The following is a 288,358-nucleotide window of genomic DNA, read 5'->3' on the forward strand; positions in this document are numbered from 1 at the left end:
TACTTAAGAAAACCTAGGAAGGACAGTATTTTGAAACAATTTTAGGTTGCTGGAAAGAGTACTTTTGACAGAGACAACATTCTAGCCTTGAATTATAAGTAAGTAAGTGCCACATCACAAAAGAGGAACATTTCCCCCCCATAAGCTGCACAGAGGGTTATCCTGCCCTCCTACATTATATCTGAGTTAATTTGTCTCTTCTTTGCCTTAATTAATTAAAAAAAGCTTTCATTGTGTCACATAGCTAATTATTAGAGAAATGCAAATCAAAACCTCAATGAGGTATCACCTCACACCTGTCAGAATGGTCATCATTAAAAAGTCTACTGGGGGGGTTCCCTGGTGGCGCAGTGGTTGAAAGTCCCCCTGCCGATGCAGGGGACGCGGGTTTGTGCCCCGGTCCGGGAAGATCCCACATGCCGCGGAGCGGCTAGGCCCGTGAGCCATGGCCGCTGAGCCTGCGCGTCCGGAGCACCGCAACGGGAGAGGCCACAGCAGTGAGAGGCCCGCGTACCGCAAAAAAAAAAAAAAAAAAAAAAAAAAAAAAAAAAAAAAAAAAGTCTACAAACAGCAAACGTTGGAGAGGACGTGGAGAAAAGGGAACCCTTGTACACTGTTGGTGGGAATGTAAATTGGTGCAGCCATTCTGAAAGACAGTATGGAGGTTCCTTAAAAAGCTAAAAATAGAACCACCATATGACCCAGCAATCCCACTCCTGGGTATATATCTGAAAAAATTGATAACACTAATTCAAAAAGATACATGCACCCCAAATGTTCATAGCAGCACTATTTATAATAGCCAAGACATGGAAGAAATCCCAGTGCCTATCAACAAATGACTGGATTAAGAAGTTGTGGTATATATACAATGGAATATTACTCAGCCATAAAAAGAATAAGATACTGCCATTTGCAGCAATGTGATTGGACCTACAGTTCTATGCTTAGTGGAATAAGTTGGACAGAGAAAGACAAATACTATATCATATCGCTTATATGTGGAATCTAAAATATGATACAAGTGAATGTATTTACAAGACAGCAAAAGACTCACAGACATAGAAAACAAACTTATGGTTACCAAAGGGGAGAAGGAGGTGGGGAGGGACAAATTAGAATCACAGTATTAACAGATATGAACTACTATACCTAAAATAGATAAGCAACAAGGATTTACTGTATGGCACTGGGAATTATACCCAATATTTTATAATAACCTATAATGGAATATAATCTGCAAAAATACTTAATCATTATACTGTACACCTGAAACAATATTGTAAATCTACTTCAATTAGCAAAAAAAAAGACTTTTATCGTGATTCCTACTACCAGACAGACGTCTTAATCCCTTGTGGTTTAAAGACTTCCTTTACGAAGTATAACACAGATGTTAATCTTAAAAAATTACTATAGGAAAACTCTAATGATTTTGGCTATATTGCTCCAAATCTGTATTATTACCAAAGGAAGAGTAAATAGAACGTGATGACACTATTGGTAGAAGAAGTAGGTTTCAGTCAAGTGAGAATATGAGTCTGGAAAACCTTCAGTACAAAAGTAATTCTTCCACCAGTCACACGTTTCTACCACTTGAAAACTAACCTCTTCGACATCGGAGTCGGTGACATTGTCTGAACAGTTTTAGGAGTGATTTTTACCTGTTAGGGGTCTCTGCCACGGAGCTCTTCCTCCTTGAACACGTTAGCAGCGACTGGATGAGCCGACGCTTCTCAAGCTTTAACGGGCCGGTGAAATCACCTAGGGGAATGTTGTAAATTGGCCTGGGTGGAGCCTGAGGATTTGCATTTTGAACAAGCTCCCAGGTGAAGCTGCGCACAATCTAAGCAGCAAGGAGCTAAAGGATGAATAAAGATAGAGAGTAGGGCTTGTGGACGTCGAGGATGTCTGTTTTCACGGCCTGCACGGCACTGATTTCTCTCTCTTCTGGCAGTAGCAGCCTGACTTGACTTTGGAGGAAATAGTTTCTCTCCATGGTTAGTTTATGGAGTTCAGATAAGGCCACTTCTCCCTTTACTCTCCACCTACCCCAACCACCTGCGATAGAGTCGGGTCTGTGACCCACCCTCGCCAATCAGCATAAGTGAGCAGGTGACCCACGTAATGCAATGATTTTCAGAGCTTGGATTTTGGCTAGTGCTGTTGGGAAAGAGGCTTCCTTTGGGAGGCTGTGAAACCTGGAGCTCCCAGTAATCATAGGGAGAGAGGTGCCTGCCTGAGGATGAAGACAACATAGAGGAAGCAGAACGAAAATTTGAAAAAAAGAAAAATTCCTGATGACATCTTTTGAGAGCCTAGATCCAGAGTTGAAAAAAGAGTCTTTTTTATTTTATAATTTTTTAAAACATATTTCTTTTATTTATTTATTTATTTTTGGCTGCATTGGGTCTTCATTGCTGCGCGTAGGCCCCCCTCCAGCTGCCGCGAGCGGTGGCCTCTCCCGCCGCAGAGCACAGGCTCCAGGTGCGCGGGCTTCAGCAGTCGTAGCACGCGGGCTCAGTGCTCGTGGCTGGTGGGCTCCAGAGCGCAGGCTCAGTAGTCGTGGCGCAGGGGCCCAGTTGCTCCGCGGCACGTGGGATCTTCCCGGACCAGGGCTCAAACCTGTGTCCCCTGTATTGGCAGGCGGGCTCCTAACCAATGCACCACCAGGGAAGCCCCAAGAAAGAGTCTAAATGACATTTTTTGAGTGCCTGGATACATCCTTGCCTGAGGCAGATACTCCTGCCTAGTTGGATACTTGAGCCAATAAATTTGCTTTTATACTTAGGCCAATTCGAGTTTCTGTCACTTGCAACAGATAGCATCCTGCTAATACAGTAGTGAGAGGGCCTGACACATAGTAGGCATTCAGCAAATAACTGTAGCCTTCTCTTCTAATTTTTCTTTGGTTGGATTGAGGAATTTATATTAGATTAGATTAGATCATATTATATATTATGTTTTTTTTCCAGAGAAGAAGAAACAATCTGAAACTATCAGTTAGGTGACAAGCAACTTTATTTTGCAAAACAATCACTATACAGCAACAAATACATTTGCAAATTTTGCTTGAAAAACATGAACTAACTACAACCAGCCATTGAAGAAATGCCTTTCTATGGTAACAGGCTCTAGAATTATCAGAAGAAAGAAACCCCCCACAGATTTGTAGCGGCATGTTGGAACCTTGGAATCCCAGCATACAGAGTATACTTTTTGTTGATTTTTTTTTTCTTTTTGCTAAAGTTGAAGTAGATCTTCATGATTGACATTTTAGGAGTCTAAAAATAAGCTTTTTCCTGCCAGGGACTTGGCCTCAACCTACATACCCAGGCTAAAAATCCTAGGTGTTAAAAAACAAACATCAATGCTAATTTTAGCACATCAGTCTTTGAAGGAATGTGTAGAATTTGCCTTTCCAAGCCATGGATCTATCTTTTCTGGCCACTTAGACCATGAATAGTTTATTTTCCTCCTTTCTGTGGCATGAAAAATAGGAGAAAATACTATACTTGTAGCTATGTCAGAATCAACCACATTGAGATTATTTCTTTAATAATATTGACATATTTTGGCTGATGACCCATTTCCTGCTCTATAACTATATGAGTGTGTGGAGAAGGTCAGCTACCATCAAGTACATCTTTCCATTTAACCAAGTTCTCTCTTCAGCCTTCTTCAGTGATACCTAGTTAGTGTGACACAGGTGTCTTGCTTGTGGGTGGGATTTTTAGCCCATCACCCTGCTGGAACTCAGCAGGAGAATCCAGAGAGAGTTGGTTCCTAAATGAACATGGCCTTTGAGACTCATCATGGACTCGGATCTCTCCTGCATCATTGTAAAGTACCCAATTATTGGTTGCAGGTGACCCAGAGAGAGTGAGTGGGCCTTTTAACTCTTCACAGCTCTGGATTACTTATGTTTCCTTAAACAGGTTCTCAAAGGCTAAAGCCAGAGAGAAACTGGCATTAATAGATCTAGAATTGGAACTATGAAGCCTTAATTTCTAGATCAGCGTATGGATGTCCCCACAAGAGTGGTGTTCAAAAAGCTTAATTTGTGTCGTTAATCTTGAGTGTAAAGGCAAGATGGGTTCCACCCCTTATCCCCATAAGAAGACATTTAGCCTGTGTTTCTCTCTTCTACTTGTACAAATTATCAGGTTCATTTTGTTAACTTTTTATAAAGAATTTGTATTTCCATACAAAGCAAGGGCATTTATTCATTATAATTTTGCTGTGATTTGAAGTAAACATTTGTTTTAATGCCAAATCTTATAACTTGGTACTTTATATAATCTTTATTTTAGACATGTATTTGTAAGAAACAATTTTAATATGTAGATCATGTTTACTTATTCTTAATGCTTATAAAAAATTTAAACCAGGTTGAAAAAAAATACTTGTTTCACAGGTTAAAACTGTTCTAACCAGCTGTTAACTTCAGCTTTAATCACTATCTAACACTACCAAACACATAAGAAAATACTGTTAAGTCTCCACACTCCTATTCTTTCTTCTCCTATATTCTGGTGCATTTCAAGGGAAGCTGATGAATAAAATGCCCAGATGGGACAAATCAAACCTCACAGCAATAATTAGGCAGAAAACAGACACATCCACAGTCCTAATCAGTCATTTCTAAATCTTTGTCCTATAAAATAACTGATCTATAAATAGTTTCAGAAATGTTTGCCTACGTAAAACCTCTTAGTTGAGAATGAATGGTGCACTTTTGCTCCTAGAGTTTCTTTTATGGAAGTCGCATTGGTTGTAATTTCCAACGGGTCACAAAATGGCACCCGCGTCTCTGTCTTTGCATCCCTTGGCTTCTTTCTTAGATGCTACTATACTAGCTTGTTGCCTCAGTCCATATTCATCATTTTTTTCCTTTATATTCGAGAACTGATTTGGCTCAAAGGAATCAAATGCCTACTGGACCATTTGCCTTTAACTGTTCAGATCCAGCCTACCATCCCTGAGCAAGAAAAAGAACAGATAAAATACTAGAAAGCATCCATCTAGCCTGGTAACCCACTGCCTTATTCAGGCTATTGACTATTTCATTGCTTATTCATAAATTTAAGATGAATGATTTGTAAAGTGAATTAATTAATAGATTTGTGATTTCTAGACCGCATCTAAAGTCAGAATGGTATTATCTACTGATAAATAATAGTGTTCCTTTACAGAGTACAATGTTGGAGTTATGAAAAAACTGATTTAGATATCTGCATCTCCAATATGTTATAGCTATAGCTTCTCAAAATACCGTATTTTTCCCTTCTGATCAAGGGATCTTTGGGTATGGAGGTCAAACATTTTCTATCAGATAATTTAATAAACAGGTACTATTTGGAAGAATGGGATAACATGCCCCCAAATCCCACTGTTAGTTTCAACTTTAGCAAATGGAAAAAAAAAAGAAAAAGAAATCTTAAGAAGTCTGTTTCATGAATGATTACAGGAATAAAACCCAAACTATCCTGTGATTCAAAATAAGATAAATCCATAATCTTACACCAACAATCTGTAAACCCTTTTATGTATAACTGGACCCACCCCCACAAACTCCATGTTGGTGAAAGCAAAGAAAAACAAATTTTTTCTAGCATCACGGGAGAGACTTGTATCTGGCACTAAAACAGGGTTACAGCTTTGAGTTGTTACAGAAAGCAACTTCATGCTAAAACTTTTTGTCTTTTTAAACTTTTTTTTAATAGGGAAAGAACCCTGCTAACACCTACTTTCACATACCTAAAACTGCAACACCAAAGGGTGCAGGAGACACAGATGCTGTGAATAAGGAAGTATAATATTCAAGTATATGAGGAAGTATCACAAATGGCCACAGAGAAATATATATATATTTATATCTATAATACTGTATCAAACAGATGGAAAAGGGGTGTGAAACTGGTAGTGTGTACACAAATCTAGCTGATCAACCAACGTTCTAATCAGACACGAGTCCACCCTAATGAAAGTGCTTCATTCCTAAGAGATGCACTTTATACCACTTCCTCAACCACAGCTCAAATGCGTCGTAACTATTTCTTAATTAGTTAAATAATTTATTGGATTGACTTATACTCTGATATAATTATCCAGGTCCCAAATGTTAATAACTTAATTGAATCTTTCTTCCCATTTATACAAAATAACGCTTTAAAAAAAACTTATTTCTTACATGCTCTTCCCTTCCTGCAATCAGACTCCTTGATTTAATTTAACCTGTAATAAGTTACAATGGGCAGCTTTTTATCTTTTCACCCAGCAACAAAATAGTGAAATGAGCAGCTTGGATTTTAACAAGGCCTTTCAGGATGTAGTGGATAGCCTTCAGGCACATGAAAGGTAGAAATGCAGTTTTTAAAATAATATTACTCCATGCAAAACAGAGCAGAGCAAAAATAATTGTCCAATTGTACTCATGTAAAGCCAGTATCTTCCTTTTACAAATGGAAATCAAGTCAATTTCTGCATATACTATTCTTTTTTAATATAAAATTGTAACAATTACTACAGTTTGGGAATGAGATTATTTATTTTATGGTTTGTAAAGAATGAATATAACACCTGCTCAGAGCCCACTCCTGCCAAGAGCTCATGCCTAAATAGTATTACTTCAATGCTAAACAAGAAATATTCACAAGCCCTGCTTAGCGAGTGCGGCAGTGACATCCTCGGCCAGGGTGGCAAGCTGGGGGGATTCGAGCAGGTTGATGCTTCCAGAAGAGGAGACGTTGCTGAGTCGTCGGGGGGATGCCACGCTGGATCTGCCTGGGGACTGCGTAATGATCTCAGCCCCGTGGTCCACACGGGCCTTAGCATGCTCTCTGAAGTTCAACTTTTGGCTGTCAATCTGTTTAAGACAAGCATCAGTCCTCGTTAACTCAAGCATCTTAACTGTTGCTTAGCTCTTTCTCTATATCCCAGAGCTGACGTTCATGTCACTTCTATCCAGCTCTACCATCCCTACTTCTAGATGTCCAGGCCTTCAATTTGGGACCCATTTTGATGAAGTGTATTTCAGAAGGATTTTTTAAAAAGGCAAGATCGGCTCAGGATCTTGTTTCTTACCTTGACATTACCACCTCCAGGTACGTGGTGAGCATTGTCAAGTGAACCAACTTTAGCTTGGGCCTTTTCTTTGAAATCCAGTTTCACACTCTCAATTTTCACACGCCCACCACCTACGTAGGAGAGGAGAAAGGCTTTTAAATGCCTTGCTAAAATTAAATCTTATATTTGTGGTGACTAGTTCCCCAAAATGATTATAGTAGGTAGACCATGGCAAATGACAAACTTAATGAACTCTACTATCCCTCCGACCATGGATGTGAAAGGAATCTTTTAGATTTCTAGACTATACCATTTTCCCCACACCATCTACGGTAGTGACATCCTTTTTGTACCATTACGTGGATTGCTCTACATGTTAATTCCTTTCTCCTCTACTCATGTCTAACCTAAAATATCAGAGGGGTTTTTCTTGTCTGTGTGATAAAAACTCTAAAAATAACACAATGAAAGTATCATATGTATCCTTTCTCGAACTTGGCACATTTAGTCTCTTATTTCTAAGGGAGCAAATTAAATTGCAATGAAGCTCTTCTTTAATTTTCTTAATGGTAATAGGTCACTTGTTCAAAGAACTATTAGGCTAGCAATGGAGTGCATGTGGGTAATATTACCATTTGTCAATTTTCAGCATTGATAGCTTGACTGATGAAACTGGAGTCAGGGGCTAAGTTGCTTAAGAGCTTCCATTTTAATTAGCAGATGGAGTGATAGGAAGAGACTCTCAGGAGATCCCACTCTTTTCCAGATGCCATAGGACCAATGTGACTCTGACTTCGATCTGATAATACTGAGACGGAGTTTTGACCATGCCATTTCCTTAAATGCTAATTAGTCTGAAACTCGAGGATCCGCTGATAGATGAGAGTGCCATGAGCCACCCTTCTGTGGCACTCCCCATTTCTGCACACCTTTCTCAGGCTTAGGAATGTAAGGAGTTCTGCACTGAGTTGTCCTTTAGCCTGTTCTTGAGCCTGTCTGCTGATGTCTTTGACCTGGAAGGAAGCTGGGTTAGATACCTTTACCTGTCTCCACCTAAGGGATTAGCTTTGACTTGCATTATTAACTTGGTTTTGGCGCTATGCATTTTTTTTGCAAGGCCAGTGGTAAGCCACGTGACCCTCTACTATCATTGCATCTCTCTTGGGATTTTGATTTGGGAAGAATACCTGAGGGACTCTATAGAAACATGGAAGAGATTTTTCAGTTTTGGACTCTTGCTGCTTATTTATCTCTGTAGACGAGAGAAAGTTCTGTTAAAACTTTACAGGTCTCTTAGGCCTGTGGTGTTTTTCTCATGTGATACCTGGACATTTATATTAACACCCAATTACCTGGCCAGGGGCCCCTTGAAATTGTGTGGTGTTACTGGATTAAATTTTGAAGATTCATTCATTCTCCTCCTGAAGGCTTAGGATGTACATGATGTTATTTAACTCATGCTTACAGAAGACATGTAGTTGTCCTTCCCTCAAAAGATGCATAACTGCAGGAGTGTTATCCTTCCAACATTTTACTTGGCCCCATGGGTCTCACTTGTTGGTTGTTACAGGATTAGTGTGATTCATAAAACATAATTATATTGGTTAGAGTCTAGAAGATGTTGAGCTTTCAGCTACATGAGATCAACTTTCTTAGGATCTTACTTTTCTATTTTTTGGTGGCCTCTGATAGAAATTGTCTTTTCAAGTTTTCTTTTATGGTTATATGTTGTGTCTATGTAACCTTGTTAAAATTTTTTTGAACTGTATTTTGAGAGAGAGAGAAAAAAAAATAACAATGTAACATTGACCCAAAATATATTCAGAAAAGGAAGACTGAGAAGTCTACTTCTGTTGAAGTCCTACTAGGTATTTTTACGTAACTCTTAGAGAAGCCCATTTGAATTCAGACATCTCTGCCTTCGGTTCTGAAAAATTCTGGCCCCCTCAGGAGCAGTAACTGCAGAAGACTATAATCCCCATCAAGCTTCATATGTCCCGAAGTGGAGTCCACAAGACCGGATATTTCAATTTGTGGCTCCAGGTATCAAACTGTTTCCTTTATTTTCTCCTTAGATATTCCACAATCCAAAGTAGCTTTGTGAAAAGCTTGCTATTGACACGGATCATTGTGCTAATACATCTTTATGAACTTAGTCACCTGGTTCATTTATTACGAAGTAAGAGCTAGATTTAGAAAAAGGTGGGAGTCCATGACAATAGCCTTTTATGACCAGTAAAACATACACAGAATATTTTCTTATCTATATAAGATTTTTCTGTGCATCAAGACCCCAGGTGAATTTAACTAAATGTATACTTACTGTCTGGAATGAAAGAATCCGATATTGTCTTTTGTATTCTGGAAGAAAGTAGGCAGTGTAGCCAAATACTTCTATCATACTGTTGGCACAGTACAAAGTCAACTAAATGTTTGTAGACTTAAGTAATAGATGGGGGGTTGTGAAGATACCCACATGGGAACATATCCCTGCTGTTTCCTAAATGACAGAGAGCTAATTCCAGGGTAGCAATTCTGAAACCAGGAATGGAGATTCCTTACTCGTAGTTTCTAACTCATTGACTTGCCTTATGAACTCCCTTTGCCAAAGAGAAGCCCAATTTCTAGATATGTTTCCAGTTCGTTTATCTATTTTGAAACATATCCTATCTACCTTTGTTTTTCAACTAATAAATTCTTCTTAATAACCTCCTGGTCAGAAATCTCATTGGGCTCAATTATTCTTATACCTTGTTTTGATAACATTTGAGACAATGATTAATGGGAATAACCTATTACCTGGTTTAATTAAGATGCCAAGCATAGATGGTTAAAACCAATTGCTTCCTCTTGTCCTTCAATGGTATATATAAATTGTGTCAAAATATTCTCAAGAAAATTTACAAATTTGACAGTTGTCCATTATTTACATATGCATGGAGGTGGATTTAGCAAAAACATAATACATGATACTCAGAAAAAGTGACTCATAATACATTAGAGGGAATTAAAGAGGGAAAAATCCCCAGCAAGATGAGTAGAAATTCTACCTTAGAGCATCAGTCTTATGAGATATTCTAGAAAAACAAGAAGTCCATGGTCAAATAAGTTGGGGGAGACATTGCATTCTGAGGATTCACAATACTTATAGACCTGGATCTGAGAAATTCAGCAGAAAAGTTAATTTTTTCAGCTTTGCTTAAGCACAATCCTTTTTTCACATAATGCAGAAAAACAATTTCTTGAAAAATCTTTGGAAATGCTTCTTTCAGTGTATGTATTATGTATAAATACATGGCCCAGTGTATTTTATAGACTATATACTTCCAACGAGCTCCAACATGCATGTTGCGTACATCGAGATAAACGCATCTCATGTACCTTTTAATTTTTATTTATTTATTTAATTTTATTTTTTTGTCTTTTTCTCTCTTTTTTTTTTTTTGTACCTTTTAATTTTTAACATGTCCTATGATACGTGGCCTGTGTGTGGTTACTAAGTTTACTTGTCCAAGTGAAGATGCCTTGAAATTTCTCATGTAAATTTCTATTAATAAAAGCATGACGTATCAGGATTTGGAAAAGTCCTTCCAATTAGATATTTCACAGCAACACAAATTTCGCTTGTCAATTTCTTGAATCCAATCTAATATCTCCCAGACTACTAAAAAGTACGGATTTACCTGGCCTGTGGCGGATGTTTTTCAGAGAGCCGCATTTGGATGTCACGTGGCTTAGGTCTATCTTCTTGGTGACAATCTGTACCTGTGTGAACCACATAAAATGTGCTTAAAATAGTTTAGACATAAACAACCCCCAAGATCATACGTCAAATCTAGAAACATATCCAAACTCACAACATACAACAACATATACATACAAATGGGAAAACACAATCTTCCATAGATCCTCCCACATGTTTGGTTGGAAAGAAAAACCAAAGTGAAGGAAAATCCTAGAATAGAAGATTTTATTAGCAGAAAACAGATCATGCCCCAAGGGGATAGAAACACCTGGATGCATACGGCAAGCTTCCACCCAGAGAACGAAGCCACATCGTGTCAAACCTTTCCATAAGCAAAGAGCCAAGTGAAGAGAGAAATTATGCTTTAAAAAGTGATTTTTACATAAAAGTGACCAACTTTGCTCATAGAAACAAGAAGCCCAACACTGCTTTAAGATAACAAGAAGAAGAAAGCTCTAAACATGCTTTTTTAAAATACTATTGTCATGTCTTGGCTAAATGGAATTTTTATTGCACACCAAATTATCAATATAAAATGACAGCATTTTTTCTTCTTTGTGTCTTGTTGAAATTATTTCATCTCCCAATATTTGAAACAGTGCTTTCCAAGTGTGGTTCCTGGTCCATTTGCATCAGAAATACATGGGAATTACTTAATTGAACACTGGAAATGGCGTCAGGGAATCTGCACATTTGAACAAGTGATTCTTCTCTAGGGGAAAGTTTCAGACTACTGTTTTGGAGGTTGGAAGCTCCCTTACTTACTTTAGAGATCATTAGTTATCTCAATTTATCCTTTTCCATGTAGGTGTTTTGACCGGCAGCACCCGTAGTAGAGGGCAGCTGGGTCTACCCTCTGATACCCTCAAATTATTTCCTAGGACCAAGATTGCTTCTGTGAAAGTACCACATGGTGTGAGCTTACAGTCAGGGCAACAGGAAGGAGGGCAACCTTGTCAGTGTAAATGCTGAGCCTGAAGCTTAGCCCTGCACCCTGGAAAGAGCCCAGAAACCCTTGCTGTGGTCCTCCCACATGGCATATTTTCACACCCAGTGGAGCTACTCTGAACATCAGGCGACAGCTCCTGCTAGAAGGCACTTGCTTGTCTCTCCTTTCACTGCTTGACTCCATCTCTGCCCAGTTGAGGAGCAAGGAACCAAGAGTTATTAGATAGGTGAGAATTCCGGATTTGATAATCTATAAATTACCTGAGTCACAGACGGTCAGAATCTGAAGTTTAGGTGACAGGATCTGTAGTATAGAGAGTCACCCAGTTCGCCTTTTTTGTTATTCTAATTTTACAAAGAACCATGCTTTCTTTAGCTTGAGTTTGCCTGTTTCAACTCTTCCTCAACTACATTTGAGAAACACGGATTCATCTTTCCCTTTCTCTCATAGGATATTATTTTCACTCAATTTAAGAGACAGGAAAAAATTCCATCAAGACAGAGTATACTGGGACTTGAATCTTTTCACTGAATTACAGATGAGCCATGCTTCACCAGTTTTGTATTATTCCAAATGATAGCCCAACTCTCATGAATAATGAAGCACAAAATATTGACATTATACACTTTGGGTACTTTCAAGTACATCAGACTTTGCCCCAAGAGTAACTTAAATGGAGCTAGAAAAGTGTGTGCACAGCTGACTTTTACAGGGGCGTAGAGACAGCATGAGAAAATACCTTGAAGCCAAAGGCCAGCAAACAAATTGGCAAGTGAGGTGGGTTTTCCATCTCCCCGAAAACCATGGCGTACCCCATTAAAAAAGCAAGAATTCGCCAGTGATCTTAGAGGGAAGGATGGGAAGGCCATCACCAAAAATGCAAGGTTGACAAGCTCCCAAACCAGGGGGACGTGTGGAGCAGCAACAAGAAGGGGGGAGTGTGTTGGGAGGGAGGCAGGAAAGGAGACCAAGTGCCTGCTGTGCAGATGGCTCCACACAATCAGGACGGCTCCTAACAGAAGCTTCTACTTACATTTCCGCCCCCAGCAGAATGTTTGATGTTATCCCTGGAACCACATCTGGACTGAACCTTGCTAAAATCAATCTTCTGGTTTAAAATCCTAACCTAAAAGGAATTGGAAGTAACTTCACTGTGCATTTTTCTTTCAATATGCTGGGTACAGGGAACCAGAAATGGGCAGCACCAGAGGCTCCAAACTCCCTTCCACCTACGTAATCATTTAAGAGAAAAAACTAACACTCAAACTGAAGAGCAGATCTATCATATGAATATGAGCCCCTTTTCTCCTGCACCCCGCTCCCCCAAGGGCCAAATGCTTGAGAGCCTTAGATATCCCAGCCGTAGGCTGCTATAATCTGGAAACAATATAGGAAAAGAAAAATAAAACTTGAATTATCTGTGAGGAGGAGGCTTCTGATATTGTGGGCAACGCTGGGACTCAGGTCCACTCTCTGGAAGGGCCAAGATTGTAGTTCAGCCCAGGATCCTGAAGGATACACCAGTGCCCTTAATCTCCCTTAATCCCTAAAGGGTCACCCATCACAATTGTGAATCACCTGGTACACTTTACTTGACTATGATTGGTCCACATAGAACAGGTGAGGTTCACATTGGTCTGGCTGAATGCTACAGGTGAGGGTTCTCATTCATCCAGGGGAAGAAGCCCTGGTTTCCCAAGACGGTCAACAAGGAGGCTCTGGGCCTCCTCTCCTGAAAGGATTTATGATTCCCTTGCTGGTCTGGCTCGGTAGCCTTTTGAAAGGCCTCTCTCTGACAACTGCTCATAAATAGCCCTTATTCTTGGATTTGGTGTGAAAGCATTATTTCCGTCTTTAGAGGGGAGAAAACCAAGGACCATTAGCTAGCTGACTTGTACTGAGTCATGAACAGGTAGTCCAGGCCTTGGTTGGGCCCAACAGATATGAGGTTAGGTGTTCTATTTCTATTTTCAGCAAGTCCAGTACTCACCTTGAAGGCAATAGTAAATCCAGGTAATAGCAACTCCAGGTCTGGAAAGATATTACTCCGGTGTAATGTAATGTGCAAAGTAATAACTCTTGTAGCTTCTTTCATGTGTTTTTGAGTTGTGCGTGTTTTGGAGGGCCAACGAGCAATGTAAGAATGGAAGGAAAGGTTTATTTTTGTTTGTTTTATCTTACTTTGGCTACAACTACCCCCCAATAGCTAAAGGGAAATCCCGTCTTTAGTGGACAATTTATCCTCTTATATATGAAAAAAAAAGCTTAATAAAATTACCCTAGATATACAGCTGTCTCTAAGAATGGTATCACATCTCTTGGTATTCGCAAAAAAGAGTAAAAAATTCAAGAGCACGTTGAATCCTGACTATTTTTAACTAGACAAAGCTTAAATTGCAGCATCTGCCTAACATTGACAAGATAGCTCGTTCCTTTCAGGAAAGTATCATTCACCGCTCTCATGGGCAGCCCAAGGGAAGGGCCTCTCGTCAAAATCTGAATTCAGAAGACGTGATGATTGGGCCACTCTCTAGGGCATAATACAAATTCCTATTAAAAAAAGGGGGGCTATCACAGAGTCTGTATCTAACCATATGTGTAGTTGCACTGTAAGAGTTTCACATAAATTGTAGATGCAGATAATGAAGTCACTAAGGGCCACTACATTTCAAACCTCACAGGTAAGTTATTTTTAGAAAGCAAATAATTTTGATTTGTTATTTCTAATAATAATACTTTAAATTATTCTCCATAAGGATCTATTTATTTTGGCAATGAAACAGAATTCATCTAAGCCATTTTTCTAATCCTTGGGGATATACAGAGTCTCATATTTCATCTACAAATTTTAATTTAGAGATCATAAGAGTACCAATCAAGTGACTCATTACCAAGTGACCAAAAGCCAAATGTTAAATCTGACTCATCTGTTGCAAAAATGGAAATTCCAAATTCAGTTATATAAATTTGTTTGACTCTAACTTTTAAACAATTGTTTGACAATTTTTATGATTTCGAAAACGAATGATTCAAACCCAAAGGGGACACATTGCCTGCATTATTTAGAGATGATTTAAATCTTAAATTCTAAAACTTCAAGGCCAACTTCAAAGTCGATTTTCCCGAGAATCATAGATTTTCTAGCGGAAAAAACTAGCTGGCCTTTTTTTTGTTTTTTTTGGTACGCGGGCCTCTCACTGTTGTGGCCTCTCCCGTTGCGGAACACAGGCTCCAGACGCGCAGGCCCAGCGGCCATGGCTCACGGGCCCAGCCGCTCCGCGGCATGTGGGATCTTCCCAGACCGGAGCACGAACCAGTGTCCCCTGAATCGGCAGGCGGACTCTCAACCACTGCACCACCAGGGAAGCCCTAGCTGGCCTTTTTTGATGGTAGACTATATTAACCCATGTTTGCTTAATTTGACATGCATTAATAACACATTCTTTACATATTTCCATAATTGAAAAAACTTCATGGTGTGTGTATATATATATATATATATATATATATATATATATATATATATATATAAAGAAGATGTTGGGGGTAGGAGTTTTTATTAATTAATTAACTAATTTTTGCTGTGTTGGGTCTTCGTTTCTGTGCGAGGGCTTTCTCTAGTTGTGGCAAGCGGGGTCCACTCTTCATCGCGGTGCGCGGGCCTCTCACTACCGCGGCCTCTCTTGTTGTGGAGCACAGGCTCCAGACCTGCAGGCTCACGCACAGGCTCCAGACGCGTGAGTTGTGGCTCACGGGCCTAGTTGCTCCGTGGCATGTGGGATCCTCCCAGACCAGGGCTCAAACCCGTGTCCCCTGCATTAGTTGGCAGATTCTCAACCACTGCGCCACCAGGGAAGCCCCATGGTATATTGCTTTTGTCTAAAATGAGGCAAAGTATGACATTCATTTTGCTTAATGGTTGAGTGGACAGAAATAAAAACCACTCTGGGCAGTGAATGTTTGATGTTCAGTAAGTTTTACACTCGAGCTTGACAACTTATATCTGAGCCATGTGACTCACATTTATGCCTTAGCAAAATTACAAAATACTTCATGCCAAATATCTCTAGGATCATTGGCAAATAACACCTTAGAGAGTTAATTCCACAAATACAGGCAGTCCTCAGCAACCATCCCATAAAATAGAAAAATAGATGACTGCTGTGAAGCATAAGGCTTTATTTCAGATTAGTTTTTTTTTTATCAGAGTTGAGTTTAACTTTCTGTTCTCTGTGGATAGATTGAAATAAAAACTACTTTCTTTGGGAAGAAATTTTCATTGGACTTTTGTTTTCCTAAAGCCTATGTCAAGAAAAATTATGTTAACATCTTAGAGACTGCCTAGAAAAAATATAATGACCTTCTAATTTACAAATGAACTAATTTTCTATTTAAATGATATGAAGGAAAAATTATTTGAATAATCATTATCCAACATTAACTCTAAAGCACACTTTAATCTTTGTTAATTTCTTTCAATCAAAATTTTTACTTGCTCTATTAATGCAAAGAATATGACAACCTTTCCTCCTGCACACTTCATAGTGGAAGTGAAATGTATTATTGTATCAATCAACTGGATCATCCTCCTAAAACTCTGCCTTATTCAAAATTCTACCAAACTCCCTATTTCCTATTAAATGCAACAAAACTTTTAGCCGGGCAACCAGGGTTTGTAGCAATTCTGATTTTTGAGTCCTCTCTTAATACTTTACATTTCATCCAGACTGTATTCTAGTCCATATTAAGGGCCTTGTTACATTTTCAGGTTCACCCCCATGCTTTCTTCATGTTCTTACCTCTTGACAGAATGCCCTCTTTCCAAGTTTAGTCTGTAACAGATCATCCTTCAAGGCTCAGCCAAACCAGTCCCTCGAAGTGGGAGGCTGGCAGAAAAGGACTTTATTCTCATGGGCATACATTGATTACTTGTATGCACACACCACTGACTTTTCATTCATATAAGGGTCTTATAAGCATGAAGAGTTATAAAGAACAGGTTAATGTAATTGAATAATTAATCAGAATTATTTAATTTTAATTAATTCTATGTATTCCTCCACAATGTTAGGAAAGAACAGAATAGTTACTTTCTGGATATTCTTGATGTGAGTCTAGTTGAATTTTACCATAATGGTTCAATTGAAGTGATCTGCCACTGTACTCTCTCTGCATATAAGTTTAATTGCTCCTTTAGAGAAATGAGCTTTTTGTTTTCCCCCCCAATATGGGGTTACTCTAAGAAAGAGCAGGAATACAAAATGCAGGCTATGCCTGTAGACAGGAAAAGATCTCTTACTAGAGATTAGTTGGAAATATGAAACATGAAAAATGAAAGAAAATACAATCCTAACATAGTTTTTAGTACAACAGTTTATAAACCAGAGGCATTAATCACAGTGTCAACTTGGATTTCTTGAGCAACAGAAACTTGATTTTTTTGACACTCTCTGCTGCTGCTTATTTAAGTAAAAATATCCCCATGTCAGCTCAAGGTAGCAAGATATGGAAAGTAACTGGGAGTCTGAAAGTTTGGATTCTGTTCTCAGCTCCTTTACAATCTGGTACTAGGTCTTTCAGGTATCTTCTAGGTATGAACCTCAATTACAAGAAATTTCTTTCTTTCTCCATCCAAGGTTGTCTTAGAAAGAAATTCTTTTTGAAAGGTAGTGGACAGTGACACTCAATTGACTTCCCTTCAACTTTATGGGGAATTAAGCTTTTCCTTTGGGTTTGCATCATTTCTCAGGAAGGCTTATTAAGCTTTCCTTTATACTTGCATTATAAAAACACTTTTCTGTCTTTCCCAAAAGTATTTCCTATTCCATAACATTCAATTTTAATGAAAACTATTTAGCCTCTATAGAGTCCAGAGGTATCATATATTAAAACAAAAATATTATTATATCATATATTCCTGAAGATTGACAGTTCTCTGGAACAGATGATGTTCATCAAATATTCATCTGTTAACAACCCTGTGCTCTGGTCAAAATGCATACAGGTATACAAACATTATAGTCCCTTCTGAATTTTAATTAACTCTACCAACACTGATCAATAATTTCTTCAAAACTAAGTATATAAATATAAACAATAAGTAAATTTCAATACACATTTTAATAGAAATAATAGTCTATGTGAAAACATACAATTCCACAGATCTCTAAGGAAAAGAATATGGAAGAGGGCCTATTAAGGCATCAGCCCAATTTTCCTGTGCAGACTGTCAAAAAGCACAGAAGGTAAAACCTTGTTGAGAAACCTTGGGGTGAATGCACAATGCTGAAAAATTTGGAAAGAACTTTTTGGTGAAACAGACATTGAGTTTAGCCATTAGAAGCACTGTTAAATATTTTAAGTGGTCTGCCCATGGGCACTGGAAGGCAAGTTATGAATATAGCAGTCATTGTGACTCATGAAAATTAACAGATAATGAGCTTTATCAAGTTCATATGCCAAAATCTTAACATTACATTTTTTTCTTTAGTTTAAAATTTTAAGGAATACTGGACCAAGTTGGTAAGAAAGTAACTTTTTGAGAGCCTGTTCAGTTGTTTGAAAACAGCCTGAGATTCAATGCTGTTCCCATGTCCTTGCTTGGTTTGTAAATGAACAGCAAACAAAAAGAGACTCTACAGGCCACAACTTTGTAAACCCAAAGTAATAATTTTTCCATAGTTTTAAATAATTAATATTTATGAAGCGTAGCTCAATAACTTTTCATTACCTTAGAAAAGATACTTGAATTACAGTTATAAAATTCTATTGCATAAAGACAGGGTCCCTCAAAGAGAGAGAGAGGCATGGACATATATACACTACCAAACGTAAGGTAGATAGCTAGTGGGAAGCAGCCACATAGCACAGGGAGATCAGCTCGGTGCTTTGTGACGGCCCGGAGGGGTGGGATAGGGAGGGTGGGAGGGAGGGAGACGCAAGAGGGAAGAGATATGGGAACATATGTATAACTGATTCATTTTGTTGTGAAGCAGAAACTAACACACCATTGTAAAGCAATTATACTCCAATAAAAAAAAAAAAAAACCTGAGGGAAAAAAAAAAAAGATAGGGTCCCTGATCTCAAGGAGCTTTCATTTTGAGATAATGATGAATTTGAGAGCAAAAAAATGCCTTGTAATGTATTTTGGTGAAGAGTTTTTCTTCATGCTGGGCTGCATTTTACAGTGAATGGGATATTTTATTACACTTCTTATTTAGCATTTATTTGGAGGCCTAAGGAGATGGAAAGAATGGCTTGGAAAAAACTTAAAATTAAATAAAGGCAGGGAACTAGGGGAGGACAAGAAAAAACAAACAAACACTTTTTTTCTGCCTAGACTGTAGAGGCCAGGGGATGTTATTGTCATCCATTCCCCTTTTATCGTATAGTGCCCAGCATAGTCTTCGTAAATGATGAAAGAATAAACATACAAATGAGAAAAAAGATCTAAATAAGCTTCAGTCTTTCTTTTTTTTTTATAAAATTTATAATTTGTAAATTTGCATATATATTAATAGTACTCAGTAGACCTTCACAGTGGTGACCATCATAATTTTATATAATGAGAAAAAAATCCTGTTTTACTATAACTCATCAGTTGCCTCCAGAATTAATTCCATTTTTTCATTTGAATATAAAATTGAAAGCAACTCATTCAAGTTAGCATGTGAAAGGCCAAAAAAAGTCTCAGGATAATGCCTAAAACTTTATAAGAAAATATAAAAAAGATTCCACTCTACATTTCACACATTTCATTCTCTCCTTCCTCCTTCCCATTGCTCCTCCTTCCTCAATTACACTCCTATTTCAGAAACACTGCTTTTTCACTCAACTTCAGCTGGCCCTTTGTGGCACAAATATTTATGGAGTCTATTAGAGTACCTAAATGAATGTTTTTTGATGAGCTGCAATGCAAAAACACTGTAGAACCATGGATCTGAGAGCTTAAATTATCCACATAGTTTATTTAAATGAGGTGGTGCTATATACAGAAACAAGTATTATTTTGTTGCTTCTATCCTACAAATAAGAAAGTTGAGGGCTACCCTGGTGGCGCAGTGGTTAAGAATCCACCTGCCAACGCAGGGGACACGGGTTCGAGCCCTGGTCTGGGAAGATCCCACATGCTGCAGTGCAACTAAGCCCGTGCACCACAACTACTGAGCCTGCGTGCACTCTAGAGCCCGCGAGCCACAACTACTGAAGCCCACACACCTAGAGCCCGTGCTCCATCACAAGAGAAGCCTGTGCACTGCAACTAGAGAAAGCCCACACACAGCAATGCAGACCCAATGCAGCCAAAAATAAATAAATAAATAATTTTTAAAAATAATAATAAACTAAAAAAAAAAGTCGAGGACCAGAGAGCTCAGTATCTAAGGTCACACAATAATTTAGCAAAAAAGCTGGACCAAGAACTCAGCTCTTACATTCTGATCCAATATTCTCTCAGCCAAAATTCACTGTGGTCCCAGAGTGGGGTGTTTCTTTGGGTAATAACTGTAACAGCTTTAGGCAGTCACACTCATTCAACGAGTCACTAGAAAGAATGCGTCTCTCGATGCATACAGTATACTACATTCATTCAACTTTCACTCAACAAATATGCCAAATACCTACCATATACTGAACACTGAGGACAAAACAGACCTCAGTCCTGATTTTATGGAGCTTATGGTCTAGTAGGTGAAACAAGATAGACATTAAATAATCAATTATACAATAGAATGTATAAATATGGTGAGAAGCCCTGGCTACAGTATCGGGAGTATATCAGATAGAGAAAGTAACAGAAATATTCTACTCAATATTCTGTAATAACCTATATGGAAAAAGAATCTGAAAAAAATGGATATATGTATATGTATAACTGAGTCACTTTGCTGTACACCTGCTACTAAGACAACATTGTATATCAACTATACTCCAATATAAAATAAAAATTTTTAAAAAAGAGAAAAGAACAGATGAAGGGAGACTAGTTAACAACTATTGCAGTGATATCAACAAGAGATAACATATCCTGTGCTAGGGTGGTGGAGAGTGGACTGAAAGAAATGGGTAGAATAAGTGCTGTCTGGGACACAAAATCATTAGCACGTAAAGATGGCCAGGATATGGAATGAAGGAAAGGGAGATGAAAAGAAAACTCTTTGTTCTGATTTGTGAAACCACCTCATTAGTAACTTTCAACTATCACAAGGTGCTTTGTATACTGATCTTCATAAAGCTGACAGAGAAAAAACAAGAAACTTGTCAAAACATGTAGGAGTATTCCATATAAATCCAAGTGCCTGTAAAAAAAATCTGACCCACAGATAGAAAAAGTACCATTCATTGAGCTGTTGCTTAAATTTTTTATGCCACACATTTAGAGAAATTGTTTATTTTCTTACCTTTGTTTAAATCAAGCAGCCTAGTCCTTAAAAAGCTAACACTTTTTATTCTAAAATGTAGCTTTAGATTTAATGTAGCTTAAGGAGCTAGGTGCATTGAGATAGTTTTAAATTAATACACTTAACAAGATAGCTTTACCTATGCCTTGAGTTAAATCAACCAAGCTTACTATCTATAGTGAATCTGAGATGACATATGTTCTTTACAGTAGAATGAATTTATATTTTAGCTGAAAAGATTAACTTTATTGCTTTCTGTAAAGCTCCTCGTATCTTCAGCTAGCTTATCTATTCCATTAGGCATTGATTTGCCTCACTGAACTAAGCCCTGAGGTGAGCCTCTTTGCCAATAGAAAATTGGACTTCAACAGAAGAGATAATAGCCATAAGCACAAACCTTATACATATGGAAGAGCAATAAATGTTCAAAATGGGGCAAATAATAAAGGTTCCCAACTTGGAAAGTTGTTGAATTCCTAAGACACTATATCTTTCATTATACATTTCTTCTCCCTAATATTAGTGATTGCACAAACTTTAAAACAACAATAATAAAGCTTTTAAAATTAAATTATTTACATACAATTAAACCACTCTGAATTTTATGACAACAGAGTCTGTGCAGATAGTTTGAATTAATTAAATTAAGGTTACATCTACCAATTTACTCCCATCTTCACCAATAAGAGTTGTGTGACTTTTTTTCTTAATAACTATAGATGACATATGTCTATTATAAAACTGGGCTCCTACAGAAGGTATCAATGTTGTCTTGGTCCTCTTCAGTGATTCTGGGTTGGTCACTGTCCATTCAAATATCCTAGTATATACAATTACTATTGGGGACAACATGCCACTGGCTTCAATTTCCCCAACAGGGTGCACTTATGGATTCTCTGTCAGATAACAAGGGTCTTTAGCATATTATCTTGACAATTTCTAAGAAGCTTTAACATAAAAATTTCTCTTAGTCATTTTATAAAGTTGAACCTTAAAATCCAATCAAAATCCCCAGTTTAACATGTACAGAAAAAGACCCTTTCCTCACTCCCTGTATTTGAGAAGATCATACACTATAAGGAGGCTTCTAGGGGGATAGTGTTAAAGTGTTGACTGAAATACTTTTCCTACAAAAACAGTTCAACTGTAGTGCATCTCAATTTCCCAATTCATTTTCCTGTCTAGTTTAAATGCATTGATGCCATCTATCACAAAATAGAAGGCAAATATGTTCCCTCCATCTATTTCTTATCTTGGTGAGGAAATACCTCCTGGTCCTCCAACAAAAGTCACTTTATAACTCCACTGTTGTAGATTTTTTCCAAGTCACCTGAAGATGCCATAGGATAATTTTGCATCAGGTTACCACTTGCCTCATGGAACAAGAGATTTTCTTCAAATGACATGATGATTTGAGGCTATTTTTGTTCCTTCTGTAATTTTTTGTGTCATATCTTTACTAATCCTAATTACCATAATCTCTAGGGCAGCATTAGTTCAGCTCAAACGAGTGAGACATCTTTATATCAATTTTATCAATTAACAAATATAGTAGAAGTCAATTAAAATTAGACATAGAAATATTCACAGCCAGATATCATAATGAAGTAGAAAGAGAAAATAAATAAGTCTTCATATTCTGGGCTTCGTTTAACTTAATGATTCTAGCAAAGCTGAGGCCAAAACAATTTTTTGTCTGTCTTGAAAAGTCCTTTGAATAAAATCATTTATTGTCAAATTATATCAATAATTATTCCCTTCTTATTAGATTTTCTTTTTAGTTTCAATAAAATATCTTTGAGGCACTTAATATTCCCTTGTGATTCTAAGAAGAAACAGGTTCTTTTAAGTATCAATATTTTCCAGAAGATAAGCAAGTAAACCTCACATTTAGTTAAGGAGAATACCAGGACACTGGGATATTTATAAAAAGAGAATTGATTTTAAATACACATGATAATTACTCTATTTTAGGGGGTAGCTCAAAAGAGCTAAAATAATAAACTTGCAAATTGGTACTAAATTTATTTTATTCAACTTACTCTTTTCAATTATTTATGTATAAATATAAAAATAATATGGCATTTGGATATTTTCAAAAGGCTCAAAATATTTCCTTCTCTTGGATGTGCAAAACTATGACAAAGGCAAGAGTATGAGATTTTTCGAATTACAGGCTTAAACTTGGTAGAACTATTTTTGTTTTATGCTTAAAAAGTGTTTCTTGTAGCTCATATTTTAATAACATTTTTCTATGAAAAAGCATCTTTCTGTGACTATATTATTATAGAATGTTATAGTTGTTCTGAAAATGGCATACTGAGTCCTTCGTTCCTTCTTTGGTTGATTTTTGCTTAACTCTTTGGACTTTCTTGAACAGAATCACAATGAGAAAGCAAAGAAGTCTGTTGCTAAAGGAAGAAGCAATATTAAACTTTTGTTTCAACACTGAGTAGGAGTCTTCGACAGCCTCACGTTTTGGCAAGACATTTCTTCTAAACCTGCTGAAAATACATTTTCTTTGGCATGAGAGAGGGATACCAGAAATCAGTGGCAGGAAATACAAGAGATAAGAAAAAGAGTGGAAGAAAATAATATTGAGGTTAAAAAGAAAAGCTGTTTTGGTATATTGAAAGGGCATTACAAGTTTGCTAATGTATAAAGGAAATGATTGCTTTCTCTCTTCTTTCACTAACGGATGGGTGTTTTATCTCTTCATTGACAATAAAAGTCAAACTATGGGTATATCAATATCACAAGGGAAATATTAAATGATATTTGTATTTGTATTGTATTAGTCCTTCCAGGCTAATTGCTTTGTCCAAACACATAGTGTAAAAGCAAAGTTCAGGTTAAGGTAGAACTCAAAGCCCTCTGGTTGGAAAAATATGTGAATGTTTGCTCTGAAGCTGAAGTTAAGAGTTAGTAGGTAGAATTTTACTAAGAACCCTATTCAATACAATTAATCTGAAATAGATTTTCCAGTAGAACCATATAGAACTGTCTATTAATTATCAACATGAATATTTGCCCTTTGCAATGTCTGGGCAATAGCAGCCAGAGAAGAAACTTGGGGAACCATGTTCTGATTTGGAATGAACATGGGAAAATGGTAGAAGATGTCATAGGAAATCCTTGGGGAGAAGGAAGGAGATAAAAGTGGAATTACTAAAAGATGGTCAAAGGAACTCACAGTCAGGATCTAAAATAGATCACTCAAATTCATATCAGAAGTGTAACTTTAATCTCTTAAGTTAAAATCCACAAGGCAATAGAGATACATTTAGAAAAGATCTGTTAGGTAGTCAACTAAAAGATTCTCTTATACGGTTAAATCAATTTTTATCTAGTAACGACCACAAGCCATATGATTTCCATCATATTTCATAAGCTATCTTTCTCAGATAAGACCCATACCCTCAGCAATAAATCATAACCTGTAACGCTTTAAAACCTCCATCTCCCTTTTGTTTCAAGAACCGTTAGCCTATAATATGAGGATGGCAACATAATAAGTAACGGGATTTTACTTTGGCAGCAAATACGTGTGTTCATGTGATTCTTACCTGCCCCCCTTTAGGCTGGTATTTGATGTTCTCTGTCGATCCAATTTTGGATTTGACATTCTTCAGGTCTGGCAGTGGTTGGTTGATAAGCCGAAGTTGCTTGGGAGTAGCAGGAGATTTTGGAGGCGTACGTATAATGGCAACTTTCTTCTCACTGGGCACCAAGATGGCAGACTTGGGGGTTCCTGGTGTGTGAGGGGTCCTGGGGTAGCTAGGGGTTCCAGGAGTGCCTGGTGTGCGTGAAGAATAGCTTGGTGGGGTACCAGGAGTGATGGCGGTTGATCCGGGGGTAGTGGGTGTTGAAGTGCCACTTTTTCCTGCTCTGCGAATTGGCTCTGACCCTATATTAACAAACAAAACAGAACCCAAACCACAGTGTCAGAAAGTTCTCCTCGAGACACCGCCCTTCCCATCCATTGTTAGAACTCATAATTCATTAAATTTCTAAAGGGTTTAGAATATTTATGAATGACAGCAATGCTCGAAAAGGTGAGAACCTCCTATTTTTAGGCCCATAAACTGGTGACATTCTTTTGATTCTATCAATGTGAAGATAATACTTGGGTTTTCCTGATTTATTTATTTATTTATCTATCTATCTATCTATTTATTTATTTAGCGGTACGCGGGCCTCTCACTGTTGGGGCCTCTCCCGTTGCGGAGCACAGGCTCCGGACGCGCAGGCTCAGCGGCCATGGCTCACGGGCCCAGCCGCTCCGCGGCATCTGGGATCCTCCCGGACCGGGGCACGAACCCGCGTCCCCTGCATCGGCAGGCGGACTCTCAACCACTGCGCCACCAGGGAAGCCCCTGATTTATACTTAATTCTCATTATGAATGTGTCAAAAGTATTTTCTTCTTGTGTGATCATTTAGGCATATGGACCTGCCTTTAGTTGGAAAAACAGTCTGCACTTAACGTTCTTTGTGGGCTCATATTTACTGAAGAGTCTTTGAATGACATGCAGAACACTTGTTCTTTTGTGTAGTAAGTTTATTCCGAGATCCAGGTGGATACACAACATAAAATTGTATATTTAGATCACATGCTTTTGGCCTGCATAGAAAATTATTTAACTCTAAAAAAAAAAATCTAGTTCTCTCCTTAGAAAAGTGGGATGTTATAAAAATTTATTCACAGTGAATCTTGTACCTGATTGTGTTTGCAAATATTTCCTTTACAAGGAAATATATCTTAGCTCTTATTAGAAAAAACAAAACAATTTCTTTCCTTAGAAAAGTAGGGTGTTGTAGCAATATGTTCACAGTGAATCTTGTGATTGCGTTTTCTCCCATACTTCCATTACTAGTTTGCAGTTTGGAGTCAAATCAATAATCCTTCACTGTCTATTAATAATAAAGATATTGTGAGGTGTACTTCTTTGCCTCAACTTGATGTTAACCTCATTTTATCATTTAACTCATTTCCCCTCATTTTCCTATGCTATGTTTCTCACATTATTTTTTTAATGTGGGTTTAAATGCCATTTCAAATGCTTTTTTGAAAGAATAATGATATAAATGAGGATACACCTTAACAGATTTCAAAGCACTTTTGTGAATACCGAACATTTGATAACCAAACATACACACACGCAGTAGAGGCAGCTCTTATTATGTCTAACTTAACAGTAAGGACATTGAGCTTCATGTACCCAGATGATACTAAATGCTAAGCCAGATATGATATTTAGCTTCTTAACATTTGTTGAACTTTCTCTTAACTCTAAAAATCTTTTGTCTAAAATAATACATTGACTCCAATAATAGAACACTGATTTACATTGTTTACATTTATTATACAAATTCTTTCACTTTTTAAAATATTTTATAGAAGGGCATGATTTTTATTTTTTACTGCTGAGTATGTAACTTTGTAAAATCAATGAATCTTCTGGAAATTTTGTAGAGGATAAAGATATAACTCATTAATTTTAAAATCAATGAAGTAAAAGGGATCGTAGAGTCATCTGATGTAATTAATCATCAGTGCAGAAAGTTCTTCCTGAGAAAGGAGACAATTAATCTTTGCTTAAATATTTACAAGGAGTGAGCTCAAGAGCGCTTCTGAGAGAATTGTAGTCTGCAGACAAAGTAAATCTACCCATTGGTCTAGACTCAGTCTCCTGGATAACCAGAATAATTTTACTTCCTCTCTCAGTGAACAGTTTTCACATATCAAGGCAAAGTTGCCCCGTGTCCTTTTGGTCTTTTAGTAAAAGGGCATGACATGGGTAGACTATTCAACTGGCAATATGAAATGGGATTTGAGAAGAGTAAAGTGATAAATTAGTGATTTTTATTGCTTTCCACAAATATGACATTTCAAGACCAGGATAATACAACCACATTCAACTTGTCTTTCTGTAGATTCCTGGCTATAACATTTGTTTATGGAGGTTTTGATGTTGGTTTGAGTCAGTCACTATGTCCTGAAATATCTCTTCAGAAATTTATTTCTTCCTCAAATGTATTCTCCATCACGTCATCACTTTTAAATAGCTCAGGTCTTTTGGGGAGAGGGATCATCTCTGTATTATTTGCCGCTCTACCTAACACTGGTGTCTTTTATGGGGCCTGAACACAGCAGGAGCTTAACATATTTTTTTTTAATGGTATGAATTTGATTCAGAATTTATCCAAGTGTGCTGAGGTATTTTTCACTTCATGGAGACCGAGTTAAAGCAATAATCTGGATGTGCATAACAATATTTACTAAAAGAAACATTTGTGTAAAAGTAAGAGTTATTTCTATACCCCCAGAAAATGCCTTTAAGTTTTGAAAAAGTAAAGGAGGAAGGTTCTGTGTTATATCTGGAGAATGAGAAAAAAACACAAGTATTAAGAAGCTCTTAATGCTGCTGTTCAATAGATATGATCAATTTTTATTGTAATAAATTATGTTCTAGTCATCAAAAATGACAAATTTGACTGTTTCTTATTAGTTCTGAAATGGAGAAGATTAAATTAAATTACTAAAACGATTTTAAAAATATTTATGAGTTACTCTCTGACACTATGTTCTTATTTATCTTGTCATCTCTTCAGTGACAATGTCTTTCCCTCCTCTTGGGCTGAATGAACTTCCTGCATAGCACTTTCTTTCAAATCTTTTCAATAGCTGTACAAAATGCTAGAATATTCCTGTGTGCAGTTAAGGAGATGATCGGCAAATGGGAGGAGGCAAACTGCTTGTTCTGCTAACTGTCCCTATGCCTTTTAGCTATTGCTATGTAGAGCTAAAATAGACCCTACGTCCTAGATTATCAGAGTATCCTTTATGTTCACTGCCAAATAATACAATGTTGTATGCTTATGAGCATAAGTAAAGGTAAAAAGTCAAGGTAGAATTGGCTCAGAACATAAAAAGCAATTTGTATACAGATACATTTTAAAAGGCAGAGTACAGTGGCTCAAAGATGTGGATTTATGTAAGAAAGTGTCATTTTGCTTCCATGGCAACAAATACAAGCATAATTCAAGGTGTGTTTGGGAAGCACTCGGGCCTTTGTGTTGGCTCAACATCCCTGGGGTAATTGCTGATGCTCAATTCCAACTCCAGGTATTTGGAGTTAAATTCTCTTCTCTGGAGATTACTAACTCTTAAACGTCTTCTTTGCTAGTTCATTTGCCTACTTTACATGTGTTAAGGTGAAAAAGAGTGATTTCAAAGGCCTAGCATGCATTTCAAAGGATGTTAATGCTTCATGAATCCAAACGGTGTGGGACACAATGGCTTTAATTATAATAAACACTTTCACTGTAGGCAAAAAACACTGTTTAAGTGTCATACAAAATAGTCACATTTGAAGTGGGGCAATTATCATTAAATACTCAGAAAATAGGTGGTGAAATCAACTATAATGTGATAGTAGTAGCAATTTCCAACACTTTCGTAATGGATTTTAAATGACAGAAAGGCTATTCTCCAAATGTTTCCACAATTTTGTAATAGTTTTTAAATGACAGGGATACTATTCTCCGAGTGGTTCTACAGAACAGTTCCCTAATACTATTTCTTCTAAATAAATATAGAGAAGACATTAAGAGGACAGGTTGTGAACTTATCAGTGGGCTGAAAACCAAATTCAGCCACTTACCAGCTGTGTAGTATTGAACAAGTTACTGTCTTTAAAAGGTCAGTTTTCTCATCAGTAGATTTAATGAGGTTATTAATACCTAACCATCAGCATTGTTAATTAAACTGATTGAAAAATGTGTCTTAAGATTTTAGCACATATATGTGATTAATAAATGGTAGTATTTTTGTGGTAATAGAAACACGTTTATGAAAATAATTTAAATTACTAGATAGTCTTGGTAGCAACACAGCACATAAGTGGGTAATGATTGGAACTTTTTTATATTCTTTACATAGACTGTGATAATTGCTGACCATTACATTATGAAATCAAAAGAAATTGAAGCTATTGCACAGAACATGCTATGTTTACAGCCTCATTGGAATGCAAATTCTTACCAAATTGAGCAGGATCCTTAATTTTGATTGTTGATTTTCTAGTTAGATTTTAGGACTTGGAATTCTAATAAAGGTTAAGTTTTTATATTTAAAAAGTCCCTGGACTTCCCTGGTGGTCCAGCGGTTAAGACTCGGAGCTTCCACTGCAGAGAGCACAGGTTCTATCCCTGGTTGGGGAAGTTCGGTACGCCATGCCGTGTGGCCAAAAAAAAAAAAATCCCTGACTATTGGTTTTCTCTACTAATTAGTTCTTTCAAATTTTCTTTTTTACTTTAAACTTCAAGAGAGAAAATATATTCTGAAAATGACTTTATTTCAATCCTATTTAAGGGATAATGAGGTAGTATTCCTCCCTCAGTTGTTTTGACTCAAATAATGGTTTTGGACCCATTGATAGCCTGGATCTCTGATTCTTAGGACAAATATAATCTGATTTTAATGCATATTTTATTTGCAAATGTAAAATATAAGTACACTATAAGCTACTCCACTTAAGAGATTTTTAAAAAATGAATGAAAACGAAGCCAAAGCAAAATAAACCTACTAGTGGTCCGCCGTGCAGAAGAGGAGATAGAACTGTTGAGAGAGAAGGAGTTCTCATCTCTGTCTCCTGATACGCCTCGGCGAGGAGGGAGAATGGAGGACGGTCTCGGCAGAGAAGAGCGCTTTTCTGGGCTCTTGGTTACTCCATCCTGGTTGGGGAAAATAAAACGACGTTGGGATCCTGTGAATCTTCGTTTTAATTATGCAAAGTAATTACATTGCTCTGGCTAAGTTTCCTCCTGTATTGATAGGTGAATTTCTTTTAATCCACACTACTGACTTTTATATACTTATAAGCATTTCTGCTTCAAAACTTAGAAAGAATTCAGATTTGCCTAGAGGTTTTATAAAAATATATTATTTTGGAGTTAGTGCTAAAAATCGATTGTGAAATTCAAATTCTAAATGATAACATTATGATAAAAATAATATGCTCAAGTAGTCTCCAGGTAATTAATAATTTTAACTGAGAAGTCTTCATCAGCATGATAATGTATTAATCAGAAAGGACTGGCAGAAGAGCACTGCATGTGCAGTATTTAGCAATGATAACCACCATATACTGTGCACTTACGTGACAGGAATGCTAAGTACTTTACATCCATTTATGATTTAATTTTTACAAAAAATGTTACATGCATTTTAGAGCTGAGGAAACAGCTTTCATCAGTTTATGTAATTTTTTCAAAAATCACTGAGCTGAGAGGTAGCAGAGTTAGTATTAAATCTTGATGTGTCTGATACTGAGCCCAAACTGTCTATTATATTATATATAATATAATTTGGTACAATATTATATATAATATGCCACATGTAACATCATATATAGTATATTTTGTATTTGAAATTTTATTAGATATCAAATAAATAATAAATTAATTATGCATTGTATATCTTACAAAAAGACATTTATTTTTTAATGATTAGACTATTTATAACTATTGAAACACTTAATTTGTACTTGTTTTTAATAAGGTCTATTGATTATATGTCAAACACTTCAGAACTGAAAGTCTTTGCTTTCATACATTTACTGAATTGTGTCCTTCTCCCAAATTATGTTCCTTTCTGCACCTTTGATTGGCTTGCTGCCTTACCTTGTTCCCTGATTCTGAGTATGGTAAACGGTCTGTGGAGCCCGCTGAGGTGGGCTGTATGAATAAACTGTCAGAAAATGTAGCCCTTTTAGTCGTACTAGGGCAGGCTGAGCTGCATCGTGGGGACTTTGTGCTACCCTGTAAGGCAGGAATCTTTGACAAGGTAGAATTCTAGCCATGAAAGAAAACAAACAAAAGCACAAAATAAACCAAACTATGAAGTAAAAGGAAAATTAAAAAAAAACATGTAAACATATAAGAAATTAAATGTCTGCTTTTAATAAGAACACATGATAAATGGTTATAATCAATGATAGAGACATATATTATGTGAGAACAAGAGATTTTCATTGAACACATCTTTTTAACTGGAACTAACTTAAGAATACACATATAATGAGAATATAGATTAAAATATTATTTATAAATTCTATGTATAAGGTCTCTGATTAAGCCATAAACCTTATAATGATTCCATATTTGGAAAATATCTTGAGAGTCTCTTGGAATTGTTCCTTTAATAAACACAGCCCTTAAATGGTATATATAATCAACATTTTGATCACATTTCAAGAACTTTAGAACAAAGTATATTTAAGGCCTAATAATAGAAAATAGTTCTTTTTTAAGTTGAGAAAATGTATTTTCAGATTATCTACACTGATTTCATCAGAAAATTGCAGATTTTATATATAATGAGTTCATTTTATGAGTCAAATGCATACCAGGGACCAAGTTATATCATAGAATTAATAACATTTTTATGCAGAGACCACAGTTTGTATGATGTGCTATAAATTCTAAAAATGAAAGTCAACACTGACTAGATTGCCCATAAAAATCACAAGACTTATTTCACAGGTGTTGATAATCCCTGGGAAGATTGTCGGCAAGAGCAAGTGTAAGTGGGTTGGACATATATATACAGCTTTTGGAGAAAGCTATGCTGGCATGCCACATGTCTCAGGGGAGACTGTCAAAACTACAGACGAGTATGACAAAGCCGAGGAGGTTTTTATCTTCAAATAATTAATATGATTTAGCCGATACAAAAATAGCAGTTGAAACTAAGATTTTTATCTCAAGTTGTAACCTCCGTAGACACTTCAAAGAGGCATAAGTATTCACAGATTGCACGAATCACTTCTTGTTTTACAGACCCAGCACCTTGAGTGGGAAGTATAACTGGGTCAGCACAAGTCATTCTTTTTTGACTGATGCTACCCACAAATTAGTGAATTTCAAAAGTGTGGAATAGGAAAGAAAAATGGAGTAATTGGATTGCCTCAAATTATGAAAGACATCTACTAATCTCCTGCTAAAAACAAAAACAAAATAAAATGAACAAACAAACAAAAAAACTCAAATGAAATGAAAGATTATAGGTTAGGTTCACAATAAAGATCAATTGAAAAATCGGAGAGAACTGTTCTGATGGATGTACTGAGTTAATCTTGAGGTTTTGGGAAACACAGGAAGAGGATGAGGTTACAAGGAAAAAGGAGGATTTTAAATGAGAAAAAGTGAGAAAGAATGGTGGTCTAATCTCTCTTCTTCAGAAGGATGAGATGGGCATTTACAAGGAAAAAGGTTAGTTTTGGTGTCAGATGTATATGGTCTCTGTCCAAGTGTAAGCATTGAATGCTAATTCTTGTTGAGTTACTTGAAGACCAACGGACTTGAAAATTTCTGAAAGATTTTGCAAACAATGTAATCTTAAAAATTATTTTCCTACCAAGAGAAAGCTCAGACTTACTTTCCGTATCTGCTCCTAAAGACTTCCACTTTAAAAAATAATAACTATTGCTGTTTATTGAATAAATACTATGTTCTAAGCACTATAGAATGTATTATTTCATAAAATTACTGTACTTAGGATTTACAATTCACTTATGATATAGGAATTTTTACTCCTCCCCTTATTTTTGGAAAATTAAGACACAGGAAGAAAAAGATCATATAGTTAATAAACGTTCAAAACTTGGATCTGGCCTGTTTCATGGCCCTGCTCTTAACCAACACAACCCACTAGTTCCCCATCAGAAACAGAAGGTAAAGAGATACAAATCTTGAAATAGCAGTGTGGGCAAAATAAGGACTAAAATTACCAAAGCGATAAATGGATTCTATTGCTTGCCATAAGTTCAGGACTATGTCTGAAAACATTTATATAATAATCAAATATACATATATTTTTTAATCAACATAAAGTCCCTTGGCTTCAAGATGATATAAAAGGTTTGGCTGTCATTGAATATGAATTCCTATTTTTCACAATAAATAAAAAGAAGTCTAAAATTTTATTAGTTTTTAGAAAGCTAAACAAAGAATTGTGATTTACCTATCATACATGATGGCTAAGACCCAGAACACTGTGATACATTACTAATTATCATCACTCAAATGATTTGTTGTAATTGTAGGATTCCATGATAAATCTTTTAACTTTTTTCTTTCAATGAGAAAGAAGTAAAATACTTTGTGTTGGTTTTGGTCTTTTGAAAGTTTAAAAAACATGATTAATAATACAAAAATAAAATTTGCAAAATAAGAAATATAAAAGATTTATAAACATAGAAGAAGCTAAACATCATTAATACAACCAAATTAAAACAAAATATTTCATCTCCATAACTTGGTAAAAATAGAAAAAGTATAGAGATATCTAGTAATAACGAATACAAGCATGTTCATATACAGTTGGAGGACATCTAAGCTGTAGAACCTTTCTGGAGGACAATTTGACAATATGCAGCAAAAAGTTTAAATGTGGACTTTCTTTTTGAAACAATGATTTTGCTACTAGAATATTATCCTAAGGAAATGCATATGGATACATTCATAGATGTAGCCAAAAAGATTTCTACAGTAATACTGCTAAAATAACAGAAAACTAGTTTGAATGTCAAGTAATGGGAAATTAAGTACATCACTGTAAAAATATAAAATGCAATATTATGTAGTCATTAAAATGATGTACAAGAATGTTTAATGACATGGAAATCTGTTTATTGTTTAATTAAAAAACCGATATGTGGTGTTTCCATCTTTGTTATTAAACCTATAAATGTGTAAAAAAAATTAAGATTTTATGTCAAAATGGTAACTGCAGCATTATCTCCTAGATAAGGAGATAATATAATTTTACTTATTTTTCTCATCTACATTAATTTTCTCATATTCTTATTTTGTAAAACAACAATGAAAATGTGTTGTAAAATACAGTTTAGTGTTGATTATAATGGTTTATCTTGATTCTATGAAAGTAAATAAATTGGGCTCCTCTGCTTTTGCCATATCATTATGGTGTTTCACATGTTTTTGTTTTACTAACAAAGAGGCAGCCTAAATCCCAGCTCTGCCCTCACCAGCTACCATCACATTCCAGAAGACATTCGGACGTGCTTGATTGAATGCCATCGAGAATCAATCTGGGTGAGTGAATGATCTAAAATGTTTTAAAAGAGTAAACATCTAAAGTCTAGATTTTATCTAAAATTATTAAAACATTGCCACTAATACCAAAGGGAATGTTGAATGAAGAGCAAGGAAAAAATTATTTTACTCACAGACACTTTGTCCTTTGCCTGTTTAAATACACTGGGAGCCTGAGCTGATTCAGCACCTGCTGCTGTTGAGAGAGGAGACAAAAACAACCCCACACTTAGTGGCTAAAGACCACATAAATGCATTTTTAATGCCTTTTGGATATTCAGTTGTGCCAACAGACTAATGCAAAGCGAATTTTGTTTATATTGAGACTCAAATTCAGTAACTGAAGAAACCCGAATAATAAGAACATTATAGCATGTGGCTCCCACTATAGAGTGTGCTAATTACTATAACCCAGTGTTTACCAAAGCACAGGTAAGCAGACCAAGTGATATTCTATCTGTTACCAATGTACCCTTACATTAGTATTGATCCTTCAGAATGGAAATCATAGGACAGTAATCCGAATGCTGCAGAATTTAAGGAAAAGGGGAGTGATTGGTTTCTAGGGTGGGCATCACATAAGAATATTCACAGAGATTTTCAAACCTTCTTTATGTAGCCACTGTCATATCTACAGATATTTCTGCATTTTACACTTTAAACTGTCATGGTCTGCCAACCCCTTTCCCTCTGCACCCCTTCATTTCACAATATGAATGACACACTTGTTTGACGTGAAACGGACCACATGAGAAGGGAAGGGAAGAAAAATGGCTTGTCAAGAAGAGAAAACATGAGAAGAATTTTAAGTTCAGTAAAATAGACCATGTTCTACACATGCACTTCCTGTATGAAATTATTACCACATCTGTTACTGTTGTTTCTCTTGCTGCTGTTTTATACTTCTGGTTTCAATTTTAAACTCCATCATCTCTAGCATAATTTCTGCTGATGACTTACCTGACTTGACTTAAATATCTTTCAAGACTGAACACAACCCTTTGTGTTTGGGGAAACTGTCCCTATTTAACAATTGGGCTAAGAATATAAAAGGCATAAACTTGTGTGTTTACTTCCACCTTAATTTTCTTTCACAAGAGAGAAATCCTCTGGAAAAAAAATACTTATCCTTATAAGCACTCCAAATGAGTTTCAAAAAGGTTTCTTATGCCATGTGCAGTTCTAACACAAAAATAGTAACGGTCTACAATATGTTCTATGCTATTTAGGACTGGCTAGTAAGATTATTCGCAGACTCTGAAACTAATTTTTTTTTTAAAAGAAGCAGTGCAAATTATGCCTCTTTACTATTTCTACAATATAGCTCATTTTTTCTGTGACATATATACTTTGCTTTAAGTCAATGAAACTTATCTTTGGTATATGCTTTCTGTTTGAGTATCTTAATATTTGAATAAAAAAGGAAGATCCTAATTAGTCCAAAGATCTTAACTTTCCTTTAATGAATGAAATAAAAAGGCAAGTTATTCTCAGTGTGGCATATTGAATACTAATGACATGCAGGTACTTCACCAAACCATTTGACATTTCCTCTGAAATTGTACGATCCTAATATATTTTTCATCTTTTTAGGTGGCGTATAGGGCTTTTATGCCCCAACCAAGAGATTCTGCCTGTGCAAGCATTTTTCTAACTAGAAGAAAAATTCCAAGTTTAATGAAAATGTACTAAGTAAGATGCACTATAAGATTTAGAGATGTCATGTTAATTCCTAAGTCTTAACTTAGAGGAACCCCTCATTCTAATAAACCTTCATCATCAAGGTGTGTGTATAATTATGTCTTCTACTTTCAAATCCTGCCTTACATACTAGTTCTTGAAGGATGCTCATGAGATAGTTCCTATATGAAGAACACAAATGAAAAATACTTGAAATTTTTAGTGGCTATCATGAAACCATCAACCTTGATTTTTTTTCTTACAAGGGTTAATGCTGCTCCTAACCCTTTAAAGCCACCCAAAGATTCATATAAAGGCACTTCTAATGTATAATGGATTGGGAAATCTTCCTTTCTGACTTAAGAACTCTGATGCCTTCTTTTGTAGACTGCAAGTGTGCCATTTAATCAATGCTAAAATAAAATATATTCTAAATGAAGAGTAACCTAATATAATTATACATTTAAAATAAATACTTTGCACTGAAATTTAGGAATAGAGTTTACATTATAGATATTATGTATGGTCTTTTGTGATGGTTTGTAACATGGTTCACTCCTTCATTCCACTACTTTTTTAAACAGCAAAAAACAAGTATATCTGAAGAAGACAGAACAATAAGAAGGTAGGAAAATAGAAATAAACCTAAATTCTAAGATATTGGGAGGGAAGGGGTTTATTAAATTTTAAAGTTATTAAATTTTTGAATACTACGTTATGTAGGGGAATTTAGCAGTTTGGATTCAACACATTTAAGAAAATCCCAAGGACAAAATGTCAGCTAAGAAATGTAGTATCACCAGAAAGCCTGGCTAATTTTGGATATGAAAAATAAAATCTGGTGGGAATACCAGACAATTTACTTTTCCATTTTTTTCTTTCATCCAAAAGCAAAGTAATTTTTCAACCACAATTTCACCCCAGATTTGCTTTTCATTTTCCATCTCAAAATCACTATGCATTCTTGGTGGTTCTCAGTAAATTCATCAACATCAGTAACAGATTTGGCAATAACAATATAGAAAATAGGACAAATACATATGGGTTTTTAAGCATGAGGGAGATAAATAAGCAAAATAATGAGAATGCATACCACGGTTATATTCATCGCCATCGTCTAACCAAAAACACAGAATGAAAATAGGAATCCCCAGAACGTGACACTAGAGCACAATGCCAAGATACAATCACTGTTAAGTCTGAGCATGACAAAGAAACAGATGGTCATGACCTCTTCTGCAGGGAGGGAAAAAAAAAAAAGAATAATGATACAAGACACTTAATAGCGAAATTGTTCATGACTGCTGAGATTCTTGGAAGGAAAACAAAACGAAGCTGCTACAGTAATGAGATAAAAAAAATACACGTCCATGTTTGCCAGCCACATTGCAGAATTGAACAGTCACCTGTCGTTTTCCGCTTAACACAGGAGAGATGAGTTGGTCTAGTATATTTGATAGCAGGTTTTAAAATGAATTTCCTGGAGGGAGAGTGGGCCTGAACTTCTGTTTTTTTAGCAAGTTCAGCCTTCTTATAAACTGCTATGAATAAGAAAACACAAAAAGCATACCATCAGGAAAAAGTAAACACTTGGAGCAAAACCGAATGAAATTTCATCAATAATTAGTTACCATGGTTAGGCAGTTTCTTCTACAAAAGAGTAATAATGAATTACTTCAAAAACATTTTTTAAAGAAGTGATTGTTAAATGAACCTTTTTTCCTTCTCACTTCATCTCTGGAGACTGTGCTAGGTTCCTTTTTAGCTATTTTTCTTTCAGGAGTGGAAATTCTGCCTCTCCCGGTTTTAAAAGGCTTTTCTTTTCTATGTTTCTCAAGAGATGGTCTCCGAGCTTCCTTTTCAGCTTTCTCCTCTTTAGGAATAGTTTCTAACTGTTCTGTCATGATGCTCCTATCATCATCTGTGGATCAAAGCAAACCATGACAACAACAACAACGAAAACATTAGTAACAAATGTACAAAATCCTTCATCTATTTAAAAAATGCAAAATCAAGAGATAAAGGGTCATTTTAAAATGTTTAAAAATGAAAAAAAAAATTCCACTAGGTTACTGGATTTTATTTGGGAGTAGAAAATTTAAAAAGATAATGCACACCTTGAGTGTCCACCCAGAGGCTGTCAGCGTCCATGATGGAGTCATCAATGGTGGTCTCGTCTTTGTAATCGTCATAGGTTTCTGTCTTATATTCTGAGAGTCCAACCTCTTCTCTCTCAGGGGAAGCCGGAGCTTCTGGGGAGCCATCCTTGGGTTCAGCCTGGGCTTCAGCTGCCTCTTCTACTTCAAGCTCTTCCTCAGCACGGGGGGATGGTCTCCTTTCTACCTCAGGCTGCTCTAAGGCTGCAAAACGCACACTGTGGGAACCCGACTCCCCTTCATCAGTTGTGGTTTGCACGACAGTGATGAAATCATCCTCGATGGTTACAACGGACTCAATCACTCCCTTGTGTTCACCAGGGCAGGTCTCCACAAATTCCTCCCTGACACCTGGGACACCCAGGTCAGTAATCTGAAGGGTGTCTGAGCGGAAGAGGAGTTTATCATAATCTCCCCGGGCTTCTATCTCTTCTTCCTCATTCTCAGCCTCTGCTGGTTCAGCTCCAGTGGCTTCAGGCAATGGTACTGTAACATCAGAGGGCGTGATAGATATATCTGGGGTCTCCTTGTTTTCTTCTTTTGGCAGCTGAATAAGTTCCATCTGGACGTCAGCTCTCTCATCTGCGGCTAAATCAGCCTCTGAAACAGCAGGTGCACAGGGTATTTCCACAGACAATTTGATGGCAATCTCGTCTTGAATTAGAGAAGATTCTGGGGAAATTTCCTTCTTGCCCTCATCAGCTTTCAAGGACTCCATGGTGAGGCTTTCATGCTCACCGCTGGACTCATAGGACTCCTCTTTGTCTACAGCCTCCTGGTGCACCAGGTCAGGCTTGGCCACCTTCTCCTTGACTTCTGTCTCACTAACTTTTGTGCCTTCTTTCACGTGGCCAGACTCAACACCCATAAACGCATCTGCCTCCTGAGGTGCTGTGGATGAGGGGGCGAGGTCCTGCGTAGCCTTGAGTTTAAGCTCTGCTGCCTTTCCAGCATCTATGTGTAGCCCTGAGGCCATCTGTCCAAAGTCACTGATTTTAACATCTAACTGACCCTGGTCAGCTTTCTTTGCAGCAAAATCCAGCTCTGGTTCAGCTTTTTGGGATGGTTCTACTTCAGCTACCTCTGGCACGGAACTAAGACCTTTCTCTGCTTTCTCAGCCACGAGAGGTGATGCATCTTTTGAGACTGTCAGTTCTTTGGCTGAAGCTTGCTCATGGGTTACTCCTAATCCAAAGGTTTCAACTTTATCACCAGCCTCTTCTGTTTCCTTGGCATGTTCTTTTGAATCGGCATGTTCTTCACTTTTTTCTAGTAAAGTATCCAGCTTATCATTCGCTTTCTTCTCCTGATCAAACTCCCTACTCAGTCCTGATTTGTCACCAGAGATAGGCGGGGATGCTTCTTTCTCAGCACTGAGTTCATCTTTGACTCTTCCAGCAGCTGCCAGTTTGACTTCAATCAATGAAAGATCCGTGACCAAATCTCTTCGTGCTTTATCATCAGTGCCTTCATAAAAGGAACCACTCTCCCCAGATAAATTCTCACTGTCTTGAACAGGTGATGGGAGTGGGACTGTGTATTTATTGAACACACAGTAGCCCAGGTCTTCGAGCTGACTGTCAGTTTTAACAATGACGTGGTTTTCATCAGTGACAGGGGGGAAGCCAGTACTACTCTCCTCCACCACAGTCTCTGATGGGACTGATTTTCTCCTGGCAACCTCAGCATCTGCACTCATGGAAGCTAATCTTGACCTTGTGCCTGCCAGGTCTAGCATCTCAGGCAGGTCAGGTGCCATGACAGTACCATTTTTGTAATAATCTTTGGCTAGGAAAGGTGACTCACACGATGGCTCGACTTGGGTGTTTTCCTCTCCAGTAGCTTTTTCCCCCTTTATCTGTTCTTTTTCTTCTTTGCTTTCTGTTGGGAAGCAAGGGGCTTTGTCCACTGCAGGTGTCGTGGCCGGAAGGTAATCATCTCCTTCGTCCATACTTCCACTAGTGTTGGTTAGAATATCAGAAGCAAGGGGAGAAAGATCATGCCCCCGACCAAAGTTAAATCCAAGGGCTATGGAATCCAGGCAAGACATGGGCAAATTGATTGACATGCTTCTTTGCTCTATTGCAGACCTACCACCAAGTCCTAAACTCCTGCTCAGTGTCAAATCATCCTTATTCTTACTGTGGAGATCCCTTTTCTCCCCATACACTTTTGGATCAATAGTGAACATTCTTTCTTGAGGAGAAATGGGTTCTTCAGGTAAGTCAGATGGATAACTCTGTGCAAGAGTGCTGTAGCCTCCTTCTTGTGCTACAGCACTGGGCTGGGAGTCTTTCTCTGCCGTAAGTGCCTTGTCGCCGTTTTTATACATGGAAGATACGGTATCAAAAGACTCTTGGGCACCTTCTCTTGTGTCACTCAGTTCATAGTAATCACTGCCTGGCTGGATACTTTTTGTCACTTCTTCTTTCAAGGCAGATGTTTCAAAGTACTTGGACATTCCTGACTTATCTTCATAAAATGGCATGTCAAGCTCAGCTGATGTTACAGCTCCAACTCCTTCAACATTATCTTTGTCAGCAACTTTTTCTTCAAAAAGCTCCTGGGTGGCACTCTTTTCACTTAGTGCAGCTGGTTCAGTCATGACTTTTTCTGGTGTCTTAGAGGTCACGGCTGAATCGGTAACTGCTTGCTCCAAACTTACAGGGAATGAGTCCTGTTTTAATATATCTGTGGGAAGCTCCTGGCCTTTCGGTTCTTCTTTGGAGTAAGCGTGCTCTGTGGAGGGCTGAATTACACCTGTTTCTTCATCTGTCAATTTTGGGGCTTCACTCTCTTTTGACACAGCTTCTTCGTCAGAAACGGTTGTTTGTTCTTCAAGCTTTAGGTGAGGTTCCTTTTCAGTAAGCATAGATTCCTGTTCCCTGAAGGTGGGAGTCTCTTTTATCTGCACACTCTCTTGCTTTATTGCCCCTTTCTCTTCTCCTAAACCTTTCTCCAGAACATAGTCTTCCACAATCGAAATGTGAGCATCTTTGGGTGATGTAACTGCTTCTGAGGCTGGTGCTTCTGCCATTTTGTCAGGTTGATCCATATGGGGCTCTTCAACTTTAGAACTATCTTTGGCAGTTGCTGGGCTACCAGTTTCTTCCAAAGATTTTTTGTCATCTGGCTGTAATAGGGCGGGGGCAAAGGGTGATGCTGCTGCAACAATGTCATTCTTTGTGACATCAAAAGGAAGAGTGAAGCTTCCACCCTGAAAGGGACTTGGCATGGGAGAATCAAATTGTTTCCCTTCCCATTTTGGGATGTCCTCAAGTACGTCTTTTTCCTTCATGGGTGTTAGGGGGCCAGGAGATACTGGAGCAACCAAACCCCACTCGTCCTTTTTTGCTTCCATTGGCATTTGGATGAACCAGTCCTTTTGCTCTTTTGCAGCTGAGGGCTCTGCGGGAAGGCCAATACCAGGTACCACTAGGCTCGGTTCTGTCTTCTGTTTTGTGTCTTCTAGGCTGGCACCCAGAGTATGCCCAAACAGAGTGGGAGGTACTTTTTCTTCTTCTGTGTCTTGCATGTCCTTTTTATCAGGGGAAGTTTTAGTTGTCTCAGGCTGAGAAACTAAGGCAGCATGTTTAAGGTCTTCACCAGGCTTACTTTCTTCCTCTGACTCCTTTTCCACCTTTTCTAATGGCTCGGCTGGAGAGGGAGTCAATTCCTGTTGATCATGAAACTCCATCTTCGAGGCTGTAAGCAAACCTGAAGTAATTGGGTTGATTTTTAAACAAATAATAGGCAAGTGCTTTCAGGCAGTAAGCTTAAAATTATATTTTGAAATGGCAAATGAATGGTAGGGTATAAAGAAAAACTATGAAACATGCAAGCATGCTACTCATTTAAAAATCAATATGAAAATGTCAGGACTGAGATATATTTGTACGATGGCTAAAATGAACTCCCATTGTGAATTAATGTGTACAGAAATTGTAAAAAGAGTATATTTTGAATACTTTTTTTTCCTTTGTTTGGTCTCTCTAAACAGTATGTGATGTATACTGTAGTAGAAAAAAAATTTCATGTGCCTTCTACAGATAAAATTACAAATTAAAGAATATTGAATAAGTACTTACATTAAGGTACAAAAGAATCTATATAGTAATCTAAATATGGGAAAGACTTGATTTCTACTGACCTTTTTCTTTTGTTTTCTAATTTGTAAGTGAATTTGCAGGCCATGGGCAGAAGGACAATTAAGTTATAGTTATATGTGTTAAATAAATTCAGTTAACTGGATTGACAAGTTCCAGGACCAATTTTGGGGGCACTGAAAGGTTACTAGAATAAATTTTTAGAAGTCATCTGAGATTAAATTTCGGTAATACAAATAAATGATTACTACTGACTTTATATGATATGACCTAAATATTGACAAGTCAGTTTCTATCACATATCAAAATTCTTCAGTCCTAATCATTACTTACTCTGTATGGTAGATGTAAGAAAATCTGAATTATACTGATAAGACTGGGAAGTCATGTGACTAACACAATTTTAAAGAGTCAACTATTAAAATTCTTTCTCTCCTTGGTCATGACCTCATTCTCTGGAATGTGACCAACTGGCGAAGCACTGACCAGTATTGGCTTTAGAGATGCTTCACAGAGATTAAATGACTCTTTTAAATTTTTATTTGTTCACCAATCCAAAAGGCTTCAGACTCTCAATTGTATTTTAAGGTCAAGGTTATTTTACTGTGGTGAATAGGGCTAAATGAAATTATCTGGAAAATAAAACTCAGTCATCTCCTGAAGAGCAAGTGAAAGGATGATTATTACCTTATATACTTGTGTGTCCTGTTGTCACAATAGAAAAGAAATACTATACGAACTTTCTAATAAAGATTAGATGAATGAAAACTCAAGAGATATGGTGATTATCAAAGGAGTTGGCTGCCATGGAAAGGAAATGATATGAGAAGCATCAGCAGGCGCTTTTAAGGAAACCAAACCGTATTCACTGAAGCATAAAAAAATAGAGCACACTGCGGTTGCAAGCAAAAACGATTCTACCGTTTAAGCCTGTATGTGCCAAAATCCATCTCTACAGTCTGAAAGAAAAGCATATGAATTGCTGTCCCCCAAAATAAAAATAAAAATATACATGTATTAGCAATGTGACTGGCAAACATTTGAGATGAAGAGCGGGGGCGGAAAAAAGCTCACATAGTGTCATCAGCCTGGCTGCAAAGCGTATTGTATCATGGCAAAGTAAAACCAGGAATCAGCTGCAGCAGTGGAAAATCAAGCTGCCACACAGCACCGGCACAAGCCACACTCTCTGCTCGTTAAGTCTCAAACAGTGGTTTTGGGATCATGAGAAGACCCAGCGATGGAATAGCATTGGAAAGGCATCAGGTTGGTAAGCTGCTGGAGACATCTATCTTTTGCAACAAAACACATGCAAATCCTAAGAAAGACACACCTTCCCCGGCAGAGGAAGGGGTTTTTACTTCTGGAGACACCTCCGCGACCTCTTTTATACTTTTCTCCTGTGGGGTCCCTGCTGGGGCGCTCTCTTCAGGAGCTATTTGGGCCTCCGCACTAGACTCCACTTGGCCCTCACGGAGGCCCTTGGGCTGGTCTGAGGCCTTGGCAGCCTCATACTCTTTCCCAGGAAGAGTGGCAGGTTTCTCTTCCTCGGCCATTGGACTCGCTAGCATTTCTTCTTCTTAGGGAGGAAAAAGATGTTGACATCATGACCACAGAAACATACATGAAACAACAGAAATATTATTCAAGGAACACTTTCAGCTCGATTATATTGACCTCACAAGAACCTCTTTTACCATTTGGATGTGCAAATTAATATCCTAATGCAATGGACATTATGTATTGCTTGGAAAATTATTATGCATAATCTGCAAATCATGATGCCTTTTACAGTCTCATGAAAAGGCTCTTTATTTTAAAACTTGAGAGCTGAAAGAGTTTTATTGCACTATTACCCTCAGTGGAAATGGCAGTAAGTTGTACACAATGTGGAAAGCTGGCTGGAAATAAGAGATGGTACTGCCAGATAACAGATGGTTGTGAAAAGATAGAAGCATTGATGTGCTGAAACAAACCTTTAAATTTGTTAGACATGTGCTGTTTTCTCCAATGCAGGAAGCCCCTACATACGAATTTCTGGTTACTTAATTTAAAACACGCAAACTTCGCTAAAGAAATCTTTGGGAATAAAAAGCCTGGTCTCAAAATAATATCCAATCAACTATGTGATTATCAGCTTTATCATGAAATCCATCAAAACTCTTTAAAATATAATTTATTTAGTATTTTTAAGGCCAAAGACTACCAAACTTAATTTTACCTTCATTGCATTATATGACTGGAGTATGTAAAAATTTTCAAGAAGTAAGTAAAATATTTTGAAAAACAAGGTCCAGGTAAGAGTTAATTTCACTACTATTTAGAGAAGTCTACCTCTGGGACATGACTGTAATCAGATTGTTCAAACCACTGAAATATCAGTAATATAGTTCTTGTATAGTTCTCTTTGACACTGAAGAAAGGAAATGTGCATATCATAAAGCCTCATTTCTGCAATTCAAAACAAAACCACCAAGGAAAGATAATTGAGTGGAAACAAAACTGCCAAAATATCCTCCCCAAAGATGTATATCACACAGAAGAATGTTAACAATCAAAACGTAAAAAACAAATTTATGAAGGCCATGAATTATCGTGTTCATTTGTTTCTCATTTACACTTCAAATGTCAGTAAAATAAATCCCATTTTATTGCTTACGAAATTAGAGGGAGGGACTTCCTTGGTGGCACAGTGGTTAAGGATCCGCCTGCCGATGCAGGGGACACGGGTTCGAGCCCTGATCTGGGAAGATCCCACATGCCGCGGAGCAACTAAGCCCATGCGCCACAACTACTGAGCCTGATCTCTAGAACTCGCGAGCCACAACTACCAAGCCAAGGGGCTCTCTAGAGCCCGTGGGCCACGACTACTGAGCCCATGAGCCATAACTACTGAAGCCTGCAGGCCTAGAGCCCGTGCTTCACAAGAGAAGCCACCACAATGAGAAGCCCGCGCACCGCATAGAAGAGTAGCCCCTGCTCGCCACAACAAGAAAAAGCCTACACGCAGCAACGGAGACCCAATGCAGCCAAAAATAATAAATAAATAAATTTATATATACAAAAAAAAGAAATTAGAGGGAAATATATAAGCTGTTTTCTAGTTCTGCAAATGAATGACTCTTATGAAATTCCTATGAAACGATTATACATTGTTTAAATGGACCTATGAGAAAGACTACAGATGGAAAGAAATTTTTTGAGAAATATTAAAATCCTTAGAGGGGGAAAAAAAGAAGACGACTTCTATTTTCTCACATTTAGCACTCAGAAACTTTCATTGTTGTAATTTAATTATGTCAGTAACATTTTAAGCATTCAGATTCTAACTCATTATTAAGGCAATTTTTATAATGCCATAGAATTAGACATTTTGATTAAAGCTAAGAGACTTTTAATATAGCTGCTTTAATATAGCACCTTATTGGATGAAATCTTATCAACTTAATTTACATGTTTTCCAAATCATGTAATTTTTTAGCTTTCCATTTTCTCATTTTGTCTAAATCATGTTTATTTCCACACCTGTTCTTTATTCAAAAATTCACATAGTTTTCTGAATTGTTTTAAGTTCACTTAGCTGTACTCAATATAGGTTATATTTCTCCATCAGAGTGTCTGAGCCACTGGTGCTCTTGCCTTGGAACTCTCTGCCCTTACATTAAATATTGTGCCATATAAAAATAAACTCTTCATTTAAGCAAGTTATCTTTCCTCATTTGAAAATAACTTCTTCACCTAAGCAAAAAAAAACTTGAGCTCTATTTTTTTTCCTTATAAAACTACCTTGTTAGAATGAGACAAATGGCAGCCCACTGCCCACTTATTTTATCCTCACCAGAGCCAACGATACATAGGGTCTCCACCTTCATGAGACTGGAATGACAAAAGCTTTGGAGCATTTCCCTCATTTTAGCTCACTTCTACTTATTTGAAGCAAGATTTAGGTCACCTAGGGAAGCCTCTGTAGTTTCTGTAGATGATTAAGTGATTTGGAGAAATAAATTCATTCCATAACATTTATTCTACCCTAAACAGACCTTTCTCTTTTAAAGAGTTATCACATTAACATAGCACTAAAAAGAAACCTAACTCTATTGAAGTCTGGTCCTGGAAATATTACGTATCCAAGAGGATAAAATTATATTAAAGTTCATGTTCTTTGGTTTGGGTAAGAGAATATATTCTTCCCCCACTGATTTATTTGCAAGGGGCAGAAAGAAGTCATACTTTATTTGAACTTTTTTTTTTCCTTCTCAGAAGCCGTGAAAAAAAAAGGAAGTACTCATATGTCTCAAATAAGGCTTCTTAGACATAAATTGTTGAGGCATTTGGATGGACTGAGCTATATAGGGACTTCACTTTCATATGGAGAAAGCAGGCTCCTGTCCCTCCCACTCCACACATGAAGGCACACTTAGTATGATGCATGTGGTCAGAGCTGCAGGCAGGGCGGGGGGAGCAAAAGGGGACCATGCTTGGTTCACCTTTCTCCTGGTCTAAGTGGGCCTCTGCACTCTGCGCTGGGACACTGGGGAGCACACTAGAGGTAGTCCACTGTGAACTGAACAAAGGATTCTCATAGTACTCCCCATCGGAATTGGAAGGGTCATCATCAGGCACAGACACCGAGATGGTGGAGGGGGCTAGGAGCCTACACCTCTCCCCACTGGTGGCAGGTTCGTGGCTGGGCAACCTGTGTAGAGGACCCACTTGATCCTCAGCCCCTTCATCTACAAACAGACACACAGGAAGAAACTGCAGGGAGAACTGGACAAGACAGACACAAGATCAGACAGACGAGACAGACACCTGCACGAGGACATGGGGCCATGGAAGCAGCAGAGCAGGATGGAGGATGGGAGACAGTGAAGTCTCATGCTTCAGTAGCCGCTGCATTTCAGCTATCCCTTCAGTAATCTTGCCATTGATCTAAATGAATCAAATGCTCTGACACCCCCACTGCATAATAGAAATTATCTTTACATTCCCCTCAAACAAGTTAAAACAACAACAGGACACTGGAATAGAAACAAAGCACTATCAAACAAATACATTTGTTAGAAGAAATTCTTTCAAGTACATAAATTTTCCTCATGCTTTTATCAATATATGTATAAGTTAAAAAAGAGGAAAGCTGTTAGGATCTGATGCCTGCACAATTATGGGGGAAATCCGTCCTGCTGACGTAGAACCTTAATTATCTAGTATGCTCACATGTTTAGCATTTTGGTTGATTTAATTCTTAGTTAATGACTTCAACCAGAAAGTAAGTTTTAATTTCAGTCCTGTTAAGAAAAATCTAGAATGCATTATCTTTCTTTCCTGTCTTGCTTAGGGGAGCACAGTTGGCACAGCTTTTTCTTTGGATGCAAACTCCTAGGCATCTTTTTAAACCCTGGTTCTCATTTGCATGGCTGTGAAAATATTAGAAAGTTTTAGAAAGTACCTAGCAATATACAGTTGTTTTCCTGTGTTCTGCTTCTCTTCTGAAAGCTTAATAGAGATTACAATTAGCTGAGAATTTCTACTGAGTTGGCTTCAGATTCATCAGTATTTTATTCAATGCAGTTTCACTTGCACTACTGGCTTCTGACTGTTTTTATACCTCAAACACCTCATTGCATATTTCTCATTGAAATGCCAAAGGAACTGCTCTCATTTCTCTCCTTTCCTGTGTCTTGGCTTAGAAATCTGCATTATTTAAATATACTTCCTTAGTTACAGGAGTGTAGATAGTGTAGATCAATCAGTTTGCTTAGCACTTGGATTCTTGCATATTTCAATGAGCCTCAGGGATGATGACAAAGAACAATATTTGGCTGCTGATGTAGTGCAGACACTACACCTCAGGTCTACATGGCAGGTTACTAAATTTGCTAATCACTATTTATTTACTTATATAGAGAAATAATTTTAGAATTTTGTGATTTTCAAAATTTGTACTATCTATATAATTTTTATTTCTATCAAAATTTAAGTTGACAAAATTACAGAAATAATTTGAAAATGCACTGTATTTTTAGGGCAATAACTTATTTTCAGCAAACTGAGTGCTGACAGCTGGAAATGAACCTGAAATCATAAGGATGCTAAAATAACATTTTGAAAGGAGAATACTTTTAATCTTTTGAGCACATTATTTACTGATTGTTCAATGGAAGTTGTTTCTGGATGGGTGCTCAGAACTTTCTCAGCCAGCATGCTTATTATAACATGGGATAGAAGAAACCTAAAATTACATTTGATATTCTTAGTTCAACTCAGCATGATTTCTCAGCTGAGCAGACAACTGGCTGAGATGTGGCCTACAATGCTGGCTGAATCCTAAGTCCTGGGCTTGTCACAAGTCCCAGCCATTCATATTTCCTCTAGTGACTCCTGAGGCTGTAGACTCCCTATGGACACAAGTTCCTCCTAAAACTTCTAATACTTTCAACAGATTGCATGGACAATCAATTAGTGAAAATGACATATTTGCCTCTGCTTTTCAACATGTGCTGGGAAGTAGAGCAGACTACTACAAAACTAAAGAATTTGAAGCTGAGAGCTGATAGCTTAAAGGCAATACCCCGTGGGTGTTTTAACCTTTTGAAGATTTCGGCTTCCTCTTTCTTGTTGCTTGTTGCTCTTTTTTGCAAGTGCCAAAATGTGAAAACAGCCCAGAGTCTTGCTTCTGATCTATAATATTTCAAAGAAACAGTACTTTCTATTCTGAAAACTTTGACTAATCAGAGAACAACAAAAACAACAAAAACTTTAAGTGCTTCAGTGGAAAAGTAGCTTCTCTGTAGTATTTGTCTGGCCCTTAGCCAGGCAACGCCAAAAAAGAATGTCTGGCAAACCCCAGTCCCGTCTGGGTACTGTGAGCTGTATGCACTCCAAGTCTCTGTTTAGGACCTATGAGCCTGCAGTCCATCTACATTACAAGTCCCAGAGATGTGCCAGGCAAGTGAAACTTAGAGGATCATGGCTGGCTAAGTTCAGACAGTGTACCAGTGCACGGGCTTCCAATGATAATGCTAGAAGACAAGAGATCCTCGTTTGCTACAGAACTGTGTATGGCAGGTGGTCTCAGTTCATACCCAGATAGAGGTGGGACACATAATAAATAAATTGTAAATGAGTAAATTATAAATACATAATAATTATAAATATATTATAAATGAATGAATTATTTACATGGGAGTGGTTTGGATAAAAAGGAAATCAGTCCAGTGGCTTGTAACCAACAAACTCTCATTAGAAGATCACTTCACATTCATTGTCCCACAGTAAAAGCCTAAATAACATACAACTTTAGGGATGCAGTGAGGCTGTTTGTAGGGAGTTAGATTTGGATTTAAATTCTGGATAAGCCACTTACTAGCCATGACATCCTGGGCAAGAGTGGAAGTGAGTATTATCTGTATGGGTTGCTTGGAGGATTAAATGGGAAGGTATTTGAGAAAGCACCAAGTATCATGCTCAATTCCATATACATTAGCATCTCTGTCTTCAGTATATCAGACAAGTTGTCATGTACCTTTGCTCTTTACTTTCATTTGACACATCAAAGCTAGACTTGAGAGATTTATGAAAAATGAATTCATAACAGTTTTGTTCTTTAAGACCAGGATTGAATGTCTCCTTTTACTATAAGTACACTTGCTTATGGAATCTCTGCTTCTGCCACCAAATAGTCTGTTTCATTTAATAATGTGATATTTTAAAGGATAGGGTAGCCTTATGAACCTTGGACTTTTACATAAATTTCTTTGCATAATGATAATCTTTAAAAATGAAGTTTACCTGGTTTCAGTGGAAGAATACATTTTCCCTAATTGGCTTTCACACAAACCTTTTTTTTTTTTTAAAGCATTTGAAAATTTATATTGGGTAAAGTTTGCCACACAAAATTCAGTCTTGGTATGTCAGTCCCCTTTGGTACAAATGAGTAGTCACTTTTATGAGAGACTGAGTCTCTTGGGGTATCAGTGACTCAGTGATTTTGCCTGTCCTGGCATCACCGCTTCCGCCCCATGCCCTGGGGCAACTGGCTCCACTTACATTGTTTCCTACCATCTCTAAGCCCTTTCCATTCTACAAGCTTTTGATGAGCACTCCTCAGTTGGCCCTCTGTGTCTGCTGCCCCAGAATGTTATGGAGGGAAACTGCTTCAGATCAGCAGTTATAATGTGGCCAAATCATTGACATAGGAAATCATCACCCTAGGATTTGGAGCAAACCTAAGAGGGCAGAAGGATTCCTGGTTCTGTTTCCAGATGTTTCCACTGTTTGTGCACGGGCTTCCAAGTTCTAACAGTTCAGTCCAAATGACAACTATTATGGTTAGGCCAAAAAGAAAAAGGAGATTAATTTGAAAATATCGTAAATAATACAATATTGGTTCACTGTACCTGGGTTTCATTTCTAAGCGTGCTACTTATTTAATTTTTTCATTAAAATCCCTTTGTTTCCCAGAATAAACACAAATTCTGGGAATTATGAATATTAAATCAGTTATAATAAATGGATATTCATAAATGACAGTAATTAACATCTTAAATTATTTTTAGTGAGAGCTTTCATGCTTCCCCTTTGGGAAAGAACAGCTTTTAAAATGTTTGATAATTAATAAAAAGTAAGGATATCCTCAAAATCATTGAATTACTCAATTTAAGAACTCTTTTACGTTTGTATAAAAGTGTTGAATTGTGACATTCACTGTGCCTTTAGATTAAAGTTGCTTTGAGAGTGTTTTGAGGAGGGTAAAAAATCTCCTAGATGAAAAAATCCACATGCTTTCTTTCCACCCAGTGCACTATGAGCAGTAGTATATCAATGGAATTTTGGCTTGGTCTTTACAAACCAACTGGTTTGAATAATTGAAAAGCTGAATCCTGTCATGCGGTTTTTCACTAATTTTTTCTGATAAAACAAATAAGTTGTTATATGTACTTTAAGAGCGGTTTAAAATAAAAGAGAGGGACTAGTTTGATTGCCTAGATCACATATCTTTCATATATTTAAGGTGAGAATATCTGATCTTTTAAATGAATGAGGTAGAGTTTATAAAGTACATACTTTTTTTCTATATAACTCAAAACTATGGTTATCCTTTTAAAAGCAAATCATTAGGCCTTCGTATAGGTTAATGCTTTCGTTTGAAAAAATAATAATTCAATAAAAATGCAGGTTTGGTTTGAAAAATGTTAAAAATAAGATATCTTCCAATTACTTTCAGTAGGAAGTAAGTTGACATTTTCCCTAAATATACTGAAACGGCTCCAAGAAAACAATCCCGAAATGTGAAGGAACAGTTACTTTGGAAAGTGACACCTAAGTTACCAAAATGTGAAAGTGATTCTATATTTTATTTATATTTTCATTATATCCACTGTACCACCCTGCAGAAACAGACTGGGTCAATCTCGGATGGGAGGACCCTGCTGCCCTTTCGGCTCCAACTCCCATAAAAGAGTAAGAAGAATAAATTACGTGACCTCTAGCTGACTTTGGAGTCAACATCATACCGTTCTCTGAGCTAAGAGGATTCTCTGACACTTGGAAGGTTTTAAGTACAGGTTCAGAAACATTTTCAGTGACCTGAGGGAAGCACAGCTGTTACGGAAGGGTTTCTAATGCATTCAATAAAAGCCAGGTCCCTGAACCAAGTCAGCTGCTGCTTACTCCCAAGCTCCTTCAATCCTCTACCCTTTCTCACACATTAGTCATAGGACTCCTTCAGTTCCTAGAGCACTTCATGCGCTTGTCCACCTGAGAGCCCTTGCACATCCTGGACCCTCTGCCCAAAATGCCCCTTTCCTCCTTCTTTGCTTGGCCAACACCTTCTCAGGCTTCTGAGATCAGCTCCCAAGTTGTCTTCTCCCCATCCAATAAACTAAGATTACTCTTCTCTCTTAAAGCTCCCTGTTCTTTTCCTTCCTAGTGCTAAGCTTATTTATTGGATATCTGCTCTCCACCAGACTGCATGCTCCTTATAAGCATGGATCATGTCTGTTTTGTTCACTAGTGTATACCTAGAACTTGAAGACTGCAAGGAACCTTGGGCTTCATAGGTATGTGCTGAATGAGCAGAAGAACATAAGGCCAAGATGGATCTTTCAAATCTATGAATTAAAAGATCAAGTCACATTTTCAGGGAGTTAACTAATAATCAGTGGCTATAATGATGCTGATTATATGCACTGCTTGTAGCCCTCAAATTTTCTTTTATTCCTTAGACTAATTTAGTTTAACATTATATCAGGCAGCAAAATTAGAAAAAAAGGCCTCAATTTAAGAAAAAAAGACCTTGCTAAAAAAAGGTTTAAGTTTATAAATCTGTGACAAAAATAAATTATATTTATTGATAGTTTATAGTTCTGTAATTTAGAATAATCTCCATTTAGGAATTCAAAAAGTATTTTAAACAAACCTAATTACAGATTATAAAAAGACAGTGGGTCTTTTGTGACATTCTTCCATTTTTAGCACAACAAAATGAGCTCTAAAAGGGACAACAAAAGGAAAAATAGGTGAAGAAATAAATGAATAAAATGGAGAAGTATCAACATTCTGATTTTAGTATACAAAAACTAAATTATATTGAAACAAGTAAGCTTTCAATATATTTTAAAAGCTTTCTTCTGCCTTCTCCTGTAACTCTCAAACAATAGACAAAAGTTACCTGATCTAAGTCAGAGAACCAATAATAGTTTGCTTTTAAATAGTGCCTTTCATCTCGGATTCTAAATGAATATTCTTCAAAGGCATCTGTCTGCTTCATCACTGAGAACTGAAAAGCTGACATGGCATTCCATGTTAAGTAAATGCATTAAAAAATTCAAGGACAATAACAGGTCTCAGCAGGAAAGAAGCCATGATCGCAGTTTCCAGTTCACTACTCTCAATATCAGATTCATTCACTGACTTCTTCATTTATTCATTAATATTTATTGAGAGTTTGCTACAGGCCATGCCCTGGGGAAGCCCAATACAATAGTGAGCACAACAGAGACAGTTCCTGCCAACCCTTCCATAAAAATGTGTTGATTTCATCAATAAATGTATTTTGGTTCAGTCACTTATAAAATTAAATTGTATCTTTTCTGTCAAAACATTCTACATGAAGTAAACTGGTTCTCTGTAGTTATTTTAGTTAGCAATTTAAACACAAAGTTATCTTTTCCTTTATCGAGCAGATTTTTCCTTTTTTATTTTACCATATTCATCTACTTTTGATTTTGTATAGAGAAGTGATAATACATTTAATTAAAGTCTTTGTTTCTTCTTGACTATTTGAAACAGACAGCTCCCAAACTGCGTCACATACTAACCCATACAGAAGTACAGCGTGTATGGGTTGAGGTTTATTTACCCTTATTAGAAGACAAACCTCAGAGTCCAGCAAGCCTTACCTTCCTCCACTGTGACAGTCTGTTCTGAGGCTGGTGATGGGGGTGGAGAAGGAGGCAGATTAGCTGTCTCTTCAGCTGCTGAAGAGCAAACAAACGAAAAAATGAGATACAACAATTAATCCTATTAGGCCAGTAGATGTGTAGGCAGTTCTGCTATCTGTAAAAAGGACTCGTTATTAAATTCAGGGAAAGACTCAATAGCAAGCTGCAGTTGACTTATTTTTAGCCCCATTACCTGGTTCACGTATTTTTGAAAACCTAAAAAAAAGAAGAGCATTTCATATTTTAAAAAAAAATCATTTTGTCCTCTCCATAAAAATGGATTAGAGATGGCTGCTAAAATTCTATCATTGATCCCATTAATTTGTGTCTGCTTGTTCAATTAATAAAATATTTCATTCTGGTCCTAATTTACTATATTCAAACCTACCCAGGCAAGCATTTTAGTTTGGATTTGGATTGACTGATTAAAAAAATGTTAGAGCTCTCTATTGTTCATTTTGATATGGAAACTAATCACAGTTATTTTAGGAGATGTATTTTTTAAATAACATTTTGTCCACTGATGATAATGTTGAAACCCATCCTCTGTATGTATTCTTAGAAAAGAAAAATGAAGCTGTCACAGCTTGAGGCAAACTTAGATAGAAACATGTGCTAGTGGGAGCTGAGAAATATTCTACCCTTGGCACTACACATGAAGAAGGACCAAAGAGAGAAAGGTTCTAAAAGATGGAATTCATTCACATTTCACTCCAAGTTTTCCTCTTCAAGACCCTTACCTTCTTTATGACCACTCATATGAAGGTAAGGGATTTTAAAAGGAAATATTTATCAGTCAAGGCCAGTGGTAAAATTTATTTTAAATAAGCCCTGTGGGCTTCTAAGGCATATTTTAAAGTTTCCATTTTTAAAAAAATTTATTTATTTTATTTATTTATTTTTGGCTGCATTGGGTCTTCATTGCTGTGAGCAGGCTTCCTCTAGTTGAGGCAAGCTGGGGCTTCTCTTCTTTGCGGTGAGCGGGCTTCTCATTGCAGTGGCTTCTCTTGTTGCGGAGCATGGGCTCTAGGCACGCAGGCTTAGTAGTTGTGGCATGCGGGCTCAGTAGTTGTGGCTCGCGGGATCTAGAGCACAGGCTCAGTAGTTGTGGCGCACGGGCTTAGTTGCTCCGCGGCATGTGGGATCTTCCGACCAGGGCTGGAACCCGTGTCCCCTGCATTGGCAGGTGGATTCTTAACCACTGCGCCACCAGGGAAGCTCTCAATCCTTTTTTTAAAAGAGATTTTTCTTTTAAAAATGAATGAAATTTTGTCATTTGTAGCACCATGGGTGGACTTGGAGGGCATTATGCTAAGTGAAAGAAGTCAGAGAAAGACAAATAGTGTATATCATTTACATGTGGAATCTAAAAAATATAGCAAACTAGTGAATGTAACAAAAAAGAAGCGACTCACGGATACAGAGAACAAACTGGTGGTTACCAGTGAGGAGGGGGAAGGGGCAACATAAGGTTGAGGGTGTGGGAGCTATAAACTACTGGGTGTAAGATAGGCTCAAGGATGTATTGTACAGTTCGGGGAATGTAGCCCATATTTTGTAATAACTGTAAATGGAAAGTAACCTTTAAATTGTAGTAAAAATTAAAAATTAAAAAAAATTTAAAAAGGGGGGTTTTGTTTTATTTGAAAGAATACAAGTAAACCACAGAAAGAAGGTTAATGTTTTAGATAAGTTTTTCCCTCTCTGTTTTAGAAGAAAATAATCCTTGATAATCAAAGAACATTTTATTGACTATAATGAGATTATTTTTAATTACTATTCTGGGAGAGGAGAAATTTTTACTGTTTAATTTTTAATAGACAATGGAGTGCTAATCAGAAAATCAAATATTAAGGATACATTAGATTGAAGGACAGAAAAATAGATATGTACTATTTTTAGGCTTTAAAAGCCATACCTTTCAATGTGTTAGTTATATGCACCTGTGAAATAAACATATATGTTCAACGTAAGAGAATTTCCTTTTTTATGCATCTCTGCATGTACATACATCTACATTTAGCATCTATCTGTCTCTCTATCTATCTATCTGTCTATCCAGAGTAGGGACAGGGAGCCTTTGGTTGAGAATGCTTTCCTTGGTGACCACCATTATGTTACCTGTTTGGCCCTGCAGGGCATTTCACTCGTGATGGAGAGGGCAAATGCTATCTCATTTTCCTTAAATGAACCAAGTGAAGACCAGTACACTATATGAGATATAATGTCACTGATGATTCTAACAATCTCTGGCTATAGGTTTTGTGTAGCCTGTTCAGGGAGACCAAAAAGAGACTGTAGTATAGACAATAATTAACGAAAACCCATAAAGGGAAAAAAATCATCTCTAATTAAAGCATTAGAACATTTTCCTTATGAGTAGGGGCCATGACATCAAAATGCACTGGCTTTATTTTTATAATAACTATCTCCAGTGGTCTGGAAAAGGAAAATTAAGGGCAATTTAGGGGCAAAGTCTAATTATAAGTTGACTGTCCTAAAGACTACCGAAATACCACGAGTCTGTTGAGGAAGGTGAAAATAGATCCCAGGGCGTCCCAACAGAGATGTTTGATGAATGTCACAGTTAGGGATGAAGTATGAGATATGGCCTGTCTTTGAACGCGAAGACTTGATTCTGTGATCAGGGTGCAGCAGACGCAGCCCCTGACCCGAGGCTCTTTCTCATTTACCTAAAGGCAGAGGTGCAGGCTGATCTTTATGCTGAGCTTCTTTCTCTTGTTCACCTTTCAGAACTGCTACAGCTTCCGCCGTGACTACTTGAACTATCCTTGCAGACACCTCCTCTGTAATAAATAGTAACAAAAGAAAATAAAATGATGAGCCATCCAAAACAGGTAGCAACAAGGAAAAATAATCAAACAGTATAGTCAATTAAGATTTTATTTTCACTGTCTTTCTCCCAAGGAAGTACAACAGAATTTATTAAATTGCAGATAAATACACACACACACACACACACACACACACACACACACACACACCACACACATATAAACCAAAAAAAAAAAAAAAAGTGAGAGAGAGAGAAAATAAAAGGAGTTGGCATTCTGGGAGCTAAGCAAAATTAACACAGAACGAAGGAAAAATAATGAACCTGTATGGCAGCTTAAATTTTAAAAACTGTTTATACAAACAGAAACAATGTAACATTTTGTACCTAGTAAAACAAATTCTAAGAGAAGAGAGGATTCATTTTAGATTTAACTTAAAATACTGTTTTATAGTTTTCTTACAGTTTTATAGAAAAGTATATTAAAATAATCTTCTATGCTAATTTGCAGAAATACCATGATTTAAAATCGAAAGATGCTTCAAAATGTGAATTTATGATTAAACAGCACTATCTGGGATTAGTTTGAACACAAGAGATTAAGAAAAATCTGGGAAGATAAAATCTGAGTGAAATACATGGAAATGATATATCAGATGGTCTCTTTCTAAAGAGCTACTACTTTTCTAGACAGTGGATGGTTTAAAGATCTTTAAGGTCATATGATATATATTCAACCTAGTCAGTGCAATAGTTTCATTAAAAAAAAGCCAGGGTGGGAGGGAGGGTCATCATTAAAATGATCAGTCTGTGAGATGCCTGATAACTAGTTTTTGGCCTGAAATGGCATCCGCTGAACCATTAACAATGCTAACTTCATATAACCTAGTCAGAAAAAATTCAGGAAATGATGTTCCATATATCATCAACTAAAAAGGAAAGAAGCCTTTTGAGATTAAAAATATTTTCTAAATTAGAAATAAATCCTACAGAATTTAACTTTTCATCATCTTTATATAAAAACATCTACCGTACTAGGAAATAAACCCACTTATAGCCTTAATAGAAACAAGTTGTCCTGGATAAGGGGATGGGTAGGGATTTGTTCTCATAATTTTAATCAAGATTTTAGAATAAATATTTCATTGAAATTATGGTTCCTGATTGGAATTAACACATTCACAAGCAGGTTGGGGGAGATCTGCCTGTTTTTACCTGGCTGGTTCATTTAGACACAGCCTCCTGTAGAAAGGCTTCATCACCCCACCCAGGATGAGAGAGACCATAGTGCTTGAGAAGCAGGCTTCTGGGTAAGCAATCCACTTGGACAACATTTATCTGAATTTTAAAAGCTGGATTACCTGATTGAATACATTTGCCTCTATATGTTTAACTTCCTGATTTTTTAAATAGCCACTTGACACTATACCCTATGTATATAGTCTTAAGGGATGCACTTTAAACACTCTTATCTACAGCCAGTAGCAGTAATAGCAGGAGAAGCAGTATTTTAAAAATATTATAGTGCTCACTACGTGCCAAACACTTTGCTAAGGTGGTTGCTCTCATCATTTTAATGCAGTATTTACTATTATTACTCCCATCTTTCAGATGAGGAAACAGAGGACAATAGGATTAGATCATATAATCAGACATTCTTATACATATCATAGTTAGAATACCAATTTTCAAGTAATTAGTATATTATAAAATGCCTTAAATACTAAAACTAAACTAAGTGTGATTTAATATATTTTAAAAATTATTTATTTTGTTTATTTTTATTTTTGGCTGTGTTGAGTCTTCATTGCTGCGCATGGGATTGCTCTAGTTGTGGCGAGCAGGGGCTACTCTTCGTTGCGGTGCGTGGGCTTCTCATTGTGGTGGCTTCTCTTGTTGCAGAGCACGGGCTCTAGGTGTGCGGGCTTCAGCAGTTGCGGCTCGCGAGCTCAGTAGTTTTGGCTTGCGGGCTCTAGAGCGCAGGCTCCGTAGTTGTGGCACACAGGCTTAGTTGCTCCACAGCATGTGGGATCTTCCCGGACTAGGGTCCCCTGCATTGGCAGGCAGATTCTTAACCACTGCACCACCAGGAAAGCCCTGATTTAATATTTTTTTATGTTTGAAGTATAATTTTAAGAAGCTGGAGTCCTAATTTAAATTTCAAGTATCCAAAGAGCAAGTATGGATAGGCTACTTAAAATTATTTCTGAAAAAGCTTTAATTTCTAAGCAAGGCTCCAGCAAATTCATTTCATACATTTATATAACAAGTATTTTTCATAAAGCAATTTTTCAGACAATACACTTTGCACTCAATTTAGTTTCAACAAGGAAGGATCTTTTTTCTTTACTATTGCAAAAATGTACAGAATAATTTTAATATCAAATAGTAATGATACAATTCATCCTTATAAGGATGTTTTAAACTATACAATTTAATTCATAGCATCACATAATTTTAGAGCTGAAAGAGCTCTGAGAGATTTTGTCTAAATCCTCTCATTTTGCAGATGAGGAAACAAAGGCTGGGTATACTGATGAGATTTGCTCAAGTTCAGACAGCTGATGGAGGTAAACAGACTAGAACCCAGGTTTCCTACTATGGTGTTTTTTCTCTTAAATAGAAGAACAGAAGGACTAATAGAGAAACAACCAGAAAATTCTCTAGTAGTCGTGTGAATGGCTAATGGAAATATATGATCTTTAAAGGTATGAACCAAGGAAACATACTCTCAGACCTGCTTGTCTATTCATCTATCTAATGTACACTATTACCATTCCTGATTATATTTTGAGACTATGTACCAAGTGATTGACCATGATTGAGTAATTATCTATCTATCTATCTGTAATTATCTATCTATTTATCTATCTAATCATCTACCTATATATCTTGTAGACCATGTTAGATACTGTAATAGATAATTTAACTCAAGAAGATGAATACTTTATTTCTGAGACAGTACTATTTTATTAGAATTTTTGTTCTATTTTAGTGTTTGAGCAGAAATTTTCATAGTTGTTCTAGGTAAATAAATGACAATAACAATCATCAAAGCACTGTAAGGAATACTAACTGCTGTGCTATTTGGTGGGGAGGGCAGAAGAGGAGGAAGGGCTGCGTGTTTTCATGAAGCCAGGCTGTTGGGGAGGCTTTCTCTGAAAAATCCCTGAAAGGCTAGTCTCTCAAAGTGACATTTTCAATGGGAAAGAATACTGCAAAAAGGGCTACAGAAAGTTAAATCCACTTTGAGACACCTCTTTGTTGTCTACACTGCTTAATAATATGGCAAAAAGAATTATTTTATGTTTTGCGAATTGCCACTTGCATATATTAATTTTCAATGCAATTCAGACCTTTAAAAATCAAGAGTGCTTTTTAGCACTTCTAGCATCCAGGTGTTTTATGGAAAACTGGATATAATGGAGAGGTGGAGCAAGAATTGCAGAAAATGGGACATATGTAGAACCCATGCGTCTTCTGGATCATTCCTGCATCTCCTTGTTGGCACGTATACAAAATTTAGTATCTCTCTATGGCATTTAGTAAATACATCTTGCATGGAATTGTGTCAGTACACAAGCCTTATCTCCACTACCATGTAAAGTTTCCCAAGTCAAGGACTTTCTCTCTGTCATACCTGCAATTCTCGAAGCTTCTCTCATTGAACTTTACCCAGACTGAATGCTTAACACAAGTTTTTGAAAGGATGAAAAATTAACATGAAAGGAAGCCTTGTTTATGATGCTTACACAAATTCAGAAATAATCTGTGCTTGTTACTATATTTACTAACTTAACCCCCCCAATTTATATTATTTATTGTATTCTTGTTTAAGTTTTTGATGCATTTTAGAATACTACTTCTTAAATGGGGGTTCCAAATTCTTCTGTACCTACTGAAGAATTTTCCAGGATCTAAGAGTAGTTAACATAAATTAAATTTGTTTAAATTGGGAAAATAATCCAATAAAAATAAGTATCTACTAGTTTATGTGAACAAATTACAACTGAGCTATACTACATTATTCCAGTCTTTTTGTTTGAGATTGTATTTAGAATAATTTTGAAACCGTGGAGAACTAGTTTATATGTTGTTGGCTAATGAGAACAGAGGTGAACTTAATAAAGAATGCATTTGCATGAGGTGTAGGCCAAATGACATCATTAGGCACTGTACAGACTTTCAAAATATTCTAAACAGAGATAAGGGAAAATTGAATCATTACTTATCTCCAGTCAGTTTAGACATGTCCAACCTAAATAAAATGCACTGTATCAGCTGGTACCACATATCTTGTGAGTGATAATTTAGTCTTAGCAAAACAATATTATTTATTTAGATGGGAAGAGACAGGACATTTGAATTTTATTGGTTTTGTTGTTTCAGAGAACATTAATTTATAAATGTGTTCGAGTTTCATAGTTGAATAAGCTGATTTTATATTTGTATGTATTTAATCATAACTAGTAAGAAAATAATTTAGCCCACTCTTGGGATAATTGATCATTTTTTTTCTTTAAAAGAATTTAACAGATTATAAGAAACGTTACTTTAGAATAATCAAACGGGCTGTATGGGAGTCAAGTTCGTGACATGTTATCTTCCGTTTGGGGTAAAAATAATACTGTTAAAACTTTAAAAACAACTATTTTCTAGTGTTAATTTCATAGTGTTAGGAAAACATGAGTATAGGATTGCTCTGGGGGTTTCAATTGGTCCAGTCAATTCAAAAATCTTCCTCTAAGAAAGGGCTGTCATCAGTGCAGAGATGGTAGCTTCCCCCACGGAGGATGGCCTTTTCTCAATGGAGGCCTAATCAGCAGATCTCCTGAGTGAGGCTCACCGTTATAGCCTGGCTCCTGGAACAGGAGCAAATTCACTCAGGGTTCAGGTAAAGTTCAGGGAAGATTAATGGTAAACGTGTCAAACATATACAAAAGATAAAGGAAGGCAGTCACAAAATCAGACCTATAAAAATGATAACGTAAGAGTTACAATGTGTGTGTGTGATTATATATGTATATATATATATAATTATATGTACTTAATTTTATAATTATATAATTTCTTTATTCATTCTACAAGTATTTATTAAACGCCTCCATCCATCCTCCCATTCATCCATCCACCCATCTATCGTATCTTTCTATCTAGGAGATTACTGTCTTTTATAGTGTGCATTAGACAAAGTCACATGGACTTTAATTCATAGAAATGTGGGTATAAACTCCAGCATTGCTACTTTCTAGTTACTTCATCCTAGGAATTTTACTCAAACTCACTGAGTTTCAATTCTTCAATCAAAAAATGGAAATGATAATAGTACCCATCTCACAGGTTTTTGTGAGGAACTCAATTACAAAAATATATAACAGGCCTGGCACATCAAAGAACTCAAATAAAAAGATCTCCCACTAGTTCTTTACCAAGATGTTTTTATTTTCTCTCAGCCATATATTGTTCTGAGTCTTCTACCTTTATATTTCTACTTTAAAGAAAGAGCAACAGTGATATGCCCTAAGGGTCCAGCCCAACTAGGCTATCATTATGATGAATATCAGATAATATGGTTAGTCTGCAATCATCTATGTTGATGGTTAAGGGCAGTTTTTTGTTTTTTTTGTTTTTTTCTAGACAAAGCTAGAGGGATGTTATTATTTATTCTCTGGCTTTATACCCACTTCTTTGGCCGTGTAGGTTCTGGTCTACCATCTGCTCTAGATTGCAGCCAGTAACTCCCAATTTAGGACTGTCTTCTAGACAGTGTTCCTAAAGGCATGATAACCCCTATCTACTGCTGAGGACAATTAGCAACATGAAACATTCTTTTTGTAATTAAGAGATTAGACATTTTAATTTTTCATCGCTCACTTGTTCTACCTCCTTATTGCCTTTCTTACTTTCTAGTCTAATTCTTTGTTGTTATTTTTTCTTCCAAACATTATACGTATAAAATTTTGAATAGGACTTAGCTGTTCAGAAGATTAAAGATGAATACAGATTATGCATAAATTGAAAAAGTACTATTCATTATACTTCATTGAAAGTTAGCATTGATCTTCACAGCTGAAAACATGACACATCTTACTGTAATCTGAAATTTTGAAAGGCTCGGTTATGTTTCTTTTGAACGTCTAAAATTTTCTGGAAGTGGACACTTTTAGTCTATGTTAGAAATTGTCTTAGTTAAGGAGCTTGTATAATATGTTTTATTCTCTCTTTTGTTAATGTCAAGGATTTCGAATTTCAGTGAAAACCTTACAACCAGTATTTGAGTATTAACTTGGCGTTATTTTATTAGCAGTGTCATTATGGTAATGAGACAGTTTTTATAAATAATACAAAAATGGCTCATGATATGGCTGTAAAGTCCCATTATGCCTAAGCAAATGAATAACTTGGAATTGATCTGATAAGTGATCTCCCTGTAAATCAGCTGGAATAAAAACATTAAAAGCCTCATTTTTTTTAAACAAATTCATCTTATGACCTCCAAATAATGTTATTGATAATCGGCTGATATAAAACAAGGGATTTAAAGACACAGCCCAGGGAACAGAGCAACAGGTGATATCATATCATCACTATATAGATAAACAGCTACAGGTAAAAAGTGAAGTCTGTCTTGTAAATGTATTCTGGATAACAGATATGGGGTCAGTATTCACAAGAGGATCAAAGCAGTCCTCAGTAGACTGAATTGAATTCTGGAGAGAAGAATGTTTTTTCTTGTTATTGGATAAATATATTTGTGGAAACATATACTACCAATAGGAGTAAATAGGTATAAGAAACTAATTGAGGGACTTCGCTGTTGACTCAGTGGTTAAGAATCCCCTGCATCGGGTTCGAGCCCTGGTCCAGGAAGATCCCACATGCCGCGGAGCGACTAAGCCCGTGCGCCACAATTACTGAGCCTGCGCTCTAGAGTCCGTGAGCCACAACTACTGAGCCCGCACGCCTAGAACCTGTGCTCCGCAACAACAGAAGCCACTGCAATGAGAAGCCTGCGCACTGCAACGAAGAGTAGCCCCCGCTTGCTGCAACTAGAGAAAGTCCACGTGCAGCAATGAAGACCCAATGCAGCCAAAAAAAAATAAATAAATTTATAAAAAAAAAAGCAACTAATTGAGACATGCTCTCATCCACAGGAACCTACTTGATAATACCTCAAAGATATGATGTTAAGATACTTACATTATCATAAATAATGAATAAGCATCATACTGCAATACAAGGTTATTAAACAAGTTGCTACACTAGGCACTTTTATTTCCTGTCAATATTATTTAATCCACACAGTAACACATTTTCCAGGTTGGAAAACTGGCAAAATAACAGATAAAGGCAATTTACTGTCTCATTTGAATATCATTTTGATTTATGTCAGTGCAGTACAAATATTTTATATCAGAGTAGATTCTGGTGTCAGAAAATCTGGAATAAAATTCTCTCTTTATCTCTTATTATCTGCAAGTAAGTGACAATCTCTCTAACCCTCAGTTTCCCTATCTGTGAAGGGGAATAGAAGTGATATTCATCTTTTGGTATGTTGTGACAATTAAATGAAATTTATATATCAAGTGTTTATTTAAATTACATATTACTGTTTTAATCACTTTTACAGTCTTGTTATCACCAAGTCTACTATCATCATTTGATTGCAAAATGTAGGTAAAGACCTGAGGGTTTTTGTTGTACATTAGGACGATTCTCTCATTTTTCCCAGTGAGTACTTTCTTGCCTGAATTTTGTGTCACTGTCTAACAGACTCTATCAGGCTCGTACCACTTATTATTTAAACTAACATGATAAAGTAAATTTTACTCTACCCTTGTACCATACTATTCAGCATTTACAGTTGGGTTGCAGCCCTCTGTTTTCTTCCATGATGCTGCTTCATGCTACACCACTGCTATGCTCTGCTGGTCACATTATTTTATCACATCAAATTTTGTTGCCAGTCTCAGAACCAGTTTTTAGCACCTTTTTTAATTTAGTTATTTTGTTATATTAATCTATCAATATTGTTTCATTGATTTATAATAAAAACAATGGCGTTGAAGCTTTCTCTGTGGTCCTGACAATTCCAAGTTTGTCCTGAGCAACACAGGACATTGTTGGTATGCACAGGAGTCTGATTTTGAATGTGTACCTTTTGGGTTTTCATCAGAACCAGCTGTGATTACTTGAACATGTAAAGTCTCATCAATTAGACTGTGAACAAAAAAATCCAAGCAAGTTGGCATATGCCTGAGAACATATTTTTGTTGATTTCTTTCAGGTTGTTTAAGGGAAAAGTAAGAGACAGAGACAATAAATTCAACCACATGGAATATAAAAGCCAGCAAGTGTTTCTGCTTTTAAGAATAATGAGCATAATAGTGCTGTGTTAAAAGAAATGACAAGTAAGCCTACCATACACTTGTGAAAGAAGGAAAACAAAACAATTTTAGAACGCTCCTGTCAAGAAAAGGTTTTTCTCAGTAGGGTACAGAATGGTTGCCTAGGAAACCGATGCTAATTGCTGCTGCTGATGGAAACTAGTCAACAAGGAAAGCACTGTGTTCGAAGCGCCCTGCCAAACAAATACCTTAGATAAATTCATAAAAACAGGAAAGAAGGAAAGTTCCTTGCTTCTACTCCTTGCTTAATTTGGAGAGTAAATATTCTCTCTGAAGCTATTTCCTGTAATCAAGTGGTGATGAAGGAAATTAAAAGAGCAGATTGGATTTTTGTTGTTGTTTTGTTTGTTTCTCTGGCACCTTAGCACTTATTAAAGAGGCCAGTGTTGGCATATCCCTCGCTAGTCAGACTCCCATTGATTCCAAAGGGTCACCCCGGCCAACACTGCAGCTGTAGATCTCTGCATACCAGCTTTTTCAAAGATTTCTTCCTAAGACTTACTAACTAAACCCAGGATAAATTTAATCTATGGGGGGAAATGCTTTTGCAGTAAAGTTAGTCCATGGAGATAAATGCACTTAAGATACACGATCATGACTGCACAAAGTTTATTCTGATGGGTACTTAAATTTAAGAGAATTTATATCGCATCCACTATAGATGATGGAACTATGCTTAGTCATTACGGGGGCTACAAACATGAGTAAGACATGGTGTTCCTACATTAAAATTGTGCTTGAAAGCGGGGCAATCTCATTGAAGGGCATGGTTTTGTTTTTTAAGATTTTTCTAGTAATGGCCACCGATTTTAGCTGATCTCACCATAATCACTCATATGGTCCTCTTGTGAAATGCATCTGGGCTAGGATTAGGAGTACGGTGTACGATTATAGGAGAATTTTCCCTCTTTCGCTCTCTTTTTTCCTATTTCAACCTGTGTGCTTAAATCCATAATCTTGTTTAGACTGACAATTTAATTTACTCAAATGAAATTTTTAGAACTTGGATAGAATTGGCCTAACATTTAAATTTAGTCAAAGGGAAAGGCTTAGTAAATTAAGATGGTTATCAGTGAAAGCATACTGCAGGTTAAGGATATTATAGTATGGAATCAAAAGTAATTAGAAAAGCAAAGCATGGATCAAAAATAGTACCTACTGGAAAATTTTACTTGTAATTTTAAGGGTACAGCAGAAGAAATATAGTAAGCAAATATGGTCTAGCTTTATACTTACGTATTCTAGTTAAAGATTTGTGCTGTTGTTGGTATTGGGGGATCCCAATATAGAAATGTGTGTATATTTATATTGTTGTTTGTACTTCATATATTAAACATTTACTAATTAAATCAGCTTGTAACATTTTATTGATCTTAAATTAATTTGAGAAAGAAATGTCTTGGGGAATATGCCCCTCTGAAAATTTCAAATAGCTTAATATTAATAAATTGAATGCAATAATTAAGGCACTGAGGGAACTGATAAAATGCTTTTAGAGCTTTGAAACGCTCAGTTTTGCATTTTGTCAAAATCATTACAAATGTACTACTTCTTGTAGACTTTGAGAATTTGGATTATCTTCTGCATTATCTTGAACACATCACACTCTTGAAGGAAGGTAGCATAAGACATTATTAATAACATTGATGAAAAGGTGAAATATCAATAAAACTAAGAGAGCTTGAAAAAATTCATCCTTAGAGTAACTGTGGGATAAACAATACAAAATGTACCGTGCGTGCAGAACAGCACTTGCGTACACGTGTGCTTATGTGAGTGTGAGTGTGTGAATTTTGCATATATGTGTGTGTGTGAATTTACGTATGTGCCATCATTCATGCACATGAGGGTCTCTCCGTGTCTTCAAAGCTTCATCTGTATTTGGGTACCTCAAAGGACTTGGGCACGAGGCGCAAGTCTAAGATTTCATATGGGGAAATCCTTGCTTCTACAGTTGCAAAACCTAGGAATGTCTGAGGCAGAGGATACAATGGAAAAATGGAAAAACATTCTAGATTCCAAAAAAAGTCACTGGAGTGAACTTTTAAAGTATAAGTGCTCCATACACCAGGAAGAGTCTTTACTAGTTACCCCTATTAATTTAAATATTTCATCTAGGGAAAAACTGTTACAATAAAATGGTAAAAATCACCAGCTTAGCTACCTTTTGTTTGCTCCTTCTAACTCATTCCCAGCATAATAACTTAAGTAAATCTTTGGAGGCCTTGTGACCTAGAAGCATACGGAATTTAGGAACTATGTGATGAGAAAATCACGTTGTTCACAATACATCATACGGTACATTCAATCAGCAAACAGATAAACCAACATAACTTCTGTGTAATTACAGTTTGCTTAAGCCTCTAGTCCTAACATCATTCTGAGAATGAACGTGCAAATAGCAACATAACAGCATCTACCTTATGTGCTTTCTTCTTAGCCAGTCTCTCGTGAACTGTAAATATTTTAAATAAGTGATTCTCCATCTTCTATAACTGCCTATTTTATTTTTGCCATTGGAGCTCTATAAAATATTGTCCACAAATATTCTCTTTATATCAGCCCTAAAAGGACTTGGCAGACTTTAAGTCACTAAGTGCACATGGTAATTCTTTATAATTTTCAAATTATAACTGAATATATATAACCTGAGAACAATGTTTCAATCATACTGTGGGTAAAGGGACAATGGAATTAATTACATTGTGAAATTCTGAAAACTAAAATGCTATGGTGAAAAAGAAAACAAAAGAAAATGAGAAGATAATTTTGAGTCATCCTTCTTTTATCCTTTACTAATGTTTGTTAAATTAAGCTCAGTCACAACCTGAGAGAAGGAGGACCGCTTCCCTGGAAAAATTCCAAACAAGCAAAACTGTTGATAGTTAAAGACTTTTTTCCACCGTGTCTGAATAGCAAAATCAATAGACTTTGCAAGTGAGAAAATAATTTTTTAAAGTAAGAAAATAAGTGTTAGGTCCAATGTTATATTTGTACTATTATGATAGTATTTAAAAAGCAAAGACTTTAATACAATTTTAAAATTTCTTTATGCCAAAAATTATTCTAGAATAAAATTTTCTTTTGTGTTCTGGATTAATACATCCCATGGAAAATACTATTAAATGAATTTCTCTCCAATCATGGGATACAAAAGTTCATTATGTTAAGACAAACAAGAACAATAATAGTAATTTCAAAGTTATCTTCAGAAAATTTAAAATAACATACAAATCCTACTTTAGAAAATGCCCCTTAGAGATCTGTTGAAATAAAATTTTACATTGATGATTTTGCTTCAATGTTGTTTACTTATTTCAGCCTATACCTCTTCTCTGTGTAGTGGGTCTCATTGTTACCAAGCACACCTCTAGAAATACTTGCCAATTGTGGGTGCCCAGGGTGATATATCGCACTTAAAACTGTCAAAATATTCATTCTTTATTTGAAGACACTGACGCTTTATATCAGAAAGCAAATGATATCTAGGAAGCATAAAATTGTAACTCATTATGGCAATAGCTCTGGTTGTTCTACTGTAGGAATGCAGCAGAAAGAGAAAGGTAGATCAATATTGATGGAGTGGCAGTGTTGAGAAAAATGCGAGAATGTAACGCTAGCTAGGTAGGTAGCCTAACATGGGGCAAGGCAACTGCGCTTTGCAAATGGCATTGAGAGTGGGATCCTGGGCATATGTGGTATCTGCAGGTGACTGCTGACAACCTGAAGAAAATGAAGAAATAGGATTCAGGAAGCAAATGGGAAGGTGCTCAAGGCAAGTTCTATTTACTTTATAATTTAGCTTTGGATTGGCAGATGCTACTGTAATCATACGCTATGCAAAGTCAAAAAACACAGAGCTTCATTTGGCATAAAAAACACAGTCCTGGGGAAGAGTTATAAGGGGCTCCCTGATAATATGAAAATTCAAGTTTCCTAAAAAGGTCCTGAATTTTTCTTAGTAAAATATAGCAATGAAAATTCAATTTACTATGAAAATATCTATTATTTTCTTCCTGACATATAAAAAAAAATTTCTAAATCAGGACTTGTATTTTTTCAAAATGAAATTACAATTTCAATATTTCATATACAATAGCCCTGATTAAGAAGAGGCTGGCCAAGTTTTGGTTCTAAGAATATGACCCAAAATAGCTTGGTTTCTCTGATTCATTTTCATTCCCCTGCTACATTATCAGTCACTCCTTCCCAACTTTTACAGAGGTCCTTCACCCTTAAAAAATGTTTTATTTGAGCTTGTACTTGGGTCTGATTTCCTAAAGAGAAGTTTGTTGTATAAGTAAGAACTCTTACGAAACCAGGGAACTTTGTGCTCTTTTTTTTCTTGGATAATTCTGAAATGCAACGTGAAATGCAGAAGCAGGGCTGACTTGGTCTGACAGTAACAAGGTGATCAAAAGCTACGGGAAGAGAAGTTCAGTTTTAATGCAATCATTATATTATTTGAAGCATTACAGTTAAAATTTTATAGAAAAAAATAAAAGAAACACCTTGACATTTTAATCAAATAGATATTAAAAATACTTTCTAACATTTTCCACAGACCTAATGAAGAAAGGCATTTTGTATTTATAGTTTTTTTCACACCTATTTACATCAGAGAACATAAGGAAGAGTTGAAACACCATTATCTGAGCATAGGAGACTCAAGCATTTCTAGTTAGAATTGAAGAAATGCTCATTATTTTAAAATTTACTTTAAAAAAGTTAGACATAATTTGGGAGGTTTTTATTCCTTCACTTAAAAAAAATAAATCAACCTTCTCTGGTAATTCCAGTCCTAAGACGCTAAATTATCAGCTAGGGTAGCTTCAATTCACTCATAAACAGTGAAATCCAACTAGAAAGGAAACGTGTGTCACCAAAACAGCCAAATCCTTGAGCAGTGTTTTCAATACAGCATTCAGATCATATGTGCAAGTTCACTGTGGTCCAAAAGCATTTCAAGTACTAAATTTTTCTTAGGTCGGAGAGCAGATATTTTCACGAGGTCAGAAATCACTGTTATCTTGATTGAATGAACTTCCTCTCCTAAAATGTGACTTTTGAAAGTGGCATCTGTATTTGCTTCAAATCCATTTCTCTGTTTCTTGTTTTACTATGATCAAGACATAAGAATTGGGTGAGAACTGGCCTGGAGGACTATCTTACATGCTTTGTGACTTAGGCCAAATTAGTGCAATTTTCTTTTTGAGAAAAGGAAATTCTGGTAAAGCTCTCAGGGGAGGTTTATTCCAATCTTTTCAGTGCATTAGTCACAAACCTTGGTTTTTCAAGCTGATGAGAAAAACAGCCAATAGGTAATTTTTAAAGAAAGAGAAAAATATAATTTGGCTTTAAGGTAAAGAATAGCAACGTGCAAAATGCAACAAGGAGAAAAAGTATCCAATGAATTGATTCATTTCAAAAATTGCTTATAAAAGTAATAGTAGTTGTTTTTCTTGTCCTTTTATTATTTTCCTCCTTGGAGAAAAAGAAAGTCCTTTAAATACTGAAAAAATTAATGATTAGAATTAGAAAATGTAAATGGGAGCATCTTTCATTTTAATATGTCAAAAAGAAAAAAAATTATCGATTACGAACAGCTTTTATCATTTTTTAAAATAACAAAACTAGAGAAGTATATCTAATTGAAATTGAAACATTTTCCCTAAAGTTAGTGAATAAATATCCCTGTTATTCAATAGGGAAATGCTGTTTATTACCTAAGAACTTATCATTTTCAAATAATTTTATAGACTCACAGATGAAGTAGAGTAAAAAAGAACATTGGTGATATTTTATTCAGGTTAACCTTCAAAAGCAGGATACATAACATCTCTCCAAGATAAACTGGTATATTCCTTTACAGAAGTATAATTAAGCCTATGATTTAGAACATCAATTTGCTTTAAGATTCAGTTTGTCCATTTGTCAGAAATGAAATTTGTGTGACCTCCTGATCTATAGCAGTGAGGCAATCCTTACCTTACAGCCAGAGGATAGGATCAACAAAGACGTTCATTTTAGAGTTTTGTTTGAAGGATATTTCAGTATCATTTTCTATCGAGGCCAACTCTATTACATGAGGCTCAATTTTGCAGGAATGAACAAGAAAAGTTGTTCAATATCTGTATACTTCTTAGCTGTTAGGTTATTGATGTCTCTTAGAAAGGTCATTTATCCTGTTTTTTCATATTCTTCCCAGTTCAGCTGTTTTCATCATCAAGACAATATTTCTAATCAAATATCTTACTGCTATTTTAAGTCAAAGATATATTTTCTTTCTTTGCTTCAAACCTTCACTCCTATTTTCAGAACATATCAGAACATATCAAGTCTTCTGCTATATCCCTCCATGACATTCCCTTTATAACCATATTTCAGAGTTCCTACTTGATTGTCCTAATCAAGTTCTATAGTCTTTACTTTGAATCTAGCCTCCTCTCGTTGTTCCTCCATCTGCCTCTTTAGTTCCAGTATTCCTTTCTAACATCATCTTTCCCACAAATGTATTGCTTACACTGTGGTGTAATTTTTGTAGCCCCATTTTGTTGATGACATTTCCATTCTCAAAACAGAACATGGATACTAATGCTCTTTTTCTTTATCTCACTTCAAAAAAATGTTTATTAGCACCTACTATGGAAAATAAGCATTGCATTATATACCAGAAGGAACATGAAGATGAATGAAGCATAGCTTCTACCTCAAAACACGTAGAACCTAGTGATGGGGATTAAAACAAGTAACAAGTAACCTCAGTAAAATGTTCTGATATGATCAATGCTATTATTAGCAAGATATAAACATGGTACATGGGGATGTTTGAAAGAAGAAGAGGTTCATTTGAGAAAATAAAATGAATCAGCTCTGGATCTTTGATCATGGACTTCTGATAATCTCTTCTGTTGTATGTACCCTTTCAAAATATTTTTCCATCACTTGTTTCACGATGCTGCACACGAATGAAACCATAACAGATTGCTTGGGCAAATTATCTTTGCTTGCAAAAGAGAAGATTGTTAGTTTAATCAAAGGACTGACCATTCATGCTAGAGTCACTTATGCAAGAATCAGAGGTGCTCAGCTCCCAGCACCGCTTGGACCTATGTTTCCAAACACAAAATCTGGACTGAAAATATTGAGTCTAATTTTCAGGCTGCTGAGGCCGAATCATCTCTATTATACATGATTTTTCTCTGAACCTTGATTCCTCCCTTGGTATCCATTTTGCCTAATATCTTCTGAAGTTTGAGTTTTGCTGAAATCAACTGTAAAAGCAGATATTTAACTCTCATTTCTGTGTTCTAATAACCACCTACCATTTGCATATTTGTTCAAAGTTGCCATGAGAGCCTAGGACATATGCTTTCCTCTTTCTCTGCTTATCAGCTTGGCTGGTTTTAGAACTGTATTTTCTCTGAGGGTTGTTGAACGGTGACTCATTCTGTGAGGCGAGTAACACAGTGAGAGGGCAGCGAGCGTGCAGTGTCCTTTTCCCCTGGGGACTCATGATGCCAAGTCAGATCATGCTTAAACTACCAGGTCTGCAATGCAGCACCAGTTGTTCTGTTCATCTGCTCCTGGTATGAATTTCCAGGCTCCCCAGACAGTCAAAGCAGTGTTTTACGTAACATGCTAAGGTGCAGTGAAGTGTGAGAGAGCAAGAGGGCTTGATATACTGAAGCAGAAAGTCAGTTCATCTCAAGTAGCTCGGGGAGAAAAGAGGGAGGTGTGATGACTGTTTGGTGCTCCCCAGCCTACTAACCTCCCAACAGCAATAAAATCAAACCTGAAGCCAACCCTCAAGGGGGTATTTGGTATACAGAGACAGATACTTTTCTCAGGTATATACAAGCAATATAATCAATTTATATATACATCATACTTTTCAAAAAACACATTATTGACTGATGATGAATACATTCCCCAGATATTAGGGAAACTTATTTGTTCCAAATTAGTATTAAAGTTTTTCTCATCTTTTTTTCTTTTTTTTGTCTTTTCTCTTTTGTGAGGAGAGAATGCTTAGAAATTGAACAAGGGACAGATAAAGGCTGTGCATAATCCTAACCAAAGCACGGGCTTAGAGGGTTGAAAAATGAATCAAGGAAAACTTGTTTCCATGACTGATTACTGTCATCTACTCACTACGAATAAAAAAGATTTTATGAACTGCTTAGAGATCTTCTCTTAGTGGAGATTTTAAAAACCTCAAATAATTGGAATATATTAAAAGAAAAATATGATGACCCACCATGACAGCAAATTAGGAGAAAATTTGATAAGGTCTGAAAAATACAGGATTAGGAGAAAGGCTCAAGTAAAAACTACAATGGTATTAAATTATATTTACATCTAGAAACAAGCGAGACAATAATTTTTACAAGTAGTTCTGAATTATTCTTAGCTCAAATCTGTTGCATTGATTAAGATTCAAATTCAACACAATTTTTCAAAGTGTCAGTAGACCAAACAAAATGATAAAATAGGTTTTTTTTAAAGTGTTTGTGACGTGGTTCTGACATTTAACACAAAACAAGACAATAAAGAAAAGAGAATGATTTCCGCAAGTGCATGGGAGGAATTTTCTGGAGGACCATACATGGGAGTAAATGCGTATGCAAATTAACCTTAATTTTAAAATATCATATTATATTGTGTTACATCGAGCCTTGCTTTTCACAACTCGAAGTGTTTGTAGGCAATTAAAATTCCAAGGAATAAAATCATGTTTTATTTGTTGCATCATTGGGTTTAGTTAAAAGGAGTCTAGAGAAACCAAGTTTTCCTTAAATTTTGTTTCATAATTACCGGCTTAAGACAATCACATTCTACTCTAAGACTTCGGCTGAAGAGCAAAGAAAGATATAAGGTAATTTTTTATAGGAAGAACTACCCTCTAACTGCACATTTAAATAAACAACTGTATCTGGTACCTGTCTTTTCTTCTAATTTGTAAAACGTTATAAGCTCTAGTTAGCAATACCTGCTATAAACAAGCTCATACCTTACCAAGGTTCTTTATGACAATGTCCACGCAAGCTAGCCCCCAGTTAGGTTCAGATCCTTCTATTTACCAACAAGACAAGTCACAGATGATTGAAGCCAATCTCCAAACCTGCCTTCAAATAGTATAGAGACCACATAGGACAAAGCAAACGTGACAAATACAAACCTCATGCCTTTTCTATCAATCCTTGTCTTTCTCACTCTTTCTAGCCCCCGATGCCTAACCTTTCGAAGGAAAACATTGAAAAGATCCCCATTCTCTGTCCTTATCCATCGGCGCCGCCGGGCCAGACACTCTGCAGTGAGGCTGTGTGCTTTTCTGCAGATCCGCCCTGAATGCTAAATAACTGCTCAGCACACTCCTCTCTGTGGAGCTCAGGGAAATGGCAGCCAGAGCAATGAGTGGTTGGCATGACAACAAGCAAAGGAAAATCTGCAACCTCTTGTATTGTTAGGCCAGCTTGTTTATTTGCCTTAGGGGTCGTGCGGATGCCTTCAGTCGTTTCACAGGAGAAATGGTCCTGTACTATTTCGCTCTGCCTACGTTAATATATATTACATACCATATGCCACAGTTTAAATGGGATGGTGACTCCTACCAGTAACTCTCAAATCTGGGGATGGAGGAGGGGAGAATGGGGAGGTCAGAAAAGGCTGAATTTTCCAAGATCGAAAAGGGAAAGAGAGAAGTTTAAAGGTATATTCATATTTTTGCTTGTAAGTGATGACAACATTTTTCTCCACTGTGCATTTTCAAGCTTAAATTTATAATTTCAGCAACAATAAACTTAGATATCCGACTATGTTTGTGACTTGGCTGCTTGAGTCATGCAGATGTGAAAGGGCAGGCCAGGCTTTAGAAGGCGCATCTCCATTGGAAAACTCTAGAAAAACTGACCATGGATAACCCAGAAGAGCTTTTACAGATCTCACTGCTTTGACAGGGAGTAGACCTGGGAAGAATCCAGGGAAATGTTGGGGAAACACAGCAGCCCTGGGAAATCAAGGGGCAGTTACTGAAGGAATGCCCTTGAATCTTTAAATTTACTCAAAGAGATACCTGATGCTGGCTTTTGATGATCATGAAGGCACTTTATACTGTGACTGGTGTTTTTACTAGTATTCAAAGCATTGTACCTTAAAACAGTCAAAATCACGAAAGCATGATTTTAAATACTTCAAAGTTTTGCTATCTGTAAACTTCTCAGAATTGCCTCCTTTCTTTCTCCATTCACGCTGAAAACTGGGAATAAAGGTCTCATTTTCTGTCATGCTTCAAGGTACATGGATGTGACCATTCTGCAATGGAAGAAGAATTGCCTTCTTTGGCTATCACTGGTAACAGCTGCAGCTGGGCGTGTGGCTCTGAATCAGGCTGCGTGGGGCAGTGGTAAGATCACTCGCCTATAAAGCAGGAGACCTGCATGTTGGCGGTAGCCATGTGATCTTGGATGGGTTGCTAAACCCATAAAGAGGAGTGTGAAAGGTCATCTTACAAGCTAACATCCAGTTATCTTGATATTATCATGATATGAATTCTCATATGAGTTTGGGCCCCACCTATGAATAAGAAGCTTAAAGATGAGGCTCCTAATTTTCACTCAGAGTTCAAACTCTATAGCGACCAAAATGCATTCTGCTTGCTTTCTTTAACGAAGATAAGGTGGAAAAGAGAGGAAGGGTTTATTACAAGACTTTACTCTTATTATTCATGTAGGGAAAACAATTTAAAAATGACTGCTTTAGTCACATGTTTTATTCACTTATCAATAATAATAACTTTACTAAATGGCCTGATTCTCAATGTTTTCTCACTTCTTTTGCTAGGCTTCTGTGGCATGGCTTCTAAAAAGGACACGTCAATAAACAAATGTAAGAAAAATTCTTAAAGTAATAGGTGAGCATTTAATACTATCTACCTTTCCATGGATTAGCTTTAAATTGGAAGCTAATTTGGAAAGAGACAAAAATCTAGAAGGGTAAGCTGTAAAGAAATATAATGTAAAGTATAATTTCCTTCCAGCTCTTCCTGTGCAACTCCTACCCTCCTGCTGCCTCCCCCACCACCTCAGGGCATAAGATCAAAGATAAGCTGACTATGGCCTTGTACCTTTACAAATTAAAAGTTATTATGGCCCAGAAATGAAGGTGCACATTGAAAAGGGTAGATGAGAGACAATGAGGTAGACCTTTGGGTGAAGTAAGCCCACTCTGATAAAGGAAGGAAGAAGGAGGGGGAACTGATGATTACAATTCATTTGTTATGTGATCTTGTTTATAGAGATAAAAATAAACAATGTTGAGGAAAAGGTTTATTTCTCAGAATGAAGAGAAGACTACAGCAAAGAAGGAAAGTAGAAGAAAGGTCTTCAGCTTTAACCAGGAATGGTCTGGACATGATAGCATATAGCTGAGGATGTCACTGGGAAACGTTTCATGTTCACAATGTCCTGAAAAATATCCATTATAGGGGAAATTGCAATATACCAATACATTATATGGAATGATAAAAGAGTGGGCTAATATATAGCCTGGTCCTCTTTCAAATAATCACCTCAAATTATTGATATAATGCCAGCTCGTATCAATGGTCTCCATTATCAAAGGACAGCATTTTTAAAGAACATATCTAAGATTTGAGAACATTTCTTTTTACTGGGGATAACTTTTGTTTGTGATTTGTGAAACAGTTATATATAAACCATCATAATATAATTTATTCTTTTATTAAGCTAAAGTTTGGAGAGAAATTTAATTGCACATTAACTTATCACTGGGAAATCCTCTGTGGGTATGAGAAGATAGTATTTTACACTTTTTCCTCTCCTACTGCTTTCCACATGTGGATAATTGATGGATTCAACACTTGGCCTGTTCTTTCTGGAGGGACATTGATTTAAAATCACATCATAATTTGGACTGAAACATCACTCTGGTAACCTAGAGCAGGCTGTTTACACAACCTTTGTCACTTTGAATATACGTACAAAACTTACATAATTAGTCTCCCAAAGGTAATGTAATATTCATTTGATATATATTAAGATGAATTCAAAACTGTCTCTGGATGGTCCTGAACCCACAATTTAAAGAAACATCTGTTAGTCTCTTTTTCATTTATATTATTTTCTCAAAGAAGCTGGCAAGGACACACTGACCTGGCAAATACATTTTTCTGATGCTCTTAAATAATTAAGACCATTGAAAAAAATGAAATAGTGAATGACGTTGGTTCTCTACTGCTTGACCAAGCATGCTACAGTGGTTTTTTTACTTGAGTATGTAATAAGCCTCCATAATAGTCAGTGAGAGTCAACTAGGGAGACTTCAAGAGACAAAATAAGACTTTCCAATAGTTTTCACCATTAATTTGAAAAGGACTTTCTTCTTTTTGCAGCATTCATTCAACCACTCACTCAACACACATTTATTGAGTCCTCGAGGTATAATGTCAAGTGCTGCGGGGGACGATGATGAGAAAAATCTTGGTCTCACGTTATCTCCTTCCTTCCCACAACCATTTTGTTCTAACTTGTCCTCAACTCTTCGTGCCTCAATCCCTTCAAAAGTTTCCCAGTTAGTGCTCCTGACACCCAAGTTCCACCCTCTTCAAGTTGAATTACACTCAGCTGTAGAAAAATATTCCTAGACCCAGAGTGCCCTGTTGTCCATATAGATACAACTACCACCACTGATAATCATAATAACAATAATGGTAATTAATAGACTATTTCTTGAGTCATTCATTTTATATACTCTACTATCTCTTTCAATCCTCCTTGTAACCATGAAAAGTAAAAATAATATTTTTATTTCATTCTTAACCACAATTTCTTACTAATGCGACATTTGTGCCTATAGGGCATTGTACAGCTTTTCAAATCTTTGAATTAGATTGGACACTGCCACCCTCTTTTTCCATTCCACATACATCTCTGCAGGGTATTTGTTTTTTTATCACAGCAACTGCCAAAATGCAGCTTCACAAAGACAGGGCATCTTGAAAAGGAATGTGGTGTGATCTAGTAGTGATATGGAACTATCTTGAACTAATAGTTCATGTAGTATTTGAAAGCCATTGAGTATCACGGTGTTTCTTCTGAGTATTTAGAACACTCTGCCGTACTCTTGTGCCTTTGCTGTGGCACCTCAAGATGCTTCCGTGCACAATTTGGGAATTTTGTTTGGAAACAATCCCTCTCTAGCTTTGTCCTCCTATACTGCTTATTTGATACTTAACACACTGTGCTCTGTATCTGAATTAATTGTATGCACATGTCTAATGTCTGCTACTAGATCATCTGCTCTGTGAAGTTCAGAGTCCATTCCTTGCACATACCCTGGCACAGCTTGTACGTAGAAAATGCCCAATAGTAGTTTGTTGAATGAGTGGATTAAAAAAAAAATCATACTATATTTGAAATGCCTTTCATACTTGCCCATTAAAATTTAAATATATTTTTTGAACTGAGTGTACAGTGCACGTGTTACTAACTAACTGTAGAAAACCAATCTTTGAATAAGTACGGGATGATTTTGAAGGCGGTATAGCCTTTCTAACTAGTAGTTTACTTACTCTCTTTGGAGTAGCATGTCAGCAAGTTGCTGTGTTCAAATGCATTAAATTCTGAATTACGAAAAGAAGGGAAATAATGGTGTAGAATATTATAGGGCAGGCTAGTGTTTCTCTAAGCCATTAATGACAATATCATCAATAGTAAAGAGGACTATTGGTAGAAATTACACTTTGAAAGGAAGTACTTAAGATTAAATTATATTATGTTCTCCTTTAAGCATTTGTATATTAGTTCTTAAAAAGCTATCTGAGGAAGTATTAAGTGGTTCCTGTGTATGTATGTGTGTGTTTGTTTTCTTTGCTTTTTCTCTTTTATTTTTTAAAGGCTGGGAGATAGACTCTACATTCCTTTCTGCCCTAAAAAGTAAGTATGCTTCTTATCAATTTATTGATTTAAGTCCAGTATCATTCAAGAGTATCAATAAGAAACTATTCATGAAGTTTTCTTTCAGTAAGTTACAGTGCTGACAGTTACTAGCAAAACATGCACACATCAAGCCATTTGTCTACCAAAATTAAAGTGGTAAAAACTAAATAGGGAGATGAGATTGAGCATACAACTAATTTGGGGGAAATGTCAGACTAGTTCCCATGATTTTTCTCTCCTTTTGGTGTCTATTTCCCCTGACCGACTGGAATTTCAGTCCTAGCACTAGTGAAAGAAGATCAGTGCTGTAAATTAATTCATTTTCAGCCTAAACAGACTTCAAAGCACAAAGCAAGCCCTGGTGACAGAAGAGCCGTTAGTTACCTGCTGTTTCTCTGTCAGCTGAGGTCAGCTCTCCATTGATCCCATTCTCTTTGGTATTTGAGTAGGTGTCCTGTGACCCATGTTCTCCAAAGGCGCCCTCTTCATCCTCCCTGTACGGGAATCCATTGGCGCTTCTGACAAGTCCTTCCCCTGCCCCACCTTGATCCTTGATCTCAGGTGGATGTGGGTGGGCGGATGCCTCTGTTAGTTGAGCTGAGGTCCAGTGAGGCGCCTTTGCTTCATCTTTCCGATCATCTGCCATTCTTCAACGTCCTGTGACTTCTCCTGTGATTGGAAGAGGAAAAACGGCAGCCATGACTTTGGAGAAAGCTTATCTGATATTAGTAGTACTAAGATAGGGAAAATTTATAGCAAACTCACTAGTTAGCTATGGTCAAAGAACATATTCGACAACCCACTTTTTTTTTCCATTTTTTGCGGTACACGGGCCTCTCACCGCTGTGGCCTCTCCTGTTGCGGAGCACAGGCTCCGGACGCGCAGGCTCACGGGCCCAGCCGCTCCGCGGCATGTGGGATCTTCCCGGACCGGGGCACGAACCCGCGTCCCCTGCATCGGCAGGTGGACTGTCAACCACAGCGCCACCAGGGAAGCCCGACAACACACTTTTAATATCAAGAGGTAGCTATTGTTAACACCTTGGTTTTTACAGATCTTTTCTGGAATATCTATTCTTTTAATATAAGATCACCATCAGTTTACATATACTCTTTTTTTTTTTTTAAACTAGTGCTTGGCATTTAAGGACATACCTGAGCTAACTTTCACTGACATGTGACATTGTACAGTAAAGGAATTCTTTAGTATAGGGAAAATCTGTAGGGTGACAAAACTGGATAGAAAAGAGTGGGGAAAAGAATGGCTGAGGGGAAATGCTGGATTATGGAAAATTATCCCAAATACTCTTTTAAACCACAACTCTGTGAAACCTAGAAAAGACGATGACCAATATATTAGCCCTTTCAGTTTCAAAGATGATCAATTCAAACCAGGTAGATATGTTTTTCTGGATACTGTGTATTAAGAGAAAGATCGTTTTGACAATTTTTCAGCAAACTTTTCTAAGCCCTATGTCTAGATTACAAGGGAATGAAATTTTCTCAGTATAAATCTTACATAGAGAATAAAAATTATAATATCAGGCCTATGTCATAACTTACAGTTTTATTTCACAATTAAGTCAATTAAGTTAGATCACTAACATATATTAGGTGGCCGTAAATTATAGTAAAGTTTGAATAAGTCGTGGGGTAGGTGTTCTGTACATGTTAAGCAAATGGCAGATACCGCACGGCCTTCACTTATATGCCTATGCCACTAAATTTAGAGATGCAGTTGATGAGAGGTGATAAATTACTCAGTTTTGAAAAGCTGTTGCCAGCAATGTAGCTTTGTTGATGGTCTATTGTCCCCACACTCATGATAACATAGACAATGAGAGTCTCTGATGGAAACTAAGAACACTTTCCTTTCTTTCAAAAACAGTAACTCAAGCAAAACCCTCTAAACAAGGAAACAAAAACTGTATTAAAAGAAATCTACTTTTGGCTACCAAGCTCTGTTTAGAGACATCAAAAATAAATTAAGCTGTAAAGGAAGTAAGCTTCCTATCAGATTCCTAGTAAGGATCTGTCTGCTTTTTACTGAATTTCAATCTACTCTCAGGTCCCTATTCTAATTTTCTGTTCATACCAGGAAGAACTAGATGAATCAACTCATTTAAACTAATTTGAGGATAACACACCCCTAACCCCAGCAATTGCTTCCCATAAGGATTCTGTTTATTGTCTCTATGATCATATTTAAATAGGAGATAAGAGGTTTAACTTTTAAAACATTGATTGAAGGGCTTGTGAATAAACCAAAGAGCATCTGCACAGCACTGATGATGTACAAAGAACTGTATGCACGGAAGAGTTTCCTCATATATAAAATGAGGACAACGATGCCTAGCTTATTGGTTTGTTGTGAAGTTTAAACAGAATAAAATAAAGGGCTCAGCACAAGTCCCTGGCAAGCTCAATAAATAGTAGTTACTACCTTTGTTATTATTATTATAATTATACTAACAGTCATCATACCACCAGTCATTACATACAAAATATTTTCAGTAGTTTTACTGGAATTGCTGGCATAGGAAGAAGAGCCTGAAAACTTGGTAAGTCCAATAATAGTTACTTGCAAATCTGCTCCCAGATATCACAGAGAACTGAATGAACGTCCCAAGACAGACACGGCAAGTGACTAGGACATGAAAGCCTGATGGGAGGAGTGTGTCCTCAGAACTAACCACTCCATGTGTACACCTGAAAACTTAGCTACATCTTTTATAAAGACAGTTCTGCAGTGTTCTAGACTCCACTCTGCCATTGTCTTCTAGTCAACTATCAAAGGACCTAAATTGGGAGTCTGAAGATTATGTTTCTTCTGAGAAACATAATCTTGTTTCGGCATCTTCATATATCTAATGGGCTGAATAAATTATTTACATTCAAAGCATGACTCTGATCACAATATTTTATTGCTAGCGAGACTGTTGCCTCAGCACTCTTATCTTTACATGCCTTGATTTCTTTACTTTTCCTTTACCAGAACAGCTTAAATAAAATTTCCATATTCTTCTACGGTCCAAAATATTTTTTGTGCAGACTGAATACCTGTAAATAGAAAAAGTTTTCCACAAAGAAGTACATGCCTGGCTAATACTGTTTTTTTAAAAATTTATATTTTTAGAAGAGTTTTATATTTATAGAAAAATTGAGCAGACAGTACAGAGATTTCCTATGTATCCCCTGTACGCAATTTTCTGTTATTAATATCTTACATTAGTATGATACATTTGTTATAATTAATGAAACAATACTGATGCATTATTATTAAGTAAAGTCCATAGTTTATTTAGATTATCTTAGTTTTTTCCTAATGTCCTCTTTCGCTTCTAGAACCCCCATCCAGGATTTTACATTACATTTAGTTTTCCTGTCTCTTCAGGTTCTTCTTGGCTGTGAGAGGTTCTCAGACTTTCCTTGTTTTTGATGACCTTGAGAAATACTGGTCAGGTAAATTATAGATGCCCCTCTACTGAAATCTGTCTGATATTTTTTCATGAATAGTCTTTGATTATGTGTTTTGGGGAGGAAGATTACCAGCAGTAAAGTGCTCAAATAAGCTTGAGAGATGCTGAGTTACATGGGCATGTATAACACAAGCTTTCTGAGAGCTTTTGCTATTCTACTGCGCATGGGACTCTCAGGGAAGGCAAGTGGTGTGCAAAGCATCTCAAGCAATTGGCTATAGAACCTTCATCTGATGCCATGTTTATTAACATCTCCAAAAGGATTTGGAAAATACTTAGGTTTGCACTTTAACCCATGTTTAACTCTGGGCATTCTAGCCATAGATATTCAAAGGAAATAAAATAATATGAGCACCCATAACTCCAGGCTAAAATTGGCAATTCTTCCCCTAGGGATATCTGGAAAAGATTTTTCAATGACTAAAAATCTTCAATTTGAACCTAAAGATCCAACATGGAAATGAGCAGTGTGTTACTTGGTAATCATCCATTTGGCACAGTGGTTGAGGGTCCGCCTGCCGATGCAGGGGACACGAGTTCATGCCCCAGTCCGGGAAGATCCCACATGCCGCGGAGCGGCTGGGCCCGTGAGCCATGGCGGCTGAGCCTGCGCATCCGGAGCCTGTGCTCCGCAAGGGGAGAGGCCACAGCAGTGAGAGGCCCGCGTACCGCAAAAAAAAAAAAAAAAAAAAGTTATGATAATTTGTTTTCAAGAGACCAGGCATTCAAAAAGTGAATTCCTTAGTGTTTAATAGTTTAGAGTTTTCAATTCTTTCTTTTTAAGTAATCAATAAAAACTAATGTTGGAAGAAGAAAGGGCAGGCTGGCTACACTGATTTCACTTACTATCAGAGGCACAAATAAAGTGAATTTATTATCTAAAATGCATCATCTGGCTTCCTGATAAGACTACTCAGATAATACTCCTTAAAATGTATACAGATCAGTCAGATATCACTTTCTAATTTGTTGGGCTTTTGAAATGTACATAGTCTAACTCTCTATTAAGTGACAATCATTTTAGGAGATTTCAAGCTAGAATTGGCATTGCTGACAAGACTGACAGAAAATATGATTTGCAAAGATTTCCTTAGGTTTTACTGAAAAGCAGCTGGAAACAGAGGAGACACTATTTAGCTTCTCTCACTTAAAATCACAACATGGTATTATTAAAATACCACCCATTCATGGTAAATTTCACTTAAACTCCCAATCAATGTTTTGGGGTCACAGATTATCTCTACTCCTCAAAATGGTGTTAAAACATAGTTAAAAGTGATCACAGCTTCCTTTAATTTCTTCTTCCTGATGTATAATATTACTTTTACCTGAATCTCTCTGAAAATTGTGCTTATGGAATTAAAGAAGATAAGAAAACTGAGATAAAGGCAAATTCTCTCCAACTCTATTAAAGACAACTTGTGAGGTACCAGGAATTGTAACATCCCATTCCTACTGTGTAATGGAAAAGACTCCTCTCTCCATATGGCAAAAGATCACAAATCCTCTTTGCTCCTAACTGCTGAACAGCTGGGCATCCGCCGTACAATCTTCTGGATGGACAAAGCAAGCTGAGAAGCTACCTACACTCTTCTCCTTCTCCTCTTCCCAAAAGCCTAGCTTGATAATGTGAACAAGGAATTTCCTGAGTTTTAAAAAAAAGGTACTAAGTCCAAGACATTGACCTACAATTCATAATAAGTTGCAACGGAATCTTAGCTGTTAGGGCTAAACACAAATGCCAATATGAATGAGGATACAGATACCTGTAATACGGATTTTTAAAAAGAAATCCAAGAAGTTCAAATTTCTATTTATTTGATTTGAGAATGAGATATTTCACTTGACTCTATCATATCATGGCTATTATGCTACATAAAACAGGGCCCCAGTCTTCTTCCCAATTAAGATATACAGTTGGAAAGAAAAGCTAAGAGAAGGTCTTGTGCCACCACAAATGTTAGTTATAGACTTGAGGGGTGAGCTTCAATCTTTGCCACCATTTGTTATTAAACAATTTCCTTCTGATATTTGAAAGTTCTCTAAGGACAGACATTTCTTCTTTCATCAAAATCCCAGCTTTTAAAATTCCAGTTCTTCCAGTTTTTCCCTTAATAAGCCTTAGACCTGGCTCTCTCAATCTAGTGCTCCTTGGTAAGAGCATGCAGGATTTTTTTCACACCAGCTGTTGAACCTACTAATCATGGCTACACTCTGATTCATATCACTGATGGATAATTATGAAAAAATGTAAGATTCTTTAGTGTTTGGCAACCTGTCATTATCCTCTGATTACAATGACATGAGCCAGACATTATGATGTGGCATTGATCAGACTTCTAACTTGCTGAAGATTCAACCTGTATCCTCTTATATCATGATAATAAAACTGCTATAACCTTAATGAAAACAGTCTTTCTGCAGAGTAATTTCTACGTTGAAACGGTATAAAAACTAATTTCTTGTCTATTTAATATATGTGAAATTCATCAGTTTTGTTTTTAGGTAGATTTAATGCATATATGTTTAATGTTGCAGAGTGAAAAATAAGTACCTTCCCGCATGTTGATTAGAAGGTTTTTATTTCTATGGATCAGTAGCCTAAGAATTAGCCAAGGCCCTTAGATAATTCTAATTAAGAAATACTGAGAGAGAGACAAAAAGCAAATAAAAGACTGGAAGGAACAACAACAAAGAGCAAAAGAAAGAACAGAAAGAAAAAAGGAAATATCCAGCTCAACATAAAACAAGGCTGTGATGGCAAAACTCAATTCATGGTTTGGGATAGACATATTCTAATTTTCAATTACTTAATAGAAAGTGTTTATCTTATATGATAATTAATGTAGGTTCTCAGAGACCCATTTTGTAGCTTATGGGTAGGTCTGTCAGTCAGTACTGCTATTACTTAGATTTCTAGAATATTGACTACAACATCCATAATTTGATTTCTACTATATTGAGAATCACTTGTATTTAAATGCATCTGCTTTAAAAATTGTCCAGGCCTAAGACTATAATGTTCTATGTTTCAGAACTCTGAGACTTTACTTGAGTACCTGTCCAGATACTTAAATAAATTCATATTTTTGTGTGTGTAAGAAAAAATTTGGATTTGCCCACAAGCAACCTAAAAGTCTGCCTCCAAATCTGTAAAATCACTCTTGAAAACAGTCTTTTGTGATATGATTGTTCCTTGCTTAAGGATACACCCAATAGGTTAATTTATATTAGAATTTAGAAATAAGATGAGATAATGTATTTTGCTTATTTCTGATATTTCTTTGTCAGGTAATATATCTGTTCCCACATTTCCCCTTAATCACCAGGAACTCTTTTAATGCTTAACTGCAGTATTTACCTCATTCTAAGTCTTCGGTACTGTGTCTGTTTATAGAAATAAATTATATATAAATATAATTTATATATAATTTAATTGTAAAACTTATCAAATCTTTCCTCAAGTCAGGCAGGATATATATTATAAATAAATAATAACTGTATCTGTTGCCTTCTGACATTTTATTATAGGGTACCATTCCTTTGAGCAAATATTATTTAGCACATAATAGCTCTGATATTAACCTTCATGTATATAAAGTGAATAAAATACAAAACAGACATTGATCTTTTTCATACAACATGTTTTATAAAACTTCACTTAATATTCTAGATCTTTCAGACAGGTTATAAGTTAAATTCTAATGAAAATATAGTTTCTTAGAAAAAATAACATTACATGGCTTTTTAAAAAAGTATCTCTCCTTTATTCATTTTCCCTAGAACACTCTTTTAATTAACATCCAAGCAAATGTTGCTAGTAAGTGAATGATAACTTTAGAATGACAAAGTATTTATTATTTTGAAGGTGGCCAAATAATACAGTTTTGCTGGTTCTCCCTAAAGGTTACAAAACCATATGTGTACATTAAAACTTAATGTGTTTAAAGGCTAGTTTAAAAAGAGAAGCATTTTCATCTGGACCTTGATCTATCATTGAACTGCCTGCATATTGTACATTAAAACAAATTTGACATGCTTTGATAGTTCCTGTATTTTTTGTTCTTTAAAGCAAGTGGTGAATGTATTTATTTAAGTGAACCAAACAGTAGTTCCTGAGCATATATGTCCCAAGGGCTTTCAGATACAAAGAAATAAAATAAAATAAGGTACATCTGTCACATTTCCTCCACTATAAAGAGAAGAAATAAGAACTAAACAGAAACACTCAGAAGAAAATGTCCCTGACTGCTCTGCTGTCTGAGCTACCAATGAATTTCATTTCTCAGGGCAAATCCAGGACTAAGAATGCAAATCAGAGATACATTTTTACTAAAAAAGAAACCATTCTCTAATTTTCTGCCTACTTGGTTGGAGCTTTTCATATTTTTCCTTCAAAGTATGAAAAGGGTTATGTAAAAGTAAGATGCACACAAGCAAACCATGACAGTAATATTCAAACCTACCAAAGGGCCATTTAGTCATAAGCTGGGCTTCAAACATTTGTTGAATATTGAATTAATTAATACATCCAGATAAACACAGGGAAAAAGATTCTGTCAGCTATAGATATTTGGCCAACATTAGCTCAATCAGTGAGAGAAGAATGGTTTTGAAACCTAATTTTCAGGCATGGTAGAAGAAGCGACTCAAGTTCTAACTCCACTGAGAGTGTATGAAAAATAATGCTTAGTAGAACAAACTTCTAGACCTAGCATACATAGTAGTGACCATGCAACATACAGGTTTAGAAATATCTTTAAGATAAACAGTTTCATCCCTCTCAGAAAAAGGCTTTAAAACATGAAACTAAAACGCTCTTTGGGGATCATCTATTCCAATGTAACTTAAAGTGTCTTCAGCCAATCACCTCCAACATCCATCCAATAAATGAGAATTTCCGGGTATAGGGCTTGGAAATTGGTATTTTAACAGGTTTAACAGATGACTCTGAAACACTGAAGTTTGAAGATTGGTGCTTTCAGGCAAGCCTGCTGCACAGGACCTCAGGAAAGAATGGGGAGTGATAGAAATGCACACATGAAATATCCCTGTAGAATAACAGGCATAAGGGGTTAAGGCAATTATCTTGATAGGTCAGGCAGTCATTCTCAAAAATAGAAGCTGGATCTCTCATTGCCTTAGTCCAGGACATTTATGATGGTGGGATGGAGTCCAATCACTGCTTTCAGTCAGCTTCCTGGGAACACGCCAGTCCTTTGTTGTGTCTAATCCTACTTGAGGGAAGCAGAAATGTCTCAGAAGAATGTTTAAAGTTACCCATTTTCTGTGGTAAAAAACCTACTGCACACTGTGAAAACAGTGACTAGTCCTTGGTCAGTTTAACAACATATTCAAGCTGTCTTTAGAATATTTATTTCAGATACTTCTTGGCACTCGTTAACGGTTTAGGACAAAAATACACTTTGCCTAAAATACCTCAAATCCAGTTATAATCTTCTTTATCTGTTAGATCACTTTGGAGATGGATGTGGGGTAATAGGCATGGTGTGAATATGTGATATTCTGAACTAGCAAAGCCCTCAAAGGAGTAACTGAAGGATTTAATATCTAGATAGTTGAGATGTGTGCCGAAAATGTCATTTAGTCAAGAAGAACTTTTTTCTCTTGGGATTCCCACAAAACCACAAACCTCACTGTTTTTCTTTGGATTACAACATTAGAAAGATCACAAAACACAGAAAGAGTCACTGATTATAGTTATTACCAGGCAACATTAAATACTCTCAAAAATTGGCAAAAGGAGAAACAATGAAAGCTTGGAAAATCTAAAGGAAAAATACACTGTGTGCTAGATAAGCATGTCTCCATTTTTATGATGCACTTGGCATTAGCAATTCTAGAATGTTTTCTGTGATATGCTCTGCCCTGTCATCATGTAATGTGCCAGTTCAGTAAAAACACTGGGATTCTAATTTTGTACTGATACATATCCAAGGATGAACAAAAGAATACAACAACAAGTCCTATAATACAATTAAGCATATGAATATCGTTTCCCTTTTCCATGTAGGCTCAATTATGCTTTATACTACTAACTATCCGTATCAGTACTACAAAACAGAAACTTTTGTTTGGGTCCCTCACAATATAAGAAATTTATGCAGAATCTGTATCTTTCCTAACAAATGCTGAGGAGTTCTAAGCTTAAATAGCTGTTGACTAACAAATTACAACGCTATGTATTTTCTCTTTGTCTCTATACAAAACTGAGGAAAAGTTCTTGATGACATGAAAATTTGAAAATCCAGGTATTTGTTTCATGTCTTTTCTGCTCTTTTCAGGCTGATTGTAAAATACCGACAAGGATGATCCATTCTTCACCACACACCATGACTAATAAACAACTCACATCAAGAGAGTTGTTGAGTGCATCATTATTTCTGATGATAATGGACACAGAGTATACAACAAGCCAATGCTATGTTATTGATAGAATTAGATAAGGTAATACAAATAAAGCATAATTCCAGGCAAGTTGGAAGTGCTCAACAAATGTTACCTATTATTTGTTATTTTGTGGCTTTTATTTGAACATTTTTAGCAGTAGGATTCAATGTATGGTCTGCCACATACTGAAAAACTGAGGCCAGAGAGAGTAAATTATTTGACAGTTAGACACTTCCAGGGAGATCTGGAATGAGAAGCCAAATCTACTAATATCCATTCCATTGCTTGCTCTTTCGCCAAGGAGTTGGTGGAATGGGGTAGGAACTAGGAGAATCCAGTCCAGATGACACTAACTTCATACATCCATTCCACTGATAACAGTCTATCATATTAAACTGGGTAAGGAGCTTTATGTGACCATGGCATACAACCTGTACTTCACAGTTGTATATTATTTCTGGCCCTTTTTCATATTATATAAAAGAACTAATAAATACAGAATACATACCAGAAATAAATAATATTTAAATGCTCTAAAGCTTTAGCCTCTACTGATGATATTTCGCTAAGGACCTGGAGATATAGTGTAATAAGTAATAGATTTCTAACAAGAAAATTAGGGTTGAATACTGGTTCTCCCATTTACTAGGTGTACAAACTTAGACATGAACAAAACCTGAGTGTGTTTCATAAGCAAGGGAACTCTTGAAGGGATAAATTTTGACCCTTACATCAATACTTTTCTTTTACCATATAAAGAAAAATTCAATCATAATAATTTTAATACAATTTTCTTTAAGCATAAATAAAAAGGATAAAATGCGTAGGAGGGAAATTTTAATTTGGATTTTGACAATTAATAATTTTGTTTTAAACTTTTTCCAGTTTGAAATCTGATTCCAGATTTGTCAGACTTTGTCCAGTGTCACATAATAAAGCACTGTAAAAATAAATCTCCTTTGGGTACAAAGCTAAGGCCTATTCTATAGAATTACAGGTTTTCCAAAAAAAAAGTATGTCCTAAGTATTTACTGGCACCACCATCAAATGAAGATCCTTTAGTTTCAGACACCTGAGAACCACCTTATAGGGAACTGGTTGGGTGTTAAAGGGGCTACAATGTAAAAACAGCAATCAGTGCTTGAGGACAAGATGCTTCAGAGATTTCTTTACAGGAGGTGGGAGCAGGGTCATGACCCAGGTAAACTTGGAGACTGTGCTATACATCACAAAATAAGATGCTAGAATTAAAGACAAACAAACAAAAAAAACAAAACGTGAAAAGTTGGAGAAGAAAATAGGAGTTATGAAAAGAAAAAAAAAAAGGATGGAGAGTTGGAAGTGAAGGATTTATTTAAAAACTAAATACTTTATGGTTTTCCATGAATAGGATCTTCTTTCAGCTATTTAAGACAAGAAAGGATGAAGTCCTGGGAAGTTATAAACAATATGCCACTTGTGCTCTTTTCTGCCACTTTATCTGATCTGCTCAGTCCCTTTATCTTTTGATGAACAATTCCTCTTTCACAAACACAAGCCATGCGACTGAAGCTCTGCCTCTGAACATGTTCAGATTAAAATCTTGTTCTAAATATAGTAAGTGTATATGGACTTCTAGGATAATCAGTTGCCCCATTTGTTTTCTGCACTTCTTTGAACTTAATGCACTCTTTGTCAGTGGATGTGTTCAAGCACAAGTTGAATGCCCATCCTGTCATGAACGTTATAGAATCAAGGGGATGTTGGCCTATATGACTTCTAAAATGCCTTACAACTGAGGTTACAAATCTTAGTTCATTAACCAATTAATTGTTTGAGAAATGTCTCCCAAACATTAATGGAAAGGCTCTATGTATCATAGGGAATGCACTGGGGATACAAGAAAAAATATATAGCACTTATGCTGAAGGAGCTCACAGACAAACCGACAACAAAAAGCCATGTGGTCCATGCTGTGACGCAGATAAGGACAGGAAATTGTGGAGGCACACAGGCAGTTCTTATCACACTGGGAAGTCAATACTTTCCGGAGGAGGTAACATCGAGTTGAATTTAAAGGACAAGTAGGAGTTAGCCAAAGAAAGGAGGGGAAGCTTTCTAGGAAGAAAGAGTCTGGGTGACCACATCCTGTGCTATTTTTCACTTGGGCTAGGCAACACCTTCCAGGAAGATACCATAATGAGCACGATTTTGGCATCCCTAACTCCAGTTTTCACTCTATGTTAGATGTTCCTCCCTATTCGTCTGTCTTCCTCAAGAAGCTGTGAGCTCCTGGAGGGAGAGGGTTTCATATCTGCATCACCTGCACCTGGTACAGTGTGTCGCACAGAGTAAGCTCAACAACACATGTTTACTACACGAATGAATGAGGAACGTGTAGAGCACAGGATTGTTCGCTGTGGTCCAGAAGTGAAGTGGGACATGGGGAAAGGAGGCGGACAGGCAGGCAAGGGTAGAATCATAAAGGGGTATAGTAAGCCATACTTAGACTCTCCTGAAGGCCAGAGGGCACCACAAAAGATGTGACATAATCAAGTTTATTTTTTAGAATGATTGATCCAGCAATGGTATTAAAAGTGAATTGGAAGGATGCATGATTAAATATGGAAGCAACCCTTACTGAAAGCTACTTTAGAAAAGGAGCATATAGACCTGGACTTGGTGATGAGATCAGGATTGAAATGAGAGGCTAGATTCCACGGTCAAAAACTTAATTAAAATAAAACCTGTCTTCTTTTACCAGACTGCTTATAAATTAAAGTTTCTCTATTTTACCTATCCATCTATCTACCTATCTTATCATCTATCTATTTACAAACCTTACTACCAATCTGTTTGTTGTGAGAAGTATCATGGTTTATACTATTTTGACAGGCATTTACTTTATTATTTTCTTGAGGTCAGTTTGTAACTCAAGTTCAGATTTCTTCAGTTCAGTCACATACCATGTTCTGAAGAGTGCTTTGAAGAGTGCTCTTTCATTAAACTACACAGTGTTAGGGAATATTTTGCTTGATTTTTGATGAACACTGTAAGATGGGATTCTTTTTTTTTTTCTTTTTGGTTTGTTTTTGTTCAGCGTGAGTCTCATGAGGTTCTTTTAGACACCACTTTTAAAATTTTATTTATTTTGTTGGTATTTGAAATGTGCTAGTGGGTTACAGAGACACATGAGCCCGGTCAGATCTGGATTCATCTGATGAGACACTGAAGCAAGAAAATGGAGAACGCTGAGAAAAACAGAGCCTGAACAGACTGAAGAACTGGACTTTTCCTTAAGAGGCACTATTTATAAATTGCTTTAACAAAGTACGTATTGAGCCCTCATTTAACTTTCAGGTTGTCATCAATTATCGATTTATTTATTGTGCTTTCTAGAATCTTATTCAATAAACATTTATTAAATACCAGCTTCACACCAAGCTATTAGGCGCTAGGAATACAATGATGATTAAATTATGGATTCTGGCCACGAACAGCTCACACTATACTGAAGAGGTCAGATGTGTTTGTAATATATACGCTACAAGATAACACAGTTAATGCAGTGATAGAGGCCATCACAGGTGCTACGTGAATATAGACCTAAGTCATATATATTTAGAAAGAAAAATGGATAGATGCAAAATATTTGTATAACATCCATTTTTAAATATACTAAACTACTGCATCCAGGGAGAGTCCAAAATCTAGTTAATCATAATAAATACTAATTTTCTTCTAGGGAAAGGTAAAGTATGAGTCATATAAAGCAGATCCACTTTTTTCTATTTTCTTTCTTTTCGGATTTGGGTCAGGCTGTGTGCCATGTTGCACAGTGCGTCTGCTGGCTCTAATTGTGACTCAGGAGAATTCCGAGTTAAGCTGAAAGTAGCCTTGTTCACTCCATCGCTGAGTTGGGCCGAAAAAAAAAAAAAAAAACACACCTCACAGAATCCTTATCATTTGGAATTCCCTCACAACTCATGTCTGATCCAAGTGGGTCCGTCAGTCCTCATATACTGTTTGAGATATTTCTTTGAGCTGACATATCTTTATGTACCCTGGAGTGAATTCTAGAAATCAGTTCAACTTTTATGGCTTGCGACGTGTATTCTGCTAACCTTCTGGAGTGATATGATGTGACATAAATTTGCTAAATCCTCCAGGCCTGAAATATATGTAATTAGACTATGTTTATGAGATGATTAAAAATGAGCTGAAAAAAATATTCAAGTAAAGAAATATTCACAATAATTAATTTTTCTGCAAAGACAAATATTCCAATCTTACATGTAGAAGTCTTAATGCATGTATAGGCATTGATGTGGCAAAATTATATGGTGAGCTCACAGATAAAAACATTTTGATATAAAAACAGACCCATCTTAGGCAATTAAGGCAAATGGGACCTGGCCAAAAGCAAATAAAAACATGGTTTGGAATGTAAAAATGCTAAATTAATTTTTAAATGAAACACGTTTCTATGAAAGTCACAAGAATTTTGAGGAAGCACGTTAATTTTTTAAATATATTCTTTGGGCGGTGCTTACTTTTTTTTATTAAACCCAATACGTTTTTAACACTTCATTATAACCATTGCATTGTTAAAGGATAGGAACTTTATGCTTTTTTAACGGCAGTAGAAGGGGAGAAAAGGGGACAGATAAGGCTGATGATAAACCTCTGGGCAGGTTAGAGGTGTTGCTGGTGATAATATCTCTGAAAAGGAAAGAGAAAAAGGGCTGCTGTGGACTGTGCCTCGTCTGCCTGGGATTGCAGATGACCTGAGGCAAGAGGAACACAGTAGCAGTAAACCTGCTTCATTCAGGTAGGTTGTGTCTGAGCTTTTGGTTGGCACTCTGATTTTTATTTTTTTTTTATTTTTTTATTTTTTTTATTTTTTATTTTTTTTTTTTTTGCGGTACGCGGGCCTCTCACTGTTGTGGCCTCTCCCGTTGCGGAGCACAGGCTCCGGACGCGCAGGCTCAGCGGCCATGGCTCACGGGCCCAGCCGCTCCGCGGCATGTGGGATCCTCCCGGACCGGGGCACGAACCCGTGTCCCCTGCATCGGCAGGCGGACTCTCAACCACTGCGCCACCAGGGAAGCCCTGGTTGGCACTCTGATTTTTAGATTTCTAATCTATACATCCAAGAATTCACCTCAGTGTTCTTACAGAAGCAATAAATAGGCAAATCTGGAGAATCTTTCTGTCTCTGCCACTGTTAATCTCTAAAACGTTTTTTGAAATTCTTTTCAATTCCATGCTGAAGAACTTGGGTACCACAAGTAAATCCATAGATTAAGAATTGGCTTTTCAGCAAGAAGCAAGCATATGGATTATTTCTACACTGTCTTCTTTTTAAATGCTTAGAACCTATTGTTTCAATACAATAGGGTTTTTTCCAAAACGAAGAACAGTTCACAAAAGTTCTACTTAGGTTTCTCAAAACCCTTAGACATTGATCATTACAATGAGGAAATTTTTTTTTTTATTATTTCTGGAAGCCTATAAAGAAAGTGATGTACTATTATAAAAGAGAAATAGCAGACTGTGGCATCAGATCAGAGGACATGGGTGATAGGACTTTCAGAGCATGGCTTATGGGTCTCCATTTGGTCAAACCAAGTACTAATAGACCACTCATTTCCACTTGGCAGTTCTCTTGACACTAGATGAGACTATTGAAAAGTGTCAGACAGAAATAGATGGAAAAAGCACTACCCTCACCCACTGAAGTATGGGACCAAAAGAATTTGCTTCTTTTATTTTTTTAAAATCTTTTACTTTAACTAAACTAAGAGGTAAACCAAGGCGAGGAAATACTCCAAATTTAGGTTAGAAAGTCAGCGTTAAGCTATGTAAAAAATGAGAACTCAGGATGGGATCAAGAAATTCAGTGAAATAAGGTAACTGCATTACTCCAAGAAAATGGCCATAAACAACTGTCATTTAGCTTCACATGAGATCCATATTTCCAGTAGGCATTTTGGTTGAGAATTTCTAAGCAGCAAGATTTAATTTTATCTTTGTTACCTTTTTCTCTCTGTTTTATCTTTAAAAAATTAGAATGAATAGTTTAGCTTTTAAAACTAAAACTATATTCCATGTCTGGCATTTTAATTGTAGAGGCCAAGGGAAACAGACATTTCAATTAAACATAAATATTTTCTTGGTAAGGTCAGGATAATGCAAATTAAGATGCACAGATATATCTCCTTTGAGGAACTACAGACCTCAAATGTAAAGGAAACCAAAATTTCTTAGGAAAAAAATAAGTCTTTTCAGAAATAATTTGTAAATAAGAAAGAGACTGCCTCACTCATTCTTAACTAAAAGAAAAAAAAGTGACACAAGTGCCTTAATCATAAGCAGTAGAAGAGAGACATATGAGGTTAGAAAATGTTCTCTTTTGGTGAAATTTAACAATATTTATTAAACACCTATTATGTCACAGGCATGTTTCTAGATGCTCAGGATAGGTAAGTACTAGCAAGACTCAGCTTTTGGTCTTAAGAAGCTACTGAGAGAAATCAACATGACGTCATACAGTTAAGTGATGATATGATAAGTGTTTTAATAGAGGTATACGGGATTCTATGGAAGTTCCTATGAAATCAAAAAATTTGTGGGAGGCTTCATAATGGCAAAATGTGCTTTCAGTCTTGAAGGGCGTTCATGGTGGATAAGGGCGTAATTCTAATTACAAGATCAGCAACACTAAGACATGGGGGTAGAAGAGAACTGGCAACATGCTAGAAAATATCAAGGATGTTTCAGAATGCCAGAAATAGGAGAGTGGATGTGCTGCAGAGAAGCAAATGTCCAGATGATGAAGCATCTTGTCAGCCTGTGTAGGATAAATTTAAACATTATTAATGGTACATCACTGAGAAACTTTAAGCCAATGATGAATGAGAAAATGAGCCATAGGAAGGCTTACAGAAGGTTATGATCAGAAACAGGAAAAGTAGATAGATGGTCAATAATGTGACAATCAATGAGAGTGCATATAAGAACTTGAATTAAAGTAGTGCTGGTGGGATTGGAGATGGGGGAAGGATATAAGATATTTATTTTGAAACACAGGTAGGTCACTCAGTGCCCCACAGGTCATGCAAAATTCCCATCCTCATGAAAGTTACATTTTAATGAGGTAATCATATAGTTACCAAACACCTAATTAAAACATTAAATTTCATGATTAAATATTAATTTATATTAAATTATTACATCTTGCATTTCGTATATGAAATAGCCAAAATAATCTTGAGAAAGAAGAACAGAGCTGGAGGACTCACACTCCCTGACTTCAGACTATACTACAAAGCTACAGTAATCAAAACAGTATAATACTGGCACAAAAACAGACACAGATCAGTGGAACAGAATAGAGAAGCCAGAAATAAACCCACACACTTACGGCCAATCAATCCATGACAAAGGACGCAAGAATATACAATGGAGAAAAGACAGTCTCTTCAATAAGTGGTGCTGGGAAAACTGGACAGCTACATGTAAGAAAATGAAATTAGAACATTCTCTAACACCAGATACAAAAATAAACCCAAAGTGGATTAAGGACCAAAATGTAAGACCAGATACTATAAAACTCCTAGAGGAAAACAGGCAGAACACTCTGACATAAATTGCAGCAATATTGTTTTGGATCCGTCTCCTAAAGTAAAGAAAATAAAAGCAAAAACAAACAAATGGGATCTAAATTACATAATATAGTTACTCAGGTCTAAAATGAGAAAATTATATAAAAATTATACATCAGTATGTTACTTCCCTACAGAGCTTCATTGAAGAACTTCCCTGCCCTCGTGCTCCATTCAAATAACACTTTTGTAGTGTATATTTAAATGATCCGTAGATATATGTCTATATGTTATAGTTAAGTGTGCATGTATGTTACGTTATATTATCTTAAATTACTCTATTTTTCAATTTCTCTTCCTTTTAAAACAAAGTTTCCTTTAGAATTCTTAGGTTTCAAAAGCAAGACCTGCTCTAGTTGTAAACATATGCCAAAAAGGAATACACAAGCCTGAAACAAAGAGGCTTACACACTGCTTCCCAGTAGCAAGAACTTTCTAGTACCACAGCAGTCTGTCTTGGAAAAAAGTCTTTTTGATTGTTTTGGTCCTTTGCTCTTTATTCAAGATTGATTACTACCGGATCTTTCCTAGGGCGCTGTTCACAATGGTTTTAAATGACTCAAGCTTTGGCACCCCCTCACTAAAGTATTTGCTTTAGTGAATTCTAAATTTCTCTTACAGAGACTGCAACTGTCTCGGAATCAAACTGCCTTCTGCAGTAATTACTGAGCACATGGTACAACAGGAGTCCTTGACATTCATTAAAAAAAGTGCAGCGGGTGGGTGAGGAAAAAAAAGAGTAAGGAAAATTAATCACAAGAAATTAGCATGTTTAAGTAAATCATTATAGTGCTCAGGAAGAAAGGTCTGACAGAGACACTCAGAAGGAATCAGCCTCCAGGTTCAGCCAAGTTGGAGTTTTGCTTATCACTTCTCATTCTTCTTATACAGGCTGACGCACTAAACCATTTTTCCTTATATACTTGCAGGAAGGTCCATTTTTATTAGGGTTCCTTCATTTTAAAATGCTCTCTGATGCCATGAGAACTTGATTAAATTGCTACCCATTCTTAAAGGGAAAAGGAGTTTTAATCTTCAAGGAAAAAACAGTGATCATACACTTACTGCAATGCAATATGCTCACAAAAACCCAAGCGTTCCACAGTCACAGGAACCTGAAGCTTTGCGACAGAATTATTAGCAGGTAAGTTGATTTTGCAGAATGTTTACCTGATTGAATGGCTTTTAAACAACACTGTAACACAATATTCTGGTCACATAAAATTATATGCACAGCTACCCTCCATATAAACAGCAATATTTACTACTCTCCAAATAAATGGTACTGATAAAACAAATAAAAAATATAATATGGGGCCTATATTATTTGTGAATTCATCCAAAAATCAAAATTCTTTAAAACTTTTTGCAAAAGTACAAACTGTGGGGTTTTTCCTCAATATGTTACCTTTACTTATTTTTCTTTAAAAGGGCACCTCTTTTTTCAGTTCAAAATGAGTTTTTACTTTACCATCCCAACTCAAGTCTTTTTATAATGCATTTTAGAAACTCATCAGAGTACAAATATTTATTTTGTTCTACAATGATGCTTTCTACATTTATCAATTAATAATTTGATTCTTTTAGCAAGCAGTTATTGAAGAAATCCAAGAGCAGTACCAGGCACTATGCTTTTTGAGCCATTATCCTTTTGGATACAACATTTATTTCTATAAGGAGTGTTTTAAAAAATATCTTATTTGTGTACTACTGTATGAATTAACTTCGATAAACTGAAGTATCTCATATATTTACTATTTTAACATGATACTGAGATTATGATTCATAGTTTTATCTCTATGGTATGAATGGCATGTATTCTTGTCAGGGCTTGAACTATTTGATCCATATGTTCAAATATATTAATTCCATAGACAGATTTTCTTTTGGTATAACAGAGACTGCTAGCAGTTTATCAAAATCTTTGTCTTCTTTTTCCTCAGCACACAGCAGGATTACATCACCTAACCTCCCTTGCAGTTAGATGTGGTCACATGACCCAGCTCTAATGGAATGTGAGAAGACGTCATATGTTCACTGCTAGGTCTCACTTATACACATTTCCATGTGCTCCTCCTTGGTCTTTGCCCTTCTACCAGCTGGATGGAGACAATAACAAAGTCACAAATAAAAGGAGTCTGGATACCTAGTTGACTATGAAGAGGGAAGACAGCTTCCCAACCCAAACACTAAGCTAGGACTGTTAAATGAGCAAGAAATAAAGTGATAACACACTTCTGCATCTACTTGTTTTAGCAACTAGCCAATCCTAACTAATATAGTTGCAGAAAAGTTTGAAGAACTATATTATGAGATTAGAAAAAAAAAAAGAATGAGACTAATAGAAGCAACAGGGTTAAATGAAAGAAATTTCAGTAACTATCCTCCATTTGTTGCCTACACAGCAAATCCCGACAGCACTAGGACAGTCCATGGGTGTTGGAGTGGGAGAAGGGAGAGAGTCAACTTGAGGCAAGAGCAATTCCTGCTGCTCTTCCTAAATTACCTTCTTCATGCCCCTCACTTTTCCTGGTATGGATGGTGCAAAGAGCCCAGCCTTCAGGTTGGTCCTATTCAAATGCCTGCCTTGAGGCCAAGGTGGAGACAGAATTTGCAATCATTTTCAGAGAATCTTAGGACAGTTTGATGTTTGCCAAGGACAAAGTGAAAGCACTGCCTTTCCTGAGATGATAGAAGACTTTACACCTGGTCTATTTCCTGTCTCCACAGTCCTTCTTCATCCTCCCTTATTGTCTTCACTTTATCTTAGAACAGGTGGCCCTTGCTTTTGTTAATATTAATATCTCCACTTGTTCTTTAGCAGATCTTTTCGCACCTCCTCCAAAGCTTTGTTTCCTTAAATATTCCCTTTTGGAATCACAGTGTCAGCTTCCTCCTTCCTTCTGACTATAAACATACTCTTTTTTCTTATCCACAACAGACAAACAATCACACACACAAGAGAAATGACAATTAAAAAACAACTACCATCAAAAAACCTATTTTGTAAATCTGCTACCTTGGGCTAGAGCCCATTTGTTTTTCACCTCTTTAACCCCTCATTTATATACCACCTACTCACTCTTTCAATCATTATTTACTCATTATTTATTGTTGTTATTAGCTATTAACAATTTGTTCAATATTAATTTGTTTCACGTCGAATAACACGTTTCTGGAGGCACAAATATGATGAAGACAAAACTTTTGCCTTTGAGGACTTCACAGAGCTGGGGAGAAAGACAGATGAAAATAATTACACAGCAAGATGATTTTTCTGTAGTCTAGATACACTTAAAGGGCTATGAAAGTGCCTCCTCCCTCAAAAGGTACAATTAATACTACTTTTCAGGCTGGAGAAGAAAGCTTCATAGAAGGAATGACATTTGAATTGAAAAGACATAAGCTTTTGTAAGCCAGACAAGAGGAAAAAGAGTATTTAGGCAGGAGTCGCAGAAGTAACAAAGGCAATAAGTAATGTGAGAAAAACATGGTGTACAAAGAAATAATTAAGTTGAAGAAACAACAAGTAGTCTGCTGTGGTTAGAATGAAGGAAAGGCAATTGAGTAAGAGACAGGGATTGGAGATTGTCCAGAAGTGGCTACTTAGAGCCCTAGTTTGAAGGGTCTTTAGTGAGTTTGGACCTTTATATTATAGAAAAGTTTTAAATAGGGAAAAGAAGCGATATTATCTATATGAAAAAGTCACATGATGGAGAGTCAGGTTATACAAGAGTCAGGAAGAGGGAAGCTCATCAAAGGCCATTGAAAGCTTCAGGTAAGTGTACTGGAGGCCCATACTGAGGGTTAAGAGAGTCCCGCACTTGCATTATGAAGTACCTCAGTGACCATAAAATAATTTTCCCTCTTCTGCTTAAGCAAAAAGTAGACTTATTGACTTTGACTCCTTCCCCAAATTGACTGAGAAAAGGCTACTGCAACAGGTCTACAGAAATTTCTAAAGGCAAACATCCAACAAGATTTGGCTTTTAAGACCTCCCACAGTAAGCCTCCCTTATTAAGTGACTTGTAGTCATGGCCAAATAAAAGAACTAAATGCATAATAACTATTACTTATTCTAAGCATTAGAAAAAGTGCTCATCAGCACCCAATTTTTGTCTTTTCCTATCTCCATCTGGCCAAACTGTTAAAAGGCAAGACTTAATAACAGCACCCTCATGAACGAGAACTAGAGCCTTTTGCAGCAGGTGGTGCCCACCTCTGCCTACAGAATTGCAGCCCAAACAATCTGCTGGGAATTGCAGAGAACTCAGTAGAATGTGCTTATGACTCAGCCTGTTAAGTAGGAGGACTGTCATTGTTATTTTAACTCCTGCCAGAGTATGTGGGCAATGCTCCCTCTTTCTGTCTTGAGTTAACCAAGAGACATCCCTCTTCAAAACCTCACCCCAGAATAGGTCCTTGCTCAGTTAGAGCCAGAACAGTTTGGGGTCTGGGTATGACTGCCAGCTGATAGTGCAGATTAGAAAAGGCTTTCATAAAGGGAACATCTGATATCCTAATTTACCAATAGAATTTTATTTTTAGAATGTTTAATCTGCCTTTAAAACTATTCACACAGAGTGCCACAGACCAGAGCTGAATGCTGATGAGACAGTAATCAGCACAAGTCAAGGTACTTATTTTCGGAAAGGATGGTGAAAATACCAGGGTTTCTTTCTCTTTCCCTTAACTCTTGGGGTATTGTGGTCCTCCTGTTTGTCTTTCTCTTGCCAAATGTTCTCAACAGTGTAAACGTTCATCAAGTGCTGCTCCTAAGGAATACTGTAAAAATGAAACAAAAAAATCAGCCTATTTTACAGAATATTGTCTTAAAGGATAAACTTCACCCATTGATGTATGATGAAAAGATGTAAATCTATTCTGAAGATAAAGCAAAATCCAAGCAATGTCAGGTTGTGGCAAGTCTTAGTATTATGTAGACAAAAGATGGTGTGGAATAGGAAAATAAATATGTTCTGCTTTCAAAACGGTTTTCTCATTTCCACTCAGCTAATTTTTCTCTGTGTTTCTGGTGCTATAAATTACGATTCAAGATTACATATCAGTAGAATAAAATTTTGTCATAATGCTATAAAATCATGTGTCAAAAAGATGCAGGAAAGCTCCTCAGCATTCCAGAAGCGAGGGACTCTATTAAGACAAACTGAAAGAATCGTGAAAAGGGCAACAACCATCACTGGTGTGCGTGAAAGATAGCATGTGTATTCCAAAGTAACCTCTCTAGGCCTTCAAAAAGTGAGGGTCCACCAAGATAGAGATACCATTCTAGACACAGCTCAGAACATCACATAGCCTCTGCCCTCAGTGGGGAAAGAGAGGATGTTGAGATGACATCAGGGAGGTAGAAGATGTCAGCTTATTTAGCACCTTCCTGGCCACAGCAGGAGTGTGGGTTTTCTTCTGACTATTAAGGGCAGTCATTGGTGGATTCTGAACAAAAGAGTCATATCAACTGATTTATAAAAGATCAGACTATGTGAACAATACATTATACAAAAGCAATACTGAGCACAGGAGGCTACTGCATTTGCTAAAATGAGAGAGAGTAGATTCCAATGATACAGGTAAAGACAATGAGAAATGATTAGATTCTGGACAGAGATGAGCTTGTTACTGCTATTATCTGAAATAAGGCTTAAGAAGGTTAAATAATATGCCTCTAATAGGTAGTGAAGGCCAGAAATAAAGCAACCGTCAGGGTCGTTTACTACACTTTAAATGTCTACATGGGACTTTTGTGTCAAAAAGATGCTGATATTCTATGAAGTAGTCAGACTTAAATGTTGGCGAGATATAACAACCTTTATACTAAGAACTACATGTATTAGGTTTGAAAAATTCAATTCTAAATTTTACAGAATTAGTAATATTAGCACATGATTATAAAGATTTTGTCATTTACAAAGCATTTTCACTCCTATTATCCCATTCAATGTTAGCACAGCAAAATAGAGATATCTAACAGTCACATTTATGATATCACTGAAGTGTCAACTACAAATGGGCACTCGCCATTGGCACTTGCCATCTACCTCTACAAGGATTAGATCAGGTACTGCAGCTGCTGATTTTCAACACCCCCTGAAAGGAGTTCGGGGTGGACAGCAGAAAGGAGGCACTCTGTGCTCCGGGGCGGGGGTGGGGGGTGGCGTAAACAGGCAGAACAGGTCTTCAGATAGTTAGATATTCTCAGGAGCTGATTTTATGAGCCCAATTCTTATATATTCTCAGATCTAGAAAAGCAGTAAAATCCTTCATGGTGACTTCTGCTTCCCGTGACTAGCAGTAACCTGCACAAGACTAGCAGAAACCTTCTGTAAAAAAATATGTGCTTGATTGCATGTATTCCCCCTTCACCAAAATCACGTATATACTGACCTTCCCCCCTGCCTCCTTGGAGCGGTTTCTCAGAGCTATCTGAAATGCTGTCTCCCCGGCTGCAGTCCTCATTTAGCCCCAAATAAAACTTAACTTACAACTCTCATGTTGTGCATTTTTTAAGTCGACAGAAGGAATCTTTGCCATCCTCAGTAGTTTGTTTTCTCTTTTTAACATCTTTATTGGAGTATAATTGCTTTACAGTGGTGTGTTAGTTTCTGCTGTATAATAAAGTGGATCAGCTATACGTATACATATACCCCCATATCTCCTGCCTCCTGCGTCTCCCTCCCACCCTCCCTATCCCACCCTTCTGGTTGGACACAAAGCACCAAGCTGATCTCCCTGTGCTATGCGGCTGCTTCCCACTAGCTATCTATTTTACATTTTGTAGTGTATATATAAGTCCATGCCACTTTCTCACTTCGTCCCAGCTTACTCTTCCCCCTCCCTGTGTCCTCAAGTCCATTCTCTGTGTCTGCGTCTTTTTCCTGTCCTGCAGCTAGGTTCTTCAGAAGCATGTTTTTTTTTTTTAGATTCCATATATATGTGTCAGCGTATGGTATTTGCTTTTCTCTTTCTGACTTACTTCACTCTGTTTGACAGTCTCTAGGTCCATCCACCTTGCTACAAATAACTCAGTTTCATTTCTTTTTATGGCTGAGTAATATTCCATTGTGTATACGTGCCACATCTTCTTTATCCATTCATCTGTTGATGGACACGTAGGTTGCTTCCATGTCTTGACTATTGTAAATAGAGCTGCAATGAACACTGTGGTACATGACTCTTTTTGAATCATGGTCTTCTCAGGGTATATGCCCAGTAGTGGGATTGCTGGGTCGTATGGTAGCTCTATTTTTAGTTTTTTGAGGAACCTCCATACTGTTCTCCATATGGCTGTATCAATTTACACTCCCACCAAGAGTGCAAGAGGGTTCCCTTTTCTCCACACCCTCTCCAGCATTTATTGTTTCTAGATTTTTTGATGATGGCCATTCCGACTGGTGTAAGGTGATACCTCATTATAGTTTTTTGTTTGTTTGTTTGTTTGTTTTGGGGGTACGCAGGCTTCTCACTGTTGTGGCCTCTCTTGTTGCGGAGCACAGGCTCCGGACGCGCAGGCTCAGTGGCCATGGCTCATGGGCCTAGCCGCTTCGCGGCATGTGGGATCTTCCCAGACCAGGGCACAAACCCGTGTCCCCTGCATCAGCAGGCAGACCTCTCAACCACTGTGCCACCAGGGAAGCCCGTCATTATAGTTTTGATTAGCATTTCTCTAATGATTAGTGATGTTGAGCATCCTTTCATATGTTTGTTGGCAATCTGTATATCTTCTTTGGAGAAATATCTATTTAGGTCTTCTGCCCATTTTTGGATTGGATTGTTTGGTTTTTTTTTGATATTGAGCTGCATGAGCTGCTTGTATATTTTGGAGATTAATCCTTTATCAGTTGCTTCATTTGCAAATAATTTCTCCCATTCTGAGGGTTGTCTTTTCGTCTTGTTTATGGTTTCCTTTGCTGTGCAAAAGCTTTTAAGTTTCTTATGTCCCATTTGTTTATTTTTGTTTTTGTTTCCATTTCTCTAGGAGGTGGGTCAAAAAGGATCTTGCTGTGATTTACATCATAGAGTGTTCTGCCTATGATTTCCTCTAAGAGTTTTATAGGGCCTGGCCTTACATTTAGGTCTTTAATCTATTTTGAGTTTACTTTTGTGTATGGTGTTAGGGAGTGTTCTAATTTCATTCTTTTAAATGTAGCTGTCCAGTTTTCCCAGAACCACTTATTGAAGATGCTATCTTTTCCCCATTGTATATTCTTGCCTCCTTCATCAAAGATAAGGTGACCATATGTGCATGGGTTTATCTCTGGGCTTTCTATTTTGTTCCATTGATCTATATTTCTGTTTTTGTGCCAGTAGCATACTGTCTTGGTTACTGTAGCTTTGTAGTATAGTCTGAAGTCAGGGAGCCTGATTCCTCCAGCTCCGTTTTTCTTTCTCAAGATTGCTTGGGCTATTCAGGGTCTTTTGTGTTTCCATACAAATTGTGAAATTTTTTGTTCTAGTTCTGTGAAAAATGCCAGTGGTAGTTTGATAGGGATTGCACTGAATCTGTAGATTGCTTTGGGTAGTATAGTCATTTTCAAAATGTTGATTCTTCCAATCCAAGAACATGGTATGTCTCTCCATCACTTTGTGTCATCTTTAATTTCTTTCATCAGTGTCTTATAGTTTTCTGCATACAGGTCTTTTTTCTCCTTAGGTAGGTTTATTCCTAAGTATTTTATTCTTTTTGTTGCAGTGGTAAATGGGAGTGCTTCTTTAATTTCTCTTTCAGATTTTTCATCATTAGTATATAGGCATGCAAGAGATTTCTGTGCATTAATTTTGTATTCTGCTACTTTACCAAATTCATTGATTAGCTCTAGTAGTTTTCTGGTAGCATCTTTAGGATTCTCTATGTATAGTATCATGTCATCTGCAAACAGTGACAGTTTTACTTCTTCTTTTCTGATTTGGATTCCTTTTATTTCTTTTTCTTCTCTGATTGCTGTGGCTAAAAATTCCAAAACTATGTTGAATAATAGCGGTGAGGGCTTCCCTGGTGGCACAGTGGTTGAGAGTCTGCCTGCCAATGCAGGGGACACGGGTTCGTGCCCCGGTCCGGGAAGGTCCCACATGCCGCGGAGCGGCTGGGCCCGTGAGCCATGGCCGCTGAGCCTGCGTGTCCGGAGCCTGTGCTCCGCAATGGGAGAAGCCACAACAGTGAGAGGCCCGCAAACTGGAAAAAAAAAAAAAAAAAAAAAAGTGGTGAGAGTGGGCAACCTTGCCTTGTTCCTGATCTTAGTGGAAATGGTTTCAGTTTTTCACCATTGAGAATGATGTTGAATAGCTTGTTTTCTCTCTCTGGGTAGATAGTGTGTCTTCCTTACTTTTCTAACACCAGTCCCCTCAACTCCCATAAATGAATCCTAATAATATTGGTGGAATAAATGAAACTGCAATTTAGGTATCAAACAGGTTAAGTTTTCCCCATTCTTTTTCTGGTAGGAGTATAGCTTTGAAGTCTGAGAGAGATGAATTTGAATCTGGGCTCTGCAATCGCTATATGATGGTAGTAAGTTACCGAATATATATTGGTCTTGATTTCCCATCTGCAAAATTGCATTGCACTTGTGACCTGCAAGCTTGCATCAAATCTTACAGGTACTCATATTTGCTCAGCAAGGGTTAGTTAATCTCTTCTTTCTCTCCCAACTCCGTCAGAGTAGTTATTTACTCCCTTCAGAAAATAAAATTGTTATGAAATATTCTATGTCTATAAATATTATTATATATTGATATTTCTTTTACCTTAAACGAATTGTAACATTAAATGTAGTGATAGAGAAAATTAGAAAAAAATCCTTTTATAAAGTTTCTCTCATGATTTTTGAAGGGCATATGAACAGATAACATGGGCCAAACAAAAGTGTTTTTCTTTTATGTATCTTTCAAATTTCAGTAGTATTTACATTGTTTTTGGGAATAGTCAGTATTTCACCTATGGGGAAATAAAACAAATTTCAATATTGTGTTATGGCAAAAGCAGTAAAAAATACGAGTACCATTAGTTAGCAATATCCTTACAGCCAAAAAAACAAAACAACAACAAAAAAATCTTTTCTAATAGGAAAAAATGAAACAAATAGAATTGGCATGATATCACATATTAAGATAGTTGGATCTCTTATATAGAAATCTGGGAGAAGCTTTGAAAGCCATACTTAAACCATTTTAGCATTAAACCTTCAAAATGCTGAAAGTTGTTTAGAAATAATAGTTAATAATACTGAGCACCAGATGACTGAAACATTACAATGAGTCAACTTTACCACAGAGTGAGTCAACCAGATCTTTATGTATCAATATGGATGAATCTCTAAATATAATGTTGGGTGAAGGCAAGGTGCAAAAGAATATCTGCAGTATGATGCCATTTATACAAATTTTCAAAATGTAAATGATTATACGGGACATTGTTTCATATATATGTCATCAAATTTAGGACATCATTAAACATAGGAAGGTTATATCATCTTCAGGATTATGACACATTTTAGGAAGAAGGGAAAGGTTTATTTCTTTAGAAAAGATTTCAACAAAGCTGAATGTTAGCATTTTTTCAAATTCATGTGGCTGATACTCAGGTATTTCTTATAATATTTCCCATATTTCACTTTGGAAATTTTGTAAGCTTTCTTGATTAAAAATAAAATAATAAAGAAATAATGAAAAGAGAAAAGTGCATACAGCTACAGCGGATTTAAGACTGGATATTCAGTACTTCCAGTAACAAGAGATTACATGAAAATGCAGCCTTCATTTCCTAGAATAAGAAATCATTCATCTGTACTCTTTCTGAAATATTATTCTGCTTTTATCAGAGGAATTTTGAGTTCAAAGACGTAACATGAAAGAAAATATTCTTTCTGCTTGTAAACTGAGCTAAAGTGTACACACTCCTTTATTTACTCATGCAACAACTGTAAAGTAACAAGTACAAACCTAAAATAAACGGTTCCCTGCCATCTCTTTGGGTAAGTGCATTGTCTTTTTTTCTTCCTTAATCAGAGAGAACCAACTCAACACAAACAAGAATCTGATGACTAGGCATTTCTACCACAACTAGCCTCACAATAATAGCTGGGCTGACATTCTTTCCAGTGCCTTGATCCCAGATCCTAGGATACAACCTTGGGTGAACTTCTATACCTATACCTACCTACCTCCTCTCTCTCTGCCTCATGCCCCTAATCTATAAAAGGAGCACCCTTATATCTACTCACAGGGTTGTTATACAGAATAAATGGTTTAGTTTATGTGAAGTAAGTCATGTAGGATCACAAATGGCACATAGGAAGTGTTGAGAAGACACTATTGGTATTGTTAACCACAGCAGGAGAGACAGGCTTAGTTCAATCCTCACTTCAGAGAAAGATTTTTTCATTCATTTACTATGAAATCATTCAAAGCATTATGAAATGCTATTTTAATAATCCTAAGTCTATTAGCTGTAGAATGCATGTATATTTTTCCCTTATCAAAATGAATTGATACTTATTTAATAAAGATGTTTTTGAAAATGTGGTTAACAAAGGTTTAGTTTCCACAATTGTGGGTTAACTCTTTTATTGTAGAGAGGATAGGGTCTTACCTATTCAAAGAAGTAGTAAAATGGTAAAGTTTGTTATATTGTGTTCTCAAAGGGTTGATAATATGTTCTGGTTTCTTTCTGTAAAAAAAAGAAGTTAGGAAATTAATAATTTAATCTCTGATCCATGTATATCAATTACATCATGTAGGTCAATACTAAATTCAACTCATGGCTTTATTCTTATATTGGGTAACTGAGACTATGAGATAAATTTCATGATGGTTCCTTATAGTCATACACTGAACTAGGTCCTTTTCTGAGTGTTTCGAATAGAGAAGTGAAAATGCTAACTGTTGCAGATTTTTTCTTATTTTTTAGCTTCACTCCAGTGAAGCTTTTAAAAAGAAAAAATAATATTTTAAATTGTTTTCAGCTAATAAATAGTAGGCAATTGTATTCTCTCCCAAGAGAATATATTTGTCCTGGTAAATTGTTAATTACATTCAGTAAGCTTTAAAGCACTGGGCCTCTAGCCCAGTCTGCACTGATTCTCTACAGCACAGGATGGAAGGGAATTTTTTAACAACTAATTACATTTTCTGTCTAGAGTACTAAACTTATTTTGACATTCAGAATCCTAACAGTCATTCTGGATTAGTAGTTCTGCTTAGAAATTCCACTAGAACAATACAAAGTATTTCTTACTGAAATAAACACAATTACTAGAAGGCACTAGCTTTGTTTTGTACCTTATAAGCCATTCAGGTGTACTCGCCCTCAATATATGAGTGTATTAAATGAAAGGGGCAGAGCTGAGCCTCATTTTTAAGTCCTGCTCTCTTACAATAGATGTCTAAATCTACACATCACTATGTGTCTCCACCAAGGACTGTGCGATTTTCACATCTGGTAAAACAGACCCCATCCTGTTCTCAAGGAAGATGTTGCTCTACTAGTAAGGAGACCTAAGAGTTAAACTGAGAGCTATTAATTCTTCTTCAAGACCCAGAAGGAAAGGCAAACTTGGAAAGACATAAAGCAGGTGCCTCAGTTCTTCTCTGTGACGCTTCAAAGAAAAATGTGTATATGGATATGAGCAGACAAGGTTTTGATTCAAAAGTGACAAACACTGACTGGGCCAGGACCTGTATTAAGTGCTTTTACATGTATTAGCTTACCTAATCTGTGAGCATCCACATACAATGTACAGTAGCAAACAAATCTATTAACACATATTAAAGATAGAAAGGCTTAACATTTAAAAAAAATAAAGAAAATTCTGCAGGCAAGAAGAAACACAGTAGAATTTTCCATTCCCTCAAATAACTTGATAGATATTTTAGGGAAAAAAAATTTGACTACCCAGACCTCTGTACACAGCTATTTTTTCCTTTAGTCCAGCTCAGTCGTTCTCAAATTTGGAATATATATAACATTATTATACAGAGTGCTATACACAATAACAAGACTCTATAATATAGAGTTCTATGCACAATAACAAGACTAAAGAACTTTTCTTTTTGCAAATGCTCGATGACTTTTGTTGAATTGTTAATGATTTCAATAACTGGAAACAACATCAATAAATTAGTTAAATAAATGACAATACATTTGAAGACTAGAATATTTTGCAGCTTTTAAACAGTATCAACTAGCGTTATGAGTACTGGTATGAAAAGATAACCAAAACATAAAACAAATGTTTAAACAGAACGTAAAGTGAAAATAGCAAGTTGGAGAATGCTATACATATAGTAAGACTAAAGAATTTTTAAGGGTAGTTTTGATCAAAAGCAAATTAAACCTCACAAGTTGATTTTAGAACAAAAAGAAAATGGTAAATCAGCTCTGGACCTTGTTCAGAAAGAAAGTTTTTGGGTAATTAATCAATGAATACTGAATAAAATATCATCCTTTATTTCTTCTTTAAGTTCCTTCTTTTCCTTAAATTCTTTAACATGCATAGTTTTTTCACTTCATCTTCATGATTTTCAAATTAATGTGCACACACATGTGTGTGTGCAAGTACAAAATTATATATGTGTGCATGTATACTTTACTCTAGTAAAAATAAGAAAAATAGGAATTCTCTAAGAACAGGGGTCAGCTAATTATGGCCAATGGACCCAGTCCATCCTGATGCTGCCTGTTTTTCCAAATATAGTGTTCTGGGCACACAGCCACATCCATTCATTTCCTTGTTGTCTATGGCTGCATTCATGCTCCACTGCCAGAGCGGAGTAGTTGTGACAGAGACCGTGTGGTCCTTTATATATTTACGTATCACCCCAAATATTTACTATCTGGCCCTTTATAGAAAATGTTTGTTTACACCTGCTATCAAGGAACATGTTCGTCATTTGAGTAACACTAAAAACAATATTGAAAAATAATCCCCTGTCTTTTAAAGTTTTTCCAAAATTTAACTCAACAGTTATATATGAATGAGAGAAATTCCAATCTTAAACACTTAAAAACTAATTTAATTCCAACAGAACTGGAGAATTATGGGCCAAAGGATGAGATGATTATTTGAAAGTTGACCGTGCCCTGCCCAATACCTATTAGTCATAAAAATAATACCCCATTTACCCATCATCCAGACTTTTGTGTGGTTTTTTTGTTTGTTATAAAATTAAAATGACTATCTTTTTTCTAGGCTTTATTTTATGAGAAAAAGATAAATGCCATCTGGGAATTATTATTATTATTTTTTTTAGTTAATTGTTTATTTGTTTTATTTTGGGCTATTTTGGGTCTTCATTGCTGCGCACAGGCTTTCTCTGATTGTGTTGAGCAGGGGCTACTCTTCGTTGCAGTGTGTGGGCTTCTCATTGTGGTGGCTTCTCTTGTTGCGGAGCACGGGATCTAGGCACGCAGGCTTCAGTAGTCGTGGCACACAGTCTCGGTAGTTGTGGCTCACGGGCTCTGGAGCACAGGCTCAGTAGTTGTGGCACACAGACTTAGTTGTTCCACAGCATGTGGGATCTTCCCGGACCAGGGCTCGAACCCATGTCCCCTGCATTGGCAGGAGGATTCTTGACCACTGCACCACCAGGGAAGTCCCTGGGAATTATTTTTAAAAAGGAACTTATGGCCTATTCCATAAGGCACATAAAATCGAATAGTCATTTTAAATTAACACAGTGCAGTTAGAGGTGATCATTTTTATTCCATACCAAAAGGTTTACATTAACACAGTTTTTGTTAAGAATATTATTTGGCACAGTTTTAGTATTTGATATATTATATAGATGGGCTGCAACACCCCTAAAATAATATTAGCAAACACTTACACAGCACTTATTATGTGCCAGACAATGTTCCAAGCACTTCATATACATTAATTCACTTATTCCTCACAATCACCCTCTAAGGAGGCAACTGTTGTTATCCCCATTTTACAGATGAGAAAACTGAGATCAAGAGACTTTAAATGCCCTTCCCAGCATGACACAGCTAGAAAACAGTCAAGCCTTGCAGCCTTTATAGACCCTGAGAGTTGGTTTTAGATCTTCAACTCTGGTTAACGACAAGTTCAGACATAAAGGCTTTGTGGCTTCTCTGAGAAGTGGTATTTCACCAATGAAAATTGCAGTTTACTGGAAATACTTAGCACATCTATTATTCAGTATATTCAGCTTCTTGAACAAATTGAAATTTACTCAGCTGCTCCATTATTTCTGTCAGGTTTGCTTATGCCACTTTCCAGAGCTTCTTAGAGCTGGGTCTGAACATTGTCAAGAATCATGACTGACACCTGACAAAATCAACTGGTCGACAATGATATTTAAGGGCTGCCTACCCATGATAGAGAACAGGATGTGCACTGGCATCACAAAGTAAGATGTGAATCATTTAAGGAGGAACCCAAGACAAACACTTGTTCAGCTATAAACAAAATCAGCTTTTATCAGCTGGTTACTCAGATAAATAGGACATGCAGTCCATGCACTTAGGCTGCATATAATCCATGTTTGGCTGTGGTATATTTATATGCAAGTTATGTGACACCTATAGGGTTGACGTTAGAATGATAAATTCATGCAGACTTTCAGAATCTCGTAAAGAAAATATTGCCAAGGCGTGGTTTTCCCAACTGATATAAGAACCCAAGTTTCATTAAGCAACAAAGTAATGATGAAACCTTTCCTGGATTGCCAGACCAGGATATACTTTTCATTAACCTTTGAAATACATTCTAGCATTAAGTATCATTTGGTTATTTTTCACATTTCGACAGACTTTGTTAGGTAACCTAAAAGCTGAGATGCTTGAAGTTGCTGGATAATCCTGAATAGCATTTCTGCCGGCTAAGCTTAACCTCATTGGCTAGCGTTAGCCTACTCGGTTAGCTCTCAAATAAACAATATTAACATCATTCTCCACCTCTATCAATCTGCTTTATGAGGTTTTGAACAGTTCATGTAATTCAGTGCACTTGTCCAGGATAACAAGATTTCAACTAAATTGCCAATACCGCTGGGAAAATATCCACAATCCAAGCAGTCTTGAAATAGGAGAACAGCTACCAACATAAACCATTTAGTCGAACATACTACTAAACCATTTCTATTCCCTGAAGGTTCAGAAGCAGTTCATTAGCACAGGTTATTTGTGGGTAGCTGAAAGTCACAGTGAACCAAACTGATAGTTGGACAGATCAGAGAAAAGATCTTCCTTTCTTAGCGCTTTTGCCAAAGTTCTTTTAGGAGAACATTATGTTTCTTGCAAAGGAAACATGCTTAAAAATATACACTGGAAAGAACTAAGGACAGTTAACACAAGTCCTATTCAGAACATACGGTCTCCAGTTGACCAGAGAATCTAGGTAAGATAGACAGTAAGAATTTCCCCTTTTAATCCCCAAACCTGCTACTCCAGGCTATCGCCAAGGACTAGCTGACTGCATGAAGGTGACAATAGAAATTATCTAGTCTTGTCCAAAGAATCTCAACATAATTCAGGGCAGTAAAAATAGGCTACAAATAGGTGAAGGGTAAAGGACTGGATTAGTCAGAAAAGTCAGTCAAGTTTCTGAGTCTTCACAAAATAAAGGTTTATATGCTGTTCATACAAATCCTGATGTGAGTAGGGTAACTCTCCTGGTGGAGACCCAGTAATCTGACTGTATTCTTCTCATTGCTCAACTAACTCATGGCCTCAAGATTGCTGCAGCAGGAAAGGAAGCCATCTGGAGGGCTGTGCATTGGTTCCTCCATGCTTTAACATGGAAGGGACACACCTCACTGCCTCTCACAGCCTCCTGGACTGAACCAACAACACGGCTCTGCCTCAGTGCAAGGTGCTGAGAAACAGGGAAGACACATGGAGGTTTGCTGAGCAGTACAAGTCTCCATTGCATGAGGGACAAGGCATGATGAGATGCCCAGTGGCTGTTTTAGGGCCCTGTTTAGATTCCTTCCTTGAGAAGTGTTGAAAAGAAATAATGCTCAGTGAGATCAGCTAAAAACTTGTTTTGCTAAATTAACACATGCTGACTCTGTGTGTGTGTGTGTGTGTGTCTATAAATAAATAAATAGATAGATAGATAAATAAATAAGTAAATATTTTATTTTCTTAACATGAATTGGCACTGCAATATAGACAACCTTGGGGAGCAAGAGGCCACCTGCCAGTGTTTTCACTTGCTGATGTATTGCACTGATGTTTTCTGCTCAGAATCAGATACAGCTGAAGAACTAACTAACTTCTTTGCTTGACAGAAAGCCATCTGTTCATTTGTTTCTAATTTTTATACAAACACTAACCGTTTTAAAAATGGTAGAATAAGTTAATGCAGACGCTCAGGTTCATGAGGTGTAAGGGAAGGGACTGGGTGGGGAGGGGCACAAAAGGAAACAAGGCTGCCACGAAAATTATCGTGCCAGATGTCACATAATGATTTTACTCTCATGTTCAAAACTTTTCTGTCAAAGTGATAAAGACTAAGTTTCTTGGCCTGGCCTCAAGGGCTTCCATACTGTGACTATACTCTACTTTTTCAAGTTTATCCCCAACTTTCTACCATCACAAGCGCTCACAGGCTTCTTAGACTAGTTATTTTGTAGACCTATTAATTGCCCTTTTCTTTGCAGCTTCATATTTTTCTTCCCTTCTACAAAGTCCTCTTCTTTTTCTTTTCCGTGTCTTCTTGCCTCCCTGCCTCCCTCTCTTCTCTCCCTTCCTTACGCCCTCTAGGTTTGGCAACACCTTGTGGAACTGAAGCCCTCTTCTCTAAGATCCACCCCCACCCTCCCATCACCTCCAAGAATGCCCACTGCTGCCTGGTTCTTGTTTTTATCACTTATTTGGCATTCATATGAACTACTTTGTGTTGTTACTTAAGCTTATTGAAATGGAAACAAGTTCACATCCCCACCCTTTTTTCTGCTTTATTTCAATTCTAGAAGTCATTGGTTTCTATCAAATATATGAATTTTTTTTCATAGTACTTTGAGTTCAAAACAAATATAAATGAAGGACAAAAAATATTAAGCCATATAAGAATATACAATGCACTTCAAGTAAGGCTGCCATATTATTAAATTGTATTAGCAATTTACACTTCTATTTCCTTACACCACCAGCAGCACTGTGTACTATTAATTTGTTTAATGTCTACCCCCCCTCGCCTCAACTAATCTGTAAGCTCTAGATGGCCAGGGGCCATTTTCTTTTGTATGTACTCTCCTTTGTATTACTGCACTCCCTGGCTGGGAGCAAGTACTTAATAACTATTCATCAAATGAATGAAAAATTGAAGTATGTACTCCCGAAATGGAAAAGTATGCTGATACTTTAATTGTGAGTATATGAACTCCTCTGTTTCAAGCAGTGAAATCTCCTTATCTACCTGGCTTACTGTTTTCCTGATTTGAAAGTGGGTTCAATGAATGAAAGAATGATAGCAGTTTATTTCCCTAAACATTCTGGTTAGAACTTGGTTAAATTAGATCTTTGAAATAAAAATAACACAAACTTTAGATATGAAAGCTGTTTTGCAACCCTGGCCTATCACCTACTGGCTGTGGAATACTGGGCAGAACTTCTGACTTTTTGGATCCTCAGTTTTATCATCAGTAAAATAGAGATTATCCATGCTATTTCCCTTACAGAGCTGCTGCAAGAATTAAATAAAATCATCTGTAGAAAAGTGCTCTGACAATTGTGGGAAATTGTGATGTGTCAATATCAGTCTTCAAATAGTAGTTCTTCACCACTTAGCACAACGACATACACTTGCGAAGAGATTATGTATTAACTTGAGCAAACCTCATGCCAATCCAAGATTTCTTAGTTTCAACTCTTCTCTTTACTTTTGCTCAGCTGCCAAATCCCTTTTATAAGTTCTTAGGACACAGGATGTCTTTGGGAAGGACTGTGTCAGATAAAGAAAGAATCTCATTCACTAATAGCCCCAAGCTCACCTGCTGGGAGCCATCTGTCAACCTGCAGCAGCGTATAGAGGTTTCACCAGGAAGGCATTTGGCTGAACCCGGGTGACAGAGCACCAGGCTATTTTTGAGGTCACAGTGAGCACCAAAATTCCAGCTGTGGCCTAAAGAAATAAGAATTCAGCCCACTGGTGATGTTCTTTGCCTGAGCTTCTGCACTCTCTGAGGATGACATTCTTGACTGCTGTTATCATTTTAAAAGGCATGCATTTAGAAAAGAAGACTTCCACCAGAGAGAGGAAAATACATGCTGTGCTAATAGTCATCTGACCAGAAAAATAAAATTCTGGCAAATCTACTTTTCATCCGAAGAGCTGAAAGCTCTGGAAGCAGAGGGATTTCATCAACTTACTGGAGTGTTGGGGAGGAGTTTACAATTAAGGGTGATCTCCAGCTGATTCAGGTCCTTCATCTTTTGCTGCATATTGTTCAAGAGGCAACCTGGAATAACTTAATTAGCACAGTGGGGACTAAGTTGCCACCCACCCCTCCCCCTTCTGTAATGCTAATTTGAAATATCTTCTTTTCCTCCTCAAGTTACTTTCTTAACAGTGGCAGCCAACATTTTATTACTAAAGAAATTGCCAGTAATGACCTATTTTAAAAAGTGAAGATTTCTTAATGGAATGAGAATATTACTTGCTTGCTGAGAGAATGTATCAAAATAAAAGCTAGCCTTGAAAGGTACTGAATCTGTTATATTAGCACTCCAAGGTGTTCTGGAAATTCTATAACAATATTTATGCATGCATGATATGTCCCATCAATAATCTTAAAAATATTAAAACACACAAGGATAAATCATTAAGATTTCACCAAACAAAAGGGGAGGACTTGGCATGGAGATGCTATTAAAAAAAAAAAAAAAAAAAGAGTTTCGGGGCTTCCCTGGTGGCGCAGTGGTTAGGAATCCTCCTGCCAATGCAGGGGACATGGGTTCAAGCCCTGGTCCGGGAAGATCCCACATGCCGCGGAGCAACGAAGCCCGTGTGACCCAACTACTGAGCCTGTGCTCTAGAGCCCGCGAGCCACAACTACTAAGCCCGCGTGCCACACCTACCAAAGCCCAGGCGCCTAGAGCCTGTGCTCTGCAACAAGAGAAGCCACTGCAATGAGAAGCCCGCGCACCGCAACAAAGAGTAGCCCCCACTTGCTGCAGCTAGAGAAAGCCCGCATGCAGCAACGAAGACCCAATGTAGCCAAAAATAAATAAATATATTTTTTTAAAAAAGAGTTTGCCTCCCTGTAAATAGGAGGCAAAGGAGTAGGCAGAACATCTGCTGGGGAGCTCTTTAAAGCGTTTTCTCCCCCTCTTCTATTATTCTGTCAGTGGCTCCTCTTCTATTATTCTGTTGGTGGCCATGTAATTTCCCTCCTTTCTGCTCTTTTCAGGAGGGTGTTCTATTATTATGCTTTATTTAACTGGCTTAGATTTAAGTAAATAAATAGACACCACTGAGTTGAAGGGCAGTTGGAATGGAGGGAAGAGGAGAGCAGAAATTCAACACAGGAGGAGGGGCACAGAGAGATAGGGACTGCAGGACTGGAGCCAGATAGCAGAGAACCCAAGCACTGCATGTTAGTGAAAGGCTTTTATCTAAAGCTCCTAGTGGCCACTTACCATTTATAATCAAGCCATATGTGTCTGATTTATACAGAAACATATGAAAATAAGATTAAAGTCTAAGCATTAAAAAAACCCAGCAAGTGAGCCAATGAGATTGCAAATATTCCAGCTGCTCTAATTACTGTTGTTCCAAAGGAAATGTGAGGGCTGCTGATGCCTTGCTTGGGTTCCCCTGGGACCACATCAGCCACCTTTGGTATTTGCAGGCACAGAAGTTTGCTTCAGAGGTAAGGTTTTACCCTCATACTCTGAGAGTGGTTTTTAGAGCTACTCTACGCCAACGAAGAGGCAACAGTCTTTAAACAAAATTATTGCAACTTTAAAGGTGTATAACTGGATCACTTTGCCGTATACCTGAAACTAACACAACACTGTTAATCAACTATACTCCGATATAAAATAAAATTTTTTAAAATTTATTATCTTTTTAAAATTGTGGCTTCCCATAAGTACACTAAAAAGTCTTGGAGTCTTAGGGTGGTCTAACTCCACGTGCCAGCCTACTCTCCCCCCAATCCCACTGACCACCCCCATCTCTCAGGATCTTCCCAACACAGTGAAGTCCAGCAGCCTGTCCTGTGAGTGCCCCCTGCACCTAGTGACTGGCATTATGTCATCTTTAGCAGAGGCTTGACTTCAAAGACTTTAGAAGTACCTTCTCAGTGAAGGAGCCCAGATCCTACAGGACAGTGGTTTTGTTTGTTTAATTTATTAATGATTTTACTTTTCCCGTCTCACATCCATCCTATTTTTAATGTAATGACAAGCTGAAAGTCATTCAGCTAAAAGAAAATTCATGCAGCTAAAGAAAAACAACAAAAAAATAAAAACAGATAAAAAAGAGACTGGAAGCCATTTGTGACCTTCTCACATTTTGGATGCTCTATCTGGTTAGCACGAACTTGAAATTTTCGCCAGGCACAGCAAGTCTGCTCCAAGCTCTCCACTGGTTCTTTGGAGATTTCCTAGTGACCACAGAGGGGGATTAGGCCCTGATCTAATGGAAGGTAATCTTACCAACAGCCTCCAGAAATTCACTGAAAGCCACTATAGTAGAGCACAGACATGAAGGAGTGAGGACTCATTAGATCCAGATATAACTTTAAAATAATACTAAAATCTGGAACACAGATTTCTACTAAATTGTTTGTAAGAAAATACATATACCTCCACTGCAGGAACAAAAGATACAGAACTTTAAGCGTCAGAAGGAAGTTATAAGCTTCGCTGTCCTCAAGATTCCCTCGGAAACTTGTTCCAATGTGATTTTATGCCTTACAGGAGCCCATGCACAATCACAAAAGGCCCTTCACTTCTCACCATGTTCTTGAATCTTATATTGACTGAGTGTAGCATCACCTAACAGTTTCTAAAGTTTCAGTGTAAATATAAATGTGTATTTAATAGTTCTCTCATTCATTTAACTACTTGCTATAGGTGGCCCCTGAACGGCAAAGTTTCCAGTGGGGACCATAAGGAAGAGCATTTATGCCATTATATGGCTGGTGATAAGCCCAGTCATAACAGCCCCAGGTGAAATTTCTGGTTTCCAGTTTCCCAGAGAATTCGTTTTGAACATTATACAAACCAACAGTCATTTCTCTTAAATAATTAATTAAATAATTAAAATTATTTTCACCCCAAAGAAATAGTCTGTGAAGGTATCTTCAAATAAATCACTGTCATTGTAAGAGAACCTCCTTAAAAGTCACATTAAATTTTTTAATCTGATGATTTCATAATGGAAATGCCAACATTTTAAAAATTACAACTGAAATAATAATTAGAAAATTTGTTTTTTGTCACTGTCAAAATGTCAAGAATTGATTAAATTATATTTATTAGATTAGCAAAGAGATTTGAACTCTTCTCAAGTAAAAGCCTATAAAATAGATGATTGTGAGGATTTTAAAAATTTGAGTAATTTAAGTATTAATGCCCAATGAAGGTGTTGAATGAAATAAAGCATACGTCAAGTGATACAGCACACACATATCACTGATTTATCAACCTTAGGCAAAAATCTGATAAAAGCTCATGTTTTAAAGAAGCCCCACAGACCTCTCTTCCAGCACCTTTACTGGGTTACACAGAGCTTTCTTCCTTTTTTTTTTTTTTTTTGTTCGATGGTGATACATGCTGGTAGATTTTAAGGTCACTTTGCATAATGTAGGGCTTGCTTTTCCTGTATATTTCCTGCTTGTTAAATTGTTACAACTGGAAGCAATTTTCTTATATTCACACTATTCCTGCCTATAAAGTGTTACCTCTGGAAGCTTCTTTTAGACATGTGTCAGCCAGTTGTACTTAGCAAAAGAGGCTCATGTGTTATACTTTGTTTATTACAAATCTGCAATTTTGTTGATGACCGTGGACTTCAGTGGATGTTGACTAGGGTTGTGAGACTCATATATAACTCCATTCATTTTCTTTTTTCTGGATACTTCTTGCAGTGGGTCACTAGTATAGCAGTTACAGCAAGAGGCTACTTGACAGAGTGGTAAAAAAGGCTTTGGAGCCTGCAAGACCCCTATGTAGCAAGTTATTTAATTTCTTCATCTATATATTGTGGATAATAATATCTACTTTCCTGCAGAATGGTTTTAAGAACTAGCGGTAGGTTAGGGAAAGTTTCTGATACATATTCAGTGTTTGTTACATGGTAGTAGTATTGGGTACTAGTACCATTACTACTATACTTAATGAATTGGGTAAGGCTGGTTTATCAAAACACTGAACAGAGAAAGGGTATTGCTACTTACTATGTTTTTTAGCACTTTAAAAACATGGGTAGACATCACAGTCACCTGAGATCCTGGTTAAAAATTCAGATTCTTGGCTTCCATTCTAGGGATTCTGACTCCAGAGGTCTGGAGTGGGTCCAGGAATCTATATCCCCTCACAAGTGCTCAGTATGATCCCTAGGAGGGTGATCTGGGGATCACAATTTGAGAATAACTGCTATATAATAGAGAATTAATCCTATTGGTATAATCATGATTATTTTGACTGTCACTATATCAGTTTTTAAAAAATAAGAATATTGTTCTCAAGATATTAGCTTAGTTTAAATGTTGCTGTTATTGTTGTTTTTTTAACTGTACAGGCTTTAACTTCTATAAGGGATACAAAATAAGCCCCAATATTTTTTCCTAATAATTTATGGATTGTTTCTCTTGTTAAAAAGCCTGATTTTTAGCTTTTTGTGCATGATAGACTCTAAAATTTAATGAAAGCTTTGGAGTCACACCCATGTAGGCATGCCCTTTATTGGTATAAAGGCTTCCTGGGTCCCATTCATATACTTCCTGGGAGGCAATGGACCCCAAGTTAAAAGTATTTAGGCTAAAGAATTTGGTATTAACCATTTGTTGTTTAGAGAACTATTTCTGTACTCTTTTGATTTTACAGGTCTAAAACATGGTTATTGTGCAATGGAAAAATAAATGTGGCCTTTAAATATCTATTTATTCCCTCTCAAATAGCTTTGATTGCTTATCCTGTAGGAGGATTGGAAAGAATAGTTCTTTACAAAATTGAATTGGAAAATTCTAATAAGGAGGCTGTTCATTCTGTGAAAAGAACACAAGTTTCTACTTTGGATAACAAGGAATTCGATAAAAGCAAACTTTAAATGCTACCACATTAAATTCTACCACAAGTTTTGGCAAAGCAGATATGTATTACCCAGCAAGTTTGATAGTTTGTAATGTAACTAAGCCCTAGGAGAGAAATGTAGGCAATGCCCAGTTTCTTTTTGCTTGCATTCCCCGGGGGATTAAAATACTTCAATGGTCCAGTGCTCTTAGGAAAAAGACCAAAACCATTTCCTTGTCTTGGAATACCTGGCTTTATTTATCGCTCCAGCCTCATTTTATACCTTGCTCCCCTTCCCCTCAGTTCTCCTGTTACACTGGCCTCCTGGCATCCCCCCCTTATATGCCATGCTCCTATAGCCACAAGGCCTTTGCATGTGCTTTTGCTCCACTTGGAATGCTCTTTTCTGCCCTCTTTGCCTACTTAATTATCACTTACTCAAAGATCATAGCTAAATTATCCTCCCTGACAAGGTCAATTCATGAATCTCTTCTACACAGCCCTCATCATATTTCTAATTTTGCATTTATTTATGATTATTTGATTATAAGCTTATTCCCCACTAGACTGTAAGCTTCATAAGGACAAGGACCATAACTGTTTTTGCTACCCAGACTGTAAGGACTTGGGGCTCTCAGACTATTAACTATATGGAAGAATGAATAAAAGAATGAATGAATGCTTGCATCATATTGTATCAACCTAGCATCTAAACTAATAAGAAACAATAAGTATCTAGATAAAGGTCTAGGAGTACCTCTTCGAGCTTCAGTTTCACGTGCATAAAAGGAGAGCATTTGAGTAAATAATCACTGGGTTCCTTTTCAGTTTTAAAAATCAGTGATTTAACAACCAAATCTTCATCAACTGATGAACTAATTAACAAAACGAGGCAGATCCATTTGGTGGAATATTATTCAGTCAGGAAAAGCAATAAGTACTGATACTTGCTACATCATGAATGACCCCTGGAAATATTATGCTGAGTAAAAGAAGCCTCTCACAAAAGACTATACTGTATTACTTTATTTATATGAAATGTCCAGAAGAAGAGGCAAATCCACAGAGAGAGAAACTAGATTAGCAATTGCCAAGAGTACATGGGAGGTAGAAATGGGGAGTGACTGCTAATAGGTATGGGGTTTCTATGGGGGTGATGAAAATGTTCTAAAATTAGATAGTAGAGATGATTACATAACTCTGAATATACTAAAATCACTGAATTGTGTATTTAAAAGGCTGGATTTTATATGTGAATTATGTCTCAATATAGCTATTATTAAAAAATCAATGACCCAGTGGCTACATTAATTCATAGCTTTAATATTAAAATCCAAAATAATTCAGTAAATATTAATTTTTTAAAAGATTTGTTTTCGAAGAGTTAAGCCTATCTTCCCATAATAGAACAAAACATTCAGAATATCCATTCTGAATATTTCTTCATTTGTTACTATATATTAGACACTGAATTATACCCCCTCTACTTAGACCTTATCAAAAAATGCATGAAACATCCTCACTGATTTCAAGGAGCTTATATAATCATATCTGGGATGGTAATTAACTATAACACAAAACACTGGATTGAGAGTTTTGTACAGAAGAAAAAGTACAAATCAGGGATTATGCTGAGCCAAAGGAAAGATTATACTGAATTCCAATTATTCAGGAGAGCCTGGTATTTCAGATGAGCTTTATAAAGTTACATATGATTTGGGCAAGCAGAGGATGAGGGATAGAAGAAGAAACTGAGAAAATAGCAGAAGCAAAAGAATAGAAGCAGAAGAGAATGAGGAAAGTAGTTCTCATTAGAACTACAAGTGATTGGTGACACAAGGAATTTGGGGAGATAGAATGGGAAATATAGGCTGGGGCCATATGACAGGGAGCTTGGAATCCTAGTTGGAAGACTGTATATCTATTCTGTAGTAATAGGGTTTTAACTGGAGCTTTTAGGTAAAATATCATAAATTAGTTGTGTTTTAGGAAGATTAATCTTGAACTGAAATGGATGAGTTCATCAACCATGTGTGGAACGAGTGTCTTGGAATGGACCAACAGTCTTGGGATAGACCAATGGTAGGGTGGCAGGGTGAGGAAAGCTAGTAAAGACAATAATGAAGGAATAAGACAAATCAACATTGCAGAATCTAATGAAAAAAGATTTCAAGGAGAAATGGATGGCCATGAATAATATATTTTATGTACATGTACAGTATTTAATCTTTAACAGTCTTCTGATGTATTATAACCTGTCTGAGGTCTCACCGTCAGTTGTGTGTGGCACAACAGTCTTGACACAACAGTCTGTTGTGTCTGTTGTCTGTTGTCTTGACACAACAGTCAAGACTGAAATCAAGTTTTCAGTATTCTTTTCGCGGTATCATTGCTGCGACAAAGAGAAGTCATTCAGCATAAAGGCTAAGAGGCAACCATTCAGTATTTTAATAAGATTCAGGGGATCTCTCAAAAAGTGTTTCACCAAGCAGTAGGGTGAGGAAAAGAACCATTTAGCAAAACGCTAAGAAGAGAATGGGACAGATAAACGAGGCAGTAAGTAGAGCGGCCATGTTACAGGAGTTTGGATAGCAGAGGGAATGAGAAGATGGCAGCTAGAAATATTAGCAGGTTTAAGCAGTACACTTTTAGTCTGGGACTTGCAGAATAAGGATTCTGGAGGATTCTGGAGTAAAAAGGTACCAGACTAGTCAGGATCCAGCGATGGAGCACATCCACAGGAGTAAGGCTGCCATATGATATTACATTGAAGACAACTGAAAGGGAGGGAATAATTTACCTTATTTCCAAAATCTGTTTGATATGGACTACTGACCCTGATATCAAATTTTATATTTTCTCTTCATTAATTCATCTTAGTCAATGGTACAGTTGTTTCTCCTTGTATTTAACTATATCTCTTAGGACAGTGGAAGGAAAAAAATTAAATATTCAGACATCCCTCAACTTTTGACAACATTTTAAATGTTAAATTGGATCCAATGTCCAACTCTATTTGCAAGTGGAATGCCACCTACTGGAAATGTGTCTTGAATATGTATACTATAACACAAAAAGTGTTGGAGATTAGATGAGTTTTGTTATCATTTCATTATACTAACTGGCAGATGCTATTAGTTTTTCTGATCATTAAAAATAGAACAACTTCAAAATACATTTAAGGTTAACACATATTTCTGCTGGAGTTTAACAGGAACACAACAGCAAACGATACATTTAATGTCATTAATGCTATAAGTTAACTGTGGAGTCCTCTTAAAATAAAAATATCAGTCCTGCTTTACCACATGTCATTTGCGTCTCTTAAGCATTTGACTACCTGCTGTGGTTATTGTTTCTTTAAATGACAATTTAATTATGGGGTTACTCAGCTTCAGAAAGGAGCCTCATAGATGCAAAAATAAATGACTCATAGACATGATCTCAACTATCAAATGTCAATGATTTATTAGATTCAAAATGATGTCATCAAAAGAATGATTTGTACTGATTTTTCTATAGCTTCCCTATATGCCCAACTTAATAGAGATGGATGCCAATTAGTTTCTGATTACAGTGGGTCCACAACGTGAATCTACTATATTTTTAACACCTTTTCAATTTCCTTATTCTTTCTTCACATGTTACTACAAAGAGGAAACCTGCCCTTTAACTGTGCCTGAAAACAAAATATGTGTAATCATGGCTGGCAACTCTATTTCTTTCTTTCTCTCTCTCTCTTTTTTTTTTTTTCTTTTTTAACCCTTGGACATATATTTAGAAACAGTTTTCAAGTAAGTTTTCTGAAAAAGCCAGAAATCAGAAAGACTGAATAACATTACTAATGGCCCTCTGTTGTGGTGTTAAGCAAATGGATACTTTCTCAAAGAAAAGCCTTGATACATGATTTTAAGTGAGGAAGACTATTTTCCAAATTTGGAAAACTTCTTTTCAATTTGATTCTTTCATCATAGCATGAACATAGGTCACGGACTAATGAACTGACCATTTATAAAATGAGTATGCACACGAACAGCCATCTGTTCTCTGTTTAACACTAGCTTCTATCCCTTCTCAAAAGGTCAAGGTCTTGCTCTTTAGTTGATTCCCAGATGACTGTCTGAAGCTGTTAATATCTGACAACGCTACCTGAATTTGATACCATCAACTGCAAGTTGAAATTGCAAGTCATGCAAAAGATGTAGGATTTCTTGAAGAGCATGAAGGCAACGTTGGAGAAAGGCTCAAGTAACAGACAAATCATGGAAAAATAAAGATCTGGTATGGTTAGATCAGTTCCCCAGGGAAGAAGAGAAAATCCACAAGGATGAGGACATAATATTCATTTTAGCAGATAATTATTTGTATGTCAGTAATTATAAAGAAACTAGGGAATATTGATTAAGCTCTTGAAATTTTTATAAAAACAGCTTTTCTAAGGAGACACTGAAAAGGTCAAATGAGACATGAAGTATGTTGAACTGTACTATACTAAAATTTGTAGGGAAATGATTCTCAATAAAACCAAACAACACTTGATTCATTCCTTTTTCTTAGAATCAGCGTATTGTTGTAATTATAATATAAATATTTCTATGAAGAGTGATAACAAACTTATTTCATAACATCTAATTTTACATTTTCAAATTAAAGGTTGCCTCACACTTTTTTCACTATTTTTAGTGAAATTTGATCTGCGTTTGAAGAAGAGGTACTTCAAGTGTCCCCTATTCTGATACCAATTCTTGTCAGTTAATGAGGGCCTCTTGTACATGTTTAACGCAAAAGATCTAATTTTGAATAAATCTGTTTCCATAAGTGCTACCTGGAAGTCGTACAAAACTGTCTAAGATATTGAATTATCACCAAAATAGTTTAGTGGAGAAAACTACTAACGCACAGCAGCTAGAAGAAACCACATTTAAAAAATTGTTTTCTAGAACAGTCCAGTTACTTCTATCTAAATATTTTTCTTTCAGAGCTTATTATTCATGTTTGCAGTCTCTCTCTCTCTCTCAGAATATTTCTGCTGCACTAACTAAAATGTAGTGGGAAATTCCTGATTATGTTTAAAATCTCCATCTCTTTGATTGTGCATAATATACCATAACTCTATAGTCTTGTCAACAGCCCCTGAAGTTCTCAGCATTTCTGTGGGGAGGCCATTAGATGTGGGAGTTTATTTCAGTAGCAAAAGTATTCTGTTTTTGGATTTGCCGACACTAGCACTTTGTCTTTCCTGCCCCCTTCTATAGCATGCCTGGCAAACTATAATTATCAGTATTTTCTTCTATAGCAGATAATTATTTGTTATTTTTGCTTAAGCAATAAAAGAACCTAACAGTGTTCTCCCCACAAACAAGACTCAGGTGCAAAGGGTTATAGCCTTGTCTGCCTGCACAATATGGAAAGATCCCAACTGCTCTCCATAAAGCAGACTGCCATTGTAAGTCACTCCAGTGAAATATCAGACAATTTTATGGAAATCCTTGACAAAAAGCTTCCAAGAGAAATCAAGATAGTCACATTTAAGAAGATCTCCCTTTTCTCAGTTCCAATTATCTTTTAATTGCTGATGTTCATACCAGAGAATGTATCAACAAAATGAATGCTGGTAAGATTCTTAAGGCCAGGAGCAAAACTCTTTTTGCTGGAATTTATGATTATGTAGCTAGGGTACTGAACTCCCTGTGTGACAGTCATTTTAGTTAACTCAATGGTCAAACTACCAAATTAGCTCATCTGGATTAGGGCAGATTAAGACAGGGATTTGTGCAGAATTCTCGTCTCAAAGGCGTTGGGCACATACTTAATGAATACCTCAGGATCTGCTAGGAATACTAAATTGAAGTTATGATTAAACAAATGCAATGGTCCTAAGATTCCAAGTCTGTTCATCCGTCCTCATCCATACCCTGATCTGTAGCCTCTTTTTGGTACCTCTCCTTAAGGCTGGAAAGATCCAGTGGATCTCAAGGTAAAGTAGTACAAACTGGTGCAAACTAGTGAATGCACATGGTATGCAAAACAAAATCCTCCAGCAGACTATGGGACCTGCCAAAGCTCAGCAAGGCAGAGCCCTTAGCTCACCGGAATGTGTAACATGTCCCCCCAGGCGACTGCACATTCCTCTCTCCAGCAAAAGCGGGACATCTGTGGTTTTACTGTGGCGTTATACAAGCTTTTCCAAATCTCTTTTTTTGCCACCTGAGCATACATAGCCCTAATATTGTTAGATCAATTTTGAAACCAGTAGTAGTAATCGTGGGTTGTTCCACAGATGAAAAGACTTGGATGGTTACTAACAAGAAATGTTCTCTTATAGTATTATATTTACTTCAAAAATTGTGAGAGATTCTGTCAAAAATGTGCAAAACTGTGGCTTCTCTGTTATGTGGTCAAAAAAGGATACAAAGGGAGGAGAAACAGTCATAGAGGGATAAAAGAGTGTGGGTAATTCCTCTCCCCACTTAGCTGTTAACATGGAGCAAAAGGGGCTGCCCACCATCAAGCAGAAAAGCTTTGAATATGTGCCCTTAAATTATTCTGTGCCCTGTTTCCCTCTTCTACACATACAACAAGGTCAATGGTCTGTGCTAAGCCCCACTTTCTTTAAGTTTCTACATCAAATGACACAATAACTATGAAGGCACATTGGAGGTGATAAAGTTCTTTCTGTTGATTATTGATTAGTACTTGGGCATCTGTCATGAGCAACATGCTAGGTAGAAAAAATAATAATAGCCATGCCATATTGTACTTTCTACATTGTACTTTAACCTTAAATAAATGGAGGGGTTTATTTTTCCCAGAAACTTCTTATTCAGACCAGGTCTGAAGCCAAGGTCTGAACAGGCAGTCCTATTCAACTAACTATTATTGTCCCCATGATTGAAGCCAGTTGGACTCCTGGTGGAGTTGAATGAAACAATGACAGTGCACAGCCAGTAGTCCTCTTTGTTAAGGATGTCTTATCTTTCTTTGATATTTGAGGTTGAGCAGTTTCTTTTGTAAATGGTCTCAGTTCAAGCTACTGATTTTTGAACTAGAGATGTCTGCCTGAATCATTAGCCTCCCTCCCAGGGCTGCCAGTGAGGTGTGGTCGCCAAAGCATCTCTTGACACTTTGCTTCCTATTTCCAGAAAATGGGGCAAGTTGTGAAGCCATTTTAAGATTTGGTAGTAAATTTCCAATGTGTAACATTTACTTCAGCAAAGTGGCCCCAAGCACCATAGGTAGCTCTTCACTCTTATGAAAACCCCAGTGGAGTGGAGATGAAAGCAGCTCTTTTGCCTCTTTCTTGTTTACCCATTTCTGTCCCCCTGTAACCTTATAACCCTAATTATAGGAATGAGATCACTAAGCAGTTGAAACTAATTCCTGATTTATGCTTTTCTGAATGCACACTATGCCCTGCCTAACCTGCCGATTCTTTTCCTAGATAAAAAGAAGTAAGAATGAAGAATGAAGTAGTTAAAGAATGATTAGCTATCTACAGGCAACAGCCCCCTAAGGAGTCCTGCAGGCAGATCACTCCAGCAAGATAACATCTGAAGAGAGAGTCAGCCAGTCTGCATGCAATGGAGAATGATGCAGAACCCAACCTCCTGCCTTGAGGATTCATTTTCTTCCCCCCACCTTTTCCTTTAAAAACTGTCCTGGCTGACAGAATCTTCCAAGTTGGTCTCTGAACACGAGTCCAGCTTCTCCCCGGATTGCCCGCTTTTCTGATTAAAGCACCTTTCCTTTCTACTGACACTCGCTTCTCAAATTATTGGCTTTTGAGCAGTGAACAGCCGAACCTGAGTTTGGTAACAGAGTTAGTCCAGTTTTGGCATGCTCAGAATCCACTAAGGTTCTTACAATAACCTGAGTCTTCTTGGTCTCTTTCAGTTGTCAGGAGAGCTGGTTCCTGTTCTGCGAGTTCATTAAAAGAGATCGCCAGTATAAATATGTACTTTTATCGGTAGTAGGTATTAACTACCAATACTAGTAAAAGAGGTTTAGGATTTATTTCCGTATTCATCTTCCTATTTACAGTAGCTCTTCAACGTGCTGGGATTCTGATCCAGAGAACTTACAAAAGGCTCAATCTTCTGACAGCTCAGGGAGGCCAAGGTGACTCCAAGCCAGCTGAAGAGGAGTATGTGAAATCAAATGCAGTGTTTTCATCAGCATTTAGTTTATCACCAAATGGGTAGCCTACTGCCTCCTGGCATATTTGCTAATTCTACCTAAATGAATTTGAAGATAAAAAATTTTAGTAGTTTTATATTTGTTTTAAAAGCCAACGACATTTTTAACCTCCGTAGTAAATGCGATCTGCCAACTTTTTCTTTTTAACAGAGAGTTGATTTGTTTCATTTTGGGGGAGAATATAAAAAGCAAATTAATGGTTGACCTTCATTTGACTGAAAACTGAAGCTTAGGCATATCAGGCAATTTCCTTTCAGACTAGATAAAATTTAAAAGATGAACAGGTAGTTTAGAAAAGCAACAAAGACAACATTATATGCTTGAGTCAGATGTTGTAGAAATTAGTTTGGGAGATTTTTCACACAAAATGTCTGTGAAAAGAGGAATTTATAAAGATGAAACTTAAAGCTTGGAAGAGTTTATGCATGTCACATAAGTAAACAAATGGTCTTTCTTTAAATGCCATTAAGTAGAAAGTCTGTTTTACAATTTAATTTTAGTTTGTAGATACAAGGTGTCTTTGAAAATTAAGATTTATCTTTAAAAATATAAGTAGTACTCCTTCAAAGGGGACTAAGATGCTGAATATCCCTTATCCTTTCTTATCTGCAGGTCCTAACAGAAAAATGTATTGCCAGTCAAATGTGACAACCTTCCAGAACTGATTCGCAGTAAACTTAAGAACCATTATTATTTTTTTTTTTGCGGTAAGCGGGCCTCTCACAGTTGTGGCCTCTCCCGTTGCGGAGCACAGGCTCCGGACGCGCAGGCTCAGCGGCCATGGCTCACGGGCCCAGCCGCCCTGCGGCAGGTGGGATACTCCCGGACCGGTGCACGAACCCGTGTCCCCTGCATCTGCATCGACAGGCGGACTCTCAACCACTGTGCCACCAGGGAAGCCCAAGAACCATTACTGATGGAACCCAGAATTAATCAGTATTTTTCTCATTTACATACTTGGTAAGTCATTAGCAAGAAAAGGGGGAAAAGACACTAAAATAATTAAACTCCCAGGAACAGACCTCTATAGCATACTGATTTCCAAGCTCACTGTTATTTTGGCCATAATTCATTAAAGTTCTCTTTATAAATAATGAACAGCTATTTACCTTTTTTTACAGGATGTTTTACATGTCAAAGATTATTAAATATCTTATGAAAATCAATAGCATTTTCCCTCTAGATTCAAAAATTTATTTTCCTTAATTATGAAACATGGTCAGAATTAAGCCTAAAAAGAATAAGGAATAATTCCAAATGGGAATGTTCCAAAAATAAAATGTTCCAAAAATAAAATTCTACATTATTTTGACTAAAAAATAAAAGAAAGAAAAAAAGAGGGAGAACTGGAAAAGATTAATTGACGAACTATAACTAGTGTATGTCACTAAATATAAATAAATACAAATAAAATAATTGGAATACCAGCCTCCATTTACTGACCATCTCTAAGTACATACTGATTTGTAGTAGAAATGTCGTTAGGTAGAGAGTCTGTTTTATAACCTAATTTTAATTTATAGATACAAAGTCTAAGTCTTTAAAAATTAAAATTTGTAAAGTACTTCACAATCTTGCTAGGTACTTCACAATCAATGTGACATTTATTCCTCACAACAACTCTGAGGCAAGTATGATTGAAATTTACTGGTGAGAAACCTATCTCCCCAGAGTCACTGGCCAAGAGCACACACCTGTCCACGGGAGACGCTTAAACCTGAACTGACATGAGCTATTAGCCTCTCAACAATATGCTTGCTAGTCATAAAAAACTGGGCATGAATCTGTGCACGCAAATTAAGCATAACCTGAACCTGCAGGAAGGGTTGCATAGTCACAATCCTGGCTTAACTGATGGAGTCCTGCAGAGAAGCAACAGCAGAGCATTTGAAATCAGTCGGCCCCAAGTAGCACTAACACCTAGGGAAGGCTGCAAATTCTAGGCAGTGGCCTCCGAGCTACCCATGGTGTCTCAGCTCCACCAGCCCTACAAGGAGATGTGTCACTTTTGATTCTGCAACAGGGGCTGATGGAGAGCTCCTGCAAAAGATCACATCTATGAGGCCAAAGGCAGAGAGTGGGAAATAATTACTCAATAATTCACCTTTCTTTGAGTCCGGCAATAATGGACCCTTGCAACTCTGGGGATTGGTAGGGATTTTGTTTCAAATTCGGAGGGGACAAACATCTATCCAGAATCGGTTCTGGTGGTGGATGACCCAGGAAGCGTGTTGTAGAGAAGATAAATCCTATTAAGCCAGCTGGGAGGAGTGAGAGCAGCTGGTTGGTCTGGAGGCTGAAATAGTTAGGAAAGGCTCAGAAAAATCTGCATTGCAGATAAGCCTCAAGGGAGACCCCTGAAACTCTTAACATCTCCCCAAGTCAGCTTCTCGCCTAAGAGCAGAGTGGCCTCAGGTGGTGTAATTTAGAATGTATATAATTTTCAGGCTTTTCTGGTGACCTTGGGTGATCTAACACAATTCTACCTTTTGTCTTGCTGCTTTTCACCTGTCATTGTCTTTTTTGTTTTGGTGGGGTGGGGTGGGCAGAAAGGAAAGGGGCACAGTAAACCAAACTGTGCAGTACCTTCCACACTTCTTTTATAAGTCTTATTTTTTATTTAGTGTTAGGTTTTACCTTTATCAACTTTATATCACTCAGCATCAAAACAACATAAAGAACTGAGCATCCACCTTGTCTGTTAAGAAGGGGGTGGAGAAATATAAACTTGGAAAGTCATAATAATCACTACCAAATATAGAGCTTCTGCTATGTAAATTATCTTCATTAATTCCTGCAATATCCTAATGAGGTTGTTATTATCATTCCCGTTTTATACAACTGAGTCTTGATAAGTTCCCAATTTCTCATAGCTGATGATGGGCCAGATCCTGGATTTGAACCCAAGGGTATCTAATTTCAAAGTCTGTACTTATTTCACTGCATTATAACCCAGCATTTGTTAAATGTCTTTTATGTGCCAGACATTCTGCTTGCAAAAGGCAATAACAGCCATAGCCTCCAGAAGTTTCTGCTCTGTTGGGATGAAGGCAATTATAATAAACAGCTTTTTAAATAGAGGCTGTTAGTATTAAAAAATAAACTTCATATTTTCTAGAATGTGTTCCCAAATAGTAATTCAAGTCTTGTATATGATCTCAAGAAAAGTAATTATTGGTAGGAGGGAGAGATGAATAGGTGGAGCACAGAGGGTTTTTTAGGGCAGTGACAGTGCTCTGTATGATATAATGATGCACATATATCATTATGTATTTGTCAAACCCACTGGATGTACAACACCAAGCGTGAATCTTAAGGTAAAAACTACGGACTTGGGTGATTCTGATGTGTCAATGTTCACCCTTGGTGAAAAATGTACCACTTTTTAGTAAGTGATGCTGATAATGGGGGAGCTATGCATGTGTGGTGGCAGGAGGTATATGGGAAATCTCTGTATCTCCCTTTCAATTTTGTTGTAAACCTAAAACTGCTCTAAAAAAAATGAAGTCTTTAAAAAAATGGGTGGGGGCAGAAAAAATACAATAAATATCTAATTAAAAGGTGAGAGCACATGCATGGTTTGGATGACCCAGGGAATGCATGGGATTTTGATAAGTGGAACTCTGGTTGAGATGTCAGTTAGCTATGCTTTTAAGGGAAAAAGAAGAAAATAAAGGATCAGTCTGTCAGTCAGTCAACATTGTTCTTTGAGCACCTACTCTGTCCCAGTTCTTTCAGTGGGTTCTGGGGTTATGGTCAGGAATGGGACAGACACTCAATGGACATTCTAGTCTTGTGGGACAGACATGCATTAAGTTGATAAATATAAGTGAGAGAAATGCAGAGTGCTATGAGAGCATGTGATACACAGGCCTATATTAGACCAGAGGCTGGGAGATGGCTTAAGGCTTAACCATGAAATCTGAGACATAACTAATGAGCAGGACTTAGTAAGTAGAGGGACAGAAGAAACAGGAGTGGAATGGGAGGTGAGGAGAGTAGAGAGAGTGCTCCAGGCAAAGAGGAAAATAAGTGCAATAACCCCAAGGCAGTAAACTCAGGATGGGCTGAAGAAGTCAGGCAGAGGCCACATCACGGATGGCCTTGTAGCACAGTTTATAGATTCCTGACTTTATTATGAATACTATGGTTTTCAATACAGGCATATCATGATTATATTGTATTTTTAAAAGATACGTCCAGCTACTACGTGTATAACGGCTTGTATGGAGCAAGTGTCCACGCAGGAATCTGTCACAGTTGTTAAGATCAGAGATGATGGGAGACAGACTAACACAGCCTTTGGGGATAGAGAAATGGATGGATTTGAAAACTGTTTAGGAAGTGGAACTGATGGGACTTAGTAACTGACTGGACAGGTATATTTTAGGTAGCAATTTTAATATAAACATTATTTATATAGTCAACAATAATACTTGCTAAAATGACATTTCAGAGTCTTTTCTTGAAAGTAAATATAAGGTTGCAAAGTTGGTATACAAATGATGACTAGGGGGCTTCCCTGGTGGCGCAGTGGTTGGGAGTCCGCCTGCCGATGCAGGGGACATGGGTTCGTGCCCTGGTCTGGGAAGATCCCACATGCAGTGGATTGGCTGGGCCCGTGAGCCATGGCCGCTGAGCCTGTGCGCCCGGAGCCTGTGCTCCGCAACGGGAGAGACCACAGCAGTGAGAGGCCCGCGTACCGCAAAAAAAAAAAAAAAAAAAATGATGACTAGGTTAGGCTGTAAGTAATGGGAAAACTCCAAATAACAGTGGCTTAAACGAAACGGAAATTCATTACAAGATTATTTCATATTCAAAATGGTTGCTGAAGCTCTAGCCATTACGTATGAATTCCCATCAGCAGAAAGGAGGAAGCAGTGATGAATAGCACACTCCTTCTTTTTAAGCAGTTGAGCTAAGCTTCACATACAACTTTCGTTCATATCCTTCTGTCCAGAAATTAGTCATATGGTTACACCTATATACAAGGGAGGCTGGAATTCTGGATCTTATTCTGAATGGCCATGTGATCATGAATCCTCCAAAAAGTTGGGGTCGTATTATTACTGAGGAAGAAAGAGATAATCAGTATTGGGGGCAAAAGTAATCTGTACCACCTTAATTATCAGCTAAGGTCTTAGGCATGGATTAGAAAAAAAATAAAAATCATAAATTGTACCAGGCTTTTAAAACAACAGAAAATTAAACCACATCAAAATGAACTCACTTTGAATTAGCACTATGCATTTGGCCTAAGTTGCCAAGTACAGTTTTAAACCTCAATTACAATATAGATGGGCTGGGTAAGTTAAACAGAGCTTCCCCATCAATAAATATGGTTTCGTACTGCCACAAAGCAGACTCAGCTGTGCCAATATTTGAACATAGTTGTTTATGGTCTCATTTCCTTTACTTTTAATAGTGGCCATAAAAAGCCAAACAAATGCATTTTATTCACATTCCTTTGAATGAGGCCTTGAATTTAAATTATGTCACTGGATCCACTAACATTTAACTATGGCTGGTGACTTATCCTCTACAGACATTCAACTTTGGAATAATAACTGCATGCAGAAAATGAGGATTGATAGCAGTCAGATAGCACATCGTATCTGCGTCACTCAGCATACATTCACATTGATTTATTTCATGTTTTGTCTGTTTGATGTGTTCTCAGTTTGTTTCTAATAATAAAGGCTATCAATAAGATGTTGGGTTTTAAGAATTAGGAAAAATAGTCCTTTTATCAATTATCCACAAATGGTTCCCAGTACGCTGAAGTCAAAGACTCTGTGACTCTTAACTTTCTTTCTACGTTTAATTTTTTCTTAACATTTTTTTTCAGTTTTTACAATTAAGCCACTCTACTGTTACTGCCATTTAAAAATTTTTCCTCTTCCTGGGTGCTTCAAGTCCCAACTTCACTGAGAGAGAAGAGACTTTCAATGAACTGAAGCCATATGAAATAATATTTTTGATAGCTAATTAACAGCACTACATTATACTCATTATTACCTAAATATTCACATTCTTAATTCTGTCAAGAAAAAGGATCACACAAAATTAAGTTGTACGCTCTATGCTAAACCTAAAATTCACATTTGTTTAATTTAACTATAGTATTTCAACTACATTCTTGATCTACTTTTATCTTCGTCCTTCCATTAGGTAAAAAAATATATCCATGAACAACTGCTTATTTTAGTATTGCTACTAATACATAATTTCTGGTTCTTTTGCATCGCATACAGCATTTTAGTTCTAATGTCAACTTGGCATCACCTTGCAATTTCTACTGGGTAGGGAAGGGGTTTTCCTGTAACTGTGGCTAATCTCCAGGTTTGGATTTACTGGTTACTCTGGATCCTTGACAAAGTCTTCTATATAAAGATAGCTTATATTTGTTTTCTACTTTACAGCTTTCAACATGCATTCATATGTTCCATCTCAACCCTCAAAATCAGATACCATCATTATTTTATAGGAAAAAAAAGGCCCAGAAAAGGGAAATAATTTTTCCATTAGCTAGTAAATAGTAAAGGTAGAACAAGGTAACTAGCACAAAAAAGTGCAGTGTAAACATATATGGATGCTATGAAAATGATAAAAATGTTGAAAAATAATGTAACTCTAACAAAAATTTTGAAGATATTCTAGAAGTCAGAATACAGATAGGCTGAGATAGAGAAAAAACACCAGGGAAACTGCTGCTAGGAGTTTCAGCAGGTCCATCCCAAGGAAACCTGGAGAAACTCCAAGCTGAAAGTCTTCAAATACAGAGTCCAAGGGGGCTGTGAGACCAATATGGCAATTCACTAAGAAACGTATTCAGAACAATTGAGACCCTTTCTCTTCTTCGCCTTTGCTACTACATTTTTAGCTGATGGAAGAAGGTTTTGCCCCCAGCAGTAAAAATAAAAACTAGTCTTTAATGAAAGCAGGTTATCAGTTTTGGAAACAGTTCTGGTACGGATAAACCCATGAAGAACTGAAACACATTGCGGAATTGTAGGGACCCTAACCTGTTCACTTGCTAGTTCCACCTCCATGCTCCTGCTGGGATGCCTGCTCCTGACGAAGTCAGCTCACTTACCCAGAACTTGCAGTCAGCCTTCTCGGTGAGGAAACTTACAATAGCTACCTATGATCCTCAGCCTAGTTCTTCATTCATTAAAACAAACAAACAAACAAAAACCCTTCAAATCAAGGCATCTGAGAAAAACCAGAGGCATGAATAGAAAAATACTTCTAAAACTGACTCCTGGAAATATTTTCTCCCATTCTGAGGGCTGTCTTTTCTGGGGCGAAGTGAGGGTAGCATCGACATATGTACACTACCGAATGTAAAATAGATAGCCAGTGGGAAGCAGCAGCATAGCACAGGGAGATCAGCTCAGTGCTTTGCAATGACCTAGAGACGTGGGATTGCGAGGGTGGGAGGGAGGCTCAAGAGGGAGGGGATATGGGGACATACGTATGCATATGGCTGATTCACTTTGGTGTACAACAGAGACTAACACAGTATTGTGAAGCAATAATACTCCAATAATGATCTATTTAAAAAAAATGACTCCTGGAGAAACAGAGATGATTCAGGGAACAGAAGAAAACTTATAATTATAGGCATCTTTTTCAGAGGCATGTGAAAGAATATTGCATACTTTTTTTTAATTGCATACTTTAAAAATAAACTTCCTTCCAAAAATGAATTACAGAAAATTATCAGAGAATAAGAAAAAAATTCCTGTAAATTAACATATGATTTAAAATATATAATTAAAAAATAGAATTGGCAGGACTAAAGGCAAATAATAATTCAGCTGATTAGAAGAAGAAAAAAACTCCTTGAATGTAGAAAAAGTGAAAAAAGGGATTTTAAAAATATGTGAAAAAGGAGATGAAACAGATCAATCCAGTAAGTCCAGCATTTATAAATAAGAATCCTCTAAATATGGGACAGAGGCAGAGATAACCAGAAAAAGAAGAGAGGAAAGTGTCTTTTAGTTTAAAAGATTTAAATAATTTAAAGTAATAACTAACTTTAAATAATCTTATTGTCAAATGAGATAAATATTAAAAGACCTACATATAGACACATCCTTTTGAAATTGCACAAAACTCCTAAAATTTACTATAAAGAAAAAGAAAATCAAGGTTATTCACAGAAGAATGAGAACCTGACTGATATCAGAATTCTTATCAATAACACTGGATGCTAAAATATAATAGAGCAAAACTGCAGATCTAGCCAAATTACCAATCAAGTATGAGTACTATATGAAGACATGGTTTGAGACATGTAAGAACTCAAATTTATCGATAACCTGCCATCTATGAATAAATGCCTTTAGAAGAAGCTCCAATAAAACAGAAATGGAATATAATAAAAGATAACATGAGATAGAAAGTACAGGGAGAAAGGAATATAGCCTAGAAGAAGGGTTGGGAAATTATGGCCCATGGGCCAAATACAGCCACCACCTGTTTTTGTAAATTATGTTTTATTGGAACACAGCCATGCCTATTCATTTACTTACTATCTATGTTTCCTTTGGGCTACAATGGCTGTATGATTAGCTGTAATGGAGACTGTACAGCCCTCAAAAACTAAGAGTATTTACTATCTTCCCCTTTATAGAAAAAGTGTGCTGACCTCAGTCTACAAGAAAGAAATTTGGTTGCAAGAGATTAAAGTCACTGAATCAGAATCAGAAGAGTTCTTAGAGTATAGCAATTATTAAACTGGCTTTCACTGGGATATGAGGTTGAGGATGGGTTTAGGGAAGCAGACTCTAATTTTATTTTGGTCCCTTTGTTTGGCTTGATTGTTTTTTTTTACCATGTGCAGGTATTTGATTAATTCCAAAATAATAAATTCAGCACTCATTCAAAAATATACATTGCATGCCTACTCTACAGTAAGTAGTTGCCAATGCACTGGGGAAATAGTGGACAAAGCAAAGTCCCCATACTTTTAGAATTTAAATTCGTTTGTGGGAGGAGATAGAAAACATACAATCTTGGCATTATTATTGACATTTGGAGCCAGATAATTCTTGGTTGTAAGGAGTTCATCCATCCTCATCCATTGCTAAGGATACTTAGCAGCGTCTCTGGCCTCTACCCTTTAGATATCAATAGCTCTTGTCCAGTTATGACAATCAAAAATGTCTCTGGACATTTCCAAATGAGCCCTGGCAGGGGGACAAATTGTCTTTGGTTAAGAACCACTGGTACAGGGTAAAAGGTCTGGCTTTGGGGCCAGCAGACCTGGGTCTTACTTCGTCCTCCACTAATTATTAGCGATTTATCCTTGGGAAATATACTGAACTTCATTTAACCTCATTTTCCTCTTCTGTGAACTGGGGATAAAGAAACTACTGTGTGGGTGGCTTCTGCTGCTGCTTCTCCTTTTCCTTCTTCCTCCTCCTTTTCTTCTTCTTTTTCTTCTGAAAATGTATGCCCTTGGCACATAATACACATTAAATAAATAAGAGTTATTATTATTTAATTATAATTGTAGCAATGAGGATGAGGGAGAGGAGGAGAGAAGTGTGTGGAGTGGAGTGTGTGCAAGGGTAGTGAGGGATGCAGGAGTCACTGTAGGCCTCGGATATTCGGGTGAGGGTTTGGTTATGCTCTCGCCAAAGAAGCACTGTGGTGATGGACTTGTACTATGATATGTAATGTTCTACAAAAATAACTTGGCTATGGAGCACTTGAAATGTGGTCAGTATGACTAAGGAAGTAAACCTTAATTATCTTTTGTTTTAACTAATTTAAATTTAAGTAGCTGCCTCTGGCTAGATGCTACCACATTGACCAGCACAGCTCAAGAGAGCAAACAAGAACCACTGGAAGGAAAAACATGGGAACACAAAGAAGAGCTTACATTACAGTTTGTCTGTGAGAGGAATGGGGTGATGGTGTTCAGGGCAGGGAGAGCAGATAAAAACATTTCGGTACCTCTGGCATTGAGAGCCTGGATGAGGGTGGTGGACAGAAGAATTTGGGCAAGAGGTGGGCCACTGTAATGAGGATGTCCTCAGTGGATTCATTCCTATTGGTGCTGCCTTGAGACACTGACCTCAGCTCTGACCCTACTCAGTGGCCTCTGAGGTTATCGTTTTTCTTTACATGTGCTACCCTGAGGTCAGAACTGAGATCCACAGCTTCCAGCTCAAAATTCTTCATAAGCTCTTATAATTATCCTAATATTAGGCAAAATACAATGCCTGCTTTTTACAATGTTTTTCCATAGATCTGATTTTCTGAAGCTTTAATCATTTTCTTTGTGATCCTGGGTTCTTGCTGAGCTGTCTACCACTTGACTAAAATTCTGTGAAACTTAGAACTAAATAACGAATTCTTATTAATCTATCCCTCCGTCAAACGCTTTTTAAATCAGTAAGATGACATGTTCTGTGATATATTTAGACTTAGCTCCTTTTCATACTGAAAAGTTTAAAACCATTTCATTAAAAACTGATATTTTTTTCTAGTATTTACTGAGGTCCACGCCATGCTCATCCAGGATTCTAAAGAGCAGGAGTCTTTGGGGAGAGCAGGGAAATCCACTTAGTGGAGGTCACAGCTATCTTGGAATGGGTTATTTTAGCAGTCAAGTCAGTGCATTATTAAAACAGTCTAGATTTAGGACAATATACTCATTTATCTGTTTTGGCTGCATGGCAGTAGAAAGTAAAGGTTTCAGGGCCAGAACGAGTATACAAGCCCAGGTTAACTATCTTCTAGTGGAGTGACTTGGGTAGGTCATTGCCTTCTTTACACTTCAGTTTTCTCATCTGTAATAAATATAACAAGATCTGCCGTTCCCATTCCAGAGATTGTTGTGAGCTTTGTGATGTCATGTATTAGAAAATGCTTTGTATCACTTAAAAAGAGGTACTGATTTTTTTCTTCTTAAAATCTAAATGCAACTTCTTAGCTGGTCACATTATTTTAACAATTTTATATTCCAAAGTCTACATCCCGGGTCTTTTTGTGAGCATAACATACAGAGTAGAACTAAAAATGCATGCACATATTAAGCTATATATTACATTTATTATGTCCCTTTGATTTACTGGACTATCCACTGTCTTGTAGAGGAAAAGTGCAGCAGTGTGACCAGAGTTATTTGAATTACTCAGGACCATGAGTGCTTGTATGATTTAAATTTTTTTTCATTGCTAGATCTCATATTTCCTCAAGTACCAAAAAAAGTCTTGGAAAGTCAGTCATTTTAGGGATTTCTGTCCCCAACTATTTAAAGTATTGGCAGTGTAGGTGTGCTTTTTAAGATTCTAGAATATCACAAATTCACCTGCAGCTATACCCAAAATTGTGCTAACCAGTTGCTCTTAGACACTATGTGAGAAGAATCCTAAACGCCTACGTGTTGCATCTTATTCTGTATACATAACAATGAACTCTTAGCATGAGAAAATTCTACAATGAGCAAGAAAATATTTTTAAAGAAAACTAAGTACAAATATTGTTCACCTTGGAAATAAAACATAAGATCTTCCCGAAACGAAACATCATTTCCTAAATTCCTACACAATGCAAAGAAATATATGTTCATCGTAATCTGTTAAATGGAGTAGCTTTCTTTTAACAATTGCCAGATGTGGATCAATGTACTTCCGCTGCTTTAAATGGTCATAATCCAGAGTCATTAACACCAGAAAGAATCTGAAGAAAGGTTAATTCAAACCATCTGAGGCAGACCCAAGTGGAATTCACAAAAAATGACGATTGATTCAGACTTTTTTTTTTAGCGAGAGGGAGAGTTTGCGTCAGAAACACCAGAGATTATCTTGCCTACTCTGAGACTCTTAACGATTGAATGAATGATGAAAGGGCACAGACATGGTATTCAAACTCTGGCAAGTTTACCAATCCCAGTTTGACTGTGCAAAGAAGACCAGCACTGTCCATTACAGAAAAACTACAGTTTCACACACACTCGTTTTCTTAGCTTCAACTTGGCATATGTATTAAGGGCATTTTCTGTGTAGTCAGCAAGGAAGTACTAAGAAGTACTAAGATGCCTTACGACATGGTCTCTCTCCTCAAGGATTTTCCCCAAGTTTTCTCCTTGAAGAAATGTGTTTTTCTATTTTAGCTGACTTCTGTTCATATGAAAACGAATTTGATATTTCCCTGGAATTTTCAATTTAAAGTTTCTAATGACACTGAGCCTGCCTACTTGGCTGTTAAACGCCAAATTACAAAATGACAGTGGCAAAGTCTACAGATCAGGTCATGACATGGCTTAGAGATAGAACCAGCCTTTTAAGCAAAGGATAAATGCTGGTAAGTGTAAGGATATCACAGGTGTTCAATATGCACTTAAGGTGTTTTTCCTTGATGACGAGTATGCCGTATTTCTTTGATTTGTTATTTTCTTAGATACTGCATAGCTGAAACATGTGCTGTGGAAGGAATCAACCAAGTAGAGGCACCCATGTTCCTGCAGCTATAAGGGAAGATTGAGAGTTACAGCCTAGCAGTGAGGCAGAAAGATGACACTCCTCCAGATGGAGTCTGTCAAGTCTTCTTGTGAACACTTAGCCCCTCTGAACACTCTAATCGTCTACAAACACATGCATCCTTCCTTCAGAGGAATGCAGTTTGCTGTCACCAACCGAAACAGTCCTCCAAAGGGAAATGATTTTGTTGGGAAAAAAAAAAATGCATTCTTTAAATCAGAGACTATACTCAATAGCCTCCTGTGACTTTAAGGAGAGTCCTCCAAGGCTTGTGCTAGGCTGTGTGTGGCAAGAAGACGGGATGTAAAAATTGGGAAGCTCTGCTACTAAGCACAGACGAACATAAGGGATGTGAAGAGCTAGCAGGCCAGAGAATTTAGCAGGCCAGGACTGTGCTGAACATCCAGGCGGAGAGGAGTCCAAGGAAATGATGAAGCAGGGAACAGAGCTGGAGTTAAGAAACTGGCCCAGGGTTATACGCACTCACATCCCCAAACCTGAGCCACAGGAATCCATTATTATATGGCTTGATAAAGCATTGCGCGTGGGCGGAAAGAGCGAAATGTAGCTCATTAGGACTGGTTCAATGGCTTTCATAAAATAACTGATTGGAATTGAAAAAGCTTAGAGCTAAAGAGGAACAAAACTCTCTCTCACCATCAAAGAGGCTTAAAAGTATGTAGTGCTACTGCAAGAAGAGAAGGACTCACATTTGACATGCTCATAACAACAGCTCCTATCATATCAAATTTTTTTTTTTTTTTGGTCTGGAAATTTGCCTTCTAACTTCTTGCTAATCAAAGCATGGTCCATGGTCCAAAAGCAACAACATCACCTGGGAGTTTGTTAAAATATAGAATCTCAGGCCCCTCCTCAGACCCACTGATTCCAAATCTTCATTTTAATAAGATCCCCAGTTGATGCATCTCTGCTGTAAAGTTTGAGACGCTTATCTCCCAGTATCTACTCTTATACCTTATCACCAATTCTCTGCATAGCTGACTCAGGAATCTTTTAATTTTGTTTACCCACTGATTATTTCTCCTCACTAGAAAGAAAGTTCCATTAGGGAAGGAAAAGGGCATGGAATTGGTGTTAAAGAAATATTCACTGAATGAATAAGTGAATTTTCCTCCAGTCTGAGATTAAGTCTGGATGATATGTTAAGGTCCCCATATCTTTACCACTAGACAATCTCACTCTCTTTTCTTTCACTTTTATCTGTAGGGAAGATGAATTTTGCTTGCCAAGCCCAAATCCCTGTCTGTGCTCTTTATCTCCCTTCCATTAGGACCTTGCTCTTTAAGTGTGTCCTTCTTCTGCTTCCATACATAGCACACCCCCCGACCCCCTCCCCTTCAGTTTAGGACTCTCAGTGTTAGTAAGAGAAGGGGAAGTCACCGCCCTCCTTGCCTTACATATTCTCTTTCCTGAGAACCCTGGCCTTCTTAAGAATGTTTCCTATTATTTTCATATCCTTATTTACTTATTTACTTCTCGAGGTCTTGTTTCTGTCCCCACAGTTTGATTGGTTTGAGTCAGACCCAGATTCAAAACTGGTCCTAAAACTTGTGCAATTCTCTCAGTCCCTGGTCCTTCATTTTTTAAGTGGAGATATAAGAATCTACATTGGAGTCACTGTGATAATTAAAGTGCCAGAGGCTGGCACATGGCAGGTGCTAAAGTAATTTTAGATTCTCTTTCTTGGAGGAAAGCTGAGGCTAATTTTGAAACCAGCAAATTATATCTGACCAGGAACTTGACAATAGAGAATACAGTGATTCTGTTGTTAGGAAATATCTATTGGAAATCACTTGAAATATCATGTAAGAGTGACATAACGAAGTATCCCATTGCACTATTCTGATGACAGTGAAAAATTAGGAACAATGGGGAATAAACATGTCCAACGTCTACATGACAGAACATTATGCAGGTGGCAAAATGCTGTAAGAGATGAGTGGAAAAAAAGGCAGAATTCAAATTGTATGGTTCTGATCCTGATTATGTAAATTTAAATGCAATAGAGGAAAAGAAACAAGCTAAAAGGTTTAGAAAATGTTAACCATAATCTCTGGATTGTGTAATTATGGATGGCTACTATTTCCTTCCTTATACTCTTCTTAATTTTATAAACTTTACAAAATGTTGATTTATTGTTTTCATAACAGAAAACATAACTGAAATAAATAATAAATCCAGCAGTCTTTTATTTATTCTCATTCTTCAATTTTTCTGGAGAATTTGCATTCTAGCCTTGTTTTCTGTTACTTCAACTATCTTCTTTTTTCTTTGCTTTAAAAAAAAAAAAATCTTCCTTGAACTTTGTCAACCCATCCCTCATTCTGCATCCTAAAGGTGAATGCTAACAAGAATTTCCTCTCTGGTCCTCTTCTCATCTTTCTTGATAATGTCATCCACTTCCTATTTCCCTAATTTCTCTTCTCAGCTTTGGATCTACATGTTCTGCAATCTACTAGACCAGTCCACCCACATCCAGCCATCATGGCCTAAACTGGCCTCTTCATTTTATTCACTCTCTCACTCATTCATTCAGCATGTATTGGCTGTCTACTACGTGCTAGGCTATCTGCTAGAGACTAGGGATATGATAAAGATAAAAGGGGGGCTCTTTCCTCAAGCAACTTTTACCTACCTTTCTCCCCTGATTTTTCCAGCTGTCAAATTCAAATGTTAGAGTCACCATTGAGTTCTTCTGCTTTTCATCCCTCCTACCAATCAAGAGGTTGCTATTCTCAGGGTATAAATTTGAGTTCGGAAACAACTTTCACTTTCGTGACCTCTTTTTTAATGCCCACTGTCAACACCCTCTTTGAGCCTTTATTTTTTCCTGGATTATCCTATGACAGCTTCCAAAGTGACGCTTTCTTCAATATGCTCTCACACACAACCCTGTCATATACAGAGCTATAAAATAAGTCCTGTGAAAACACAGTGTAGGTAATTGAGGTCTCCTATCCAGAATACAGTCAATAGATTTTCAGTGAATACTGAAAAGAACTCCTCAACTTGGCATTTACAGTCCTCTTTCACTGTATTAGGTTGAACTGAATGAAATTTTCATTTTGTAGTTCAAAAAGGGTAGAATATTAGGCATTCCTAATATTAGGAATATTAGGCATGGTACAACCTAACAGTATTCACGTATATTTCCATCCTTATCTTCTAAGAATCCCCTTCTTTTGCCCTGCATTCCAGAATATAAATGGGATCAGTCTATGCTTTTCTTGCATGTTCACTTCCTTTGGATCCTTTGCTAATGTCGTTTGTTCTTCTCAGAGCTCCTCCAGGCATTATCTCTCCCTTGAATATTTCTGTTCATCCCTAAGTTCCACCCCAAAAGACTCATCCTCCACTGTTGAGTCTTCTCAACTGTTAGTAATCCTGCCCTGCAATGAGCCTGGGTGCTACTTCCTGGTTTTAATCTGCTGCACCCAGCTGAGCTCAGAAGGTGTTCTCTTGTATATACTCCCTTAGACCATCCTAATACATATTTGTGTAATTGTTAGTGCCCTCAGTTGTTCTTCTGGGTTAGTGAGTTGTACTTTAAGGGCGCATGCGCATTTTCACACTGTTTTCTGCTTCTTTATCCATTTTGGCCGTATGAAACTTCGGCCATGATTTCAATTAAAAAAAATAAAAGCCTTTGCAAGATATGGCATCAGTTATACTATTTAGCACTTGAATTTTCTGGCTAATTTTCTTATATAGATGATGCAATTCAGTAATATGACTTCATTGTAATGACATAGGAGATATTTTATGAATCCACTTATTTCAAAACTAATTTATCTCTGACATTCTTCTTTCAAGAATAAAAATCCTCAGGTTAAATATAAAATATATATTTAAAATATAAAATATACCAGAGCTTGAACATTACAGTTAAGTATTTGAAGATGTATTCACTCCTACCTTATATATATATAAACAAGAATCTACAAGCATACTGTTTTAACCTTATTTCAGTAACATATATTTCATGTGTATAATAAAACATTAAAATGATGATTATGAGCCAAAAAATCTACTAGAAAAAAATGTAGTATTCTGTGATTAATATGAAGGCCTTTGGGCCAGACTTGCGTTGACTGTCCAATTGGAATCTCAGTTCATTCATAATATGGAGACCATACCCATCTCCCCGGATTGTAGAGAGAGTTAAAATGTAGTAACGTATGTTAGGATATTATCTAGCACATAGTTAATAACAAAAATTATAGTTTTATTAATAAAAATGACAAGAATAGCATTCCCTAAAGCTATTATGATTCTAGAAGTTTCCTTACAGATTATATATATGTATATAAGCATATATATATAAAATGATGTCATACTTAGTAGTCCATAATAAGCAACGAAGCGTTTAAGAAGATTATGACATCATTCCTAGTATTACATTGAGAGAGAAAGAGAACAGCCTCCCCGCCCCGTCTGCTGCAGCAAAATTTTGGCTGAAGGCATGAAGAGCAGTAAACAATGCCAAGCCTGGGAGTAGTATTTAGGAAGCGTCCATAAGGCAAAACTCATACTGCAGTTTGGCGTCTTTCCCTTAGCTGGTGAAAGTGAAAGGGGACATTTCAAAAATTCTTTCCATCTTAACCTAAGACCAGAAAAACCCTTTTGCATACAGCCTGAAGAAATTTTGGCACGTGGTTTGCCTGATTTTCTACCTGATATTAATTATCTAATTAATTTTGATTAATTAGAAACATATAATGAATATTTGGGGTAACTGAAAAAAAATGGACCAAATGTCTGTTTTAGAGTCTGTAATCTCATGAAAAACAAGAACAAAAAAGTAATGGGGGGAAATATCGACAAAGTCATTTATCCATCAAATAATTAAATAAATATTTACTGAACTCCTGCTGTTGTCCAGGGACTATTCTATATGCTGAAGATTTCAGTGAAAAAAATCAGTAAAGGAATTAACTAATGTCAAGATGATATTGATTAGAAAAACCATGATACAGGTCCCTGACTCTCTGAGAGTCCAATAGCCAAATTCTATTTTGATTTGACAATGTAACAGACTATTTGAATAAACCCTGATTTATTACACAAAATCTATTAACAAACCACAAGATGAATTTTAAAATGGTCCTAGAAAATCTAGGAATCAAGAAACTTTTGATGAGGTAATATGCCACTTCTCTAATACCCAGATAAATCGTAACAAAGCTGATTAATGCCTATTGACAATATACTGAATACATTTTTTAGTGGTTAAATAACAGCTTCATCCTTTTCCAATTCACGTAAATACCCCAAAGTTCAAAATTAATATAGTGAGTTGCTAAATGAGTCTGAAGATCAGGAAACAAACAGTTTCTCACCTGAAATATATCCTGTAGAAATTTAGTTAGATGGTAAAATACCAAATATATATATATATATATATATATATATATATATATATATATATTACCAAATATGAAATGTTTTCACTTACTCTGAGTGAAACCTAAAAAGAGAGAATGGTCCTAAGGGTTTTATAGTATCCAAGAGGAATAGTAAGTCCTGTTTGGAAATTTCATACATGATTCCACTGAGAAATTTCTGAGGAAAAAAACACAATCTATTTCACATATCTCTGAGACTAGCCTATTAGATTTTGTTCAATATCTGAAATAATGCAGTTTCCTTTTTTAGAACACACAGATTTATTTTAATGAATTCATTCTCCTGTGCAAAAATATTATGTGACGCTGCCTACACTCTGGAAGAGGGGGGGGTGACAGTGGCATCTGCACCTTCCTTCTCTCCCACAATAACTACCCACCGCAGCAAGGCTCTTAAAAAGTGCTTGTGGAATGAATAAATTAAGGCTCTCATAATTACACATTGCGGAGAAAATTAAATAAGCACAATGCGTTCATCTCCTTCAACTGCTACAAATATTCACACTCACAGGTGTACACTTGCATACTTCTGGTATTTCAAGATCAGTTGTTAAACATTAGCCATTTTTTAAGTACATTTAAGAAAACAAACCTTACTGCATAAAATATTTTGGACTGATACTCGAGGTGAATGCCAAGGAAAGACTTAAAAGATGTATTGATCTTCTCAGCAAGGTGGAAAATGTCTTCTGTTTTTTAAAAGGCAAATTACAAATATTGGTTTTACTGACATGAGCATATGTTCAAGTCAAAGATCATCACAAAGAATTAACAATCCCATAATTGGCATCTCCGATCAATATATATCCTGATGTTGAATTTGAAGATTAATATTTTTCACATAAGGCATAAGGCCCAGGATCAATGATTCAACTGCTTTCACGGCAAGATGAAAGATTACTTTCTTATGCTGTCAATGCTAAATAAAGCATATGTAAAATCGGTTCTTTCAATAACGAACAACCTCAACCTTTAAATATATACAGTGCTGAAGACTAAAGCATCAGTGAAGAAGTTACAATATTTTATTCGCAAAACCCAACAATACTGAGTCATCCCTGGGCTTTCGTCTCTAGTGCTCATTCTACCTGGGAAGGGCAAGCCATTTTATTTAGCCATTTAAAAAATATCACTTACTAGCAGGATTCCCTCAGATAAAATCATTACTTAGCACATTTCTCTTAAATTCAAATTATTTAATTTTTCATTAAGAGAGAATTTTGGATATTTTTTAAAGCTGTTACAGTGATAAAAATCCCTAAAAAAGCCAGAAATATTGATATTTGCTAACAACTTGCAGCACAGACAAAAAGCATAATTCTTTAGACATCTTAGAATCAAAATAGCCTTGGACAATGGCATTCTCGGCATAGCAAATCATACATGCTATAGACAATGATCAATGTAGGCTTAAGGATAAAAGACCAACCATAGAGAGATTAATTTAAATAAAACATTCCAAATCCTCCCTCATTTTCTCTCATTTAAACACCCAAACAAAACATGTGGTACCTTTTACTTTTCTGAATGAGTAGTTTCCAATCAATGTTTCCTCGGTTAGAGACAACAAGCTGAAGAACCTACCGAAACAAAAGAAAAAAATTCATATATAGATTTATTAGCTAAATATTGAAAACTGTAACTCACCAGCAAGCAAACGCATTCGTATATCCAGATAATAAATCTACGTCTTGAGATCTGTAGCACAAAAAATGCAGTACTTGAATTTTTAGAAAGCCCAGTAAGGAATTTAAAAGCATTTTACTGTGAGATCACATATAGCAGATGCTTTGAAAAATGGATTAAAAAGAAAACAAAATAAAATGTAAAAAAACCCAAACCATTACCAGAGCATATGCAGCGATACCACCCAAGTCTAGCCTTTGAGAATTGCTGCAGAATCCTTCTCCCCTAGCATTATCTCCGCGGGCTGGCTCAGGCTCTCTAGTTCCAGACAGACGCAGTCTGCAAACCACCAGCTCCTGTCTGTGTGTGTCGGGGAAAGGGAAGCTGCAAATTAGAAAAAGTCCCCGCAGTGGCGAAAAGGAAAATAAGGCGAGTGGGAGAGGGTGAGAGAGCTCACTAGCCTCAGAATTTTCGAGAATGATGACAAGCCACCCAGTTCCGCCATCATTCACTGACAATAAGATGTAGCCCTGGCATATGATTTAGAGGTTTGCATAGGGGCTTCTGGTATCAAATGCCTGACAGGCATCTTAATTGCCTCCATCCAAGTGTGTCCCCAGGAGTCGAGTCTATAAGCCTATGAATGTCATCATCTGTTCTCCTTTGTGTTAATGCCAGACACACACACACACACACACACACACACCATGCTTAAATAGAGAAACCATTTTCCGGCATATAGGATTACAAAGAAGTTGGGCTACATAAACTGGACATGACAAAATAGTTTATGGGAATTTTTATTATCTGCATTCATGGCATCAGAGATTTTTGAGGTTTTGTCATTAGCAGAAAATTACAATATTTTTTGAAACTGAGTATCACATATTGCTTATTTATATTCCAAATAAATAACTGTGCTCATTAGAGAAATGTTTATATTTATGTATATTTTTTAATGGAAAATTCAATCCCCTTGTAACTGTGATAATTACGCACTTGGCAATGGTTTCCTTACAAGGGAGAATGCAGCAAAAAACAAAGAGGATTAGGAAACCAGGGTTGATGTGTGATTTCTGGGGGCAATCTATTTTATCCCCTTCACATAAAAAAGCAAAAAAGAGGTAGCAACCAGCTTGAGTATCGAGACTTTACAGTCCCTGAGGACCAAGACAGGGAATTGAATCTCTGACATAATCAGTATCCCCTTTATGTTAGTAACTGAAAGTAACAGTTGATATCCCAGTTTTACAGTGCCCCTTATGTAGGGAGGTTAAGTATGGAATAATTCCCTGCATTTATTTCCTGGACAAAAGGGATGGGGAAAATGTTAATAAATAAATTAATTTTTACAGCATTCTTAGCTCCCTGCATCAGTGAATGTAGCAAAATGCCATGTGTACCAAAAGGGCCGGCTGTGAAGAAGACTGCTGGGAGGGAGCATCACCATGGTTACCGGAAACAGAAAGTAGGAAAAAAAATAAGGTGATGATAGAGAAGATGGAAGGAGACTACAGTGGAGGAAATTCAGAGACAGAATGACATGCTTCATTTTCTTCTTTCTGGAAACAACTGTCTATCAGTTTTATATTAGATTTCAAACGCATTAGGATGAATCTGCATTCTCTATCAGCCACCTTTCTTCTCTACTTTTTGATCACCAGCTAATTGTGCTTTCATAAGTCTGGTTCTTTTGTATGACATGGATCCTGACACTCCTTGCCTCTGACCCTCTCCTGGATTCATGGACACCTCTGAACCTAGTCCACACCCTCTGACTCACAGTTGTGAAAGCTGAGGCCCAGGGAATCTGACCAAGGTCACAAAACTGACAGGAGATCCAACAGAGACACCATCCCAGGTTCCTGGTTTGGGTCCCCTGTTTTTCTTCTCTCACCAAGTGACTTTCTTTATGTGCTCTCTTCCATTCTGTTTGCAAGCACAACAAATTCCAGAAACACCCTTTGTCTTTGATTTTCTAAGCCTTCTTCTATTTGTTAAAGCAGAGATCTTCCTCTTTAAAATTATGCATTGCAATTAATCCGAGGACTAGCTTTGTTTAATAGCTGTGCTGTACTGTACTGGACGTCTGGAGAATCTGGGGTAATTATGTCACTGCTTTTCTTTCATTTCCAGTCTGGCAGTCAGATTGGCATGATCGCCCTTTTGTGAACCTATCTTGTAGAGCCTGAACTTAATCAGCATTTACTAGGCCCTCCATCCTCCCTGGCATCATTCTTTCTGCAAGCATGAAATTGGGCAATCGAATTGAATCAGCCTCCCAATGTTCTTCCTAGTTATAGACAATGTGAACCTTCCTGGGGTTACCCAAATAATGAAGCTGCAAAATTAAAAAAAAAAAAAAAAAAAAAATCACTCAAAGCAACCACTGGGGGGCGTATTTCTGTTCTACTTAGTAAAAAATGTGAGTAGGATTTTGACCTTGATGTTTTACTGCTTTTATTTCCTTTATAAAATGTTCTTTCGATATTCGGTTCTTATGACTCGTTGCTTTTAGGTTAACTCATTGATAAGTAGAGCCATATTGCCTTTTTTGATGTTTAATATACAGCTGCTGCCACCACTATTACCCTCTGTCCCCAGTTGTCATCTATAAAATAAATTAGTCACAGTAAAAAAAAATATATGATTACCCTAGGTAACAATTACAAGAGATTTCAGGTTTCAGTGAATCCTACATAGTGGTTAGGATTCTTTTCCCCTCAAAAGTATCCTTTTAAATATGATCTTTCTATTAAACGTCTATTTTTTTCTTCAGTGATTTTGGACATGAAGGTTATTTTTCAAAGCAAATGTTTTGTTTTAATATGCTGTCCTCTATTGTTCACTTCTGAGCATAAAAAACGATGCACAAGACTATCATTTCTTGAAACATGAATCATTTTATCAAGACCTCATAAAGCACACATAGTGGTCTTGGTCAGTTTAAAAATTAGCTCAGCTTCCAAACATATTTGATACTCCTCGGGAGTCATTTAATATTTGGAGATACCTGGTTCAATCAACGAGAATGAGTCTAGCACCCTTTGTCAGCTCATTTAACCAATTTTAATGGCACACACACATATATTTCAGAAAACTGATAGGTTCTACGTATGGGAAAAAAAGAGAACAACATTCCTCCTCAAGGAACTTCAATTATACTGAGTGGTACACAGAAGTAAACAGAAATCTAAGTTCACAGTTCTTTTTCTCACTTTGATGAGACACGATGTCTCTGCCACTCTGGTATATCTGCTTCATCTCAGGTCCTGATCTTTATGAATCCCCTGATCCCAAATTCAGTTAGCTCACCCCTGTGGCTCTTCTGGAAGACTCTTGGTTTTGTTCCTTAAGTGTACTAGTCTGAATTTCTTAAGCACTTTAGGAGAGGATAATGGAGGTACTTTTTCCTTACGTCCTTGAAGCCTTTGGTCATATCAGTTTCCCAGCTAGGGCTTTCATACCTTGCCCATTAGTGCCCACCATAACCAATAGTTTATTGCAGCAATAGTCTACTGTTTTTTCTCCAACCCCCATCTTATGCTTCCTTTTTAGTCCATTTAAAGTCCTGTCCTCTTTTATAATAGCTTCCAGAACTCTCCCAGGATACAGTGCCACAAAGCTCTTTCCTTCCTCTGAATCACCATGATATCAAAAAAAAAAAAAAATCACTGTGATGCTATAATGCCTGGTATTATATATGACCTCTGGCTGGTCTTCAGTTGTGTATAGTCAGTTATTCTGGTATTGACCAATTAAAAAGGCATAAGATATGCTTCTCATATAAATTATTAAGTTCCTATAATGTGCCAACCTCTTTGAACACATTATTTTATTCAACAACTCTGTTAGGAACCTCCTTTTCGCAGTTGAGGAAACAGGTCCAATTAGGTTTAGTTAAATGCTAAGGACACACAGCTGGTAAGTGGTGGCGCAGAAATTCAGTCCCTGGACTTCTGAGCTAATTAGGTTGTAATTCAGCTTAACACTTCTAAGGTATCAGAATAGGAGAGATAAATTAAACATAGAATTAAGACTTTTCCATTTTTATAGGACAGGTACTTAAGACAGACTATGTATTGCTCTAGGTGTGCATGAAAAAGATAGTAGCAGAAACAAGAATTTTTACTTTCAGGATTATTTCAAATTCCATCAGTTCATACTTAAATGATGTATAGTGTGAACACAAACATTCCTATAGCTGAGGAAGACATGGTAATTTTATTTACTACTATCTGGTCTATTCTTGGAAGAGTATACAGAGCCACATGCATGGGATACATGCTCATGTGTTTTTAAAAAACTTCATTGTTTGACAATTTGAGTTTATTGTGTATGTTTTTAAACATCTTGTTGCAATTAACCTATGTCTAAGAAGCATAGATTATAATAAAAAAATACCTGTCTCACCTAGTCAGTCACTACCCTCATTTCATTATATCAAGTTAGAAATAATCAAATACCATGGTGAATCTTAAAGGTTACATCAGAGAACATTATATCAACACCATATTATATAATGCCTGCCTTATTTAAATTGAATTTATTTAGTCAGATTTTGGCTGTGGACACTTTTCTTCCAAATAACTCCATTCCCTCCCTCAAGCCTTTCCTCAAACATTATCTTCTCAAGGACGCTTAACCTAACCATCCTATTTAATACTGCAGTCTGCAATTTCCATTCTTTCTATTTTTATAATTAAAAAAAATTTTTAAACATCTTTATTGGAGTATAATTGCTTTACAATGGTGTGTTAGTTTCTGCTGTATAACAAAGTGAATCAGCTATATGTGTACATATATCCCCATATCTCCTCCCTCTTGCATCTCCCTCCCACCCTCCCTATGCAATTTCCATTCTTAACCTCCTTTATCCTATTTTGTACAATACTTATCATTGTCTAATATACTATGTAATTTACTTATGTTTATTCTTTATTGTCTTCTCTCCTCATTCACTTGTAATCTCCATGAAGGCAAACTCTTTGCCCGTTCTGTTCACTAACGTATCCTAGGTACCTAGAACTGGGCCTGGTACATAACTGGTACACAATAAATATTCATTGAGCTCACGCCTATATGAATAAATAATTAAAATTATAACACTAAAACTCATGTAAAAAGCATGAATTACTTCCTAAAATTTCTGAATTCTGAGCTCATCAGTGGAGTACATTCAGTTTCAGAAATCACTAGACAAAACTCATGCTTTTAAGTATTTCATTTAGTTTATGTCTTGGTTAACAAATATACAAGTTTTAGGCTTTTCATCTTTGGCACATTTATAGCCATTCTGAGCACATCTCTCCTTTTACTTCAGATGTTTAAAAATATTTATTATCTATGTGTTTATTATTGATTTGTACAAAAATTCTTCTAGCAATTTTTTTGCTTGTGAATCCTTACTTATAACTTGCATATTTATCTTCATCTTTCCAATTACCTAAAAGTTGATACAAACTGCTTCCTTTCACTACTGGAGATACAACCAGCCTGTGGGGAAACCATATTTACTGGAGAAATGGGCAAGCCATGAAAGAAAATTGTAAGAATTAGTGTTGAGGAATTCTCACTTAATAAAATTGTAATTTAACGGTCAGTCAAGCAGAATCATCTTCAGGAATTATGAATTGCTTGGCGGATCTTCCTGGAAGCAGGAGATGAACCTTCATTTTATCTAATGTCTCCACAAGTGGGACCATTACAGTTTAATGGAAGACTGGATAAGGACACAAAATCAGATGCTGCAAAATCAAATGCTGCGTTGCTTGACATTAGATCTAAAATCCTGATTTGTTTTTGAAAACTGCTAAAAGGAGCTATTTTGTTTACTGCTCTCTAAGCTGTGAAGACTGTTACCTCAATATTCTAAATCTTTGTCATTCCTTCAATACTCAGCAACCTCAGAGAACTGGAGAACTAGCAGTAATTGAGAGGTAAGCTAGGGCCAATCCATCTGAGTTAGGCAGTCTTTAACCTGAACATCACTAGATTATTCTGAAAAGGTTTAAATTCTGCAAGCTCCTACAGCATTTGTTTTTTGCAGTGTTTAGTATTTCCAGTTCAAATCATAAAACGTCTGCTGTGATGGTTTAATAAATGCAATGTCATATGTGAAATGATTTCTGAAAATGTATATATTACAGGAATTTATTTCGTGAACAGCCAAAATCCACATTCTGAAAATTCATGAAGTCCATACTTATTCTCCCTGCTGTTTAGGAGAGAGTAGATGTTAAGGTGATCGCCAACAAGAAATACATATGAAATTTCTTAGTCCCTGTCATTCCTCTTCCTCTAGTCCTTGTACCAGGGGTACATTAGAGATGGGAGGAGAGAATTAAGGGACTTGGGTATGTAGTTACACATAGGTTAAATAAAACAGCTTGTCAGAACTACATACACTTTGACTGTTTAGAATACGTTCAATGGTATATCTAAAAGTGCACTAAGGTCCTAAATCCTCCTATTGATTGGAACCAAAAAATATAATGATGGATACCAAATCCCTGTGTGAAAAGAAAGAACTGTAATGTAGAGTGGGGGCACTTTTATGTTTCATCCTATCATCAGATTTCTAAGCTACGAAAGACATACTGACTTTTAATTTCAAAGGAAATATTATACATGATCAATGTCTATAAATGAATATTCTTTCCCAACTGTACCATCAAGTTGGCTAGAAACAGTTCATGTGGGAAGGATCCTATATAGCAATGTTTGAAATTACATTATATTTATACTATCATTTTTCCATAGTTTTGTGGCTTTTTTTCCCTCTTTTGCTTCTAATAGCAAACCTATAATTGAAGAAATAAGAGTGTTTTATTTAATACTCCAGAAAAAATAACTCAAGATTTTTTTTCTAGACGTTTTCCATCTACTATGACTTATTTTTCAAGTGGATTGTGACAATATGCTGTTTGCAAAGGTAGCCATTGTAAATACCTGGGCCAACAAATGTGTCTGGGAGAGAAATTTCCACATCCCTAAGACCCCTAACTTTTTTTTCTTAAACTGCCACATTCTTATTGTTTTTTTTCCTTCCTTTCTAATTCTTTATGTTTTGCCTACCCCTTCCCAACTCTTCCTTCTCCTTTTACCCCAAAGTCAGGGGGAGCATGGTCAAGGAAACAGGAAAATATTTAAGGAATTATTTAAACAAACTTTCTACCAAGGTCCTGCGGTTTCAAGATAGTTGAGGGCAGACTCCATGCGTTTTACACCATTTTCTTTCTATAATATCTAGTGACTCTTCCTGCACGGGTGCACAATAAATAATATTAATTCGTTTTGTGGATGTTGACTTAGAAAAAAGTGGAATTGGAGATGGGGAGAAAAACATGTGGTTATTGTGATCACTGTACAGAGTACTACAGCACGGTATCTATTTATTTTGAACCCAGTAGAACTAAAGAAATAAAGAAAAGGGAATAGAGTGCCCAGCTTATAGACACCTTCTGCTGAAACACCTGTGGGCACATAGATGCCATACAAGAAAAAAGCAGAAGGTGCCTAAATGACATGTTTTTCTAGATAGCAAAGGCTGATAATAATTTTCTTATTACTTCATATGTTAATTTGGAGCTGCTCAATAAAATGTATGATTGATTGATTGGCTGATGAGAGAAGGGGATGTGAAAGCTGTGTTAAATGAACAAAGACTGCACAAAGGGAAACCTTGAGAAACTGGCAGTCAGGACATTCCATTAAAAGCCAAGTGCAATGAAAGAGAAACTTATTTTTACAATTGGGGAAAAGTGAAGACGATAAAATAGCATAGAAATGCTAAGATGGACCCAGTGCTATATGTATCACCTGAAGAAAAAAAGTAAATGAAAAATTATGATGTGTGTTAGGAAAGTTAAGACGCTCAGATCAAAAGGGGAAAAGTAAGAATATGTGAGAAGGGTAGAGAAGGGTTAGAGGATCAAGCTTTGGAAGCAAACAGGGTTTCAATTATAAACCAGTGAGCCAGTCTGACAGGTGAGGCGGGCTGAGGCACTTGAAAGATCTCATTCAATGGCTGGCATTACTGAATGCCCAGCTGAGTCTGAACAAGAGTAGTTTTAAACAGACACATTGTTCTAAAGAAATCTTAAGTTTCATGTGCCCTCCAATGCAGTCTTATAAATCTTGAACAGCATCTATATTCACCAACGACTTGCAATTAGCTTTACTCCAGAATTTGCTAGACACAGCAAGTCCCTGACAGGGAATATTTTAATTTGGATGGCTGGCCCTCTACTCAGGATTTACATGTATTGATGATATGCAAATCAGTTCAGTTCAGTCTCATCAACAGCATAAATTAAATGCATCCTATCGTGAGGATTATCTTGGAAAGAGAGAATGTCACCTTCAATATGCCTATGGCCTGGAGGTGAACAGTCTGTCTCTGAGTGAGGGAGAGTGAAAAACAGACAAAGAGCATTTCCTCACTATTGATTGGCTGCCTGCATGCTTCTTTAGGTTAAATGCTTGATTACTTACATAAAATATCTTTGCTCGGAGTAATTTTCCTTTTAACACCTGTTCACAGAGACAAGAGATCCAAAGATAGCATTTTGATTTAGAATCCCTGATACTGCACATAGTCAAATAATAGGAGAAAACAATCTTCAATTCACCCTTTGTTTAAAGACTGCATATTTCATTAATAAATGATACCCTTTAGCATAGGACACATGTTTTGTACTAGTGAGGATGGATTTACAACTTCCTGTTACACTTTCTAAGTAACTTAGTAAACAAAGAGCTAAAGGCTCCAGAGAGGAAGGTCACAAAATTATATGACAAATGTAAGAAAAAAACCCCTATGGTTTAAAAAGTACTACCAGTGACTGATATTTTTAAGAATTTATAAATCATGCCTAGAAATAGGTGATGAAAGGAAAACCACATACAGCTCATTCTACAGAGTAATTTAAAGACATTTTCCATGGAGTTTGCAATTCCCCCCAATATACGTTATCCAGCCAGCGTATTACGACACCATCAATGTAAAATAATTTTTAAAGTCTGGATTTAATAACAGACAAAAGAAAATGGTGAAAGTATTCTTGAGGCCCAATTACAAGTGGACTGGTCAAGTGGTGAACCTGTGTGAGGTACCTCAACTCGGTGTTTCTGATGCCGGGCATTGAAGACACTGCGGTGCTTACAGTGAGGGGTAAGAACAAGTCAAAGGTGGTAGAAGGTGGTCTGGAGTCCTGCACAGCTGTTGGAAGCTTTGAACTAGGTGGATGTATGACAGTATTGAATGGAAAAGGCATAAGCAGAATGGCATCTCTACCAAGGATAGATGTACATCAAGCATGTTGCAATGAGGGTATATGGGGAGAGGGAAACAGAAGTGGAGGTCAGAGGTAAAAGGGAAAAATTTTAATATTGTGAAGCAAGAATAGGGACTGCCATGTTCTGATGATCAGGTGCCCCCAAGATAAAGACTATGAAGAGCTCAATTCTTTGCCCCTGGGGTTCACATTACCACCACTGCCACCAGCAACAACAAACAAAAGGTTATGAAAAAACACCACGACAGAGGATTGAAAAAAAATAGGATAATTGCCACCAAATGTAAAGGTATTTCGTCTCTTATGCCAATGAAGCCAACAGGAGTTCTGTGAAAAGAGGGGTGAGGGGTCAAATTATGTGTGAATATGAACTTGTGCCAAGAACAAGCACAGTGCATTACCACAATATCTTCTCTAACTAAAGATTATATTAAAATTAGGAAATTCATTTTTTAAAAAACATGACATTTTATTGTTTCCTTTTATTTTTTTTATTCATGTTTCCTTTCCTATTATTCCTTCTTTACTAGCTACAATCAGTAATGCCAGGTAGCATCCAGAAAAAAAAAAATTGCTCTAATCAAGGACATTTTAAGATGAACTAACTTTCATTTCACACTGACTATTAAGAGTCAAATGAGGATACAAAGAGGATTCCAAGACTGGATTTATGACATACACTTTAAATAAAATCTGCAAATATTGCTCATAAAATTCTAACGTTGTCTTCACCATTCTTGCTGTATTTCTACAAGTTTTGCTCCTGATGCCTGTAAACTGACAGCCACAGAAGAAAGCTTACTCTTTCAAGTACAAAGTAACTATAAGATGAATAAAAAACCTGTTTATGTCAGATGAGTGCAATGTTACTTTAGCTTCACGGTTTTATCTTGATTAAAGACCAAAACCTCTATCCGGGATTTGGGGACAGCACAGCTCATACCCATGTTAATATTAACTTGGTCTGTAGAGCTTGGAACTGATTTCAGAGCTTGGGAGTTCCACTGTTGATTTAGTTTGAAAGAGGCCAAGAGATTCCACTGTGAGCTAGAGAACTATTCTGGGTTTGGATGGGGAAGCTGGCATGGGAGGATGGCAGGGGATGGGGGTGTCCTTAATCCTAAACTTGATTCAGATGGCCTCTGAAGGAGGATTGTTTGAAGATTATTTGATTCATTTGTTGACTGGATTGTTTTAAATTTTTCTAATGTTGATGAGAAGTGATATTATTTTCTTAATATTTCTATTTAGGCAAATGTAAATAATAACAGTAAGAGCTAATGTTTGCTGGGTGCTTAGTATTTGCCTACACTGTAGTAAGCACCTCACACATACTAATAGGACCTTACAAAGAAAATCTTTTATTACTTCCATTTTATAAGGAGGCAAGCTGAGACACAGAGGGGTTAAGATAACTTCCTCAAGGACAAACTGCTAGTAAACTGAAGAGCCTCCATGAACCAGATGATCTAGCATGAGTTTCACCATCAGCCTAAATTTTTCTGCCTATGTTTTGAATTCTTGATGGGAGTAGCCCATTCTGTTCACTATTGGGAAATGGGGAATTCTTGAAACAGTTCAAACAGAGCACTACCAAACCCAATCACTTTCCTCACTTAGCTCAGCGTGCCCAACAAACACACAGGCATTCAACATCCCTTCATCTGAATTTTATGCAAAACCAAAAATAGAGAAGTAAAGGACATTCCAACATAGAGCGTATAATCACATCTCCTTTGTTCTTCGCCATCTTTAGCCTGGCTTCCTCTGAAAAGAGAACTTGTAAAATCATTGGGTCTCTGTGTACATCTTCCTTACTCCATCCTCATCCCTCCCTCCCACCACTGTCAAAAGAAATAGTCCTGGAAAAGTTAAAAAGAAAAGAATTGCTGTTTCCTGGACATCTGGGCTATTCTGCATTCCTTCCCTGAAATTAATGAGATGCTAAGTGTCACCTGTTTACCGATCTCTGTCCTCTGTCCAATTTATCATAATGTATGATCTCACAGGAGATAGTCATAAAAAAGCTTTAATTTGAGAGTATAAAGAGATGCAGCACAAGCTGGAAAGCCTGGAAATTGAACCAAACGGTATTTCTGGTATGAATCATAAAAATGAAATTATAGACAAGTAGGCATGCTCTTTATTTGTAATAAAGTCATAAAAAGCAAAACCCTCACCAATCTATTTGCCCACAACGAAACTCAAAGATGCCACCGCACTAACTCAAACATGACATAGGTACGACATCCACTGGGGAAAAAAAGTCATATATTCGCAAGTTTTAAAAAATCTCAGAATTCTTTAAACTACACTGTTCTTTCGGAACCTACTAAATAAATGCAAGAAAGGTAAAAGCAGAAGAAATACACATTTATGTCTCATCATTTTTCAGATGAATGTTTCAGTTTTCAAAAAGATTACAACTGATCCACAAAATAAAATGCTTTATGCTTTTCTATCTGAAGAACTAAATAACAAAGCAACCTCAGGAAAAGGTGAGAACACAGTCAACAGTCTTTTCTTCTGTTCTATTTACTATCCTAAAGCTGTAAGACAAGGATTCACATTGCATCTGACAAAGCTAGCTTATTTCTCTCCCTGCTTCCCACGTGTCCTGTGTCTCCTAATTATCCTCTAAACACAGAAAGACTCATACTGGGGCCACTATTTAGCACTGCTCCAAATAACTGAATGCTTGTTTGATGACATGAGTAACAATCATGATAGTGTGGTACTTCACATTTTTTACTATGTACTCTCACATCAATTACTTCATTTTACCCCCAAAGCAATGACATCCCAGTCTTAATTTCTAAATACCACTTATCACTAAAAGGAACCAGAACTCCTTAGAAAAAAGTGGGTGACCCCAGGTCTGGGGCAGGGAAAGTACAAAGAGTCCCTGGACATCTTGTTGCCCCACAAAACAGGGAAGTGCTGAAGGATTAATGGGGCTCGTCAGAAGGACACCACTGCTGTCTTGGAAGGGCTCCCAGTGGCCAAATTTGAGATAATTTAGGCATCAAATATAATAATGATGGCGCTAGATTAAAAGGCATTGAATAAAATAAAATCCTTGAGTCTATAGTGATACTCTGTCACAGGTGGAGGAGGGGACAGACAGGTGGTGGGAGGGACGGAAGAAAGAGAGAGAGAGAGAATCCTAGAGAAGGGGAGTGGTGCAAAAGTCTTCTTTAAAGGAGAATGCTAGTTAACAGGAGTAGAATGATATATATATACATATATACACATATATATATTTTTTTCAAATCACCATTGCATCCCTCAATATAACAATGAACACAGGCAAGAATCATGAATGTATGCTGAAGCTACTGGGTGAAAGGTTGTTAGGAAAAGATATTCCCATGGCCTCAAAGTATCACCCACAGACTCCTTCTTTGTTACAGAGGGAGAAAGGTGCTTTAAACAATTAAGTGCCAGAAAGTTCCAAGATTGCCAATTTCCCCCCCAAAATGTATACTCTGAAACTAATCATGAGGAAGCAAATAAAAAGTCCCATCATGTGGAATATTCTACAAGACACCTGCCCTGGAATTTCCAGAAACATTAATGTCATGAAAGAAAAAATAAAAGGTAGGAGCTCTCCACTGTATTAAATGAGACTAAAGAAACATGGCAATCTTGATTGACTCTTGAATTTAGAAAAAAAAAAAAGCAATACGGGACGTTTTTGAGACAATTCAGGAAATGTAAATATGGGTTGTATACTAGAAGAGATTACTGAATATATGTTAAATTTCTTGTTTCTGGTAAAGGCATTGTGGACCTGAGGATGTCTGGGTCTTTAAAGAAAAAAAATGAATACTTAAAGGTGAAGTATCATAATGTCTGCAACTTACTTTCAAATGGTTGAGAAGAAAATTGAGTATATAGATAATATGTAGTAAGAGAGGGATAACATTAACATGGCAACACGTTAACAATTAGTAAATCTAGTGAAAAATACATAGACATTGTACTATTCTTTCATCAACTTTTCTATAGCTGTAAAATTACTCAAAATTAAAAGTTGGGAGGATAAAGATATTGTTTATGTTGCAAAAGGCTCACAATAAAGTGGTGGAGAAAGGTAGGTTAAATTGTTTTATAGAGTTCAATGTCATCAGCCCTTCAATAGAGTTTCTCATAGGAAGCCAAGAAAGCACAGAGCAGGATGGGCTGGATTCTAACTCCAGGCTCCTGAGACCATATCCTGAGCTTCTTCTACTCTTCTGCACTGCTCCTCACCTCTATCCTCACCTCTACATCACTTCAACCTCTTATCTTTACCTGCCTAATAAAAGGAGACCTAACCTAAGCTGAAGACCACCTGATTCTTCCTCAGTCCCCAGGTCCCTTTGGATCCAGGACTTCTGAAGATTCCAGGGCAAGGAACTCATCTTACAGACTAATTTTGGTATCTGCAAGCCCACTTGGAAGAAGAGTAGGTGAGACTCCCAGCAATGTTTGAGACTAGAGTTGGAGAGTAGCTGTGCTGGACAAGAGCCTTCACACCAGATTCACTCTTGGGTATGATTATATTCTGTGACTGAGTTGGAATGTGGCTGTTTAAACAGAAAGAAAATAATTTTCCTGCTATTTACCTTTATACTATCTGTGAAGAACTGGACAATAGTCTTCTCTTCTAACCAGATATGTAACACAGACATCATTTTGCCATCAGAGTAGCATTCTAGACTAAGTTTTAGTCTTTTAATGCTTCCAACATGGTCACATTTCGTGGGTGAGCAAGAAGATGCCATAAGTTGTCTGATCTCATTATTAGAATTAAATTCATAGAATTCAAGAATTTAGATGAACCTCAATGGTAATTCACTGAATGTATTTTGCATTAATAGTGAATGTGAGATTGCAGATTTTTCAAAGCCTACTGGATGTTATTAATGTCTTAACTATGTTAATTTTTTAAATTAAGATTTTATTTTTTTAGAGCAGTTTTAGGTTTACAGCAAATTGAGGGGAAGGAACTGAGATTTCCAATATACTTCCTGCCTCCACACATGCATAGCCTTTCCCTTTATCCATATCCCTCATTTCCCACAAGAGTGGTACATTTGTTACAACTGATGAACTGTACTGACCCATCATAATTACCCAAAGTTGACAGTTCACATTATGGTTTGACTATTTCTGTTGTACATGCTATGGGTTTGGACAAATATATAATGACATGTATCCATCAATACAGCGGCAAACAGAGTATTTTCATTGCCCTAAAAATCCTCTGTGCTCTACCTATTCATCCCTCCCTCATGCCTCTGCCTCTGCCACCAACCCCTGGCTACCACTGACCTTTTTTACTGTCTCCATATTTTTTGCCTTTTCCAGAATGCCATATAGTTGGAATCATACAAAGTGTGTAGCCTTTTCAGATTGGCTTCATTCACTTAGTAATATGCATTTAAGATGAAGTTTCCTCTATGTCCTTTCATGGCTAGATAGCTCACTTCTTTTTAGCACCGAATAAGACTCCATTGACTGGGTAAACCATAGTTTATTTATTCGTTGACCTCCTGAAGGACATCTTGTTTCCTTCCAACTTTTGAACTATGAATAAAGCTACTATAAATATCCATATGTAAGCTTTTGTGTGAATGTAAGTTTTCAAATTCTTAGGGTAAATACCAAAGAGCGTGATTACTGGATCATTTAGTAAGAGTATGTTTAGTTATGTAAGAAACCTCCAAACTGCCTTCCAAAATGGCTGTACCATTTTGCATTCACACCAGCAATGAACGAGAGTTCCTGTTCCTCCGTATCCTGACAAGCATTTGGTGTTGTCAATGTTCCAGAGTTTGGCCATTCTAACAGGTGTGTAGTGAAATCTCATTGATGTTTAAATTTGTATTTCTCTAATGACATATAACATAGAGCATCTTTCCAAATGCTTATTTACCATCTGTATATCTTTTTTGGTGAGGTGTCTCTTAAGGTTCTTGGTGCTTTTTTTAATTGGGTTGTTTGTTTTCATATTGTTGAGTTTTAAGTGTTCTTTATATACGTTGTATACTAGTCCTCTATCAGATATGTCTTTTGCAAATATTTTCTCCATGTCTATGACTTATCTTCTCATTCTCTTGACATTCTCCTTTTTAGAACAGAAGTTTTTAATTTTAATGAAGTCAAGCTTATCAATTATTTCTGTTATGATTCATGCCTTTGGTGTTGTATATAAAAAGGGTCACCATACCTAAGACCATCTAGATTTTCTCCTATGTCATCTAATAGGAGTTTTAAATCCTTGTTTATCAAATATTTTCTATCAAACGAACCTCCCTGGGGTTCTAGGCAGTAACATAGAATCAAACAAAAAAACAGACATAAGATCATAAAATTAAGGATAATCATGATTTCGGTGCGCAGCAAGCACTCTTTTGCTGTCTTCCTGTACAAATAATCTGCTATTTCCTAGTTCTTTAGTTAGGAGCCCTGTGAACCAAGACTGTATAATTGTTTGGCCATTCAACGGCTAACCTTAAATTCTTTCTGACACTTTAAATCCTTTCTGAAACAAGGCAGAAAATAAGTAGGTAAATAAATTAATAAATGTGTGTGTGTGTGTGTGTGTGTGTGTGTGTACACAGGTTGGCTCCCCTTTGTAGTTCAGTGCCTCCATAAGATTTACTAGGGGCGTCCAAAGCAAACAGTCCTTATCTTCTACATAAGATGTGCCAAGTAAACATTAAATATATTTCTGGATTGTGTGTGTGTGTGTATAACAAACAGTAACTGTTTGTTTAAATCCTGAGGTCTCAGTTTACCTGTTATTAAAATGAATCTAAAATTTTAGCCCCAGAATAACCTTTTAGACGTTCATTCTTCTCCACTCTAATACTCAGCAGCCTAGTGCGGCAGCATTTAATATTAACTCACAATGGACGGGACCATGGTTATACTTGTCTGAATCTTGTACCCTTGGGGAGAGGGACAGTGGAGAGGAACAGGGTCCACATAGCTAGAATGTAGGACACTTGTGGCCAGAATGGTGGGCTGCATTTGGAGGGGACAGAATAAGAGCAGAGGATTCCTCCTGGAGACAACTGGCTGCCATAGGCTACGAGGCTGGGCCAAGCCAGGGTCTCTTGGGGAGAGTTTAGAATTAATACCCAAAAGAATGAATTTAAATGCTCCATTAGAGACCATAAATAGGTATTGTAGCGACAGTCAAAGACCCAAAAGATCATCAACTGAAGTAGAGCTGTATATTTCTGTCCATGCCTTTGTTCGCAGTAGGTTCCTCTGTGAACGGGTATCCTGAAGCCATCACCTTGAACACACCCATCTGATCCAGGACCACGGTGTGTGTGTGCTGGACTTGGCTCCCTCCTGCTTGCAAGAGCCAGGTATGTGAGTCTCTTCCTAACTCTGTGGTCAGCGACATTACGAGGGCAGCTTGAAACTGGCCCCAGGGGTAGTATTTACACACAGAAATTGGCTAACTCTACAAATCAGAGTTTGTTTTCATCCTACTCAACCTCCTTCCCCTTGAGAGCTAGGTTAACAGCATACTACTAACTCTCAAAAGTTTGAGATTCTTCCTCCTTTTGGCATAACTTTTACACTTCTTTAGGCAGTGGTAATATTTCCAAATACCTCAGTTTGGGATGAGGACCAACTAGTTAAATGTAGTAGGGACAGTCCAAAAATAAGAGAGGTACAAAAACAGGAAAATAAAATTACTTGAAATGACCTGTTGGTCCTGCCATCACTAGTTTAGGTGATGGTATTTGTAAGAGCAACAGTCATTGACACCTGGACATCAATGTACTGTTTACCAAGCATTTTCTGTGTGTTGTCTCTTATATTCTCCATGAGAATCTTGTAAAGGTGCTGGGCCCAGGGATTGTTTTATTCCCATACATACATTCATAAACTCAAGCATCTGATTTCCGGAGAAGGCAATACCAGGACCTGTGTTTCATGATTCCCAGTACAGGGCTCTTCTCACTATACCACTCTACCTCTTAAAAATAAATGTGTATGTGTTTTACTAATATTTTTAACTCTGTTTTGTGATGACCCAGTTCTCTCATATAGTGTTTGTTAGATTCTCAAAAATCCACCAAGTGTAATTAACCTTAATTTTAGTTAATGTTAAAAGTAGGTATTTTGAAAGCAAGTATAGGACTTTTAAAAGAAGAGATTATATACGAAAAGGAAATGACAGTGACACACAACTGCAAAAAGGGTTGGAGACATAGGATTGCATACTTTAAACTCCGACATTATTAAGAGCATAAATTCAATTTTATTTAAATATATTATATTCCTGGCACTGTGCTAAGTCTGTCTCTAAACCCCAATGTTAAAAATAGAAGTAGATGGAATGAATGCAGGAAGTCGTTTTAAGCAAAGTTTCCAAATGGCTGGAAAGACGGTTTTGCTCATAACAGGCGAGGGATTGACAATTTTACAGTGAGTTAGGAACAGTGAAAAGAACTAAGAGTCTATAATTAAACCTTATTTTATTATAGGTATTTTTATTTATAAAAGTTCCTATCTACACTTTTCACAGTAGAGAAAAAAATTAGAATACATGCTCTCAATAAACATGCAACCTTTCTGCTCGGCAGAAACTTCACGTGCCATCATTCCATAACAGAAATAATTAACTAAATCAAAAAGTGTATTTATTCACTTTGAGTCATTTAATCTTCCTGGCAGTATGGTGTACTGAGTGGTGCATGGCTTTGGGAGGAGTCTTAAGTTTAAAACTGAGTTCTGTTATTTGCTAGTTGTAAAGCCTTGAGGAAATTAAGTAGCCTAGACTCAATAAAGACTTCACAAGATCATCATGTGAAATAAATAATTTGATGTGTACAAAGTAACAGCACATCATACCCTCCGAATAAAGGTAGCCCCCTTTCTTTCTTAATAGGCCACACAAACTCTGGTTTCCCTAAAAAGAAATCAATTTTGACTTCCACAGAGAGTGCCTTTCAGTGCCTGTAAGTTGCTCAAAATGTAAGTGCTTTCTCTACCAGACTGCCAGTCTTGAAAATGGAAATTCTTACTTAAATCAGAAAGCAAAATCTTGAAAATTAGTATCATTACGCATTTCACCTACATTAACTCTGAATACAACTAAATTATCAAAATGTTTTCTAAAACAGAACAGGTACTTTAGAGCTCTCTGGGTTCTATGCAAGGACATGATAAGCACATTTAAAACTAAACTCTTTTATTTGTAGTGAGGTGGATGGACCTAGAGTCTGTCATACAGAGTGAAGTAAGTCAGAAAGAGAAAAACAAATACCGTTTGCTAACACATATATATGGAATCTAAGGAAAAAAGAAAAAAGGTCATGAAGAAACTAGGGGTAAGACGGGAATAAAGACACAGACCTAATAGAGCATGGACTTGAGGATATGGGGAGGGGGAAGGATAAGCTGGGACAAAGTGAGAGAGTGGCATGGACATACATACACTACCAAACGTAAAATAGATATCTAGTGGGAAGCAGCCGCATAGCACAGGGAGATCAGCTAGGTGGTTTGTGACCACCTAGAGGGGTGGGATAGGGAGGGTGGGAGGGAGGGAGACGCAAGAGGGAAGAGATATGGGAACATATGTATATGTATAACTGATTCACTTTGTTATAAAGCAGAAACTAACACACCATTGTAAAGCAATTATAATCCAATAAAGATGTTAAAAAAAAACCCAAAACTAAACTCTTGAATGATTATGAAATTTACCTTAGTAAGTAAATACAGTCAGCTTGCCAGAATTAATAATGCAATATAAAAGAATGATTTTAAAAAGACAGTATTTTATGTATGCTACTTTTGAAAGGAACAAAATGAAAATTGATAGATAAAACTAGTAAGAATAATTGATCCAAAATAGAAGACTGAGGAAGACATAGACCTCCAGGACAACACATTCTGTAACAGATACCCACACACAATCTATTTCTATCTAATAATAAGCAAGCCTTTCTTTTTTGTAGGCCTCAATTTTCCATTAATAAAAAAGCGTGGATTGTATTCATTTCTATCTAGCCCTTTAACTTTGTACCCAGTCAAACCTTTATTCCCTGTGCTAATAGAGAGTGAGTGGCACTATAACATGAAATCCTTTATAAGACGTCCTTTATGGTGTTTGAAATTGGACAGCATCAGCATCACATATCTTCTTCTGATTGTTTTGTTTAGAACAAAAATGAAATGAGGATGCGACAAGAAGAAATATGAGAAGGGATCAGGGTGACCTCCTCAATGTGACAAGGAGATCCTACCTACATTAAAATCCCTGATGCAAGTTATATATACAATTTAGCCTTCATTCTGAGGGAACTGAGATGACTAAACTTTGTGAGGTTTTATTACTTAATTATATTAAATCAAGCAAAAGTACATTATGAGAACTGTGACAAGTAGGAAGTGTTTCCAGAAATATTTTATCCATGACAAAACCAGTTCTATTCTCGGGTCTTCTGAATGTTGCAACTGTTACACCCTTTAGTTAACTGCAATAACTAATCTTGATTATTTATTAATCATCTAAAAATTGTATCGTTGCAACATTTCCTAAAGGTTCTAGCTATGTCTGGTTAACTCTGGCTTAGAAATTAAGAAATACTAGCCAGGAGTCTGTTTCATATTCATCATCAGTGTTTCAGAAGTATTGCTTCAGGTTCAGAGAAAATATTAAGTGTAGGAATTAGTATCAGAGAGATCAAATATTTTTTTGAAAGAATATGCAACAAACTTCTGATTTCTTTGAATCTTTCAGTTAACTTTTCTAACTAGACCTAATAATACATTTTTAATACAGCACTCATGACAGCCTACTGCTGAAATTTAGAATAAACATTACTTTATAAAGCAGGATGTATTTTATTGCTATAAACATAAACACATGGACTCCCTGCACATTTCTTTTTCCGTCTAATAGATATTGTGAACAGCTTTAATGTTTTGAGTACAGTTTGATAGTCTCAGAGGAGGAGAGGGGGACAGGGGCTGTTGTTTAAAATCTGGCGTTTTATTAAGTATCTTATTCCAACAGCAATCATACTTTTAGTGTTTCTGATGTAAAATACAAAGCTGACTAATTAACAGCTATAGCTTCCACCAGGATTGACAATAATGAAATTAACCAAATGTTTGCTTCCTTTCTCTAAACAGTCAAAAATCCCTTTTCAAAATATTCTGGGAAGATTTACAAACAGATTACGTTGGAACTTTGTGCTATAAAGAATCAGCATTTTTTCCAGCATTTGAAGCAGCACAGAATCTAACGTTACTAAAAAGTGTCCAGGTAGCCTTCTCTACATAACTTCTCAATGGGCAAAACATGCAATTAAGATTAGCTTGGCTTTGTTCACTGCCAGTTGCTAAGATGCATAAAACCTGTAGTTCCCAGAGGGTTAGAAAGAGAAGCTAAGTAAACTGAAGCTGCTTTTAAAGTGTTTAACAAGGCAGAAACTGGAACGGATGTGCCACAAACCAATATCCATTACCACAAAGTGATTGCCAAATTTTCTTGTAAAATAGCTCTCAGCTGGCCTATTCAGCATCCTCCTGTTATAGCTAAAAAGAGCATCCAACTTGTGATTGTTACCATGAAAATAAGCAGGCAGCAGAATATACAGTAGCTGCAGAGAAGAAAACAATATGCTTCAAGAAGTTTTCTGACATTTAAATCTATATCACTTTCTTTAAAGGTCTAAGAAATAGAAATATCTCTTTACCAAGGATTTTTTCCAGACATTCAGTATGGTGATATACTATAATATGTATTATATGTTTCCAGTTATTGCTTAAAGGTAATTAAAATTTGCTTTCAAGAATAATAACATAGTTCTAGAGAGAATTTCAATGAAGTCTTGATTGATTAATGGAGGGGTACACAGCTTGTAAGGTAGAAGCCACCAGAGTTAACTAACACTTTTCTGCAGCTGTGAGACGTGTGTAAGTCTGTTTTAGGGAACAGACTGGTTTCCTCACTAATCAAAGAGAGATGCAGCAGACACTCTCCACTGTCTACTCAGTAGACAGTTCCCTTGGTCAGTGATTGGTTGGGTTAGAGGAATGGTCCAGTTCTGGCTAATAATATACAAGGGAGAAACACTTAGAGAAAGCCTTTCATCCTAAGTTAAAACACAAATTTTGGGAAAGAGAATGCCCTTTTACCATTCTTTTTTTCCTGCCTGGAATACAAATATGATGCTTAAAGGTGTAGTAGCCATCTTGTGACCATGAGGCAAAAAGTAGGATTGAAAAAAAGTCAACATTCTAAAAATATAGAAAGATGTAAAAAAGATATAAGGACACTAGATGGCTAATGGTATCATTGAACAATTGATTTCATTTTTGATTAACGTATTTCTGACATTTTGTACTTGTGTCATAGTTTCTATGACATCTGAAAAAGCTTCTCCATGCAGATTTGCCAAAATGATTCATAAATTCATGTGTGGATACAGCCAAGAGCATAAGTTCTGCTATTTGTTTAGCAAAGAAAAAATACAGAAAAGGAGATGGAAGGTCTGGTGAATAGCAGTAAGAGGACAAATTAAAAAATGCAATTAATTTGTGGCTGGTCATCATCTTAATTGTCCCTCTGAGCACAAGTTAAATGTACCTAGATAAAAATACAAGGTTTGTGGAACTCCTCACATTACCCAACAAAGCTGGGTGCATTGTTCCTTGTAGGACTGCCTTAGGAGTTTTTATTACAATAATGTACATTTGGTTAATCGACTCAGGAAATATTTTCCTACTGATTCTTGGATCCTAAAGCCTAATTTAGTGTGGAATAATTTACATGCCTAGATGAACTGAAGCAATCAGGACACTTTGTGTCCAGATAATGAACAGCAGTCAATTTATTTCTGGTGCTTTATTGAGAAAAACACTATATAAAGCTTCACTGTTTGAGTGGAAAAAACTGGAAAAAGGAGAAGCCTTAAAAAGAAAAAGAAAAAAAGCCTTCTTTCTTCTTTCTTCCATTTAAAGACTGTTGCACAATGAATATCATTTTTGGTAAAAAGACTGACTATGTTCTAGTATTAAAAATGTGAAAGAATTCTAGCATTCAAGCACAGTCTTTGCTTCTATGCAATATGACAAATATTTAATAATAGCAATAATGGAAATTATAGAAACAACTAATCCTTATTTTAACATCACTGCACTAAGTAACATGGATTTCTTTTTTTTATTATTGAGCTATAATAGAATTTCTCATGTAATTCTTATAACATTTATACAACCACTATGAGCTCAGTGGTTTTACTTTTCCTACTTGATAGCGGGATCTCAGGCACAGAGAGGTTAGGTAACATGTTCAAAGACACACAGCAAATAAATGGTATAGCAGGAATATGAACCCAGGTGATGTGATTCTAGAACACTTGATATTAATATGAAATACAACAATTTTTTATCACCAATGTCATTTTTCTTCTTTAGATCTTTCAAGCTCTAAAATCTGCTGGTATTTTAAGCATTGCTGTCACCAAATGTCTGATTATTTGGAGCTCACTTACCATGAAAGTATTGATGACTATAAAATTATAGGAACTTAAGGACTGAGTAGAAGAAGGTGGTTTGGGGACTTTTACATTGGCCAAGCAAACATACTGCTTTTAATTCAAATGTGTATTTTGTTGGTTTTCTGTTTTGGGGGAGTGGCTTTCTGAGAGGATCGGGTGGGGAGCAGTAGAATGCTGAAGCCTTCCAAGTGGTCACTCCAAAGCCACTGCTGCTCAAGGGTCATGATTCTGGCAGCAGATCTCTCCACACAATCTCTGCACCAGCCAACATGGGTATCTTAGAAAGAGAGGATGCGTTTTTGCCAGTTTATAATATCTAAAATACCTTAGAAAGAGAGGATGCATTTTTGCCAGTTTATAATATCTAAAATAAAAACAAAATTTAGGATTTGTATAATTGGAGTAATAGTTTTCCAGCTGAACAGGTAACGTGAGTGTTTCAGTTATTTTGTTTTTAATATGTATCAAGTTAAAAAAATTGTTCTCCTATCTATTTATTCAGTGGAAAGATATAACGTGTGCTCCATGCTTGAAGCATTTTCTTGGCCACTGGACTATTTAAATCCATAATTTCATATTTTCATCAATCTTCCTATTTGACTCAAAGACAAAACTAGTAAAAAATGAAAAGAGAGTTTTAGTTATTTAATTCTTCTAAAATCTGGATTATTTGGAGAATTGCTACATAACAGAACTACATGATTTTGGAAGCCATAGCATATTATATTCTTCATCTCATTTTTAACAAAGAATGGCTTTTTGAGACTCAAATTTTGTATTTCTTCTCTCTTACGGGAAGGTCAGCTAACTCTGAAAGCCTTGTTCTGTGCCTGACACATTTCATATTGTCTCATTTACTTTACACTGATATTCTTTTTTATATGCATTAAACTTACAGGTGAGGCAATTGAGGATCAAAGAGATGAAAAAATTATGTAAGAAGTAAAGGGCAGACTCAATTGAATTCAGCTTTATCTGACTCCACAGACCAAGACATTTTTCTCTATAACAATATTGATAATACATAACTACATAATCATTTGACTTTTTAGATGTAGCATTAAAGATACTCCCAACACACACATATAGATATACATGCATATATAAAGACACACACATTTAGTTATATAATTGAATATATATGTATATACAGTGTGTACCTATATGCATATACATATATACAAGTATGTATGTATATATGCAAACACCCTTACACATGTGAAACGAACAGGACCATAAATTATAAAAAACTGCATTTCTTTTTTTTTTTTTTTTATTTCTTAAATTAGGGTTTTTAAATATCATCAAGTGTTATATGTGGATTTAATTTAATACCATTCACTTTCTCACAGTCAACCCACAACTTATAGAACATAACTATGCAGTTTTGATGTCACAAAAAAATCCTGAGCTTCACCTAACTTCTTTTTTTTTTAATTAGGAGTTTAAATTGTAACAAAAATAAAATACAAATGCACTAATTTTTGTGCTATAAACAAGCAATAAGTTAAGTTTTAATTTGATTTTTTTAATCATCTCTGTAGGAGAAAAAAGCCATGATTAATTTATATAGAAAACAAACTCTCAGGTTAATAGGATACTAGCCATGTGACTTGACTAATAATGTTACAATACTCTCAGCTGCACTGTTACCATAATACTGTTGTCACTAGGACAACTGATTAATATTTATTCAATGCCCTACACTCTGAAAATAAGAAAGAAAGAAAATAAGAAAAAAACAAATAAGAAAAAAACAAAGTGGCATTAAAGTAATCATTACTTGACTCTTGTATTTTACTAGGACTCGTGTCTCTAATATTGGGTCTTGAGACCCAATATTACAGCTTTGGTAATTTACAAAAGTGGATGCCTTTCCAAAGGTGGATTACATCTGCAGTAGGATTCTATTGGGCGGAATCTATTAAATCCTTAAGACATAGACAGATGGTAAAGTGTAAACTAAGGTGCAGCAAATTACAAGAAATTCACAACTATCTTTAGAAATTGGTAGAGTTTAAATAACCTAACTAAAATGTGTAAAATAATGCAATCACTGCCAGATTCTCCCCACCCACCCAAAAAAGAAAAGTCTTACAAGTATCCCATAGCTGAAATCCTCCTTAAAAAATTAAAAGCCTGATGCAATCTAGATACTATTCCAGTCCTATTCCAGTCCTGAAAAACGAAGTACTTGCTGCACTTGTACTTTAATGTACAAATAATATCTGTTTCAATCTCTATACAAATATTGGTGGTTTGCAGTGCTGACTATACACAGAATTAAATCATACAATTGGGTTAGCATATTTTTTGAAAATGGATGAGGAATCTAGGGTGAGCAGTCCACGATTGTGATTTCATTTTTCTGCCTTTACCCAGTAATTCAACAGTTTCTAAGCAAATAATAGCTAATATATATTAGTGTTTACTGAGCGCTAGTACTTTACATAGTATCTCTTTTAATTCTCAGAAAAGAAAATATCTATGGTGAGGGTATTACTCTTTTATAGAAGAAGAGCTGTGGCTGCAGAGGTAAATGACTTGCTCAAGTTTCCATCCCCCTATGCTGACCTAAGTAGTGACGTGGGAAGACAGAGGACATCAACGGAAGACAGAGGAAGGAACCAGCTTCAAAAGATATATACAAAACAGTAATTATTTTAAAGTCTTTAGGCTCCTATAAATAAAATCATCCCATATATAGCCCTCCCCTCCATAGTAAAGGTGAAAAAGTGTTGCTTTTCCTTCCCCACTGCCATAATGACTCCTCTCATTGCCATTTTGTTATTCTTGTCATTTTCAAGATTGTCTTGATACTGTTGGGGTGGAGGACAGGAAGGAAGGAAGGAAGGAAAAGAGGGGAAAAAGAAAAAGAAAGAAAAAAGAAAAGGAAGGTTAAAAAATGATTCAAATAGAATGAAACCTCTTAGAGAAGGAGAACTTATATATTTATGACACAGTTATTATTTTTAATTATAAAATAAAACCCGATACCACATTTTCATGCAGCTTTAAAGCCAAGATTTCAGTGATCTGTTTTCTACAGGGAGATGTATTGAGAGGAAAAAAAAGTATCATTCTAAACTGCCCTTAAAAATCTTTAAAACATGTATGACATCTAAAGAAACTTGAAACAATCCTAAAATAGAGAAACAGATGCAAAATAGTTTTAAATGTTTTCCAAATGTTATTTTACCCACAATGTTAGTTAAGGTAGCATTGATTATGTACAGAGAAGAGCTGTATTCTAAGGACATTTGTGAACACTATATCCCGTTATACAATTAATATGTACAGTAATATGTAATATATCTACCACCAAATAGGACTTGTTACAGTTTTATTTCATTAAGTGATGATAAATATATTACATTGTATCTTTATTTTTACTGAATATATTTTGTTATATCCATGATTTATAGACATTGAGATTTTAGTCCAAAATACATGGTGAAAATACCAAATTATTCCTTGAAAAATAATCCATCTAAACCAATCTATCCTATGTTGACAGTTTCAGGTTCACTTATAAGTAAAAGATACAGTAAATAAAGTGAATTATATAAAAGAAGGGTGAAGTGAAAATACCTCAGGAATTGGAATCACACAAACCTAGACAGGAATCCTGGCCATGACAATAAACTGTATGTTCTTGGGCAAGTTGTTTAATCTCTCTGACCTTCAAGTGACTCATAGGGGAAATATAACACCTACTTTGAAGAATTATAGGGAAGAAGAAATGAGAGTCTCTCTACAGAAGTACAACAGAATTTCTGCCCAGAGATTTCAGTCAATAAATGGTAGTTACGATGAATAATTAAGACTTCATTTCTTTTGTAAAGTATAGATTTCTGCCTACTGTATGCCTTACCCTAATTTTCTTAAATTACAGAAAATCTTTATTCAAAAATTCCCTAATATATTCTGAATTAAAATGATGATCAAGTGAAACAACTTTTTTTCAAGATATCCTCCATGCCAAATTTTAAACTGAACACTAATGCAGATCCAAGTTTAACTGAGTCACTAAAAGGAATGAAACAATAAAATTTTCAACATAATTTGAATTAATTTATACCTGAGAAGGCTCATGTGTAAATTAACAAGGCAACCAGAAGCATATAGAAGCATAATGAAGAAAAACAAATTCTGGTTATTTCTGTACTGTGACTATATTTAGATAAAATGGTTAACTGAGCCAAAAACTCTCATCCCATCTTCATAAAAGACAAATTGTATGATTTTGTAGATAATGCACTTTAGAAACTAATCACAGTTTGTGTATGTGTGTGTAGTGTATGATTTCTGTATGTATATTAGCTTTGTCTCCTTGAATTGCAAGGGCTTTGAGGGCAATGACATTGTTTATGGGCCGGTACTATGGTCCTCATCACTATCTAGCACAGTATTGAAAAATCAGTAGTCATTCCATTAGTATTTGTTGATCAATTTGTAATTAAGCTAAGTCCTTTTAAAGGTCTGAAATAACTCTGGGCTCACAGCGAACACTCTCTAGTTGCTATTCTTGAATATATTACTTATTTCCTTCACTTGCCTCTGATTCAGCCTTCAATGCATTTTATCAGGAAGGTGCATTACTGACCAATACGAGCTTAAATTCCTTTCCCTTCAGCTGCTCGTAGAGGCATCAATGAGCACTGAAACGATAGTAGAGACCAAATTTAGTGTTTGGCGCCTGTACCAAACACACTGTATATGACTTTATCTCTCATCTTCAGGTGGAAAACAGTATCTGGCTCACCAAAACTAAGTAACTCGTTCAAGGTCACAGTCTGTTGGATTCAACCGATCCACTTCACTTGAGCATTAGTGTAGAATATTTTGATCATGAACACAGATCATCTCTGGCTGAGTCTCACACACAAACGTATTGGTTAATTTTTGCTGAGGGGACTTTGACTTTTTGGATCTGTGCCTGTGAATATTGTCTCTGTGGGATAATTTACAGGTGGTTAATACAATTTATGATACGATGAGATAAATTAATTGCACGTTGAAAGTAACGTTTGGAGGAGGAAGGGAAGAAGGCAGTGGAGTAGGTTGATATTTTGGATTCATGACCTTTGTGGTGACAGACGTTAAGACAAAGAGTTAGTGAATTTCCTACCATGACTTTGACATTTTTGCTATTTTATATCATTGACTCACATGCCAAGTTCTCAAATCCTTTTCAGCAAAATAATACTGTAATGAAGTGTACTTAATGTTTGCTATTTTTTAGCCAAAAAATTGATGAATCAGTGAGTCAGAGCAAAAGGGCAGAAGAGTACCCTTTTGTCTTTTTCTCTACACTTGACTTTGGGGACAAATGGAACTGGTCATGAATTGGTTGTGGAAAAATGCGGTACACATTGGAAAACATGGATTCAAAAGGCAGGTATACTTTGGATTAAAATATATACTAAATTTCCATATTATTCCCCTCTGCCTTTGCCATTGATAAAAACACATTGTGTAACTGGGATGCTGATAAAACAAGCAGGTATTTCTTTCCCAGCACAGAACACACTGGTTTAATCAAATTATTGTTGACTACCCTAATGTTTGCTCATTGAGAAGGAAGTTAACCAACTCCTAAATAGGTATGTGTTAGAATAGCTAACAAAGAATATCACTGTTGTTAATAAGTTAGCTGTGGAAAAATAATCAGTGGTTTCCTTCTGTAAGAATCAAGTACATTTTAATAGCTTAATTAGCTTTTAATTCAAGACTATACCTGTACAACTGGTTTTCAACAAAATATTAAAATGATATCTTTTCTATGTGATCCTGATGTTTAAGAGAGAAAGCAACATCATTTTGGTAACTGATGGTATTCTAGACCAAAAACTTAAATTTTTATTTAAATTTTATGTTCATTTAACCTGCCCATCCTATGATTGTCCAGGGTCATTATCCTTTGGGGGTTATCTTAAAATTTATGGATTTTTTTCTGTTCCTACAGAGTGCCAAGTATAAAGACCAGAGTAAATAACTTTAGTATTAACTGAACAACGTTTCTGTAATATATTTGAATCTACTCTGTATATAATAAACTGTTGAGTGTAATTAATTCTGTATTCATCTCCACTCCTTCATGATTCAGCCACTTGTGACCTAATTTATGACACAAATCAGAATATATGGACTAGACATTTAAAATAGCTAATATTTTCTGCAGGAAAAATATTCTCAAGTCTGAGTACCTAAGGAAAACAATGTATTGGCCTTTATGCTAAGATGCTCATTTGAGTATTAAATACAGAAGCAATTTTGTGATCTTACTATTCCTAAAGGACTCTTTTCCCTAAAGAATACCCACAAATGGGGACTTAATTTTAGGACTAAAGATTTCACTGGTTTTCTTTTTCTACAGTTTTGTGATCCTCATCATCGTTGTTGGCTGTTCTGAAAAGAACTCACTTATTATCAATATCATTTAAATGAGTATTGTAGTCTAATTATATTTACATTTAACAACAATGTCAAAAATTTAAATATGAATTTTAAAATAACAATCTGCTTTCTTATGCCTGTAATGAGAGAGCAGTGAAAATTTGTTCTTGACAAACTCAAGGAAGACATATTTGTTTACTTGCCCAAACCACACAAAAGCCATGTTGGTTTTTGAATAGTAGATTTGTGCCCAAATCTGTCACTGACAGTGAGCTCAGAGGACACCAGAAATATGCAGTAACCACTTTCTGTGATTATTGGCTTGAAGATAAGTTAGAGAAAATTTTAAGGAGAGTAAAAAAGATATATTTTGAAGTTCAGCATTTATATAATACATTCTTGGGTATTTTCTCCATTAAAAAATTAATAAAAAGCTATGGCACTTTATAAGGTCATGATCATTAACTAAGCCCTTTTAATTCACGTCAGTGAAGTATATCTTTTTCCATGTAATTGATGAAACTGATGTCTAGGGCTGATAAACCTCATTCTAGGTTTACATATGTATTACTAAATAGTTGTATAATTATTTGCTACGTTACAATGAATGGAGCAAAGATCTAAACATTTAATCCCAGTTCAGTTACTGTTATGTAACAGGTCAGTTTATGGAAAAGACAGTGAAGAACAAAGAATAAGTAAAATTTGAAATTATACTAGCTTCCATATTAATCAAACATTATATTTAATTTGGTATAGCTGAGAATACCTAAAAAGCAATACACACAACATATTAATACATACAACATAGTAATACATACAGCACACAAACAGCATAGTACAACTGAGAAAACCTAAAAAGTCATACAAAAGTAATATATTATTTAGCAGCAGTTTTACTCTGGCTTTGCAATTTTATTAATGGAGGTTAAAACTATAAGCCTCCTCCAAATGTATTGACCTTTCTGCATTTTCATTGTTTGCTTCACAGCTTTCTTTATACTCCAATTCAAACCCTTTGATTAGTTTTCCTCTGCAGTAAAAGATACTTCACAAGATTATAAAGGAAGACTGCACTGAACCAAACATGCATGGCTGAAAAACACATTTATGATGGCTGAAAAGACACTGAGGAGGTCATGACCATCTCTGAAGCAGTACAGAGTGTTCTTGGAGCTCTGCAAGAACCAGACCTGCCTACAACACTGCAAAATTTAGCATTCTAAGTGCTCCCAAAACTGAGTCCCCATAAAACAGAGTTCCCCTACCGAGTTTATGATTAACCTCTCTATCTAAAACGTTATTCCCTTTTTTGTCCAACACCTGTTCCCCTCAAGACTGAGGAATATCAAAGAAAAGGGGGGACTGAAACTGAGCAGGACCCTGTGCGCCCTTCCAGATACAAAAGTCTTCCTGTGCCCCCTGTTTCATGTTTGTAGGAAAAAGGCTTCAGGCTGCTAGACCTTCCCTGTGTTCCAAAGGGCAGATTCCAACAGTTACTAATTAGAGAAGGAAGGGAATGCAGAAACAAAGGAAGAGCAGTCAAGAAACTATAGTGCAGAGATAAAGCAGGGTCGTGGTTCTTCCTCAAGAGATATACATAAAAGTATATATATATATATACATAAAAGTATATCTCTGCGATCTTCTGCAGGAACTAAGGCCCCCACCCAGGTGGAAGAGGTAACTTCGGGCTGAGCAAACGCACTGGTTGGAACCAGGAAGCTGATGATTGAGATTCCCGCAGTTACCTCACCACCAACCAATCAGGGGAGGGTTACACACCCTGCAGACCTCCCCCTAAATTTTGCCTATAAAAACTCTTCCCTGAAAGCCATCAAGCACAAGCCGCCTGTTCTCCTTGCTCGGCCCTGCAATAAACCTTTCTTTGCTCTAGACTCTGATGTATCCATTTGTTTGACCTCACTGTGCACTGGGCACATGAACATGCATTTGGCAACACTCCCTAGAAATGTTATGGATATCCAGTGATGTTTTCAAGCATAAATAGGGATTCCCATTTTAGTGCCATCAAGGGTGAGAACGCTTAGATAAAAATATAATACAAAGAACAATTGAGTGGATGTTACAAACTGGACGAATTTAGAAAATAGTATGTAAAGTGGAAGAAGTCAGTCACAAAAACCCACAAATTACATGATTCTATTCATATGGAAATTTAGAATAGGGAAATCTCTATAGAGGCAGAAAATAGATTAATGGTTGGTTAGGACGGATTGGGGGTGTAATTTGAGGAGGTAACAGCTAAAGGGTTCAAGATTTCTTTTTTGACATGATAAAAATGTTCTAAAGTTGTCTGTGGTAATAGTTGCACATACCTGTGAATAAACTAAAAGTCACTAAATTGTAACTTTAAATGAGTGAAATGTATGGTATGTGAATTTTATTCCCCCAAAACTATTTTTAAAAAGTAAAATGCAAATATTCCATTTAATAGAATATGCAAGTATTCTATTCAATAAAATGTAAGCCAGGGTACACGACCTTGTGATCTCATGGACATTTCTTAATGTCACTACAGATTACCTTTGGAACTACTGCTATGTCAGAGCAGTAATTCACTTAAATACTGAATTATACCTCTTGTGGTATTTGTGGCAATTGAGACCAGTATTCTTGTTAAATAATTCTATGTTTTATCTGAATAAAATTGAGGTTCAGATCAAAAAAAAAAAGTTGTTGACAGAATCAAGAGCCCAGGATACGTCAAAGTCAGGAGATAGTTTGAATACCTGATGTATTTATAGATGAGGTTTTCATAAAGTAACTTAGAAGGGCTAAGCAACGTTATCTTTGTATATTAATTTGAGGACCTCCACAAAATCCACCCCCCCAACAACACACACACACACACACACACACACACACACACACACACACACACACAGCAATTTCTTCTAGCAGATTAGAATCCCACCATAAGCCCTAGACAAAACGCTAAATCATAGACCATGCAACAGTTTACATACAGTAAGAGCTCTGGAGTGAGACAATCCCTGGATTGCAACTCCTATTCCTCTATTTATTCTAGTGGCCTTGGGCAAAGCCATCAATTCTCAAGGCCTCTGACTCCTTATCTGTAAAATGGAGATCCTAACAGTAACTGACTTCTTTTAAGAGCTAAATGAGATAACACCAGGAAATAGATTAGCCAGTGCTGGACACATACTCAAGAAATGTTAGCTGTTATTAATGGCAAACTAACAAAAGTTACTTACGGGGCTCAGAAATAATCAAGCTGGCCTATGTTTTAAGGTGGAGGTTCCACCCATTTTGGCAGGTTATCTTGGTATTTGCATAGACCCTTGGGGCAGCCAGGCAGCTGGCTGGCCCTTTGGAGCTCTGGTCTTTTGAGATACCCTGGTTTCTTCTGCCAATGCTCAGCTCCCATTCCCTCCAGCTGGGCCAGGTCCCCGCTTCCACCCTCCTGTTAAAAGAATTCCTAGAAACACCTCTCTTAGCTGAACCAGCTACCCTCACCCTGTCTCACGCCAGTTCTCTCAGAAACGGTCTTGACCTGTGATCAACTCTCCTGTCCTCCCCTGGAGCGGAGGTATTACATCAATTTCTCTAACACAAACCAATTCAGTTCCTCACTGAACCCCCAGAACCCCCAGAAACTTGTGTCTAATCTGAACTGGAAGTAAGCCCTAACAATCAAGCCTTTGTTTTAAAGGGCTGTATCCTATTAAAATAATTCCTTATGGCTCAGAAATTTTTCATACAGCCAAAGAAGGCTAGAAGGAAATTTGCCAAAATGCGTACTGTAGCAGCATCTGGGTGGTAGAGTCAGGGGCTCTATGTTTCCTTCTGCTTCTTTACACTGTTCTGTACTTTCTAAAATTTCCATAGTGAAAACAGAACTATTCAGAAACCAGAAAAAAAACCCAATATTTTAAAACATATCTTGACTAGGGAGGTGTGGGCAGTAGGGAAGAATAGTGTGTCAGTAAAGTCTTATTTTATGAGACTTGGATTGAAGTGGTGAAAAGGGGGCATTGAGCACAGAATGCAGTGCAGAATCCTTGAGAGAAAAAAGAAAGGGAAAGTGGTGTGTGGGGAAGTGGAGAGGTGGGCAAACTGAAGGTATTTCATGAGTTCACCAAAGATCAGGGTAAGCCTAGTTTTTAAGGTACATTAAAAATCACCACTCAGGCATGGACATATATACACACTACCAAATGTAAAACAGATAGCTAGTGGGAAGCAGCCGCATAGCAGAGGGATATCAGCTCTGTGCTTTGTGACCACCTAGAAGGGTGGGATAGGGAGGGTGGGAGGGAGGGATACGCAAGAGGGAAGAGATATGGGAACATATGTTTATGTATAACTGATTCACTTTGTTATAAAGCAGAAACTAACACACCATTGTAAAGCAATTATACTCCAATAAAGATGTTGAAAAAAAAATCACCACTCAGTTCACTGGTGAAAAATTCATCAAGTTTGTTAGTCAACTAAAACGATCAACCATTTGAGTCAAAATGGCAAATGCAAAAAGCCTGTAGATGCAGGGTGTAGGGTCTAGGGTGTCATTTTGTGACCCTGAATTCCAGGGGGCCAGCTAAAAATGGAGATAGAAGATTTAGTGAGAAAGCACTAAAACAGGGTCATGTAAATGTGGACAATTCCAGACTTAAGAATCTGTGAGTTAGTGTATATGGGTGTCATGTGGGCCAGCTCCGGATTTCAGACTGTCTCCACTTAAACCCAAGCCCAGCTACTTATAAACTGTGAGACCATGGAAAAATTGTTAAACATCATCTTTAAAATGGGATAATGATATGACCTAGTTCTTAGAATCATTGGATTTAATGAAATAACACATGGTCAGGGTTTAGCACTTATTAAAAATTAGGCATGATGATGAAAAAAGTGATTATGATGATGAAGAGCTTATATGAAATAAGTAAAACCTAGATCATATGAGAGTTGAAATCATATCAAGGGCTCCTATTCTCCAATTAGTCAAAGGAAGAAAATGATCACATGTATATTTTAGAAAGGAATGACATTGTTTAAAGACACATTTTCTCAGTAAGACTCTTCCCTGAGGAACCCAAGATTGGTTGAGTAAGAGTACCTTATTTTGTTTAACGACCAAAACTGTTTGTTCCTGGCTAATTAAACTCACTTGAATTTAGCATTATAAACAGAAAGAATAAATATCTGCAAAAATAGTTTAAACCAGTGATCCATATATTGTAAATTTCATTACTCCAATTTCAGCATTTACTTCAAATAAATTTTAGAAACCATTTAAACCCTACTGACAAATGAGTCATATTAGCCAACCAATAAACATCTCAAGAGTATTGAAGCAAATTTTATTCAACTTCTGTTTCAGTATTCTCAAGGCTAATATGCATAAATGTGGCAAATGCACATATAATTATTTTATAACTTATTTCATAAAGTATGTTTTAGGCTCACAGAAGTACTGTTTGCATTTTCTTCACTGTGGCACCCAAATGTAATAAGCATTCAATGGCACCGATATGCTTTTTTAAATTAAATAGCTTTAAAAGCTATGCTATGAAATGAGGAAAACATTTTGAAAGAGGAAGAGCAGATGTTTTGGGACACAGAACATGGACAAAATGAGCTGACAACATGAGGAGACTCAGGTGCAAGAAAAACTGAGAAACAAAGAGAAGGAAATTGTCTTTTCTTTCCTACTAATCTGTTTTTTTCTTTCCTCTGTTTCTTTTATGAAGAAAAAACTGGAGTTTCCTACTTATCATGCCAGCTAATTTGCTCAATAAGATTTTAGCCATTATCTGGATTTGGTCAGAAATTAACATATCAAAGGTACTATATGGCTTTGGATAGTCTATAAATTAACGAAATATATATTTCATAGCAACAGCAAAAATAGTAGATTCAGTGTGTCATTTATTCAGTCAGTAGCTACAGGTACTACCCTTAAGAAGTAGGATCTAAAGATGGATGAAATAAATCAAATGCAGTGCCAGTGACATTGAGAAGCTTCTAGGAAACAGAAAAATATGGGGGGCGGGCACATTTTGTAATCATACAGACATGGGTTAAAATTCAACTGCATTTCTTATCTACGTGACCTTGAGCAAGTTAATTCTTCTAATGCCCAGATTCAACTATAAAAAAATGTAAAAACCTGTATTATTAGACGGTTATAAAGAAAAAAATGTTTGTATATATCAGGAACCTAGCATGCTGCCTGTAACTTCATAAATGTTTGACCTCTTATCAACACAAATTACTAGGATTTATGATTTAATTCAAGCTGGGAAAAATACTCAGCCTCATAAATAATAGGCAACTTTAAGGTCTCAAATTACACAATTTGCAGGAGATATTTAATTTCCTGTCTATATTTGTCCTATAATCATGTAACTGAACAGTGAACATTCACTGCAGGCCTAATAATCTGCACTTCCTCCTCTGATTACCAGAGTAAATAGAGCTAATTCTGGTGAGGCAGAGCTACAAACTGTCTTCTGTTATCCATTCTCCTCTTCCTCTTCATCAAAAGAATCTTCAAATGTTAGTTGGGCACATGTTTACTCTGAACAAAGGCCCATTTCACCTTGATAGCAAAGTATGACCAAATAACTAAGTTCTGGTCAATAGAATTGAGAATAAGAGGTGGGTCTGGTCAAAGGGTAGGATCATGCCTTTTCCCTGCTCTTTCCTCTTCCCACTCTCCAGGATGTATGTGTGATACGACAGTGGGAGCTGAAGCAGCCATCTTGGACGTAAAATGGAAGGTGCATGTTGAGGGTGGCAGGGCAAAAATATCGAGGGCATCTGGATCCTTGGTGATGATGGAGCACTATCCCAAGCCAACCTAGGACTGGCTTAAATTTACTGTTATTTCAGGTTTTTTTCACCATTATCCTATGGATCTAGTCAAAATTAGTATACCTAAGAAAACTCTGCTCTCAGCACTCACAGAATTATTGGATTTGTTTTCCTTCCACAGTTACTAATGGAAAAGAAAAATCCTAACAAATTACTTCAGCTGCTCAGAAGTAAGTGACTGATCTAAAATAGATAGGAGTATAATTAAAGTTGATAGTCAAAATGAGAAATAAATAGCTTATAGGTACCTACTGACATATGGAATTGCTCAAAGTATTTATTGCTTCTCTCTGAAGCATTTTTCATCTTGCTAATATCCTTTAGGGATTGATGAATCTGCTTACCTTTTACTTATTTTAAATGGAATTCTACTTTCAAAATAATTAAAAAGGAATTTTAGAGGACAATGTGTCATTAAAAGACTGGATACAATACTAACATTTCTGATTATCAGACCCATATTTTCTTCCTGAGGAGCTATTTTAATGTACTTAACAGTAATGTCCATGATTTCCAAAGGAAATGTATGATTTTTTTCCCCTCACACCAGGCAATGTCCCTCATCCCAAGAGTTCAATTACTATCACGTTATCAGAGGACACACACAATTGTTTGCTGAAAAGTTTACTTACTCAGTTTAGTCAACATGCAATGCACTGACTACACGTTGATTTGGACTGAATGCTCTACTAATTAAATATAATCTTGAAAACAATAGAATTCCAGCCAGACCTTCAAGATGGCAGACGAGTAAGACGTGGAGATCACCTTCCTCCCCACAAATACATCAGAAATACATCTACATGTGGAACAACTCCTACAGAACACCTACTGAATGCTGGCAGAAGACCTCAGACTTCCTAAAAGGCAAGAAACTCCCCACCTACCTGGGTAGGGCAGAAGGAAAAAGAAAAAAGAGACAAAAAAAAAAAAAATAGGGATGGGACCTAACCCCTCTGAGAGGGAGCTGTGAAGGAGGAAAAGTTTCCAAACACTAGGAAGCCCCTTCACTGGCGGACACAGAGGGTGGCGTGGCGGACGCTTCGGAGCCATGGAGGAGAGCGCAGCAACAGGGGTGCAGAGGGCAAAGCAGAGAGATTCCTGCACAGAGGATCGGTGCCGACCAGCACTCACCAGCCCGAGAGGCTTGTCTGCTCACTCGCCAGGGTGGGTGGGGGCTGGGAGCTGAGGCTCGGGCTTCCGAGGTCAGACTACAGGGAGAGGACCGGGGTTGGTTGCATGAACACAGCCTGAAGGGGGCTAGGGCACCACAGCTAGCCAGGACGGAGTCTGGGAAAAAGTCTGGACCTGACTAAGAGGCAAGAGACCACTGTTTTGGGGTGCGTGAGGAGAGGGGATTCAGAGCACTGCCTAAACGAGCTCCAGAGATGAGTGCGAGCTGTGGCTATCAGTGCGAACCCCAGAGACAGGCATGAAAGGCTAAGGCTGCTGCTGCAGTCACCAAGAATCCTGTGTGCAAGCACAGGTCACTATCCACACCTCCCCTCCCGGGAGCCTGTGCAGCCCGCCACTGCCAAGGTCCCGTGATCCACAGACAACTTCCCCGGGAAAACACATGGCATGCCTCAGACTGTTGCAACATCATTCCGACCACAACGCTATGAGACTAGATATCAATTACAGGAAAAAAATCTGTAAAAAAAATACAAACACATGGAGGCTAAACAATACACTACTAAATAACCAAGAGATCACTGAAGAAATCAAAGAGGAAATCAAAAAATACCTAGAAACAAATGACAATGAAAACAGGACCACCCAAAACCTATGGGATGCAGCAAAAGCAGTTCTAAGAGGGAAGTTTATAGCAATACAATCCTACCTCAAGAAACAAGAAACATTTCAAATAAACAACCTAACCTTATACCTAAAGCAATTAGGGAAAGAAGAACAATAAAACCCCAAAGTTAGCAGAAGGAAAGAAATAATAATGATCAGATCAGAAATAAATGAAAAAGAAATGAAGGAAACAAGAGCTAAGATCAATAAAACTGAAAGCTGGTTCTTTGAGAAGGTAAAAAAAATTCATAAACCACTAGCCAGACTCATCAAGAAAAATAGAGAGAAGACTCAAATCAACAGAATTAGAAATGAAAAAGGAGAAGTAACAACTGACACTGCAGAAATACAAAGGATCATGAGAGATTACTACAAGCAGCTATATGCCAATAAAATGGACAACCTGGAAGAAATGGACAAATTCTTGGAAAAGCACAACCTCCCGAGACTGAACCAGGAGAAATAGAAAATATAAACATTCACTGAAATTGAAACTGGATTAAAAATCTTCCATCAAACAAAAGCCCAGGACCAGATGGCTTCCCAGGCAAATTCTATCAAACATTTAGAGAAGAGTTAACACCTATCCTTCTCAAACTCTTCCAAAATATAGCTGAGGGAGGAACACTCCCAAACGAGACCACCATCACCCTGATACCAAAACCAGACAAAGATGTCACAAAAAAAGAAAACTACAGGCCAATATCACTGGTGAACATAGATGCAAAAATCCTCAACAAAATACTAGCAAACAGAATCCAACAGCACATTAAAAGGATCATACACCATGATCAAGTGAGATTTATCCCAGGAGGGCAAGGATTCTACAATGTATGCAAATCAAGCAATGTGACACACCATGTTATCAAACTGAAGGATAAAACCATATGATAATCTCAATAGATGCAGAAAAAGCTTTCGACAAAATTCAGTACCCATTTATGATAAAAACCCACAGAAAGTACATAGCGGGAACTTACCTCAACATAATAAAGGTCATATATGACAAACCCACAGCTGACATCATTCTCAATGGTAAAAAACTGAAACCATTTCCACTAAGGTCAGGACTATCAAACTACCAATGGCATTTTTCACAGAACTAGACCAAAAATTTTCACAATTTGTATGGAAACACAAAAGACACTGAAGAGCCAAAGCAATCTTGAGAAAGAAAAATGGAGTTGGAGGAATCAGGCTCACTGACTTCAGACTATACTACAAAGCTACAGTAATCAAGACAGTATGGTACTGGCATAAAAACAGAAATAGAGATCAACGGAACAGGATAGAAAGCCCAGAGATAAACCCACACACATATGGTCACCTTATCTTTGGTAAAGGAGGCAAGAATATACAGTGGAGAAAAGACAGCCTTTTCAATAAGTGGTGCTAGGAAAACTGGACAGCTACATGTAAAAGAATGAAATTAGAACACTCTCTAACACCATACACAAAAAATAAACTCAAAATGGATTAAAGACCTAAATGTAAGGTCAAACACTGTAAAACCCTTAGAGGAAAACATAGGCAGAATAATCTATGACATAAATCACAGCAAGATCCTTTCTTGACCCACCTCCTAGAAAAATGGAAATAAAAGCAAAAATAAACAAATGGGACCTAATGAAACATAAAAGCTTTTGCACGTCAAAGGAAATCATACGAAAGGCAAAAAGTCAACCCTCAGAATGGGAGGAAATATTTGCAAATGAAGCACCTGACAAAGGATTAATCTCCAAAATATACAAGCAGCTCATGCAGCTCAATATCAAAAAAAACAAACAACCCAATCCAAAATGGGCAGAAGACCTAAACAGACATTTCTCCAAAGAAGATATACCGATTGCTAAAAAACACATGAAAGGATGCTCAACATCACTAATCATTAGAGAAATGCAAATCAAAACTACAATGAGGTATCACCTCACACCGATCAGAATGGACATCATCAAAAAATCTACAAACAATAAATGCTGGAGAGGGAGTGGAGAAAAGGGAACCTTCTTGCGTTGTTGGTGGGAATGTAAAGTGATACAGCCACTATGGAGAACAGTATGGAGGTTGCCTAAAATCTAAAAAAGAAGTACCATACGACCTAGTAACCCCACTCCTGGGCATATACCCTGAGAAAACCATAATTCAAAAAGAGTCATTTACCACAATGTTCACTGCAGCACTATTTACAGTAGCCAGGACATGGAAGCAACCTAAATGTCCATCAACAGATGAATGGATAAAGAAGATGTGGCACATATATACAATGGAATATTAATCAGCCATAAAAAGAAACAAAATTGAGTTATTTGTAGTGAGGTGGATGGACCTAGAGACTGTCATACAGAGTGAAGTAAGTCAGAAAGAGAAAAACAAATACCATATGCTAAGACATATATATGGAAGCTAAAAAAAAAAAATCTGAAGAACATAGGGGTAGGACAGGAATAAAGACACAGACGCAGAGAATGGAGTTGAGGACTTGGGGAGGGGGAAGGGTAAGCTCGGATGAAGTGAGAGAGTGACATGGACATATACACACTACCAAATGTAAAACAGCTAGTGGGAAGCAGCCGCATAGCACAGGGAGATCAGCTTGATGCTTTGTGTCCACCTACAGGGTTTGGATAGGGAGGGTGGGAGGGAGACACAAGAGGGAGGAGATATGGGAATATATGTATACATATAACTGATTCACTTTGTTATACAGCAGGAATTAACAAAACACTGTAAAGGAATTATACTCCAATAAAGATGGAGTATAAAATGAAACAAACAAAAAAACACAACAGAATTCCAGTCTTCCCAAATGTGCTTATTTCCCTTCAGTATTCAATGCCCTTGTTGCTCTAATGTTGTGCCTTTGACACATGCTGCTTCATCCACAACCCCATTTTCTTAGCTACAACCCCCATCAATTCTCATCTAAACCAGGCAAATTCCATTCTGAAGGACAAACAACACTTCCTTACTCTTAGTTCAGATACAAAGATTCTTAAGGAACCATAACTTATTGGTCTTCTTCAGAAAGAGAGGCTAGAGATGTGATTCTGTTTTTAAAAGTGTAAAAAAAAAATGACCGAGGAAAAATGTATATGTATTTCTGCAGGTCCTAAGATAACACAGGTTCCACTATGCTTCCAGTTGCTTTTATGAAGGAGAGTCCTAATCCTGGTGCTCTTTTAAGCCACAGTGAAAGGTCTGGGGGCTGGAAGCCACGTCTGCAAAGACTGAACTGTCAATATGTTAACCAAATTAAAATCAAGTTAAGAGTGAAATGTGGTGTCTGAAAGATCGTCTCAGAAATGATAGAAATGTTTTCAATTAAAAAAGAAATGCAATATTGTATTATTTTGTAAATCAAAGCAGATTTAGTACACAAAAATTTAAGATGGACATTCATTCCTAACTGTCTCTAAAACAGAATTACATAGAATTTCCAGGGGGAAAAATAATATCTGTGTAATATTTTGTTTTAAAATATTTTATTTTTTAGGCTTAGACCCAATTAATTATTTTGAATGTTTTCCCTGAAGGACTATGGCTCACATCTAGCAGGTTCTGGGGCTGAAGTTACATGTGCCATTAGGATGAAGGAGGCAGGCATATAACAAGGGGTCGTGGACTATAGTTGAGTCTTCCAGAAACTTGACTTTAGATGTTTTCTGGAAAAAAAAATAACGACTACAGTGCAAAATTCTACAGAAGCACATAATTTAATAGGTTCTGTCCAGCATGCCCACAATTTACTAAATAAATGTTAAGCCACTGTATTAACCTACATAGAGAACTTAGCATAATAAGTCCTTACTGGATCCCTTGAAAAAATGAGCTCCGAGAAATTGCAGGGTTTCTGAAAGTTAAAAACAAAGTCAGGGATGCAGCCTGTGTCGTATCACTGATTCTCAGATTTCAGCATCAGAATCACTTGGAGGGCATGATAAAACAGGTTGTTGTACTGCCATCCACACGTTTCTGATTCACTAGGTCTGGAGCAGGGCCCAAGAATTCACATTTCTAACAAGTTCCCAGGTGATGCTGATGTTGCTGATCTACGGACCACACTTCGAGAACCACTGTCCGACCTGAGGAAGAACGCAAGGAAGCCAAAGAGGGAGCTCAACCTTCACCTCTAGGAGGGCACAGCCACACATGGCATCACACTAAGCACCTGGGGAAAATCTAGAAGACATGGCTCCTTAATCAATTGTGTAAACTCACTGTAGTGAAGAAAGCCACTACCAAGGGACAGGAATTGTGGGAAGTGGAGAGAAAGAGAAGAGAGGCAGAGTGATGTGTTTGAGGGGGAAGACCAAAGATCAGTGGACATCAGTGAATGCGTGAAGATAGCGACTAGATTTATCCTTTCAACAAATATTGATTGAGCATGTACTCTGTGTCCCAAAACTGGGCTGGGGGCTAGAGACTCATCAGTGTCCCATCAAAACAGAAAATGCCCCTGCTTTCTTGAACATTGTGGCTAGGAGAAATAAACAATAAATTGTTACACAAATAAATATAAAACACATAAGATATATCTACAATATATAACTGCTATGGAGAAGAAGAACAAGGCAGGGTAAGTTGAATTTAAGTGTTCATTTTTCACACAGGTGATGTGGTGATGTGGGAAGGATGCCCACCAGATATCAGACATAAGAGCTGCCACAAGAAACTGAGACAATTCCAACTGGTAACTTTATTAATTACTTATCCTCCAGATGCCAAGATTAGTATAAAGAACTCCATATAGTGAGGGTGTAGACTTCATGAGAGCCCTCCAGCTTAGAGGTCTATTATATTCATATATTCACAGATCTCGTTTAAGTCGGTCTGGGAGAGAAGATAAAGTATGTATTGGTTTTGTGGTGGTCAGCTTTACAGATTCAGAACTATATCCCATCCACAGATGTGCTGTGGAGGATCAGGCTTAGAAAAGAGGTTTGCATATTTCATATTTCAGGTCTCCAATGAAATTTTTCCAACACACAATGATCATGATCAGAAAACAGTAATACTGTTTGACTTAGTTATAATACTAGTTATAGCAACAGTTCCTTCTTTCACTTTCAGGATGGCAAAAAATAGTCAGGACTTAGGTCAGCCAATACTTCTGAAAGGATCTAGCAGAGATGGTTCAATGAGGAGAAAAATTATATGAATTCTAAGGTAACTTCTTGGTTATTCTCCATCCTATAGTACAAAGGCAGAAGGACAGAGGATTCCCTCCCAGGCAGAGTCCTAGCCTTTTTAAATTTATAAATGCTTACATCATGAAATGCAAATGCTCATGTATCTTATCCAAATAAGTCTAGTAGGCTCTAAACATACCAAAAAAAGGGGGAAAAAAAGGAAAGAAAAAAAAAAAACAAAGACTGAAAAAACTCTCAAACACTTACTGAGTACTTCTTTCCATGTACTCCTTTGTGGACACTCGTTTGCATATTTGAATTGCGTTTCCCTCCACTTTGAGAATTCTCCTACACTCAGACAGTGAAATACGCTGTTTGAATATTATTATTATTTAAGCTCTTAGTTTTCTGCGTTCTTATGAGGTCACTTCCTAGACTCCTTTCTAATTTCCTCTTTTAAACCACAGCTACATCAAGCTGACTGCTACTCTCAAAAGCATAGGACTTATGAAAAAAGTGGTTGGACATTTCCAATCCACTGATGGTTTAAAATACTTTCTGAATTATCAGATCTTTTTAAAAAGCCCATGGTATGTTTAATTATGTAGACATATCTCCTCTGCGTTGCTTTTTAAGCTTTGAAAATACCAAAATCATGACAAGACATGAGAAGAATTCTATTTTGACAAAATGAAAAACACAAAAATTCTTCTACTCAGAAAAAAAGGAATGTAATGGAGAAAATAAACGCAAAAATAGAATTGGCTGAAAACCAGCAACCACAAGAAAAGAAGTACTGCAGGAAATGGAACTAATCAGTTATTATAGTGAAGATTTTTTTCCCCAGACTTTCTTGGGGTAAAAAAAAATTTAAATTAATGTAGAAACCAGGAGTTTGGACAAAGCTACATATGTAATCAAAGAATTCCATGTGAATATTTATTTTTCGAAAGGACAATAGAGTTTTCATTGAGTGGAACTTCGAAATTTAATCTCCTTGAGATTCTTCTGATATCTTAGTGAAACTTTATTTAGAAGCATTGGAGCTTTTGAGGAGTAAGGTCTGTATAATTATGCCATGATATCCTTTCTAAAGATATAACTGTCTACGTCCCTAACTCAAGTCACTTCAAGGGTCAGTGCATTCAGGAAGAGACTTGCTTTGGCTGAATCCCTCCTCAACTCAGCAATAATCATTGCCTATAAATTAGGCTTCTTTGAATTAACAGTCATTCCCACACTGGCAAATTTTGTAATATGAAAGTTGCTTCTTCCAGTTATCCTCTCATCATAGCTTACCCATATCATTTGGTTATTTTGGTATAAAATATACCAATCTTTTTTTAACTGTTTTATGCCTAAGAAATGCCATTTCTAAATATGGATATGGAAAATTGACCTCTGTATATGTTAAAATATATTTAGAAATAATTGTCATTTATTTGCTAGGGGTTTTTGGAAAACCAGTATCATCAAACTTGCCAAATAATCTGTTATTCTAAGTTTTTTTAAAAAAATTATTAGCTAATTTACTTAACAAAGGCATTTACTAAAGTGTGACAGCCTCTGGGCATATCTGCAGAGACGGCAGATTCAGGACTATAAAGGGTGGAAAATAATCTATACATAATCTCCAATATCATAATTGAATTTAGAGTGTGGTGTCAAGAAAAAATGGTGCCCAGAAACTCAGACCTTGTCCTGATATCTTGGGCTGTTACAATCACCATATTTAAAAACTATATACGTTAGAAACTATATGACTTATCTCCACTTGATTTATACACAAGAAAACACAGGTCTCAAGAGTTGAAATTCATTATTCAAGGTCACACAGCTACTTACGGGCAAGAATTTGACCCAGGTCTCCGTATGTCAAGGGACATTAATGGTCACTAACAATCATGGGGTAAGAGAGCTCCAGTCAGTTACAGAATAACACAACAGGTAATGAGTTGAAAAAAATTAATATGGACCTTTTTTCACACCCTTGTTTTAACCCACAGAAGCTTATTCGTAAATAAATTAGTGAAGGTTTGAGACATTTTAGTCACCATTTCACAATACTCAGGCAAAACACATTGAGGACTGAAAAGAGTTTGGCTGATGAAGAGGATTCTGAGTCAAAGTATTTTGTGGAATATTTTTTTTTAACTCATTCTCTTTGTATTTCATAAATATAAGAATGAAAGTTGATGAATGTGCACTTTCTGCAAGATGCTCTGCTAAACAGCATTATATATATTACCTCATTTATTTCCTTTGATTACTATTAAATCAATTTTTAATCTCAATTTTTTGAGACTATTAACATAGCAATTGTCCTATAGCCAGTAAGCGCTGGAACCAGCATTTGAACCCATATGATTCCACAGTCTTTATTTGTATCCAACAAATTAAATTGCTTAACTCTTAAAAGTTATCCCCTGACCCTGCCTACCTCCTTATTGTTATCTAATATAATTTATTTCTTTTAAACAGTTAGACTAAAGAAGCTGCTTCTGCCCAAGGAAAAAATTATATTCCTAAAATTAGATAGAAACAAACATTAAAATTGATTCTAAATAGGAATAAATAATATAACCAGGAGGTTCAATCGAAAATCTTTATGTATTGAGCATCTAAGATGCCTTCTCTGGGTTTCCATGCCAACCTTTCTATAATGCTAAAACAAGCTGTGCAACAACATTTACTCACACTGCATTATGTAGGCTTTTGATACATTAAAAATTATTTTTAATAAGCCCAATTAAATTTTGAATATTTAGCACATGGGAGAAGTAGCATTGGCACAAGTCATTGGTGAGGCAAGCAATGTAGCTTTTGTTTTTCTAAATGAGAGGAGCCTTAAAAAACAGATTTGAAGGAGATTTTTTATTTCCGTTAACTTTCTTTTTATGTATATCCATAGTTAGTCATAGCTTTTCAAAATAGAGTTTTATAAAAGTTATGCTTAAAATATAAACAGCTCTAAGTGTTTAACACTGAATATGTAGAAGACAAATCTGGAAATCTAGGGCACTTCCATCCTCTATTCAGACCACCTGATAAAAGAAAAATAAATAAATAAAAAACCACATGGAGGTGAATAGGTCTGCTGATCCTCTCATGCAGTTTGGAGAGATTTCTTTTTATTTACCAAGCTCATTAAGGACAAATATATTGTGGCTTGATTGACCGTTAAGTATGATAGGGTCCTCTAGTGGAGAAGAAGGGACTACTGCAGGTCAAGAGAGGAGAGAAGGGGGACCTGGCAGGTAGGTTCAGCATTCAACATGCAGAAGGCCCAGGCTGATGGCAGTCCAGACAGGGTGGTTAGAAAGGGGATGCTCAGATAGGACATTCCACCCAAAAACAGCAGATTACACTCTATTCTCAAGTGCACACAGAACATTCTCCAAGATAGATCACATCTTGGGTCACAAATCAAGTCTCGGTAAATTTAAGAAAATTGAAATCATATCAAGCATCTTTTCCAACGACAACGAGAGAGATTAGAAATCAATTGAGATTAGAAATGAGATTAGAAATCAATTACAGGAAAAAAACTAAAAAACAAAAACACATGGAGGTTAAACGATATGCTACTAAATAACCAACAGATCACTGAAGAAATCAAAGAAGTAATAAAAAATACCTAGAGACAAATGACAATGAAAACATGATGACACAAAACCTATGAGACACAGCAAAAGCAGTTATAAGAGGGAAGTTTATAGCAATACAATCCTACAATCCTTCAAGAAACAAGAAAAATCTCAAATAAACAATCGAAACTTACACCTAAAGAACTAGAAAAAGAACAAACAAAACCCAAAGTTAGTAGAAGGAAAGAAATCATAAAGATCAGAGCAGAAATAAATGAAATAGAAACAAAGAAAACAATAGCAAAGATCAATAAACCTAAAAGCTGGTTCTCTGAGAAGATAAACAAAATTGATAAATCTTTAGCCAGACTCATCAAGAAAAAGAGGGAGAGGACTCAAATCAATAAAACTAGAAACGAAAAAGGAGAAGTTACAATGGACACCTCAGAAATACAAAGCATCATAAGAAACTACTGCAAGCGACTATATACCAATAAAATGGACAACCTGGAAGAAATGGATGAATTCTTAGAAAGGTATAACCTTCCAAGACTGAACCAGGAAGAAATAGAAAATACAAATAGACCAATTACAAGTAATGAAATTGAAACTGTGATTTAAAATCTTCCAACAAACAAAAGTCCAGGCCCAGATGGCTTCACAGGTGAATTCTATCAAGCATTTAGAGACGAGCTAACACCTATCCTTCTCAAACTCTCCCAAAAAATTGCAGACGAAAGAACACTCCAAAACTCATTCTATGAGGCCACCATCACCCTGATAACAAAACCAGACAAGGATATTACAAAAAAAGAAAATTACACAGACCAATATCACTGATGAATATAGATGCAAAAATCCTCATCAAACTACTAGCAAACAGAATCCAACAACACATTAAAAGGATCATACGCCATGATCAAGTGGGATTTATCCCAGGTATGCAAGGATTTTTCAATGTATGCTAGTCAATCAATGTGCTACACCATATTAACAAACCGAAGAATAAAAACCATATGATCTTCTCAACAGATGCAGAAAAAGCTTTTGACAAAATTTAACACCGATTTATGACAAAAACTCTTGAGAAAGTAGGCATAGAGGGAACCTACCTCAACATAACAAAGGCCACATACAACAAACCCACAGCAAACATTGTTCTCAATGGTGAAAAACCAAAAGCATTTCCTGTAACATCAGGAACAAGACAAGGATGTCCACTCATACCACTATTATTCAACATAGTTTTGGAAGTTGTAGCCATGGTAATCAGAGAAGAAAAAGAAATAAAATGAATATAAATTGGAAAATTACTAAAACTGTCACTGTTTGCAGATGACATGATACTATACATAGAAAATCCTAAAGATGTTACCAGAAAACTACTAGTGCTAATTAATGAAGTTGGTAAAGTTGCAGGATACAAAATTAATACACAGAAATCTCTTGCATTCCTATACACTAACAACGAAAGATCAGAAAGAGAAATTAAGGAAACACTCCCATTCACCATTGCAACAAAAAGGTTTACCTCCTTAAACCTACCTAAGGAGGTAAAAAACCTGTACTCAGAAAACTAAAAGACGCTGATGAAAGAAATCAAAGATGACATATACAGATGGAGAGATATACCATGTTCTTGGATTGGAAGAATCAACAATGTGAAAATGACTATACTACCCAAAGCAATCCACAGATGCAGTGCAACCCCTATCAAATTATCAATGGCATTTTTCACAGAACTAGGACAAAAAAATCTTAAAATTTGTATGGAGACACAAAAGACCCTGAATAGCCAACACAATCTTGAGGAGGAAAAAAAAAAAAAAAAAAACGGAGCTGGAGGAATCAGACCCCCTGACTTCAGACTATACTACAAAGCTACAGTAATCAAGACAGTACGGTACTGGCACAAAAACAGAAATATAGATGAATGGTACAGGATAGAAAGCCCAGAGATAAACCCGCTCACCTATGGTAAACTAATCTATGACAAAGTAGGCAAGGATATAAAATGGGGAAAAGACAAGTCTCTTCAATAGGTGGTGCTCGGAAAACTGGACAACTACATGTAAAGGAATGAAATTGGAACACTCCCTAACACCATACATAAAAGTAAACCCCAAATGGATTAAAGACCTAAATGTGAGACCAGACGTTATAAAACTCTTAGATGAAAACATAGTCAGAACACTCTGTGACATAAATCACAGCAAGATCTTTTTTGACCCACCTCCTAGAGTAATGGAAACAAAAACAAAAATAAACAAATGGGACCTAATGAAACTTGAAAGCTTTTGCACAGCAAAAGAGAACATAAGATGAAAAGACAACCCTCAGAATGGGAGAAAATATTTGCAAATGAATCAATGGACAAAGGATTAAGCTCCAAAATATATACACTGCTCATGCAGCTCAATAACAAAAACAAACAACCCAATCCAAAAATGGGCAGAAGATCTAAATAGACATTTCTCCAAAGAAGAAATACAGATGGTCAAGAGGCACATGAAAAGCTGCTCAACATCATTAATTATTAGAGAAATACAAATCAAAACTACAATGAGGTATCACCTCACACCAGTCAGAATGGCCATCATCAGAAAATCTACAAACAATAAATGCTGGAGAGCGTGTGGCGATAAGGGAACCCTCTTGCACTGGTGGTGGGAATGTAAATTGATACGGCCACTATGGAGAACAGTATGGAGGTTCCTTAAAAAACTAAAAAGAGAACTACCATACAACCCAGCAATCCCACTACTGGGCATATACCCTGAGAAAGCCATAATTCAAAAAGACGCATGCACCCAATGTTCATTGCAGCACTATTTACAATAGCCGGGTCATGGAAGCAACGTACATGTCCATCGATAGACAAATGTATAAAGAAGATGTGTTACATATATACAATGGAATGTTATTCAGCCATAAAAAGGAATGAAATTGGATCATTTGTAGAGATGTGGATGGACCTAGAGACTGTCATAGAGAGTGAAGTAAGTCAGAAAGAGAAAAATATCGTATATTAACACATATATGTGGAATCTAGAAAAATGGTACAGATGGACCGGTTTGCAAGACAGAAATAGAGACACAAATGTAGAGAACAAATGTATGGACAGCAAGGGGAGAAGTGGGGGATGGGACGAATTGAGAGACTGGGATTGACATATATACACTAATATGTATAAAATAGATAACTAATGAGAACCTGCTGTATAGCACAGGGAACTCCACTTTGCTGTACAGTAGAAACCAACACAACATTGTAAAACAACTATACCCCAATAAAAAATAAATAAATAATAAAAAAAATTTAAAAAAAGAAAGAAAGGGGATGCTCAGGACAGCAATAGAGAGGGGTACACAAAGCACTGGGAATAACAACAATCCAACAATAGCAATGAGAATGACAGTGAAAGTAATCAACACTCAATGACTACGAAAATAGTATTGGGCAGGGTGTAAGTTTCCAGAAAGATAGAAATGACAAGGCATATATGGTCTCTGCCTCAAAGAACCTAGAATCTAATTAAAAAGAAAAAGAAACGTTGAATAAGGAATGGGAATAAAGTGAAATGCCACGACATATCAGATTTGGATTATCGGAGTGCAGAGCCAAGACATATAGCCCAGTGGAGCAACGGCTGCCCTGAGAAACTGATGACTAAGCATGCATCTCAACAGGAAAAATGGAGAATAAAGGGGAGGAGGTGACAAGAGACGAGGCTGAGAATTACTTACAGGTGCTAACTAATTTAAGGTGAATACAAATATCAGAATTTAATTTGTGCCTTACCAGGCTATGCAGAAGCACTTAATATGTCATATCTAAAGACCAGATTTAGGCAACCATAGATAAACAGGAAAAGACAACTGTAAATTCATTAAGAGTCATGACTACTCTTATTTCATCACCCATAATTGTGGACTGCATTGAGCTGATGCCTCACTGATCTACTGCTCTGTGTTTCCTGTCCATAAGTTGTAATATATTTGAGTGGAATATTTTTATTTCTGAGAAGGTAGCGTCAACTATTACTTTCTCCAAATGAGGAAGATTTAAAATCTGACCAAAGGTAAATAGACAAAAATTTCCACGTAAGAACTTTTTAAAAGACCCTAATTAATGACTCTTCTAATGACAATTTCATGGATTGAAGTCACAGGCCATACCCCTCTCCATGGGAGAGACCTACAGCTGCAAATCTCTTATATATATTAATAATTTTGAAAATTATTTTATGTATTGATTTGAACCCTGAATCAGTGACTCCAAATCATGAAATACTTTTGATAGTCATAGCACTTTCAAGTTATTTTGAAAAGGATTTGTCACAAACATTTCCTGAAATATCATAAAGGATGGGGGCAATATTTTCCTCAATCTGAGATTTAAGATTCATCAACCGACTTCGGTGATATGCTTTCGTATCATTTATAGCCATCTGTAACACTTCTTGCAGCTCACTTTTCTTCCTCTGCTTTTAGAGTTCAAAATTCTGTCTTATGGAAATATCCATCATTTTTGCCCTGGCCATATTTATAATGCTGTGACGTCTGCCTTGATTCAGATGTGCATGGCCATGCCTTTCTGCTCTGATTAGTTCTTGATGTCTAAGTTTCTCTCTTTTCCTAATACATTCTGTCATATCACAGATGAGATCCAGTTGGTGAAACAAACGGTGCCCCACCCTTTGTACCAGAGCACTGGTAGAAATGATGCTACAATGAGCTGTCTGGTTTTTTTTGTGTGTGTGTGTGGTATGCGGGCCTCTCACTGTTGTGGCCTCTCCTGTTGCGCAGCACAGGCTGCGGACGCGCAGGCTCAGCGGCCATGGCTCACGGGCCCAGCCGCTCCGCGGCATGTGGGATCTTCCCGGACCGGGGCACGAACCCGCCTCCCCTGTGTTGGCAGGCGGACTCTCAACCACTGCGCCACCAGGGAAGCCTGAGCTGTCTGGTTTTATGCTCAGTGTGAGGAGTAGCTCGCCACCGTTTCGCTACTTCTCTAAAGGTGAGCAGACAAACTCTCCTCGTTTTAATTATGTTTATGACGACATTTTCTGAACTCCAACTCTAAACATATGGTCTGTCAAAAGATTTTTCTGTGTGATTTATGATTTTATTTATATGAAGTCTTATAAAGCTGAACAACTGAACTACATTATCAAATATTTAATCTATCATTTATTGAAAATAATAATATCAGGGGGTGCTGGTACTTATGAAAACAATAATTATTGAATTTAGCATGTGAAGCTTCTCCTTAAAAATATGCTGTAGAATGGAATATGTGAAGCTTAAACTGTTGATCTCAAAATCCCAATTTCTTGGCTTAAAGGGTCAGATGGATCATAAATGTGCTTCTAATGTTATCTTTACAAAAGGCACAGAGTCCCAGCTGACAGAGTGCTAATATGGCAAACTCTCTTTCCTGTTTTTTTCCTGAGAAGTTAGAAGGGAGAGATATCCATCCTTACAGCTGAAGCAGCTTTTTTTAATTTTTATTTTTTTAAAAGAAGATTAAAGAGTTTACAGGAAGCAAGGAGGAAGCAAAAAGACAGACAGATGAAGGTGGGAGGAAAAGGTTATGATCCCATCAGACATTCTTTATTCCTGAAGAATAAATTGTGTGGTTTCCTAGTAATGATAAAAAAGGAAGGGGGTGAACTTGACAGGTGCTGCCACAAAAATGCTTTTGAAAGCCATCAGTTGCTGCATTTTAAAATTCTTAATAGATGAGGACAAACCATTTAGCAAACTGCACATTATATTTAGGTGCATCACATAAACGTGCTGTACAGCACATGGATGCACTTCGAAGGCTGTTCGAGTTACTGCCTCAAAAAGAAAGGGCAAGACTCTGCCTGCCATGTTCCCTTCTAGCACACTTCCTGGCACACTGTGGTGCTCACAACAGCATTTCTTTAATGAATAAATAATCTACTAGGTGTCCATTTACACAGGCTAGAAATAAGGTTTGCCTAACTCAATACTAAAATAGGAAATTATAAAAAGCTCTAAACTTGGCTTTGGAGGCAGATTGGCATAATGAGTGATTTTCAAAAGGAGGTGCCATGCGTTATCTTTCATCGCACTGACATTAATCAACATAATTGCAACCAGACAGTATTGACAAGATACTGTCACATATCACAACGTGCAGTCAGCATGAGCAGTTGTGTTCAAAGGTTTCTGTGTGATATGGGCCAGGTTCAAAATAAACCCAATGACACTCAATGAAATTTAAAACTGTGAGTCTGAAAAGTGTAATAGGGAGCAAGGTAAACAATACTGCTAAAACCTAGCCTATGAAATTATAATTTCTCGAGAAGTAAATGGCCTTATGAAAGGGAAAATATTTTGCCTTGTTAAAGAATGACTCTCAGAAGGCCTTAGGTTGTCTGAAGAATTTTCCCTTAAATACACACCCTTATAATTAGAAGTTAGGTCTTCTTGCACTTTCTTAATCCCCAAATTAAGAAATTAAAGCAAAATAAAATAATATGAAATAATACTTCTGCTGGAAAAATTGAGCCCTGGCGACATTCTTTTCTCTTTGCGCAGAGAAATAAAATTTGTGTAGGTGAAGGCTGCTGCTTCATTATTAGTCATTATTAGAGTTTTCTCCATGTCCTTCTTCAGAATACTAATTATATTCACACACATAAAAATATGCATTTTAAACTGTTTCTTCTAAATTTAAAGAGAAAGTGTAAGAAAAAAGTAACCCATATGGAAAAAGTATGCTCTTATTAGAGCATATGGGTTTTAGCTCTGTATAAGTATACATATTAAGAAACGAATCATTGAATGTCTTACAGGGAAGCCTGGATTTAGTAATCTCCTGATCTATTTATCATCAGCAGATGCTTACTCTGGTTGCAAGCTGAATGATTGATTATTCCCAGAAAGCTCATAATTGCTGTAATTAGGGTCACATGACCTCCAGCTTGTCTTGCTTAGAAAAAAAGCAGATGGCCAAATATTAACATTTGAATGAGCACCAGAGATCCTTTAGTTAAGGAGAGTTTAAGTTAAATGCACCAGAAAGCTGTGAATGTCTGATCTCAAACACACTTAGAGGAGTAGTTTAAATTCTTTTTATATTGTCCATTCTGCTCTCCGCAAAGGCCCGCCTTCCCTTACAAAGGCCAAATCAGAACAGTCCTACCCCACTAATTTACCCAGCAACCAGGCAACTATAGAGTCAGGAAGGAGTGATGACTCTACTTAAAATCTTCCCATTTTAAATTCTATTTTTTCTTTGGTTCAGAGTATATTAGCAGAATATTTGAAAAACTGAAATCATTCATTGACTTTTCTTAGTAAATAATGATATTACTCATTGTAAGGGCAAATACAAATTAAAAATAAGGGGCTTAATTCTCCCTGTTGAAAATTAGGGTAGAGACTTTCCCCTTTCTTTTTTCTTTTAGAAATTCTTGCACCTTCCTTTTCAAATGCATGTAAATCTTTATAATAGCTAATTAAGTCTCCAGTCACCCTCACATTCAGAAATGTTTTTTTCAAAGACCTGGGAGCCATCTTTTTGAAATGCAAACATTGAGGGGGAATAGCTCCTCTATCTCCCAATTCTTGCTGGAGAGTATTAGAGCCTAATTTAGGTTGGCTTCTTGCTCCAAGTTGTAAAACTACTTCCTGTTGGAAAGGTACTAGAAGTCTCTCCCTCCACTAAAGAAAGCCAATTAGCTAACACAGATGGTCACCCCAGTTGCCAAGTAAATTCAGTTCTCTTACTCGAGAACTAGTTATTGTTTCCCCTGAAAGCATGTATGTAATGGGTTGTATCTGCTTGGCTATTTAGAAGGGTGAAATTTCTTTTGGTCTTTGCAATCTCTTAGTGGATTGCCTCTGATGCCCATCACATTCTAATTTAGCGCTTATTCATTAACAGAAGTGTTTTCTTTCTTTACTAACTTTGTGGAAAGGATTTTGGGGTTGGGAGAAGTTTTTGTTTTTAATTATATTTCTCCAACAATTTCAATTCCAATTAACCCTTCTCCCTGGAGTGGAGGCCTTTTAGAAAATTTAACAGATAATTCAGATGGTGAAATTCCAAACTTCCCATGTGAAATTTATTAAAGAGATATTTAATTTTACTATTTCATTTATCTTTACTTATGAACAAGGTTGGTAATACTAATACCAAAATAAAACAAATCCAGATAGCATGAACGTCAGTTAGAACATTTGGCTCCCATGTGTCAAGATATTGATGTTTATTTTTTCTTCTAAAACAACCTAACATAAAACATAATTTTATTAATGTAAGCTCTTAGAACTGACCTTCAGATTAATATTTCTCTATGTAACTATTCTTTGTGCACAAAAAGAGCAAGAGAAGTCTCATGATGGATTGGATTCCTGCTCATAGTTTAAAAAAATATACACGTAAAAGTTCAACAGATATTTGCTGAAAGAGAAAAAATGGAAGGTTGAGACAGAAGGGGAGATGGAAGAGGCAAAATCCAGGTCCAAAGTAAACTTGTCCTGCATTCTCTGTTCCAGGTCTCCTAACTTCCCAGTCCTTTCTCTGTGCCTAGGCTTCTGTAGACCCCTTTTAAGAAATGCCCTTCTTTGTCTAGCTCTCATATTATATGTCTATTTAAATTCTATTCACTTTTAAACGCAGTTGAAATTCCTTTTTTTCTTTTATGTGGTCCTTGTAAATCACGATGAATTATACCTTGTCTGGATCTCTCTAGAAAGTTATATCTGTACTTAGTATTTGATTGTATTGCCATGTATTAGTTGCTATTTATATGCATTCATTTTCCCTTCCCTTAACTTGACTACAAGCTACTGGAGACCAAAGGAACCATTTTTAATACTTCTAAAGCATCCATAGAACCTAGGACTCAAATGAACCACACGTGTATTCTCAAAACTTGATTTAGTAATAACTGCTCTGTTTCATTATAACTGTATCTTCTTGTGTAGGTTTACTTCATATATGCAGAGATTTTTACTATGAAAGTACTGGTAGCAACCCATGATTTAGAAATACCATCATTTATGAATTTCCATGGAAGTATGAAACTGAAAGAAGCAATCTGATTACCCAAAGTCTAGATCAGAAAAAAAAAAAAAAAGGTTATCATCTGGGCTGTTTTACTTTTTATTTCCTCTTAAAAATTTGTTTGGGGCTTCCCTGGTGGCGCAGTGGTTGAGAGTCTGCCTGCCGATGTAGGGGACGCGGGTCCGGGAAGATCCCACATGCCGCGGAGCGGCTGGGCCCATGAGCCATGGCCGCTGAGCCTGCGCGTCCGGAGCCTGTGCTCCGCAACGGGAGAGGCCACAACAGTGAGAGGCCTGTGTACAGCAAAAAAAAAAAAAAAAAAAAAAATTTGTTTCGGTATCAGGCATTTATCTGTGACTAGGATTTTTTTATACAAACTCTTCTCTTCCTTGGGCACACTTCTTCCTTTCCCCACTCCTCATCATCCTCCCACCCTAAAGTGGTAGACTTCCACATGGGGCACCTTCCACATGGAGCTAATGACTTCTACATCCAAGAAAGCAGTACACTGTTTGACTAGCTGAGTGGGACACCATTTACGATAGTGTCAAAATGGTGAAATAAAGAGCTAAGTATCAAGAATAGTATCAGTGTGGTCTTTATGAGATAAATAGTGAGCTGGTAAAAATATCTTTGATCAAACCATGACACAGAAGACACGATGTTTAATCCAATGAGAAACCATTTACCTGAGAAAACTTTCTGAAAGCAAAACCAAATCAAATCATGTTTCAAACACTTTTAATGTCTCCCACTGGCATTTTGCCATACGTTGCAGTGACAAAACATATTCCATTTCTGAAAGCTTCCTATGTTGCCTTGTTGAATGATGAAGTAATTGACTTTTGCATCTTCCTTATATTTATGTAAAGGTAAAGAGCTTCTATATTTTCTAAACTCAAAGTTAAAACAACTTTTGCCACTTGGTCTCATTCTTCTTCTGCAATTGAGCACCTTAGTAGTAACCAAGAAAGTTTATGAAAACTGCCCAGATATGGGAAAATCAGAAAATTAACAAATATTTATTCAGCCCCTATAATATAAAAGAAAAACAGCAATTCCAGGTATGGTAGAGGAGAAGAATCATGTTTGATAGAGAGGAATAACAACTATTTAGGTAACTCCTTGGTGGTGGTGGGGTTTCCATTTATAGCTGATGCATGATTATTCAAGTACCATAAGATATTTTAAAGTAACTTAAGTAATTATTAAGTACATGAATTTTCTATGTTGTGCAATACTTGTATGAAATAGAAGGGAAGCTGATTACATTCCACTGAAACACCTATATAATATCCTAGCCTGTATATATAAGTATAATTTCTCAAATTAATTTCACCTAGCCTACATGGCTGCTTATACATGCCTCAAACATACTACTAATAGGAAAAGATGTACATCTTCATTTCCAAATAGTTAAAAGAGGTAGAAAACCCCAAAAGGTAATTATTATTATTATTATGTGATATTAATGCCAGATGGCCTATTAGATCTCTGAGTCCCTAAAAGAAATGGAAAGTCAAAGTGAAATTTGAAAGTGTTTGGATCTATAAAGTTGCCTATCAAATCAAACATCCTACTCACTGACCTACTTTTTCCATATTTCCAAACTTACCTAAAATTCTTAAACAATGAAAAAAACTTGGAAATAAAAATCACAATTCGAGAAGGGAATCTCGTAATTTTACTTTACCTAATGGTTTCAGAAATGAAGCCCTCCTTTCCTCCATGGACACATATATGTTTTCTACCCCTTTTGTCTAGTTTAGTCTCATTTATGGGGCTGATATTCTTTAAGATGGTTTTAAGACCCCTTAAAGATGCCAGCATAGGTGTTTTTTAAAAGTGGACTAACTCATTCTTGTACCTTCATCTTATACCTAGAGAGCTACTTCTGGCAAGGCACTACTATGTGATAATAGATTTAGGGACAAGACTGAAAAAGTATTTCCACTCTATAAGCAAAACATCTTCAGTCAAATGATATCAAGTTCACTCTCATTTATCATTCTGAAGATTAATACCTTATAAATGAAGCCACTATTGAATGGTATATACACATATACTATAAGCAAGTAATTACATTTGGGTAAATATGTATTTTTCTACTTATTTTTATCCTCCAAAAGACTGTTGCATATTTTAAGAACTATTACATTTCACAGAGGAATAGTTTATTATAAAAATTGTGTCTGATTTAGAGACTAGGTATCTCTATTCATAAAATGAAGATGATAATATTTAAAGTTCCAAATATGTATTTATATTCTAAAAATTAGCTAATAGGCTTCTGCTATATTTGAACTATAAACTTTATTTGACAGACATACAACTTTTACTGGAAGATAGGAGAGAGAGGGAGGAGAAGAGAAAGAATGAGAGAGAGACATGGGTAGATACACAAATATAGATGTATGTGTATAATGTATTTTTTTTTTTATTCAGCTCTTCCCTAAATAGATTTAAAATAGGGGAAAGAAAAGTAAACAAAGACTCTAAAGTAACATAAGTTGATGGTCATAAGACACTGAGTAATATGGAGTGAAACCAAATCCGCTTTGGTTTATTAGCACAAAATGGTTTTTTAACTAACATTGTTATATTGCTAAACAACTAGAAGGAATGATTTCAGAAAAGGCAGATAATTTTAGCTGCTTTAACAGGAATGGCCCATCAAGTATGCCCCAAAGTGAAGCCCTTGTATTGTTCACTGGCAAAACTGTCCAACGTCAGCATGCATATCTATGTATCTATCTAATGTATTAGATACGCTGTATTCCTTTTTCTACCATGCAACTGATGATTTTCTATCCTTGGATGAATAACTTAGATGAAACTTAGTAAGTCTCATGTAGATTTATAGAAGCTGAGGAACAAGAAAACATATCCCATTTTAATATATAAAGTTCTTACTTTGCAATAAGTAGGCCATAAAAGAAATAAAGGATTTCTAAATGAACAGACTCCTTCCTACACAAGAAGAAAACGCACTTCTTATGTTTTTAAATTCTCCAAACTGCCTTAATAAGATATAGGCCCAAATTAAAGTCATGGTATTCTTTAATGATATAAATGATATAAAAAGATCAGCTGTGCTATTCTTTGGAATGGCATTCTTTCTTTCAGATGAATTCAGGAAAAGAATAAAAATCAGCTGGTCAGTGAATTAAACCCATAGGATTGGTTTCATAAGCATGGGGTTTGTATGAAAATATATCCAAGGGGTTGTCTCTTGTAGCCATTTGACACTACAAACATTTAGGTAAGACAAAAAGAATCAGCTAGAATATTTTTTTCTCATGTAGGAAAAACATCTATTACTTGTTATTTAAGATATTTCCAATGGGTTGTATTTTCCTATTTGTCCTCTGGGGCATCAACAAGCCTACTTCCTCAGTATGTTAAGACTCTCAAAATAAAGGAGCAATTCTGGAAACATATATTCCTGGGGTATTTCACTGGTTCATATGAGGAGATTGAGAGGTGATAACGTTTGCCTCTCACCCCCACTCCAACCGCCTCCCCACCAATCCCATTCCAAATCATGTCATGAGGCTTATTTCTTGATTGGCATGTTTGTAATGGGAAAGGATTACTTTTTATAAAAAGGAGAAAGTAAGTATTTATGATGCTTCAGATTTCAGAAAGCTGCACAGAAGAAAACAAATTCTCCAAGGACTAACTGGCCTTTCCAGTTTGAAGTGTGATCCTAGCAGCTTTGCATCTCTCCTTAAAGTGGCAAAGAAATAATTAGGTAGTCTACAAATCTTTCCAGAATCTCAAAGTCACTTTATCACATGTCAATCCAATAATTAGAATTCTGAATATGTTTTCATCCATAAGTATACCATCATTATATTATGCTCAATGTAGGAATAAAGTAGAATGACAAAGCAATCACCCTTCTCATACCTTTACTTTTTTAAATTCCCCAAATTAAACCAAGTAATTATTACTACTTCAAATGTGGTTTGGGTGATCTGTTTAAAGTCCCTACTTTTTTTGCTCAACTTTTTTCTATCACCAAGGGAAAGAATACAGTGATTAAAAATTATTATAACATATATACAATATATATACACACACACATATATATTTAGCTATATATTTAGTTTACAAATATATAATAAAATTGTTCATTTTTGCTTCTAATCTTTACAATTCATTCAATAAGCATTTTCAGGGTGTCCACTCCTATGAGGCCCTACCAGGGCAGGAAGCAGAAGAGTGAAGACCCCAGTTGCTGAGTTGCTAGTGAAGATAAGACATATCTGGAAATAATCATAACATATAACATAAAGAAGCATGAATGAATGCTATGAGAGATGTGTGAAGCAACATGAAGCAAGTTAGAGGGGAAACAGAACTTCTTCTTGAGGTGGTAACTGAAGGTTGACTATGTAGCTGATCAAAGACTTTATCTTGACTCTGGAAAGCAACCCACTGCAGCTTACTAGTAAGACTTAAGGGTATCCTCAAAGTATTAGCATTTTATACACTGTTGTTTTTTTTTTCCTAAGTGAAAATCTGCTTAATTGTGCAATACGCTGCTTAGTTTGCTCAGAGTATCTTTTTTTTTTTTTTTTCCGGTACGCAGGCCTCTCACTGTTGTGGCCTCTCCCCTTGCGGAGCACAGGCTCCGGACGCACAGGCTCAGCGGCCATGGCTCACGGGCCCAGCCACTCTGCAGCATGTGGGATCTTCCCGGACCAGGGCACAAACCCGTGTCCCCTGCATCAGCAGGCGGACTCTCAACCACTGCACCACCAGGGAAGCCCTGCTAAGAGTATCTTTAATAAAAGATATCATACTACTCAGCAGAGCACAGAGAAATTATTTTCTGATCAGTTTAAAACAAAATATTTATATTCCAGCTTTTTCATTTATGTATTTTATTTTATGACAATAATTTAAAGATCTTCATTGGTTTTATTCCCTGTCTTGGGAGAAACACCAGAATGTATTACTCATGTAAAAACTATGAAAAGAAAAGGCCTTTGACAGAGAATTTAAAAATGAATTGAAATCTTCCCTATTTAAGATCCATAAATATGCATTATCTCATTTAATCCTTAAGTGAAGTATAAGTTATTTTTATTCCCATTTTACAGATAAAATAATAAAGTCAGACAATGTGACTACAAGCAGCTGAATTCAAGGCAGAGGGATAAACTAGAATTAGGAGAGAAATCCAGGTCCAGGTAGAAATAATGAGGTATTGAAAATAGTCTGAATGCCCAACAGTGGGTAAATGGTAAAAAGAATTATGGAATAGGATGAAATATTACACAGCTGTTAAAATCACATTTTCAAGAAACCAGGAGTCACAGGATACAAAGTGTAACTTCACTTTTGTGAAAGCAAAGCAAGACAAAAACTGGAGGGAAGTATGCCAAAATACTGGTAGCAGTATTAATAATAAAAAAGAAAAATATCAGAAAAATCAATACATGTTTTTTAAAAGGTAAAAATTCTGGTATAAAGTGTTTTTAAGAATCAATATCAAGCTTGACTTTCTAGTTTCTGGACTTTACTCTGATTTCCTTTTGTAATAACTTGAGGAAATTTAAATTGTTTTCCAATCTGAATTCAGTAACACTATATTATAGAATCTAAGATAGAATCCATTGTAGGGCACACTTTGCCACCAAGAAAGAAAAAAAATTGCCAATTTAACTACGGCATTTTGTGATTTTACATAGTTTAATGTAAAAAAAGGTATATCTTAGAGTTGATGAAATGTTGCAAGGACATTTAAAAAATTTTTATAGAGGTACAATTGACATACACCATTATATTAGTTTCAGGTGTACAACATGATTCGCTATTTGTATATATTGTGAAATGATCACCACAATAAGTCTAGTTAACATTCATCACCATTTACAGTTACACAGTCTTTTATTTTGTGATGAGAACTTTTAAGATCTAGTCTCTCAGCAACTTTCAAATGTGCAACATGGTATTATTAACAGTAGTCTCCATGCTGTACATTACAGCCCACAATTTATTTCATAACTGGAAGACTGTAAATTTTGCCTCCCTTCACCCATTTCACATATATACGATATCTTCTTTATCCATTCATCCATTGATGGACATTTAGGTTGTTTCCATATCTTGGCTCTTGTAAATAATGCTGCAGTGTACATGGGGGTGCATATATCTTTTCAAATTAGTGTTTTTACTTTCTTCAGAAAAATATTCAGAAGTGGAATTGCTGGAACATATGGTAGCTCTATTTTTAAATTTTTGAGGAACCTCCATACTGTTTTCCATAGTGGCTGGGCCAATTTACATTCCCACAAACAGTGCACAAGGATTCCGTTTTCTCCACATCCTCTCCAACAGTTATTTCTTGTCTCTTTGATAGTAACCATCTTAACAGGTATGAGGTGACATCTCATTGCTGTTTTGATTTGCATTTCCCTGATGATTAATGATGTTGAGCATCTTTTCATGTATCTGTTGGCCATCTGTACATCTTCTTTGGAAAAATAACTATCATATCTTCTTCCTATTTTTTAATTGGATTGTTTGTTTTTTTGCTCTTCAGTTATATGTTTTATATATATATTTTGGATATTAGCCCCTTATAAGATATATGATTTGCAAATGTTTTCTCCTATCCAGGAGGTTGCCTTCTCATTTTGTTGATGGTTTCCTTTACTGTGCAGAAGTGCAAGCACATTTCTGATATCCCATTTTATATATCCCTATCTAAAACTTGCTTTTATCTAGCAACACTAGTTATTTTGCTCAGCTAATATTATAGAAGAAGAAGCTTTTCTATAAGGGAAACCTCTTTTTTTCCTGAAGCAAAATAACCCAGCTCTAGTTGAGAAAAGGATAGCAATTCTATTATATATCATATTTTGTGTTGAGAATCTGGCTATTTCTGGTGAATTAATGTATCTTTAAAAAGTCTTGTTAAATCTAGCTGCTTTTCCAAAATGTAACTTAGATAACTGATTACCAAATTTAATTTAAATATTTTATCATTCTCAGCTGGAAAGAGAAATAATACAAATTGTACTGAACCATACATATCCAAGTGAAAAGACTTGGTAATATGAGATGTTTAAACATGCTTCCATTTCTATGCACACTTTATATATTTTAATAGATATATTTATTTTGGAGTATGTAAGTCATCCTGACTTTTCACAATCAGACCAAACACACTAAAATTATGTTCACACTCTCACAAAAGAAACTCTCCATATGGAAGATGAGTAGAGAATTACATTAAGAAAAGTTTTTGTGTATTACTCTTACAGTTATTTACACTTCTATTTAACAAAATCTTTTATTTCTTTTCTTTTTACATGTTTCATTTTAGCTTTTTTTTCTGAAAAGTGGCCAAAATGAAATGAAATTTCAAGTTGTCATGTTGACCATACCAACCATAAAACAAAAATACAAAAGGAAGAGGACAAAATACAATTCTTTTTTTTTTTTAATTTTATTTATTTATTTCTGGCTGTGTTGGGTCTTCACTGCTGCGCACGGGCTTTCTCTAGTTGCAGCGAGTGGGGGCTACTCTTCGTTGCAGTGAGTGGGCTTCTCACTGTGGAGCACGGGCTCTAGCTGTGTAGGCTTCAGTAGTTGTGGCTTGCGGGCTCTAGAGTGCAGGCTCAGTAGTTGCGCCACACGGGCTTGGTTGCTCCGGGCCTGTGGGATCTTCCCAGACCAGGGATCGAACCGGTGTCCCCTGAATTGGCAGGCAGATTCTTAACCACTGCGCCACCAGGGAAGCCCCAATTTACTTTTAATTAAAATTTTAAAATAACAATTCAAACTTAACCCTGTGCATTGAAAATATTCCTGATTCAAAGATTTTTACTTTGCCAAAAATCTCATTCTACTTGTAATTTTTGATTGGCAGATGGGTAGAAGCTGGCAGGGAAAGAAGAGTAGGAAAAAGTCCAAAATAGTCTTACAAGAAATTCCATGTTTAAATGTGTGCAAGTTTACATAGAATATACTGAGGAGTGAATATAAAAGGGAGTCAGCCTAAGTGTCTCCAATAAATTCAACTGTAAACTATATGAACACATAATGAAACAATGCAAGTTACAAATAGAGACTTTTTACTGTCACTATTATAGACATGTTCCTTTTTTTCCTTATTAAGTTGCCAATTATCAGTAGTCATGATTCCAGTATAACCTATTTGCTTCAATCCATCCAGATTTCAAGGATAAGAAAGCACAGTTTGTACACGAAAAGTAGAAATAACAGTAGTTGTGTGTGTGTGTGATATATTGGGGGTGGAAGAGCGAGGTCAGAATTGAGGCCAGAAAAGGTACATATTTACTGTGTGCCTCCTACGTGTTAGACACTGCAATCTGAAAGGTAAATATGGGCTTTCGAAGGCTAAATGCCTGATTAATGTATGCATAAAGGAAAAGCCAATGTTTTTCTTTATGTTAATTATTAAGCAAAAGCCTGTACAGGGCTTCCCTGGTGGCGCAGTGGTTGAGAGTCCGCCTGCCGATGCAGGGGACACGGGTTCGTGCCCCGGTCCGGGAGTATCCCACATGCCGCGGAGCGGCTGGGCTGGTGAGCCATGGCCGCTGAGCCTGCGCGTCCAGAGCCTGTGCTCCGCAACAGGAGAGGCCGCAACAGTGAGAGGCCCGCGTAGCGCAAAAAAAAAAAAAGCCTGTACAAAAAGTTTAGCAGCACCTGACATTTTGCTCTTTTATAAGCAACAAAAGCCCTTATTTTATTCAGGGTTTAGTTTTTTTTTTTTTTGTTTGTTTTACAATATAAATACATGTTCTAGAGAAGAAAGGAGAAGGGATAAATGAAATTGTAAGCCAACTGATGTGAGTGCCCTGTAAGGCTGTGTTATTACTCTAAACTCAGTTAAGCTGTTTTTGAGTCTCCCTTAAAACCAGTTAACAAGAAAATAGAACAAAAGGAATGGCATCTTAAAACTCTGCTAATTAACTGAAATTTACAATTGATGAGCAATTTTTCAACTCTACCATTCTTAGGAAATGTGGCTACCCAATTGTGGGCTTCAAAAGTATTTTTCTGCATATTCAGAAAGCTGACCATTCTTTAAAATGCTAGTCAGCTTTACAAAGAAATCACTCTTTTGATACGTTTATTAAATGAATGAATTAGAATTGGATCTTTTTATTTAATCAAAATTTAGCAAGTAAGACAGGTAAAATAAATGAAACTCGATAATCAAAGAAATACTAACTACGAAAACAAACACTGTTCAGGAAAACATGTCTGTAAGTGCCCCAAGTCTGAAATGGATCCAGTTCTCAACAAGTTTCAGCTTTCTACCACAACCTGCAAAAGTACTCTGACTCAACTGTCCAAAGGCCCATGATGCCTCTATTTTATTTCACAGTTTATTCATAATCAATATATAAACACACCACCAAACTTAATTCCAGCTAGCAGTCACAAGACACCTGGGATCAGATCAATAAAATCTGAAAGATAAACAGAAAACATCCCATAAATTAAATCAATGGAATGATTTAGTCTTTTATTTTACTAAAGAGGAAGATGATGTTAAGTTACTTGGATGCCTGCCCATAAAATTTACTGGCTGACCATATATCCAATCCATTTACAACAAGGGGGCTATGTAGCTGTAAAACTTTAAACTTAAAATTATCTTCTGGATTTCATTTAAAAACATATATTAGATGTCCAAATTAGATACTATTTTTATTTTCAGCAGTTTCTATTTATTTAAAGTGAAACAATTCTTATATTTATATTCTAAAACATCAACCAAAAGTATTTGTTAACAAATTCTGCACTGAATATACTACCATTTAACTTGAAAGATGTTTAAGTAAAAATAATAAAACTGAAGGATTTCCCTGGTGGCTCGGTGGTTAAGAATCCACCTGTCAATGCAGGGGACATGGGTTCCATCCCTGGTCCAGGAAGATCCCACATGCCACGGAGCAACTAAGCCCGTGCGCCACAACTACTGAGCCTGCGCTCTAGAGCCCACGAGCCACAACTACTGAGCCCACGTACTGCAACTACTGAAGTCCACACACCTATAGCCCATGCTCAGCAACAAAAGAAGCCACTGCAATGAGAAGCCCACGCACCATAAGGAAGAGTAGCCCCCACTTGCTGCAACTAGAGAAAGCCTGTGAGTAGCAACGAAGACCCAAGGCAGCCAAAAAAAAAAAAAAAAGTCCACAAAAAAAAATCTTTAAAAAAGAAATAATAATAAAACTGATGTATCTGGATCCTTAATCTGATTTAACATCCACAGGCAGTCTGCAGATTCAAAGTGCAGCATCAACAATCTGTTTAAAGGCAACAAAAGTCAAGTATGACAATTCCAATGGCAACCTAGCAATCTTCCCATCATTTTCTTACAGCTAAGTCTTAACCACCAAATCACGCTGAGAAGCGCATTGTCAAGTGGAAGTAACAAGAAAGTAAACCAAGGACAAAAGCAAACCCCAAACTTCTGTGCCCAAAGTCAGCCTGTCTTTTGGACAGTTAGTAAAGAAAATAACTTTAAAATGACAGAGTGAGATTCTCGGCTTGCTGCAGGGAGCATCCATGGCTAAATCTCCAATTTAAAAAAATCAAGTTAGGTTCTAGAAGTGTGTTTGTGACTAACTGGTTGGAAATTGGAATATGTTCCACATGATATTGTTAGAAATGGTTCATTATTAGGCTCCTAGGTAAAGTCCAAAAGCTAATTAACCTAAAAATCGTAATTATTTAATGAAAAGAACCATCTAAAATAATATTAATATATTTTGAGATATGTTAATTAGCTTGATTGTAGTAATCATTTCACTATGCATCTGTATATCAAATTATGTTGTACACCTTAAATATACAATTTTAGTAAAAACTAATGTAAAGGGAATACTAGTAAAAATACGACTGAAAATGAAATTCTTGATTTTTAGTCTTAAGAGCAGGTGCTTAAGAAAAGTGAATTTTATCACACAGAATGAAATTGTATCCATACAACTTGGATAAAATTGTGGAAATTAAAAAGTAAGGCTTTGCAGGCATTTTGAGGGACTTCAAGACTAATGGTGTTGATAAACCTACTTCCACTTCAAATATCTGACTTTATTTTACTTTGATACAGATATTCTTTTAGTATAAAACCATCAGTTCCCAAACTATGTGCCATAGTACCCCAGGATGCCACAGTAAATTCAGAGAAGGATGAAATATTTTCAATATGTGAAAAAATACAGCAACATCCATCAGGCACCACACAAACTACTAGCCTGGAGTAGTTCACAATTTCAATATTGGATTATGCTACATTCCTTTCAATGATACCGCAGCTTTGCAAAGTTTGGGTTTTGACGGTGTTTGTGATATAAAAGCAAATACTAACACTGCATGAAAACCAATGTGGAGTAAGAAATGAGCATGACAATATCCGATCTGCCTCTTAGGTGTGAGGGCTGGGCAGTAGCCAACAGGCACACATATCCCATTAGTAAATAATTGCGAGTTTCTAAGTATAAAATAAAAAGATTCTTTTCAATTTATGTGTAATATTTTTTTTCAAAAGGTGACTAAGTGGGCTTCCCTGGTGGCGCAGTGGTTGAGAGTCCGCCTGCCGATGCAGGGGACGCGGGTTCGTGCCCCGGTCCGGGAGGATCCCACATGCCGCGGAGCGGCTGGGCCCGTGAGCCGTGGCCGCTAAGCCTGCGCGTCCGGAGCTTGTGCTCCGCAACGGGAGAGGCCGCAACAGTGAGAGGCCCGCGTACCGCAAAAAAAAAAAAAGGTGACTAAGTTAAGATCTAAATACTTCTTATATAATTAAATAAAACTGTGAGGTACTACTTTTAGCCTAGGGGTGCCATGAAAAAAATTACTGAGATACTCAGAATGCCATAAACTGAAAAAGTCTGGGACATTCTCTATTAAGCATAGTTGTTTTGTTCTGTTTTGCTTCAATTTTGCTCCACAAATTTAAAGAAAAGAGAAAGTAGGAGAGATTATTAAAAAAAAAAAAAAAGGACTGGTAGAGAGAGATGTAAAGGAGAGGAAGAAAAATATTTTCCTAAAATCAGAGAAAAAATACTAGGACAGTGGGAAGGACAGTGGTTCAACGCACTGGGCATGTGGACTGTGTGTGCATGTACATGTATGTGTGCATGTTCACGTGTGCTACTGGGCGTGCAAGAGGTGGCTAAAATAGTACACATGAACATTAGAGGATGAAAGACAAAGAACAAGGAGTGGGTATGCTGTATATGGGTACATGTTAACCTTGTTGATCATCAGTCATCATTCCCTATGAAAAAGTTCCCTAGTTGCCAGGAGACAAGGAAAAACCACATGGAACCACATGTTAATTTGTGTGCAGTTTTAAGTCAATTTACTGTTTGATCACAATCTCTTCTTGCTAAGAGCTCTTTGGCATGCTAGATTGATGTCCTGATATCTTTAGGTTATTTTAAATAGATTGGATTTTATCTGTTCTGCAGGCACTTTCAAATATACACTGTCATAGTGTGGAATTTTTCAAAAGTCAGGCTTTATGATACATGAACCTGGCTGCTTTATATGTTCCGTAATGTGACTGGGGGGGGGACATTCCGACCTGCCCCCATCTCTCTCCCCCAACCCATCCCCTTCTCCAAAAAAATTTATTTATTTTCTTTTCAATACAGCATGTGTCAAATACAAACTTTAATATATTAACACTATTTCAGTTATGTGAACCTTGTATTTGAACACACAGGTTTAGCAAGGTGTTCAGTGAAGGTGCTTAGTGTTGTACTTTTCTGATGCCGTTGTCCAATTTAAAGAAATAGTTGAAAATTCTCCTTTTGGCAGAAATAAGAAAAAAAAAAATCCCATCCTTAACCCACCTGATCTGCATTGAAAATATGTAATGGGAACAGTTTTGAAGGAGAAGAGTTCATTTTAGACCTGGTGAACTCAAACTGTCTAAGGATTTTTGTTTGCTTGTTTGCTTTTCTTATCTTAAGGGGAGCACATCCATTTGCAGTGCCTAGAGCAGCTGCTTTGTAAAAAACTCTCTGAACCTTTTTTTTTTCCCCCACTCAACCCATTTAGTGAACAAATAGGCACAGAATAGTGAAGATTTATGTTTCCTTAAGGCTCAATCCTCACTGTGAACATCTGCCATTTCAAACACAGAGGTCAAGACTTCTTGTGTAGTATTTTGCTGAACAATGCTCTCCGCATAACTCAAATGAAATTCTTTTCAATAGGATTCAGCATCTGCTTCTAGGCAGCTTAACTTATCAGCATATTAAGAGCACCACTTCTTCATTCTCCAAGTCTCTTTCTCCACACCAAAAAGGTAGGGAACATGTCAGCAATCTTGAGAGTTAACCGCTAAAGCTTTTTTCCCCCTCTTTTTCCAATGAGAAATAATCTTATACCTGTTTATTACAAATCATGTTGTGTTGGTCAGATCAAATTATAAATCCTACAACAGGCTGAAGTATTTCTGTTTACATCTCACAAGGAATAAAAATTGAAAATAACAGACATATTTTCAATATTAGGTTATCAAGGTCAATTGAAAAGCCACTTTTCACACTTCCTGTGCTTCTCCCTCCTTAAAGTTACACAGGAGTCTCAATTTACAGAAACTATGACTGCTTGACTCATAGAAAAGTTAGTGCTTGAGCTTCAATTTACAGATACACAAGTAGGAAATACTATAGTTGCAAATTAAAATTAAAAATGGATTCTATTTAAAAATACATATTTAAGTGCTTTTTATTAATAAATATAATCTTTACGTTTTTAAAATACAGAACAGTTTTTTAAAAATAGTATTGTTTACTATTTCAAGGACCTGAAGTTCCTTACCATCAAAGAGCTTACTTAGAATCTAGTGGGATAGAGGTGGTCATGAAAAGTCAAAAGACAAAAGGCCAAAAGCAGAACATGCCTGCTGTCACAAAGAAATACCAAGAAAGAGCTACGGGAGACAGGAGATCAAAGAAGGAAAAAAACCAAAATCCTTTTATATATTGATCGATAAGGATTCACAGAGGAGGTGTAATTAAGTTGGGCCTTGAAGGAGCCAAAGGATTTTTTTTTTATGTTTTTTTTTTATTGTGGTAAAAGTCACATAATATAAAACATACTATTTTAACCATATTTAACTGTACAGTTCAGTGGCACTAAGTACATTCACATTGTTGTGCAACTCTCACCATCACCCATCTCCCGAATTTTTCACCTTCCTAAACTGAAACTCTGTCCCCTTTAAACACTAACTCCCCATTCCCCACACGCCCCCCACCACGGCCCCTGGCATCTACCAATGTACTTTCTGACTCTATGAATTTGACTATCCTAGGTACCTCGTATAAGTGGAATCAAACAGTATTTGTCTGCACCTAATGTATATTGGAATGTATTTTTAAGGTTAACTTAATATATGTCCTGCAAACAGATTATACCTTTTTTTTTCTCCTTGTACAGTAACCCCTCACCAGTCATGTACTTCATACATTTTAGTGTACATACGTCAATCCCAATCTCCCAGTCCATCCCACCACACTCCCTTGGTGTCCATATGTTCATTCTCTACGTCAGGATTTTGATAGGTGGAGACAGAATGGGAATGAGACCAACTCAGACAATGGACTCAGCAGAAAAAAGTAATGAAAGAAGCAAATACCAAGGCATATTTGAAAAAACACCTGCAGTCCCACCTGGCTGGAGTATAATACACAAGAAAAGCAATAACTGGGTGAGAGGCTAGGTTGGGTCTGTATAGGCAGTAGTGATCTTGAATGACTATCTGAGGATACAGAATTTAACACATTTAATTTTGTATGCTAAAGTGAACCACTGAAGGTTTTCTATTCAAGAATGACATAATTAGGACATTTAAATGGCAAGGCTGTGTAGACTGGATCAGAGATGAGAGATTAAAGAATAGACCATCTAGGGGACTCCTTCAGAAGTCCAAGTGATGGGTAATGAAGAGTCAGCTCGGGAAGAGGCAGTGTCAGTGTCAATGCAAGGAAGGAAGAGTGCTCCAACTACTGCAGAGGCAAATGTCTTAGACCGTTCAGGCTATATAACAAAATACCATAGGCTGAGTGACTTAAACAATAGAAATGTATTTCTCACAGTTTTGGATGCTGGAAGTCTGAGATCAGGATGCCAGCTTGATCAGATTTTGGTAAGGGCCCACTTATTGGCTTGTAGATAGCGATCCTCTCGCTATGCCCTCCCATGGGCAGTGTCAAATTAGGATCACCTTTGTCACCTTGTTTAATACTAACATCCTGAAAACCTTATCTCTAAATTCAGTCACGTTGATGGGTTAGGGCTTCAACATACGGAGTTTGAGAGGGGACACAGTTCCGTCCGTGGTAGTGTGTATAACCTGTGGGACTTAGGGATTGGTTGGATATGAAAGGCATGTGACAGAGAAAAGGAGCAAAGAGAATCCTGAGGGTTGAAGACACAGACTCCCAGAAAGATGGTATCGTTCTTAGAAACAGGGAAGGCTGAAGGAAGAACAGGCTGCTGAGCAAGAGGACAGGGTGACAGCCTTTCTTAGACACATTGAGTTTGAGTTTCTGGCAGGATAATCAAGTGAAGATATGCATCAGACAACTAACTTATTCATGAAAGGTATGATTTTATGTGATATGCAAAAGAGTGAAAATTTACTTAACGTTAAAACAAAAATGAATGAACATTGTGGTAATATAATTAGAACCAGCCCACATTACTGTATATTTAATCACACTTTGACTTGACAGACAGGTGTAACATTAATAGAGCACTGCCTGTGTGGAAGCCCATATTGTTCGTAGTGAATGCCACGTCCTGCTGCCCAGACCGTGGGCTGCTCTGGGTCAGTGATCCAGCAAATCAATGTTTGTATCTCAAGCACTTAGAGTGGTGTATGGCACAAAGTCTGGGATCTATAAATGCAGAATGAGTCACTCCCCAGGAAAAGAGGCTGAGTCATGGGCACTTCAACTAATTTCACCTCTAGACTTGGTATTATTCACATAAAACAATATCATAGGAAGCGAGGCACTAGGTATGGAGCCTAATGGAATGTTCTGAACACATACGCTGACATGTTCACTGTAGCTGCTGTGACAATGCTTAGAAGTAGAGATTAAGGCTAAAGAGGAGCAGTTCCATGCTGGGATTTTGTATCTCTGTCACCCATCTACTGTCACAACAGAGGATAAAAAAAATAACCAGGTGATGCAGCAACTAAAAATAATAATAACTACCCATTTGAATTGAAGAAGTTTTAAATGCCTCAATTATGGAATTTGTTTTATGAAAACTACAGTACTATCTCTAATACAAAAACAACAATATAGGAAATAACCTTTAATACAACCCAGGCATTGTATAAACTATGTTGCAACCATTATTAATTTAATCCTCACAAGAACAAATACAGCAGATACCATTATTATTCCCAAGAGGAAACTAAGCTTATAAAGATTAACTATCTAGTACCTATGGATTAAGATTGGTAATCAATTGATTTTACAAAAATGCCAGTTAATAAGGCAAAAAATGACAACTGTAGTCAGAGATAAGGTGAAATATATACATATATTTAGTATATGGCCTGTGTATATTTATATATTTTTTTCATTTTTTGTTTTTAAATTAAGACACTAATGGTTTTTCCTAACTGTGCAATTCCTTAAGGAATTCTGGCATATTCAAATTCAGGCAGAAACAATAAGGGTAAGCAGGCTTTGGAAACACTATAAGAAAACAAATGACAAAATTTTGAAGTAGAAAGCACCCAGACTCCTGTAGTTCTAAGCATTTTTAGTGGGACAAAAATTTTGGAAGAGGCAGCATTTATTTTTTAAGAAATGTTTGCTGTATATGTATAACTGAATCACTTTGCTGTACACCTGAAAGTAACACAACATTGTAAATTAACTATACCTTAATATAACATAAAAATTAAATTAAAAAAAGAAAGAATTCCAAACTCAGAAAAAAAAAACTTTTCGCTGACACCACCTCAAAGGTCTATGGCAAAAAGGCCTAATATATTCTTATCCCTGATCCTTTCATTTTTCCTTCTTTGTAATTTTTGTATTACGGATGTTAGGCACATAAATTGTGTAAGAAGTTGATCTATTCAAGGCTTATGATGAAAAACCACAGTAAGAAGTATGTTTTATTTGAGAGCTAAAATGTATCTGACTAATGCTATATTTATTTTGGTAATGAGATAGTACAGTTGAGTGAAGATGGAATCTGCAAAAGCCAATAAGCTTATTTTTTGCAGTATGGAAACCTATCTGCTTGCTCAGATCATTAGTCTTTAAAATCTAAAGTTTCCTTTGAAATGGCTTTGCAGTAAAGTGAATGCATTATCAACTACTTGTTCAAAATCTTTAATGGAGCACCTTCTCATCAATACTTGGATTTACAACTGAGATTTGAAAAGATATGGGATATATGTGAGGCATTCACTGAGCAGGCAGTATGTACCTTGGGTCTAACATCAGGATTTTTTTTAAGATTAATGCTACAACCTAGATTTTTTTTCTAATTCAGAAAGTACACATTCTCCTAAGATTATCAAAAGGCCATTTTGTCATCTCAGTTAAACTTGAATTTCAAAGGAATATAGGCAGTTATAGGCAATCCTTAAATAATAAAGTGAATCTCTTTCCCAAAGCTCTAATTTCCTGAAAACTCTAGTAAGGCACTAAGAAGCCAAACTGGAGCATTCCACACATTTCTGGACCCACTTCTCTGAGTCAGAGGCTTTCTCCAGGGTGAATCCAGGGGTATTTAACTCCTACATATGTTGTTATTATAACTAATTTCCAGCATAATTTAATTAATTTAATAAAATAATTTCAACACCCCCCCAAAGAGGTATAAAAGGATTGACTTCAGAACTATTTATTGAGTATTATAAAGAACATTTTCATCAATATTAATATTCTTGTCACATTGCATGTTATATACAAGGAACCAAAAATGAGGTCAGAATTTATACATTACAATCAAAAATCCTATGTCTGGAACAAATACAGCTACAACAAAATTTAGGATTTCCTGTAAGTCTAAAAGCATTCATGTAGAAAACATCTGCTGTTACCACATGTTAAATATTAAGTAGTTTCTCAGACTCTGTCATCCCTCAACTGTACTAATCAAGGGTTAGAGTTTCAAATTCTCCCTGAAGTAACAGTGGACCAAAAAGCATTATAGTAGAATAAAAATAGCTTAAATTAACTGAACATCTTTTCCCTATTATTCATATACAGGTAGTCCTATACTTATAATCTGTTAACCATTTATTTAAAACTATAAGGAAAATATTACAAATGGTGGTTAAATTCCTAATCTGGCCTATTTAAACCTTAGTATAACTGAAGTAGTACTGCATAGCTAAATTAAATGTTGATGGCCTGACTGTGATACAAGACACAGCTTCATCATGATTTTACTGTAAGAATGTTTTCCCAAGCAAATGGAGTACAGTGGGGAATTAGTTATTCACTCTTTTGACTAATGATTTTTGAATAACTGCTTCATGGCAGGCACTTTTCTAAGGACTGGGATATAATGGTGGGCAATAAGTTATCAAAAGTTTCCTGTCCTTTTGGAGCTTGATTCCCTTGTGAACATAAATACATAAGAGAATGATGACCTCTACAAGGAAAATAAAGCAGGGTAAGGGGTGAGTGAATGAATGGCGGTGGGAGCTTTCTCCATGCCCAATTTCAGCAGCAAGAAAGAGGGAGAAGCTGAAGTGACATTTATCACAGCAAGAAAGCTAGACCCTCACCTGCTGCTTTTTCAGACGAAAACATTTCAACGGGCAGATCCTTGACCTACAACTGTCTTTAAGTTGGAAAGTATAAATATAGCAAATACATGTGAATTCTGAAAGTGCACAAAAAGTGCAATTTGGGAACTAGTGTGGGTTTTACTAGTAGTGTTGGTGCCAACACTAAAACTAACATCTTATATGTGTAGGACATTAAGTTTTTTTCAGATAAATAGTCTTGCTTAATCCTGTAAACTAAGGTACCTTTATTGACCTAGATTTAGTTGGCTCTAACTCATTATCAGACATGATACCTGCTTTCCAATGAAAGGTAATCTCTAGTACGGGTTATCTTCAATTGTTAGCTTGCCAAAGTGTCAAGCGTCATGCAGGAAAGAAAATAATCGAGAGACAAAAGGAAACAAATGACCTAATGTTTGATATCCTTATGAAATGAAATGTTTCCAAATAATAGCATGTGCTTCATTTCCAAACCTTTGACATAATCAAAAAAAAAAAAAAAAAAGGTTACAGAAGGTGGGATCTGTAATCCATCCATAATGAATTGATTAACTCTTCTTGCTTGGGCCAGGGACAAAATCATTTACAATATACCACTGACTGATAAAGTTCCTCTTGGTACACACACCTTCAACCAGTTAGCAGAGAAGGAAATAAGCTTTGACAGCAGTCAGGCAACACCAAAATGCTGTCCCAAGTGACTCATATGAGCACAGCCAGCACTAGCCTGTACAAGCAGGTCACCTTGTCACTTCTCAGAGCACTCGGTGTTTGATGGCCCTAGTGCCACAACAGAGTAACTGTATACACTCTTTAGCACTAGAGAAAGTCAACAGGCCCTTCCCTGTCTGTAATGAGGAACTCAATTACCAACTTCTGTTGTGTGTGTGTGTCAGGGTTGCAGTCATGCTGCACAATTGCTATTGTGTTTCCATCTGCCAGTTTCAGTGAGCTTTGGAAACAGAGCTAGAAGACTTAAGTTCTTTCACACAAAATTTTTTTTTAACTATTCCTAATAGCTGACAAGGGACATTTAAATAACTGAGGAGAGGGTGTGAGGGAGATGCAAGAGGGAGGAGATATGAGGATATATGTATACATATAGCTGATTCACTTTGTTATACAGCAGAAACTAACACACCATTGTAAAGCAATTATACTCCAATAAAAGATGTTAAGGAAAAAAGAAAAAAAGCGAAAATAAATAAATAACTGGGGAGGCATTATTTTCTAGCCAATCCCAAATCAAGAAGGCCAAGTTGCTAAAGGAAGAGTGAAAACACAAAATAAGTATGTCCTGACTTGCAATAATTCATTCCCAAGCAAATGCATTGAGGAAGATAAGATTCAGTGTAATCATGCATCAAAGAAACTACCTTGACTTCCTGGTACAGAAATGAAAAATATCAACCACATATCAGTAAACGTTCGCTGCTGTAAGAAGGCAGCCTGTGCTTCCTACTGCATTCAGGGCAAGTTAGTTTACTGTTTTAACAGTCAATACAAATGGCACCCATAAGAGTTAAAACATTTTTTTTCCAAACACAAAAGAATTTTTCTTCGTAACATCCTTAGATGGATTAGAGGGTCTAAGGGTCTTTACTCTTATTTTTGAAAAAGAGAATCAGCTTGAGAAGATTAAAGGAATGTCCTAAGGTCAACTAAATTGTCAGAAACATGATAAGCACCAAGTTTCCTGATGGGATGATAACCTGGGTAAAGCTAAAGGAACTGGCAGAAAATGCTGCATAATCAATCTTCTGGAAGGGCTCTGTGGAAGGGCTCTGAGGTCTCTAAGAAAATCTCTCCCAGCTGTCATCCACCTTTCCAGGCTCCATGCATTCTATTTAATCTTCCCCATGACGAAAGGATGGTTAAAAGTAAATGGTGTCTGCTCTCTGAAGGCAAAGCACACTGATGTGATTTGGAAATTTTTCAAATGATTACTACAAAGTCTGGTATTGCCGTAAGGCAAATTGAGCAGTGAATTATGACATTTTGACCTCAACTTTCAAAACACATTTTTTCCTATACATAAACAGGAACCATAATAGGTAGGATGTACCAACAAAACATAGTAAGTAATTTCAAGAACAACTTTTTTTTCAACAAAGGGTAAATGTGCCATTCAATCTTGGTACTAGTACTAGTCAAAAAAATCAACATTAAAACACTGTACATTTTTCAATGCTGGGATTTTTTTTCTTTTAGATTTATCTCACTTTTCTGTATTTGTAAGTTTTTTTTTTAAATGAACATGCATTATATCTAGCAATAAAAATATAAGCAACATGCATTATAGCTAGCAATAAAAATATAAGCAAAAATGTTTGTTATAAAATATTTTTCCTCTGTTGTTACAGTACAAAAGTCCTGCATTAAGAAAATATTCTGAAAAGAATTTCAGATCATGTTGACAGTCATTAGTGTGATATCAATAATTTAGATTTTAAAAAGTCTTAAGGGCACCTTCATGACTTTATTTCTAAATGCATTGCTCTGTTAACATGCAACTTTGTGCTTCTGTTTCTAAGTTCTAAAATAAGGATACTAAAATCCACTCCTACTTAATTGCTAGGGCAAGTATAGCAATAACAAGATAAAAATCACAGGAATAATAAGACAATTACAACCTGTTTCAGGTGGTAATATTTCCTTAAAAACCGGCGATGATTCTGAAAAAGTGGATAGTTCATTTTAATCAGAATACTATCATGTGGTTTATTAGTATTCAAATGTTATTACTACAAATATTTTTTAATCTTCCAGAAGCAAACAAAATTCAAGGCAGCTGGTGAGATGGAAAGAGCCCAGGCTATGTGTTTGAATCCCACAATTTTCTTAGAAGTTAGCGTTTAAGTACATCTGAGCCTCAGTCTCCTCATTTTTAGAATGGGGATAACAATACCTATTTCCCAGAGTACTTTGAGGATTTAATGAGATAATATGTTCACAGCCAATCAGAAAGTTTAGCATATAACAGGGGCTCCGTAAATAAATTTTCTTCATTCTATAACATGCTCGTGCAAGTCTGCTGACATTTTGTGACTGATACTTATCCTCACTAATAATATATTGCCCCATATGTCAAATGACAAAGGGTTGACCTAGTTTTTCCTAAGGTTGACCCTGATAGGCTAAATGTACTAACACTGAAGTCAATGAAGATGATATTGGATTTCTGATGGTGACATTAATGATTTTACTTAATATAAGGCTTAACTATCCATGATTACTCTCTTTGTTTTCCATCAGCATAAACTTACACACTATGCAAATATTCTATATATCTACACTGTGCAGGGTTGGATGTTATGTGATCTAAGAGATACAAGGCATGCAAAGCACTCCATCTTCAAAGAGTTACAATTTAGTAAGAGCTAAAACACATGATCAATCTTTACAACGGAACTACAAATATTATTATGAATAGATGGGGTGATTCTACTGTCGTTGAGATTCTGGTCAAATCACTTAACCTCAGCTTTTCCTACGTGCGTTCCCTTGTAAGATTTATTCATATACATAAGAATACATTATTCTGGGGAAAAAATGAATAGGATTTTTATATACTTTAACTCAGAAAAAAACTGTAACATCATAAACTTTATATGAACAAGAAGTTCATGCAAGCCAACTGTCCTTTTCCTTATATTGTGAGTTAATAAATGCTTTATAACAAAGGAGAGGATAGGTTTAGAACTAAAACATATCCAAATTCTATCTTCTGAATAAAAATCTATCATCATATTTCCCTTTATTTTAGAAACCTAAAGACAACCTGGCTTCATAATTAAGGGACCTAAGTCAGGGATCTTCATGTATATGTTGGTATAACACCTCCTCTTCCTTCTTCTGGAGTGGAATTCACCTTTTTTTTTTGTGGGGAACCAATTTTACATGTTTTAGATGGGGTTGACAGCACACCATCCAATCCCACCCCAGCCATAGGAAAATACAGGTCAATTCACGGACTCCATTCTTTGGACACACGGATGGGTTGAGTGCTGGGAATTCAGAACAAACTAAGCTAGGGTGGCCACTGTGGTGCACTGCCGAAAGACATGTCTCAGCTGTGGGAAGTGCTGCCAGTAGTAGAAGCTCAGTGCTGGGCCCCTTCAGATTGCCTCTCTTTCCCTGGGTGACCCACATCCAATGATGGATCCGCTCAGGGAGGTAAAGACCCAGCCACCTTCACCCAATGGGAGGCAGCTCTGAAAAGCATTCTCTCGTTGGGGGAGTCTGTCACTGGGCCAGCACAGCAGCTCAACTTCTCCCTCTGCCCACTCCAGTTTCTCTCTGTCTTCCATTAGCATTGATCCCAACAAATATCCTGTCAGCTAAACTCTGTCTCAGAGTCAGCCTCATAGAAACCCAATTTGTGACACAAGCCAAAGGGAGTCTTCCCCTACAGAGAAGGCTGCAGGGAGACAGTTTCTTTACCACTGGGTTAACTATGTTACAATCATGGCAGCTTGAAGCTGCTGTTATCTATCTTTTCACCACAGAAAGTAATTCAAGATAAAACAGAGCAGAGGGGACTGGAGAGGGAATGAGAGGGGGAGGCAGAGAGAGGGAGGAAAGGCGAGAGGAAGAGAGAGAGGGAGAGACAGGGACAGGGAGAGGGAGAAAGAGAACACAAGAAAGTGACAGCAGAACAAGAACAAGACTGATGTAATGATTTTATTGGGAAACCTGGATCCTGCTGTCCCTGTACCAGTAGCACTTCTGGATATTTTTATTTTAGTTTAAACTTACTTAAGTTTTTTCCTATTTATACATGAAAGATAATGATTACTAGGGGTAAATACTGATATCAAATCTTATAATTAACTTCAAATAATACGTTTTGACTGACACATAAAGCAGGGTCATGTCTGTCCGATGCCTGCCAATGGACTATAACAAAAGTAGGTATAAGAAAAAGAAAGTTTTAGATCATCTTGACTGCAAGTTACTTTCTAAAGCAAAAAATATGTGATTCCAACAACAAATAAAGCAACACCAGCTTACAATCATACTGGAATATTTTGCCACGTATCCATAGACTCAGCCAGCAATTCAACACTATTCAGAAGTAAATGTAAAAAAAAAAAAAAAGTATACAATAGCCTTCTTGTTCCTTGTGTAAACTAGAATCTAGTAATTTACCTCCAAATGGAATAAAAGATTCTAGTGAATAAATCCAATTAGTCATAGTACCAAATGGAGTCTACCAATCTAGAAGACTAAATTATTATATTCTCAAGTTCCTTCTCCTAAGGAAGTATCTCATCTTTGGTTGAACATCACCATGCTTTCCCTTTGATACACTGATTGTCTACTTATTTTAAGTTTTAATTAACTACTCTTAGTCAATGTGCAAACTTCACTAAAAGCCTATCAGCTATTTCAGTATGTACATTACTAAGTAAGGAATGGTGAGGAAAATTGTGGAAAATGTCAAATGCAGCTTCAACTCTCACACCATAATTAAATTTATATGACTTATTCAAGTAAAACAGAGGAAACAGCAGCAGTAATAAAAAAAGTTCATGAGTTCAACAGTACAAAAATCATTTGGGCTTCCTACTAGTAACTCAATTTTATTTTGATGTATACTTTGAAAAAGGTTGTAACGTTCAACTGTTACACCTGCTGAGGCTGAGAGGTTATGATTGACAGTCTTTCTTAAAGATTTAATTAACAAACTAAAAATTTATTTGGCTGCATTTTTTTCTTCCTTTTTTTGGGTGATGGAACACTGAGTACTAACATATTTTTTTAATCTTTTTTTATTGGAATATAATTGCTTTACAATGTTGTGTTAGTTTCTGCTGTACAACAAAGTAAATCAGCTATATGTATACATATATCTCCTCCCTGGTGGACCTCCTTCCCACCCAGCCCCCCATCCCACCCATCTAGGTCATCACAGAACATCGAGCTAAGCTCCCTGTGCTAAAATATCTACAAACGATAAATGCTGGAGAGGGTGTGGAGAAAAGGGAACCCTCTTGCACTGTTGGTGGGAATGTAAATTGATACGGCCACTGTGGAGAACAGTATGGAGGTTCCTTGAAAACCTAACATATTGTTTCATATAGTGCAAAGTTATGATGTTTTCCATCTCAAGCTAGAAACAGATCTACTGCATTTAAATACCAAAATCTTTGGATATTTCTGTAATTTTTTGTCTCCAACCTCTTATTACTCATTCATGTACCATGCCCTTGGCTCAGAGAACTCTCTGAAGTCAGCACTGTCACTTTAAGAGATAGGAACCAGCCCAGCAAATCTAACTACCTTATCATTTGAGCATGAGATTTTTAAGCTCTTTCGTTATTGAGTGTCTAGTCCTATACAACTGATCAAATAATATCTTCATTAGTGTAAAGATAAATAAATAAAATACAGATAAATAGTGTAGTTCAATAAAGTTGAACTACACTAATCAAATCATAAAATGACTTAAAATATAATTACATTGACTATTGATGGAGTAGTGTAAATGTCAGTGTAGCTGCTGTAATGAAGTTTTATATAAATTATCTATAGTATTAACAACATTATTTCAGCAGATTCTTATGACAATTTCAATGAAAACCCACAGAATTCCTTCTTTGGTTAATTCGAATTAAATATAGAGCCTTATAAAAATGAGAGATGTGTGTCCTTTGCAAAACTACTTCAAGGAAAATAATCACTTGCTTTTGTAACTTGAAAATAAATCAGTATATGCTAGGACATCAGAAATTAATATTCATCTTATTCATTATCCAGAACACTTTGCTAACTGTTTCTCAATAAAGAAAACTGTTTAAGTGAAGGCAAGTCAATAAAACTGTGTGACTGGGTAAATGCTAGATACTTCTTTACAAAGTTGGCTTGGAAAAGTCTATTCACCTTATTGAATTTCATCTCTAGTTACAGTGAAGAAGTCCAGTAAAATATAGGCAACTCCTTCAAATTTAAGACAAATATCCCAGGACATCAATTAAAAAAATGTATATTCAGATAATTAATACTGGAGAAGAAATGGGAAACATACCAGCAAAGTAAAAATGTAGAACCATATAGTGATTTGAAGATAGCCGTCGTCAAGTTACCAGTTTGAAGATGCCTACTGCAAGTTGGCATTTTAATAATGTATGATAAACCCCAGCAGAAACTGGTGCCTGCCTGACATACATTTGGAAAGTGGATTGTGCAACAAGAGAGTCAAAGTAGCTGTGATGTGCTGGGTGTCAAGGACACAACAGTCTTTTACTGTTCGTATTTCAGGATCTTCTCAAGTGAGGTTTTATAAGCTGTATTTCAAATAACCAGAAACACTGTGAAGACTTGGCAGTACTAAATATTTCCCTTTAGTTAGCTAAATACGTTAATACACACTGAATATTCTATGTTGGGCATTGTTCTAAGTACTTTAAATATATTAATTCACATGGTCCTTTCAATGAACTTAAGAGGTAGATAATATTATGGTCACCCCCGTTTTAAAGATGAGATATTAAGCACTAAAGGTCACATATAAGAGCCATGATCAGGATTTGAATCTGAGCTGTTTGATTTCATAAGCTGGGCTCCTAACCACTGTAACTGGTGTCCTTCCTTTACAGGTAACTATAGCAATAATGACATGTTTATTACGATTTTCTGTTTTTCCTTTTCTTCTCCCCATACCTAACTGACCTAAACCAGGCTCTACAAAACTTTGGCCTGAGTGGTACTTTCCTAATGCAACCGAATTAGAGTAATCTAGCAACATTTCTAATGTCAGAACTGTCACAGAGTAGAGGGAGAGAAGGAGAAAAGAGAGGTGGGGGAAGAGATGGAGACAGAGACAGAGACAGACTTAAATATCCATTTAAAATCCATTTTGCTTTGGTTAAAGAATAACCTGATGCTCTTTTTTCCCCCACTAAGTGTAATTATAAAGGATTTAAGGCATAGTAAGTAAGCCTCATATGCATGTAGCTAAACCAATAGAAAGAAAAAAAAGAACTTGTTTTATTTTTATTCTGTTCTTATTTTTTTAATTGATTTTTTAAAGATAGAGCCATACTTAGGTATTACAGTTTGATTTCTTCACATTTAGTTGTTCTGGTTATTTTTATTTTTTTTTACATGACTCTTTAGGTTGAAATTGTTTAAGCCTCACAGGAGGTTGCAAAATTGGCCCCGGGTTATTGTGTACTTTTCACCCAGCATCCTGCAATTCCTTCATTCATTGTTTTGCATGAGAGAAAGTGAATGGATCTCTTTCTTTGTTTCCAAATCTACCATCTGAAAAGCAGAGACAATAATACTTGTGCAGGAGGCATGCCCCTGGCCTGCAAGGTGGCTTCACTGCAGACTCTTCAAGAAGCTGAACAGATGCAGTCAAACGCTGGCCTTGAACGTGAAACCTGCTGGCAACCCGCCCTCGCACAGGATGGTCCTCATCACGGGTGCCAACAAGACTTGGCCTCATTTAAAAAGAAAAATAGTTCAGCCAATCTTTGTGGTGAGGTTTCTGAATGCGTAACTGAATTCAATTAAGACAGGAAAAAGGATTTGCCTTAATACACACAGAATGAAAAAAATCTTTTGTATTTTTTCCTCCCAAGAGCTCACTTTTCTCACATGAAAAAAGACGTTTCGTTTGGTATATAAGGAAGATGAATTGTAAAAAAGAAAACTTAAAAGGCTTTGTATCAAGACAGGTCACATTCAAGAGCAATATTTAGGTGTTGGGTTAAAAGAACAGCTGACACAATTAAGGACTGGATGTGCAGCTTATGGTTGAAAAGAAGCTAAAGAGCATTTAATCATATGGACATTGTGTATTTTTCAAGAAATAAAACCTCCAATGTTGCTTTTCCCAGACGGTTAGTGGAAAAGCTCTGAGACTGTTTTTTTTTTTTTTTTTTTTTTTCGGTACGCAGGCCTCTCACTGCTGTGGCCTCTCCCGCTGCGGAGCAGAGGCTCCGGACGCGCAGGCTCAGCGGCCATGGCGCACGGGCCCAGCCGCTCCGCAGCATGTGGGATCTTCCCGGACCGGGGCACGAACCCGTGTCCCCTGCATCTGCAGGCGGACTCTCCCACTGCGCCACCAGGGAAGCACGACACTGTTTTTTTTTACATCGGGCTCTCTGTCCAGTTTTAATCTCCATTAGGGAAATGGGGCTTTGACCAGAATAGTACGTTTCACTTTCAAGATAGCTGGTGGTGAGCAGTGATGTATTTCCTAAACGACGGCCTGCATTGTAACTACAGCAAAATGAACAAAACAAAACAAAACAAAACAATTGTGGGGAGACCGCTTCAGGTTTGGGTATTTTACCTCCTTCTGTGGATGAACCTCTTTCTTCAGCATCTGCTCACCGAGATGCTTCATTCCAAAGTAAGGGAGACAATCTCATGTTAAAAGTCAATGGATCTTATTTCTAACTCACTGCTATCTCTTTTAGATGGACATGACTCTTATTTCCAAAATTAGGATCTACAATCATGTCCTCGGAGAAGGCCCTAGCTTAAAATTCATAACAATTTTTTTTTTACTGTTTTTTGGGGGGAGCTGCATCGGGTCTTAGTTGCGGCACGCAGGATCTTCATTGAGGCATTAGGGATCTTTCGTTGCAAGCACCAGCTTCTCTCTAATTGTGGTGTGCAGGCTTCTATCTAGTTGTGGTGTGCGGGTTTTCTCTCTCTAGTTGTGGCACGCGGGCTTCAGGGAGCATGGGCTCTGTAGTTTGCAGCATGCAGGCTCTCTCGTTGAAGCATGCGAGCTCAGTAGTTGTGATGCATGGGCTTAGTTGCCCCCATGGCATGTGGGATCTTAGTTCCCTGACCGGGGATCAAACCCACGTCCCCTGCATTGGAAGGCAGATTCTTTACCACTGCACCACCAGGGAAGTCCCTAAAATTCATAGCAATTTTTAAAGGATTTTTTAAATGTTTGTTTATTCCAAAGGCTTTCCTCTATCTTGGAAGATAAAGAATTTGTTTCTTAAGACAAGAAGTTCTCACTATAATAAAATACATTCAACATAAAAGGATAAAATTATTTTACTATTGAAAGTGTCTTCTCTGAGGAAGAAGAAACAGAAGTTTTGCTAAAAACACAGCATGTACTAACTGACTTCACATAGTTCTCTCTTACAGTGTTCCTAGATACTCTTCATAGAAGGCTCTAGAATACTACATCATGACCCACTCTATTCTTGTCTCTTGTTGTAATTAGCATATATATATGTCAACAAAGTTGAGATAATTGTATAACATTAAAATACGAAATGTGTGAAAAAACAGAAGAATGCATAGACACAAACACTGATACTCATTTAGAATTGATACATAAATAGAAGCTAAGAACTATAGTTCAAAAAAAATTATTTTTAATGTATATGCATAAAACGAGAAAAGTGGTTGTTCCCATTTGAACATAGGAATATTGATTTGACCTCTAATTTGTACTTCACTATTTGACATAATTTCTGGTTACAAGTTTTGTCAGGCTTTTCCTATTATATATATCCTTAGTTAAAATAAAAATATACCTATTAAACATTTATTACTAAATAAATTTTTTTTTGCCTTAATGTTATAAAAGATTGTGCTCTCAGGACAATTGCATTGGAGTAGGAATGAAAGGGAGCACTTTACTTGGCTTTTCAGTTGAGCTGAATACAGTGGTTTAAATAAAAAGAGGAAGAATAAAATTCCATCCGTAATTTATATTTTTTGCAATAAATAAAAGACAAAATCTTACAAATATGTATTTTTAAGAACTGATTAGAAGGTTGTTTTACATTCACTAACTTGTGATTTATCTATGATATGTATATGTGTATAATTACATAGTAGGATGTTACGTCCTTAACGAAAACTTCATTACATAAGCAAATTGCTTCACTATAATAGATTGCATTTAAGGATATATAACTATAAATCAATCTTTCAGTCTGCTGGACCAATATAAGGAATAGAGCTAAAACTCACTCCTCTTCATACACATAGAGAATTATTAGGTAGAGAAAATATGCTTTCAACTCAAGGAAGGGTAACATAGTGAAAAGCCATCACTTGCAAAAGTCTCTCTTTTAAAATATATTTGAAATTATACTGGTTAGGAGGGAAAGGATAAATCACAGCTAAATTGTATTCAGAAATGCTGTTGCTTGAATTAAGAAAATGATCTGTGCTCTCTTTGTACCTATTTATAGGTTTAAAGTGTATGTATATAGGTAAGCTTGAAGTAACAATTTCCATGCATTTTACTCACTGTGTAGTAAAATATAATGTAATTTTATTTATCTGAAAATTACCTATTTCAAACTGCAAGCAGCATCCCTTTGTCCTATTATTTTGTGACTTAGTGAAGTTGCTATTTGTTATTTATATGCACATTTAATTTTTGTAGTAATGTTTATTTTTATAATAACACAAAATTTGTAATATATATAACATACAAAATTTGCAGTATCTTTGTAAAAATATATACAAAAAACAGCTTCCCCCTCTCTCTTTCTCATAACAATACTGATCTCCAAATGTGGGAGTACTGAATATAATGGGAAACCATTTGTCAGAAACCAATACTGATAATTTTCCTATAGATTATGTATTGTTCCTGGGCTAATGGAATAATCAATCATTAACTCTTTTAAAAGCTATATGATTGCCTTTCTTCTATCAGATAAGTTATATGAAGAACTCATAATTTTCCTTCTGGCTAAGAAAAAATATCCAGCTGATAAAACATATGCACTAAAGTCTCTGTCTTCAGGCACTTACCACATTTGGCTCCCCTGAATTGCAATGACTTCCTAAAAGTTAGATCAAAGTGAAGTACATCTTCAAAGATCAAACCACAAATCAGCTGTAACCAAAATTGCTTTGGTTCACCTCCTGGCAGAATGCCTGTATCTCAAGCTCTTCTTGGGTTTCTGGTGAAACCAAAGAAAATAGTAATGCAAGGACTGCATGGGGTAAATAAATACAGTAAGCTGGAAATATTAATATTTTCCCCAGTGAAATCTTAAGAGGAAATACATGATACTATTTTTAAAGAATACATGCTTTGAAACTCCAAGGGTATAAATATGTGTTCGGTCATTGACAAGGTGCTATTAAGAGAGCATTTTATAATTTTAGTTTTATTCTCCAGTATGTTCTAATTTATTATTAGTTGCTTCATATCTAAGTTCTGTATTAAATATGTCATAAACTAGTCTCATACACACTTCGGAGGGCTCTATTAAGAATTTTTGTAACTTTTTACTTAATAGGCCAAAACTATCTTATAAGGGTAGACAACTGTACACCTCTGTTGTATCTCCTATCTATTTCTCTTCCCAAGCACAAAATTTTAAGTTAAAATTCAGACATTTCAGAATGATAAATCATACTATAAAGCTGTACAGATCCCCTGATGAAAACATTTTTGATTAATGTAAAACCCTCAAATATATATGCTCCTTCTTCCCCCTAGGCTCTGCTCTAGCCTCTTCACTCTCAAGTCCCTAACTCTGTAACAAATAGATTTTCATCAACTAATTAATCTCCATAAAAATACTCAGAAAAACGAAGGAAAAAAATCATTTCTACTTGTAGGAAATCTTCTAAATGTAACTGAGTAGAAAGCTATAATTCAGTTTTTGATCACTTATTTTCACAGCAAAGAATAATTATTGCACACCACAGCTTGCCAATCACTGTATAAAACATGTGGAATTCACAGAAGAACAAAACACAGTTCCAGTGATGATATTAAGTGGTGGAGACAGACCAGACCAAACACACCACTGTACTACGTAGAAAGTCCAATAACGGTTGAGGTGCGGACAATGTGACCTTGAGAAGGGTCTGACCCAAGGTAGGCCAGAGAGCAGTACCCTGGTCCTGGAACTCAGATCACAATCCTAGCCATCAAAACTCTCAGTCTGATACTGGGAGAATCAGAAGAATGCAAAACAATGAATATATATCCAAACCACCCTGAATCCCTTCATATTGGCTTGACAATTGCCAATCCATTAATTTTCTTTTCTATAAAACAAGACTAGACTTGAAGATCTCGAAACTCCCTTCTAACTCAATGCTAGGATTTTTATCAAATAGTGTAACTATTTTATACAAATTTACAGTTGTCTGTTCTTATATGCAAAACAATGACAAAGCAATTTCAGTATTGGCAATAACTTTCTTTTGAGTGGTCCGAACCATTCATTTCTGTGTTACACAAACCTCTGATTTTATTCCTCCCCCCTCAAACCCGTTTCAGGCGGCAAATAGTCAATAGTAATTAGTGTTTAACTTCTCTTTTAGTACGAAGAGACATTTCAAGGTTGATCCGTCTGTCAGTAATTTGATGGATTTTTCTTTCAATCTTTTGGAAATGAAAAGTGTGGATTGAAAGCTTTTGCTTTTCCTGAGAGTCACCTAGCTTTAGGAGGGTCACTTTACAAGTCCAGCAAAACTCAGGGCTGGCTCCCTGAGTTAGAACTCTGGCCAAAACGACGCAGAAAGCCTGACTCTACTTTTCAGCTTGCTGCTATATACCTGCAGTAATCCTAAGGGACCCATTTTTCCTTAAAAAATCAAGTTGCCGACTTAAATCCCTGGCTTCTGGCCCAGACACACATATGCTCTGAGAGCATCACTAGTAATATCCCAGAGGGGGCTCCAAATGAAAATTTAAAATCAATTGCTTGGGCTTCCCTGGTGGCGCAGTGGTTGAGAGTCCGCCTGCCGAAGCAGGGGACACGCATTCGTGCCCCGGTCCGGGAGGATCCCACATGCCGCCGAGCGGCTGGGCCCGGGAGCCATGGCCGCTGAGCCTGTGCGTCAGAGCCTGTGCTCCGCAACCGGAGAGGCCACAACAGTGAGAGGCCCGTGTACTGCAAAAAAAAAAAAAATCAATTGCTCTATAATATGTATTTGCCTGCTTTTCATAACATATCTAGTATATTAACCCTAGTGGAAAATCTTTACAATGAAGAGGAAGGGAGTAAACAGCAGCTCAATTGACTTTGAAACCCTTTTAACTGTAAAATTTGACTTATCCCTCTTCACTGTAGCAGCAAGAATGAAATATCTCATTTACATGAGCTTCTGTTAGGACTTTTTAAAGCCAGAAAATGCTAGAGACCAGGTTTATGTGTTTTCAAGGTTATCATTAAAATGTTTCCTTATTTGGCATTTTTAAAAGTAACAACCCCTTATTCTCAAAGAATGGTAAACACTTTCAAGGTAATAACATATGTCCATTGAAGGAAAGTGGACTTTCTTGTAAGAATATGTTTCTTTTCCCTCTTTATTCTGTTATTAAATGGGGTGGAGGGCAGGAGCATGATATAAGTTATTGAAGTATTTAGATACAATGCTCCCACTGCCTTAAAAAACTTTTAGTAAGTAATCTTAACACACTAACCTCCTTTACTAAATTTACCTACAATTTTAGAACAATTGATCAACAACTAATTACTATCTGTCCCCTTCCATAGAAGCTCCTACCTTTATTTATTAATTCTCTGTAACTATTATTTAACTATTATTAATTAATCCTCTGTAACTATTGATATTAATATGTATATAATGTATGAATATGTTAAATATATGCCAGACCATGCTAGGTACCGGGGAGATCATGGTGACCAAAAACAGACTCAGTTTCCACTTTCAAAAGGCTTATAATCTCATAAGGGACACAGGTATTAATAAAATAATCAATATTTAAAATAGTTCTAAAGTAATTAAGAACTGAAAGAGGTGTTCTGAGGAAAAAAGAACATGAAATGGTTCGGGTAAGGATTCCCTGAATATGTAGGATGAATCAGAGCTAACCAGAAAGAGGGAAAGTGGGTGAAAGCATGAACTAGAAGAAACTGCATAGAGCCAAAGAAAGGAGAAAGGAGGCAAATTTGAGTGAATTATGGCAAAGTGGAGACTGGTGTGAGACTAAGGAAGCGGACAAGAGTCAGACCATCTGGAACCTTGTAACCCAGGGGAAGATCTGTATTTACACCAGAAGACAAATGGGAAGCCATTAAAGACCTTTATTCAGGGACATGGAAACTGATAGATTTGTGTTTTTACAAAATTAGTCTACTCCAATATGGTGGACATGTAGGAGGGCAGGTAGAGTGGATGCAGGGAAATTGGTTAGTAAGAGGTCATTAAAGCAAGACTTTGTGTTCCTTAGAAGAATAAAGGGAGAAAGATCTCATGCAAGTGGTTTGACCCTCAGGAAGGTGTTCACTTTTGGAATCCAGGTGTCTTAGTCTGGGGAGAACATGGACCAGAGAGGTAGTGTGGCCACACTCAGTCCCCCTAGCTAACCTTGGAGTTGAAAGCATAATGTGAATCGGAGCCAAGATGGAGACAGGACAGTCAAGGGTGTTGATGGGGTTGAGGTTGAAAAACTGTTGGTGAGAAAGATGAGGCCTCTTACTGATTAGATTTTGCTAGTGCCCACTGTGGTTCAGTGACATTATCTTTTTCAAACACAAGAAGGCGAAAGGGAATTATTGAAGAAAAAAAATGTTCAATGAATTTTTTTCTAAATAGGGCAGAAGAGAAGTCTGCAAGAGGGAAGAAAAAAAGTCTGTGTAATTACAGTATAGCACAGGCTCAAGCTGCTAAAGAAGACACATTAATAATGTGCCCAGCTGGATAAATATACATAAGCGCTTTGCCATATGTAAAATCTATTTCTTTTTTTTTTTTTTGCTTTTAAAACAGTGCCAAGGGGCATTGCTCATCTATATGACAAGCTGTTTCCAATGATCATCTCTTCCTGCAGAGCATTTGCCTCACCCAAAGCATTGTTTGGATTTTCACTTCTTTCAATTACAAGTGTTTAAATTCAAACATGCTATACTAATTTTGAACACTGAAGATTTGCTGTATTAAAAAAATATGGGATGACGAAGTTCTGAAAGCAAACATATGTGTTTGATGCAGCAAACCATAATAAAACTGGTAGGTGGGCTCTTGAGAATGTAGACCCACAGTAGAACGGAAACTCATAGTTCTTGAGCACTTATTATTATAAGCCAGGCACTCTCACATTTACCATTTCATTTAATAGTCACCACTTGCCAGTGTGAAAAGAATTCAATTTTCCATTTTGCAGATGAAGAAATAGAAGTGCACTGAGTTAGCTAGTAAGTGGCAATGCTGGAATTCATATCTTCCTGTGTGCAGCTGAAAGCCAAATTATTTTTATAATGCTAGTCTGCAGGCATGAGCTACACTTGTTTAGGCAATTCTTAGTCTGAGCAGGAACCAAGGCACTGAAGGTTGTGTGTGTGTATAAGAGACGGAGTTAGAGAAATAGAGAAAGAAAGAGATGGAGAGACTAACAGGTTGATTGAGTGTGAAGGGAGGAAGCAGCATATCACTGCTTTTTCTCTTCCTAAGAAAATGGAGAAGAAAAGAAAGTAGGGCTCATTAGTCACCATCATAAACAGTATACTGTGCACACACTTACTTGAGTATGATCAAAAAAGGAGGTTTTTAAAAATGAAATATAAAAATTTGTGCCACATTAAAAACATTTGAGAGAACTAAGGATATTTAGCCTAAGGAAGAGGACTCAGAGAAGGGGTATGGTATTTATGTTCTCATCCTGGAACAACCATCCTATGGAGGAATATGAGACATATCGTGGGTAGTTTAAGAGAAGAGCTTGCACAAATGAATGAAAACTGAAAGAACACGAGCTATGGCATGACTCTAAGAAGCTCTTTCTAGCAATGAGGAAAATGTGGTAAGCTGACTTAAGAGGTAATGAGTTCCCTAACACTGGAGGAATTCAAATAAGGACTGAATGAACTCAGATCATAAATTTGTTTAAAAAGGATTCATGAATACGTAATTGAACAAGATGATATCCAAGATCTTTTCTAACGCTCTGATTCTTATTAATCAAATTCCATGATCTGGTTCAGTCTGGGGCTCACAGTGTGGTCCTGATAGTAACATCCCCAGATGTTATCCTGGAACCTTCAGAAGCAACATATCCTGGAAATTCAGCACAACAGAGAAATGCTCCCACATGGCAGCCCCGGGTACTGGAGTAGTCAGAATGGCTCCAAGTCCCACCCACATTGCTTGGCTGCCCTGTGCCTCTGCTTCCTGTTTCCTCACCTAATAAGTAAGGGTAATGTGTATTCAGATTAAAGACATCTACATGGGATAATTGGATACAATCCATAAAACGCTTGGGCAAGGATACCGTATCATTATCTGTACAGTTTGCGCAAAGACACAAGAACCATAAAACCCGTGAGGCTGAGAGTTGAAGGGATAAACTCCCAATCAGTTGAATCCAAGGCTTTGTGCGCTTAAAAAACACTGTACTGAAAAAAATCCTCTTTTTAGTTTTCTTAAACGTTCAATGACGTTGCTTGGAGAGATATGACACAATGAATAACCAGATAAGGCTGGCCCAAATCTTAGAGCAATTCTGTTGAGAATGGACTATTCTCAAGGTAGAAGTTCACTCTTTCAAGAACCAAGTACCGAACCCCATTAGGTACAAATACAAGCATGACAAAACAGATAGGGTTGGGAGGAGGTGATGAGTTCTGGTTGGGATATAGTAAGTTTGAAGTACCAGGGGAATATTCAGGGGAAAATGTGAACCGCCGGCTGGAAATGTTAGGGATCGGGATGGAGGGGATGGGGGGGATGGGGGAAGAGGGAGCTAATACTAGAGATCCCATTTCATTGGTGGCAAAGGCAGGCACTGATCGCTGATAGAATCTAATTTTCTTCTCAAATTTTACTCTACCAGTACTTTAGACAAAATCTGTGATAGTATTCTTTGGACTAAAAACTGTTTCTTCAGAAGTGTTACAGGATTTTTATAGGCACCAGCCTGTTCAAAGTTTGACGATATTTGAGTTTATACATTAAATGATAGCTTTAAGTAATTTGGCAAGGAAATGTTCTCCACAGCCTAGAATAACTGCCAGTATTTCTGACTCTTTTGACTCTTTGTCCAGTTGTCTTAACTGGGTCTAGACATTAGAAGACCTAGGCCTTCATCAGTGAAGAGGCTTGGTTTCACCATCACACTGCTCTTGGAAAACAAAGCATAGCTCATGGATGTACCTACTTAAAAAAAAAAAAAAAAATCACACCTCTGTATACCATTAGAACAGAAAAGGCAAAACTCTCAAGAACTGACATGTGCCTTAAACCTCAGGGCATTTTCCAACTAAACTATTGTTTAGAATGAGGAAGAAGCCATAAATTAGTGTTCACAACACTCTATAAGGAAATGAAATATACAAGTTAAATGCCAAGTAGTTACATCCTAGAGTGGAAAAAGTATTATTGTTCTTGCAATAACTTAGATTATTAGAATGGAAAGAATTTTAAAAGCCAAGTTTACTTTTCAACATGTGCTTACTTTATAGCCATGCAATTAACTTACCTTGAAGAAAGTAGACTGGAAATTCATTTTCTGATTTTCATACAACGCCATATTTTGTGTGCCCCTCTCTTACAGTGATAGAGACTATAAAAGTTGTTTTATGAATGAATTTTGCCTTTAAAATGGGAAGAAAATATTTACAGCGAATGATATATTAGTCACCCCAATGAGATTACTCAGCCACATTTTTTTATTCTATTTTGAATGTGCCTTGACAATTAAGTTTATTTTTCTTTCACTTCTATTTTTTTAAAGAAAAAACAGTATTTCTGGAATTACATAACTCATTTATTTTCTAAAGAAAAAAAATGTCTAAGTCAGTTAACCTTTCTAGACCTTAGTCCTAACTATAAAATCTAATTATACAAGGAAAGGGACTGGATTAAATCTTCTCTAAGCCCCCTTCCAGCTCTATGATTATATTAATCCATGACCTTTGGAAATAACTAAATTGCCCAATAGCAAGAGAATGGTTACAGCCCACTCATGATAAAATGCATGTAGCATTTTATGACATGACATGAACAGGGTGGGGTACAGAACAGTGTACAGTTATTCACACACACAACTATAATCATCTGTGTGTGTTAGTGTACAAACACACACACATAGACACAGCCACATACACTAATTTTAAAAAGAACACTTTTTAAAGAAAATGTTACAAAACTATTTCAGTTGTTAGGGGAATAATACAGGCAATTTTAATTTATGTCTTTGTATTTTTTAAATTTTAGTAGTTGTCCATAATAACTTTATGTTATGATATTAGCAGATAAAGTTGTTTTTAAAAATCCATTTTGGGCTTCCCTGGTGGCGCAGTGGTTGAGAGTCCGCCTGCTGATGCAGGGGACACAGGTGCGTGCCCTGGTTTGGGAGGATCCCGCGTGCCGCGGAGTGGCTGGGCCCGTGAGCCATGGCCGCTGGGCCTGCATGTCTGGAGCCTGTGCTCTGCAACGGAAGAGGCCACAACAGTGAGAGGCCCACGTACCGCCAAAAAAAAAAAAAAAAAAATCCATGTTATTTTAACTTTTAATATAAGCTGATTTTTTTAATCTGGGCATTTTTATTACTAAAATATTAGTGATAAATACGGTATAAGTAACTGAATATAGGACAGTCAATTGAATGCTGGATTAGAAAAAATCAATCACTACTGATATCAACCAATAGTGTAAAATTCAATGTCTATAGAGTTATATCTCTGTTTACCAGTTCATTCTTTTAGGAAAACAGAAATAAGGTCTCCTCCTTCAAGCTTTCTCAAACTCTCCCCAAACAACAAATATTGCCTGATAATATTACAAAAAAAGAGTCTGTCCACAATCATTTTTCTTCCTTAAACAGCATAGTTTAAATAAATCTAAGTCATTTCATTGCAATTACTGTAGGTAATCACATGTAGGGATTTTTAACACATTAATTCAAGGGTAGGGAATAGATGGTTATGAATATCTAATGAAATCTATATTATTTTCATTCAAAGTACCTATGCCATTTACTCCTCAGAAATCAGATTAAAATTAAAGCCACGTCAACAAGAAGAAAGCTAGTCCTATCTTGGTACTGAGATGCAATGATTCATTTATTTTAGTAGGCCATTTCAATCACTCATGAAATTTGGAATGACAAAGAGGACATTCTCAAATTCCAGACTTGATATTGTAGACATATCTGTTCATGATAAAGAATAATATAGTCCATCTGCCCTGGTCATTCATTAAACATTCTCAAACACTGTGATTTGAGCACCTGTAACATTCATCACGCTGAGAATTGGACGTTCCAGAATAAGGGAGATGTTTTTCTGCCTGAAACCTTGTAAGCCACCCAAATCTAGGGCCCAAGAGATAGTTCAGAAGTAAGTGATCCCTATATCGACAATTTTATTTACTTCAGTAACTCTACACTCTCTAATTTGACTTACGCAAATAACAGTATTTTACAAATTTTCGAACCTTCAGTAAAGAGGTACCTACAGAGATAAGGATGGAAAAGGGATTAGAAAACTATCATAGATTATTTCAATTATTTGTTTTAGTAACAGTTTAAAAAAATGGTGTTGCAGTAGGTGACCTGTGCGGTAACTGGAGGCTAAATCTATTCCTGATTTTTCCTACAGTTTCTTTGATATAACCCCAGTTTTCTCTCTGATCCTGTGCAATTGAGTTTGTATTTCTGGATTCCAGTTTCCTGATATGTGACTAATATGGGCATTGGTCTTTTGGTACATACATTTTTATGATTTTTTTACTTTAAATGTGTCATTATTGTACCTCATTGATATATATTATGTATGTTATAATAGTGATTACTAATTAACTAGCATGTCTTTTAATTTTTTAAAATCCAAAAGAAAAGAATAAGTTAAAAGCTGTTTTCTCCTCAGAGACAAATCAGAAAAAGAAGAAAAACATTCTCAGGTATCCACTGGCTGGGGAAGTCAGACCTTACTTAGAAGGGGGCCCTAAAGCACTAAAGGGGTGTATTGCTAAAAGGACACGTTTCGTGAGACAATAAAAGTTAAGAAATGGTAGGAAGCTGGGTTTTATTAGTTTCTATAAAGTAAAACAATTAGACATAGCATAACTCATCAGAACAAAATTTAAAAGGCCATACTAGGGCTTCCCTGGTGGCGCAGTGGTTGAGAGTCTGCCTGCCAATGCAGGGGACATGGGTTCGCGCCCCGGTCCAGGAAGATCCCACATGCCGCAGAGCGGCTGGGTCCGTGAGCCATGGCCGCTGAGCCTGCGCATCCGGAGCCTGTGCTCCACAACGGGAGAGGCCACAACAGTGAGAGGCCCGCGTAAAGCAAAAAAAAAAAAGGCCATACTACTAAGTGAAGAATAAGTTTGAGGTGATGAGAACCAAGTTACAGAAAGACTATATAATGATTCAGTATAAAAACAGTTTTCTTCACCCTTTCTTCCCTCTCTCCCTGCCTTTCCTCTTTTCATCATCTATCAAATAACCATTATGAGATAGATACTGAGAACATAGAACTTGTCTTCAAGTTGCTCATGAGCGTGTGTGTGGGTTTGTCTGTGCTCACGCATGTGTGTCATTGTGCTGGGGGCTGACAGAGGAGCAGGCAAGTAAACAGATAATTACAAGTTCCTCCTCATTTAAAGGCGTTGGACTCCTGAAAGCCACCATGGTAAGCTGATCTACAACTGAAGATTTTAAAACTAAGTTGAGAGGAACAGCGCCAGAAAAAAATTAAGTAATCTCTTTAAAATATATTTATGTTTGCTAAAACCAAGAACTTTCTGAGCTGACTAATAAGATAGCCACTAGCCATGTGGAACCTTCAAAGGATGCAATTGAGGAACTAAATTTTAAGTTTCCTTTAATTTTAATTAATTCAAATTTAAGTAGCCTCTTGAGGTTAATTTTGGAAGCATAGACTTTCAAACAAAAGTTTTACTTTGAGTTATTATGAATGATTTTCTAGTAATAATTACATTTATTTAATGATTAGGTTTTATGGAGTATTATAAGTTTTTTGTTCTTACTTTCTAGTAGAACTAGTTTATATCTTTAAATTTTTCATTTTTTAATGACCCATTTAAACAATCCTACTTACCACAACCAATGAAATTTGTTTAAAGTTATTTAAAAGATGAAAAAAGAGAGTAAGAAAGAAAAGAAATCATTCCTTCCCAGTTTACCCAGATCATAGCTACTAAGAAAACTTTTTCTCCTTGGGATCTAAGGCACGTGAGTCAATTTATTGCACTGCAATGATTTTCTGGGGCAAACCAATGTCTCCATTATGAAACCAGAATCCATATCCAAAAGAACCAGTTTGTTCTTTATCAAACCACCCATGTTGTTTTCCCATGGATAGGTATAACATTACGTAGACTGTCACTGAGAACATTAGTCATATATTAGTAATCTCCATACATTACGATAGCCAATTTCTCTCATCTATGTATCTCTCCCTTCATTAAAGATATATTTCCAAAATTTATTGAGGAAATTACGCACATCCAAGTGCACACACACACACACACACACACACACACCAATGAAATATCACACTTGTACTCACAAGTAAAAATATGTCACTTCATAAACACTGAAATATAATTTCTAGCGAGGAGAATTTGATGCTGAGTTGAGAAAATCTGGTCTACTTATTTGTATCTCCAAGTATTTGTTTTTATAAGGGAAGTTGGAATCGTAGAATATGAATTAATCTAGCAATAGGTCTTGCTTGTTCATTGAGGCTACAAGTAGTGAGCAAGGCAGACAAAAAGGGGCTGAGACCTGGATAGACTTTTCATGGACATGGGAAGATTTCAAGTACTAACAGAGGCTCCTCTGAATAGTCAGACATAACGGGCTCAAGACCTGTGGCACATACAGCACAATCCTGGAGGCACAAGGACTAGGGCCTGGAAGTCCTCAATTGCTACCTCTCAAAAATGCACGGTGGCCCGGCAGGTTGTGAATAGCAGAGAGGTTTGCCAATGAATCTCAGATATGTGCCTGTCCTGCAGGGCAGAAATAAAGGACCCCAGGGGCAAGAGAGTCCAAGGAGTATCAGCAGAGTGCTAGAGCAGAAATCAGGACACTTGAACCATAATAGAAAGCCACATGTGAAAGCCAGACAAGATCATGATTTGTCTGGAGGACAAGATGATGTAATCCTGAGGCATAGAGTGATGACTTAAAGATTACCTGTATCTTTCAATTTAGGCCAGGTTGGTCTTGAATATTAGGGAAAGGGTAGATACTAGGGGAGTATTTAGTGGTCCCAGTTACAGAGAGGAAGAAAGTTGCAGAGGAAAATAATGATAACAATAGTTAACACTGAACGAGCAGCTAGCGTGTGCCAGACACTGTTGTATGGCTTTCCACGTCTTATCTCACTTACTAATTACTTAACCTCAGAAAAACTTTATGATTTTTATCATCCCTGTTTCACAGATGAAGACACAGAGGTATAAGAGATTAAGTAATTTACCCAAGATTACAGCTAATAAAGAGCGGAGCCACAATCTCAACACAAGCAATCTGACTTCATAACTCATGCTTTTAATCACTACCCCCTACAGATTGGACATGAGAGGGCCCAAATACTGGAAGAGAAATAAAAGTCTTATGGAGGTAAAATTAATTTCATAATACCAATAGATTGATTTAAATTTGCTTGTCATTCAAACTTGTTCAATAATTATTCATCAGGTAATGTTACCCTTAATTATTCTAAGGGTTTTACATATGTGAAATCATCTAATCTTCCCACAGCCCTATGTGATAGGTGTAATTATTACCCCTGCTTGACACATGAGGAAACTAAGATATAGAAAGGTTCAGTAACTAAACCAAAGACACTCCAGATGCTATGTTCTTGGCCAGTGACCTCTACTCTTCTCAGGAAGGTAGAGGGTGCATTGTATTTATCATATACCTTTATAAGACTTCCAACGTGCAAAAGATAGTCTGTGTGATTTGGGGCCTAAAGATTCCAGGTTTGGGACTATAGAACTCTACTTACATGAATTATTATTGTGATTGGTAGTAAACAAGACTGACTTGGGGGGAAATCTGTGATTCAGAATATCGTTCAGCTTTCCTGAACTCCCACTTGCTTTATTATTCCAATTCAGACACCCATCCCCTGAGCCAATCCCAACCATTTCTCAATGGGCAGTCTGACCCCTTAGTGTGAGTGAGTTCTAGTTACTGAATGATTTTGTATGGACCATATTTTGGTTGGTGTTAATCTCTATATCTGTCTCCCTGTTTCCTTTGCTTCCAATATTACTTCTACCCTTTCTTAAAAATGTTTGAATCAACAGAGGGTATAGTTGGAATATATCCTATCATCTAATAGAGGTATAACTCTAAATCTTTGAATTGTGTCGGGGAAGTAATTTCCCTCCAGATCTTCTGTGTTGCTTTCTCTGGATAATATATATTCTTCCATGACTCCAAACAGTGAGATGAAGACTTTGCTAACAAGTGGACTCTCACTGGGGAACCTCGTGTTCTGAGAGTCAAGCTAAGCCCTTTATAACAATTCTACTTTATTAAATGGGATTCCTGGCATCTTAACAACAGGGACTTCTGTCAGAGAGAAAAATTTTACCTGTTTATTTGTATTATTATCTTGATTCTTGACACACTAATAACCATTAGTGGTTACACAGTGTGACATTTTTTAAGTTAATAAAAAGACAAGTTTGCCAGACATAGCAAAATCAAGGAAAAAACATGCCCTGAAGATGTCTTCCTTTGCAGGTGCAAGTCATTTGAATGGTTGAGATGGACAGTGGCATATTGTGGCCCATGGTTCTTAACTCACTTTGGATCATCCTAACTCAAGAAGGAAGGGCAAAGGTGGTGAGGAAACTCAATTCCCTACATCTTTAGGACACATCCTGGCCTAACCTCTGCCCCACCTCCATCCCTCACCCCCAGAACACTTCTCAAGTATCCTGCAGTTTTAAAAGAACCTTCATATGTTGCATTGAATTTGGTCTTCTCAAGGATCCTATGAAGTTTACAGAGTGGATATTCCCATCCTATTTAATGGATGAGAAATTGATGCTTGGAGAGAAGAAGTTAAATGTTCAAGTCACAGGAAAACTGGAGTTGAAACCTTCCTATTTTGGCCATGAATCCAGCACTCTTTCCATTACACTATAAGTAGCCCACTCATTCAAAAAAATTTAAACTGAAGGAATTTCTGTAGGCCACATTAGTTTGTTGTGTTTTGACATTCTTGCTTCCAAAAATGGGTGATGACATAGGGTTCTCTTGTGCATGTATGCAGTAATTTCCTGCTGGCTGGCTCACTGCTCTCTAGTTGAGATAATTCAGTCAACAGGTACCTCTCCAAAATGGGTAATTTAATATTTTACAAGACCCAGCGAAGTGCAGAACAGATATGCCAATACCCACGTAAAAGCTATTCTGGGCAGCTGCCATAAACAAACCATTCATGCTCTTCAAGATTCATTCTCTTTAAGACTCAAGGTCCTCATCTGTAAAGCCAAGAAAATAATAACTACTGCTTCAAAAGAGGTTGTAATGATTAAATGAAATAATGCATGTAAAGTACACTTTTACACAATGAAGCACTAAATAAATATTGTGATTAAGACTATCACTTATTGGTGGAGATAGGGTTCTTATTTAAATGATCCATCTGCTTTCTTTGATCCGTGTGCGTTTGCGTGTATCTGTGTGTGTGTGCACGCATGCACGTATGTATGTGTTGGGACAGGGGAAACTACTAATTTTCTTCTCCTAAAATTCCTGCAGTGTGACCATTTTTCTATTCCAAAGATTAATTTCCTTTAGTAAAATAAAGTCCTTCCCAGCCCTGCCATTCTTTAATTCAATGAGCAGAGAACCAATTCTCCCAGCCTGAGACTATAATTTCTAGGCTACACTGGAAAGTTTTATAAACCATTTCAACTCACTCTGTCAAAGTGGGAAGATTCACCATTTAGCATCTCAAACGTGCCTCACGACATGAAAGAGGCCATTCAAAGAGTACTCAGAGGCATGAGAGGGACAAGATGTCCAGGAACTTAAGTGACAGTTGCTTCTTTTTATTGCTGCTTTAGATTAAAGATGCTGAGGTTTGACAATAAAACTAGGGTAAACTAACCTAACAAAATCACTATGAGAATGAAGTGAAATGTAGATCTAGTGCTTAGTAGTATGCCTGGTACTTACAACATCTAAGTAACTTCACAGTAATGCTTATAGTAGTGGTAGTGGTGATAGTAGTAGTAGTAGCAATAGTAGCAGCAGCAGCAGTAGAGTGGTAGTACTCACAAGGACGATGTCAGTAAGTTCAGAGCCAGGAGAATGATTAACAGGTAAGAATCAGAATCCAGTTATTCTCCACGAATCACCATGACCATTCTTCAGGCCTAGGATTTCTAAGCAAATTTTCTAAACATTACTGGAAGTTTTCTTTAAAATATTTATATGGCAGGGTCATCCAGCTCTAAATATATTAGAAATCTGAAGCAGCGATTTTTACTAATGCACTACGTATTACAGGAGTATTTAACACTAATAATTTTTGCACTCTGTCAGGAAATCTTTCTAAAGATGCATCTATATTTCAAGCATTTGGGGATCATTAAAAGGAATGGTAAATATGGAATAAAGGTAAACAAAATTTGCTCTTCACTTTCGTTATCATGAGTACAGACCTGCATTCACATAACTGTGAACAGAGCTTGAGCAATTTCAAAGATAAGACAACTTGTTAATCCATTATATTTTAACATACCTTTAAAATATGATAGTTGAGAAAGACTAAATACCAGACATAATGTAGAATAATTTCATAAAAGGAAAAACATTACCCAGGTAAATATTTCTTTGAAGCACAAAAAAATAGAAATCCACTAACACAATTATATCAAGAAATCAAGGATGAGCAAATGGACATCCTGAACTCAAACCCACATGAAAGAGAACAGACATGATTTGATTTTAGAGAAGAAAGTTAATTCTAGTTAAGATTATGAAATAGAATTATAACCTTACTACTAACTACCAGTGTGGTCTTGGACAAAGTACTTAACAGCTCCTTCTCCTCAACTTAATCATTTGTATAAGGTTAATAATAGTACCTATGTAACAAGGTTCTTGTAAGGAGTAAATGATTACACACATACTGGAAAAAGTGCAAGGCACAGGCTTAAACCCTATACAGTACGCAAACATTAGCTATTATCACATATTTACATATTACATGCTACTAGATATTATTATATATTGCATATTTTAAAACAGATGGTTTTATTTGAAATTTAAACAAATTTTAAGATATTTAGCACTCAGTGAATATACTGATGATTTTCTAACACATTAGTTTTATTTTTCTATAAATTTATTTATTTATTTTTGGCTGTGTTGGGTCTTCGTTGCTGCACACGGGCTTTCTCTAGTTGCGGCGAGCGGGGGCTTTCTTCGTTGCGATGCACAGGCTTCTCATTGCGGTGGCTTCTCTTTGTTGCAGAGCATGGGCTCTAGGTGCACGGGCTTCAGTAGTTGTGGCTCACGGGCTCTAGAGCACAGGCTCAGCAGTTGTGGCGCACGGGCTTAATCACTCCTCAGCATGTGGGATCTTCCCAGACCGGGGCTCGAACCCATGTGCCCTGCACTGGCAGGCGGATTCTTAACCACTGTGCCACCAGGGAAGTCCTAACATATTAGTTTTAGATGAACAAAATTCTGTCTCACACCATGAAGAATACAGAATTCCTTTTTTCTGATTTTAGGATTGAGCTTTTTCACTCACTGCTGGGCTAACAGCATTAAAATTTGCTATTTTTTAAAAAAAATTCCAGTATAAGGATGACTCTGTCTAGTCCCATCTGTGTATGCTACTAATGCCCGCAACAAGACAATTACTCATGTGAGAAACACTGCTTTTCATGACATGACACTCCATCTGAGTAAATACAGAACCAGGGAACCCTTGGTTGGAAAAATAACTGATTTATATAAAATAATTCTAAATAAGAATTTTGGTTACTATGAGAATGTATGGAATCTTTCTCTGGAAGACTTTCAGTGTAAGAAGAACACAAAAATATTTGGGATGATTTAGGTTTTACTCCTTTGGAAATCAAATATAATCAGTAATAGTCATAGGTATTTATATGTAATCCTAACCTTCTTCCAGCCCATCTTAAATTATGTTGCATTGTTGTTTATTAAAACTGTACATTTCAATTTTAAAATATTTTTATATTAAATGATCCCTCTGATATTTTATTTCTTAGGGGGGAAAAACCTTGCTTTTTGACATATGAAATCTAATTTAGGATTGAATGTGCCAAGAAAAGTGCCAAATTATTATTATCATTGCCGGTCTGTCATTAATTTCTTAAACAAAAGCATAAACACAAGATGGATAATGGCTAATTATGCATCATTAAAGCCAAGAAATATCCAGGGGTTCGGATAGTTTACAAAAGAAACAATAACATCTCTGTAATTATACTGTCATTCTGAGATGTAATAACAGAGTATACAACACAAAATCTGTAAGGCACACTTCCACTCTGTCTAAAATGTGTCTTTATGTAAGCTCAGAATTCATTTTTTGGCTATTCTATCTTCAAAATATAGATGAGTAGGAGAAAACAAGAACAAAGAAAACAACTGTAGGACTGGAACATAAGAATTATGAAGGAAAAAATAAAGGTTAAGGCTAAATATTCTCAATTTCTTTTATAGTTAAGAGGAAAAAGATGGATAGATGTAAATTATTATTTATATACACGAAAGATCAACAGTGTTTGTAGAGAGGATGGTGACCAACTAAGTGCATCCCCTTTGATTATTAAACAAAATAATGCTATAACGTGGCAGCAAAGGTGTTTATGTAAGATATTAAAAACATACCTTTTTGCATCTCTCCATGTTTCAACTTACATTGACAACTGTCAGCTGGTACAGAGGTGTGTCTACAGCCTAGGAACTGAAGGGATGGCGGTACATCATGACAGATGGGGCTGTGTGCTGCTGGTACCAAACATACTGCTATTGAGGATGCAAAAATTTGGGTCAACCCTTTAATATGCTTTTATTCTAATCCAACTGACAGTTTCCTTCTGAAGGTGTACTTCGTCAGAAATGTCATTATCAAAGATAGAAAGAAAATAGGATGCCTAGGGATACGCCCCAGGGTGCCATAAAAGGATACTAAAATACCACTTTTTTTTTTCCTTAGGTGTGTGAGAGAATACAAAATGTATAAGGAGGTCCTTAAATTAAAGAAACTGATCTGTGCTCAAAAAGGGAGAGGAGAGTTCCAGATAGAATGCCTTTCTAGGGAGAACGACCTGCCAGGGGACTAGATGAAAGTGGGTTTTATCTCCTTGAAGAAGCTGGGGAAACCAAATAGCTCCTAGAAATAGGTCTTTAGCATTTGCATATAGGTCAACCCTCCCCCTACTCTGTCAGCTTCTAGAGATCACAGGTACATCCCTAGAGGAGAAAAATACCTAGACTGTCACTTCATACCCTTCCTACTCTTACCCTCAAAGACACTATCAGGTTTACTCTGAAGGCTAGGCTTCAGAAAAGACCTATTTTGATTTCAAGATTTTCTTTTGGGTCCTTAATAAGTTTCACATCAACTTAGTGCTGCCTAAAATTTCATTAACAGTCAATACAGTCTTTCTATATAAAATTAGAAAGAGAAAGTTGTAAAGGTAAATGTAAGGCTGCGGTACGCTTCTTTAAAATTCATCAATTCCAAAATACTGTGGAGTCAAGTAACATGGGTAACTTCTAATATCAGGCTCTTCTGAGAGTAGAGAGAGGATCAGACTGCAAGAGAAAAGCTGGAAGTGAAAGATAAAGTCCTTACTGAGCCCCCCAAAAGGACTTTAGAATTGCAAAAGATTCTGAGGAAAAAAAGGATGCTTTGGACAGAGCTATTCTTAGCTTCCTGCAGCTGTGCCTACACATACCCGACAGCAAATTTTCTGCAGATCTGTATTAAACGCTCCAACCTTGTTCAGCATGTGTATCTGTCATAGTCCAATTAGAAAAGTAGGGTGTTGATGAGGGGATTCCTTACAGAAGTGTGGATAAAAAGGAAACCAACAAGGGATGCTGCCTGACCAGGAACTGGAAAAGTAGTAAGCAAGGGGAAAGAACAGTGTAACCAGACTCCACAAAAGCTATAGCCATGGATAGGGGCCTGCCCTATCTACCAGAGAGACACAGGTATCCTTAGCAGCAAGAGGGAAGTGGGGGAGGGTGGATAAATACCTCATTATCCATTCTTGCTTCCTATTAGCTGAACCCACAAGAAGCCAGAGAGAACAGGAACCTGGATGAGGCAGATCCTGAGGGTTATACTCACCACCCCTGCCCACCCCCGCAACCAGGTAGACAGAGTCACTAGAGGTGAGGAGTAAATGATGAATCTTTTTGTTTTAATAAATTTATTTATTTTTATTTATTTTTTTTGCGGTACGCGGGCCTCTCACCGTCGTGGCCTCTCCCGTTGCGGAGCACAGGCTCCGGACGCGCAGGCTCAGCGGCCATGGCTCACGGGCCCAGCCTCTCCGCGGCATGTGGGATCTTCCCGGAGCGGGGCACGGACCCGTGTCCCCTGCATCGGCAGGTGGACTCTCAACCACTGCACCACCAGGGAAGCCCAATAAATTTATTTTTATGTATTTATTTTTGGCTGCCTTGGGTCTTCGTTGTCACTTGCAGGCTTCCTCTAGTTGGCGGCGAGCAGGGTCTACTCTTCATTGTGGTGCGCGGGCTTCTCATTGCCGTGGCTTCTCTTTGTTGTGTAGCACGGGCTCTAGGTGCACACGCTTCAGTAGTTGTGGCACACAAGCTTCAGTAGTTGTGGCTCACGGGCTCTAGAGCTCAGACTCAGCAGTTGTGGTACACGGGCTTAGTTGCTCCGCGGCTTGTGGGATCATCCCGGACCAGGGCTTGAACCCGTGTCCCCTGCATTGGCAGGCGGATTCTTAACCACTGCGCCACCAGGGAAGCCCCAATGATGAATCTTTTATAAATTTCTTTCCCCCTTAACATGGCCCAACTTCATTTTAACAAACCCTCAGTACCAAAAGGTATAATATGGCAGTATCAGTGAATAAGTAACTCAGTTGTTCAGATTCAAATTATGTGGATTTGAATTATATCTCTCAGGTTACCAGTCCAAGGGATACTGTCTTACTCAGCAGAAGAAATAAAAGGTAAAACTCAAACTTGCTAATAGCTTTGAAAAAAAGAAAACTCTTTCACAAAAGAACTTAGAAATTCTAATAATTATAGCTGACTACTGTATAGTAGCCCATAGTTTGCAAGACAATTCAAATATTTTTTTCATACCATCTACTATACCACCTATTTTAATAAGCTACATCAAGATGATTCCTATTAGATTCTGATTTTTAAAATTATTACAATGAATCAAAAAATATCATAGAGAAATTGGGTTTTCCAATTAGCTACAGACCTTAATTAAATACTGTTTTTGAATATTATTTACAGGTGCTTTCAGATGATATGTAGGTACTGATGTCTAAGATATGACCTTCATGTTCTTTACAGATATTCTGAGGAGTACGTATATAAACATACTTGAGCAAAAGCAAATAATAAAAAGGTTTAGATATTCAAGTACTAAGTGATATAGTAAAAATATGTGGGCTGTACTGCAGTGTAGGAAGTAAATGTTAGAAATTCCATTTATAATTTTTTTCTTAAGAGGGAAAAATGAAATGAAATGTTACTAATATTTAATATGTAAGTTAACACTGACCCCTTCACTTGGTCTATATGTCAAATGCCACATATTACCAAGACTACGTTACCTATCTAGCAGATAACTGCATGGTCCCTAATAAAGGGAGTGAGAGCAGTTTCCACTTGTTCAGTGCTCTTGGCTTATAAAATGTGTAAGTTTACATGTGCCCAGGTCAGTGGATATGAGGTTTCTATTTAAACACTCTGATGCAAAATGGGTAAGTGAATTTAAAATGTCTCTATTCAGAAACAGAAAATGGAAGATAATACTGGAATCAAAGTACATGAAAAAAAAATAAAAACAGAATGCCTCTAGCATTTAATCTAAAATCTTTTCAGATAAAGACAATGAAAGCCTATACACATCTGACAAAGAAATCAGAAATCATCAAGATGGTTATTTACAATATAGATTTATATCCAAAATCATTAATAATGAAACTCATATTTTCCTTTGAGATGTTAATAAAGCCATTGTGATTTTCAAGGAAAAAGTCATTCTTTATTCCACACTTAATTCACTTTTTAATTTCTCTCTTTAGATTTATAATTATATAACAGTTCAATCTACAGAACTTTTGAAAATATAGTAAAATTAATATGCATTAGGTAGTATGTTCACTGCTGTTTTAGTAATAGGGTATGCTATCAAAATAGTATGAGGTCACTGGTATAGACTATGAAGGTGGGAAGGCTTGATGGAGGGGGTGGGACTTGAGATGAAAACATAGGGTTTGGTTATAGAGAGGAGAGGGAAAAGCTTCTCTGAGCATCTGGTTTTCTTAATCTGTCCTTCTCAAAAGCATTTCTGTAGTTCTGGGATAAGGAGCACGACAGCTTGTTCCTTGCTAAACGGGCCTGAAACAGCTTTCTGACCCTATTGTTCCTTCCTTCATTTAAGAAAATGTATTCTCTGCATCTACTATGATCCAGCCAATGTGCCAGGTGATATACTGGTAAATAAGACTCAAGGAATTTATAGCCTAAGAGTTAGCTCTTCAGTTGCCTCTTCAGGCCAAGGTGCTGAACTTGGGTAGTTCCATTTCTAACCCCTAGAAATTCAGGCATTAAATCAAAGTGGACTGAATGCAAGTAGGTTCAAGACATATCAGAGTTAGTTGTGGGACTCTAATAATGACATTATGAAGGCAGGCTTTAGGTACGGTGTCTTCATATCTCTCTAGTCCAAAAAGCACAGGCATAAGCACCAGTGGTATGCAGTGGCTACCACATCTTCCGGAAAGACCAGAGTAATGGGCTGAATGATGATCCCTCAGAAGATAAGTCCACCATAATCACCAGAACCTGTGAATGTTACCGTATTTGGAAAATGAATCTTTGAAGATGTAATTAAGTTAAAGATTGAGATGAAGAGATCATCCTATATTATCAGGATGGACCCTAAATACAATGGCAAGTGTCCTTATAAGAGACACACAGGGGAGATTTTAGAGACAGAAGAGAAGGCCATGTGATAACGGAGGCAGAGTGATGTACCCACAAGCTACAGCTGAAGGAGGCAAGGAACGGAATCTCCCCTAGAACCTCTACATCTTAATTTCAGAATTCTGGCCTCCAGAACTGTGAGTAAATAAATTCCTATCATTTTAAGGCACCAAATTAGTGGTAATTTGTTACAGCAGCCACAAGAAATTAATACAACCAGTGAAGACTCTGGAGTCCACGTATGTGGTCCAGGGATGTTGTTCTAGTCATCCTTGGCGTTATTAAGAATTCTAGTTTGGCAGGCATGCAAGAGAATGGCTTGCATCTCTCTGAGCTACGGCATGGAATATCTGAGTGATCAGGACATAACTGGCACTCTGTTTCTCATTTGGAAGCACTGATAGTACAGGTCTCTCAAATTTAGAGGGTCAGAAACAACCTGACATTGGCTTAAATAATCATCTGCTACATGACCCTTGGGAGTTAGCAAAATCATGACAGAGAGTATCAAAACATACATGGCTGCCCTTTCCAACACCAAGTGTGTCCCTTGAGACTTTCTAGACTAAACGATATTGCTTCTTTCACTAGCCACTTGGATTTTTAGCAAAACTTTCTCCATATGAATGAGGAAGTTTTACTAAAGTGCAAAGGAGATTTCTGTAGCTTGGCATTATGTATCATGTTATATTTTAGCCCCAGCCAAGTGGAAAAGGTCTTCAAGGAGCCACAACAGGTAGTTTAAGGAGACATGGCTACCAAAACCTTAGTGGTTTCAAGGTATATTGGTGGGGTAGGATTTGGTAGTTCCATGAAGGTGATCTCCTGCATATGATCAAACTTGAAGGCTTGTGAGCCACTAAAAAGCCACATTTTTACCAAATAGAAAGTTCATGATCAATTGAGTGGAATATCACTTAGAGCTGAACACAGAGGATGTCTTAGTTTAGACACTAGGAAGGCCACAGTCTCAGGTCCATGTAGAGCTCAGGTCTGGGAAAAGAAGCCAGGCAGCTACTTTGGTGTCTCACTGCATTCCTCCAGTTATTTAGCTAGATATTAGCTCCAGAAAGGGTAAGCAAGATGTAGGCAGTGACAAACTGCAGCTTTGCCTGAAGAAAAGAATCGTTGGCCTTAAAGGACCTAAACTACCTACAGTACCTAGATAGGTAAGATCCAGGAAAATATCTGCTATCCAACTGACATTGTCAAAGCTTTGAAGTCTTGGAAAATGAATACAGCTTTCCGTCCTTGAACTTGGCATGGACTAACTAAATTTCCATAGGAGGCCAAAGATTTTAAATTCTGCAGAATTTACTTAAATGGAATAGTAGGATGGTGTGAGGGAACACGCTCTTTGACTCTCTCTGCTGTTAGTTTCACAAAGAAGGAAACAATTACCAGGATCTGAAAAAAAAAAAAGGTGTGTTTATTCACACTTGGGTGGAGAGAGGACAGCTAGAACCTCCTCTCCCTCCCACTCATTTTAATAACATAATTTTAGATGCTTTTGTTGTTACTATAAAATTGTTTTCCTTGGCTCATTCATGTCCAGGTAATTCTAGGTTGACTATCAACACACAAAAAATTTCCACCATTGTAAATTTAAAGTGTGTTTCATTTTTATTCATTAAATATCCAACATTTTCAAAATAATTTAATGTAGCAGCTTTTTTTTTGTTTTAAACTGAAATTGGTGATGGTGGCAGGGAGGGTAGATATATCCAAGCTATCCTTGGGATTTTTCTTTTTCAATTAAAAGGATAAAATATACACTGCAACATTAAAGCTAAGTAAGTCAAAGGAGGAAAATAATCCAAGGCAGACCCTTGGATGCAACTACAATCAAACTGTTGACTAAAGGTTGACATGAATCTAAAGAAAACCAGGTATGGTCTGCCAGGACCACACTCAGCAGTCTACTAAAGTTTCCTTTACTTCTGTTTGTTAGTCAATGAATAGAACTGCGAGAAAGTATATGAAAAGTGACACTTTTCTAAAATAATTTCACTTTTTCTAAAAACACGTCAAGCTTATAACCATAGTTTGGCATTAAACTGAGCAATTGTAAACAATCACCAACCCCCCAAATCCAAACATTTTCTAGCATTTGGTTGTTTGGCATCTCGCAGATGCATCTCGTGATGGAAACCTAATTTTTTTATGGCACTTTATAACAGGCAGGAAGCAGAGTTACTTAGGTTATGACCATCAAAAAAAAATGTGGCTTTTTTGTTCATTTAGTTTATGGTATGTTTCATGGTCTGTAGACAAAAAGAAAAGAACTGCTTTTTTTTCTGGTTGAGTTTAAACCCACATATTATTAAAACATGCTGCTTAATACCTCAATGCAAAATTGCTATGAGTAATTTTCTTGGAAGATGTGGGTGTCTGAATGGTTTGCCAATGCTTCTGATTATTATTCCCAAGTTCAGTCCTGTTGGTAGAACATGATTTTCTCCATCACATATTATAAGCCATCATAGTTAAGATGTCACATAAAAATGACATCTTACTCTCTCAGTGCAGACTATCTATGTGCCCAGCAGAATCTTATGTTCTGAGTGATTTTGCTTTTCCATAAGAAACAAGAGTACCAACTCTTCTCTTGCTCTGTCCATATTTTTGGCTACATGTTTTAAATGTGTTGCAATTTCTCTGCAGAAAAGCCAATGCCACATAGCTTTAGGGTTTTAAGAAAACACAAATACCGAAACCACACTCTTGTCGATCTATTCTGAACAATGATTATGATGTAGGTTTTACTTTCATACATATTCACTATCTCCCTTGCCAAATCAGAAATTTACATTGTTCATCCCACAGTCAGTTTGGTTGGTTTTTTTTTTAAGTGTAAACATAAACCCCTCTCTAGAGAGCAAAAAGACAATAATGATATTAGTGTCCTTGTTGCCCATTAGATATGCTAGAATAGGACAGTGCTTTATTAGTGATTTTTAAAATTTCTTAAAGAGGGAGCCATTTTTAAGTGGAGCTAACTAGATACTATGTGACTAGGTTTCACAATCTGAATATTCTCATAGATCATAAATCCAAATCTGAATGATCCAGAAATTATGCTTTAATTCCAAAGGCTTTAAAACCATATAATTCTTGGAAATTCACTAATTATAGAATCAGACAAAAGGTGGTATACAAACTAAAATGATGAACCACGTCTTCTTCAGAGTAATGCTGATAAACCATCATCTTCACAGCTCCTTGATTTATGCTTTTCAAAATGTAACAACCAAATATTTTTGAAAGTGTGGCATTTTATAAAATTTTTTGAATTTTAAAATTCACTATTTAAAACGTGCTCCCGATTTAAAAATTTTAATGCAGAATCCAAGTGTTTTTCACATTTCTTCCAAGGATATTTGAATAGCAAACTAAGTCTCAATGATGGCTCTGTTTGAAAAATATTCATTATAATTAAATTCCAGGTTAAATAAATAACTTACACACCCCTGTAGAAGTTACTGTGATGGGATCTAAATTATACTGTAATTTTCATTTTCCCTCTAACAAACTATTTTAAAGTAATTTTATTAATCTGCAACTACAAACTTACTAAAGATCTCGATTCAAATTATCAACCCAGTTCAAGTTCAAATTTTAGACAGATAGCTCTGCCTCCTCATACATAACACTGACTGGCTGGATATAATTGGAATGTACGTTTATACTTGACCTGAGAGTGCCACATAGATGTAATTCAAGTCTTTTAATTACAAGATACTAATTAGTATTCCAAATATGTTCACTATATATTATTTAGGCATAAATTATTAATTTTCTTATTCACTGAGACTGAACATTATAATTAATCCTAGATCAAAGACAAATATTGAATGCAAAAGTCATACAAATTTCATATTTTATTCCCCAAGAAAGACTTAAAGTTGGAGGCCCTAGTTTCCTTCACTGATTTGAAACAAATACCCTAAACTTCCGATCAGTCTGCCGGTTTTCATGGTTAATCTTCTTGGTAAATCATTTATTGCCATTAAATTAAGCTAACCTAAGCTAAAACAATATAGATTTCAAGCATACTAGCATCCTTGTTGACCTTATGAAATGCTAATCTCATTGCCATTTAAGTTCTCCAACACAGCGAACTCTCACAAGAACCCACTGAGAAAGCAATTATCTAAGGTAAAGAAGCCTTTAGTTTACCCAGGATTGGGTGTAGAAATGAAGTAACTGCTCTTTGAGAATGGATGGAGAAGAGACTGGGAGCATAAGTCAAGAACCATGAGGAAATTACTTGGTATACTTAAGTATTTGACCAATGTTAACTCCCAGGATGGAAACTCAATGTAGTAGACAAGCACCTATTTAATCGATCAGTAGCAAAAGGTGAACAGACCATAAACCAGTATTGTTCAGTTCAACAAATAATTACTGAGTGTGTAGTGTGTGCCAGGCCCTCTGCTAGGTACTGGCTTTACAATAATGAATATGATAGTTCCTTCCCTCAAGAAGCATAAATATCCAGTAGGAGAGAAATACAAAAGCTGACCTGGTTTTGAAAGATGAAAAGCAATTAGTCATAGGGAAAAAAATCTATAATGGGAAGGATAGAGCAAGTAATGCATGGGGAGAACTATAGCAGTTTGGTAGTTGTGAGGGAGGCCAAAAAGATAGGCAAGGAGTGGCTGAAAATAAGATGGAAGAGATAGCATGCTTATAGATTTCCATGGCTTTACTGGTCATGTTAAAAAGACACTGAAGGGGGCTTCCCTGGTGGCGCAGTGGTTGAGAGTCCGCCTGCCGATGCAGGGGACACGGGTTTGTGCCCCGGTCTGGGAAGATCCCACATGCCGCGGAGCGGCTGGGCCCGTGAGCCATGGCCGCTGAGCCTGAGCGTCCGGAGCCTGTGCTCCGCAACGGGAGAGGCCACAACAGTGAAAGGCCCGCGTACCGCAAAAAGAAAAAGACACTGAAGGGAGGATTTTAAACAGAAGAGTGATCTGGTTAGTGATCTGGACATACAGTTTAGAAAGATCACTTTGGTTCATCTAAAGACTGAATATAATCTGGAAAGACTGGAGGCAGGAAAATCAGTAAGCTAACTGGAGAACCAATTCAGTAAGAGTAGAGTGGAAAAGAAGAAAAATTTGAAAGAAATTTATATTTTGGAAATACATTAGGAGTCTAGGATAACTTTTGGTTTCTGACTTGGAATAGGTCCATTACCTAAAATAGGGACTGTAAAAGGAATGTAGGATGGATGTTGAAATAAGTTTCCTGACGAACATGATGAGTTTCAGGTGCCTACAGAACACTGAGTAGAGCCACTTGGCAGGCAGTGGAGTATACGAGTCTGACTCTCAGAAAGAAGTCCAAACTGGAGATACCGATTAGAGAGTTGTCAGAATACAGGTGATTGTAAAGCTTTGAAAACAGAAGAAATCAACCAGTAAGAGTGATGGATCGAAACCAAACCAAACACTGTGTGTACGTGTGTGTGTATGTGTGTGTAGGTGATGATGGGGGGAGAGGGGAGATGCCAAAATTTAAGCTGGTAATTATACATTTATTTGCTAGTCAAAACCCTTACTATTTCAAGCATTAACTGAGACCTGGTCTTTAGCTGTTTCAACACTAAAGAAATTATTCGTTAGCTCATATTAACTTTATGGTCATATGAAAGTCAAAGTCATGGATGAATGTTTCATAAAAATGTGTATAAACTCCCCCAGACCCCAAAATCTTAAAGTTCTATTATGCCTTCACTTCCGTAGTTTGTGTAAAACCCAATTATAAATCAATATATTTATACTTTTCTTTCCTCACTGATATCTGATTTCTTCATTACAGAACCATGATGTCTGATTGACACCAAATACTAGGATTAGATCAGTTCAAATAAGCATATACCTATATGAGTTATGTGTAGCCCTTTGGACTTTTTCTGAAGTACTTAAATTTGTATAAAAATACAGATAAAAACTAGTTTATTTGTGAAAATCCTTGCATTTGAAAGCTTTCATAGATTTTTGTTCCACGGTGAACATAAAAAATTTTGACCAAGCTCTTGCATAATCTTCCTATTTTGTTCCCATGTGGCACTGCCTATATTGTATTCAAAGACCACTGTTTTGATTCATAAAACCACATGAATTGAAATGTAACTCATGTCAGCACTATAGTTCAATTTACAATCCTGCTATGGCACTAATGCAGTGACTTCCTCAGTTCTGTGCACGGTTATCTTGTCATTTGGATTCAGTCCCAGCAGAATACGAAGTACCGTTCCTCTATTAATTCAACTGCCCAGAGTATTAGACAATCTGTAGGTTGTGCCCACTTAGTTCCTTGTAAATCACTTCCCTCCTAGCCTTTCAATTCATTTGTGACTTGTGCATAGTAGAAAATCTCCCTGAATCCTTTTCTCACTGTGATTGCATTGGGCATTGTCTGAAAAGAATGGCTCTAATTATTCCCCTTTGATCATTTACATTTTAATTCTAGTTCCCAAACAGCTGGCCTCTGCTTTGAAAAATAGTACAACAAATCCTTTGGGCACACTGCCCTCCTCTTCCCTTCTTTTCCAAAGCACCATGCCTTCCAAAGGACTTACATTTGAAGTGGAAGACATTCTCAGAGAATGTAATGGATATATGAAGATCATCTAGAGCTAACAAGAAATTTAAAGGATTTATGAGAAATGTTTTCTCCATAAGTCTGACGGATTGTTTTAAGACTTACTACACAAGAAATAAAACATGGCATCATATATATTAGTGAATAAAACATTTTTGCCTGTCTATTGCAAAATAAATTTTTTCAAAAGCAATTCTTTTCTTTTTAAAATCCACACTTGCTACGAGAAGGGCAAATATCTGCCATGTGTGTAGAGTTGCATCCATCTTTTCCTAAAGCCTTGTCTTAGTCTCACCTTTCCAACAGCTCTGATTATTTGTATCACCCATTTTTGCACATAACCATATTATAACTTGGCTCTTATTTAAGTCTATCACATATATGTTTCCTCCCCTAAGTACTTTAATAGGTAAATTAGTGAGGTGATGTGGTAAGTGTTCACGTATACCCTGTTTAGTTATCCAAAGGATGTGAAAGCGCTGAATTCCTCAACTCCAGAACAAAGTCCTGGAGGGTACGGATGCAGTCTTGTGTTTTTCTTCCTTCTGCTAACATGGCTCATCACAGTCAGAGGCTCATAACAGATTCTTAATAAACATTTGCTGAATATGAAGTAGATGCTCACAATGGATACCTGTGTTCCTCTGAAAGACACATCATTCCAGCCTTCCTTTGTGACATTCAGTTTTCCTTAATAAAAAAACTTATCTGTCAGCATTCTAATCACTGAAACCTTTACTGGACAAATACCTATTTAACATGACAAACTGATTTGTGCAAAAGTATGAAATTAATGCAATGTCCTTTCAATTAACCATAGAATGTGAAGCAGTCTTGGAGACAATTAGATTTATCCCCTCATTTTGTAGATTAGACAATTGAGGCCCAGAGAGTCAAATGACTTTCTCAAGGACTCAATAAGAGGGGAGAGTGCTAATGTTTAATGTGTCTTAAAGAAAGGTAAAGATTGCGTGTTTTAGACATATGGAATTTTTTTTTTCCTTTTAAGAGAAAGAGACAGTATTGATTTCTTCAAATCTTACCACCCCAAAAGAGAGTGATTATTTCCTTTTTGTATAGTACTAAACAGGCTGTGTTAAACTTTTTGGGGTTCTAAACTAATTTCTCTAAAACCATTCATTGATTCAAAAATATTTATTGATCACTCCCTTAATCCACATAATTTTCTGGACAGTAGGGATATCTTGCACTGTGCAAGCAAGCAAATAAAAATTATATAGTGACTAAGGTCTCATATGCTCTACCTTAAAAATGAGATTATTGACGTTTTCAAAGATACTTAAAAAGTGACCTACTCTATGAAAATGTACACAGCCTACGTACAATGATCTAGATGGATAAATCTAAACACAATATAATAGTGTTTAATTCATCATGATAAAATCACTGTGTATACTATAATATACAATAAAATAAATAAGGGTCTGTAAGATATTATTTTCATTGACATCTTCTTCCAAATAAATTCAGTGCATTGCCCATGTCTATTCATGTTGTTTATCCCAGTATCAACTAGTGGGATGACTTAACATTGATTTAAAATTTCATGAACGCTTAGTTTTATGCCCCTTAGTTCAAGAATGGCTGATACGACCCATAGGTGTTAGACATCTCTTAGGTATGGTAAATCTGTCCACATTGCCTTTTTCATTGGAGTTACAATTGTGGCATGTAGAGCATTTTGTTCATTTTGTTACTTCCTGAGGAACAATACATCCTGGTCCTAAAAGATAGCCTTAATTTGACTTCCAGGTTCTTAGATCTAAAACAAACAAAACAGAACAAAACACAAAAAACTTGAGAGATGTTTGGCAACTATCCTCATTTTAAAGATAATGAAACAAGGGCCAATGAGGTTGTAGTTTGGTTTGGACTTACATTTTTTTTTGGTACTTCCTTTAGCAGTCCATGCAAAGGCAGTTGCCCTTTGTAAATCTCACACACACACACACCATCTTGTTCAAAGGATTATCAGTATTAATAAATGTGGACCTTAGCAATCACGAGTAGTTGTGGAACTAAGTAAGTAAGTATGTGTAGGCTCATAAACGACAAATAAAACAGAGCATCAATGTGGACTCATAGAAATAACAAAGCAAAGCAAAGCTGGAGTTACACAAAGTATTGCCATATGCTTCCCCTCTCTGTTCTCTATTTTATCCTCTCTATCCTCAGAAATGGAGAAGAAACTTTTATAGACCTTCGGTGATGAGTCATCATAATGTTTGTGTACAATTTCAAATGTTTAACTTTCCAATTTTGGTTTGTTTTTTTATTTTTATTTTTTTGCAGTACGCGGGCCTCTCACTGTGTAGCCTCTCCCGTTGGGGAGCACAGGCTCTGGACGCGCAGGCTCAGCGGCCATGGCTCACAGGCCCAGCTGCTCCGCAGCATGTGGGATCTTCCCGGACCGGGGCACGAACCCGTGTCCCCTGCATCGGCAGGCGCACTCCCAACCACTGCGCCACCAGGGAAGCCCAAATTTCCAAATTTATTAACTTAAGTGATGATAGAATAAAAGTCAGTAAATTATATTTAAGTGTAAAATGAAATAAAATTTTTATTAGAGTTGCATAGATTTTTCCAATATGGGGCCCATTTTTATTCTATTTTTAGGTTATATTATAACTAACTATATAACACAGTTATCCCAGATTTGAAGTACTGTTTGTATGTTAACTATATCTTGTGCTCTGGATACATGTACCCCTAGATTTTATGAAGATGGTATGTAATAGTAAATTTGACCACCAACGAGCTGTGTCATTTGAAGGTTAGTTTTCACTCCATCTGGAGGACTCCAACCTGAGTTCAGAAATGGCCTGAATAAGTGCCACTCTGTCTAAGTCAACAGCACTTTTCTGAGCAGGAACATTTTTCACACATGCCTTGGCCTAAACCAGGGCTCCTTGGCTCACTGGTGGGAGCAGATTTTCCACATACATAACCTTCTCTACAGATCTAAGAACCTCTGAGGGGCGTAATAATTTGGGGAAGGCAACTGCAGTTGTTCACTATCTTTTCCTCATTCTCTTTCCAGAAAAAGGATTCTGAATAAATTCAGTAGAATTATTCAAACAATAAACTATTGATATATTTTATCACAAGACATAAAGTCACAGTTATTTCATTTGTTACAAAAATCTCCAGTGGTTGCTCTCATGTTTTTGATATGTTTTGTGATATGAAAAATAACCCCACATAATACAGAAGTCTTAAGCAATTTTCACCTTGAAATAGTTATTTTGAAATAGTAAAATGGATGTTCTCAAGGTTAAATATGCATACTCCATTTACATCCTTCTTCACAGACTGTCTCCATTTACATCTGATATGTACAATAAAATGTAATTTTTTTTAGCATGAGAAATTCAAATTGAATTTGCTTTAGGAAAATATGATGCCATTTTTTCATTATGACTAACTTAATACTATTTAACCTAACCCTCTTGCTAATGTTTGAGATACTTTGTATATTTCACTAACAATGAAATTAGAACAGGATCACACCTATTATGATCCCTATAAATGTGCCTAGGCCATGGTATTTTTTAAACCCGGCTCTAACTATAGCCATGGCCCATCACTCACTGTTCTATGTTCCAGTCTAACTGAAATGCAACTTGTTATAATTTCTAATTCTCTGTGACGCTAAACCACAGAAAACTATTACAGTGAAACAATCTAAACACAAGTATACTGATACAGCGGTACAAACGTCTAACTAATACCAGGGGCTTTCTAATTTATCCTTTTCTTATATGGTATTCTTCTCTCTCTTTTTCTTAACTTTTAAAGAAGAATATTGTCATTTCCCATGACACTTCCCTGATTATGTCTAAGAATCATTTTTAAGTCACATCTAATTGATAATATATTTTTCAGGTGAATGGTCACATGAAGAGCTTTCTTGACCACTATACCATTTCCAGAAGAGTCAAACAAATACATTTCACTATTAATTGAACAGGACAGTCAAAATTAGACCAGTTATTTAATTCCAATGTATTAAAAAGACATATTATTAAAAATAAAAGGCGGGCTTCCCTGGTGGCGCAGTGGTTGAGAGTCCGCCTGCTGATGCAGGGGACATGGGTTCGTACCCCGGTCTGGGAAGATCCCACATGTCGCGGAGCGGCTGGGCCCGTGAGCCATGGCTGCTGAGCCTGCGCGTCCGGAGCCTGTGCTCCGCAACGGGAGAGGCCACAACAGTGAGAGGCCCGGGTACAGCCAAAAATAATAATAAATAAATAAATAATAAAATAAAATAAAAGGCAACAGTATCATTTCACATGATGAGTATTTAAAACAAAACAAAGTCAAAACTCATTCCTTATACCATGAGTCCAAGATTTCACTTTGAAGTGTGAAATGTCATGTAGCATTCTGTAGAGAAAGAACAGTATTTAAATATCTGATTTCTAATCCCTAGAATATTTCCGTGTTCATGCATTCATAAAAGAGAGAATATATTTGGGTCTTAGTAGCTTTCTACCAGGACTACTGAGGTCCTAGGGGTTGAAAAATTGTTTGAAAAGCATTTGTGGTAAAACAACCACAGCAAAAGGTTTAGCAGCAACAATCCCATTTTTTTACAATATGAGAGTAACAGATTTAATTGTTTCTCTGCAATAGCATATTCACACAAAAGTCACAGTTTATTTTTGAGAAAATGATTTCATTTGTGGAACCTGAGTAACAAGAGCAATGCAATCTGTCCTAATTGAACAGCAAACATGATTGAAATGCCACATCACCTTTACTCCTGGAAAGGAAGAACTCCTCTGGTCAAAGACTTTAATTGTAAGTGGATCTCTGATGAAAATATAGAATGTAGCTTTATTTATACCTTACCTTGTTCTAAAAAGGATTTAAAAAAATTACAAATGGAAATCTAATAAAGTAAAGCATGAAACAGTTAGCATGTGAAATGTATACTTTAGGTTCTGCCTGGTTACTTGAAGTAGGACACAACTTTATTCTGAGGTTATTAGAGGCCAAGGAAAAAATAGAACCACAATTAGTGTCCATATGATAAAGCCAAGCCAGTGGTTTAAGACAAAGTCAAGTAGTTTTTAACACGCTCGGACTTGAAAGAAATCTAAAGATGCCATGGGTCTTCATAAAGGGAAATATATAACTATTGTCCTTACATAGTCTTTATGTATTTGTGACCTCTTAAAAGTATGGTTACTATAATCTTAAAGACATTTTCTAGATTCATGTTCAACCAAGACAGTATATGTCAGGTGGTGCCAAACTACAATCCACTGGTCAATGGACCTGTCATGTGTTTTCATAAATAAAGCTCTATTGGAACACTGCAATACCCATTTGTTTACATACTGTTTATGGCTGCTTTCTTGCTACAACTGCAGAGCTAAGCAATTTCAACAGAGACTATATATGGTCCACAAAGCCTAAAAATTTTTCTGTCTGACCCTTTACAGAATAGCTTGCCAACCCTGACATTTGATATTATTTATAAAAACATTTTTAGAATGCAACTATTTAAAATCAGAAATAAATATTTAACAAAAATGTTTGTAATCCTTTGCAAGAAAATCTGTTTACTTAATTTTATACACTCATACCATTGATTTTCAATAATGGTTTACTAAAGTAATTTGTGTAGTCACATAGTTCATTTCCAATATGGCCTAGAAATCAGAGGAGTTGAATTGAAATTTGTCCTTATTTCTTTGCTTTGTTTTCCAAGGTCAATGTCCTCTTAAAAATACATATTTTGCATGCACATGACATAACCCCAATAGGAGAGCATGTTACTCACTGACTACAGTTCTACATGGCTTCTAACTCTTTGGGGCTATCTCAAGCCTGTGTTTCTGAACTTTTTGACACTGGCATTCCTCACCCCATCTTTATCCGTGTCACCACCTCCATTCTTTGGTATTGATATTTATTTTCTTAGCTGTTTGTGAAAATGTCTGCAACCATAGCTCCCAAACAAGTCCCTTAGTCTCTGCCTCTAAATAGGTTGGTGTCTCTATGCCACACCATATGTAGAAATTCTAGACCTGCCACTATATCCTCTCAAATTTTTCTTGATAATCTTAAAACGTCACACTCCTAACCCTCCTTCCCAAGTCAAAATCCTTCACTGACTCCAATGGCCTTATGATAAAACCAAAACCCCAAGTAAGCCCAGTATTTAAGGACCCCTACAAATCCAAGACCACCTACCCATCTTACTCTTCTCCAAAAGGAATCCCCCACTGCAGGCAATATGGTTTACCTTGCTCTTTGTCACCTCAGTGTCTTTGCTTTTGCTATTATCCTACCCGGGTGCTTTCCAAACGAAGCCACTTATGCAGCCGCACTCCACATCCTGCTTCCCACATGAAATCTTTAGCTTCTGCACATGGTGATATACTTCCCTCCTCTAAATTTGTATAGCACTTACAAGACATCCTATTCTTTACCATTTACCTTATTGTGCATTATATTCTTTTTAATGTTAGCTTTATGTCTTGTGTCTCTAGTGAGTGGCAACTAGAGGAGAACAACATGCTGTATATTTTACATCCCATAGCATAAGCATGGTTGTACATATAAAAGAAAATCACTTTCTTGTTTTCCTTAAAGCCTTTCATCAGTTCTTTGAAATAACAGTTTATATTTGATAGTTAGTGATATCTCAATATTAAAAGGCCTACATTTAAATAAAATTCCAAGAACGCTATTTAGAGTTTAATATATATTTGAATTATTGGTTGGTTTGTTATTCATATATTTAACTTGAGTAATTGCAAGTCTGGGAGATAGATATATCATTCTACCTAACTGTTCCACATTACAGCAATTTACATCATATAATTAATTAATCCTAAAAACAAAACAAAGTGGAAGTCAAGAAAAGAAGCTTGAAGAAAAATCAACAGTAATTCAATTCTTCATTATAAAATAAAGATACTACTTTCTCCTAAATTATGTGATATTTTGAAAATGCCCTATAAATAATACTGCATGAAAGAATAAAAAAATTAATAGTTTTGTTTTCTATTGAGGAAATGCCTAGGAAAAGAGTAAACAGCCTTGAATTATGCCAAAAGTACAATCAATCAAAAGTCTGGCAAACTGTGTTTAATGCTAAGTTCAGGAGAGCATTATACTAGGTCTACAAATATTTGAAAATTACATTTTAAGTATTTTAGCATAAGCAATATACATGAAGAGGTAAACTAACCATTAATCTCAAAGGTGATTCAAGATCATCATGAAAATGGATCAGCTCACTTACTGAATTTCAGGACATTTAGGCCATTGCCTGTAAGAAGCAAAATATGTGTAACTCCGTTATTGAATTCATTTATACATTTCAGTGCCATATTGGTTGTTGCTTGGCACCTGGCCTTGTTTATAACTAAAGCTGCTGTGGGGAAATAGCCAAAGAACACATTCATATCAACACTGGAGTGATTTTTGTGACTACTTTCCTCAAACATGGATTTATAATTTTCTGTTTAGATTTTTTTAAAAACTTAGTTTCAGGTACAAAAAAGCTGCAGGGGTTAAAATCACTTATATATGTAATTCTCCAATATCTCAAGAAAATGACACAATTTGGGTTACCCATGTTTAGAGCATTTTATATCAACAAAACTCTAATCTTATCTCTATCACTGATTTCTAATTTTCTAAATGATTTCTCTCTTGTGATTTAACGCATTAGTGATGTTAACAAATATATCTACAGAGATTTAGAAGACATAATTAATCTTTGAAGGCTCTTAAGAAATTCTCAAAAAAATTTTTGCTTCTACTACCTTAAAAATTAGAATGCACTGCCAATTAAATAAAAGTCAACCCCCTTATCATAGTCAAGAGAACCTATGTGGCCTGATATCTGCCTTCTGCCCTGATTTCCTGTCCCATCACCCTCTACCACGTTCATCAGACTCCAGGGCCACTGGCTTTGTATTTGTTTCTCAAATATTCCAGGCTTCTTCCTGCTTTAAGGCTATTGTTTTTCCTGTTCCCTCTGCTTGAAAACTTTTCCCCCAGATATTCATATGCCTGGCTACTTCTCATTACTCATGTCTCCAAGAACAGCCTATGCCATCCCAGACAAGTTATATTATGTGTTCTTGTTTTCTATTTCTTGCAGCATTTTTTTCGTGCCTGAAATTTGGTTTACATGTTAATTTCTGTCTCCCACCACTAGAATATTATCTCCATGAGGGCAGGAATTTGTGTGGTTTGTCCCAATATCCTATATATTCAAAAAAGTTCCTGCTGTATATTAGGGATCTAATAACCATTTGGTAAATAAATGATTTGTGGACCATGATATAAGAAGTACTTAGGGCACACCAGCATGACATTTAAGTGGAAGAAAAACAAAAAGTATCTATTTGCCCTGTAGTATTTACATTTAAAATGTTAAAATTTTGTGACCATGAATTTTTGTCTTTTATAAATTTTCTCCTATTTAAAAATTTAAAAATCTGTAAGACAAAAACTATGCTTCTTTTTTTTTTTAACTTTTTGTTTCATCCAAAAGAATACCTGTGCAACATTTTTTACATTTCAGAGAGTTTGGCAGTTTAAGAAAGATAATAGGGTATCATTTTTCAAGTATGGAGATTAATAATATCCCTGTTGCACACACTAACTTTTCATGAGCAAGTATACAAATATGTATTGTCTGTAAAATACCATGTATAGATTATTCATAATACATAAGTTAAAATTAAAAAATGAATGATTCCCAAGAACATCATTTACTAAAAAATATTATTATTATTTTTAACATCTTTATTGGGGTATAACTGCTTTACAATGGTGTATTAGTTTCTGCTCTATAACAAAGTGAATCAGCTGTACGTATACATATATCCCCATATCTCCTCCCTCTTGCGTCTCCCTCCCACCCTCCCTATCCCACCCCTCTAGGTGGTCACAAAGCACTGAGCTGATATTCCTGTGCTATGCGGCTGCTTCCCACTAGCTATTTTACATTTGGTAGTGTATATATGTCCATGCCACTCTCTCACTTCGTCCCAGCTTACCCTTCCCCCTCCCCATGTCCTCAAGCCCATTCTCTATGTCTGCGTCTTTATTCCTGTCCTGCCCCTAGGTTCTTCAGAACCATTTTTTTTTTAGATTCCATATATATGTGTTAGCATACGGTATTTGTTTTTCTCTTTATGACTTACTTCACTCTGCATGACAGACTCTAGGTCCATCCACCTCACTACAAGTAATTCAATTTTTACTCTTTATGGATCATTTAGATTTTCAGACTATCAAATTCAATAAACCACATCTAAGAAGAAAAGCATAAAATATCTTATTTTAAAAGATTTGCCTTCATAGGTATACATTCGTGATGTGCAATTAAGATGTATTTTTCCTATATTTATGGCTCAAAATAAAGATACTTCAGGAGAAGCCAATGTGTATAGCCCATCCTTTCTCAAATGTTCATGGAAAATATTTTAAGGAATTGTTCCATCTACTCAGTGATAAAACGTTAACTCCAATTCTGATTAATGACTAAATACATTCATTTAGAGAATTAGGACATACTATATGACATTCTTTAACAGAAGGATGACACTAGAATTCCTTCACTCCCTAGATAGTGGTATACAGTTTCAGTTTTCAGTGACTAGGAGTATACTTCTCTTTAAATATTTAAGCATGCTTTCTGCTTAATTTCTTTCCTCCAAGATGCTCTTCATGCCTTTCATATATTTGTCAGCTTAAGACTCGATAATGCCTAAGCAGTGTGGGTACGGTGAAGCTCTACTGAACACAGTAACCATGGAAACAACTAATTCTTATTTAATTTGCTGTCTCCTTGGATGAAGCAAAGAAACAAGAGGACTGGAACACTGGAGGCAGAGAAGCAGGAAGACATACGAGAGTAGAAAAGTTAAGAGGGAAACAGACACAGACACAGAGGCCACAGCCTTTCTAGCGCACTTCCTTTTAGCTAAAAATGTTAAAGTTGCAGAGACGCAAAAGGAAAGCTATTTTTGAGAAAATTTCATAGTGTTATAGGTCATAAAAAAGTTTCAACCTGGCTATTTTTGTTGGATTCCCCTTGAACACAGAGCCAAGTTTAAATACAAACTCAATCAATCTGGAGGCATCAGTATGGATAGTTCAAGTTCAGAGGAAAGCTCCTTGGCTTTTTAAGTACCTTGAGTCTGGGCACACAACCCCAGAGAGTTTAAACTTCTGTCCTAAGAGATCCAAACCACAAGAATGAACCTGGAGCAGCAGCCTTGTCAGTGTTTCCTGGACCAGGTTTAGTCTCACCACGTTTAGCAGTGGAGCTGGCATGGAGCTGGTTGGAATGGCCTGAGTCCCTCCCTCTTTTATATTCATGTGAAAGTCACAGTTGAGTCACAAAGTGGGGCAGGTATGCTGCCAGATCACCCCACCCTTAGGTCAGAGAACAAAAATATAACCAGAATTAGAAGCAGAGAGTCCGAGTGAGATGGTTCTTTACTGGCCTCCCCTTACCAGGCTGAGTTTGACCTGAATAACTAAATCTTAGGCCTGGTTCCACTACTCAGAACCTCAGGAAAGTCACTTAACCACTCCCTGTCCCAGTTTACTTATATGTACATCAGAGGTTCACACCATTTGCTCCTAACGGCCCCTCTTCCTCTCCAAACATCTAAGTCATATACAATTAGCAAGTCTTAAGAACTGATGTCCCTTCTGTCATAGGGCAGAGGCACAGAAGAATAGACTTTGTTTCCAGATGTATAAGCACACAGTCCTTCTAGGCCACCAATTATTAGGGTTACAAAAAGCTACTGTTACACAGACTATAAATATATTAGGAAGGAAAAGGAAAAGATTTCATTAATAAGTTTACTCATTTCAGTATCAGTTTTTTTATGGAAAACTTTCGATTCTTATTACAAAACTTGATGGTAGTCTTTGGGAAGAGGCTGAAATAGGGCAGTGAGACTGTCCAAGATTGTACCAAGTTGTCATAATTTACAATTTTGATATGGACCACCCTCACTTAATGTGGTATTTTTCAAAATAAAACAAAAAACCCCCAAATCATGGAACTAGTGATTGGTCTGAAAGTGATAAGAACTTAGAAAATACCCCACAAAACCTCAGTTTCACCAAAGACCACTTAATGGTCTATAATAATTTTCATCTTGTAATCTATGAATGAGGCAAGCTTTAGTTTGAGGCACAATGGCCAAACCCATTAAAATAAACCCTAGATCATACTCACTTGGTTGTTTTATAAGAGATTTAGCTTCCAATAGGATGCTCAGTGGTTTCTTAATGCTTTCTTAGCAGCAAAATTTCTAAAGTCCCATCAATCCTGGCTTCTGCTGTTTAAATGAAGATAAACTGCATTTTCCATGCAATAGCAGTGCCACCTGCACTTCTTAAAAGATAAATTTAAGGGACCAGTATTTCAATTCAGGACATTTGATCAACATGGAGATGCTCTGATTTTGAGTACTAGATTTAGCTGTATCATTTGATTTTAATAATGGGCAGTGAGATTTGGACTATATCTCTCCAAACAGAAAAATATAGTAATTGTTTGAAATTCATCTGATTTAATTTCGTTAATGAATAATTATGTCATTGTTTTACCTATAAAATTGTATTTAATACCAAATATTCTCATATGGAGCATCAAAGTATAATTTTAAATTTTCTATAAATCAACTGATTATATAACAATTTATCTCAACTATAGAAAATGGCATAAACATAAGGCTAACTCTGTGATTATTACACACATACACACACCCCCACACACACATACACACAAATACCACCATGCTAGCCCTTTGTGAAACACAAGGTAGACAAACTTGGTGGACTAATAAGTTGTTACAGGTGTTATGACTCCATATTCTTGTCCACTGAGCAAAGAAATTGTATGCTACAGATTGCAGATTTTTGTCTGAACAATATAAGTATGTGTAGTAAATTACAGAATCAGATCTTTTCCTAGCTATATTAGATGACATTAACATAAAAAGAATGCATAGCTGAATCCTAAAAACTTTTTTTTTGCTTATTTGTTTTCAAAGTGGGCCAAAGGAATGTGGTCTCATAAACACCAGAAAAATATGCAACATATTGTTTAAAATATTGTTCTGCTCAAAAATGTATACTCTAAAGGAAAGATTAAATTACAAGTTTGAGAGGCACAATACCCAAATAAAATAATACAGTTTCAAAGCTGAGCATTATTTAATCGTGCTGCTTTCTAGCCAATAAAATTAGAAAACATTTTCTCATACCAATTTATTATATAATTTCACTGCTGTTCATTAACAACATAATACAGTATGTTGCAATTGTTACAATACAACATGGCCAACTACAAATCCATTAATACCTAAAGTAATGTTATATAAAGGGTTCATATTGGCATGATTATTCTATCTCAAACTAAAAGAGCTTGTTTGTATATTTACTTATAAGTTAGCTTTAAATATAAGAGAGCTAGATATTTAAGCAATGAAATATACTCGTGAATATTGAAGTACTGTGTTTTATGATCATTTTGAGATGGATTCAAGATGGCTAATGCTGATGCTGTACAGAGCAATGTAACTAGGAATATTTCATTTAAAATTAAATTAATGTAGTTCAACTTAGGTGAACATCAGTGTAGTTAGCTAGCATAAAACGAAGACAGTGGACTGCCTGACACATAATGACTTTACCAATCAATTCAATTTTAAAAAACAGTCAAACCATTTTATTTGATGTCAGGTGAATAAAATAACAAAATACAGTTGGCTAATCAAATTTTTCATTTTGAAAGCAATAAGTTGTAGTACAGGTGTACCATATTTTTCTTTTTTTAACTAATTTGAAGAAGGCTGGAAAGGACACAGTTGGGATAAGCAATTGTCTATAAGATAAGGGAGTCAGAGTCAACTTGGGTACAAATAATGGGAAGAAACAAGGTAGTAACTTTTCTTCCTGGTTCAGAAAGGCCTTCTAGAGGAAGGAAGCACGATCAAAGACTGGTATACAAGGAAAAGATTGTTCAATGCTAGAGAATATAAAAGTCAAGATCAAAGAAGGGGCCAAGATAGGGATGGAGCCCTGAGAAGGAGGAGAAATTGGCATAAAACTGCATGTTAAATGAGAAATATAGATATAATGGAAAATAAACTGCAAGATAAACAGCAGGCTATGTTTGCATTTTCTAATGATCAGTGATTTTTTTTTTTTTGCCAATACAAATTGAAAGGAAGGAGCAAAGGAAGAAAAGGAGAAAGGAAGGAAGGGAAAGATAGTGAGGGAGAAGAAAGGAAGAAAAGAAGAAAGCAAGAGGAAAGTCAAGTTGTGTGATCTTAGTTAAATTATTTTCTCTAAAAGGCCTATTAACATAACAAAAAGCAAAACATAAGAGTTGTCCCCTCTGGTGTATATTAATAAAAAACAAATTGTTTAAAACTTTCTTTAAAATCCACAATATAAATTTAACAACTGACTGAAAAAGGAAATCCTGAGCTCTGTCTTAACTTCCACAGAATTTCACTAAAATGTCTATGTAAAACGTATCACAGTTAAAAAGTATCACCACTCAAAGAGTTTACCTCTCTTGAACAGGAAAGACTAAGTTCAAAGATTACATTCACAGTGTTTCTCATAAAAAGTCAACTAATTGTGTTCATATTGTTTTAAAATTTTTAATTCACTATAGAATTTCTTCCAATAAGCATCCTATATAAATTTTACAAGAAAACACCTATGGCCTTAGTTCAAAGTAATGGCAGGGGAGGGATTCAAACAAAATATTATGTTGAGGTAGAAAAACAAAACAGATTTTTCCCTCTTCACCCACTTAGACAAAGGCTCATCTCCAGCCTAAACGTAGCTGAGAATTTGCTTTCATTCCTCATCATCATCGTTCCTCATCTCCCTCTACCCCCACCTACTCACCCAAACTTTCTCACAGACCCTCTCCCATGATTTTGGCCCTTCGTGTGCCACTTCTTACTTTGTAGTTCTTTAACTGCTTTGGTGCCTGGAATCAATTACTGGGACTAATAATTTCTTGAGACACCAAAAGTTGCTTAGAATAATCTGAATGAGATTTTCATGTGCTGTCCAGCATTTAATGATCTGACCTTCTACAGCTGATTCAGCTGATTGGCTGAAGTATTTGAGATACTTAGTACTTCCATTGTGTGTCAGAGATGTTATATTTACAATTCCCTAGTTTATATATACAAATATTTATATAATTATATAGAGAGAATACATATATGGAAAAAGAAGGATATACAGGGTGTACATTAGGACATTTACATAACTGATACATAAAAGCTTGTCTTTGAGGTGTTGGGACATTACCCTGCCCAAGTGCAGTCCCTCGCACTTATGTATCATATCTGAAACACAATAGCTGCTCATTTAAATGTTACTTCTTAGTTATTCCCCATTACAAAAGAAACAAATCCCTCTAACTTTATTTTTAAGATTTATTTTTTTACATCTTTATTGGAGTATAATTGCTTTACATTGTTGTATAAGTTTCTTAAAGCCAGAAGCCCTGTAGTATTTTTTGTGTCTCTATACATAGTCCCCAGTACAATATTCTGCATCCAGTAGAAACTTAAGAGATACATAATAAATTAAATAAATAAATAAATCAGAATAAATACTCTCCTAAATGAAAAGTAAAGGCTAAATTTGTATTGAGAGTAACAGTATTGAAGACAAAATGCCTAGAGAAGTCTAACATTCAAATATGAGATTTAAAAGAATGGAATGAAAAGAGAGGGAAGAAAATCAGTAAAATGATCAAAATACTGCTCACATATAAGAAGGTCTAGATTGAGCAGATCAAGGCAATGGCATTAAGAAAGGCATAGGGAGAACTAAAGTAGAAAAAGAACAGACATATCTGAGAGAATCAGATATGACTCAAAGAGCGTAACAGCATCTTTACCTGATGTTTCAGAGACATAAGAGTTTATGACTGTTCCAGAATGTTATCTTTGGATAACTTCTACTAATGCATTACTAATAACTTACCTAAATGACTATTTTTAGCATTAAGGGATATGGTATTGACTTGGGGGTGGTGTTATCATCCACTGTAACTGTTATTTCAGAGTCTTTATCTTAATCTGTCAAGAGGAAATTAAGCATTGAAAGGAATTCATTAACCAAAGTGATCAACTTGAATACTAAAATCCCCAAGTTGGTTTCATATGGTCAGTCTTATGGGGACATCAATGAATATTTTAAGTATCCACATATTGTCATGTATACATCTAAGCAAACGTTGTAACTATTTCATTTTAAAGTCCAACAGTGCAACTCCATTTTTCAAAAGCATAACAATCCAGTCTATTATCTAGTTGCTAGTAAAATTTGACAAAAAAATGGATGTCATAAGAAAACATGCAAAAATACACCAACAAGCATTTTTCTTCCTTCTCCCTTCTGATGTTTAGAAAATTTGCAAATCGATTTAAGCCCAAAGTGGTAAAGGAATGAAATTATTCCTTCGGGTATGCTGTGCCAAGTTTCATTTCTGGTTGCATACTTATGACCAAGTTCAAGATCCTTGAAAAGAAATCCATAAAAGAGAAAATATCCCTTTAACCTCAGCAGAGCAACACAGTAGAGGCTGCTATGGGAGGAGAAAGGCATCTGCCTTGAGTTGGGTGTGCTCCTGGTGTTTGGTTTCCACTGAGAGGATGCCTGCTCTCTCAATGAATCTGAAGTAGCTACTAGGATGAGGTAATGGCTGTGCTGGTTTCACTGGGTCATGCTCTCTCCGCACATTTTTTCTCCTTCTCCTCCCTGAGGAGGTGCTGTAAACAAGTCATCCTCGGAGAGTTGCTACAGAGAATTAACAAATCCTAAATTTGAAATTCCTGAGAAACTGGCTCTACTTTTGATAGTCTAGACAATAACTAGAAGCTGAAAGCAGCATTGACAGTCACAAAGAAACAGGTTACTTGATGGGGGCAAGGGAAATGAAAACAGGAGGGAAACAAAGAAAATGAAAATTCATGTATTTAAAATATTATTTTTTTTTAAAAAAAGGAAGCTCAATTTTTAAATTGCTTAGATCTCCAGATGTATGTTAAGCAAATTTCTGCTTACGGGTAAAATAAAAACAACAACAAAAAGAATTTTGGAAATTAAATAACATTATAGCATATTGTGAAATACTAAAATTAAATAAACCACGGACAGATAAACAGCATGTACCACTGATCCTAAAGGCACAATAGCTCTGATCACATGCAAATCGTGATTCCAGATGTAAACCTACGATAACCAGATGAAATTACCAGGAAAGCAATGTAAAATCACACACACAAGCATGCACAGGCGTATGGTGGTACACACCACATACATACACACGCAAATGTAACACTTTTTACTGAAAGACAAAAATGCCTTTCACCTTTCCTTAAGAAGGAAATGCTTTTGTGCATGAAGAGGGGGTGACTGAAATGCCCATGATTTTTTACAGATTCATAAAGATTTCTACCAAAATATGTAGACACCAATTGCCCAGTTAAATGGGTGTTTTGAGTCACATTCAAGTGAAAGGCTATAATCTTCCTCCTGGGCATTCTCAAGAGCTTTTATTTATTTAATCTATTTTCATTGCCAAAAAAATTATAATTGCCCACAGTGAAATGACAGGGTTACAGAGCTATGCTTTATGCTAGGCTGGTACCTGCAGCTCAAGCATGGGACATTTGCATAATGTGGCTCACATAAAAGGCTTTGTTCTCCATCGCCTCACTGAGGCTGCAAACCTCAATTTCAGTTAGCAGTCATTTCCTCTCCCAGACCGATCATTTTAAAATAAATTATATTTTTAACATTTAAGTTAGTACCTTACGGATATTCATTAATCCTTTTGCCTCACATCCAAAATTATATACCACCCAACAACATATATTTGTTTTGCACTACAAATTTCATTCACCCCATAATCCCAAACCTTCAAGGATAAATATTTAAAGATTCATCTTTAATTATCCACTCCCTTTTTCAACATTAGGTATATAGTGTATTATATATGCAAATGTGTTTATGTGTGTGTGTGTATGTGGTGTGTACCACCATACCCCTGTGCATGCTTGTGTGTGTGTGAGAGCATTTAAACAAAAACCCTTCACATCGAGTCAGTTTTAAAGGGTCTATGTGCTGGAAGCATTATGCTAAGGGCTTACAGCTGATGGCACACAGCAATTGTTACAAACGGGCTTGTTGCTAATAAAGCTTTTTTTACTTTCTGACAAAACCCTGAAACCCTGACGCTAGGCAATATAACATCCATTTCCAGTTTTCAAGGATTTTTTTTCTGACCCCATCCGTTTTACTACCCCCTCCCCCCGACACACACCCAAACACACACATCCCCACTCCTGGCTCCTCTCACACACTCCTTCTTTAAATTTCCATCCTTAAACAAAAGAAGAGGCTGGGGAAGAAAGGCATCTAGCACTGCAGCCCCCAAAGCACCTTTTAAGAAGAAAAAGAAAACAGATGCACTGTATATGCTGCTTCCCACCCCCATCGTTTAAAAAGAGACTACGTGGACGCTCAAGCTCACCCAGACTCACTTTTTCGTGTCCCGCCCTCCAACAAGACCAGACATTAATTTTTCATTTTCCTAAAATTATAAATATTCATCAATCTTGCTCTTCCAAGCTGTTTCTGAGAGAATTACAGGGAAAATGATGTCAAATTGACAAGGCTTCTCTAACTTACTCATTCGTCAGTGTGCAGTTCTCTGCAGTTAGATGGACAAAAAAACCAAACAAACAAAAAACAAAAAAAACCCCAGAAAACAAAAAACCTCTATCTCGAAATTCTTTTACAAGGATATCTCTCAAGACAGATATCCTAACCCGACGTAAATTCCCGGGCGTTTCAAAGTGGTACTTACCGAGGTCACACACCCTTCTACAAATCTAGAACACAGGTAGCAGCCCTGGTCCCCTGCTGCGTAGTAGTGACACCTAGAGAGGCCGGGCCTGAAGCTTCCGCCAGCTGGAAGACTGGACAGCTCGGCCAACCTGTGCCTGCTTCCAGGGCACAGAGGACGAGACAACCCCTCCCCATTCCCATTCCTTTCCTGGGCTCCTTCTCCCTCTACGCGGTGGGCGAGGCAGGAGAAAGAAAAGCACCCTATACAGAGGTGGGGACGGCTCTCTTACCTGGGCGCAGAAACTGGATGCACCCGCGGTCGTCGCTGCCACCGTTCAGGGACCTGAGGACCTAACGTCCTCCGGAGAAGGAGCAGAGGGGGGGATGGGGCAGGGGAAGAAGGATAAAGAAAAGAAAGAAGCGGAGGGGAAGAAAAGAAAGAGAGGAGGAGGAGGAGGATGCTGTCGCCGCGGCGCCCGAGAGCCCGCGCAGCCGGAGCGCCCGGCCCAGTCTGAGCGTCGCCCTGGCCGCCGGCTCCCCGCGCGGCCACCCCGCCCTCTTCAGGCCCCGCCTCCCGCCCCCCACAAGCCCCGCCCGATCGGCGGCCGGGTCGGCGGCGGGGGCGGGGCTGGGGCGGGCACAGCCGCAGCGTCCCGGAGGGGAGCGCGACCGCCCCGCCTTTCGCCGCTGCCAGCCAGCCGCCAGGCGGGAACCGCGAGAGTGGCAGCCTCAGCGCGCCGGCCAAACCCCGGCCACTTTGGGCCTGGGACCATGGGGCCCTCTTTAGAGAATCCCTCCACCCTCACCGCCCACCTCCGCCACCAGAAGCTGTGAGAGACCAGCATCCTCGGGACAGAGGGACCCAGCGAACCTTCTTTTCCGACGTCCTTGGTAAACTCAGGGGAGCGTCAGCTTTAGTATCTCAAGGAGGAGTGCCCCATAGACGCCCCTCCTTTCCCTGCTCCATCACTGTGAGACTGGGGTTCGGTTACCCCTCAGTGGCGAGGGCTCACTGGCCTTTCCTCCACAAACCTCCGGACAGCTGCTTGCAGAAAAGATAGGAAAATTGGGGAGAGCATGAGGACAGAGAACAACGTTTGTCAATACTAAAGGAACAATGGTTGAGGGTTTAGAGAATTACTAGACCTCTTCCGTCACTAATCAGATTTGTTCATTCATTTATTCGTTCAACAAATGTGTATTAAATCTGCTGTGTCAGGCACTGTTCTAGGCACTATGGAAACATCAGTGAATAAAACAGAACGCCCCTCCCCCCAAAAAAAAATCCCTGCCTTTTTGGATATTACATTCTAGAGACCCAGGTGTATGATCCAGAGTCAATTCATTTCATCTAAATCTCATGTATGACTGTGTCAAATGAGGATTAAAATATGTCATCCCTACTCCTATGGCATATTTAATGTGAAGATATAATTAGATAATAAGAAGAGTCTGTGAAGAATATGAAGCATAGAAAACATTGACCTTGAAATGTCACCATTTAAAAGAATTAGCTGTTAAATACTTTTGAAAGAGATGTGTCCAACTGAGAAAACAGATGATTGTTTACCATGGAATCTTCATAATCATAGAACATCACTTCATTGTAAGTAAGAGAGGTAAGATGCAACTTAGAATTGTTTCAAGCTTCTATATGGAGTACTAACAAGGTGTTTTTAAGATTACCAAGATAATGGGGTATGGTCTGTGCAGTTTCAACAGTAGCTATAATTTGGTTTTGTCACTTAAATTATCCATAGAATTATAAAACCATAGAACATTAGAGTTGATTTCTCAGACATTTGGTCCACTTCCCTCAATTTTCAGATTGAAAAAGAGACCTAATGATGGGACACTGTAAAGATTAGAGACCATAACAGAACAAAGTCTGAAACCCTGGTCTCCAAAATCATACCCCACGCTCTGAGTATTGTTTCCCTCTGTCCAGTTTCACCCCACATCCCAGTGCTCGAAGTGAGATTGGAAGTATCAGGGCATACCAAGTAACAGAGAGGTTGGAGGATTTAGGGCTCCTCCTCCGAAAGTGACCCAATTGAGAAGAAGGAGGTCTTAGGGGACTATGAAATGATATGGTTGGAAAGAAGGAGTAAGAATCCTGCTAGAGTGTTAGCAGTTGACATTCTTGACCTGGCACACAGCTACAGATGCTCATTGAGAGTATATCTTCAATCCTGTATAGTCCTATTATTGAGTATTTCTCAGTTCCTATTAGTTCCGTGCTATTTGACACAACAATAAAGTTCTAAGGTGGTGTTGCTCTTTCTGCCTTCCTTCATTTCAGGTAGAACTCCCCTGGGTCTGCATCAACTTTGAGTTTAAAGTAAAAAGATATTGTGTTCCAGCATTGAACACAATCCTGCCCAACCTCATTGTCTGCAAACCAAAATATTTCTTTGATTACTTTAGTTTTACTGTTAGTTTTGAAGTCGGGTATTGTCAGGTGCTACAGTTTTACTCTTCTTTTTCAAAATTCTTTTGAATCATCTAGTACTTTGCATTTTTGCATAAGTTTTGGGGCCTTGTCAATTTCTATTAAAATAATACTGTTTTTAATTGGAATTGTGGTGAACTTATAGGTCAATTTTGGCAGAATTGCCATCTTAATAATATTGTCTTCTAATCCATGAACATGGTATAGATCTTGATTTATTTAAGTCTTCTTGAGGTTTTTTTTTTTTAATTATTATTAACAGGTTTTATTTCTCAGAGCAGTTTTACATCAAAAAAAAAAATTGGGGCTTCCCTGGTGGCGCAATGGTTGAGAGTCCGCCTGCCGATGCAGGGGACACGGGTTCGTGCCCCGGTCCGGGAAGATCCCACATGCCGCGGAGCAGCTGGGCCCGTGAGCCATGGCCGCTGAGCCTGTGCGTCCAGAGCCTGTGCTCCACAACGGGAGAGGCCACAACAGTGAGAGGCCCGCGTACCGCAAAAAAAACACCAAAAAACGAAAAGAAAACCCAAAATTGAACAGAAAGTACAGAGTTCCCATTACAGGGATCCCCTGCTTTCTAAAAGTTCGCTTTATGCCACTTCTCTTTTACAAAAGACGTGTTTTCACTAACTGAAAGAAATCAAAAAGGATTTTTGCTTTTACAAAAAAAAAAAAGACCAAAAAAAAGCGAAAATAGCATTCAATGTTTGTTTTGCAGCCAGCCGTTGTAGAGGCAGACACACCTGAGCAGTGAGAGTGACACCACCCAACCCCATCAAGCCCCCGTAGCTTTGAACTGTGTCTATGAGCATCTGTGCATCCATTAGCAAGCCGTGTCCTAAGGTAATTTCTTCTTCACTTTATGCCGTTCAGCTTACCAAATGTCTTATAGAAACGTTGTACTTTCGGTTAGCAGGGGAACGTGTGTCTTTCACGGAGCAAAACTTTTTAATTTTAATGAGGTCCAACTTATCAATTTTTTTTCATGAATCATGCTTTTAGTGTCATATTTAAAAACTCATTGTCAAACTCAAGATTTCTAAGATTTTCTCCGACATTATCTTACAGAGTTTAAGAACTTTGTGTTTTACATTTAGCTCTTAGTCCATTCAGTCCACTATAATAAAAATACCATAAACTGGGTGGCTTATAAACAACGCTTATTTCTCAGTTCTGGAGGCTGGGAAGTCCAAGAGCGTGGTGCCAGCAGATTCAGTGTCTGGTGGGGGCCCATAACCTCATGAACAGAACCTTCTTTGGTGTCCTCACATGGTGAAAGGGGCAAGGGAGCTTTCTAGGGCCTCTTTTATAAAAGCACCAATCCCATTCATGAGGACTCCACCCTCATGACCTAAGGACCTCCCCAAACCCCACCTCCCAGTACCATCACATTGGGCATTAGGTTTCAATGTATGAATTTTGGGGGGGATACAAATATTCAGCTTATAGCAAGGTCTATGATTCATTTTGAGTTAATTATTGTAAGGGGTGCAAGGTCTGTGTCTAGATTCATTTTTTGCATGTGGATGTCCAGTTGTTCTAGCAACCTTTGTTGAAAAGATTATATTTTCTCCATTGATTTGCCTTTACTTCTTCATCAAAGATCAGTTGAATATATTTGTGTGAGTCTATTTTTGGGCTCTCTGTCGTGTTGCATTGGTTTGTTTCCTCCTTTGCCAATACTATCCTGTCTTGATTACTGTAGCTTTATAATAAGCCTTGATGTCAGGTAATATCAGTCCTCCAACTTTGTTCTTCAAACTTATATTGGCTGTTCTGGGTCTCTTTCCTTTTCATATAAACTTTTGGATAACTTTGTCCATATGCACAAAATAGCTTGCTAGGATTTTGCTTGTGATTGCATTGAATCTATAGATCAAGTTGGTAAGAACTGATGTCTTGACAATATTGAATTTTCCTACTCATTTATTTATATCTTCTTTGATTACCTTAGTGAGAGTTTTTTTAGTTTTTCTTATACAGATCTTACACATAATTTGCTAGATTTATACCTAAGTATTTTATTTTCTTGGTACTAATGTGAATGATACTACGTTTTTAATTTCAAATGTAAATTGCTCATTGCCGAATATAAGAAAGAAATTGACTTTTGTATATTAACCATGTATCCTGCAACCTAGTTATAAACTCTTATTAGTTCCAGGCAAATTTTTTTAGTCCATCCTTTGGAATTTTCTACATATACAATCAAAGAGTTTTACACTTGCAAACAAAGAGTTTTATTTCTGCTGTCCCAATCTGTATACCTTTTATTTGCTTTTATTGTCTTATTGCATTAACTAGGCTTTCAGTATGATGTTCAACAGGAGAGATGAGAGGGGACAATTTTACTTTGTTCCCAGTCTTAGGGGGAAAGCATCTAATTTCTCACCATTAAATATGATGTTAGCTGTAGATTGTACATGTTTATTATAAAGTTGAGGAAGTTCCCCTCTATTCTTAGTTTGCTGAGAGGTTTTCTCATGAATGGGAGTTTGATTTTATCAAATGATTTTCCTGCAACTATTGATAAGATCATATGACCTTTCTTTTTTATCCTCTTGATGTGAGAGGTAAAATCGATTGATCTTTTAATGTTAAAACAGTATTGCATACCTGGAATAAGTTCCACTTGGTCATGGTTTATAATTATTTTTATACATTGTGGATTTAATTTGCTAATATTTTGTTGAAGAGTTTTGCATCTATGTTCATGAAAGATATTAGCTGTAGTTCTCCAGTTCTTGTAACTTCTTTGTCTGTTTTTGATATTTAAAGTTATGTTGACCTTATAGAATGAGTTAGGAAGTGCTCCCTCTGCTTCTACTTTGTGGAACAGATTGAATAAAAATGGTGTCATTTGTTTAAATAGTTGATAGAATTCACCAGTGAAACCTTTTAAGCCTGTTGCTGTATGTTTTGGAAGATTATTATTTATTCAATGTATTTAATAGATTTAAGCCTATTCAGATTGTTTCTCTTTGTATGGTTTTTTTTTTTTTTTTTTTTTTTTTTTGCGGCACGCAGGCCTCTCACCGTTGTGGCCTCTCCCGTTGTGGAGCACAGGCTCCGGACGCGCAGGCCCATTGGCCATGGCTCAGCGGCCGTGGCTCACGGGCCCAGCCGCTCCGCGGCAGGTGTGATCTTCCCGGACCGGGGCACAAACCCGTGTCCCCTGCATTGGCAGGCAGACTCTCAACCACTGTGCCACTTTGTGTGGGTTTTGATAGATTGTGTCTTTCGAAGAATTGGTCCATTTCATCTTTGTTATCAATATGTGAGCATAGCGTTGTTAGTAATATTCCTTTATTTCCTTCTAATGTCTGTGGGATCAGTAGTGATGGCACTCTTTCATTTCTTATAATAATTATAATAATTTATAATTTATATCTTCTCTCTTTTTCTTGATTGTATGGCTAGGGGTTTGTCAATTTTATCGAATTTTTCAAAAACCAGCTTTTGATTTTGTTGATTTTCTCAATTATTTTCCTGTTTTCATTGATTTCTGCACTGGTTTTTATGATTAATAATAATTTTATTATTAATATATGCATTTAATGCTATAAATTTTCCTCTAAGCAGTGCTTTGACTGTTTCCCACAAATTTTGATAGGTTGTATTTTCATTTTCATTTATTTCAAAATATTTTTAAATTTCTCCCAAGGCTTTTCTTTGAGCCATGAGTTATTTTGGTGTGTTGTTTAATCTACAAATATTTGGAAACTTTCCAAATATTTTTGGAGTGATCTGTTATAAATTTCTAGTTTAATTCCATTGTAGTCTGATAGCATAATTCTTATAGTGTCTACTCTTCCAAATTTGTTAAGCTGTGTTATTGAATATTTATCTGCAATGTTTTGTTGTGTTTGTGGATAAGTTTCACATATATGTCTTTAAAATTATCTCTAAATTACTCATGTTTCCTAAAGCTACTGTAAATGGTACTTTTTTAAAATTTTAATTTCTAAGTATACATTGCTTGTACATAGAAATACACTTAATTTTTTAGAGGAATCTTGCATTCTATGAATTTTCTAGACTCGCTTGTAAGTTCAAGAAGCTGTTTGGTACATTTAGTAGGGTTTTCTATGTACATGATGATGTCTACAAAGAACTTTTTTCTAAACTGTATGCCTATTTTTTTCTTCTTTTCTTGCTGCAATGTCTAGCTCCTCCAGTACAGTGTTAAACAGAACTGATTAGAGAGGATGTCTGCATTTTGTTCTGATCTTAGAGGGATAATTCACATTTTAAACTTTGCCTATCATGTTAGCTATAAATTTTTTTACTTGCCTTTTATAAGATTGAGGAAGTTCCCTTCTATTACTACTTTGCTGAGAGTTTTTATCATAAATTTGTATTTGAATATTGTTAAATGTTTTATGTTTATTGAAATAAAAATATTATTTTTTTCCATTATTATCCATTATTCTAAAGGTATGATGAATTACATAAATTTTTGTATGCTAAACCAATGTAGAATCCTGTCATAAATCTTGATTTGTCATTATATACATATATGTTATATATATGTTAGAATAGTTTTGCAAATATATCTCACAGAAATTTTGCATCTGTGTTCAAGAGGGATATTTGTCAGTAGTTTTCTTTTTTGTAAAATCTTTGCTTATTTTAATCAGGTATTGCTGGACTTCTAAAATAATTGGTGAGGTATTTTTTTCTTTTCTCCTCATATATATTTGGAAAAAAATATATATATATATAATTAGTGTTATTTCTTCCTTAAATGTTTGATAAAATTTACCACTGAAGTGATATGAGTCTGAAGTTTTCTTTGTGGGAAAGTTTTTTATAGCAAATTCAATTTTCTTAATAGATATAGTACTATTCAACTTTCCTGTTCTTTTTTTTTTTAATATATTTATTTATTTTTGGCTGCATCGGGTCTTTGTTGCTGCACGCGGGCTTTCTCTAGCTGTGGCGAGTGGGGGCTATTCGTCGTTGCAGTGCACAGGCTTCTTATTTCAGTGGCTTCTCTTGTTGTGGAGCATGGGCTCTAGGTGCGCTGGCTTCAGTAGTTGTGACACGTGGGCTCAGTAGTTGTGGCTCATGGGCTCTAGAGCACAAGCTCAGTAGTTGTAGTACAAGGGCTTTGTTGCTCTGCGGCATGTGAGATCTTCCTGGACCAGGGCTCGAACCCGTGTCCCCTGCATTGGCAGGCAGATTCTTAACCACTGCACCACCAGGGAAACCCCTCCTGTTTCTTCTTGATTCAGGGATAATTTGTGTCCTTTGAAGAATTTTCTCATTTTATGTAAATTATTGTCAAATTTTCTTAGAGTTATTTATTATCCTTTTTTATCTTTAGGATCATTTTGTATCATTTAGTGATGCCCCTGCTTTTATTCTTGTTATTGATAACATGTCTTCTATTTTTTATCTTTATAAGTCTACATAGAGCCTTATAAATTTTAATGATTTTCAGGGAAC

At 36.7% G+C, this 288,358-nt stretch overlaps 1 protein-coding gene across 8 annotated transcripts; it reads right to left on the minus strand.

Annotated features, from left to right (window-relative positions):
* Positions 1 to 3,003: 3,003 nt before the first annotated feature.
* Positions 3,004 to 148,943, minus strand: MAP2 (microtubule associated protein 2). Of its 8 annotated transcripts, XM_060016188.1 has the most exons (17): positions 148,223 to 148,943; positions 107,968 to 108,045; positions 79,213 to 79,497; positions 56,362 to 56,475; positions 53,627 to 53,704; positions 43,558 to 43,803; positions 38,080 to 41,835; positions 37,677 to 37,883; positions 37,369 to 37,503; positions 34,417 to 34,478; positions 30,848 to 31,018; positions 29,752 to 29,899; positions 24,728 to 25,068; positions 12,796 to 12,888; positions 10,752 to 10,833; positions 7,087 to 7,199; positions 3,004 to 6,868 (listed from the first exon to the last, which is right to left on the minus strand). In XM_060016188.1, exons 3-17 carry the CDS (start codon positions 79,472 to 79,474, stop codon positions 6,653 to 6,655), a joined length of 6,024 nt encoding a protein of 2,007 aa, XP_059872171.1. In that variant the 5' UTR covers positions 79,475 to 79,497; positions 107,968 to 108,045; positions 148,223 to 148,943; the 3' UTR covers positions 3,004 to 6,652. The 8 variants fall into 8 exon arrangements, with proteins under 8 accessions (XP_059872171.1, XP_059872172.1, XP_059872167.1 ...); XM_060016189.1 differs by lacking the exons at positions 12,796 to 12,888; positions 30,848 to 31,018 and having other exon boundaries at positions 38,080 to 41,823; positions 43,558 to 43,800; XM_060016184.1 differs by lacking the exons at positions 12,796 to 12,888; positions 30,848 to 31,018 and having other exon boundaries at positions 38,080 to 41,823.
* Positions 148,944 to 288,358: the final 139,415 nt, after the last annotated feature.

The sequence above is a fragment of the Delphinus delphis genome, chromosome 7 (genome assembly GCF_949987515.2).
Source record: "Delphinus delphis chromosome 7, mDelDel1.2, whole genome shotgun sequence".
Classification (NCBI taxonomy): domain Eukaryota; kingdom Metazoa; phylum Chordata; class Mammalia; order Artiodactyla; family Delphinidae; genus Delphinus; species Delphinus delphis.

Bases quoted from the DNA above. Each gene is read 5' to 3' on its own strand.
- MAP2 (XM_060016188.1), bottom strand. From the start codon at position 79,474: ATGGCAGATGATCGGAAAGATGAAGCAAAGGCGCCTCACTGGACCTCA. The intron at 29,900-30,847 runs GTAAGGCAGCAA...TTCCCCAACCAG, and splicing joins ACTCAGAATCAGGGAACAAG to GATGGAGTAACCAAGAGCCC. The intron at 6,869-7,086 runs GTAAGAAACAAG...TGTCTTAAACAG, and splicing joins CTGGAGGTGGTAATGTCAAG to ATTGACAGCCAAAAGTTGAA.